At 41.1% G+C, this 226231-nt stretch overlaps 2 protein-coding genes across 4 annotated transcripts; both read left to right on the plus strand.

Annotated features, from left to right (window-relative positions):
- Positions 1-13760: 13760 nt before the first annotated feature.
- On the plus strand, positions 13761-32535 carry RCL1 (RNA terminal phosphate cyclase like 1). 2 transcript variants are annotated; one of them, XM_072151898.1, is made up of 9 exons: positions 13761-13907; positions 16788-16859; positions 20980-21155; positions 21244-21318; positions 22478-22602; positions 22901-23026; positions 23157-23313; positions 29753-29856; positions 32130-32535. In XM_072151898.1, the coding sequence occupies exons 2-9, from the start codon at positions 16814-16816 to the stop codon at positions 32275-32277; spliced, it is 957 nt and encodes a 318-aa protein (XP_072007999.1). In that variant the 5' UTR covers positions 13761-13907; positions 16788-16813; the 3' UTR covers positions 32278-32535. The 2 variants fall into 2 exon arrangements, with proteins under 2 accessions (XP_072007999.1, XP_072007992.1); XM_072151891.1 differs by lacking the exon at positions 13761-13907 and adding an exon at positions 15148-15407.
- Positions 32536-83971: 51436 nt separating this feature from the next.
- On the plus strand, positions 83972-218284 carry JAK2 (Janus kinase 2). 2 transcript variants are annotated; one of them, XM_072151912.1, is made up of 24 exons: positions 83972-84194; positions 117520-117755; positions 136708-136831; positions 148470-148587; positions 161174-161319; positions 162563-162884; positions 163185-163304; positions 168256-168413; positions 173768-173879; positions 177311-177497; positions 186253-186380; positions 190546-190680; positions 191682-191769; positions 193979-194106; positions 196304-196442; positions 200950-201101; positions 205138-205288; positions 205381-205517; positions 208556-208745; positions 209642-209766; positions 210224-210396; positions 210626-210743; positions 211337-211450; positions 213707-218284. In XM_072151912.1, the coding sequence occupies exons 2-24, from the start codon at positions 117542-117544 to the stop codon at positions 213812-213814; spliced, it is 3387 nt and encodes a 1128-aa protein (XP_072008013.1). In that variant the 5' UTR covers positions 83972-84194; positions 117520-117541; the 3' UTR covers positions 213815-218284. The 2 variants fall into 2 exon arrangements, with proteins under 2 accessions (XP_072008013.1, XP_072008021.1); XM_072151920.1 differs by lacking the exon at positions 83972-84194 and adding an exon at positions 94638-94715.
- Positions 218285-226231: the final 7947 nt, after the last annotated feature.

A 226231-nucleotide genomic window follows, 5' to 3' on the forward strand; every position in this document is an offset into this window, starting at 1 on the left:
CAGATAGTTTGGACATTTTGATTTATTGCCATTTTTTACCCCCAACGTCCTCCAAACTTTTCAAATCACCATACCTTCCTTTTATTTCATCAACATATTGGAAACCTGCTTTTTTCATATACTTACTTTATTTTTGCTTGCTATATTAATAATAAATCTTTAATGTTCTCACTGTATTTAATGTGCTGTCTATTTTTTGGTTTTCATCACTGATTACATTTCCACAAATGAAGAAAAACATACACATGGTAATTGTGCATTTCAATGCATCTTTGGAATCTTTTGTTTTTTAACATTCTTTATTGTGGCAAAAGACTTGTTTACAAATGGGGACTTATTTACTAAGGGTCCGCGACGGCACTTTAGTCAGATTTTCAGACATTTTGGGGGATTGCATGGCTGTGACAGGTATTGTTTCGGGGGGGGGGGAGGGGGTTTGTGCTTCCAACTCTTGACGAATGGAAGGAGCGAGGTGGACACATTGTCAAGTAAAATACTATACACCAGTGATGGCAAACCTTTAAGAGACCGAGTGCCCAAGCTACAACTAAAATCCACTTATTTACCGTGAAGTGCCAACATGGAATTTTAAGCAGTAACTCATTGCAGCCTGTTCTTCCACATATTTTAATCAAATCAGCCCGTAAGGCCAACAATACAGTTGAAAGAAAGAGGGAAAATTCAGACTATCATTGTAGCTTCTCTCTAGGGCAGTGATGGCAAACCTTTTAGAGGCCGAGTGCCCAAACTACAACAAAGACCCGCTTATTTATCGCAAAGTGCCAACACAGAAATTTAATTTGTGATTTATACTCTCTTCTCTGTCACACTTTTCATTGATACCAGCCCCTGAGGACACCAATGCAGCAGAAAATAGTCCCAGGTAGAGCTGTCACTTTAAAATAGCTTTGTGCACAGCAAGTCCTGGGCTGTCTGGGACTGCAGGAAGAGACCTGGAGTCATCTCTGGTGATGGCCTGAGTGCCCACATAAAGGGCTCTGAGTGCCACCTCTGGCACCAGTGCCATAGGTTGGCCATCACTGCTCTAGGGGAAGAAGGAAGGGTCCAGCAGGATGACCTCCAAAGATAATGCAGCCCCTTCCATACCTTCTTACTTTTCCCGCAGTTCCAAACAGCCAATGGAGTGTTGCTTTAAAATAAGAGAGCAGCATCTCTTAAGTTTCCTGGGACTACAAGAAGATTTGTTGGATTTATTCCTGTCTGGTGAACTCTGTCCTGGGGTGAGAAACTCAGTGCCCACAGAAATGGCTCTGAGTGCCACCTCTGGCACCCGTGCCATAGGTTCGCCACCACTGCTATACACATTAGAAAGATTCCTAGAGGTAGGTGCGAAGGAGATGCATAAATTCTCAAAGGGAGTTCCTTACAGTTGTTGGACTGTTGCATTACCAAATCAATTTGAGGGTTTGTGGATAGTCAGAGATCAGAGTTTTTACAGGTTGGAGGGTAGTCAGATTTGTATCATTAAAGGTTAATGGAGGATCCTCTTACTGCCTGCCCAAGAAGGAGGAAAAGACTTGGGGGTGAATAGTACCAGTGGTACCAATTCCTTATGGTCCATCACATGGACCATGGACAGATTTCTGTGCACAGGAAGTAAACACAAAAGCTTTCCATAGAATGAGAGCAAACTGAGTACAGAGAACCATAATTGATACAGAAAGTATATTGGAAAATTGTATAACTTGTCCTTACACAATCCATATCAATTATTTGTTAAAATTGAACAACCCGTTCAATTCAAGTGATCAGTGCTAGGCATCTCCTGGTAAAACAAATAAAATTATGTATGAAGACAAGCATAGATTCTCATGATAAGGACATAGTTTTGCCATTATACAAATCCCTGGTCAGACCACACATGGAATATTGTGTACAGTTTTGGACACCAGTGAATAAAAAGGACATAGCAGAACTGGAACGGGTGCAGAGGAGAGCAACCAAGATTATTACGGCAAAGGGGGGACTAGAATACAACAATAGATTAAAATACTTTGGGTTATTCAGCTAAAGGGGGACCTTATTACTGGGATGAATGGGCTATACAGACATCTCTCCAATTTTTATAACTAGGTCCACCCCCATAGAAAGGGATTCTTTACTATGAGAGCAATGAGACTATGGAACTGTCTTCCACAAGATCTTGTAATGGCTGATAATTACAATAAGAGGGAAAAGCAGTATGGCAGCATATGATTATTTTACACAGCATCAATTACAATGCAGTGAAATGTGCAAATCGCACATTGTAATAAATGGGTTAAAATCAGACAACCTTGGTTCTTTATATGATTGAGGCTATCATAGTGACCTCACAGGGGGCGGTGGTCGAATAAATATGGATTCAAACACTGATGTGTTTCAGCACAGACCGCTGGTGCAATATACAGCAAACACCCACCTTGTATGGAGAGGGCTCCAAATGTCAGGTGCCGACGTGTGACCTACTATCACGTCACACCTCGGTTAGGGGTTAATGCGGCAAATTGTCCAACAACAGCTTTTGGCCACTTTGTTATATTTAGGTCTTTTAATGTAAGGGGATACTCACTTTTTTGAGATGGTTTACAAACCTTAATAATATATATAGCTGTCACAGTCTATGGGAATAGTCCTTTGGGACTAAAGTCTGTGGACTCCCTGGACCACCACGGGAGATAACGATGCCAGCCGCAACCCGGGAGCGGAGTCTAAGTGGACTCCTGGTCTTCGCCAGAGTCCGCCGCAAAGCGGGATGGTCTTGCTGCGGTGGGGAGCCACCAGGTCGCTCCACGGGTGCGACTAGGCCTGGCTGACAGGACCACGGATGGACGGCTGGCAGAACCTCGGATGACCACTAGGATACCAGACCACCACAGGATAACCGGACCGCCACAAGATAACCGGACCGCCACAGGATAATTGGACCACCACAGGAATACAGGACCGCTACAGGAATACATGACCGCCACAGGATTACAGGACCACCACAGGATTACAGAACCGCCACAGGATTGGAACACGGGAACACACCACGGGAACACACCACAGGAACACGGGAACACCACAGGAACACCACAGGAATACCACAGGAACACCACAGGAACACGGGGGCATCTGGAAACGCTCAGGAATCACAGAGGCGTCTGGAAACGCTCAGGGAGGCTTTCTCTTCAGTAGAATGACCTGAAGATCCAGCAGGGGATGCTGGGAGTCGCCAGGCTATATAGCAGAGCCGGGATGCCAGCGCCAATAAGAGAGTCTGGCGCGCGCCCTAGTGAGCGGGGATGCATGCAAGCTCGTCCAACAGCAGGAGCGCTGCCAGAAGAGCCAGAGCTAGGAGCCAGGGACCGGAGCCAGGAACCAGGAGATGTAAGTATAGACTTGGGGGAGTGGGGAGAGCAGCAGCAGGCAGTGTAGCACGGGTGCACCCGCGATCCACAACATGAATTGCGGAGGCACCCGCACCACAAGTCTGGGGCCGGGCAGCGCACGGGTGCACCCGTGATCCGAGATAATAGCTATGGGAGAACACTATAATCAATTTGTTTTTTACAGTACCCTGTAATGCAGTGGAATTATTCAGATGCACCACAAAGGCATTTTTGAAATCAACATACCAGAAGCTATTGGAACCTGTCATCTTGTAAAATGACATTCCTGTTGACAGTTTCCCTTTAAACAAACACTACTACTTACCTTGCTGCTTCATCAGTTCACCTACTATGTTTACTGACTGCTAGTATATAACTGTTGCAGCCAATCTGATTACCGTAATTGCGTCTCAGCAGTCAGTAAAAAGAGACTGTCGGGACTGGCAATGCTGGATTATCAGGAAAGAAAAGAGCCAAATAATGCTTTTTGTCTTATAGCATAATATTTGGGAAATGTTTCAATGATATTTTTAAAACATGTAAAACATGGTGCATTTACTAGCCAAATGCTCAATAAAATACAATACTATGTTATCTAAAATACAGAGAGTGGATAAAAATAATGAACGATGCTAACGCCATCCCGCCATCTACAGCCCAATAGTTAGAAAAGGTAGACCAGATTTAAAGGGTGGAAGAGATAGCAAGTTGGGCCAAAAGGAGAACGAGCTGTTTAACAAAACATGGAAGTGCTTGGTGCAGTTTAAGAAAAAGAGAAGGAATTAAAATCCTCAAGGGACCTCTTTACCAAGTTTTATGTAGCTGTAGCTTATTATTTCAGTATATTAGTATGCACACAAGACCTATATAGGACTATAAGGGATATTTCAGGGGAAACATAGTTTAGTTTAGTTATGTTGCTTGTTATTGCTAGACTCATGGAGGCCATACCTGTCTAGAGTATCCAAGAAGCCTTGTATACACTTAGTACGCTTTATGGCATACATTCTTTTACATTCCTATATATTTACCTACACCCCCACCCGATTCCCCCTACACATCCCATACAACATAATCTCTCACCCCCCCCCCCCCCACACTACCCATATCTCTCCTACATATCGCTTATGGGAGACACCCCAGCTTAACCTGTTTTGGTTCTGCAAGTTGCTGACAAACAATATTAATGAAGCTTTATATTACAATCATTTTTTTTTTTTTTAACAAAATAAATAAATAATAAATGAGAAACCAGTATCCTTTACACAAGATTCCGTAATTAATTTATTGTATGTTTTCCATTACTGTATGCGGCAATGCATAGCCCGAAGCAAAACTGCGGAAATTGTCATTTGCTGTCACATGTGGTAATATTGTTATACTAAAGTACCAGCAGAGAACTTAATTTAGACTCTCTAAAGGTCACTGGAAAATATAGCACTTGTCTCTGCTTATCTATTAGTAAGCTGCTGTTTAAAAATGAATCTCAACCTTGAATGACAGGCATAATAGGGTTTATTTACAAAGGGTCACAGATCGCAATTTCGTTGGACTGTGCATTGTTTTCGGGATTTAACAGGTGTCTGCGCTGGGATTGTGTCGCACGCGATCGGTTTTTGGCACCACTGCGCTGGCTTTCATGCGAAAGAAATCGGGGCTTGCCGTTGGAAGATCTGACTGATTCGGGATTTAAGTTTCAAATTGTGTTGCAAAACAATGCACTTACATACACCAGGAAGAAGAAGGTGAACTCCGGCGGACCTGAGCGTGGAAGTGACACATGCAGGATATCGGGCGCACAATCTTAGTGAATCACAACACAGTGTATTATCGTCGGTCAATCCACTTTCCGTGAACTCCAGGGGCCAGGTAAGTAAATGTGCCCCTGTAAGTTTTTCACAATTTACATTGCATTGACGGGCAGATGAGGTGATTTCTCAAAAAATTTTATTAAACTGATACACCAAAAATTTCCAAAAGCTTGAATATGAAATAAATGTATTCGTAACACTAGGTGTAGCCTATAGCCCCTGTGGGAAAATTATACTGAAAGGGGTATTCCGGGAATATGAACGTCTGATAGAAAAAGCCACAATGCTATAAATAAATGAATGTAACAAAACTTAATGTCATTAGTCACAAAATGGAGCTTAAATAGCTTGATTTTATGATTCCCGAAATTTTATGGCCTCTCCAAAGTTATCACCAAGATGGCTGCCACTGGAAACTACAAGTCCCATGATCCTTTAGTTCTCAGAAACTCCTCCTCCCTCTTATGCTCTGCTTCCAGTGATGATCTAACAGGTTTTCTTGCTCTGTTAACATAGTAATGATGTGTAACTGCCATCACCAAAACACCGTCCATACTGGATGCACTGCAACCAACCGACTACAGCCAAACATAGTGATGATCACATGACCTGCCCAGGCAGGTGCAGGACATGTGATGTGGACATGTGACCAGCAGCCATCTTCTGTCCTGTGTAGGCTCTGCAACGGACCGCGCGGAGGAAATTAACGGACTGATTAAAGGGCCAGTAGCATTTTGATTCTTCATTACAGTCTACAGTCTAACGGAGGCAAAATTTTAAATAACAACTAATTACATATTAGCTTATATTTTTAAGGACCCATTTGTATATGAATTATGCTGATTCCTGGAATACCCCTTGAACCAAATGTATAGTGGTGTGTCGTGTACCGCACCTCTATTGGGAAAAAATGGATACCAATTGGCGCTGGCACATTCTTTTCCTTCAAAGTAGGGTCTGTTTATTTCCATAAGACAAGTAAAAACAAAACAGCACATTTCGCACCTTCTTTAGGTGCTTCCTCAGGCCTAAAAATATATAAAATAATAAAATATATCGGAGGATATCATGAAAACAAGGAGGTTCCCTGTGCATGGGGGTAGTAGATAAGTTAGTCCATGGACTATGGGAATAATCCTAGATTGTGGCTATTACATGTCTGGTTATTCCAGTTTACATCTACACAGATCATAAGAACCTCCTCTATCTCCAGACTGCACAGCGACTCAATCCACATCAAGCCCGGTGGTCACTTTTCTTTTCCTGTTTTAATTTCCTTATAAATTTCCGTCCGGCTGAGAAGAACATGAAGGCTGAAGTCCTCTCTCGTGCCTCGTATATCATTGGGGAAGAACCAGTTCCTCGGGATGTCATCCCTCCTGAACAAGTGGTACTGGCTGTACCTCCTGGCAAGACCTACATACGACCTGCTCTCCGGAGGAGAATTCTGACTTGGGGACATTGCTCACATGTGGGCACCCTGGGGTGCAGTGCTCTGTAGTCCTCAGCGCTCTGCCATTGCTGATACACAGCTGCCCATGGTCTATGGACTTCATCACGGACCTGCCGCCTTCATCAAGCAATACCATAATCTGGGTGGTAACTTACCGTTTTTCAAAAATGTCTTATTTTGTTCCTCTGCCAAGTCAACCATCTTCTCCACGTCTTGCCAGCAAGTTCTTTTGTCACATCTTCCAAGTCCATGGACTTCCCCAGCACATCGCCTCTGACCGAGGGGTTCAGTTAGTCTCTAAATTCTGGCGTTCCCTCTGCAATCAACTTCAAATTGGACTTTTCTTCCGTCTATCATCCCCAGTCTAATGGGCAGGTGGAAAGAGTTAATCAGACTCTGGGCTGCTATCTACGCTATTTTGTTTCTGCCCGTCAGGATGATTGGTCCACTTTGTTGCCATGGCAAGTTTTCTTACAACTCCTTGGACTCTGCATCCGCAGGCTCCGCTCCATTTTTTTATCAATTATGGATTGCATCCACGTCCTCCTCTTCCTCTGCCTGTGTCATAGGATGTTCCCGCTGTTTAAGAATTGTTACGGGACCTGAAGACCATCTGGGAGCAGACTCGCCTTTACTTATTACAGGCTTCTGCCCGAACCAAGCTCCAGGCCGATAAAAAACGCAGGCCTCCTCCTGTCTTCACTCCTGGTGACAAAGTCTGGTTGTCCTCCAGGTATGTCCGGCTAAAGATGGCTACAAGCTTGGTCCTCGTTTCCCGGGTCCCTTCGAGGTGCTGAGTCGCATCAATCCAGTGTCCTACAAGCTGCGCCTTCCTCCCACCATGCGCTCCCCAAACTCCTTCCATGTCTCCTTGCTCAAGCTTGTCATCCTGAACCACTTCTCCTGGCAAGTACCTCCTGCTGCTCCTGGGGCCGACTCCTCTGACATATATGAGGTAAAGGAGATCCTTGATATGAAGACGGTGAGGGGTAAGCGGTTCATCTTGGTTAACTGGAAGGGGTTTGGGCCGGAGGAGAGATCTTCGGAGCCCGAGGACAATATCCTGGACCATGATCTCCTGCAGAGATTCCTCCAGCCCAAGAAGAGGGGGAGGCCTAAGGGGGTGGGGGGTTACAGTCACGGGCTGTCCCACAACCCATATCACGGGTCGCTGGCTCACCCATGCCCTTCAGCCCACGCTAGTGAGTCGCCTGCGAGCTTTACCCATCCCAGCTCCTGCATTTTCTTCCTCCGACATGTGCAGGCGTTCCCGACTCCTAGGGCGTGCGCACGCCGGCTTCTCTAGATTTAACGTGCCGTTAATTGGCGCTGCCCATTTTCTGGAAATGCATATAAGCCACGAGACTGTCACCTGCAAAGGTACCTCGACCTTGACTGCCAACGCGTGCTAGTCGCACCTGTGGAACGACCTAGTGGTACCCCACCGCAGCAAGACCATCCTGCTTTGCGGCGGGCTCTAGTGAAGACCAGGTGCCACTAAGATTCCAGTCACAGGTATCGGCTAGTAAAACCTCCTGCGGTGGTCCAGAGGATCCACAGATTCCGAACCCTGACATTATAGCTAATTTATGAAGTTTTCCTGGTGCCATTATAAGAACCTTGACAGGTATATCCAACTACACTTTTTAACACATAATATACATAAGTAGGGCGATTTATAAAATATGATTATCTCAAAAAAGGAACATTATAATAAATATAATAAATTTACACACATTTACATATATGAATTTCATTGAAAGCCAGCATTATATTTCCTTATATAAAATGTATATGGAGAAATGGTAAAAACATATATAGATATATATGCATACAGACATATGTTACAAAGTGAGCATATACATAAGACCTTTTGCCCTAGGGCAGCGGTGGCGAACCTATGGCACGCGTGCCAAAGAGGGCACGCAGAGCCCTCGCTGCTGGTACGCGCCCCATCCTCCCAACCACTGCCAAGTGCTGACAACCACTGTCCACACCTGGTTGTCATGGCTGTTAGCAGTATCGGAGCTGACACTGCCTGCTCTGTCACACTGATCACTGCAGCGCACAGGACGGTAAGCTTCCTGGGCTGGCAGCATAATGATGTCATTACGCTGCCAGCGCTGGGCACCTTACTCCGTGTGTGCTGCAGTGATCAGCCGGAGGAACGCAAAGTCTGAGGTGAGTTTTTTTTTTTTTTATTCAGCGCATCCACGGGGGGGAAATTGATCAGCAGGAAGGCTGATTTCCTGCCCGCTCCCGCCCCTTCCCTAAGCAACCGGCCCTAAACTCACTGTGCCGCTACCACAAGCCCCCCTGCGCCCGCACCCCAGCCCGCTGTCGCACCCCTACCCCCCCCGCCGAAACTCCGCCCACACTCCGCCCACTAATGCAATTTGCCCGACCGAACTCCGGCCGCTCTCACTACCCCCCCCCCCTCAACTCCGGTCACTGCCCCCCATCACCCCCTCCCCTGGAACTTATGCCTCATAACCCCACTGCCCCGAACTCCAGATGTTGCATTACCCCCCCCCCGGCCCTAACTCTGGCCGCCCACCCTCTGCCCATCTACCCTACTGACCGCCTCTCCCCCGGAACAACAGACACCTGAACTTCTGCCCACCAGCATGGACAACCAAAGAGTAAGTAACATATGTATTTTTCTTTATGTATTTATGTATATGCATATTATATTATATATTTATATGTGCATTTATATATTTATACCTGTGTGAGGGCTTATTTTTTGCGTAACATATTTTACTTCTCATTTATTATTCCATTTCGTGTATTGGGAGGCTGGATTTTAATACTTTCGCTGTGCGCTCCAAATCATTTGTGTCCTTTATTCTTTGGTTCGGTAAAATCACAGTGATACCAGATTTGTAGGTTTTATTGTGTTTTAATACTTTTTCAATAATTAAAACAATTAAAAAGAAAATAGTTTCGCCATCTTGTGATGCTAATAACTTTAATGTACGGAGCTGGGGAGGTATGATTTTTTTCTTAATGAGCTGTTGTTTTCATTGCTACCATTTTGAGGACTGCGTGACCTTTTGATAACTTTTTATTACTCTTTTATGTGATGTAAAATGGTGTAAAAGTGGTGTTTCAGTGTGTATAGGACTGCTGTAATCTGAGCTCTGACAGTCCTGTGTAAATTGATTCTAAACTAAACCGTCAGTTTTCTGGTTAAATTGCAGTACTGGCACTTTGCGATAAGTAATTAGGTTTTGGGTTGCAGTTTGGGCACTCGGTCTCTAAAAGGTTCGCCATCACTGCCCTAGGGTTTTCAGTAATGTAGAAACTGATATATAGATAATGAATTTATATAGTAAAATTGATTAATGAATCAATGAAAAAGTAAATCCTTGGTCTATTAATGATAAATAACAAACAATAGGTAGATATACAGGCAGTCCCCGGGTTACATACAAGATAGGGTCTGTAGGTTTGTTCTTAAGTTGAATTTGTATGTAAGTCGGAACTGTATATTTTATCATTGTAATCCCAGGCAGAACATTTTTGGTCTCTATGACAATTGGATTTAAAAAATGTTGGGTTGTCATAAGAATAAGTATTAACACTAAAGCTTCATTACAGACACATTTGATAACTGTTACAGCTGATCATTATAGCCTAGTTCTAAAGCACAATAAATTATCAATATCCAGAGGTCCTTTTGTAACTAGGGGTCGTATGTAAGTCGAGTGTTCTTAAGTAGGGGACCGCCTGTATATTGCTGTATTGGCTAGAGATTGAACAAATGAGTCATTGGTATTTACCTGTATCTGATGATGTAGGGTGTCTGATTTTTTGGTGTCTGATAAAGAAATGTTTTGATAGACCCCTCACATGGTCTATCAAAACATTTCTTTATCAGACACCAAAAAAATTAAAAACTATTCAAGATTACGCCCATCGACCATATCCCTGAGAACACACACAATAGATATGAAACATTAAGCAAGCGGGAGGTCTACTGGATTATCAGATTAAATACATTGAAACCATATGGTATTTAGGCACCAAAACTTTAGATAAAAAATGCAGCAACTGACAGAAGGCTTCCCAATACCAGCCACCCTACATCATCAGATACAGGTAAATACCAATGACTCATTTGTTCAATCTCTAGCCAATGCAGCGATGTCAATTTAAATTTACTTATATATATACCTGTTGTTTGTTATTTGTTTATGACTACTATGAATTTTACTATATAAATTCATTATCTATATATCTACATTACTACATTACTACAATTTCTACATTACTGAAAACCCTAGGGCAAAAGGTCTTATGTATATGGTCACTTTGTAACATATGTCTGTATGTATATTTATATATACACTCACCGGCCACGTTATTAGGTACAGCATGCTAGTAACGGGTTGGACCCCCTTTTGCCTTCAGAACTGCCTCAATTCTTTGTGGCATAGATTCAACAAGGTGCTGGAAGCATTCCTCAGAGATTTTGGTCCATATTGACATGATGGCATCACACAGTTGCCGCAGATTTGTCGGCTGCACATCCATGATGCGAATCTCTCGTTCCACTACATCCCAAAGATGCTCTATTGCAGGGGTCTCAAACTCAATTTACCTGGGGGCCGCTTGAGGTAGATTCTGGGTAAGGCTGGGCCGCATCAAGTTTTCCACACAAAATGCACTTACAAAATAGCATTATTCAGAATCAAATGTCATGGCGTCTCCCAGCGCAAGGAAAGCCCCGAGCTGGGAGACATGTTTTTTCTCTATGAACGCGTCCTGTGCACCGAGGGGTCCCAAGCTCCTACCGCACTGAGCCCAGTCAGGGACACTCCATCGCCCCCCCTCCCCCCCGGTACTTGCCTCCCCGTGTCCCTCCCATCGAAGAAGATGAAGTCGCCGCTCTGACCTGCACCAAGGGCTTTCAGAGCGGCGACTTCATCTTCTTCAAGTACCGGAGGGAAGGGGATTAACCGGTTACGGGCCCTTTCCTGTTTTTTCATGTCCATTTTTCACTCCCCACCTTCAAAAATCTATAACTTTTTTATTTTTACACGTAAAGAGCTGTGTGACGGCTTGTTTTCTGTGTAACAAATTGCACTTCACAGTGATGGTATTTAATATTCCATGCCATGTACTTGGAAGCGGGAAAAAAATTCCAAATGCAATGAAAATGGTGAAAAAACGCATTTGCGCCATTTTCTTGTGGGCTTGGATATTACGTCTTTCACCAAGCGCCCCAAATGACATGTCTACTTTATTCTTTGGGTCGGTGCGATTAAGGGGATACCAAATTTGTATAGGTTTTATAATGTTTTTTACAAAAATTAAACCCTCCTGTACAAAACTTATTTTTTTGATTTTGCCAAATTCTGGCGCTAATAATTTTTTCATACTTTAGTGTACGGAGCTGTGGGTGGTGTATTTTTTTGCGAAATTTGATAATATTTTCAATGATATCATTTTTAGGACTGTACGACCTTTTGTACTGATCACTTTTTATAGATTTTTTATATTTTTCAAAATGGCGCTATTTTCCGTTACGGGGTTAAAAGCAGTGAAAAACCGTTATCATATTTTGATCGGGCATTTTCGGACGCGTCGATACCTAATGTGTTTATGATTTTTACTGTTTATTTATATTTATGTCAGTTCTAGGGAATGGGAGGTGATTTGAAATTTTAGGTTTTTTTATTATAATTTTTTTTTTTTAAACTTTTTTGTATTTTTATTTATACTATTTTTCAGACTCCCTAGGGTACTTTAATCCTAGGTTGTCTGATCGATCCTATCATATACTGCCATACTGCAGTATGGCAGTATATGGGGATTTTCCTCCTCATTCATTACAATGTGCTATCAGTCTTCCATTCTCCTCTGATCACCGAAAGTGCATTGTTCGTCATTCCAATGCACTGTGCTGCGATTCACTTAGATCGTGCACCCAATATCCTGCATTTGTCCCTTCCCCACTCAGGTCTGACAGAGTTCACTATCTTTTTATTGGTGCATGTAAGTGCTTGGGCTTGTGACACTATTTGAAAGTTAAATACCGCGCTCAGTCCGAATCAGTGGGACCATCCAGGGGCATGGCACCTAAGTTGAGTCACATGGAAGCCAGCGCAGCTGCTCCAAAAAATGATCACATGCGCCAAAATCCCAGTGCAGACACCTGTTAAATACCTACCCAAGCTGTGCAAACCCCGAAAAAGCTGCAAAGTCTGACGAAAGTGCAGCGCACGACCCCTAGTAAATGAGCCCCATTATGATTCCTATATGCTGTGAGATGCTGAGTGCTGACAATGTGGTTAGATTCTCAGGGTACAAGGTTTATATACACTTTCACATAGAAATTACAAATAGAAAGAGAGATGGGACAGATTAGAGATGATGAGATCCATGAGATGCATATGACTTGCTCAGCTCTGCTACATCTCTATTCTGCCACACACACTACCAGATCTGTTATGTCTGCCTGTTTCTTTGTGCCTGGTTTGTACTACTCATTGGGGCAAATTTAAAGGGGTATTCCAGGAATCAGCATAATTCATATACAAATGGGTCCTTAAAAATATAAGCTAATATGTAATTAGTTGTTATTTAAAATTTTGCCTCCGTTAGCAGAAAAATGCTGATGACATACACTGTAATGAAGAATCAAAATGCTACTGGCCCTTTAATCAGTCCGTTAATTTCCTCCGCGCGGTCCGTTGCAGAGCATACACAGGACAGAAGATGGCCGCTGGTCACATGTCCACATCACATATCCTGCACCTGCCTGGGCAGGTCAAGTGATCATCACTATGTTTGGCTGTAGTCGGTTGGTTGCAGTGCATCCAGTATGGCCGGTGTTTTGGTGATGGCAGTTACACATCATTACTATGGTAACAGAGCAAGAAAACCTGTTACATCCTCACTGGAAGCAGAGCATAAGAGGGAGGAGGAGTTTCTGAGAACTAAAGGATCTTGGGACTTGTAGTTTCCAGTGGCAGCCATCTTTGAGAGGCCATAAAATTTTGGGAATCATAAAAACAAGCTATTTAAGCTCCATTTTGTGACTAATGACATTATGTTTTGTTACATTCATTTATTTATAGCATTGTGGCTTTTTCTATCAGACGTTCATATTCCCGGTATACCCCTTTAATTACTCGGACCTGTTGCGATCCCCGATCCGGGCGGCCCGACGAAGATGAAGTCCGGCACGATTCACGTAGCTTGTGCGCCCGATTTCCTGCATCTGTCACACTGGAGTTCACCTTCTTCTTCCCGGTGCTTGTAAGTGCGTGTCTTGCGACACAATTTGAATTTTAAATCCCATGCATAGTCAGAATCCATCGGTTTGTCCAACGACCAGGCTCCCGATTTGCGCCCCATGAAAGTCGGCGAGATTGAGCCAAAATCCCATCATGTGTGCCAAAAACCCTGTTAAATGCGGCACACAGGGCCGGCGCTATGGGTAGGCAAAGTGGGCAATTGCCCCCCTGAAAGTGGAGAATCTCTTCTTTCAAATGAATTTTGAATTTTGTTTCTGGGTGCCAGGGATCCAGAGATATTCAGGTTTAAAGTGAGAATATCAGGTGCCATTTTTATATATAACAATCACTCCCAACGGCAGATTAACAGTTAATATCTCTGTTTTCCTTACACTTAGAAACACAAATTTGGATTCATATAAAACAGGAGAGTCTCTTCTTTCATAGGAAAAAAGAAGTGATGTTCTGTGTCACAAAGCCAAAGATACAGCCCTCTGAAGTCCCCTCCCCCCCTCCAGATTCTTAGCCATCAGGCTGCAGGGAGAATTTGCTGCACACAGGAGCTGCTGCTCCTCACAGATAATGGAATTTCTAGTTGAAAAGCAGATATCTAGTTATTACAGTTTTGGTGATATTGTGAACTCTAATACATTTACGAGATGTGAAGGTAAATATTTTCTGTTTGGAGAACATTTTTCTGCCATCAAAGTCAAATTTTAACTATTTTGTTTTTATAAAATGTTTGAGTTTGAATCAAAATTGCATGAAGGTGCCTATGTCTATAAACTTTTTAATGCAATTTTGAAAATGGGGCAAGTGTCTGCCCTCAGAAAATATGTGGTTTGTTGGGTTACTTTAATTCTTTTTGCTGTTATTTCGATTTTAATTTTAAACGCCAAAATTGTAAAAATTGCTCTGGTCAATAACGCGACAAAATATCCAGAAATACCTGACTGTTGAATTCCCTGGCGGCGCAAATCGTTGGGAGACCTGACAACAATGTGGTCTGATTTTCTTTGTACTCTACATACAGGAGCTATGTACACCACAATTTCCTCAGGGATAAATAAAGCGTTATTGTATTGTTTCATTACAAGTAACATTTTAATTCTGCAGGATACAGCTGTACTAGAGGCTGCTCTGCCCCTACACCTGGTTGCTATGTACATGAATAAAATGCTTGCTGCGTCTCATGTATGAAAGTAGTTTTGTTAATAAAGTTTTTTTGGGGGGAGAAAAAAAAGCCTCTTGTTTGTGTAGGGTTTTCACTCCACCCTTTCCACGTGACCCCTCACCTCACAGGCTCAGCGTGTCATCCGACTTCCCGTTCCAAACCACGTGTGCTGTGTGCTTGTCGTCCAGCAGGCGGAGGGTGCAGCGGGCAGTATGGCGAGTCAGGGGCACTGCCTTCGCTACGAGGGATGCAATTTCTTCAGGCAGCGCCTTGTACTGGCTACACTAAGCGGGAGGCCGGTGAAAATCCTGAAAATCCGGGTGAAGGATGAGAGCCCCGGAATCAGGGGTAAGATGCGTAGCAGTGGCGCAGACTGCTTACTACATCAGTCCAGCATGGTCTGTTTGGCTGACTCTCATGTCTTCCCTGTCCTCAGCCATTGGAGGTTGAGGCCGACTAGTGTTCTCTGGTGTCAGTTATTAGAGCCTGGGAAGTTTAGAGAAATGTCTTCCCTCATCATCTCGTGCATCCTCAGTCATGAGAATCCCCTGTGTGCTGTAGGTCATGAGTTTGTTTAGCTTTTCTCCAGATAACGTGTATATAGAATTCTTCTGATTCTTGGCACAGCCATAGGTCCTATACAGAAGTGATGGCGAACCTATGGTGTACATGGACCCCTGTCTGCTAGGCTCGCTCTGTGCAATGTGACCAGATCATGGTTGTAAAGATATGGTCCAGGTTAAGACAGTGTAATCAACGTATAAGATGTTTAGTAATTCTGTGGACATAGCATTTATTACAAAAACACTTTAGCAGACACAATAATGATTGTGATATCTGGTGGATGCTTTTGATGTTTACTTTGTTATGGATCAGACCTTGTGTTGTGGTTTTTGTTACACCTGCAAACCATAATGTGGCTGACGGTGTCAAACAGCCCCTCCACGGTTTCAACTGGGTCCTCTGTAATCTTTAAATCCATTATGCTTTGAGACTAAGCTGAAAACGGGCCTTGGGGGAAATGTACTCTCAGTGGGAGCACTGCAATCTCATCTGATATCCACCACCTTTTGTAAGGAAGGTGACTTCAATTCCCTCATATCTTATGCTTAAGGGAAAGAAAACTTATCCAAATGTCGTATAGCCCCCCAAAATGGTAGCAATGATGACCTAATCCCTTCCTGCCAGAAATTACACTTTGCACAGTTCCATTCACCGAACTGTGAAAATGTTACTGACTTCACAATATGGAAACATTTAAGATGGACATATGTTTATTTTTTTTTGTAAAAAAGATTTTAAAGCGAACCTGTCACCAGGAATGTAATCTTTAGCCATTGACAGCTTGCAATAGCCTATGCTGTGCTGAATCAGCATTCTGATTCATTTCAGTACTTTATAAAACGTTAATCTTACGTTACCTGGATCCTTGCCAGTAGTGTTCAGTGAGTTCTGGAGGGGGAGATGGGCAGATGCAGCCTGTGCCAGTCTCCTCTCCTCTACACTCTTGCAGCCCCCTTACCTTTTCCCACTTCGTGTCATATACACGTGCTGGCAGGGGAGTGGAGGGAATGGTGTGGAGCAGCACCATAACTAGCTGCACACAGCTTCCCCTGGTCTTTTAGGGGCTAAATTTGGGACAACCACTTGCCTGTATTTATTTCTTGTTCTTATATGTAAAAATATAAATTTATACTGTTTGTTCAACTACTTTTTTCTTCAATACAGACTTTGAAGCAAGTTTCATCAGGCTGATGGATAAAATAACCAACGGGAGCAGAATAGAGATCAATGAAACTGGTGAGTGTTTATGGGTACCAAGTCTACCTAAAGCTACTGTGTGAAGCATAAGTATAATGCAGTTTATGTTGTAGGTCTCTATGATACTGCTGTTTGTGTGAAAGTCTGGTTTTGGCAAGGTCTCTCAATATGTTTTGCCATCTGTCTCCACCCCAATATGTCCTTCCAAATGGATTATGCTGGAACTGGTAACCACACCCAGAATTCCTCTGACTCTTAGCTTGCTATGGAGCCAATGGGAAGACCTTTTGTTCTCAGAGTTTGAATTGATGAAAGTGTTTCCTTTTAGCTTTGCGTGAATGTTTCATTGATGGAACTAGGAACAGTACATGCGGTTATAAAGATTAGATATTCTGTGTATGGTTCTTTGGGAGTCCCAATTTATCACACAGATGGCATTTCATTGAACTGTACCTGTGGAGTTCACTAGCTTGAAATGGTTTCCCCCCACCTTAGTAGGTTATGGCATATTGCCACAATATGTAATAACTTGACCAGTACATATCTAGCTGCTTGATATTTTTATACTCTTGCTTCCCCTGACCAGGAGCTTCACATTAGATTAGTTTATGGGCTTTTGTGATCACCAAACAGGACATAATAAATAAAGAAATAAAGCCAGACACTGGGGAAAGACTAGCTGAGTAGGGAGGTTCTGTCTATTTGTTTGGGAAGTTGATCGTTAAACTGATATTGATGACCTATCCTGGGAATAGTAAACCCTACTTAGGCCTTGGACTCATGATCTGCATTTTCTGCTGAATTTCTGCTCCCAGTTTCTTATGCAATCATGCCGTGGATTGCTGCATGTTAGCAGCAGAAGATTGGGCAGCATTTTTCCTTTTGGATACATATATCGTTGATTAACTGTTATTAACTTTTTATTTGAGGTAATAGGGAAAAGAAACTCTACCATTGTCTTTTTATACTATAAGTATTACATTCATTGTGTGGCCTGAATTTGATAAATATATTTCCACCTTTTCCCTCTTGACCACTGTGGGGATAGGGAGGAGAGGGATTAAGAGGTCCCTCTTTACATCTACCCACCAGTGTTCTTCTCTGTGACTCATCCTCTACCTAAATGGGGGTGTATGCAGCTTAGCTGGGTCCGCGGTCTCCTGGAAGCCAAGTTCCATCTGAGAGTGATCCTCAGTCGGCACCCCACCACCTTGGGTCTCCAGCACTCAGTGGTGGCTCCTCCTGTAGTCCTGTGCGTGTCCAAAGGGGAACTGCAGCACACTCAGCAGCCACTTAACCATCTGGGTGCAGGAAATCCTATGATGACTTCTGGACATGACCGCAGGACGGGGCTGGGCACGGATGCTGTCCTGTAGTAGTATTCAGATTCTGTTGTGTCATTCATGAATGCTCCCTATTTATATAATGCATTAAATTGAAGTTATTTGATGGGAATCTGCAGTGCTGTAATCCATTACTGACTCTGCGGGGCAAGTGACTGCTGGTGAAGCTGCCAGAGATTCACCCAGAAGACATATATTAAAAATTGTATAATGCAAAACCTGTAAAATGGTGGAATTGGTCAAATAACATGGTAATTTATTATTGTAACTTTTGTTACACTCTGGAGGCAGTGGCATCATACAAAGTACAAGCCAAGATCTAACTTGTAAACAAAAACATACAAAACAAACAGATTTTAGGGTACACTTGCCATAAAACATCCATATAAATGTCAGGATCATTGTCTAGAGAATAAAACTTAATTCAAGTACTTGCCTTCGTACTCTTCTAACCATCCATAGGATTGACTTCAATGACATCTAGCACCAGGATCAAGGATTGTAAACCAAGCTCACTGACATTGATATGTACCCGCTCTAGCAGAATCTGCTATTCTTCTTTTTTGCTAATGGAGTCTGGAGCCCTTTAGAATCATTTGCATAATTTTTAAAGCCTTTTTTTCTTAAAATCCATAGTATAGGGAGCTTAAATAAGAATGGATCCTGCCAGAAGGGGCACACACCAGTATGTCAGTGTGCTTGGTTTGCAGTGGTTTCCTTTAAATAAAGGTAATATTATTCATCTTTGACCCTGCTGGTAGATATCATTTAAAGGAAATCTACCACCATGATGAAGAATTGTAAACTTAGGACACCGACATACTGGTGTGTGCCCCCTCTGGCGGAATCTGCTCTTGTTTTAGCTTCTTATTCCCTGATTTTTACAAAAAAAAGCTTTTACAATTATGCAAATTAAAGGGAACCTGTCCATGTTTGAGGGAAAAAAAAAAAAAGGGCAACCTTCCTTCACCTAATAATATCTCTGCTCAGAAAAATTTTCTACCTGGTATCCAGGCAGAGAATCTAGCGAGTTGAGGTGGGCATATACATATGTGCGAGTCTGGCGGCTTGCTCACACCTCCTTTTCCTATGCCATCCGACTGTAGGCTGTATTATCACACATATGCCTTGACTGCTATGCGCAGAAGCAAAGCTAAGCAGTAAAAGCCACGCATGCGCCATAAGCATTTGTGTTATAGTTCTGCTAACAGCCAGATGGCGTAGAGAAAGGAGGTGTGAGTAAGCCGCAAGACTCACACATATGTATATGCCCACCTTGACTCGCTAGATTCTCTGCCTGGATACCAGGAAGAGAATTAATGTTTTCCTTTTTTTAGCAGAGATTTTATTGGGTGAAGAAAGGTTGCCCTTATGCTTTAAGGGCACTGTGGGAACCTGCCTGCAACTTAATTTTTTCAAACAGCGGTGACAGGTTTACTTTAACCTAAAGGGATTCAGGCTCCATAGATGGTATTGGAGCCTGGAGCCCCTCAGGCTCAGTTGCACAATTTGTAAAGCCTTTTTTTGTCAAAACCAAGGCATAGGAAGTTTAAAGAAGATCAGATCCTGCCAGCGGGGACACACACCAATACGTCTGTATGCTTGGTTTACAATCCTTCATCCTGGTGGTTGAGTTCTTTAAGAAAACCTAATAGTAAGTACAATTGTGCATTATAAGTATATATCCTGCTATGCCACCCTCACTAGATATCACCAAAAATTGGAATGTGACCTTATCTAATACTGTTTACTGCTGTCTATTGTAATTTATAATGTTAATGATAAATGTTTCTGCATGCTTGTACAATACTACCTTCAGTGTTGTTTGGCAGGTTTTCTAACATGGGTTATGTTGTGTAATATTGTGCAATCTTGTTCCACGTTTGTATTGTGGTTGCTCCTTTGTACACAAGTATTTGGCGTGTGCTTGCTTGTGCATTACGATATTCATAACTGCTAGTTATTTTACCAGCACTTTCCATGATGTTCCCCATGACAGCCCCAACTAGAGGACAGGAAGAGAGGTTAAATGTCCCTCCCCTACATCCCTCTTCACTGTTCTTCCTGTCCCCTCATAAGTCAGGAGAGAGTCTCTCTTCTCTCCTGGGATGGGGGGACGCCATGGAGGTGCCAAGTCCTCACCTCTATGGCCTCGATTGGGTTCCTATTTCCTGTCTTCTCCTGAAGAGTTTTATCAGGGTCTGCCCATGATGACTACTTCTGGTTTTCGCAGCACACCGGAAGTGATGTAATTCTCCTACTCCTAATGAGGATAGATAGGAGACTAGTGGGACTACTAGTGCTGCGGGGGGGGGGATAACTTTTATAACTCTGTATTTCCATGATCGCAGCATATAGAGTTATAATAAAAGAAGTCCTGAGGAACGATGCTCCTCTGTGTCCTCAAAAAAATGTCTCAAAAATAGCACGCAAAAAAAGTTGTGGCCCTTAAACCGCCATGTACGAAAATTCGCTAAAAGTGTCCTGGTCATTATAGCCTTTTCAGGCCGCGTCACTAAGGGGTCACTCTCAAATCCGGCAACGTTTCCACATATACACCCATTAGTTTGTATTTAGATATGATCTTTTCAACTCAAGTAATGATGGCAATGTCTGTCACTACATGAATTGGTGTTTTATGTAGCTGTGTATTGTAGGATAGTTCCCGAATAAATCAGATTGAATGTACAATTGTGAAAGTAAATGGGCATACAAGAATTCTTGTCAGTACTGAACATCAGCATTAATTTAATGGGTACTAATGAACTTTTTAATAGATTTTTGCATAGCTCACACTTTATTCTTGGCTCTCCTAGGTACATCCTTGTATTATCAGCCAGGCCTTCTATTTGGTGGTACACTAGATCATGATTGTAGTGTACAGCGCTCTATTGGCTACTATTTAGAAAGTTTGATTTGCCTGGCTCCATTTATGAAACATCCTTTAAGAATTACCCTTCGTGGTGTCACCAATGATCAAATTGACCCCTCAGTAAGTTACTATTTTATATGTCAGATTTGTAGTAGCATACCTATCTCAAGCAAATCATGTTCATGACTTTTTGTCCTCTTTTTACTAGGTGGACACTCTTAAGGCCACAGCTATTCCATTACTAAAAAAATTTGGTATAGATGGTGAATATTTTGAGCTAAAGGTAAGAAAAGAAAATAGGAACTTTATTAAATGATTATATTAGTAGATGTTGGCTTGCATGGACTTGTGTTCATTTGCATTATAAGATAAGACCCACTTTATATCTCCGTTAGGTCTTCATTCATTGTAAGCCAAAACCAGAAAAGACAAACATGCAGAATAGGTACAAGTCTTTTCATTATACCTTACCTCTGTGTTGCTGGAAATACTTGTTCTGTGTGTTCTGCCTCATTTGGTTTTGGTTCAGGGTCCTAAATTGACCTTTGGTGATGTCATTACAGACGGTCCCCTATTTAATGACACATTATTTGCAGGCGACCTCTATGCCCACTGTGACGCTTTGGTGAAGCTCTCTGGCTCCTTTACGGTAGTTCCATGCTGCCATGATCAGCTATAAAGTGTCTGTAATGAAGTTTCATCGATAATGCTTTTTCCCATTAAACCAACAATTTTTAAAATCCAATTGTTAATGGGACAAAAGAGAAAGTCTGGAGCTACAATTATAAAATATACCTGTTCAACTTAAGAACAAACCTAAAGAACTGATTTTGTACGTATCCTGGGGACTCGCATCAGGCGATCCCGCATTAGGGACAGTATCCCGGCTCCACTGCGCATTTGCATGACCTGTAATACTCTGGCTCCACTTGCCAGAACGCGCAGGAGCCGAGGGAAGGATGAAGGAGCTGCATATATATAACCTGTGGGTGGTTTCGCTTCCCAAATTGCCCTGACAGGTTCCCTTTTAGGTTATATAATCACATTTTAAATGAGATCACTTTTTAATAATACAAAGCTTCATTACTCAAATAATAAACTGCAAATTGTGAGCTTAGCCATGAAACCTTATGCTCAACCTTAAGTATTAAAATTATATATCACCTGAGCCGTTAGACTGGGTAACCCAATCCCTCCTATAAAGCATGCGACGGAAGTGGGTGGGGTGTTGGGACTCATGACCAATCATTTTTTCACAGGTTGGAGATGGACACAGAGTGCAAGTACAGTTCCCTTATACCATGGACTCCCATTGTGTTTAATGGGCACAGGAGCTTACGTTCTCTTGTTCCATTATAACCAACATTTGTAATTTTTTTTTAACCTTGTTTTGTTTATGCAGCCCCATTTTTAAAAAATTTGTTTTAATTTACACCTTCTAGATTGTGAAGAGGGGGATGCCACCTGGAGGAGGTGGAGAAATATTCTTCTCCTGTCCGGTTAGAAAGGTCCTCAGACCTGTTCAAATGACAGATCCTGGCAAAATAAAGCGCATCCGAGGTGTGGCGTATCCTTTTATCAAGCACATGTTGTCACTGTGCTGTGTCATGGAGAATGGCATATAGGTGGAGATGATCACAATATCTGGTGGTTTGTTCCCAAGTGCGATTATTTCAGGGCTTCTGGATAATGCACACACAGTAATGGATTTTATTCATCATCCTGGGTTGACATAAAATCTTGGTTATTATCCAAAAAGCATAATCTAGGTGTGTCATACTCCTCTACAGTTGTTAGCATTCTGGAATTGACCCTCAATGTTCTTTTATTGCAATGTGAGGCTTTCTTTAACCCTTGGTTAACAGATATTCTGTCAGAGTATCTCCACAAATTGGCAATAGAATTGTAGAATCTGCACGAAGCATTTTGAATAATTTTCTTCCAGATATTTATATCTACACGGACCACCTTAAAGGAGCAAATTCTGGAAAGTAAGTTTTTAAAAAAAATGTTTTGTTTAGTGCATTTCAGCTTTAAAAAGTTGAGTATTTTCAATGTTATAGGCTTGAATAGCACATTTTAATCTATAAATGATAACTTTGATTATTGCTTTATTCATAGGTCTCCTGGCTTTGGACTGTCTCTAGTGGCTGAAACAACTGAAGGTTATGTAATAAGTGCAGAGCTTGCATCAAATCCGCAGGGGCAGGGAGCAGCCATACTTCCAGAAGATCTGGGCAAGAACTGTGCTAAGCTGCTTTTGGAAGAAATCTATAGAGTAAGTGCACTTAACTGGAACCTGTCATCAGACATTGGCCTATTGAATACCGGATTGTTGTTACCTTCCAGCTCATGTTTCTTTCATGGCCCATTGTGGTGGCATCATCCAGAAAATTATTGTTGAAGAAAGATGTAAATTGGTTGAATAAAGTCATGGAGGGCGGAGGCTTTAGCACTGAAGGCAACCTCTCCACCTCAGAAAACCTCCTACGCTGTGATGAATATTATGCAAACAACTTCAGGAGATCTGGTTAGGGATTTCGCTGAATGCAGGACCATTAATTACAGTGAAGGAGTTGTGGTGAGGTAGGGGGAGCTTGACTTCACTGTAAAACTCTCTTTATCTTTTTACAACCATTTTACATTTCACTTTGTAGTGGATTTTCTGTATGATACCACAATGCTGGGTCTTGAAAGAAACATGATCTTAAAGGTGTTCAGCTGCTTAACAACAAACTCATAGTGGTACATTAGGTCAATATCTGCTGACAAGTTCCCTTGAAGGATAGTGCCCTGTTTGTTGTTTTTATGTCTTGTTAAAACCCTTACATTTTTCTTTATTTAGCTAGTCTTTTCTAGCCCCTGTCACATGACAGAGTTGCCAGCTCACTTTGCCTGTTGTGTAAATAAGAAGCCGGTTTCCACAACCTCTTAAAACCTACTTTTCGTGTCTCAATGGAGAGCTGTATATGTATAACAAACTAGTGCAATTAGTTTCTCCATTGCACCAATACTATGCTTAATAGAAGGCCTTGTGCACACTGCCTGTGGTGTCAGCAGCTATCAGGCATCCCCATTTTTTTTTTCTATGGATCGTGCCCAAGGCTGTCGTTTCTACATATATGAATCTCTGGTCTGCCCCGTTAAGGTTTATGATAATTTATTACTATATGCTCAATGAATTATCTGGAAATGTAAACCACTTTAAGATGATTATTGGAATAACAGTTGGCTCCCTATGTTTTTTATATATGATGAGATTTCATGATTCAAAGATTTTTCTTGCACACCTTGGATACAAACACATGATGTGGATTATAGCCCTATTTCACCTGGATTTTTAAGGTCAGTTCATGGCCAATTTTATCTAACACTGCTAAAGAGATCATATGCCATATATAATCGAGTACAAGCAGAGTTTTTCTGCAGATAAAATGTGCTGGAAAAAAACAAACTTGGCTTATACTTGGCTATAAAAATTAACTCAATAATCTCCTTTCCTAACCACCCCGCAGGTCCTCTTCTTGCTTCTAGTGGCAGGTACGGTGTCGGTTAGGTGTATATTAATTTGCATTGTCTTATACTTTGTGTGTGTGTGTGTATACCTTATTATAAGGTTCTGACCTTCGCTATAGACTTTTTAACCCTCACTGTTGTACAAAAGTTAAAATTAAGATTGGTGGTATAGTTGCATAATGTGTATTTGAAAAAAACAAGATACCTTTTATCTCCAGGCAGAACTGGGATGCATTCCCATGTTGCTTAAAAATGACACAGAATTTGTTATCGGGAACACTCCCTTAGGTCTTGTTTACATTTAGCCTTCCACGTTGTGGGTCTCCCTTACCTTAATATGCAGGTCACTATAAGTTGATTTCTACATTTTAACCAAGACAATTATAACTGAAGGGGAAAATGGCTATTCTAAGTATCAGGTTTTTCATAGCGTTCTGCGAGTCAGTAATGTTTATCAGGCATACATAGGACAACAGCTCTTCAAACTAAATCTGTACTGACTAGTTTTGGACGGTACTAAAGGGAACACTTCCAAGTATCTGCGTCTGCTTGGCTTGTTTTACAAGCGTTGATGGAAATGCTTTGTTTTTCTGGCTGTAGGCCTACAGAATTCTTTTGTGCCACTGTTGTGTAGACTTTCCTTTGTGATGAAGTGGTTACTAGAACATTTTATTACATGACTGAAGATAAGTTATGATTAATTTAGAAAAAAATTAACCACTATAAAATAATTGTTTAATTTAGTAATTTTTTTTTTTTTTTTTAAGCTTTTAACCCCCTAAAAATCATGTTCACCTCTGAATTTTCTGATACATATTAGACAAATATCTGTTCGCAGGGATGTCCTGACCTTACTGTGTCAATACCACACCTAGACGTAACTATGTCATGGTGATCACCTAGAAAATAAACTTCTAATAAGCAGCATGGGGACAAGATGTCCTGCGCTCTGGGCTGCTAATTATGCATGGCCTTGCCACCTCCCTCTCCTTGGTGCTTGGAGATGAGGTGACATCAATGCGTTTCCCTTTGAATCCCTTTAACATTTTGTACTAGTACATCATGCTCCGTTTAGGGAGTATGGAGAGGGCTCATAGGCTAAGCCCTCTCCATGCAAGCTCGGTGTTTGCTGCATAATGCAGCAAACACCCACTGGTAATTCTGTGATGGGTAGCACCGATCATGAGTGTTAACCCTTTGACTGCCGTCTCCATGTTGGCTTTCATCATCGCTCCTGTGACCCCATTGCAGAGCGATGATCAGTTGGCATGACAGCCTGGAGTCTTTATAAGACAGTGTACAAGCGACACACTTTTACAAATCTGTAGCAAATTCTCCATATATTGCAGTGCAGCTCTGTACATTGAAATATGAAAGTTCTTTGTGTCGATGATGGTGAAATGAATAATTTTGTTTTGCAGAAATTTACATTTTTATAAAGTGTATCAAGACACAATAAAACCTGTATAAATTTGTTATACCCATGATTGTTCTTGCCTAAAGAATACAGTTGAGGTGTCATTTGGAGCAGCTAGTAAATTATGTAAAAAGTGATCCACAAGAACATAGTACAAATGCGTTAGATTTTACCTTTGCACATATTTGCTGTACAGTGAGGAAAGGCTGTGCTTGTATTACTGGTATTGCATCTGGCTCAGTTGTCTGACATCTATTTATTGGTGATAATGTCACACTGGAATGAGGCATTACTGTGCCAGGAGATGCCAACAGTATTCATTTTCCCAGGTTTGTGCCCCTTCTCTAAGCATGTGCAGAATAAAATATTCTGTGTGTGAAGTGTTTCATAAGATGTTGTGCAAAGTGCTAGTTAACATTTTGTTGTTGGGGAAGGCAGCCTCCGTTGTATTTGGTTTCAGTTAATAAATACCAGTAGGGCTGCTTGCCCAGAAAGCATAAACTTGTGTGGGGATGACACGGTGGACATTAAAGTATAGCACGAGGCTGAGGAGACATTGGTGTCAGACAAGGGAGGCAGGCAGCTTATTTATGTGCAGGTAAGATTTCATCTCTGCTTGTCTGTAAATATTTGTATACTTTTACATACATGTTGTATAGTCTTAGATTCCCCCTTCAAACACTCCAAGTATCTTTCCACTTATCCAGAGTCAGTACTCGAATGTGTTTCTAATCTGCATTTTCATGCTTGAGGCTGAAGTGAAAACGGACATGTACATCCTAACCTATAGAATATGGTGTTAATTGCTATTTCAATGTTTTATGCAGTGCCCACATGAGGGTAACATTACAAAATATACACCTATACAGCACCCCTAATGTTTTTCCTGCTGCGTTTATAGATGCCTTCATACTGCTTTGCCATAAAACATTGTTTACTGGAATGGACTAGAAATGGACGCCATGTGTTTTGACAGTTGGTAAACCTTGACTTGGTCGTCTTCTTATTATTGTTTGCTTTCTTGCTACATTATCTGTTGTATTATTCACCAATGGAAGTGGCACCTACCACTGCTTGGTATATTGCACATTTAGGGTAAATATGCTTGTATACATCAGATAATTTTCTCAGGTATTTTCCCCACATGGGTGAGAATTTATCAAGAACTGTTGAATTTTACTGTTATGAAGCTGGTCTTGTGCAGCCATATTAATTCTACACCGCTCCTTGTCTGTGGTAAAATAGTGCTATAACCTGTGTCAGGAACTGGTGCCGGCTATAGACCATGTATCTGGCCCACTTCATTTTTTTCTTATGGGAATTGGTTACTTGAAACAAAATGTTTATACTGTCTTTATTATCTTATCAAAGTATATATAGTTCACCTTCCAAGCGGACCCTAGTTTTCTAGTAAGATCAGCAAGATCAAAGTATAACTTTTGACTCCCTTTCCATGAGGTTTTTTATAAAAAAAAAAAAAAAAAAAATAGGGGTGGGGCTTTGTAAATCATTACATACATTGTAAATAAAGGGCCAGGTTTATATTTTATTCATTTAAAAAAACAATTGAGTAAAATGTTTCAACTTTTAGATAAGATGCATAACTTTACATGCATTTTGTTACGACCTAAAGTCAACGTTGGGCTTAATAAATTGGTCTATAACATCATCCGCTTAAGGGTACATTCACACATCGGTATGCCCGCCATGTGCTGGAGAGGAGGAGGAGGAGGTGACCCCTCCATAGAGAATAGCGGCGCACGGCCGCACACACGCCGAAAGATAGGGCATGCTCTATCTTTTGCGGTGTGGGCACTGTATCTGCGCCACGCCGCTATTGCCGTCTATGTGGACGTACTTGCGACCGCATGTACGTCCCCGCAGACGGCCATGTGAATGTGCCCTTAGGAGGCAGTATGGTCGCAAAAACATTTTTCCAAAAGGGTAATAATACTCCTCTTACTATTTTTGGAGGAGTATGGAATTTTCAGTAATACAAATATATAACTACTAGGTGTCTATAATGTTATTAGACACTATTTATATAGGAAAATAATCCGTCAGCATCTTCTGTGCTGAAATAGAAAATTGTGTCAGCAAAAGTAATATTACATCCTGCTTTAAACAAGGGGTACACAACCTTTTTCTTCACCTTTTCAGAAAGTTCAAAGTCCACCCCCCCCCCCCCTCCTCCCCCCATGTGGCTGTTGCCACCAAACACTCCAGGCCAGACACTGGATGGCAATGCCAACCAGCAACCCTGGTTGCCCCAGCCCCCCCCCCCCCCCTCCCACACGCATGCACGCTCACCAGAAAGCCCCCTCCTTAGACCAGACTTCAGCTGATACCAAAGGCGCATGGTAATTACTTTGGGGGAGGGGGGGTAATGGTGCATGATCATGCGTCTGACGGATGGTGAGGATTTAATGGGACCTCTGTGTACACCATTAAATATGAGCCACAGTCTGTTTGTACACACATATGCAGTAGGAGAGCTGAAAGGGATGATGACCAGAACTGCTTCCTTATATACCTCTGGATAATCATAGCAAGTTCAGTAGTCTTGGAGTAATATGAACTCATCAGAATGTGGTCTGGAGCCTGTGCTGAGTAGGCAGACAGTATGCCAGTATATTTAGAGGGCACCGTGTCCTGAGTATGTGATTCTGCCTGACAATGCGCCCTCCAGAAATGTGCGGTTACATCAAAATAAATACCAAACATTATTTCTTGACCCTTTTTATATTACATCTTTAGGTCTTTGTTCGTCACTGAATGACTTTTACTATGCTGTTTTTGAGTCCATCCATGACTAAATGTGAATGGAGTTTTATATATTATATTTTTCTCCCTGCAACTTTAGGTCCCTATAGTGATGAGTACGTTTTGTATCTCTTAGGGTGGATTCATTTTGTTCCATATCCATTGCGTTTTGTTTCCATTTTTATTTTTTGTCTTGGCGTACGCCCCCCCCCCCCCCCAAAAAAAAAATGTTTTTTTACTATTGGTTAGAAAATATAACATCTGGTTCCCCAGCCTAATCATTTAATAAAAAAAAAAAGGACCGGTCATCGGTTGTTTTTTGCGGACCCATAAAAATGACAAACTGATATTTTTCCACTTATGACTTATCCTTTGTTTTCACATTGGGTTTTTTTCCCCACTCATTGAAAACAATGGCTTGGTAAGGCATCTATAAAAGTCACTGAACCGCGGATGTGAAAAACAACGCCGGTGTGAAATAGCCCTTAGCTGAAGGACTGTGGACTGTGCACATCTTTGGTACAAAATTAGTTTGCGAACCAGGGCTCAAGTTATATATGTGAAAACAAATGGATAAGTGTGTGTATTATGATAGATCTGGCAACCCTAACAGATAAGATGAATCCATGTAAGCTCAGTTTTTCATCCCCCAGTTTGCCCCTTTTTCTGTGTTTTTGATTTTTTTTTTTTCTCTCCCTTTGACATTTCTGCTGGCGAAAAAATTTTGTAATGTTCTGGCATCTCCACTAAGGGGCAGTGTAAGCTATAAAGTTGGATTTGGTTGGATCTAGTAAGAAACCAAGTAACATTACTAGTGATTTGTCATTTGGCATTAGTGTCTTGATTTCCAGTGTACACATGATAGATTTGCTCAGTTAATAGTTTATTTTTGTGCTTTGTCATTGAACATTGTGCTTTCATTCAATGTTCACACCACTTGTTTGCTGCTGTTATTCTATTGTCCTACACTTTGACCTGTTTTTGCCTAATCCTACAATTTAAGACCTGTTTATGTTTGCAGGGTGGATGTGTGGATTCCATAAATCAGAGTTTGACTCTTCTACTTATGACCCTAGGACAGCAGGATGTTTCTAAAGTATTACTTGGACCCTTGTCTCCTTACACGTAAGTGTTTTTTTTTTTGGGTGGGGGGCAGTTGTTAACAATCTGTAGTATGTTACTACTCTCATCATATTACATATGATAAATTAGCTTGAGGCCCTATAATAATTTGTGGTTGTAATAAATTCTAGGTTTCCCTGAGGAAATTGCCTTAGCCTTATAAGATAACGTAATAAACGCCTATATGCACCTTCTTTCTCCGATTTTCCTTTACCACAATAGAAAATGGTAATTGAGATAGACTTTATAGCTCCAAGTCCCTTATGTTTTGCCATGTGTCTTAAAACCTTGTTGTAAATCGAAATATTTCAATTTCTGGTTAACAAATCTGTAATCGGCAGCCTCTGATTTGCCTCGAGCACCAAGGTTTTTGGGGTTAAGGAGCCAAGAAAATAACTATTAGACCATAGGGCCAACATTTCATAATGGTGTTTGATATTGTTGATTCATGCTGGAAAATGTAGTAGGCAGATCTTCTTAGGAGACCCATGGAAGAAGATATGAAACAATTAGTAAATATGTCCCCAACTTTCCACCTTGATTAAGGTGTAGCCACGCCCCTCTCACATGACAGAGTGGGTGGATTAGGTGGTTATTCAAAAACATGCCAGCATTCAATCAATGTCGGTTCAGGAGATGCAATTAGGATTTGTAGTGCTGTCTAGGGTTTTTAATCGGTTTCTCTATGCCAATGCAATTTGTAAGACGTCTGTTTTTTCTTTATTTATCCCTTTTTATTTTACAGTTTGCTTTTATGTATGTCTTTATCATCATTTTTGTTACCTTTAAGCTTTTTGCCTTTTTTGCATACTAAATTGTCAGTTAATACATTTTTTTTTTCCTTGTGCCTTATACGTTCCTCTGGAAAGGTGAATTACCGCTTAGGTGTGTTAGTTTGCAAGTGTGCACAAGCAGTGGCTATAGATGGTGTGGGGCATGTATAGAATAGAATAGTGTGTATCTGGGTGCATGTATGCGGTGCAGGCATGGGCGTCTCGTAAGCTGGAAGTGGTGGCAGCTGTGATGAGAATGAGCTTGTGACTGTATCTGGGTGCAGAGTGGCTTGTGCAGTAACGTTCCATAGGCACATAAGTGGTAGGGGGCTACATGGTGTGGTTTTGCACCTACTAGGCTGTGCGTGGTGTGTAGGGTCATGGATTCTGGTATGTTTGTTTCCCCAGACTAAAGTGTGTGGCATAAGAATCTGACTGTATAGGGGGGGGGGAGAGTGGCTCTGTGCAGTAGCGTTCCATAGGCACGTAAGTGGGAAGTAGGTACATAGTATGGTTGTGCGCCCCCTTGGGCTGTGGTGTGTAGTGTCTGGGATTCGGATGCGTTTGGATTCCCTGACAAGAATTGGGTTGACTGGGTGTGCTGTTAGCAGGGGAGTAGAAATTGGTGTAAGGACGCCATTTTGTGCAAGGGGGCAGAATTTAAGGCCTAATTAGTGGTGTTTCATGACAAAGGTCATCAGTATGCATTGTTAGGAACTATTCTATAGAGCGGATCATCAAGGCCTGATGCATAGTTGAAGAATGTGAACTGTCCTTTTTCGGTTATCATGGTACCGGTGCTGTTTATGTATAAGGTACAGTACTGTGATAACTGAAGAATGGTGGTGCCATCAAGAAACCAACTGCGCTTGCTCTCGTGTTACAGAACATGGATCTCGTCAATGGATGCTAATGAGATATTGTTTGATTTGTTTTCCAATTCAGAATATTTTACGTAAACATTCTTTAATATTGAAAATCTACCAGTTCTTAAACTAAATGGTATATAAATCTGAGTTTTCTAAGCTTAAATATGCATTTTAAATATAACTAACAAGGCATATTTAGTGATATATTTACCATATCATATTATCAGGCGTATTTAGCAGCATAGGCATATTAGGGGATGGGGGAATAGAGTATTGCACATTGTAACTTTCTTTTCTTTTTCTTTTTAAACTGGATGCCTTGCTACGAAATGACAGTCTGTCGTTCCCTACTGCAAAAAGAATAAGGCCTGAAGGCCTGTTTTATATATTTAGATGTATTGGTGCTGAACTGTGTTTTGAATTTTATTTTCTTTCCCTTTTTATACTTTTATAGCTGGAAAAAATAAAATAAAAAAGTCACCGTTAGGTTCTCAATTTACAAGGAGAGGCCGAATAGACCTGTTTGTTGCATACGCTGTGAAGACGTTTGATGCATAAGTCAAACAGGTCACCAAAACAATTCTGATGTTGTATGTGTATTTGAACATGTCTCTGTTCTATGTGTAATTGGCAGGATAGAATTTTTGCGACATCTGAGGAGCTTTTTCCAGATAATGTTCAAAATTGAAAGCAAGACGTTTGAAGAGCGTAAAGGAGCGGATAAAGTGTTGATGACATGTGTCGGCGTTGGATTTTCGAATCTCAGCAAGACAATAAAATGACACTGGCAAGTTTTTGCTGGGATCATACTGACCAAAGTACTGTGCCTTTTTAGAGTCTGAACTTTGGATTTTGTGATATCTCTCCTGGAAACTGTGAAGCTGCAAACAAGTATTTGATTTCCAAATTATTATGACTTGGACCAGTGGGACCTCACCAATAGCAGTGACCTCCACCCACGCTCAGCATATTTGCCACATCATGATCACATAGTTATCTGAACTGCAGGAGAATTTTTTAAATAAATTTTATTTATATTCCTTGTTGCCTTTTGATTGGAAAACACCCGTGGATATATAAAAAGTTTCATAAAAGACTTTTTTGCATTTATAACATTTTTATTATGTTCATGGTTTACAGATAGGAGAATTGACTTTTTAAATTGCTAGTGTAGAAGCAATGCAAATGTTATCTGCAATACACTAATAAAGTGGTAGAAGATGGATTTACCCCAGATAAAATGTTTGTTTTTGGAATAAAATGGATGTCGACTCATTGATGTAACAGATAGAAGATTATGTCAGATATTGCTTGATGTAGCAGTAATAAATATAGTGCTTCTCCATATATTGAAAACTGGTGGTTATAGGGGGCAAAAATAATTTTTCTGAAGCAGATTCCAGCTGTTTAAAGGGCATCTACCACCAGGATGGAAGACTGTATGCAAATGAGCCTACAGTCCTTCATCCTGATGGTAGATATCCTTCAAGTTATTCACAAATAGACAGTCTCCTAGGTTTCAGGATCTGTTAGGGATGCCACTACCATATCACATTTTTCCTGTGTGGATCCACATATTATACTTGTCACCATGTGTGTTCCATCAATTTCTGGAAAACGATTGAATTTATAACAATGCTTGCTACATCAATACCTTGAGGGTTGTAGTTTTCCAAAATGTAATAAAATTATAATCTTTATATAGCGCCGTCATATATCGTAGCGTTTTACTAATCATAGGGTACATGTACAAATGAAATAATATATTACAGAGTGCAAACAGCCATAATGAAACAATAGGAGTGAGGATAACAGTCCAGCCATTCTTTATAAGGGAACAGAATACAATCATTTAAAAAAAAACAATGAAACAATCTGATATAATGAGCATAAATAAACAGGTAAATATACAAGAATACATATATAACTACGTTAGTAAAGATATGGCAAACCGGTTTTATGGTTCAAACTGTGAAAAAGTAGTTTGTAAGGTCATTGTCCAAAAGTTTTCTCGGGATAAGAAGTTTTCTCCAATCTCCACCTCTAGATGGACAGTTAACTCTATGCCCTGTATGGACATGGAGTGAAAGGAGGCAGAATGAACGTCCCTAAAATGTTTTGACACGCTAGATATCCTATTTTTCGATAAAGAATTTGGATCTTTACTGGCACCATTAATGTGCAAGTGATAAGATAAACTATGCGAGAAGTATTTCATTTGAAATACCTTCTAATGGGATACTCAGATTGATGAGATTGAGAACAAAAAGATGTGCCTGAACATACATATTTGCAGGTAAAGCACCTATTGCTGCTGCATGGTAAATTGTCTTTATGTTGTAACTAAGTGTGAACAGGGGCATTTTGGGTGGAAAAAACATTGGGTTACAAACTGTTACCCAAGGTGGTGCGTTTTGCCACAAATTTACAGTTATTTAAAATTTGGGCTGTAACTGCATCTTGCTTAAGGATGGGCAAACAGTCCTGTATAACGGACACTATTTTGTTAAAATCTAGCTGGTGCTGAATACCAGTGGTGAGACAAAGAAATGTCGGAGATGTTATTGGTAGATGTGCCAGAATCTGGGTATTGTTAAGCAAATAATCCGTGTGTGATTTACACGAAACAATGGATTTAGTCCTATGTAGTGTGGACTTTTGATACCCTCTGGCTTGCAACCTCTTGTCAATGCGATGGACTTCTATATTGTATAAACGTGGACACACACTCATACTCATTCTTCGATATGGGAATAAACGAAGACCATCGAGCAGTGGTGGCGAACCTATGGCACTAGTGCCAGAGGCGGCACTCTGAGCCCTTTCTGTGGGCACCCAGACCATCCCCCCAGAATGAAGTTCACCAGACAGAACTCAAAGAATCTGCCTGCAGAATCTTCCTACAATATTAGATGAATTTGCCCTCCTCCTTTCAACTGGGTTGGTGTCCTTAGGAGGCTGAACGATTGAAAATTGTCAAAGAAAAAGGAGAAATAAATTACTGCTTAAATTGCTGTGCTGGCACTTTGCAATAAATAAGTGGCTTTTAGTTGAAGTTTGGGCACTCCAGCTCTAAAAGGTTCGCCATCACTGCCATAGAGAATTTACACACCACCTGGACCAGATACGCTCAAATTTCTGGGGGAACTTTCTGTTGACATGGAGCGGTTGTAGGGAAATAACACTGTTAATAAGCAATATCAACCGTTTTAGTGTGAGGTTGGGGGGGGAATCCTGGTCCTTCTATGACATCACCACTTTCCGGGCATTATATAAGGCAAATCTATAGAAGATTTTTATCATAGTGGCATTTGATAACCTCCTTCATAATGCCAATGAGACATTCAGAGGGGGACATTAGGCGTTGATTGTGTATTAAGGAATTCCAGGACTTCAGACCAGAAAACATGAATCTTAGGGCAGGTCCAGACACAGTGCAGGAAGGAACCAGCCTCAGCCTGACAGCGGAAACATAAATCATTGGGCATTACTCCTATGCGGAATAATTTTGCAAGGGTGAAATACACTCAGTGGAGAAATTTAGCCTGGATCTGGAAGTCCCTCGCACTCACCACAGAAGTGAAGTAGGATAGCTCAACCTCCCTCCAGTCGTCATCCGACAGGTCAGTGATATCACCTCTCCATCATTCAAGGGCTTTATCAAATGGTCTGGTCTTTTGTTCTTGTAGCAGGGCAAAGACCTGGGTGAGTGGTCTAGGGTGCTCATCAGTTCTGCATCCGCAGATAGGAGCTGACCAATGAATTTCACACCTGCTGCCCCCCACACTGTTCAACCTGGGAGAGGAAGTGAGAGAGCCAAGGATTGAGCCATTATGGAGTCCTAGGCAAGAGGGGGGAGGGACTGTTCTCTCCTACCAGGATTTGTGCCCTGCGCCAGCACACCACCAATGTGCGCAGAGGGACTGGAGAGTCAGATGGGGATTTATATCTGTAGAGCAGATTCGTAAGGGCTTCATAAGAACCTACTAAGGCCACAGCCAGTGCAGTAGCGGCGTTGCCCCTATCTATATCTATCCACCATTGGGCATATACCATCTGGGCAGCCAAGTTATGTAAGTATAAATCAGGAGCTGCTAACCCACCTCGAGACTTGGGAGCCTGGAGCAGAGCTAAACTAAAGCGCGGGGCACCTCCCTGCCAGTAAAAAAGATCAGAGAATACCACCTATGAACAAGCATGGAATAAATATAAAAATTTTGGAAGAAATATGTTTATACAACCGTATAAGGATAGGGTGGAGAGTAGATCAGGCTTTCAGGCGAGAACCAGTAGCAGTTATTAGGGGATCAATATTTAACTCTGTGTAAGCCTGGATCCTGCGTGATACCTGGACCCCTAAGTACTTAAAGTTGGACACCACCTGAAGTGGGACTGTAAGGGGAAGGGTGCTTACACTTTTGTCTGAGAGAGGAAAAAGGGCCGATTTGTCCCAATTAACTCGGAGACCCGAAAAACTCCCGTAGCAGTCAATCAAGGATTAAAGGGATACCAGAGAGGAGCCCACATCCCCAAGGTACACAAGTGTGTCATCAGCTTACATAAATACGTTTCCGATGATAGTACCTCTAGTAATGCCTTTAATATCATCAGTGTGACAAATTGCCACAGCGAGGGGTTCTATGCCAAGTGCGAATAGGTGAGGGGATAGGGAGCACCCCTGTCTAGTGCCCCTACCCATAGGAAAAGGGGTGGAGATGTTGAGGTAGGTGCTCACCCTAGCTTTAGGTTCAATGTATAGTAATTTGACTAATGCTGTAAAGCGGGGGCCGATAACCCAATCCGCAAACACACCCCCCCCCCTACCATTTCCTAACTGGTTTTGCTGTCATGTCAGATTGCATTGCCTGAAATACTTTCATGAAGGACTTTTAGGGAACGGCATGCAGATGACATGTTGCAGTTCCTCAAATTTTCAATGCAATAGATATGTTCATTAACACGCATCAGTTCTGATTCTGTATCTTGAAGAGTACAGGATTTACATGCATGGAGAGGGCTCACGGGCTGATCCCTCTTCATAGCCGATAAGTCTTTGCTGCATATTATTAGAGCGATCGCTGCCGGCCGCCTCAAAAAGATGATCTTGCCTAGGATCGTCGCTTCCCGTGACGTCATCGGGGAGAGGCGATCCGTCTCCATGATAGCCTCGGTTCTTCCGATGCTATTTCGTTTTAACCCCTTCATTACAATGTGCTGACAGCACATTGTAATGAATGAGGAGGAAAATCCCCATATACTGCCATACTGCAGTATGGCAGTATATGATAGGATCGATCAGACAATTTGAATTTTTAGGTTTTTTTAATTATAATTTTTTTTTTGCAACTTTTTTTTATTTTTACTATTTTTCAGACTCCCTAGGGTAATTTAGTACCCTAGGGAGTCTGAAAAATAGTAAAAAGAAAAATAAAAAAAGTTAAAAAAAAAATTATAAATAAAAAAAACAAAAAATTCAAATCACCCCCCTTTTCCTAGAACTGACATAAATATAAATAAACAATAAAAATCATAAACACATTAGGTATTGTCGCGTCTGAAAATGCCCGATCTATCAAAATATATTAACGGTTTTTCAATGTGTTTAACCCCGTAACGGAAAATAACGCCCAAAGTCGAAAATGGCACTTTTTTGCCATTTTGAAAAATACAAAAAAAATCTATAAAAAGTGATCAGAAGGTTGTACAGTCCTAAAAATGATATCATTGAAAATATTATCAAATGTTGCAAAAAATGACACCACCCACAGCTTCGTACAACAAAGTATAAAAAATTTATTAGCGCCAGAAAATGGCAAACTCAAAAAAAAATTTGTACAGGAGGTTTTAATTTTTGTAAATGTATGAAAACATTATAAAACCTATACAAATTTGGTATCCCCGTAATCGTACCAACCCAAAGAATAAAGTAGACATGTCATTTGGGGCGCTCAGTGCATTTGGAATTTTTTCCCGCTTCCCAGTACATGGCATGGAATATTCATTACCATCACTATGAAGTGCAATTTGTTACGCAGAAAACAAGCCGTCACACAGCTCTTTACGTGTAAAAATAAAAAAGTTATAGATTTTTTGAAGGTGGGGAGTGAAAAATGGAAATGAAAAAACAGGAAAGGGCCTGGTCCTTAACTGGTTAACCCCTTCCCGACATTTGACGTAATAGTACTGCATCGCGGGAGGTGCGTTCCCGCAAAATGCAGTACTATTACGTCATGCTTCTGGCACCGGCTCCTGAACGGAGCTGGCGCCAGAAGCTGCAGGTGTCAGCTATATATTATAGCCGACACCCACCTCTAACACCCGCGATCGGAGATTTCTCCGATCGCGAGTGTTAACCCCTGACACGCCACGGTCGCACTGACCGCGGCGTGCAAGGGGCATTTGAGGAGAATCAAAGAAGAATCGGTGCCCGGGGCTGCGCTATCCTCCTCCGGCTGCCGGGTCCTGCCTTCTGACAGGACCCGGCTGTAACACACTGTACACGGCTGTACATCTGTATTACACTGTGTAATTTGAAGAAGAGCTTGAACAAGTGATCAGTGGATCACTTGTTCAAGCTAACCTGTAAAAGTTAATAAAAAATGTTAAACACATTACATAAAATAATTTTTTTATATAAATAATTAATTAAATAAAGTTAAAGTCCCCTAAACACAAATATTCCCTATACACATGCAATAAAGTGAAAAAAACACAAAATCGCCAAAAAACCCCACATATTTGGTATCGCCGCGTCCGTAACAATCCGTACAATAACTCAGAAACATTATTGGACCCGCTTGGTGAACACCGTAAAAACCCGAAAAACACGCCAAAAATGTACATTTTTCATAAAATCTCTAAACAAAAATGTTCTAAAAAGTGATCAAAAAAAGTTATGTGCACAAAAATGGTAGCACTGAAAAGAACAAATCAACACGTAAAAAATAAGTCCTAAACTAGCTCTGTCAACCAAAAAATATTAAAGTTACGTCTCCGAAAAGATGGCAATGCAAAAACAAATGAGGTTTCCTCTATATTAGTTTTTATCCAGTAAAATTGTAAAAATAAATGAAAAACTATATAAATGAGGTATCACCGTAATCGTAGTGACCTATAGAATGAAGATAATATAATATTTTTAGTATACGGTGTACGACCCCAAAAAATACGAAAAGAAAGTAAACCAAAATTGACAATTTTCTTTTCACCCATACATTCAAGAGTTAATAAAATCTCATCAATAAGCTAATGACCCACTAAAATGAAGTATTTGTAAAGGGCATCTCATGTCGCAAAAAATAAGCCCTTATATGTCCAAATTGCCAAAAAATAAAGATTGTATAGCCAATAAAAAGTGACAATGCATAATCTGCTCTGAATGGCGCAGCTTCCCTTCGATGCCCTGGCGTCTGCCCATACAGCAGGTTACCACCACATATGGGGTATTATTATACACAGAAATCATTGGGTATCAAATTTTGTGGAGCGTTTTGGTATTTTATCCACTGAGAATTTGTACATTTTTTGAAAAACACATTAATTTAGCCAAAAAAAGTTACTTTCAAAATTGCATCCGATTTTGTTTTAACCCCTGTAAAACAATTAAACGGTTAACAAACTTCATAAAAGTTGTTTTACGTACGTTGAGGGGTGTAGTTTCTATAATGGGGTAATTTATGGGGTTTTCTTTTATTTAGGCCTCTCAAAGTGATTTGAAGCCTGAGCAGATCCCTCAATAGCAGGATTTTGCGTTTTTTATGAAAATGTGAAAAATCGCACCTAACGTTCAAAGCCCCATAACATCCTACAAAAATAACAGATTGCATAAAAAACCATGTCCACATAAAGTAGAGATTTAGTGAATGTTAGTTATTACGTTTTTTTGCGGTTATGACTATGTATGGAAAAAGTAGAACATTTTGAAGTTCGAAAATCAAGAATTTTTCCAAATTTTCACCAAATATCTGATTTTCTCATAAATAAATGCAAAACATACCACCAAAATTTTTCAACTAACCTGAAGTACAATGTGTCACGAGAAAACAATTTTAAAATCACTTGGATATTTTAAAGGGAACCTACCACCACGAATATACCTATAAAGGTAGATCGGGTGGTAGGTGGATGTAAGGGACGTGAGGAGAGCTCTTTTTAGAGCTAATCCTCACGTCCCCGCTAACTTTTGGGAAACTTTATTAACCTAATATGTAAATTTAGTTATGCGGCTACTGGGGCGTGGAGTAGCCGGCACGAGGCTACACAGCGCGGCTACTCCACGCCCCGGTAGCCACATTACTCCTCCTACCCTGTTGTGTGCGGCGCGCAGCTCCTCGTAGCTGCGCGCCCTCGTCTGACAAGCCGGCTACTGCGCATGCGCAGTAGCTCCGGCCTCGGTGCTGGGACTGCTCAGCCGGCGTTCTGCGCATGCGCAGAACGCCATCATATCGGACGAGGGCGCGCAGCTACAAGGAGCTGCGCGCCGGACACAACAGGGTAGGAGGAGTAATGTGGCCACTGGGGCGTGGAGTAGCCGCGCTGTGTAGCCTCGTGCCGGCTACTCCACGCCCCAGTAGCCGCATAACTAAATTTACGTATTAGGTTAATAAAGTTTCCCAAAAGTTAGCGGGGACGTGAGGATTAGCTCTAAAAAGAGCTCTCCTCACGTCCCTTACATCCACCTACCACCCGATCTACCTTTATAGGTAGATTCGTGGTGGTAGGTTCTCTTTAAAGCGTTCCGAAGTTATAACCACTTGTAGTGACACAGGGCAGATTTGAAAAAATGGGCCGTGTCAGGAAGGTGAAAATTGGCTTCAGTGTTAAGGGGTTAAATAACATATTGCATATTGATGTAAGTGTTATGGTCATGTTGAATATGTAGATGTGATCCTGTCATATGTGTTCATGTGTAGTGCTTAGTCATTACACTAAATACATTACCAATAGTTTGTTACATAACATGGCCAAAACTCTCATCAACTAAATTCAGTGACTTATGTAGTAGGAGGTGGTTTATGGTTTGACATGGTTCCCACTGTTTGCTTTCTTTAGAATAGATCATGCCTACTGCAGCCTATTGCACTTCCTGAAAATAATCCGTGTACAGTCCTTTTAAAATAACCCAGAACAGGAACTCCACTCATTAGAAGATTTTGGGAGACATATTTTAGGTAAGAAATTGTCAGCATGTCATATACACTCACCGGCCACTTTATTAGGTACACCTGTCCAACTGCTCGTTAACACTTAATTTCTAATCAGCCAATCACATGGCGGCAACTCAGTGCATTTAGGCATGTAGACATGGTCAAGACAATATCCTGCAGTTCAAACCGAGCATCAGTATGGGGAAGAAAGGTGATTTGAGTGCCTTTGAACGTGGCATGGTTGTTGGTGCCAGAAGGGCTGGTCTGAGTATTTCAGAAACTGCTGATCTACTGGGATTTTCACGCACAACCATCTCTAGGATTTACAGAGAATGGTCCGAAAAAGAAAAAACATCCAGTGAGCGGCAGTTCTGTGGGCGGAAATGCCTTGTTGATGCCAGAGGTCAGAGGAGAATGGGCAGACTGGTTCGATCTGATAGAAAGGCAACAGTGACTCAAATCGCCACCCGTTACAACCAAGGTAGGCAGAAGAGCATTTCTGAACGCACAGTACTTTGAACTTTGAGGCAGATGGGCTACAGCAGCAGAAGACCACACCGGGTGCCACTCCTTTCAGCTAAGAACAGGAAACTGAGGCTACAATTTGCACAAGCTCATCGAAATTGGACAGTAGAAGATTGGAAAAACGTTGCCTGGTCTGATGAGTCTCGATTTCTGCTGCGACATTTGGATGGTAGGGTCAGAATTTGGCGTCAACAACATGAAAGCATGGATCCATCCTGCCTTGTATCAACGGTTCAGGCTGGTGGTGGTGTTGTTATGGTGTGGGGAATATTTTCTTGGCACTCTTTGGGCCCCTTGGTACCAATTGAGCATCGTTGCAACGCCACAGCCTACCTGAGTATTGTTGCTGACCATGTCCATCCCTTTATGACCACAATGTACCCAACATCTGATGGCTACTTTCAGCAGGATAATGCGCCATGTCATAAAGCTGGAATCATCTCAGACTGGTTTCTTGAACATGACAATGAGTTCACTGTACTCAAATGGCCTCCACAGTCACCAGATCTCAATCCAATAGAGCATCTCTGGGATGTGGTGGAACGGGAGATTCGCATCATGGATGTGCAGCCGACAAATCTGCGGCAACTGTGTGATGCCATCATGTCAATATGGACCAAAATCTCTGAGGAATGCTTCCAGCACCTTGTTGAATCTATGCCACGAAGAATTGAGGCAGTTCTGAAGGCAAAAGGGGGTCCAACCCGTTACTAGCATGGTGTACCTAATAAAGTGGCCGGTGAGTGTAGACTTCCCAGAAATATACAACAAAAGGCTGAAATTTATGGCATATATGGGGTTAAAAAAGTTGTATTCACGAAGGATGCCCCACTTTTCTGTAGGTATGATCAGAAGATTTTTGAGTATTGAGAGCGGTTTCTAATTGTGGATTTCATTTCTGTTGTTTTTTAACTAGATGTTATGTTAGAAAATGTTGTTGCACGTTGAGGCCCAGTGTATCTAAGCAGCCTGTGAATCCCTTTTATTTCATCATATTTTTCTGTAGTCTGTAACTACTTGTTCTTGAGTGTAAGGACAAATAGTTTCTTTTAAAATTTGCTAAGTGCATTTTTATTTTGTTTCTATGCGCTGGAATGAAGCAAGGCAATTTGTAAGACCAAAATAGAACCATGTTCTCTACTTCACCAGTGAAAGGTGACGTTCCTGGCTAACAAAATAACAATTGTAACATGACACAAAATGAGCTTTACATCTATGCTGTGCAGTTCCCATTCTTGTTGCTTATGATTTTTTCCTTACAAAAGCCACTTGGATTTCTTTATCGGTGCAATAAACAAATGAAAATGGAATATATAATGAGAACCTGTCACCTACCTTCTCTTTCTTAATAAGACTTACATTACACTATTTATCCCTTTCACATTCTTGGCGCTTTTTCAAATATGCAATTCATACTATTTTGGGATAAAACGAATAAATCCTCTGAGGTCTGTTTAAAGCAAACTTGGCAATGTGCAAATGCAGTCATATATGTAGGTGGCATGTCATAGGAACAGTCACACAGGTTGATATACACTTGGGAATGCATATAGAGAAGCTTATGGGCCGCATTCATACGATGCATTGCATCACGTTTTTTTATGCATTTTTGACACATTTCAAAGGCTTCAGCCAGGATCACATGCTGAGGTAATATTGAGTTTCTATTGCATCTGCGAAAACGCAATGTTACTTAAGTATGTGTTCAAGGCTGAAGCCTCTGGGATGCATGAAAAACGCAACACATCGCGTGAACGTGCCCGCAAGGGAAGGCATTTATTAAAGCCTTTTTGGCGTCTTTCTGTTCCATTTCGCAAATTGTTTTGTAGTTTTGTGCAAAAGGAGTCTGTTCTCCCTTACACTTTTTTAATGGGATCCTGATGAAGGGAGGCAAAGGTAAAACCATATCCTGATCTTACTAAATTTGGCATGACGGTCTTGATGAATACCGGCCAATTGCTTAAAGGAAATCTACCCACAAAATCAAGGATACTAAACCAGGGACAGTTACAGATCAAGGCACTTTGACCATGTAATCTCCTGTAATTTTGTAATTTTTTATCCATGACCTCCTTCCAAAATATTTTAAATTATGCTCAGAAGGGCTATGGACGTGGTTTTGCTGGTAGATTTCCTTTAATTGAGAATGGTATTTAATATGCAAGGTCTTCATGTGGCAGATGTTACAACCATTGTAGCTTGTTTTTGGCAGATAGAATCAGGAGTGGTATTATAATAAAATTTCACATGAGTCTTGGCATAAGCAGAAAATATCTAAAGGTGACATGTACCTAATAATACAGCATAAACATGCAATACACATTGTTAAATTTAGAGCAAAGTGTTTTTACCTACTGAAATAACACCCATATGATCAGGCAATGCCGATCACATATCAGGGGAGATTTCCATACTCCCCTTTCAGAAGAAAAAGGAAAATGTATAGCTTTTTTTTCCCAAGAATGAGTTGTATTTTTCAACAGTGTTTTTTTAGGGTCATTATTTTTTTTACATAACAAACACTTATTAACTCTTTACTGGACAGAGAATAAAACAAAAAGGCAGAGATTTTTTTTTGCAAATCATTGCGTTCTATTTTTTAGTTTTATTACATTTTGGAATTGGGTTGTACAAAAGTCACATATTTCCTAAAGGATAGATTTAAGGAATAAACCTTGGGTACTTATTAGTACTTGGGACATTACTATATATGAATATGATATTGTTGTTTTAACTTCTACATACTACAATGATAATAAAAGGCCACAGTCCCTTTAATTCAGGGCACAAAAAAGCAAATCCATTCCAGTCCCTCTCTAGCATAGTTCCTGCAACTGTTGATATTTTTTTTTTTAAGTCAATAATCGCAGAGGAGAAGAACACTGCTGACAGATTTTTTAATTATTAAAAATCTCTGACAACTGTTTATAATATGTCAGATGGAGTCTGCTTCATGAAAAAAAGTCCCCCGCAGACTGTATACATGAGGGCACATATTCCATTCATTGACTACATGGAATGAGGCGTGCACATTGACCATATACATTCACCGGCCACTTTATTAGGTACACCATGCTAGTAACGGGTTGGACCCCCTTTTGCCTTCAGAACTGCCTCAATTCTTCGTGGCATAGATTCAACATGCGTTGCAACGATGCTCAATTGGTACCAAGGGGCCCAAAGAGTGCCAAGAAAATATTCCCTACACCATGACACCACCAGCCTGAACCGTTGATACAAGGCAGGATGGATCCATGCTTTCATGTTGTTGACGCCAAATTCTGACCCTACCATCCGAATGTCGCAGCAGAAATCGAGACTCATCAGACCAGGCAACGTTTTTCCAATCTTCTACTGTCCAATTTCGATGAGCTTGTGCAAATTGTAGCCTCAGTTTCCTGTTCTTAGCTGAAGGAGTGGCACCCGGTGTGGTCTTCTGCTGCTGTAGCCCATCTGCCTCAAAGTTCAAAGTACTGTGCGTTCAGAGATGCTCTTCTGCCTACCTTGGTTGTAACGGGTGGCGATTTGAGTCACTGTTGCCTTTCTATCAGCTCGAACCAGTCTACCCATTCTCCTCTGACCTCTGGCATCAACAAGGCATTTCCGCCCACAGAACTGCCGCTCACTGGATGTTTTTTCTTTTTCGGACCATTCTCTGTAAACCCTAGAGATGGTTGTGCTTGAAAATCCCAGTAGATCAGCAGTTTCTGAAATACTTAGACCAGCCCTTCTGGCACCAACAACCATGCCACGTTCAAAGGCACTCAAATCACCTTTCTTCCCCATACTGATGCTCGGTTTGAACTGCAGGAGATTGTCTTGACCATGTCTACATGCCTAAATGCACTGTGTTGCCGCCATGTGATTGGCTGATTACAAATTAAGTGTTAACGAGCAGTTGGACAGGTGTACCTAATTAAAGTGGCCGGTGAGTGTACATGGGACTACTCATACACATTTATCACATACATGGTGCATTCATACACACATCAACCATAACAGAGCCAGTCACAGGCTCTGAGACCCCACCAGTGTATGAGATTTATTTGGTGATAGCATCCAGCAACTTAGCAACTTTGTTTGGGCTGAAGCATCATAGAACTGAGCAATTTGGCATGGCCAGTGTTGTGGGATACCATCTTAGGTAGTCTGATGCAATGTGCATGATGGCAGTGACATACAGTAGTATGTGGAGTAAAAAAATCTACTTTAATAAGTTCCATTACAGTGGTAACAGAGCAGTCTACTTCACACATCCACCTACTTTGTAAAAATATGTAAGCTCCATTTTGTGGTAAATGACATATTGTACTGTTTATTTATGTCAGGTTTATTTTCCCAGTATACCCATTTAGGCTCAGAAAGCAGAGGTAGCCGAATATTAACATTATACATGTATATAAGTAATATTTATTTGTATAACATATTCGGCCAAAACTATTTCTCTAAACGTTTAGAGGACTTGTTTTACTTTTCTGCAAAAAAATATCTAGTGCAACCTCTGGTGACAAAGGTCATTAGGGGCATCCAGGGAAAAATCAACCCCTGCCGGCCATGAGATCATTTTTGGAAATCAAATACTTGGCAATATAGCACACCCCTGGAAACAATGCCTCATTTGTCTGTACCCTGTTTTGATAAGAGACATCCTGTAATAACTGTACTAAGTAACTCTTCCTGATAGTCTACGTTATTATATGCCATGTCGTCAAGTTTTGATTAAGGATGGCATGGCTGCGATCCTCCTTATAATTGTCAAAATGTACACATGAAAAAAGACAAACAACTGTGTATTAAATACTTTAAATATTTTATTGGAGCAATAAGCAACAAAATTGTTAATAAAATTATCACCTGTTGTAGTACCTTTGGATCTCTTTCATCATACTATATACTGTATATATACTGTGTATCAGCTCCTATCATATACTACATATTAGCACATGAATGTCCAATGTATGCACTTTACTCCTATCAGATTCCCTACTAGCAGCCTTTGTTCTTTTCTTTTTCCCTTTTAGCTCAGTTCAGTTTATTGTGTTACATCCTTTTGGAAATATTGTGCACATTTATTGCTTCTGCTATACTCATTAGTTTATTCAAATGGTCTTTATACTTGTATTCATTTATGTTTTTGAACATTTTGCACAGTGTATAAAGAATTGTCATATTTTGTGTGGATTACTGTGTTTCAGTATACAATAGAAGAACCCAAATTGCATTTTATTTGAATAAATTTCTGTGTATTATTATGGATTGGCATAATGCGTAATCAGAGATGCACTGAGCCTTTTTGCTGCATAAAGTCAAATAGTGTCATCCTCCCACCGCTCCGGACCTAAAAATAACCTAGCTTCCAAAATCAAAATTATACAAAGCTTCTCCTTCTCAACATTCCTCTATGCAGTCAATTTAAAATATGTCATTGGCTTAGGAGTTGAACCCTATCCATAGGCATTTTACAAGTTAGGCCCAAAAGTATGAATTTAGTCTTAGCAAGAGGAAGGAGGCCTTTTCTGATCACATGTGGCAGGCTTTATTGGGAAGACATTTGGACTGATGTCTCTTTTTGTACTTTATATACATTACTTTACATGCAACCAATATAGTGGGGCACATTTACTTACCCGGTCCAGTCATGATCCCGGTTCCCCGGCGCGCTGTCTGACGCTGATTTGGGTCTGCCGGGATTCACTCAAGTCTGTGCGCCCAATATCCAGCAGGTGTCGCTGCTGCGCTGAGGTCCGCCGGAGTTCACCTTCTTCGTCCCGGTGCATGTAACTGCTAATCTTGCGATACAAATTCTTTTTTAAATTCTGTGTTTTTTCCGAAACCGCCGGGTTGTCAGACGGACACGCCCCCCGATTCCTGTCGCATGAAAGCCTGCGCCGATGTGCCAAAATCCTATCGTGTGCGCCAAAATCCCAGGGCAATTCAGGGCAAATTGGAAATCGTCGGGAAACCAGTCAAAAGTGCGCGATTTGGACCCTTAGTAAATAAGTCCCAGTGTGCTTGATCTGTCAGATGATTCCTTTTACACTATTTTGTACTTTTATGATGTGTTTTATGATATTGAGGAGAACTCAGAACCCTGCACTGCCAAATTCCTCCCTCCGCAACTGCTCAGTTGTGCTGCCTGAGACTTCAAGCTGCGTGAAGAAACTTTTCCTGAAACCCTTTTACTACACTTCTGCAAGACAGCTAAGAGTATAACAGCTGACACTCAATCTCAATTTTTGTTATTTTCAGACTAAAGAACCACAACAAATCATCAACTCTCTCTGTTTCATCTTCTGGCACTAGTTTTGTTGGCCATAAAAAGAAAAAAATGGGGACATGACACCAAGCTGGATGGCCATCCAATTCGAAAGACAAAATTGTTTCCTTTCATTACTTGTAATCAACTTGTGAAACATATTTGGGAGTATAAACCTGCTTTCCCTAAATATGTGCTAAGCAAAACCTGTAATAATAAACCAGCTGTGCCTGTTCCTAATCATTTGTAGCTACACATAGCAACGGTCTATGTAACCGACCTGCCTTTGTCTGGCAGCTGTGCAACCATCTGGGTGGCCATGGCTTTTTTTTTCTAAGATGGTATTATCTGGACTCCCTTCTGATTCTTGTCTTGTAAGGGCTTTTATCCAGCAAATCTTTAGTTTGCTTCACTTACCCCTCCTATTATCTGTAACCTACCCCGCATGGGGGAATTTAATATCATGTGACTATTTTAAAGAAAACTGTAGAAAATATGTTCAAAATGTATTAAAGGGTATTAAATTCTCAAATTTAAATCCCCTAGTGATGTTAACACAATAAAGATAATTACTTTACAGTTTGACTCCCTTTTATTGCTGTTTTAGCGCTTATCACTCCCTAGGTTGATCAGTGCAAAATCCCAGGGTGTGGGCAGGGTTTCTCTAAGCAGACACATTATGATCCCTCTAGTTGTGTGAGCTGACAATGCGGTTAGATTATCAGGGTGCAAAATTTATCTACACTTTCATTTATCTTCTGAACATTCTACTAGTATCTGACACATAGAAAGAGAGATGAAATAGATCAGAGATGATGAGTTACATGAGATGCCTAATACACACAATGACAAAGTCGTCTCCCTCCCCCTCCCTGGATAAAGAACTTATCTGTGTGTAGCTTGTAGGTCTCCTATCGCTGCTGCTGCTGATGTTTGCTGGCAGGAAGTAAATGTCTGTGTATCAGTGTGAGCTCCTACCTGGAATGTAAGGGTGGGGGGCAGGGAGCAGCTAATCTCTGCAGTGTCAGACAGAAAACCAACCCTAAATTAGAAGATACAGGGTCGGTAACCAGTTGCAACTGAAATTGTGTACTTCAGGACTGATATAGACATGTTGGAATTATAACTGTGAAATTCTGTATTTTTGTTAATAACAGTGAATTGGAGAATGTGATATCTTGTTATCCTGAGTACATTTAAGAAACTTGTCTTCAAGGGAATACCCCTTTAACTACTTGATAAATTTGGTGCAGCTGTAAGTCTGTCCTGAGATGTCATTCCAGAGTCTAAGCACGTCCTTCAATGCAGTAGGAGTGAGCCAATTTTGAGTTTTTAAAATGTCTCATTAATGTTCATTAATTTGGTTGGTTGACCACAATTTCTTTACCACCAACTTTTTAAAACTGAAATGAGTGATGTAAGGATGAAAAAGGCTGCAAAGTTGTGGCAGAAATTCCCTATTTTTTATTTACCAAGATAACTGACCTATTTCCATAGACTGAATTCTCTTATAATAGCCGTGTCAGAGCATTAACTGATTCCACTTCTTCCTGTATTGTATACACTTCCAATACTTGTATCCTCTGAAGTACCAGCAGCCAACGCTTTCTTTAGGAACTTCCTTTAGATTTGGTATTGTGGGGGCTACTACATAAATTTAAAGATATTAAATTTTATGTTTACACTAAAGCAAGGTTTGGATTTCCCTACATGTTTTCTCCCCATTTTCTATTTAAGTACTAGTCTGAATTTTAAGTGTGACATCCTAGACTGTGAAAGAGTTGGGAGAAGTGTTTGTATTGCTTACTGCCTTGATCCATCTAATGGCTTACTCTCTTATTATGTTACTGGATCCTGCCTATGACCTGTTACTTTCCTGTTCAACCCTGGCTAATCGGAAACAAAAAAACCCACAGCTTTATTTTATCAGCCCCTAGCAGGTACAGGTCTCATTCACTTGAGAGCTGCACTTATAGTGCCAAGGGTGGCTTATAAAATAAGAAAGGAGCTGTGTTGTTATGGCTCCAAGAATAGTGTATAACAGTTTATTGGTGATTATAGGCCATTCAAAGTTTTAAGATGGAAAATACATTTATTCTGTCCATCCCAACCTGACTGTGGCTTGTATCAGACCTTTGCCTCAGCTCTGACCTCACCTTGCTTCTGACTATTCTATGCTGTACCCCTGATGCTTCTCCCCAGCATCTCTTGGATGAACTGTAACCTACCAACTTTGAGACATAGTGACCTAGAGAACCTGTGTCAGTGAAGTCCAGATGCCGGTACATGGAAAGAATGTTAAATATTCTGGTATCATCGACTCAGTCACCAATAAAGTGTAATTTAATAGTCAAAGTTTACAAAACTCACATGGCTCGATCTCAGGCAGAGACTCCTACTCTTTCAGACGTCCCCCGAAAGTGCTGTAAGCACCATTCTGTGACGTTTTGGGGGTCACGTCCCCTTCATCAGACATGCTCAGTATACCTCTACGCAAGCCAGTTATACTCTTAATACCGGAAGTCTCCCATATGCATAGAGTGGTAAGTATATATAAAAGTCAGTATCGCAAAACGCTCAGGAAACTCGGAGGTGTCTGGAAACGCTCAGGGAGGCTTTCTCTTCAGTAGACTGACCTGAAGATCCGGCAGGGGATGCTGGGAGTCGCCAGGCTATATAGCAGAGCTGGGATGCCAGCGCCAAGAAGGAGGACGCTGGTCGGGGCGCGCGCCCTAGCAGCGGGAGCGCGCGGCCTGGAAGGAAGGAGACGCGCGGACCGACCGCCGGGACCCTGGAGAGGTGAGTACAGGCAAGGGGAGCAGGGCAGCACAGCGGAGCACGGGGACCACCCGTGAGAGGACCGGACCAGGGGCCACACAGCACAGCGGGACACAGGTGCCCGTGACATTATGTTGGGCTTTCAAAAACTGTTGTTTGTCTGATCCAGTTTTATTTTTACTCATATCTGCCCTGACAAGGCGGTTGGCTTCCTTGTATACAAATTTTGGTTTGTCCCTAAATAGGGACCCATACTGTGTATTATATTTCAACAGATTCCAATGTTTCAAAATAGTGTTTTTTATGAATGTGGAATTACAATCAAATGTAGAAATAAATAGATGACCTGGAGTTGAGTTAGTGCTAAAAGCTAAGAGGTGGGTGGGGAAACAGGAGTGTTACTAGGGATGTTAAAATCTCCCATGATTATGGTTGGAATGTCACAGGATATAAAGTGAGGGAGCCAAGAGGCAAAGTGGTCAAGGAACTGACAGGGTGAGCCGGGAGGATGGTATACTACAGCCACTCGAAGACAGAGTGGGTGGAAAATTCTGAGGGTGTGAACCTCAAAAGATGGGAAAGTAAGAGAAGGTACAGGAGGAGTGACCTGGAATGTGCCGCTTGGAAGAAAGTAATATGCCTATTCCTCCTCCCTGCCTATTCTCAGGTCTGGAGCAGTGAGAAAAGTGTAAGTCGCCATAAGACAATGCCACAACCGAGGCAGAGTCATTTTGCTGGATCCATGTTTCCGTGATGGACACTAGGTCAAAGGACTTAGAATCATTAACTGATTCTAGTTTCTTACACACAGAGCGGGCATTCCATAGGGCACTTTTAAAAGGGGTAATGGGTGGAGGAGGAGAAGAGGGGATACAGTGAATCTTTATAAAGTTAGCAGGGTTACTGTGTGAAGTTTTTAAATAAGCAGAACGTAGGCCTGGGTTAGGAGAGATGTCCCCAGCAGCAAACAGGAGGAGAAAGAGGAGAGACAAGAGACGCTTAAAAGATTTATAAGAAGTTATTTCTTGCTTCACAGCAGAACACTGTGATAGGTTAATATGGTTACATAAAGTATAGAGTGTGTGAGTGGTGTACAAAGGTGAGTGAAGAAGTGAGGTATTGATGTGGACCGTTGGTACAGGAGGAATAGAAGGACGGTAGGCAAGTAAAACAACCATAGCAAACAGAGAGAAAATGGAAAACATTTTTAGACAAACACAATTGTTCATTTTTCGCTGCCATCTTACCTGTCTCCTGCACAACTGCAATGTAAAACTGTAGTAGCATACTTGTCCTAATATTATACTTAGCAGAATATTATGCTTAGCAAACAATCAAAGAATGCAAGCATCCTATACTAACAACTAAATTTATGCACGGAGAAGACAAGAGACTAGGCCCTCATTTAGCTCATAAAACAATTAATCTAGGAGACTTAACATTTGTGTATCAAGTTCTAAACAGAGAAAAACAAACTCAATGAGGGACATAAAGTTTAAGTGTTAGAGAAAGAAACAGACACATGCAATACAAAGGTAATTAACAGATATATACCATCGCGTAAGGTGAGACTGGATTAAAAGACACAGTAGATGGGTGAAAGATGTATTCAGCAGTCAGAGATATATACTTGTAGACAGGGTCGGACTGGGGTAGCTGGGCCCACCAGTGAAATTGATTTTGGGGGCCCAACTACTACTACATAAAACTATTCTGGGATAGCACAGTGAAACGGCTCTTGGTGTGTGTACAGGGGCTGCCGTGGTGACGTTATCTCAGGGCATTGATGTTAGGAATGTTATAAGAGTTACCTCTTGGCTAGGCTGTGGCTAGGGATGAAAGTGTTCACTCTCCACACCAACCTTCCAGTAAAGAAATGAAAATCCTTACAAGAACTGATGACAATAACCCTACAATCCTCTTACCACATACACAAGACACACTTGGCTCTCTGACCCTATAAATATAACAGTAGAAGGCTAGTCTGTGGAAGAAGTAGGGTCTAGTACCTCACAGGTGACATGTCTTCTCCTTCAGGTCCAGAATCGTTGTAAAATCTGGTTGCAGAATTTTCTGGCAGATGTGTTCAGCTCCGGGCTGCACACCCCTCTCACTGAGCCTCTAAAAATACCACAGTTACTTAGAGTATAATGTCACCTGGATAACACAATGTCCCACACTGGGCTGCTAAAGAATCTACATAACAAAACCACTCTTTGCCTCCAGCATAAATCAAAAATTACAATGTTTCAATTACAATTTCAGTACTGGACCCCCTCATGAATTTTATACACTGGGCCCCCTCATTTATTATACACATTGCCTTCCCCCAAATTTTACATCATGGGGCCCCCTCATTATACACTCCCCATTCATTTTAAACACTCTCCCCCCTAATTTTTTTTCATACTCGGCCTCCGCATTATATACACTGCCCCCCATGAATTTTACACAGGGCCACCTCATCATACTCACTTCCCCCCATGAATTTTACATAGGACTACCTCATCACACACTCTGCACCCCCCCCCCCATGAGTTTTACATAGAGCCCTCTCATCATAAACTGAGCCCCCCCCCTGAGTTCGACATGGGCCCCCTCATTATACGCACTGGTCCCCCCAATGACATTTTACTTAACCCCTCTCATCATACACTGAGGCCTCCCCCCTATGCATTTTACATTGGCCCCCCCCAATGATTTTTCATTGGGCTTTCTCATACACACTGCGCCCCTCATTACACTACACCCCAAAGAATTTAACATTGGGCCCCCTCATACACACTGCCTCCCTCCAGATTTTAAATAGGCCCCCTCATGCACACTGCCACCCTCCAGATTTGAAATAGGCCCCCTCTTACACACTGCCCCTCTTACACATTTTAAATAGGCCCCTTCATGCACACAGCCCCCCCTCCAGACTTTAATTAGGCCCCCTCATACATACTGCCCCCCCTGAAGACATTAAACAAGCACCCTTATACGCATTTTCCCCCTCCATTTACACTGCCCTCCTTCAGACTTTAAATAGGCCCCCTCATATATACTGCCCCTGCCCCCCTCCAAACTTTAAATAATGGTAGGACCCCTTCCAGATTTTAAACAGCCCCCCTCATACACACTGCCACCCCCTCTTTTGCCAATAGCTAAAAAAAAACTAATTTACTCACCTTCTGCATCCTCTCACTGCAGACACCACTGCTTTGGCACGGGGCGCAGGCGCGCAATGATATCGTATTACGGCCTCGCCATCTAGGGTCAGCGTGCGACGTGTGCCAGAAAGCACCTGGCCGCGTCACACTCACTGGGCAGAGTTCTTGTTTCCCTGATATGCAGCAGAGCCGACGCTGCACTGTCGTAGCACGCTTATGATCCAAGATACTTAATGTGGGCTATATATTTAGGCTATACATTACTGGTAAACTGATAAAATTCCCTTTAATGATATTGAATAAATTGTCTAGGAGTAGAAAAACATGTCTGCTTTTTAACACCCATAATTGCTCTAATTGCTTATGATTACCTTATGATTAATATTAATTTTGGTATCACCATTTTGGCAGTGATCACCACCACCCTTCCCTGGGGCATCAGTGATTGCTTTGCTGTAGCATATATAAGTTCAGGTGGGTTGTTAAAATAACTCTACCAATATAGATAAGCCCAAATAGACTAAAAATAATAATCTGCACTCCTCTTCATCGTGATCCCAGTGGTGTTCTTTGGTAAGCTTGACACGCTGGGATCGCCTAGAAAAGAAACTTATAATTAGCAGCACAGAGCACAGGGACAAGATGTCCAGCACTCCGGGCTGTTTATTATGCACGCCCTCACGTCCTCCCCCTCCCATGCTGGGAGCATGGGACAGGGAGGTACTAATTATATGTTTCTTTTCTAGGTGATCCCGGCATATCAAGCTTATCGAAGACCACCACTGGGATCAACATGAAGAGAAGTGTAAGTAAGTATTTTCAGTCTATTTGGGGGTATGCATAATTATCAGATGATAATTATCAACTCTTCCCTGCATTCCGGGCTTCTAAGTATTTTCAGTCTATTTGGGCTTATCTATAATGGTAGATAAGAAGAATAAAGCTGTACTTACCTCCACTGGCGCTTCCGGTGTCCTTGACCCCCATCCCTTGGTAATATGTTTGTTTACGATGTATCACGCACTGGGATGTGGTCACGTTAGGTGGTCGGAAGCAATCACAGGGTGTGCCAGTGGAGGTATGTACAGCTTCATTTTTTTAACAACCCCCGAGCCCACCTATAGACAGGTCCTTTCAAAAAACATTTAAAAAAGATATAAACATGCATCGTGTGTGGTCATAAACAATGTATGGAGAGAGATCACCTTTTTAACCTTTTTTTTTTTGTAACATTTTGGTTGGCTGGTTGGATGCAGTCTGGTATAATAAGCTCATAACCCAGATTCAGGCTGGAGAAGGTAGAAGCCGCTTGTGCAGCAAGGCTAGGGCAGGCTCTGTAAGGTAGAGTCCTGCAGGCCTGAAGTAGGGAGATTTTCCTCAGGTAGGAGACAGCAGCAGCAGGCTTATGTCTGCAGGCCTTGTGTACTCTCACATGAATCTCATACTTCCAGCCAGAGGGAGTATAAGTTAACGTGATAACACAACTTATCATAGGTTAACAATTAAAACCTATCCTTCCCAGGCAGTTAATATTCGGTTGCATTACTAGTTACAGGCAGTAGATGGTGGCAAATATATCAGGGATTTTATCTGATAGTACCTATCTTTTTACAATGGAATTTTAACAGGTTTCATGTATTGACCAGGGAAAGTTGATAATGATGCACAGAGTGGGTCATTACATTAGCTCAGTGACACCAGAGCAGCTCAGTAGAGAGAAGTTGTGCAAAAAGTAATGAAGCAATGCACTGTCAGACATGTGCATTCACATTGAGGCCACATTTAGGTTTGAGTTCATTTGGGTTCATCCTGAACTATCACTCACAAGCCAAATATTCTTATTGTTAGTACCATATACTACCATTTGAGGACTCCTTTTGTGCCAGCTGTGAGAATACACAGCACATGGCGCCGTATTCAGTAGGAAGATAGGACACGTCCTATCTTTGTACGGGCTACGGTACGGCGCCGCAAGGCCATTGAAGTGTATGGGAGACAGGGGCGGACTGGCGGAAAATTCCCGGTGGGCCGGTCGGTCCTGGACCGGTCTGGGGCCGGTCCGGAGCTGGTCCGGGGCCGGCCCGCACTCCCTCCCTACAAATTTTCATTTACTGTATAGTACCTGCATCGTACGATCGTACAATGCAGGTACTAGTAATGTGCACACAGACGCAGCGCAGCACCGCTGCTTCTGCGTCTGTGTGTTCACGCAGCTGCACAGGTCGCGCAAATGACATCATTGCGCGACCTGTGTAGCGTGTAGGAGGAGGCTGACACTTACCAGACGTCAGCTGTCGCCTGCCAACATGTAGTTCCGCGGCTTGGTGTAAGAGGCGCGGAGCAGTGACGTCACTATCCCGCGCCTCTACACCAAGCCGCCGAAGACCGAGGGAAGACGGGAAGAAACCTGCTCCAAAGAGGTGAGTATGATGTTTTGTTTTTTTTTAAGTTATAGAATGGGGACATTAATTATATGTCTGGGGCAGTGGAGAGGGGACATTACTGTATATCAAGGGCTGGCGGGGGGGGGGCATTATTGTATATCTAGGGCTGGCAGGGGGGGGACATTATTGTATATCAAGGGCTGGCAGGAGGGGAAATTATTGTATATCAAGGGCTGGCGGTGGGGGGGGCATTATTGTATATCAAGGGCTGGCAGGGAGGAAAATTATTGTATATCAAGGGCTGGCGGGGGGGGGGTTGTATATCTAGGGCTGGCAGGGGGGGACATTATTGTATATCTAGGGCTGGCAGGGGGGGCATTATTGTATATCTAGGGCTGGCAGGGGGGGACATTATTGTATATCAAGGGCTGGCGGGGGGGGGGGGCATTATTGTATATCAAGGGCTGGCAGGGGGAGGACATTATTGTATATCAAGGGCTGGCAGGGGGGGGACATTATTGTATATCTAGGGCTGGCAGGGGGGGACATTATTGTATATCTAGGGCTGGCAGGGGGGGGGGACATTATTGTATATCTAGGGCTGGCAGGGGGGGACATTATTGTATATCAAGGGCTGGCGGGGGGGCATTATTGTATATCAAGGGCTGGCAGGGGGAGGACATTATTGTATATCAAGGGCTGGCAGGGGGGGACATTATTGTATATCAAGGGCTGGCGGGGGGGGACATTATTGTATATCTAGGGCTGGCAGGGGGGGGACATTATTGTATATCAAGGGCTGGCGGGGGGGGCATTATTGTATATCAAGGGCTGGCAGGGGGGGTCATTATTGTATATCAAGGGCTGGCAGGGGGGGGGGACATTATTGTATATCAAGGGCTGGCAGGGGGGACATTATTGTATATCAAGGGCTGGCAGGGGGGGGACATTATTGTATATCAAGGGCTGGCAGGGGGGGGCATTATTTCATATCTAGGGCTGGCAGGGGGGGGACATTATTGTATATCTAGGGCTGGCAGGGGGCATTAATTATATGTCTGGGGCGGGGGGGCGTTATTCCATATCTGGGGCTGGCAGGGGGGATCAACTATATGTCTGGGGCAGGGGGGGCATTATTGTATATCTAGGGCAGGCATTATTCTATACCTGGGGTGGGCAGGGGGAATTAATTATATGTCTGAGGCGGCGGTCATTATTCTATATCTGGGGTGGGCAGGGGGAATTAATTATATGTCTGGGGCAGGGGGGGATATTCTATATCCGGGGCTGGCAGGGGCATTAATTCTATGTCTGGGGCAGGGGGCATTAATTCTATGTCTAGGGCAGGGGGCATTATTCTATGTCTGGGGCGGGGGGCCATTGTTCTATGTATGGGGCAGGCAGAGGGCATTAATTATATGTCTGGGCTGGGGGGGCATTAATTATATGTCTGGGGCGGGCAGGGGGCATTAATTATATGTCTGGGTGTAGAACATAAGACGTCTGTGTGGTAAACTCTGCAAGAAAGCTGTGTACCTGGAGGAAGAGACAAGGTGATGGTGCAACTAAAGGAGAAGATGAGGAACGATTCCAATCCGAGGAAACGTCACCTGATGTCACTGGATGCAAAAGGTGAGGATCTCATGTGTTTTTTTTGTAGCTGTATATGGTAAATACTGATTTTTTTCATGTTCGCTTCTGTGTATATATGTAGTATTATAGTGGTTATATTCCTGTACACAGGGGGCAGTATTATAGTAGTTATATCCTAGTACATAGGGGGCAGTATTATAGTAGTTATATTCTTGTACTAGGGGGCAGTATTATAGTAGTTATATTCTTGTACATAGGGGGCAGTATTATAGTAGTTATATTCCTGTACACAGGGGGCAGTATTATAGTAGTTATATTCTTGTACATAGGGGGCAGTATTATAGTAGTTATATTCCTGTACACAGGGGGCAGTATTATAGTAGTTATATTCTTGTAAATAGGGGGCAGTATTATAGTAGTTATATTCCTGTACATAGGAGGCAGTATTATAGTAGTTATATTCTTGTACATAGGGGGCAGTATTATAGTAGTTATATGCTTGTACATAGGGGGCAGTATTATAGTAGTTATATTCTTGTACATAGGGGGCAGTATTATAGTAGTTATATTCTTGTACATATGGGGCAGTATTATAGTAGTTATATTCTTGTACATAGGGGGCAGTATTATAGTAGTTATATTCTTGTACATAGGGGCAGTATTATAGTGGTTATATTCTTGTACATAGGGGGCAGTGTTATAGTAGTTATATTCTTGTACATAGGGGCAGTATTATAGTAGTTATATTCTTGTACTTAGGGGGCAGTATTATAGTAGTTATATTCTTGTACATAGGGGCAGTATTATAGTAGTTATATTCTTGTACATAGGGGGCAGTATTATAGTAGTTATATTCTTGTACATAGGGGGCAGTATTATAGTAGTTATATTCCTGTACATAGAGGGCAGTATTATAGTAGTTATATTCTTGTACATAGGGGGCAGTATTATAGTAGTTATATTCTTGTACATAGGGGGCAGTATTATAGTAGATATATTCTTGTACATAGGGGGCAGTATTATAGTAGTTATATTCTTGTACACAGCGGGCAGTATTATAGTAGTTATATTCTTGTATATAGGGGGAGTATTATAGTAGTTATATTCTTGTACACAGCGGGCAGTATCATAGTAGTTGGGTTGTATATGGGAGAAGGTATTGTAGTAGTTTTATTTTGAATGTGTTATTCTAAATGTGTTATTGTAGCATTATTCCTGTACATAGGAGGCAGCATATATTCTCTCTCTGAATTATACATGTATGGCACAGGGGAAAGGTTTTTAAGGCTTACCGGGTCGTGTGTTTGCAACATTCTTTGCACATTAGATTCACTTAATGCAAAACAAGAACATCTTTTGCTAGTAAGGCCATCTACCAACAATTTGTCTGTTATAACTCCACCCACATAATCTGACCACACCCACTGGTTTTTACTCCGCCCATAAAATGGGGCCACTTTTGTAGTTTTTCCAGGGCCATTTTAAATTCCCAGTCCGCCCCTGATGGGAGACGTATATACACCGTATATACATTGGCCATATATACGTCCCCTATACATTTGTGTGAATGTAGCCTTAGTGTAAATGATGCAATTTCCTCTGACAACCTTTAGATGACACTGTTGTCAATTGCATAGAGTTGTTTATGAATAAAACATAATGGCCCAGATTTATCATTAGTGAGCAGGGGCGTAACTTGAGGGGGTGCAGAGGGTGCGATCGCAACCGGGCCCAGGAGGCTTAGGGGTCCATAAGGTGTCACTTTCCCATATGAGAAGACTAGTACTATAAAACATACATTATAGTCAGGGGGCCTGGCACAGACTTTGCACTGGGGCGCTGCATGTTTAAGTTACGCCACTATTAGTGAGGCAAACTGCACTACATTTACCTCTACCGTCTTCAATACTCTGGCGCACCCTGCACGTGCCAATAGTGCTTAAACTGATTGCACCAGTTTTTTATGGTACACTCAGTTTGATGGGTGTGCGCCACAATTATGTCGGGACTTCCAACGTAAATGAGGCAGTGTATGCAAATCCGCAACAGAATGCCCCTTAAGGTGCGCAATTTTGTGTCTGCCACAACGCAAAACTGGCGCACATGCTACATAAATACCCCTGGCTATGTACAAGATAGGTTCCTTGGATTTATGCTTAAGTTGAATTTGTATGTAAGTCGGAACTGAATATTTTATAATTTTAGCTCCAGGCAAAATTTATTTTGACAACTGGTATTTCAATATTTTTTGTTATAATGGGACCCAGGATTATCAATAACCTTCATTACAGACACCTTACAGCTGATCGTTGCAGTCTGGGAGTAAAGTAAAGTTTGCAAAGACAGTGGCGTAACTAGCGTTCTCTGGGCCTGGGGACAAAATTCCAAAGGGGCCCCCTCTCGCTATACCTTAATAACATTAGCCATTAGTAATTATTCTCCCCCCCCCCCCCGCCACCAGTAGCCATTAGTAGTATTCCCCACACACACACACACACCAGAAGCCATTAATAATAATCCCCCCTACACCAGTAGCCGCTAGTGATATTCTTTCCCACACCAGTAGTTATTAGTAATATTCCCCCCACCCACACCAGTAGCCATTAGTAATATTCTCCCCACCCACACCCGTAGCCATTAGTAATATTCCAACACAAACACCCACCCACCCACACCAGTAGCCATTGGTAATATTCCCCCCCACCCCAGTAGCCATTAGTAATACCCCCCACACCAGTAGCCATTAATAATATTCCCCCACCCCACATCATTTGTATTATTTCCCCACACACATACACTGGTAGCCATTAGTAATATCATCCCCCTTGCTATTTATTGTCCCACAGACTAGCACACTCCAATTGTAACAGGGCACTCATGTATTTTAAAAAATATACTTACCTTATTCCCCTCCTCTTCATGCTCTATCTTCTCTGGTGATCGAGTACAGGCAACGTCTGATGACGCGTCTGCTGGGTCAGGTGGATGTGTCATAGACAGGCCCAGAGCAGACGGATGTGTCTTTACATGCGCCTGTGTCGGCCTGCATGGTGAAGACAGGTGGGTTCTGACCGATCCCACCAATAATCTAATAGGGGATGAAGGGTGAGCCCGGCTAGTCAAGAGTTCTGCTTTTGAATAGTGACAGACGCCGGTCCACCTGTTCCAGAACATTCCATGCGATGGATCAGGGGGCCCGCAGCTGTCACAGTTCAAAATGTAAAACATCTGCCCCATGTGTTGCACCGAATTACCAGTGCAGCCCACGGGTCAGATGCGAGCCTCTGTCTGACAATGGGTCCGAATTGTTACACTCCTGTACAGAGAGCTTCACCAGAGGTCAAAGTGGGCAGAGGGGTCCGTCTGAGCTAGGTGTCGTCTGTAAGTTGGATGTCCTTAAGTAGGGGACCGCCTGTATATTTATATGCAAACTGTGCATATAAATTGGGGAAGTGAAACATTCGTGATTTCCAGGGCACGATCTTAGTGAATCAATGCACACAGCATTTTAGACGAACAATACACTTTTAGTGAACTTTGTGGGTTTGAAAGTAAATGCGCCCCAATTACTTTCAAACCCACAAAGTTCACTAAAAGTGTATTGTTCGTCTAAAATGCTGTGTGCGATGATTCACTACGATCGTGCCTCGGAAATCACGAATGTGTCACTTCCCCACACTGGTCCGACAGAGTTCACCATCTTTTTTGTGGTGCACCTTTAACATAGGGCTTGCCACACAATTTGCAAGTTAAATATGGCGTTCGGTCCGAATCAGTCGCACCGCTTGACGGCACGCCCCCTAGTTTGTGTCGCATGGGATCCAGCACAGCTGATCCACAAAAGGGACACAATCGCATTGCAGACACCTCTTAGATACCTGTGCAAGCCATTTTAGCCATGAAGAACGTACACGGTCCGACAAAGTGCAGCACGCGACGCTTAGTAAATGTGCCCCATTAACCCCTGCAAGACGTAGCCAGTTTGACTCGGCATGTCACGCTTTATATGGTTAAAACTTTTGAACACTTTAACTTACCAAAAAAGATTTTGAAATACTTTTTGCGTGACATATTGTGCTTCATGTTACATTTTGGTTGATATGTTTTGAGGAAAAAAAAATGAAATTTGCAAAATTTTTGGAGACAGATCATTTTACCAACCAAATTAATTACTTACTAACAATTCCCATTTCTCAACGTTATGTTTTCATACATTTTTAAAAGTCCTTTTATTTTTATATGACCTTAGACATCTTACAAATAGAACAGTACATCTTTTTTTCCACAAAATTTCTAAAATTTATGGAAAATGTTTTGTTTTAAAGAGTTTGTAATATAAATTATTAGAATCCCCCCATTTTCAAAAGTACACCCTTCAAACTATTAAAAACAGCTTTAACAACCTACCGACATGTGACGTAATACTACGTCACATGCGGGGTGCGGGTGCATGGAGGGGGCTCACGGGTTGAGCCCTCTCCATAGCCGGTAAGTCTTTGCTGCATATTGCAGCAAAGGTTTACCGGTAACACCCGCAATCTGTGCCAGCACTGATCGCTGGTGTTTTCCCGCTGATCGTCGCCGGCAGTGTCACGGGTGCTCCTGCGATCCCTGTTTCGGATCGTGGGCGCATCCGTGCTCCCCCGGCTGCAGCCCGGTTTCCTCACTCACCTCTCCCGGCTCCTGCTCTTCCCCGGACTGCCGTGCGCGCGTCCCCGCCTCCTAGGGTGCGCATGAGGTTCCTGCCAAAAATGTAAAGGGCTAGCGCACCGCTAATTGGTGCACTGGCTGAACACCTCACTTTTAAGAATCCTGCCTCTTCCTGTGTCCCCTGCCGCATCTTTGTGCCTCATAGCCTTAGAGAAAGCTTCCAAGCGAGTATTCCTGCGTTCCTGTGTATTCCTGTGTATTCCCGCGTTCCTGTGTGTTCCCGCTCCTGTGTCCTGTGTTGCCGTGTTACCCGAGTTCCTCCGTGTTGCTGTGTTCCGTGTGCCTGTGTTCCCATTCCCACCTGCCTGGACCTCCTGTTGCTGACCCCGGACTTGGACTTGAAGTTGCATCTCTGCCGACTGCCCTGACCCTGTGCCTGGATCTGACTACGACCTCGGCTGCCCTAAGGTACCTCGACCTCGGCTGCCACCGCAGGGTAAAAACACCTGGGAACGACCTAGTGGTATCCTGCCGCAGCAAGTCCAACCCGCTTTGTGGCGGGCTCTGGCGAATACTAGGTGCCACTAGGCTCCAGTCCTGGGTGTTGGCTAGTTCCATCTCCCGCGGTGGTCCAGAGGATCCACTGATCCTAACAGTAAGATCCGGCCATGGATCCCGCCGAGGTTCCGCTTCCCACTCGACCAAACTTTGCCGCCATAGTGGTCCAGCAATCCCAGGAGATTGCCGCTCAACGCGAACAGCTGGATCAAGTCACCACCATGCTGCAACAGCTGCTAGCCGCCCAGCAACAGCAACAGGTTCCCGTGTCTGCTCCCGTGGCTCCTGCAACCCCGGTGTGCCTTCCTGCTGCTGAACCACGACTACGTCTGTCTATGCCCAGCAAATTTGACGGAGACCCCAAACAGTGCAGGGGTTTTATTACTCAATGCTCTCTACAAATAGAACTTATGGCTTCGCAATTTGTCACGGAGCGTTCCAAGGTGGCATTCTTCGTCAGTCTTCTCTCTGGGAAAGTCCTGGCCTGGGCCACTCCTCTTTGGGACAGAGGCGACCCGGTCACGGCTACTCTCGCGGCTTTTCTGGCGGAGTTCCGGGCCGTTTTTGAGAAACCAGCACGGGCTTCTTCTGCCGAGACTGCGTTGTTGAACCTGTGCCAAGGCAACTCATCTGTGGGAGAGTATGCAGTTCAGTTCCGCACCCTGGCCTCTGAACTTGCCTGGAACGATGCAGCTCTCATTGCCACCTTTAAGAAAGGACTCTCGCCGCAGGTCAAAGATGCGCTGGCGGCTCGGGATCTACCGTCAACTCTGGGTGGTCTCATCACACTGGCCACTCGGATTGATGTCCGGTTCAAGGAACGTGCCAAGGAACTTCGCTCTGAGCATCCTCAAGCTCAGGTAAGACGTTTTCCTCGCCTAGCACCTGCCTTCCAAAGGCCGCTCCAGCCTCCGCCTGTATCGTCTGCTGAGGAACCCATGCAGGTGGACAGAATCCGTCTCTCTCTAGAAGAGCGTTCCAGAAGAAGACAGGAGAACATTTGTTTGTATTGTGCCAATCCAGGGCACTTCATTGGGACTTGTCCTGTTCGTCCCCAACGTCCGTGAAACGCCAGCACCTAGAGCTCATGGGAGAAGCGTCCCTAGGTGTGTGCCCAGCTTCTCCACGTCTGATTATTCCTGTGCTCCTCAGTGTAGACACCGGCACTCAGATCCAAGTTTCTGCTTTCCTGGATTCAGGCTCTACAGCGAACTTTATGGACGCAGCCCTGGTCTCCCGGCATCACTTCCCAGTGGTTCGTCTTGAGAAACCATTGTCCATTGCCTCAGTCAGTGGCCAGATTCTTTCCGTGCCCATCTGGTTTCGCACGGAACCCCTGCTTCTGCAAGTTGGAGCCTTACATAAAGAAAGACTTTGTTTTTTTGTACTACTCCAAAGCACTTCCACCCTCCTGTTGGGTCTCCCCAGGTTGCAGCAACATGCCCCTGTGTTGGACTGGTCCTCTGAAGAGATTCTCCGTTGGGGCCCGGCTTGTTCTTCTCATTGTATGGAGATCCCTCATCCGCTCCCTGTCTGGACTTCCACCTTGTCTCCCAAGCCCCTGGAGGGGCTCCCCGCTCCATACTTGGATTTCGCAGATGTGTTCTCCAAAAAACAGGCTGAGACTCTTCCTCCACATCAACCCTACGATTGCCCCATTGACTTGCTGCCCGGCTCTTCTCCTCCACAGGGTCGGGTGTACCCGCTCTCGGTACCCGAAACAGACGCCATGTCTGAATATATTAAGGAAAATCTGCAAAGAGGTTTCATACATAAATCCTCCTCTCCAGCTGGCGCAGGTTTCTTTTTTGTCACCAAGAAAGATGGCTCTCTTCGCCCCTGTACAGACTATCGCGGTCTTAATAAAGTCACCGTTAAGAATCGCTACCCCTTGTCGCTGATCATGGAGTTGTTTGATCGTCTACGGGACGCAAGAGTCTTTACTAAGTTGGATCTTCGTGGTGCCTACAATCTTATTCGCATCAGGAAGGGTGACGAGTGGAAGACCGCCTTTAACACCCGTGATGGGCATTTTGAATATTTAGTTATGCCCTTTGGACTTTGTAATGCGCCTGCCGTTTTCCAGGAATTTGTTAATGATATCTTCAGGGACTTATTGTACAGCTGTGTTGTGGTTTACCTGGATGACATCCTCGTGTTTTCTGGTGATCTTGAGTCCCATCAGTCCCACGTACGGCAAGTGCTCAGTCGCCTCAGGACTAACCATCTCTATGCCAAACTGGAAAAATGCCACTTTCATCAAAGGAGCCTTCCATTCCTTGGCTACATTATTTCCGACAGAGGCCTGCTAACAAAGAAAGGTGTCAATTATCGTCTCTGGCCTCCAGAGGCTGAGGAGGCCTTCACGAGATTAAAGACTGCTTTTTCCTCTGCATCTGTTCTTACCAGACCTGATACCGAAAAGCCATTCTTTCTGGAAGTCGATGCCTCTTCCGTAGGAGCTGGAGCGGTTCTTACCCAGAAAGGGCCTAGGGGCCGAACTCTCTCCTGCGGCTTCTTTTCCAAAACTTTTTCCTCCGCAGAAAGGAATTATTCTATTGGGGATCATGAGCTTCTGGCTATCAAGCTTGCCTTGGAGGAATGGCATCATCTGCTGGAGGGAGCTCGATTTCCAGTCAGTATATTTACGGACCACAAGAACCTCCAGTACCTACAGACAGCTCAACGGTTGAACCCACGTCAAGCCCGGTGGTCCCTCTTCTTTTCCCGTTTTGACTTCCAGATCCATTTTCGCCCAGCCGAGAAAAACATCAAGGCTGACGCCCTGTCACGTGCTTCCGATGTTATGGGGGAGGACTATGCTCCGAGACACATCATTCTTCCAGAGAGGCTTGTGCTGGCAGCGCCGGTGGACCTTTGGCAATTACCTCCTGGCAAGACTTATGTACGACCTGGACTTCGAAAGAGGATCCTGACCTGGGGACATTCTTCGGAACGCTTTAACATATCCAGGTGATTTTGAGAATGTTTTCTCGTGACGCATTGTACTTCATGTTAGTTGTAAAATTTAAGCGATAAGTTTTCTGTTTCGTTCTAAAAAAAGTGAAAATTTGGCAAAAATTTTTAAAAATTCTTCATTATCCAAGTTTGAAATGTTCTGCTTTCCAGGCAGGAAGTAAAACTACCCAAAAAGCTGGATAACTAACATTTATGGAATGTTTTCTTTATGTTGGGATGATATTTTATGCATCCTGTCATTTTTCTAGGATGTTATGAGGTGCAGAACTTTAGGGGCGATTTTTCAAATTTTAATGAAAATTGCCAAAACCCACATTTTTGAGGGACAGCTCAGCTTTCAATTGACTTAAAAAGGCCAAAATAATAGTAAAACCCCATAAATTACCCCACTTATCTTTGCTCAATTTTACTGAGCAAAACCAATATTGGAGAAAATCATTTTAGTTTTTCCGTTAGTGGGGCCATGTGGGCCATTTTTTTGCGGGATGAGATTTTCCAGTGATACTATTGGGGTTGGTATGCCCTATTGTTTAAAACATATTGTGGGAGATTTATCAAACTGTCTATGACAGAATTCTGTCATAGTTTGCACTAAAAAACATCTACACCACATTTATTTAGTTAGACAGTTTTCTGGCTCTCCACGACTAGCTCAACAAAAGGCACGTGAAAAGTGGCACGCCAAAAGGTCCATGCTTCAAAAATCAACAGAATTGTGTCCTTATTTGCAGCCACACATGCCAATGAGTTTGGATTGTTAAACAAAATGTGTCCTTTACAAAAGTATATAGCTCATCTCTTTGTCTTGTCACTCACCCTAGTAAAACTGATACGTTTCCCTGATCTATTAGTTCATCCGGGAGTTATATTGACACACCGACACAGTGAGGGGACATCTGATATGTGACAGTGGCTGAAGAGTGCTAGCTAATTACTATCTGATGGTTATAGCCAGGTGTTGACGCAGGTGATTTGGGGGAAGCTTCCTTTAAGTATAAGAACCAACTTGATGGTGCAGGGTTTAGGGCAGTGATGGCGAACCTTTTAGAGACCGAGTGCCTAAACTGCAACCCAAAACCTTATTACTTATCGCAAAGTGCCAGTACGGCTATTTAACCAGAAAACTGACGGTTTAGTTTAGAATCAATTTACACAGGTTACAGCAGTCCTATACACACTGAAACGCCACTTTTACACCATTTTACATCACATAAAAGAGTAATAAAAAGTTATCAAAAGGTCACGCAGTCCTCAAAATGGTAGCAATGAAAACAACGGCTCATTAAGCAAAAAAACCCAAATCTCCCCAGCTCCGTGCACTAAAGTTATTAGCGTCACAAGATGGCGAAACTATTTTCTTTTTCGTACACTGTTTTGATGATAGAAAAAGCATTAAAACACAATAAAACCTACAAATCTGGTATCACTGCGATAGGACCGAACCAAAGAATAAAGGACACAAATGATTTGGAGCGCACAGCGAAAGTATTAAAATCCAGCTTCCCAGTACACGACATGGAATAATAAATGAGAAGTAAAATATGTTACGCAAAAAATAAGCCCTCACACAGGTATAAATATATAAATGCGCATATAAATTTATAATATAATATGCATATACATAAATACATAAATAAAAATACATATGCTACTTACTCTTGCTCAGGTGTCTGTTGTTCCAGGGGGGGGGGGGGTCGGGGTGCAGCATCTGGAGTTCGTTTCAGTGTGGTTATGAGGCATGAGTTTCAGGGGAGGGGGTGATGGGGGGCAGTGACCGGAGTTGAGCGGGGGGAAGGGGGGGGGAGTGAGAGCGGCCGGAGTCCTTGCGGGGGGGGGGGGGGCGGCGGGTTGCGGTAGCGGGCATAACAGGCTGGGGTTCGGGCGCGCCGGGGGGGGCTTGTTGTAGCGGGCGCAGTTTGGGCCGTGAGTTTCGGCCCGGTTGCGGGCGGAGTTTTATGGGAGGTGCGGGAGCGGGCAGGATGGATGCGCCGAATTAAAAAAATAAATACACTCACCTCAGACTCGTTCCTCCGGCTGATCACTGCAGCGCACACGGAGTAAGGTGCCCAGCGCTGGCAGCGTAATGACATCATTTCGCTGCCAGCGCGGGGATGCTTACCGTCCTGTGCGCTGCAGTGATCAGAGTGACAGCAGGCAGTGTCAGCGCCCTGCTCTGTCATGGCTGTTAGCATTATCGGAGCGCAGCTCCGATACTGCTAACAGCCATGACAACCAGGTGTGGACAGTGGTTGTCCGCACCTGGCAGTGGTTGGGAGGATGGGGCGCGTGCCAGCAGTGAGGGCTCTGCGTGCCCTCTCTGGCACGCGTGCCATAGGTTCGCCATCGCTGGTTTAGGGTTTCTATTATAATTAAAGTGGATCTGTAAGTTTAATCAGTAGTAATTTAATACACACTGGAAAACCTTTGTAAAGGAAACCTCTTAGATATACAATTCTTGGAATAAAGTATCTATCTGACATTATACAAGATTTACCAAAATCTTAGTATTAGGTCTTGTTCATACAATAGTTTTTCTTATGTTATGTTCAGAACTATGCTTAATTCATTTTATTAAAAAGAGGGGAGATTTATCAGTGTCTGAGGTAAAACTGTTCTAGTTGCCCATGGAAACCAATCGGAGCTCAGCTTTTATTTTATAAACAGCTTTTATTTTATAAACAGCACGACCGCTGAGCATCCGACCACAATCGCGCACCCACTCCCCTCCCCCGCACCTAAGGTAGCCCTGAGACCCCAGGACTGTCCGCAGTCAGTGCCTGTAAGATCCCTTATGTGCATAGGCCGACTGAGCTAATATCCTACAATACATCAGTATTGCAGGGTATTATCATTAACAAGTTATCAGATGATTGATTGTTCATGTCCCATGGAAGTAATGTCCCAATTAATAAAAAATTAAAAAAAGGTTTTTCAATGAGATACATTAATAAATTGTCGTATATACTCTAGTAAAAACCGAGTAAAAAGCCTCTTCATCAGGGGAATCGAGAGTAGACATATGTCTCCCATCTTGTTTGTCTTTTACAGCAAAATTACGCTTAATTGTTCATTTCCTAATAAATGCATTAAAGGGGTTGTCCGAGAGTAATGAAAATAAACTAAAGGTGGCCGGAGAGGGCTGCTTAAAAAAATAAAGATCTACTTACCTTCCGGTGCCCTGCGGCCACGCCTACCTGTCCCTGTTCACAGCATTGTGAATGCGGGCCGGAAGGTTGTTGGGTACGCCAAATACTAGAATTATGAAGAAATATAACACCTATATGAATGTCTATTAACATAATTACTAATATACTATACACTAATATATTACTGATATGTGATAATTATTAGTTCTGGAGTCAGATCTAACACTTCCGTGCATTGTATTTAAATGGAGGAAGGTAGCATTTTTATTGGCCTGACAAAGCGCCCTGGTTTTTTATATGACCCATTTTATATATGGTATCTGTTTTTAGTTATCTATTTTATAACCAGTTTTTAATAAATTAAATGTCAGTAATTAATTTGGATTTGCGCCTTATGGCAAACGTCCCCTTTTAATTTCCTATACTGTACCCATTCAAATGGGATTTTATCATTTTTTTTTTAGATTTCCTTCTGATTTCCTCCTCCCTCTCTTTTTTGATTACTACATATTTACAATATACTTTGATTTACACTATGAACACACATTACACTGTGAAACCACAATGCCTGGTGTCTCCATCAGTTTTCTATCATCTAGCATTAGCAGGGTTTGGGATTTGTAGCAGGGGAAAGGTGAGGATTCTCTGAGGGTCATGCTCTCTTTGGAGACACGACCCCTGTACATATAATTTACATGTCATCAGCGGCTGAAACAGTGATGGAGTAGAGAAACACTGTAGCAGGATCCTGAGATATTTAGGGAACCAAAAGCATGTCACAAGCAAATATAATTTAAAGGGCTAGGCAAAAACCTCACATACTCATGAGCAAGAACTGCAACTGAAAGGCATCTTGGGGTGTTTGTTATCCCCTAGATCAAACAATAATAATAATATTTATTTATATAGCGCCATCAAATTCTGCACTTTACAAATTGTAGGGGACATAAACAAAAATAATAATAGTACACTACAGAGCACAAACAGTCATATGAAACAATAGGAGTGAGGGCCCTGCTCGCAAGAGCTTATAGACATGGGTAGGCACATGTCAACTAATGTAAATATGTTGAAGTGGTTTTGGAGCTTGCTGAAATTTGCTGACTGTATGAAGAATTTGCACTTCATGTATTGTATCTTAGCCACGTTGCCTTTTATGAAATAATAATAATTTATAATGCGCACACAGATTACACAGCACTGCACAGAGCTTGCAAAATCGGTCTCTGTAACCATTGGGGCTCACAATCAACCTACCAGAATGTTTTGGCGTGTGGGAGGAAACCCACTCAAACACGGAGAGAACAGAGGATAGAACCCTGCTCATCTAAAAAGGTGCCAAACATTACGTTATTAATTATACATTACATTCAGTAGAATTAGCCAGATTGAGCATCAATTCTTTGAAATTTTTTTCTATATGGTTTGTAAATTGTATGACGTATACAGGTTGATGTGTTATATTACATAGAGAAATACATATTTAAAATATATATTACAAGAAAGTCCTATCAGTTGTATCTGTGTCTTAAGATGAAGATGCAATGTATTATATTATTGGCAGTATGTAGCTTTTTATGATATTGAGTAGTTTGGGTGGCAAAGGGTCCCTAGATCTCACGCAAACAGTTCACATTGTGATCTACTTCTGCCCTGAGTTAATAGGACCAGCCCATTTTGGACCTGTATGTGCATACACCTTGCACTGACTTCTTTACACATTTTGGGTTCAGTCTTTCCACAGTTTGTCGACAAACATAGGGGCACATTTACTTACCCATCCGGAGGAGTTCACAGAAAGTGCACTCTGCCACGATTAACTAAGATCCGCCAAAGTTCACCTTCTCCTTCCTGGTGCATGTAAGTGCTTGATTTTGCGACATAATTTAAAAGTAAAATCCTGCGCTCAATACGATTCAGTCGGATCATCCGACGGCCCGTCCCCCCATTTCTGTCACATGAAACCCAGTGCAGCTGCCCCAAAATACATTCGCATGCAACATAATCCCCTGGTAAATACCTGTCACAGCCGCGCAAACCACAGAAACGTCGGAAAGTCCATTGAAAATGCCTGGTGGGGCTGAGAGCTGAGCAGTCTGCAGTACAGACAAGTCACGTGTTGTTTTTTGAAATGTATACAAACCAAAGCCCAACCCCTAGGACTACACAGAGGATTAAGTCAGGGTGGAAGGTAAGTTATAACACACAATGATATTGTAATGCAAATGCTTAGAGAAAGCAGGTGTGCAATGCAGGTGTGACGGGCTTCTACAATCTGTCTTTAGTGAAAATGAGGTCCCTGGTGACAGGTTCCCTTTTCATGATTTTCTTGTTTTCTATAAGTACAGGTGTCGTGTACTTTATGTTATATTTTGGTCCCGCCAGACCCTTTATGTTTGAGCCCTATACTTTCATTCTCCAGTTCGATATTTTTGGTTTCTTGTGTATACAATCTATTTTTCTTAATAAACTACATTGAATGTAAATAAATGACACAATAAATAAATCACAGTTAGGCTACATTTACACTGCTATTTCCCGCCGTACCTTAGAACATGGCAGTGCCGGGGAGAGGAAGAGGGGGAGAGCGCGGCTCACCCCCACCCCCTCTCCACAGGAATAATACGTCCCCCATACGTTCGTGTGAATGTAGCCTTAACCTGTATAAAGTTATGAAGGTGTAGACCTCAGAACAAGTCAAAGTGTTTGTTTAAAAACAAGTATTGCACTTTACCCTGAGGAATAACAGAGGACAGGGTACACATATAAAATTGATATACAAGCATATACCGATCAGAAACCACTCAACGCGTGTTTTTCCATGCGTCGTCTGGGAGCAAAGCCTTCAACACAATGGGGCAAATTTATCAAGTGTCTGAAAGTCAGAATATTTCCAGTTGCCCACGGCAACCAATCACAGCTCAGGTTTAATTTTGCCAGTGCTCATGAATATTTTAAAGGGGAGCTGTGATTGGTTGCCATGGGCAACTGGAAATATTCTGAATTTCAGACACTTGATAAATCTGCCACAATATGTTTATTTTTATTTTCAGGTTTTTTTTAATTCTTTGCTTTAATTTTAACCTTTTATAAAAAATATGTATTTAGCTTTCCTTTTTTATATTGCTTTAATCAATCCCACAGGGGAAATGCAATAATGTAGTAGTCCTGACATGTAGCCTCTTGTAGGGTTTAATAGGCATAGACATGGAGAGCCTTGGAGGGCTTTGTCAGGCCACCAGCTGTTTTTCTAAAAGGAAGGTCGAGGTAAAACGACTGTGGCATCTAAGGAGTTAAGTGTTGGCTCAGATCAGCTTTCTGATTCCCTGCATCCTGCTATAGTTAGGTAAGAGGCCAGAAAACTGAAAGGTTTAGTGAAAGTAGAATTAGACTTTATTTCTTTTTTTACCCTCAATAATAATTCAAAGTATAGCAATATTTCAAGCATCTTGTCTCATGCAATATTTTAGCATATTCTATTTAATCTTACATAAACCAGATATATGTTATTTGTCCCTACGAGGTTAAAGGTAAAAAGTTAAAAGTTTACAGCAACAGTAAATAGCGTAAAATGTTTCAAAAAAACTCATGGGGATTATTTCTGGTGACCTGTTCTATCTCTGCACACACACTTAACCCTGAGTGTGACAGATAACATTCTAGCTATGACAGCTAATAGCACGTAAACAGACTGTATATAAAAACACAGAATATAAGGATGTATGTTGCAAACTGAAGGAGTGAGACTAGACTTTTAAAAATGTTTAAGATATTTAGTATACTTTCTCTTAAATAGAAATACACATGAAATAAATTCACTTTTCAGCTTAAGGAACATTTTTTTGCCACATAGCCACAAATTTGTGACAGGACTGAAACTTAAACACTGTTTATATTTGAGAGCATGAAACATTTTCATCCTTCCTCTGTGTGCTGTACAACAATGATATAGACCATTAGACTGGATTCACACAAAATTATTTACTGAGCTGAAGTCAGAAGTTATTTGACAGAAAGCAAAAGTATAAAAGAACAATACTGTTTACTTTACCAGTTTCTTTGTTTAGATAACAAAAAACTGCACTAAAAACAAAATATGTTAACAATGGAGGATGAATAATTTCTTGGGGTACACGCAAAGTCATATCTGGGGTCCCCTCACCTGAGGGGAACAAAAGTCCTAGTATTCCGATTTGATGAAACCACTGTTCATATACATTCATTCATTCTTTCTTTCTTTCTCAATGCAAATGCTGCAGATTGTGTCCTTTATTGCTTATTCACACTCAGAAATACCCACTTGTAGATTTATTTTACAAATCCTGCACCCTTTGTACGTGGCCATAACCACTTGCTGCTCATATCCTGGGCCAGTTACTAACTATGCAGAAGTGAGATAACTTAGATCAGGAACTGTTTACTGCTTGTACAGTTTAATAGCCGTTTGACACTCCTGGTGGTAATGTGTGTGTAAAACACATGTCTTGTATATTGATATATAGGTATATTGATCTTTAGCTATATGTCCTGCTACAGGTCTTAAGCTGCTTTTACTCAAGTGAAATACTGTTGGTTTTCCATTATATTTCAATCACTATATGTTGCTTAGTTTTTTTCATGTGAGATTTTGATCAGTTGAATGTGTCAGAGTGTTATAAATTTGTGATGCAACTCAATGGACTTAGAGAATCTGTCAGGCAAATTAACCCCAAAACAAAATATATTTTCAGAAACTTCCATTAGAAAGCATTGCCCCTACCCCTTCATTGTAAATGTAAACAATGAGAAGTGCTGGGGACCTGGGTTCAAGTGCCAGGGTCAACATCTGCAAAGAGTTGATTAGATTGTGAGCCCCATTGGGGACAGGGACTGATTTGGCTAGCTCTGTATAAGGGTTGCCTAATATGTGTGTAATATATAAATGAAGGAATCATCATTATCCTAAAGCTGTCTGCATATGTCATGAGTTGGGTTCAGTGAGTCATTATCTTTAGCAATCCAGTTTATTCATGAGTGGGAGGCACTGCCACACCCCTCAGTGCTTGACTGACAGGCTGTATAATGATGTGACACTCCTGGTGCTAGCTCCTCTCTGTGCTCTGGTTCTGCAGGCCACTCACCCTGCAGAATGTGTGTGTATGATAAATTCCTATACACATGACTGACAACCTGTATAATGCTGTGACACTCCTGGTGCTGGGTCCTCTAGGTCAGTGATTTTCAACCTTTTTTGAGCCGCGGCACACTTTTTATACTTAGAAAATCCTGGGGCACACCACCAACCAAAATAGCACAAAATGACACTAAAACAGTCATATTATACATATAGTTAATAATATAGATTCTAAATGTATTTTACTAACTCAGTGTGAAACCTGGGCCTGTTTCGATAAACACAAAAGGGATATCCTGGCAGGAATGGTGGAAAGACGCACACGAAGCTCTTCCTCAACAGTTCTCAGTTTCTCCCTGTTTTTAGTATATGGGGATGATTATTATGTGGCTCATATACTGCAAAATAAAGGGGTACTATGACCATGAGGCCAGAGTACAAGTGCCAGCTCATATACTCAGCATATGAGCTGGTACTTGTAGTACTCCAGCCTCATGACTATAGTATTTCTCATTTTACATTTCTCATTGTTATATGCAGTATACTGCTGGAGTACTAAAAGTACCAGCTCATATGCTGAGTATTCTGCCAACAGTTCATATACTCAGGCAAAAGCTCATATAGTCAGCATTATTGGTGGGCATTACCTTGGCGGTGGGCAAATGCGAGCGTCTCTCCACTCTCAGAATGATGCGCCGGCCTCGGTGACATCATTTTGTTGCGCAAGGTTCAAAGCTTGTACATGTGTTATTGTACACGTCTCCTACATTGTAAGAAGCCGTGGCTGCGCATTGCTGGGAAACAAAACACAGGGGGCACCATAGTTTGGGGAACTTTCCCCGCGGCACACCCAACCATGTGTCGTGGCACACTAGTGCCACGGCACACTGGTTGAAAATCACTGCTCTAGGTGATTCTAGGTGCTGCCGCCCCCTGCAGCCTGTGTGTGTATGAGATACTCCTATACACATTACTGACAGCCTGTATAATGATGTGACACTCCTAGTGCTGACTCTGCTCTATACTTCCTGGTTCTGCAGGCCACTCACCCTGCAGAATGTGTGTGTATGAGATACTCCTATACACATGTATACTGATGTGACACTACTGGTGCTGTCTACCTCTATGTGCTTCCTGGTGCTGGCACCCCTTGCAGCCTATGTATGCGATACTCCTATACACATGACTGAAAGCCCGTATAATGATGTGACACTCCTTGTGCTGGCTCCTCTATGTGCTTCCTGCTGCTGGTGGCCACACCCTCTGCAGCCTGCATGTGTAAGAGATACTCCGTTACACATGACTGACAGCCTGTATAATGATTTGACACTCCTGGTGCTGGCTCCTCTGTGGTTCCTGGAGCTGGTGGACACGCCCTGAGCATCCTGTATGTGACGGAGATACATATGGCTTCATCCTGGAGCAGTTGTATGGGAGAAGAGTGGTACTTGTGTAGCTGATGTCTGTGTCTCTCATATGTGTATAAGAGAACACAGCATGTCAGGTACTTGTGTAGCTGATGTCTGTGTCTAATACACACGTGTATTAGGAGGGAGAGCATGTCAGCAGATAAAGCACAGACACTAGCAATGCTTTACTATACATTACACACAGATATGAGCAGGGGGAGGGGAGGGGTAACAGGGGTGACATCACAGCCTCTGACCATATGACCAGCCACATTTACATAACAAAGAAAATATGATTTTAGAATGATTAATGTATGAATTCACTAGATAAAGGCTGGGACGGAATCCTTGTGAGCTGTTCCGACAGGTAGTAGTGACAGAATTAGTGACAGAGCCCTGATGACAGGTGTCTTTTAAATTATCCTCTTAAATCACATGATTTCAAGGAAAACATAAAACGGTAAAAGTGTGCTGTTTAGGACTTGTTTTCACTTTTCATTTCTACACAGAAAAGTATTTCAACATCATTCTGAGTTAAAGGAGCTAAATATTCTTACAAACCTCACCCAATATATTATCTTGGAGTGTTCCTGTCCCCACACCTGTGCACTCGCTGCAGCCGGCAAATTTTAATACATGAATCTTCACCGGCTGTGCAGGACTCCGCTGGATACATCAAGAGGCTGGAGCAGGAGCACCTGCGCACGATACATAACTCCAATAGAAGTCTTTCACGCTAGTTTCTTTTATGAGCAAATTCCGTGCACTTTTGTTACAGACAGGACTCACATTGGACACTGATTTATCATACACAATTAGTTTTTTTAAACATGCATTTATTTTAATGCACATTTTGGCAGAATTGCATGTGAAAACTGACACAATGAACAAAGCTAATATTAAAATTAAACTAATGATTGACCTGCTGTTTTATGCAACACTCATGTAAAAGCAGCCTGAAGCGAACTTATCAGTAGAAATGTGATTTTTAGCTATTGTCAGGTTTTAATAGCCTATGCTAATCTGAATTTAAAAATGCCATTGTCAGCATCCAGAATTATTTCAGTACATAAGTTTAATTCACATTACCTGGCAGCAGCATGTGGTGAGTCCTGGGGCAGGGAAAATGTGAATTAAACTTTTATAAACTACTGAAATGATTCAGAATGCTGACAAAGGCATTTTTAAAATCAGCATAGCAAATGCTATTGGAACCTGTCATCAGCTAAAAATTTAATAGGAAAGCTGCCTAAAGATAAAGATGGGGGATGAGAGACACAGAAGTAGGGTGCTTTATAAAATGCTTCTCCATGCCAACTCATTATGCAGAGGGGTGACTGGGAGGCCACATTCTAGCAATTAGTGTGGCTTCCAGCGGAAAGACCCCAGCAACTACCACCCACAGATCACAATATAACTAAATAATCATTTGTACAATTCCATTACTTGTTACAATGTTATTTTAAGCAAATTAAAAAATGTACTTTCAGAAGGTTTTGATTTAACCTCTTTATTGCAAAACACCCACACTTGTTGGAGAATGTACCTGCTAATTTGTTTTGCTGTTATAATGGATGAGTCACGGGTAAAGGAAGATTTGAAAAACAATGCTCTATATATTTTACAATCAGCGGTACATAATTGTCGGTACATACAAATTTTAGCTGTGCTAAATACTGATGAGAAAGAAGGACATTCATAGTGGCTGTGACTATAAGTAGAAACAATTTTAAATATATTTTGATTTGCTTTATTTTTTGGTACTTCAATCAGCTGCCAATGACCTTAATAATGATATATTCATCTTCAGGTATAATAAGGGTCAGTCTATGGTTTGATCAATAAAGACAGTTCATCTTTTTGTATTACGTTTCTCTGTAGTTACCAGCTGTAGGTGTCCTGTTGATCCTTTTTACTAAGCAACATATGCAGCTTTTGCCAGAGAAGCGTACCAACATTCATACCAGCAGTGAGCAAACACATAGCAGCACATTTACTTATAGGGTCACCAGAGTTCAATGAAAGTGCATTGTCCGTCTATAATGCTGTGTGCGGCGATTCACTAAGATTGTGTGTCTGAAATCATTGAGGTGTCGTTTCCCGGCTCAGGTCCAACAGAGTTCACCATCTTTTTTGTGGTGCATCTTTAACAAAGGGCATGCGACACAATTTCAAAGTTAAATACGGCGCTCAGTCCAAATCAGTCGGACCATCCGACAGAACGCCCCCTGATTTTTGTTGCATGGATGCCAGCGCAGCTGCACCACAAAAAGGTTGCGTGCGCCACACTTGCAGTGCACACACTTCTTAAATAACAGTCCGACTAAAGTGTGTTGCAAAGCTGTCCAAAGCCCTTAGTAAATGTGCCCCATAGTATATGATAATAATAATCTTTATTTATATAGCACCATCATATTCCATAGCAAAACAGCAATACCATGCACAGCAGACATCAGGCAGACATAGACATCACATAATGTTTATTAGCCTTTTATTTTGTGACTCCTAACAAGTGACAATTCTCCACCAGGTATAGGAAATCAAGACAACATCGCCAATATGCTATTATAATACAGTTCCTCTTCATAAATATATTTTATCTACTTAATTAAAAAGAATGCATACAGTAACCCCCTTATTTCATTATATACATAGTCCCCTCACTAAATTAATTATGCATACACATTATGGAACTATACTGTATCCAGCAACCTCTCACAATAATTATACATAGACTTATACAGTAGTCGCCTAAATAATGTTTATACAATCCTCCTAATAAATGTATTTTTTTTAGCACCCGGTAATTAATTTATATACTGCACCCACTAAAGGTGTTGTCCACTATAAGCACATTCCAGCAAATAATTCATATTGTTTGTGTAATGAAAATTTAAAAAAATTTACTTCCTGATAAACACTGGTCTGGTCATGAGCTCACAAAGTTGCAAAGCTTATTATAACACACATTGTTATCAAAACTGTGTGATGCTAACAAGCCATACACCTGTGTGACATCACATGACCATGGACCACTTATTATCTACAGTAAACATAGGAGCTTCCTTTAGAAGGCAGCAAGCAGAGATATTGATAGAGAATTGATACAGAAAGTATCTTACAAACTGTAACAACTTTTCATTACACAAGCAATATTAATTATTTGCTCTAATACGCGTAAGTGGACAACTGCGCTAAGCTTGATAGCAGGGAAGTCAGTTTCCAACTCTGACTCTAGTTTTTCACACTAGCAGGCCTAACATGAGAGCAGGCATTCCTTCCCAGTGCCTTTTTCCTCTAATATGTAGTGGAGGAGCTTCACTACTGAGCATGTACATAAAGTACAGCATACATTCATCTCAACTAAACGTTTGGAACAGAGGTGCACAACCTGACTTGTCAAGCCTCAAGTTACATCCCAAGCCCTGCTGACAGTCCAGTGAGTGCTTCTATAACTGATTGAAGTGTTCATTGGTGCAGGACGCCAGGTAGTGGTAACTGTAGCTGAGAACCAGCTACTAACGGGGGAAAAAGAGCTCAGAAAAAAAGCTTAAGTATGCCACAGGAAGGAAAAAGAGGTGCCAGGAAAGGCGAGTATTCATTTATTTGTCTCGGTATCCAGTATTATTATTGTCTACTCTGAGGTCTTCTATGAGGATCATTTTCTGCTCTTGGGTCTCCAGTATTGTTATTATTATCTGCTGTGGGGTCTGAAAAACCCTGAATCGGCTTATACTCAAGTTTATAAAAAATTAACACTGTGCTCACCTTTCCAAGAGCCCCTGTAGGTCTTCTTCTTGCTTCCAATGGTCCGGTGCCTCTTCTGGTCGTCTTAGGGTCCTTCGGCTCCTCTTTGGTCGTTCCGCTCCTCTTTGGGTCCACTTGCGATGTTGGCGACTCACTAACAATGATGTCAGCAAGCGGCTGACGTCATTGTGTGTGCTGGCTGAGCGTGAAGACCCGAAGAGAGACAAATGACCCATAGAGCAGCCGAAGAAGATGAAGGACCCGAAGAGGATCCGAAGCAAGAACAGGACCTATGGGGGGTGTAGGAAAGTTGAGTAGAGTGCTAATTTTATTTGTACTACAGCAGGGCAGGCTGGCCATATATTACAGGGGCTGGCAGGCTATATACTGCAGGGGCTGGCAGGCAATATACTACAGGGGCTGGCAGGAGGCTATATACTATGGGGCTGGCAGGCTACATATTAGAGGGGGCTGGTAGGCTATATATTAGGGGGCTGGCAGACTATATACTACAGGGGCTGGCAGGCTATATGGCAGGCTATATACTACAAGAGCTAGCAGACCCAACGAGGATCCGAAGCAAGAAGAGGACCTACGGTGGCCATCAGAAAGTTGAGTACAGTGTTAATTTTATTTTTACTACAGGGGGGCAGGGTGGCTATATACTACAGGGACTGCCAAGCTATATACTACAGGGGCTGGCAGGCTATATACTACAGGGGGCTGGCAGACTATATAATACAGGAGCTAACAGGCTATATACTACAGGGGATGGCAGGCTATATACTAGAGGGGCAAGTAGGCTATATAATACAGGGGCTGGCAGGCAATATACTACAGAGGGCTGGCAGGCAATATACTACAGAGGGCTGGCAGGCTATATACTACAGGGGCTGGCAGGCTATATACTGGGGGGCAGACAGGCTATATACTACAGGGGCTGCCAGCCTATATACTGGGGTGGCTTTGACCAGTGCATTTCCCACCCTCAGCTTATACTCGAGTCAAAAGGTTTTCCCGTTTTATTTTTTGTGTTAAAATTAGGTACTTCAGCTTACACTAAAGTATATACACTATGTATTTTTTGACTGACAAAATGGTCACCGACTTTGACTTCACAGCCCTTTTTGATGCTGCCCTGAAAACAACTAAGGCACTTTCCCTGCCTTAGAACTCTCGCTTCACTGTAATTAATGGTCCTGCATCCAGGGAAATCATTGATCTAATCTCCTGAAGTCCGATGCATGAGGAGGTGTCCAGAGGCATGGAGAGCTTGACTTCAATGTTAAATTCTCCACCTCCATGACTTTATATGTATACGTTTACATCTTACTTTAAAGTTGATTTTCTAGACGCCATTACACTGAGGCATGAGAGGAACATGATCTAGAAGCTGTTCAACTGCTTGACAATGTACTGGTAGTGGTTTATTAGGCCAATTCCTAAAATCAGGTTTCCTTTAAGTCCTTATTTGATATGTACACAATCTTTATAAACAGTTTATCAGTGCTGGTATTTTTCTTTATTGCACACAACATTTTATGTATTTATTTTATCTACTTTTAAAGGTGATCTATAATCACAGATTATTATTCATTCCTTATAGTATTGGTGCTATTATTATTATTGGGAACCCAAACTTTAACCCTCAAAAATGGCTGTAAAATAGAGGCAGCAAGGGCTAGAGGACTGTAAAATTATGGTAATAACAGGGCAAAAAATTGGCTAAGGGAAGTACTTAAATGGGTTTTCCCACAAAAGAAAATTCTCACATTTCTATCCCCTAGTTTTGTTAACACAATAAAGATCATTTTAACCCTTTATTTTACAATTTTACTCAGTTTTATTGCTGTTTTAGCTCCTATCTCTCCCTCCACTGCTCAATGCAAAATCCTAGGGTGTGGGCGGGGACTCTCTAAGACACATTATGATCCATCTAGTTTTGTGGGGTGACAATGTGGTTAGATTATCAGGGTACAGGTGTATATGCACTTTCATCTGGCTTCATGATGCATGATGCCTATTACATAGAGGCTGATAGACCATTACACTGTGAGCTCTGCTACATCTCACAGTTATGGGCCTGCCTCCCCCTTCCCCCGCATCACTTATGTCCTTGTACCTTGTAGTTTGCAGCCTCTCTCTCTGCTCACCATGAGTTGACAGGATGTGAATCAGCGAGTGTCTCTGAGCTCTGTGCAGGGGCGTGGTTACAGGCACACAGCAGACAGAGACAGCTTCACAATCTCATCCAAGACGGCGGCCACCCAACCCGATCTGCTCATCTCATATTCTTTACAGTCTTATGGGGGGCTGATATATCAATGTATTTGGAGGTACCTACTCAGTCTATTTAGATTTTATCTATGTTTTAAGAATCCAATTATCCTTTGGGCAGGTTCTATCAATATTGATAACTATATGGCAAACCGAAGGTTGATCTAGTTGTACATTTATGCATGGTTATTGTTCGCATGTGTGTCGACTTATGTGCCGCTGTTTCACTGGTGTGCTTATGGTGCACATCCTTGCCATTTTCTTGATGAAGTCCATGACTATTACAGCAGGTAGTAGTCCTTTCTGGCAAAACAGCCATTTTGTAGTTTAGTTTGTGCACTGTGAGGAGCTGCATTAGTATATGAACTGGCCAAATCAGCAAAGGATCAACCACACCTGGTAAACATTGCATAGCTGCAATTGAGCATTTATCCATATGTGCTGCTCCTGTATGCTCTGTACACATCACCCTGAGGAGGGATGCCATCTGAGTTTGACACCCATAGGTGCTGATAGCTCCCCCTCTCACCCGTGTCAGTCCACACTATAGTTATGGTATTCTATTCATGAATAACCAAGCTTTGAGTAAGCAGTCGTTGTCTTCTCATCCTGTACAGCGAGAGATTGTGGGGAAGAGTTCTAGAAGTACTTGTAGATATGAGATTGAAGCTCTAGATGTGACTGGAGTGTCAGAGATGATATAGATGCAGATTGCCACTCCAGTCATGTTCAGAGCTGTAGTCACCTGAGATGATATAACTGTAGATAGATTATTGCAGTTCTGTGTGTGATAATCAGAGATGATCTAATGCCTCTACAACATTGGGTAACTGTATGGCAAAGATAATACTGCAGCTCAGGATGTGAATGGAGTATCAGAGATGATCTATTGCCTCTACAACAAAGTTGGCTAAGCGTTGCAATCAATATAATATTAACTCAAACATAAGATGTCTTATATTGAGACTGTCCTTCATTGCCAATCAGAGCTCATATTAATGACCTGTAGAAAAACTGAAGCTCAGCTGTGATTGGTTACTATCCAGTCCATATTGAATTCCCCTCTTATTGTGCTCTCCCAGCAGCTCCCCCTCTTATTTTGCCCCTCAAGCAGCTCCCCATCTTATTGTTCCACTACAGTAAAATAATTAACAGATACTTACCTTTCCCTGTTCCCCTGCAGCAGTTCCTCTCTCCTCTCTTTTGCTGTATGTAGCAGTGAAGCCAACAGGCAGGGATGATTTCATCACATGATTGGCAAGTAGTCTATCGCCTTACAAGCTGACCACTAGTGTGTTATATATATTTTTTTGCTTTTTAATTGTGTGCTGTTTTTTGTGTTCGATAAAGAATATTTAGCATTTTCAATATGGCTTGTAACTTGGTTTGCATTTTTATGTTTATATACTTGTTTAATTCTACAATAGGAGTTCCTTCATATGCTCAACAACTATGGGTATGAAAATGTGGACGTAGCGAGGGAGATGTAACAATGTGGCACAGGCTCCTCAAGTGCAAAGACAAACAACACTAGTTTTTTTCTGCGCTACCTTTCCTACTTTGATGTTGACTTTAAGGGTGATGCCACACATGGCGTTTTAAGGCCGTTTTTAGTTAGTGCGTTTTCAGATTGTAAAAAACGAAAGCGTTAAAAAATGCATCTGTTTTTTAAAAATGCATCTGTTTTTGTCCATTTTTAATTGTGCAAATTCGGAAAACTGGACAAAAACGGATGCGTTTTATAAAGAATACGTTTTTTACAATCTGAAACCGCACTAACTAAAAACGCCATGTGTGACATAACCCTAAAACTGAAGTGTTCTACTTTACGCCTTTATAGAGCTGTTCCAAACTGAGTGCAAAAATGTCGCGTAAAGTCTAAAAATATTTGGCAAATGGGCTATTTTCCCCTTGACTATCCCCCGTTTCACAGACCCCCCCCCCCCTTTAGTTGGACAAGTCAGAAAAGGGTCTAAAAAACTTGATAAATGTGGCAAATTACACCAGAAGTCTGGAAAATTTGTCTTAATACTGTACAATCTTCCACATTGTTCCAGAAGGACGATGACAAAAAGCATATGTCAAGATTGGCAAAGAAATGGTTCTATGACACCAAATCCTGTAATGGGTCCAACAGTCACCAGACCTCAACCCAATTACACACTTTAGTATAGAGTCAGGGTAATGGCACAGTCAAAAAATCCATGCGTTTTTTGAAAAGGCACCCATTTTTGACAGGTTTGACCAATTATCTTAATTCAAACGCATGCGTTTTTTTGACGGACTGCTTAAAAACGGCCCAAAAATGCGTTCAAAACGCCACGTGTGCCATCACCCTGAAAGAAAAAACTTTATTTTAACAGATGTGAGTCTACCTATATGCACCAACAGTGAGCACAGAAAAAACCTGGGATCAGATTTTGGTCTAGAAATTCCGGAATGTGATTGCAAGTACAAATAAATTCCATACTCATTTACATGGAGAGCAGCAAACTAGTCACACGACATTAGCTATATAGCTGGACACCATATACATCCTAACAAATTCTGGAGCACATGTACAGGACAGGCTTTAGTAGTCCAGAAGGGTGGATTAGGCACAATAAATGTGGGCCTGGTAATGGAGGTGCCACCTCCCTGGCACGCTAGCGCCGCCCTATGGCACTTCTGCTTGTGGTGTCCTCGTTTCCATCCCAGTTGTGCTCTCTTCTCCTGTGGAACGCACAGCCTGCTGCCCGCCTAGCAGCCTCACCACGTGACCGCACAAGTCACATGGGTGTGTCACGTGGGGCGGCGACGTCAGAAGGTCCTCTCGGAGAAGGGGGAACTAGCCGCTACCCTGTCACCACAGAGGAAGAGCCAGGGCACAAATACCCCGTAGCTGGCAGGAGGGCACAGCGAGGCACAGGACGCTGCCTGTCAGGCTGGGACATGAAGGCGCTGGTAGCTTTGTGACTTACGGGGAAGTGCCTCGGATTTCCCTATGGTAAGTGATTAGCATGCATTTCCTATGCAAGTACTGAGGTACATGGGTGACTGGGAGCTTCCTCCGTGGGCATCTTCATGAGGCATGCGTTACTTGTCTGGCGGAGTTGCGTCAGTACTAGTGTTTACAAATAGTCATGGAGGTGCTGCCACAAGTCATTGATAGTGGAAGAGCAGGGGCACAGCTACATGTTATGGGAACCCGCAGACAACTTTGCTGTTTTTACTGTCATTAGCAGGGGGTGTGGCTTTTGCTGGATAATGTAGTACTAGAATGACTTGGTGTCACACAAGAGGAGGTCATTGTGTGCCCTAAATAATGGGAAGGCTGTGCCCTACACTTCAAATTGTTAGAACCGTCTGACAGAAGGACCCGTCTGTTATTACATAGAATTACTTAGTCAGCATTTGAAGGGTTACTTAAAAGTGCCATGTTATTGCTTATCAAAGTTTCATCATCTTGGAAAATCCCTTTACACTGGGGACACAAAAAGAGTTTTGGTGCTTTGTAATCTTTTTAAATTTTAGCAGCATTATTTTCTTAACCAAAAATAAAACAAGCTTTGCCAAGACAAAAAAATAGTCTGTCCGTATATATACCCCATTACTGCTAAATTTGCACTAAAACTGCATTTGTATCTACAGTCTAAGGTTTTCCTGAATATTTTTGTGGGTTTTTTTTTCGGCTTGCTAAAATTATGCGTGCATTTTTTTTCCAGTCATTTTTGTGTTAATGTTCTTTGCTTGCCATTATTTGGTTAATGGTAATTCCTTTACACATCACTTGTCTATAGGAAAATCCTTGAAAAAAAACTCTCAAGTTTTTCTGCTGTCTAAATTGTGCCAAAAAACCTATTTACATGTTGGAGTCAGATTATTGATTTGGACAAGGTGTCTACAACAATACTGCAATATGATTAATTTTACACAGTAAATTGCAAGTTGACAACTATGTGTTAAGTCATTTAAAGCATTTAAAGTTAACCAATCAAAAATAGTGGTACACACCCTGCAGAAAAGAAAAACACCCCCACAAAAACATAACCACTATGTATAATATAATATATTAGTAGTTCTGTTTTGGATAAGGGGCTGGTCTTTTGTATTGTCTTCCTCCAAACTCAAACTAAAATTACGGGTCCGCTCCTCTCTAGTACCCAGAGATGTGCTGATATCACAGTAGATCATGCTGACAGGGTTTCTTCTGTTAACGGGGTTCTGTGCAACTCTGCGCTTTTCTCAGATTTTAAAGGCCATCTACCACCTAGATGAAAGTGTATGCAAATGAGCCTTAGGGGCTTCAAGCTCCTTTAAGACCTATGGAGCCTGGAGCCCCACAGGCTTACTAAACACTCTAACACTCTGTATCCTAATCTACAGTTTATCTAACTAATACAGGCAGTCCCCGATCACGTACAAGATGGGGTCCGGAGGTTTGTTCTTAAGTAGAATTTGTATGTAAGTCGAAACTGTATATTTTATAATTGTAGATCCAGCCGAAAAAAAATTGGCCCAGTGACAATTGGAGTGAATTAGCCTCTCCAGGGAACGGGAGCATAACCTACTCCACATCCCATTAGCCTTTGGGATCACTACCTACATGCATGCGGCAAAGTAAAATCTGGCATGCCGCTGGCTCCAGGATCACTTCACATGTTCAGTAGCTCTGACTTCAGTGCACATCCGTGGATGGGTCTGGCACTGACACCGGAGATACTGCGTATGTGCAGTGTTCCGAAAGCCAGCGGCATGACAGATTTTACTTCTCCACACGCAGGTAGGGAGGGATTGTAGAGGCTACTGGTGTGGATTAATCTCCTTTTCCCCGGAATGGCTACTCCACAGCCCAGCTGGATCTTCAAAAGATTGGCACATTAGGTTAGAAAGTGTTATAGAATTAGGGAAGGATAGTTTAGGATATTACTGGCAACCTACAATCAGATCTACCTGATGGTATATTTCCTTTAAGAGTATCTTCTGCCCTAAAAATACACTCCCCCAAAGAGAAAAGGATTGCTGCATTTTCCCTATTGTATGTGTGTAATCTGTGTGCCAGTGGTCTTCCTCAGCTTTTAGCAACAGGCACATGGGGAAGCTTTTGTAGCAAATTCTGAGGCAAAAGGTTACATCCAAATCAGAGCCAAAAACGCCTAGTTCCACATTTATCAAAACTAACGCAGTCTGTAATATGTGCAGTTTGCCTGTGGAGTGTGCAGAGCGTGTCAGATTAATCAAAACTGGCGCACGGTATTCAATAATCTGGCGCCCTCTGCACCTGTCTGGTAGGGTGCACCATTTTTTTTTTGTTCATGGCGCAGGTCAGTAATAAATATGATGAAGATTATGACTATGCAGTAACACTCCCCTTTAGGGGCACATTTTTTCTGTCTTGTTGAACACAGTGCAACTGTAGTGTAAAATTGGGGCAGGCACTTTATAAATAGATGTGCAAGCAGTTTCTTTCTAGTGCAAAGTCAGACAAAAAACTGACGCAACACTTTAATAAATGTGGACGAGTGTGAATCCAGGCTTCGTGGCCTAAAAAAAGAGAAGTCCATTATTTAGGGTCTTATGACCCATGCCGGTTTTAGGGCATGGTTGTGAGCCGTAAAAAGTAAAATCTACCAAATATTTTGTTCCAGGAATATAAAATGCAGTTATGGCAGAAAATCTTGGTAAAATATTTTATTTGTAGGCTGCTGTTTGATTTTATAGATCACTGTGTCGCTATTCTTGCTATTTCCAATACAACCAGAATCGGAGGGAGCAAGGCCTGTGACCCTAGAATAGAGAGGTAGCGGTAGATGAAACCCTATTTAGTTGCATCAACTACAAGTGCAGTTCTGAGAAGTCCATTGCACAGGGCTATAGTTTGTTACATGCAGCCCACTTGTCATTGGCGTGTGAGATCCGCTATCAAAAACAAGACTCTTGTGCATGAGCTCTTGCAGCCAGTTCACATCACACTTGTTTCTGATTTTGCATTAGTTATTGTGAGTCTAAACCATAAGTGGAGACTACATTGTACATTGGAAAGATTTGCACCTGTTCTGTGTATTCAGTGACTCCTAGTTTTGGCTCTCAATAACATGTTTGTTTGGATTTTATAACCTTCCTCAGTTTTGTGTTTTTGTAATTTTATTGTAATTTTTGTGTGTGATGATAATCCATCACTTCTCTAATGAGTAGGTAATGTTATATCGCATGTAATATAAATGTCAATTGTTGAAGAAGTGCATTGTCTTATATGCAGTGAATTGTATTGTCCTATGTATACACCTAAAAGTCCTGCAATAACCAATAGGGGATTGCTGTAGGTTTCAGGGACAGAAGAGTGTTATGGTCACTAGGGGGCAGGATTGCATATGCCTGGGACTATTATGTAATGACTATAAAGCTGAATTTGCTAAAGGGAAACTATAAATACACCAAACTGCCCCCTTTTTTTTAACAGGACAAGTTTGGCAGCCTGGCTGTTTATACTGTGATCTGCTGAATAGATGTGTTTGTACTTAGTTTTATATAGACATTTGTCAGCGTTCTGTGCTGTTTTTGTATGTATTATGTCAATTATTGGTAAAACCTTTAAGTTAAACTGTAGTTATCATCTTTATTACTGCACCAGTTTTAGCAATATTACCGATCCGTACATCTAGTTCAAGAATTAATGGCAAGATTTTGTAAATCGTCATTTATTAGGCTCTGCTTCCTGTAGCATTACTTCTGAAAACGAGTCAACAAATATACCCTCCGTACAGAATGTAACTGTTACCTAGGACACACAAGTGAGTCATACCAGCTTTAGCTTCCTTGTTAAATGTCTGTGGCACAGAGCTGGCATAGCATTAAAGAAACACTACCAGAAAATGAATTATATTTTATTCCTTTTGTTATGGAAATCTGATAAATAGTGGTGCCAGTAATGCTCTAACCGAATGCTGAATTACTCATTTATCAGCCTCTGTTACTGCCTCCATGTACTTTGACTAACCAAATTAAAGGGTATTTCGTAGTCTGGACAGAGTTTGACATTCTGGGGCTACCAATGAGGTTTGGAATACTTGTAGAGACTGACTTTTGTGTGTGTGTATATATATATACATAGTTGGGGTGATGTAACCACAGTTTGTTCTGCATATGCAACACTGGGAAGGTGTTGATTGCATCAATTGTTGATTCGTTAATCTTACAGGTAAGAGAAACCTTTGGTGAGGGATTCCCTCGTAATGTGCTAGGAGTAAACCTCAATGAACATACATGGTTAATGATGTTGTAAGAAAAGGATTACATCAGAATCTGTCAATGATAAATAATTATTATAATTAATGGTGTTATTGACTATTAAATAAAAGACTGCTGAGCTCTGAATCACATTTATAACTGTATTTATAGCTATAATACCTGCTGGTCCAGCTGTAGTCTGTAATCTACATATGGAACAAGACAATAAAAATTAGTATCTTCCCTGGTAAGAAAATAGATCCAGGTTGCAAATATGTGCAATCAACTGTATCTTGGCAAATATAACTACTCTGACAGAAACTGAAGAGCACAGATCAAGTCATAGTCCAGTGCCAGGTATTAAAGGACGTCTACCACCAGGATGAAGGATTTTAAACCTAGCACACTGACATACTGGTGTGTGTCTGGCAGAAGCTGCTCTTTTTGTAGCTTCATATGCCTTTTGTTTTTAAAAAAAAAAAGGTTTTAAAAATTATACAGATGAGCCTTTGGGGCTCCAAGCTCCATTGACATTGAGTTTGATGCCCCTAAGACTCATTTGCATAATTTGTGAAACCTTTTTATTGTAAAAACAAGGTCCTAAGAAGCTAAAAGAGCAGAGCCAGAGGGGATCCACACTAGTATGTCAGTGTGCTTGGTTTACAGTCCTTCATCCTGGTAGTAGATTACCTCTTAAGGAATTCGACCATCAAAATCAAGCGTGAATAAACCAGGGACACGTATTCATAGGCCCAGACACCATGACTGTGGTTATCTTAAATTTGTTATCTGTCCTTCTAAAATCACATTTTATCATTATGCTAATGAGCTTGTGGTGCCGCTCTGTGATCTGGCTTTACAATTTGTTACACTGTCTCACCTTCTTCGTGCTTCCTGAGCACTTTCTGATGTATGTCAGATAATGTCAGATCACATAGGGGCTAGGGTAGCTTCCCAGGCTCATTAGCATCATTTTAAAAGTTGATTTTAGATGGAAGGAGACTAAGGATAGCAAATATCAGAAGATTACCACAGTCTTGTTTCAGTGAACCATGAGTAAGTGTACCTGGTTTATAATGCTCGATTATGATGGTAGATTTCCTTTAACCCTTACCGACATTTGACGTAATAGTACTGCATGACGGGAGGTGCGTTCCCGCATTTTGCAGTACTATTACGTCAAGCTTCTGGCACTGGCTCCTGAACGGAGCCGGCGCCAGACGCTTTGGGTGTCGGCTGTATATTATAGCCGACACCCACCTCTATCACCCACGATCGGAGTTTCCTCCGATTGCGGGTGTTAACCCCTTACACGGCGCGGTCACGATTGACCGTGGCATTTACGGGGTATTTCTTCTGAATTGGAACTCACCTGCGGTGCTTACCAGGGGGGTCTGCCAATGCCTCAGGGCTGCGCGATCCTCTTCCGGAGCCGTTTCCTGGCTCCTAGCAGAACACGGTGTAATACATCTGTATTACATTGTGTTAGGTGAAGAACAGCTTGCTATGCTGATTTAAAATGCCCTTGTCAGCATTCTGAATCATTACAGCAGTTTATGTAAGTTTAATTCCCATTACCTGGCTGCCTGCGAGCAGTGTGTGATGAGTCCTGGGGGAAGGGACAGGTGCAGCCTCTACTCCACTCTATCGACCTCCCTCCCCTGCCTGCTCAGATCACATGACAGGAAGTGGGGAGGGGAAAGGGAGGTGGATGAGTGTGGAAGATAGACCAACACAGGCACACATAAGCTGGAGCTGTCTCCTCCCTAGGGACTCATTGCATGCTTCTGGCATGGAGCCAGGTAATGAGAATTAAACTATAAATAAACGACTGAAATGATAAATCAGCATAGCATAGGCTATTGGAACCTTTCGACACCAAGTACAAGAAGATAATTGTACCGGACATGGTGATTTACATGTCTGTTAATTTTTGTTTTGTGTGTTCATCCACACTTGGTTTTGGCTTACAATAACTGAAAGTAGAAATAAGACCCTGCAAACCATTTAGCATTCTTAGAGATGAACCATTGTGACTGTTGAAAAGAATACGTCAAGCATTTTTTTTTTTTTTTTTTTTGCTTCAGCCATGTAGTGAATATGCTGCTTGGGCTATGAAGTTTTTAAAACTTATCTTGGTATCAGTGTTGTCTTCCTGCCAACAGTAGTAAGCAGTTTTTTCATCAGATTACAATTCTGACTGATGAGATGTCAGTTATGGGGGGAGGTGGACATTCAGCAGGAATTTCTTTTGCTAGTAGCTGTAGTATTACCTGGAGTGGACTCATCACGGACGGTTAAGCCATGTATGTAGAACAGCAGTCTTCTTTTGATGTCACACCATTTTACTGCAATTTATAAATGTTATCTAATCTGCAGTAACTGGATTTGGCCACTACATTTTCCATTTTGCTTCTTATTTTCAATTTAATCACCTACTGAGAACGTCTGATCTGTAAGGGTCGTGGGACCTCCACCAATCTGGTCTTGAGGACCTATTCTAAGAATAGGGCATTAATATTTTTAACCCAGGAAACCATTTTACTATTATAGAGGTGGGAAAAAGCTTCAACTCATCATGCAGTCTTCATGCTAAATCATACACTGTGACTGACATGTCCCTCACTGTCTGACATTGACCTGGTGGCCAAATCTTTTATATTTTAGCAGATTAACCAGATAGGGCTGCAATAGGTACCAAGAATAAAGGGTGGTCACTAAATTCACAATATTAGCAAATGTATCATTAACGGGATGAAAGTCATAAAAACCATATGATACAGTGAACACACTCATTTAACATGTCTTGTATGCCAGTTTTCTGGGGTAGAGGGCATTTAATAAATTATTTATTTATAAATTCCTCATGAACAGGAAATTGTGACTCTCCCCCCCCCCCTGCTACTTTTTATTTGGCTTTTAAAATTTTTCAATAACAACAAAAACACACATGACCCAACATCCCAACCCACTTTCCATTCCCTCCCCTCTCCAGATGAGCACCAATGTCCATATCTTAAGGCAGAAGAACGAAGAATAAAGATAAATAATACTCACAATGATGTACTATAACAAATTACAAAGCAATGTACTATTGAAGAGCCTTAGATTACAGCATCTCTCACCACTGTCCATGGAGCCCAACCTGGGTTGTCTAACCAGGGGCTCCAGATGGCCTCCAATTTCCAGGTAGCTTTTTGTAGAGATGGGTTAACTGTAGCCTTAAAAAGTAAGCGTCATTTCCGATGATTTTTGATATTGGGAGAAGGGGCGGGGGAGCTTTGTGAACATTTATCTAATTTACTTCATAAACTAAGGAGAATTTGTTAATGAAGTATGAGGCTGTAAAGTGCCTCCAAGTTATAATGTTACTTCTGCGTTGCAGGGGAAAATCTGTGTACAAGATTTGAAGACATATCTCTCTCTCTTCTCTCATGTTTTCTACACAGCTGTGAGTGTTAACCCTTTCTGCTCTCTCCCTCACTGCAGTATGCTTTTAGCATAATTTTCAAATTGAAAGTGAAGGGGTTAACCATACAGTAGTAGTATGGCAGTATATGGTAGGATCAATCGGGCAACCTAGGGTTAAAGTACCCTAGGGGGTCTGAAAAATAGTAAAAGTAAAAAAAAAAAAAAAAAAAAATTATAATTAAAAAACCTAAAATTTCAAATCACCCCATTTTCCTTAGAACTGATATAAATATAAATAAACCGTGAAAATCACAAACACATTAGGTATCGCCGCATCCAAAAATGCCTGATCCATCAAAATATAATAACGTTTTTTTCACTGCATTTAACCTTGTAATGGAAAATGGCGCCCAAAGTCGAAAATGGCAATAAACAAAAAACAATAAAAAGTGATCAAAAGGTTGTACAGTCCTAAAAATGGTAGCATTGAAAACTTCATCAGAAGTCACAAAAATTTACACCACCCACAGCTTTGTACACCAAAGTATGAAAAAAGTTATTAGCGCCAGAAGATGGCAAAATTTGGTATCCCCGTGATCACAGTGACCCAAAGAATAAAGTAGACATGTCATTTGTGGCGCACAATGAAACTCCAAGCCCACAAGAAAACGCTGCAAATTCATTTTTCCACCAATTTCACTGCATTTTGATTTTTTTTTTTTCCCCGCTTCCCAGTACACGGCATGAAATAATAAATACCATCACTATGAAGTGCAATTTGCTACACAGAAAACAATCCGTCACAGAGCTCTTTACGTGTAAAAAAAGAAAGTTGTAGATTTTTGATTGTGGGGAGTGAAAAATGGAAATGAAAAAAACAAAGGGTGAGATCCTTAAAGGGTTAAAGTGGTATGTGCTAAATAATTAGAATAACATTTCTTACCAATGGTTGATGCAATGCAGTTCACATTTTACAATCTCCCCTGACCATGGACCTTTGAATTACACAAATTGCTGGAAGAAATGTGGGGCAATAGAGACCTATTTCCACAGATGGTGGGCTTGTTGATCAGTGTACGACTCTTGGACCACTGTGTTTCAATTCTTGAATGGTGTTGCAAGCATCCTCATTGATCCAGTGTTGCGCTTCTGTGAAGTTTCTATAATACCTCCTGAAAATAGGGTAATATATTGTCTGGGAGTTCTTGTGGCTAGTAATATAATTGCAAGAAGCTGGAAAAGAAATATCCTGCTCTCCATCTCTGACCTATGAAATCACATCCAATTAACCCCTTCCTGCCGCAGCCCTTTTTCGTTTTTGTGTTTTCATTTTTCACTCCCCACATTCAAAAATCTGTAACTTTTTTTATTTTTCCATGTACAGAGCTGTGTGATGGCTTATTTTCTGCGTGACAAATTACACTTCAAAATGGTGGTATTTAATATTCCATGCCTTATACTGGGAAGCCGGAAAAAACTCCAAATGTAGTGAAATTGGTAAAAAAAAAACGCGCTTGTGCCGTATTCTTGTGGGCTTGGAATTTACAGATTTCACTGTGCGCCCCAAATGACATGTCTTCTTTATTATTTGGGTCGGTACGATTACGGGGATACCAGATTTGTATAGGTTTTATAATGTTTTCATACATTCCAAAAAAATTAAAACCTCCTGTACAAAATTTTTTGGGGGGATTTTGCCATCTTCTGGCGCTAATAACTTTTTCATACTTTGGTGTATGGAGCTGTGGGTGGTCCCGTTTTTTGTGGATTTTGATGACATTTACAATGATATCATTTTTAGGACTGTACGACCTTTTGATCACTTTTTATAGAATTTTTTATTTTTTTAAAATGGCAAAAAAGTGCCATTTTCGATTTTGGGCACAATTTTCCGTTAGGGGGTTAAACGCAGTGAAAAACCGTTATCATATTTTGATCGGGCATTTTCGGATGCGGCGATACCTAATGTGTTTATGATTTTTACTGTTTATTTATATTTATGTCAGTTCTAGGGAAAGGGGGGTGATTTGAATTTTTAGGTTTTTTATTTTAATTTTTTTTTTTACTTTCTTTTTTTTGTCTGTACGATCCTATCATATACTGCCATACTACAGTATGGCAGTATATGAGGATTTTACTACTCACACATTACAATGTGCTGATAGCACATTGTAATGAATGAGTTAACCCGAAAGTAGCTTCAGGTCTTCGTAAGACCCGAACCTACCATGGCGACGGATCGCCGCTCCCCGATGACGTCATGGGGAGCGACGATCCTCATAAAGATCCCAAACAGCCTGGACAAACTACATCTTGTTATACAGATCTGTCAAGTAGACAACTTTTCTCACAGCCGTTACTCTGGCATAAAGATTTAATGCCAGGGCCAGGGAGTATCGTCTCCACAATTTAACAATCATACATCTTGTGCGGCTTAATAATTAAAAACTGACATTAATGGCTCATTTGCGACAGTTATCAAAGCTATCTAAGCCAGTATACTAAATCTAAGCCTGAAAGATATCTATGACGCTCTAAAAATGAGTAATATTAAATCTACCCCAGAAACTTGGGTAATAGGTATAAACTATTTATAGATTGGGCTTTTCTATTTAGGTGATACAGCACATATAATGTTCCACCAGTTTTTTAATAATGAATTACTTTGTCAAAATGTTATTCAACTTAGATTCAATGTGGGAGATTTATCAGAAGTGTCTGAGGGAAAACTGTTCTAGGCGCCCATGGAAACCAATCGGAGATCAGCTGTAATTTTATAAACAGCTATGGGAAAATGAAAGCTGAGCTCTGATTGGTTGCCATGGGGAACTAGAACAGTTCTGCTCTCAGACACTTGTGATAAACCTCCCCCAATGTGTCGGATATCAATGTATGTATTATTAGTGTATAAGATGCATATTGCCGCTTACAGATGTCAGGCTTTTTCTTTGTTGTTGCTATTATTTGCCATGAAGTTCTCGCCATGTGCCTATATAATCACTAGTCTCACACAAGTGTTTGTAGCACATAACCCTGTGGATTACTGGCCTACTTGTTGAAAATGGTTGTGTTCTTGAGATTAAGTAACTGTTTATTTATAGCTTTTCTTTGTGGGTCTATTTATATCTTAAGCTCTGTGCTGTCCATTTTGGTTGTGTAACTTGTGCAACATTCTTTGTAAGGTTAAACATTTTGACAGATAGAGCTCTGTTTGTGTGGGAGATTGTATTAGTAGTTACTTTGTAGAATTAAAATATGTGAATGAGTTATCGCTATGGAGAGGGGTGGGGGTAAGCAGACATGTGCCGACGTGTGCCTGCCATACTACATGTGCTTGCCAGACTGCCGTTTTTAAGCAGTCCGTCAAAAATGCATGTGTTTTTTGAAAACTCATTCGTTTTTGACAGCTTTGACCAATTATCTTAATTCAAACTGGTCAAAAACGGACTGCTTAAAAACGGCCAAAAACGTGCTCAAAACGCCATGTGTGCCATTACCCTAAGGCTGGTGCCACATGTGGCACTTTGTCTGCGCATGCAAAAGCAGGCAAAGCCACACCCACCGGGGCGGGCCGTGGCCTGATCGCATTGCCGTTTCTATGGAAACGCCTGCGATCCTGTATTTTGCGTTAATGTAATGCAAAACACCGGCGGCTCGTTCCCGATTGCAGGCGTTTCCATAGAAATGCTGATGCGATCGGGCCGCGGCCCGCCCCGGTGGCTGTGGCTTGGTCTGCGTTTGCAAACGCAGCCAAGACTGCACGTCTGACATCACCCATAAAGACGTAATTTTATCAACTGCTAGTGATCTCATAGATCGTAAGCTTTTGTGAGCAGGCCCCTATTGTTTCATTTGACCATATTATTACCCTGTAATGTCTTATGGTGATGCCACACATAGCGTTTTGAAACCGTTTTTGGTTTTTGACAGGTTTTCCGAATTTGCGCAATATAAAAAAAACTGACAAAAACTGATGCGTTTTTAAACGCATGCGGTTTTTAACAGAGTGCTTAAAAACGGACCAAAAGCGGTTTCAAAACGCCATGTGTGACATCACCCTGAGGGTGCGGTCACACGTCGCGTTTACTGCATGCGTTTAAAAACGCATTGCTACAGCTGAAGGGGTATTTCCCTAATTAAACAGCTGTTAACGCTTGCGTTTACAAAACGCAAGCGTTAACGCATGCGTTGACATCGCGGTTAATGCATGCGGTTGTTAACACATTGTTAACGCCTGTGTTAACCGCGATGTTAACGCATGCGTTTTGTAAACGCAAGCGTTAACAGCTGTTTAATTAGGGAAATATCCCTTCAGCTGTAGCAATGCGTTTTTAAACGCATGCAGTAAACGCGACGTGTGACAGCACCCTAAGCAGTCCATTAAAAAAAACGATGGGTAAAAAAACGGGTTCAAAACGCCACGTGTGACCGCACCCTTATTTGTATTTGTGTACGTATCTGGAAAGCTCTATGGAATATGGATAAATAAATATTTATTATTTTATTGGAAGTACAGCTTCTGTGCCTTCACCAACACTGTGACATATCAGTCTACTAAACTAGAGGTATACTTTAGGTACACAACCCATTGCATGTGTCTCTACTGCTAGTGATATGTTACTAGGGAAGGAGCTGTAAACATTTCAAAACCCCAGACACTTGCGTAATAGAAAGGTAATCTGCAATGCTTTGTTTGTTATCGGGGGAGTAACTACGTTTTTCTGAGCCAGACTTGCTGTCAGATTTTTCAGAGTTCCTGAACATTACTGAAGGCTGTGTTCACACGTTGTGTTTTACTTGCATTTGACGCATGTGTTTTCAAACAGCTGAAGAGGAGATTTACCTAAATACATTGTTGTCAACATTGCGTTTACAAAACAAAAGCGTTAATGTAATGTTAACACAAATGTGATGTTGGCAAGCGCATGTGTTAACAAAACGTTAACACATATGTTAACATCAAATTAACGCATGTGTTTTGTAAATGCAATGTTGACAACACTGTAATTGGGCAAATCTCCTCTACAGCTGTTTGAAAGAGTATGTGTTAAACGCATATAAAACTAAATGTGTGAACGCAGCCAAAAGCATTTGATACAGTTCACTAGGGGAATTGCACATCCCCTTCTAAATTGTAGATGTCTGTGATGTCAGTATTGTATTCAGGTTTGAAGCAACTTCTTGCCTTCTGTTCTCTATCTCTGTCCTTTCCCTCCCTACTGTTCAGCAGCTTATTCAGCAAGTTGCATATCTTTTTTCATGTGGTATTGCTCATGTTGTAATTTATCATTTACTTTTTGTGTTTGTGTGAATAAGATAAAGGTCCATTGGATTAGGAAACTATTTTTTTTTTAATGTATTTACGGAAACATATTCAAGTTATAAATATATAATGGACATGAATATAAAATCCAGAATTTCAATTGTGGGTATCCACATTAAGATTTGATGAAGGGTTTAGGAGTTTCACCTTTTCAATGTTTGCTGCCCTGATTTTAAAGATACCAAAAGTAGTTGGGCAGTTGAGGGCGCGGTCACACGTCGCGTTTAACGCATGCGTTTAAAAAAGCATTGCAACAGCTGAAGAGATGATTTGCCTAATTAAACAGCTGTTAATGCAGGTGTTAACAAACACCTGCGTTAACTCATGCATTAACATTGCATTAACGGTCTCATTTGTAAACATAAGTGTTAATAGCTGTTTAACCCCTTATCACCGACACTAGTTTTCAGCTCAATGACCAGACTCGATTTTTCAAATCTGACATGTCTCACGATAATTGGTTATAACTTCGGAACGCTTTAACATATCCTGGTGATTTTGAGAATGTTTTCTCGTGACACATTGTACTTCATGTTAGTTATAAAATTTAAGTGATAAGTTTTGCATTTTGTTCTGAAAAAAAGTGAAAATTTGGCAAAAGTTTGTAAAAATTCTTCATTTTCCAAGTTTGAAATGTTCTGGTTTCCAGACAGGAAGTAAAACTACCCAAAAAGTTTGCTAATTAACATTTACAGAATATCTGCTTTATGTTGGGATGATATTTTATGCTTCCGGTCATTTTTCTAGGATGTTATGAGGCGCAGAACTTTAGGGGCGATTTTTCTTATTTTCATGAAAATTGCCATAACTCACATTTTGAGGGACAACTCGGCTTCCAAGTGACTTTGAGAGGCCTAAATAATAGTAAAACCTCATAAATTACCCCACTATAGAAACTTCACCCCTCAACATATGTAAAACAACTTCTATTAAGTTCATTAACCCTTTAAGTGTTTCACATGGGTTAAAAAATATGGACCTGCGATTTAGAAACTATGGAATTTTTTTGGAAATACATTCATTTAGGCCAAAACTGACATTTTCAGAATAAATTAAATGATGAAACGCACTGCAACGCTTGATGCCCAATTCCTCCCGAGTTTACTGATACCCCATATGTGGTGGTAAACTGCTGTACGGGCGCACGGCCGAGTATAGAATGAATGGAGGCGCCGTCCACAGCAGATTTGTATTGTCACATTGTACGACCTATAAATTTTTATTTTTTTTGGTAATGCGATCATATGAGGGCTTATTTTTATGGGATGAGATACAATGTATAAATAATTTATTTTGGGAGTCTAAAGCTTATTCATGAGATTTTATTAACTATTTCAAGGGGGACACAAACAAAATCATCAATTTTTATTTTGGATTGTGAGCATTCCCCCCCCCCCCCCCCCGCTCACCGTAACGTAAAAATAATATTTTATCTTTATTCTCTGGTTCACTACGATTGCGGTGATACCTCATTTATATAGTTTTTCTTATTTTGCTCAATTTTCCTGAGCAAAACCAATATTGGAGAAAATCGCATTGTTTTTACTATTGACAACTTTTCAGGGCCATAACTTCTGTATTTTTCTGTTGTCAGATCTGGTTGAGGGCTTATTTTTTGCGAAAACAGTTGTTCTTTTCAGTCGTATCATATTAGGTACCGTAACTTTTTTTGATCACTTTTTAGAACATTTTTTGTGATGGTGTTTGATGAAAAATTGTATATTATGGGAAGTTTTTCGAGTTTTTTTTTTACGTAGTTCACCGAGCGGGTTCAATATTGATTTAGATTTATTGTACAGATTAATACGGACGCGGTGATACCAAATATGTACGTGTTTTGTGTTTTATATACTTTATTTGCATTTTATGTGTTACTGGGGAGATTATGGGACTTTTATTTTATTTATTTATTTAATTATATTATAAAAAGATTTAATTTTTTTTTTTTTTTTACTTTTTTACATTTTCTACTTCTTGGCTTGAATAAGCGATCATCCGATCGCTTATTCAAGCCTTTACACTGCAATACACTTGTATTGCAGTGTATAGTGTAAGTAACTGAGCATGCCGCGCATGCTCAGTTACTTACAGCCGGGTCCTGCCAGGAAGGCAGGACCCGGTGAGAAGAGGAGCCGACAGCCCCGGGTCACTCGTCGGAACCCGGGGCAGCGGCAGGAGGGATCGGATCCCCCGGTAAGCACACCGGGGGGGGTCCGATCCACGGGGGACACACTTGCACGCCGCGGTCATGCTTGACCGCGGCATGCAAGGGGTTAAACACCCGGGATCGGAGTTTTTCCGATCCCGGGTGTTAGTGCCGGGTCTGGGCTGTAATATCACAGCCCGACACCGGCACTATAATAACCCGATGTCCCGAAATCTTCTTCTGATGCGCCGCCGTAGAAAGGCGTCGCATCAGAAGAAGTACCCTTAATGACCGCCGTAGAATCCCGATAGGGCGGTCATTAAGGGGTTAAATAGGCAAACCTATCTTCAGCTGTTGCAATTCATTTTTTTAAACGCAACGTGTGACCGCACCCTCACACAGAGGCCATTTCATGGTCAGGTGTGGGCAAGCGCTGCAGACAGACGGATCAGGAAGTGTCAGCTCTGCACCATGTGACTGCTCAGCTAGGCCATGCCTACACATTAAAATTTTACACTGAGCTAATGCAGGGACAGTGTTTTGGATGCGTTTAAAAACGTGCGAAAAACGCCACGTGAGAAGGTGCCCTTAGGAGTGGCAAAATCTACAGTTGGTGCATCCTGAGAAAGAAAGCACTGGAGAACTCATCAGTGCAAAAAGACCTGGATGCCCACAAAAGGCGTGCATGATCGCTGAATAATTTCCATCCTAGAGAGAGAAACAGCCAACCAAGTGAACAACACTCTCCAGGATGTATGTGTATCAATATGTAAATCTACCATACAGAGAAGACTGCATGAAAGTAAATACAGGGGATCACTGCAGGGTACCACCTACTCATAAGTATAAAAAGGCTGCATTGTACTTTGCTATCCAAGCCAGCACAGTTCTGGCAGAACATTCTTTGAACAGATAAAGCAACAATAAGGGTGATGCCACACATGGGGTTTTAGTCAGTTTTTCCCAAGTATCTTAATGGATAAACAGGTTGTAAGCAGCCAAACGTATAGTAAAGGGACTGAAAACGGATGTTTAAATACTGACCAAAAACGCCATGTGTGGCATCACCCTAAGTGGGGTGACTATTTGTATGTTAATAATCAAGCAAACATCCAAGATTAGATTATCAAAAATTAAAGAAAGCCGATGTGTATGGATAACAATTATAAACTTTATTGAGCGAATTTAGCAAATACTAAAAAAAATTAAAAACCCAAACTGGCTATGCACCAAAGGTCTCCCCAAACCCTGACCAATGAGTGGCAAGTAAATGCCAACAATAGTAAATGATGGACAATAATAAAGGTAATCACATGTATGAAAAGTGTAGATACTGGGAGAACCTGACATAGCAAAGTAATTCTAATATACTCACAATACAGGTGATATATGAAAAATAAAGCCCAGAACACGATACAATAACAAAGTATTACAATAACATTTCTGTAGATATGGTCACGGATTCGGGCGATAAGCGTGGGGCATTCCTCCTCCCCAATCTGAAGATTGCCAATGAACACCTGGATGATTCTATGAGTGATTGAGAGAAGCAGGTTCTGCCACCAAGGGTTTTGCCACTAAGTATTAACCCCTTAACGCTGAAGCCACTTTTCACCTTCCTGACACGGCCCATTTTTTCAAATCTGCCCTGTGTCACTATAAATGGTTATAACTTCGGAACGCTTTAACATATCCAAGTGATTTTAAAATTGTTTTCTCGTGACACATCGTACTTCAGGTTATTTGAAAAATTTTGGTGGTATGTTTTGCATTTATTTATGAGAAAATCAGATATTTGGTGAAAATTTGGAAAAATTTTAGATTTTTGAACTTCAAAATGTTCTACTTTTTCCATACATAGTCATAACCGCAAAAAAACGTAATAACTAACATTCACTAAATGTCTAATTTATGTGGACATGGTTTTTTATGCATACTCTTATTTTTGTAGGATGTTATGGGGCTTTGAACATTAGGTGCGATTTTTCATATTTTCATAAAAAACGCAAAATCCTGCTATTGAGGGACCTGCTCAGGTTTCAAATGACTTTGAGAGACCTAAATAAAAGTAAACCCCATAAATTACCCCATTATAGAAACTACGCCCCTCAACGTACGTGAAACAACTTTTATGAAGTTTGTTAACCCTTTAATTGTTTTACAGGGGTTAAAACAAAATCGGATGCAATTTTGAAAGTAAAATTTTTTTGGCTAAATTAATATGTTTTTCAAAAAATTTACAAATTCTCAGTGGATAAAATACCAAAACGCTCCACAAAATTTGATACCCAATCTCTTCCGTATATAATAATACCCCATATGTGGTGGTAACCTGCTGTATGGGCACACGCCAGGGCATCGAAGGGAGCTGCGCCATTCAGAGCAGATTATGCATTGTCAATTTTTATTGGCTATACAATCTTTATTTTTTTGGCAATTTGGACATATAAGGGCTTATTTTCTGCGACATGAGATGCACTTTACAAATACTTCATTTTAGTGGGTCATTAGCTTATTGATGAGATTTTATTAACTCTTGAATGTATGGGTGAAAAGAAAATTGTCAATTTTGGTTTACTTTCTTTTCATATTTTTTGGGGGTCGTACACCGTACACTAAAAATATTATATTATCTTCATTCTATAGGTCACTACGATTACGGTGATACCTCATTTATATAGTTTTTCATTTATTTTTACAATTTTACTGGATAAAAACTAATATAGAGGAAATCTCATTTGTTTTTGCATCGCCATCTTTTCGGAGACATAACTTTAATATTTTTTGGTTGACAGAGCTAGTTTAGGGCTTATTTTTTACGTGTTGAGTTGTTCTTTTCAGTGGTACCATTTTTGCGCACATAACTTTTTTTGATCACTTTTTAGAACATTTTTGTGTAGAGATTTTATGAAAAATGTACATTTTTGGCGTGTTTTTCGGGTTTTGTTTTTACGGCGTTCACCGAGCGGGTCCAATAATGTTTCTGAGTTATTGTACGGATTGTTACGGACGCGGCGATACCAAATATGTGGGGTTTTTTGGCGATTTTGTGTTTTTTTTCACTTTATTGCATGTGTATAGGGAATATTTGTGTTTAGGGGACTCTAACTTTATTTAATTAATTATTTTTATTATGTAGTGTTTTTATGTAGTGTTTTTAACATTTTTATTAACTTTTACAGGTTAGCTTGAACAAGTGATCCACTGATCACTTGTTCAAGCTATTCTTCACCTTACACAGTGTAATACAGATGTATTACACTGTGTAATGTAACACACTGAGCATGCTGCGCATGCTCAGTGTGTTACAGCCGGGTCCTGTCAGAAGGCAGGACCCGGCTCCCGGCAGGAGGATCGCGCAGCCCCGGGCACCGGCAGTCCCGGGGCTGCGATCGGAGCAGCGGACCCCCCCCGGTAAGCGCCGCGGGGGGGTCCGATTCTTCTGAAATGCCCCTTGCACGCCGCGGTCAGCGCGACCGCGGCGTGTCAGGGGTTAACACCCGCGATCGGAGAAATCTCCGATCGCGGGTGTTAGAGGCAGGTGTCGGCTATAATATATAGCTGACACCTGCAGCTTCTGGCGCCGGCTCCGTTCAGGAGCCGGTGCCAGAAGCATGACGTAATAGTACTGCATTTTGCGGGAACGCACCTCCCGCGATGCAGTACTATTACGTCAAATGTCGGGAAGGGGTTAAAGGACACCTGTCATCAGGTCTGTGTCACTAGTCCTGTCACCTCTACCTGTTGGAGCAGCTCACAAGGATTACATCACAGCCTTAATCTAGTCAATTCATACATTAATCATTGTAAAATCATATTTTCTTTATTATGTAAATGAGGCTGGTCACATGGTCAGAGGCAGTGATGTCACTCCTGTTCCCCCTCCCCTCTCCTCCCCCTGCCCATGTCTGTGTGTAATGTATAGTAAAGCATTGCTAGGGTCTGTGCTGCATCTGCTGACATCCTGCATCCTCCTAAAACACAGAGACAGACATCATCTACACAAGTACCTGACATGTTCTGCTATAACATGTGTGAGACACAGACATCAGCTACACAAGTACCTGTGTGCTACACAAGTACCTGCAGCCTGGAGCGATTGTATCTCTCTATACACACACAGGCTGTAGGGGGCGCCAGCACCCATCATTATACAGCCTCACATAATTATACAGGCTGTCAGTCATGCATTGGGGGTGTGGCTGTACCTCCCACTCATGAATAAGACCACTCATGACAGCTTGAAAATGATAATGACTCATTGGACATTTCACAGGTCATTTGCATACAGCTTTAGGACCTCATTGCTTGGGTTTACAGGCATGTAGAGGGACAATGAAGGGATAGAGGCAATGCTCTCTAATGGCAGTTTATGAAAATATATTTAGTTTATTTTGCATGATGGGTTCTCTTTAAGTCTTGTTTGCCAGAGGAATCAAATACTTATTTATATTTTATATATTAAAACCTCAAAACAAATCACCTGAATTTTTTTTTGTATGGCTTTGTAGATGTTTTAAGCATGCACTAACAAATAATTTAAGTTTTACCATCCTTAAAGGGGTTGTGCCACGTTCAATTGTTATCCCCTGTTGAAGGGTTTACTATTTACCTGGCTTGTATGGTGGCAGTATTTTTTTTCATTTTTCTTGTGATTACTTCTTTACTTTAACCAATGTTATTTGGTCCCTGAATGAAGCTGATTAAATATGTATTTTCTGAAGTTTTAACCCTTCTTTGTGACCATGGTACTCAACAATCTTCACAATGTTTATCCTGGGAATAACAAAGGGTTTTTATGTTAAAATTGATACCATAAAACTGTTTATCCATTAGATTTAATGTGAATAAATTTAGAATGCCAGACACACCACGTCATTGTTTCTATGCAACATATCATCTATTGCTTCATTGTGTCCCAAGACTTTGACCCACAAACATAATTTAACTGTGGTTTTGTAAGATGGACATGGAGCTGACCTTTGTAATAGTCTTGCCATGTGGACCAGCAGATGCTGCTTCATTACGCTTCCTGGGTCACTCTGCCCTGCTTTCCTTATGGTTCTTGTTTCATTTGAGTAATGTTTAGTTTATGGAGTAAATGCTCACGGAATAGTTTAACTCCTCTAGTCTTTTAGTTTTTAGTTTGGTTGAACAATTCTGGAGCCTAGAACTCTGCATAACCATTCCTTTTGTCACTTGGGCACACCAGACAGTCAGTATTTATTTTACTTGTAGCATGTTGTGGAGCTCTACAATATGTTTCTACATTTCCAAAGTTGTTTTATAAAGTTTCATGTTATTTTAAGGGATTGTCCATCAGGCATATTTTAAAATGAGTCTGTAAAAAGCAATAATAAATCTTCAATTAACACCAACATATTTCACAGCTCCTGTGCTTAAACAGACAAAATTTGACATTATACAGTAATAACATGGTCAGATAAAACAATTGGAAGAAGGGCTTTTCTCGCAAGAGCTTACAATCGCACATCATGCCTACTGGGTAACCAGTGGATTAATTGCTATAGAGGAAGTGGTGACCCATCTCAGTGGAGATGACCCATCCCAGTCGTTGATTGAGTGGGCATTTGCTATTTTTCAAGGATCCTGGAAGAAGAGACTAGCAGGAAACTATTCTGAAGTTATTTGGAAGGGACACGGCAAATCGAGAAAAACCGTGAACCAATCCCTTTTGCTGTCATACATAATGCCAATTGCGTAAATCTATTGGATTTTTAGTTCTGTGCACGAGTACTTAGCGAAAGTTCTAAATTGTTAGGTCACGGAATGTATTTTCTCATCTTTTATCATTAACATAAGTAATATATTTTATTTTTATTTTATTGCTTATTTTTTGTTTTTAGAAAAAAAAGCTTGGTTCACTGCCCCTACTTATGACAAGTTCAGCTATGTAATTGTCTACTTTGTTGTTTACCTTTGTCTGCGTTGCCTGCCAAGTGTGCCCTAGGTTGAGATAAAGTTATCAGGTGGTATTTATTGTGGCTTCCTTGCACGTTAGATACATGATAGACTAATAGGGTATTTTATTGACCAATTTCTGTGAGAGATTTGGTGCCATTGAACTTATCACACAACTGAGGGATCCATTCTCTGAAGAAATTTTTTTTTAAAGTGCTTCTGTCAGATTGTTGCCCTACAGTCTGGTTCCTCCTCCTTGAAAGCAGGAGGAGGAACAGTGATCATGGTGTTTTCCATAACTTCATACACTAATTGGACATTTAATAAGCTGTGGCTTGGTTAATTTTTTTTTTTTTTTACTGCATCCCTATGGCAGCCCCAGGTTCTGGATGTGGAGCCCAGAGCTGCCTGCAGAAGCACAATTACAGATCCTGTTGGAGAACGGATCTGTCAACGTGCGTGTCAGCCTGTGCATCTGAATAGGCTGACTCTGTAAAACACTGCCACACATCAGTATGAATAGACCTATAAAATAATTGAATCTTACATTCAACATAAAAAAATATTACATCAACATAAAGACGAAATGGTTTATTTTTGTTTAGCAACCAATTTGGGAGGTTGAACTAACTGCATGATGAGCATAACATTAAGAAATCAGAAAATCAAAACTTTTTCAAAATTTTCACTAAATTTTTAATTTTTTTTCATAAATAACTGCAAAACATTTCAACCAAAATATTCATATGGTGAAGAACAACATGTCATGAACAAAACAATCTGAAAATTACCTTGGTAAGTTAACCCCTTATCACCGACACTAGTTTTCAGCTCAATGACCAGACTCGATTTTTCAAATCTGACAAGTCTCACGATAATTGGTTATAACTTCGGAACGCTTTAACATATCCTGGTGATTTTGAGAATGTTTTCTCGTGACACATTGTACTTCATGTTAGTTATAAAATTTAAGTGATAAGTTTTGCATTTTGTTCTGAAAAAAAGTGAAAATTTGGCAAAAGTTTGTAAAAATTCTTCATTTTCCAAGTTTGAAATGTTCTGGTTTCCAGACAAGATGTAAAACTACCCAAAAAGTTTGATAATTACAATTTACAGAATATCTGCTTTATGTTGGGATGATAATTTATGCTTCCGGTCATTTTTCTAGGATGTTATGAGGTGCAGAACTTTAGGTGCGATTTTTCTTATTTTCATGAAAATTGCCAAAACTCACATTTTGAGGGACAACTCAGCTTTCAAGTGACTTTGAGAGGCCTAAATAATAGTAAAACCCCATAAATTACCTCACTATAGAAACTTCACCCCCGTATGTAAAACAACTTCTATTAAGTCCATTAACCCTTTAAGTGTTTCACATGGGTTAAAAAATATGGACCTGCGATTTAGAAACTATTGCATTTTTTTGGAAAATACATTCATTTAGGCCCAAACTGAAATTTTCAGAATAAATTAAATGATGAAACGCACTGCAACGCTTGATGCCCAATTCCTCCCGAGTGTACTGATACCCCATATGTGGTGGTAAACTGCTGTACGGGCGCACGGCCAAGTATAGAATGAATGGAGGCGCCATTCACAGCAGATTTGTATTGTCACATTGTACAACTTATACATTTTTATTTTTTTTGGTAATACAAACATATGAGGGCTTATTTTTTATGGGATGAGATACAATGTATAGATAATTTATTTTGGGAGTCTAAAGCTTATTCTTGAGATTTTATTAACTATTTCAAGGGGGACACAAACAAAATCATCAATTTTTATTTTGGATTGTTAGCATTTTTTTTTTCCCCCGCTCACCGTAATGTAAAAATAATATTTTATGTTTATTCTCTAATTCACTACGATTGCGGTGATACCTCATTTATATAGTTTTTCTTATTTTTGCTTAATTTTCCTGAGCAAAACCAATATTGGAGAAAATCGCATTGTTTTTACTATTGACAACTTTTCAGGGCCATAACTTCTGTATTTTTCTGTTGTCAGATCTGGTTGAGGGCTTATTTTTTGCGAAAACAGTTGTTCTTTTCAGTCGTAACATATTAGGGAATGTAACTTTTTTTGATCACTTTTTAGAACATTTTTTGTGATGGCGTTTGATGAAAAATTGTATATTATGGGAAGTTTTCCAAGTTTTTTTTTTACGTAGTTCACCGAGCGGGTTCAATATTGATTTAGATTTATTGTACAGATTAATACGGACGCGGTGATACCAAATATGTATGTTTTTGTGTTTTATTTACTGTATATGCATTTTATGTGTTACTGGGGAGATTATGGGACTTTTATTTTATTTATTTAATTATATTATAAAAAGTTTTAATTTTTTTTTATTTAACTTTTTTACATTTTCCACTTCTTGGCTTGAATAAGCGATCATCTGATCGCTTATTCAAGCCTTTACACTGCAATACACTTGTATTGCAGTGTATAGTGTAAGTAACTGAGCATGCTGCGCATGCTCATCTGATCGCTTATTCAAGCCTTTACACTGCAATACACTTGTATTGCAGTGTATAGTGTAAGTAACTGAGCATGCTGCGCATGCTCAGTTACTTACAGCCGGGTCCTGCCAGGAAGGCAGGACCCGGCGAGAAGAGGAGCCGACAGCCTCGGGTCACTCGTCGGGACCCGGGGCAGCGGCAGGAGGGATCGGATCCCCCGGTAAGCACACCGGGGGGGTCCGATCCACGGGGGACACACTTGCACGCCGCGATCATGCTTGACCGCGGCGTGTAAGGGGTTAAACACCCGGGATCGGAGTTTTTCCGATCCCGGGTGTTAGTGCCGGGTCTGGGCTGTGATATCACAGCCCGACACCGGCACTAAACTGACCCGATGTCCCGAAATCTTCTTCTGACGCGGCGCCGTAGAAAGGCGTCGCGTCAGAAGAAGTACCCTTAATGACCGCCGTAGAATCCCGATAGGGCGGTCATTAAGGGGTTAAAGTGTTCTAAAGTTAGTCGCATATAGGGACACACGGGTCAGGTTTAAAAAAATTTCTTCGGAGAGTGGGCTGGGTTATTAGTGTTCGTGAGGAGGGGTATACAGACTGCATGCTACAGCTCCCTGGCTAGAGGCATGGATAGAGGCATCAGTGGAACACGTAGACAGACAACTAACAGTTAGGCTACATGCACACTGACGTGTACCCGCTCGGTGACCCCTCCCCTCTCCATAGTGATCCATTGCACACGGCCTGTAACACAAGGAAAGATAGGACAGGACATGTCCTATCATTTCACGTGTACGGAGCGGGCAGCCGTACATACGTTCCTCATATGGTCGTGTGAATGCGGCATTACTGTGTGTGATTTGTGGTGGGGGTCCGCCCTCCTGCCTCATACTCCCCCGCTCATCGGCCTCAACTTCCCCCCCCCCCCCATCCCGCCCTAATCTGTCAAATTGGGTAGATCTCTCTTGTTTATGTAGCCATACACTTGTGATTTCTTTCCTCTTGGGTACAGTGTATTTATTGATGAGTCCAGAACTGATGGATAACAATATAGGTTCCCTTAATCTATTTTTTTTCCTTCTTATCCTAAGAGTTCTGTTCCATAAAGGTAATCTTTTTAGGTGTACTTTGGTCAGCTAATTTGCAGAGGAAATAAATATTGCATGCATGTGTTTATTGCTGTAGTTTTCCATGCGCAAATCCAAGTATTTTTCCATGTGTAAGAAATTCTCTCTGTGCAAGATGCAGGCCAAGCTGTGAATGTGGTTTTGCCTCATAGTAGCTCATGATGGAGTTTGGCAGTAATACCTGTGCACTGCTTGCTCTAGCCTCTTCATTTAGCTTTCTCTTGACATTATTATAATCAATAGGCATTGCTAATTCTAAAATAGGACATTTTTGATGGGCTTTGTGCAGTTCAAGATTCAGAATGTTTAGGTGCAAAATAATAAAAGCAGCCGTTGCTACAGTTTTGGCTAGAGTAACTGGATGACTTGACTGCAGCCAATTTTATGGCAGAACAAACAACGAAGGGCGTAGCCACGAGAAAAGCTGTAATAAAAGCCTTGGCAATCAAAGTAAGCAAAGCCAAGTATGTGCAGTTACACAGTGGTTTTAAAGGGCATGTTAACAAGCTACTACAGGTCTGCAATCACAGATTGACCACGGACGTGTATATATATTATTTATTTTTTTCTAGAAGGAAAGATTTGAATTTTTTTTTAAATGTTTTATTCTTGGGCAGCCACTAGCAGGGTGTAAGAGGAAATCTTCTGACAGACTAAGGTAGAGGGCCTATGGACAAGGCACAGCACTTATTTGGTTCACAATGTATTTTATTAATTTTTTCCATGAAATTTTGGGGAGGGTTACAGAAACGAAAAAGGGGGAGTGGGGGGTATCATATGCAAGCATCGCACATTTCAATAGTCAAACCACGGCTAGTCTGGCAAAGCTATCGTGTGGAAACACAAAAGAGACCTGCGAATGCATTGTAGTTCTATATTAACAGCTATCATCTTTTTAAGACAGAAGGGAAAGGGAAAAAACATCAAGGAGAGAAGGGAAATAGGAAGACCAGCAGGGGGTGGGGGTGGGGGATCCTATCGAGTGCATTGTATCATCATTGAGGTTAAACTCTTGATTGGTATGTTATCCACATCTGCCATGTTTCATTGAATAATGTAATTTTCACAGCAGTTATTTGGGAAGGATTTTATAAGCCTTGTCAACCAGCTTTTAAAGTTGTTTGTTTTTAAACTAGCTGAATTTATGCTGTTAGTGCCCTGCATGCCTCTATGGGGATAGCATGAAGGAGCATGGCGGGCTGCCCTTTTACTAAGAGACTGGCAGGGGGGACAATGAAGGCTGCTCTTTTAGTAATCCGCCCCCATTTCGGAGAAAATAACGAAAGCATAATTCAACCAGACATGCCTAAAAGCGGATTCTCATCTTGGCGTTCACATTTTATTTAACTAATTTGTTATGCATACATTTTTTTCAATTAGATGTTATTAAAAAAATGTACCTGTGTGAAGATAATTTTTTCACAAAAGTAGTCCTGTGGTCCTTTAAAAATAAGACTGTGTCCTTGGATACGACCTCCTCTGCTGGAGAGATTGCACAAAGAAACAAAACTTTTTTATGTAAGAAAAGTCTGGAAATTACTGCATGTCCTACAGCAATCCTGTGGTAATGAAGGAGGAATCCAGGAGGTCAGGCAAACCTCAATAGCGCATGTCTGGTCACCGCTGCCAAAAAGTGAGGTGGTCGTATCGGAGGAAGCTATCTCATTTCTAAACGACAACATGGCTACATTTATGAGAAATCATCTTCACACAGGAACTTTTATTTTAATAACATCCAATTGAATGTTACAATGTTACATATGGCAAATTAATTAAATTAAATGTTAATGCCCAGATGGGAATACCCCTTTAAAGGGAACCTGTCACCAGGAGACCCATTTTTAGCACGCCCCCAGTCCCCACAGAGCATAGTACATACACTGACAAAGTGTTTTTGTATTAAAAATTGGTTTTACAGAAAAAAACATGTGTTATATTGTACCTTTCATTAGCATCTGCTGTGTGACTAGGCAGTTGCCTTTTGGGAGGGTCTGGAAAGGAGCCGTTCCCCCCCCACCTTTGGGAAATTGCTTCTCCATGTGACCTTTTCAAATATATGAAAACACCCATCACTGGGCTTAGCGACACCCCCTGCTCCTCTACAGCCAATCCTGAGTGTTGGCAGTTATTCATATATTTTGAAAAGAACACATGTTTCCCAAGGGGGGGGGAGAGACTGCTCCTTTCCAGCCCCTCCCTTTGGGCAACTGCCTAGTCACACAGCAGATCCTAATGAAAGGTACAATATAACATGTCTTTTTTTCTGTAAAACCAATTTTTAATACAAACACTTTGGCAGCGTATGTACTATGCTCTGTGGGGACTGGGGTAATGCTAAAAATGGGTCTCCTGGTGACAGGTTCCCTTTAATGTTTCTAAAGATAAATGTTACTTTTAATGGGTGCCTTTGAAGTTTTACATCAAAGCATGTTTTGTAAAAAAGAAAAAAATTCTGATCCAAGAAGGGCCTGAGGCACTCAACACCTCATAAAAAAAATAAAAAGGGTCAGGATCTGCAGAATTCATGCATATCTACTGTGGGTATAGAAAGTATTCAGACCCCTTTAAAGAGAACCCGTCATGCAAAATAACCTCCTAAACTAAATATATTTTCATAAACTGCCATTAGAGAGCATTGCCTCTATCCCTTCATTGTCCCTCTACATGGCTGTAAACCTAAGCAATGAGGTCCTAAAGCTGTATGCAAATGACCTGTGAAATGTCCAATGAAGCATTAGCATATTCAAGCTGTCCACTCTATTCATGAGTGGGAGGCACAGCCACACACCCAGTGCATGACTGACAGCCTGTATAATGATGTGAGGCTGTATAATGATGTGCTTCCTGGTGCTGGTGGCCACGCCCCCTGCAGCCTGTGTGTGCATGTGTGTGTGTTTAGGAGAGATACAGCAGCTCCAGGATGCAGCCATGTTACAGCAGAACATGTCAGATTCATGTGTAGCTGATGTCTGTGTCTCTCACCTGTATATTAGGAGGATGCAGCATGTCAGCAATGCTTTACTATACATTACACACAGACATGAGCAAGGGGAGGAGAGGGGAGGGGGAACAGGGGTGACATCACTGCCTCTGACCATGTGACAGCCTCATTTACATGATAAAAAATAGATGATTTTACAATGAATAATGTATGAAATAACTAGATAAAGGCTGGGATGGGATCCTTGTGAGCTGCTCCAACAGATAGAGGTGACAGGACTAGTGACACAGACCTGATGACCGGTGTCCTTTAAGTACTTCACTCTTTGTTTCCTTGCAGCCAATTGGTAAGAGCAAAGAAATTAATTTTTTTTGCTCATTAATGTATACTCTGTGCCCCATATTGACAGAAAAAAACCTGAAATGTACATATTTTTGCTAATTTTATTAACCCCTTCACGACTGCCAAAATGGCTATATACGTTTTATTTGCACATGTCCTCTTTCAGAAAGGACGTTTATGAACGTCCTAAGGCTACATTCACACTGCCGTTGCCCGCCCGTACCGGGCAACGGCAGTGCACGGGGAGAGGAGGAGCGCAGCTCACCCCCGCCCCTCTCCATAGAGATACATGGCGCACGGCACCGTATTACGGGAAAAGATAGGACAGGTCCTATCTTTTTCCCGGGTACGGAGCGATACTGTGCCGCACGTGTGCTGCACCGTACCGCTCCCGTAGGGCGCCGTGCGCACATTGCCATTTATGGAGGACGTATATCGGCCGTATATACGTCGGCCTTATATACGTCCTCCATACGGTAGTGTGAATGCAGTGACCAACTTCAAACGGCTATATCTTCTGAACCCCGGCATTTAGAAACTCAATTTTGTGGCATTTTAAACAGAAGAATCTCCCCGTTAATATGAGGTATGTATATGTAGATTGTGTATGGATGCCTAACAGAACCAGAGATCTCCACCCTTAACTTTGTACTGAAAAAAAAAAGATTTTATATACAGCTTTCTATTCCTGATTGTAACTTTAAGAGCGGATATCTCTGATTCTCTTAAGCATCCATACACAACTCATATATCATATTACCCCTTCATGCTCTGTCACGGATATATGTGCCGGAGAGCTATGAAGGGTGTATGAAGAGGGCTCACGGGCTGAGCCCTCTTCGTACAGAAATGGGCTTTGCTGCATATTGCAGCAAAGACCCATCACTAACGTCCCCTTGTTAGCCTCTTGTTTGTCGCCGGAAAGATGCCGGTGGCATTTAAAACACGGCGGCGCTGCCAACCTTATTGAGATCGCCGCTCCCCTGAATGTCTGAAGATTCATTACAACGAGCCAGTGGCTCATTGCAATAAATCCTGTGTTAAAACGCCTTATACTGCAATACAGAAGTATTGCAGTATATGGTGGGAACGATCAGACCATATAGGTTTAAATTGACCTAGAGGGTCTAAGAAATAGTTAAAATAAAAAAAAAATGGATAAAATATTAATTCAAATCACCCCCCTTTCTCTAAAAGTAAAAAAAATCACAGACACATTAGCTATCACTGCATCCCAAAATGCCCAATCTATCAAAATATAAAAACGGTTATTCCTGGAAAATAGCGCCTCAATGTCCAAAATGCAACTTTTACATCTTTTTACATCACATAAAAAATGTAATAAAAAGTGATCAAAATGTTGCACAGTCCTCAAAATAGTAGCAATGCTCATTTCATACAGAAAAGTATGAAAATGTTATTAGCGTCAGAATTTGGCAAAAAATGTTTTTCTTTTTTTTTACCCATTCATTTTAATTTTTTAAAATGTATTAAAACACAATAAAACTTGTATATATTTGTTATCACCGTGATCGTACCGAACCAAAGAATAAAGCATATGTGTTATTTGGAGTGCACAGTGAAAGTCATAAAAACTGAGCCTTTTATGCAAAAGCGTGTTTTTTTTTTTTCCACTTTCCAATTTTTCGAATTTTGTTCCCGGGACACGGCATGGAATAATAGATAACATTACTGAGAAGTAAAATTTGTTATGCACAAAATAAGCCCACTGTAAGCTCTGTAAAAAAAAAGTTTTATGGATTTTTGAAGGTAGAAAACAAGAAAAAAGGCTGTGTCATTAAGGGGTTAAAGAAGACTCTCCTGTTTAATATGCCAAAATAATTGTGTTTCTATGTGCAAGGGTTCAGAAGACACAGGCGTTTGAAGCCGCTTAGTAGATGACAATGCAAATCAAGGGATTTTTCTCTCCATAGAGACATAAAAAGCTATATAAATAGGATATCACTGTAACTGTACTGACCCATATAACATACGTTACATGTTCTGTATGCTATTTGGTTTACAAAACACCCAAAAAATCCTATAATTTAATTACTGAAAAGATATTCAGTTTGCTACCCAAAAAAAGGTAGTAAAGATTAAACAATGGGGTAAAAACAGCTTGAACGCTGTGTAATAAAGCGCTTGTTACTTTTTTTATTTGTTAATTTATTATGTCAGCATAAAGCAGACATATGGCTAATGTTAGTTAGCACTAATTTGATGAAAATTTGTAAAAATTATTTTTGATTTCTTAATGTTATACTCATCAGCCCAAATTAGTTGCTATGAATTTAAACTACAATATAGCATTTTTGTGAAGTACAGCTTGTCATGGAAAAAGAGTTTGGAAAACTTTGTCTTACAGAGTTTATTTTCAAAGTTATAACTGCATATTGTGATACAAGCAGAATTGAAAAAAGGGTGTAAATGAGCTTAGTTCTTAAGGGGTTAAGGGTCCACCTTATGTGTTTTGGCACATTTTTCTCTCATTATAAGGCTACGTTCACACAACCATTGGGGGGGCGTATATACAGCTGCAAGCTTGTGGACGTATAAACGTGCCTCCATTGGCCGGCAATGGGCACACGGAGTGGTATTGTGTTGCACACGTGTTGCACCATACCGCTCCGTACCCGGGGAAAAGATAGGACATGTCCTATCTCTTCCCCGTATTATGGCACCGTGCGGGATATATCTTTATGGTTAGGGGCGGGTCCGAGCATCGCTCACCCCCTCCTCCTGTCCCGTCGGCACACGTAAGTGTGAATGTAGCCCAAGAACAGTTTGTATAATAACTCAGAACCACAAACCAAATATTCCTACAAGTAAAGTGTGATTGAAGATATTTACTTTCCATAGGGAGAGATGTATGAGTATTGTAAACAATTCATTAACATAAAACGTTTGAAACTGTAGGAGTCCAGAGCGCAGTCCTTCTCACTGATTGCTTGTACATCCAGAACTGTATAACACTAAGCTGCAGTGCCCCATGGAGAACCCGAAAAAGCAGAAATGTGAATTAATAAATGACAAGTTATGCTGAAAAATCCCCTTTCAACAAATTAGTAGTCCAGTTTGCGTATATGTGGAGACTCTGAGCATTATGTTACTTGTAATCTTCCCTCTCTGCAGTCTATTTTTGTGAGTTTGCACTCAAAGGTGCTGGGAGTAGACTTTGCTCCTGAGACTAATTGCACAGAGCATATATTTACCAACACCCCAGTGAGTGTCTGCTTATTCTGTTAACCCCTACGGGACTCAGCCTCTTTGGCCTAAAGGACGCGACCCCATTTTTCAAATCTGGCCTGTGTCACTATAAGTGGTTATAGCTTTGGAACGCTATGAGATATCCAGGGGATTTTGAGATTGTACTTCAAATTAGTTTAAAAATTTGGATGAAATCTTTTGCGTTTAGTTATGAAAAAAAACATTTGGAAAAATTCTTTATTTTCAACGTTATAAATTCTCTACTTTTGATGCAGATAGTCATAGCACCCAAATAAATTCATAACTTACATTTCCCAAATGTCTGCTTTATGTTGGATGTTTTTTTTAAGATTCCACATTTTACTAGAATGTTATGAGACTCAGAATTTAGGTAACATTTTTCACATTTTTTGTAAAATCACCAGAACCCGTATTTAGAGGGACCTGCTCAACTTCTAATTGACACTGAGAGGCCTAAATAATAGCTAGACTCGTAAATTACCCCATTGTGGAAACTACACCTCAATGTATGAAAAACCACTTTTAAGAAGTTTGTCAACCCTTTAGGTGTTTTATAGGGGTTAAAACAAAATGGAGATGCGGTCTACAAAGTGTAATATTTTTTCACAATACACTCATTTTGGGTGGAAAATTAAACAAATTAAACATTTACAATGGATTAAATGAAAAAAGGCTCCACAAAGTTTGATACCCAATTTCTCCCGAGTACACCGATACCCCATGTGTGGGTGTGACTACTGTATGGGCACACGGACGGGCATAGAAGGGAAGGAGGCGCCATCCAGATCAGATTTGCTATGTCACATTGTACAGGCTATAATTTTTTTTTAGTTTTTTTTAATGTGGACCTATAGTGGCTTATTTCTTTTGCCACATGAGATGCACTTTTCTGGTATGTAATTTTGGGGCATCTATAGCTAATTGGTGAGATTTAATTAACTCTTTGTTGGTGGAGGAAATAAAAAATCATCAATTTTTAGGAAAAATTGTGTTTTTTTTTTTTTTTTTTGGCCGTTAACCATACCATAAAAATAGTATATTATTTTTATTCTATGGGTTGCCACGATTACGAAAATACTTCATTTATATATATTTTTAATTTTTTTTTCCATTTTTACTGAATAAAAAGTAATTTGGCAAAATTGTTGTCAATTTTAGCATCACAGTCTTTCATATGCATAACTTTTTTATTTTTGGCTAAACCAGATCTGGTTAGGGGCTTATTTTTTGTGAGAACAGTTGTTCTTTTTAGTGGGCTTATTTTAGAGTGCATGACATTTTTTAAATCGCTTTTTAGAGCTTTTTTTTAATAGGGCATTAGTTAAAAATTATCTTTTTTTTTTTTTAATGTTTTTTTCCTCCAGCGTTTATCGTGAGGGTCCAGTAACGATTCTGTTTTATTATGCAGATTGTTACGGACACGGCAATACCAAATATGCAGGGTTTTTTTGTGTTTTTATGTTTTTTTTAATACTTAAGTGTTTTTATGGGAAAGTGACATTTTAGGGGCTTATATATTTATGTATTTATTTTTTTATTATAATGTGTAGTGTTAAGTGTTTTTACTTATACATACTTGAACTTGAACCAGCAATGCTCTGATCGCTGGTTCAAGTTCAATACACTGCTCTACAATACTATTTTATTGTAGAGCAGTGTAATCTGTCTGGCATGCTTGCGCATGCTCAGACAGTTTACAGTCAGACCCGGAAGGGGTCTGACTGGCAGGGAGACTGGGCAGCTCTGGGGCACATGCCAGTCCTCGGAGCTGCCCAGAAGAGAATCAGATCCCCCGGTAAGCGGAACGGGGGATCCGATCCATAGGGGGAAGACCCTTACATGCCACGGTCATGCTTGACTCTGCTCATGCTTGATCGTGGGTGTTACAGCGCGGTGTCAGCTGTGATAGACCGCTGACAGCCGCTGCTTCTGGTACCGGCTCCGTTCGTGAGTCGGTGCCAGAAGCAGGACGTTATAGTGCGTCCTGGTGCGCTAAGTATCTAGCGACCGGGACGTACTATAACGTCCTGGTGCGCCTTGGGGTTAAGATATATTTGAAACCGTCTAATGTGCACTCATATTACTCACGTCTTCAAAGCTTTTTGAAGAATTTTGTGAAAATGCTTGCCTTATATGACTCCAAAATGAATTTATTCTCGTTTTTGTTGCTGTTTTGCTTCTAGGTAAAACGTGTGGTGTGAGGTAATGGCTTGCCTTACAATGACTGAAATAGGCATAACCACAGTTCCTACTGCTGACCCAAGTGGTGATACCCAGATAAATGCCCCAAAACCCAGTGAGCCAGGATTTCACATCTTTCTGTACCATGCATTGGCCACTGGTGATAAGGATTACCTTGCTTTACCTCCAGGAGAGTATATTGCGGAAGAGATTAGCATCACTGCTGCAAAAGCTTGTGGTAAGTGTCATTCTATCATATTTTACATTGCTGCGGAGAGATTGGAGGAGAGTTATGGTGATCCCCAAGATGTGCTTTATGTTCTATTTGAGTGACATTGCCTTTGAAGACTTACAAATAAAAACCATCATGCTGCAGCTGGTCAATGTAGTCCCTCATGTATTCCGGCACTGTAGGTAGTTGCTGGAGTTGTTATTCTATAGAATTCTTGCTGCTGCCATTTAGCTCTTGTACTTCCTTTTTTGCTCCTTCTTACGGGTTCTGTACTCTGTTTCTTTTTTATTTTATCTGTCTTTGTTTCTGTCATGCTCTTTACTGTTGATCAGCAAGAGTTCCTGGCACAGTAGTGTTGTTTACTCCATCGTGTTTATAGATTTCTTCTATCTGTGGTTGATGAAAAACCTGTAAAACTAAAGGAATAAAAAAAAGAAGGATATCTCTATGTTCCAGAACACTATATGTTTTTGGGTTTCCTTCACATTAGTTATTAGGCAAGTGGAAAGAATATTTGGGACTGAATGAAATGGAAAATAGATGTGACGGGTGTGCATCCTTAACAATGTTTTTTTTTTCATGAAAATTTCTGTTTTAAATGTTTAATGTTAAAAATATAAAACACATATTCATCTAAAGTGAAACCTCTCCAAAAGACAACCTGTTTTAGAAGACCTCTTACAATGAGCAAAGCAGGTCTCCCTGGGGAGGGAGCAGGGGGAGGAGGAGACGTGTTCTTCTCATTGTAACAGCCTGTAAAGGTACAGCAATGAGGGGCCCTGGTAATGCCTCCAGGAGTCCTTCAGGCTCATAAGCATAATTTTAAAAGTTGATTATAGAAGGAAGGAGAACATGGATAACAAATATAAGAAAATTACTACTTTTCACAGTGCCTAGATCTATGAGTAAGTGTCAAGGTTTATGCTTGATTTTGATGCTAGATTTTCTTTAAGGTATGCATAAAGGGTTATTCCCATTTCAGCAAATAAATGTTACTGTTTGAATGCCACTTGGATGTTAACCGTGCAATCGCCACTGGCATCAAAAAGTCGGTGGAGCATGGGCACCACCATGTTGGCTCTAATCGTTGCTCCCCGTGATGTCATCGGGGAGCCGCGATATGTTACTATGACAGCCTCGGGTCACACAAAGACCCGAGGCTGTCTCTATTGCACATTGCATGATGATGTGGAAAATACCAATATACTGCCATACATTAGAATGATGCTACCATATGCTACCATATGCTACCATATCAGACAACCTAGGGTTAAATTACCCTAGGGGAACCAAATAATAGTAAAAAATAAATGAATAAAAAAAGGTAAAAAAATTTATTAAAAAACCACAAAAATTCTGATCACCCCTCTTTCCCTACAACTGATTTAAGTAAACAGTAAAAATCATTAATACGTTGTGTATCCCCTCATCTCAAAATGTCCATAAATTAATAACAGTTATTCCTGGCATTTAACCCCGTTACTGAAAACCGCTCTCAAAGTCGAAAATGCCACTTTTTGCCATTTTGCTAAACATAAAAAATTCTATAAAAAGTGATCACAAGGCAGTACAGTCCTCAAAATGGTAGCATTTAAACTTCATCAAAACTCACAAAAATGTGTATGAAAAAGTTATTAGCGCCAGAAGATGGCAAAATGAAGATTTTTTTTTTTTATATATACAGGCAGTCCCCGGATTACATACAAGATAGGGTCTGTAGGTTTGTTCTTAAGTTGAATTTATATGTAAGTTGGAACTGTATATTTTATCATTGTAATCCCAGCCAGAACTTTTTTGGTCTCTGTGACAATTGGATTTTAAAAATGTTGGGTTGTCATAAGAATCAGGATTAACACTAAAGCTTCATTACAGACACCTGTGATAACTGTTACAGCTGATTATTGTAGCCTAGGACTAAAGTACAATAAATTACCAATATTCAGAGGTCCGTTTGTAACTAGGGGTCGTATGTAAGTCGAGTGTTCTTAAGTAGGGGACCGCCTGTATACAGAGGGTTTTAATTTTTGTAAATGTATGAAAACATTATAAAACCTATATACATTTGATAACCGTCCTAAGAATAAAGGAGACATTTCATTTGGGGCGCTCGTTCACGTTCATTTTTTTTTCCACCAATTTCACTCCATTTGGAGGTTTTTTCCCACTTCCCAGTACAAGGCATGGAATATTAAATACTGTCACTATGAAGTGGAATTTGTTACTCAGAAAACAAGCCGTCACATAGCTCTTTACATGGAAATCTAAGAAAGTTTTTTTTATTGAAGGTGGGGAGTCAAAAATGAAAACGCAAAAACAAAAAAAGGCCTCAGCGTTAAGAGGTTAAAGGGGTTTTCCCACGAAGGCAAGTTAGGTCCTATCCTGTGGATAGGGCCTAACTTGCCTTCGTGGGAAAACCCTTTTAAGCATTCACTTGGTCAGTAATATTAGGGCAGTGCAGTATATCTTATTGGTATGTAACAAATAGATTTCTAAGGGGAAAATGAAACTACTTACTGTTTTCTTAGGTTTGTAAAGGTTGCTGAACAGTGTGGCTCTGACTCGGAGTTAGTAATCTTGGTTAATTTGGCAGGAATAATTTAGAATCATTTAGAATAACTTAAATTAGATTTCATCTTCAAATTATAAGTTGAAATCAACATACCGAATATACTAGAGTGTAAGCTGAGGCATCAATTTTAACACAAAAAACTGGGAAAATCTACTGACTCAAGTATAAACCGAGGGTGGGAAATGCATTGGTCACATGCCTAGGCTATAGCCAGCGTCTGCCTTCCAGTATATAGCCAGTTATTCCCCCCCCCCCACCACCCGTATATAGCCAGCAGCCCACTGCCCTGCTTTAAAAAAAGCAAAAAAAAAAAACAGGTCCTTTTGTAACCTTACAGCGGGACAGCTTAAATTAACTGTAGTATCTGAGGTGGGAATACCCCTTTAAATTAACTTGCTTCTGAGCAGCAGAGATCAAGGCAAAGATCATCTGGCACTGTTACATACTACATGATCCAGAGTACACTGACAATGGCTCTGGGCTTGGTATGCAGCCTTGAAAACACAGCGTGTAGAAGCCAAATTCTTGTTTAATCTAATTTGAAATACCTAAACTACTCATTTTCTTTCCCTATATTACTGTGAAATGGAAGAAACCAAATGTACGGGTTCACAATCCGGTGCACGCTTTGGCTTATGCACCAGAAAAATTTTTGTTATTTCAAGTTTATCCATAGGACCCATTTACACCACAGAAGTCTTCTAGAATCCATAGGGAGAGTTTACATGGATACACATTCTTATGTTTGTTGTACATAGAATAGTGTTATTGATTTTGCTGTTTTATCCAAAACACATTCTTATGAGAGACGTATATCTCCATTTGTTTGTACAATGATACCCGCTGGATAGAAAACCCTCCTGTGTATGCTGCTAACATGGTGCTCTGGGCAGGTCATGTACTGCTTGTTCCATATGCAGATTTGTGTCCAGAGTGAGAGGAAAGTGGAATGGGCTGTGACTTTATCATTTTAAAATGCATCAGGAAATATTTCACAACTGTGGCTACTTTAATTGAGACCATTGTATCTCTCGCATAAATATGGTAAGAATCAATAGCCTTGCCTCTTTTACTATTACTTTATTAAAAAGTAATAAGAGGGTGTTCACATATATCTGTTGTGAAACTTATGATGCTTTAGTTCACTTTGCGGTTCACTGACAGGCACAGTCACATAAGAAATGCAGCTTATGCCCTCTGGCTTAAAGTGGTTTGCCAGATTCTGACAATCCGATTAGTTAACTGCACCCACCTAACCAAAAGGAGTAAGACTACCAATACACAATCTATACAGGATGGAAGGATCTGGGGCTTAGTCTAGCCCCCTGTATTTGGGTTGCCACTATATAATCATGTTGTGTATTGGTATTCTTACTGCTGTTGGTTAGGTTGTAACAATCATCTATCTGATTGATAGTATTATCTTTGTATCTGTTTGCATATTTAATATTCCGTTTTTAAATCTGTGGATTTAGAAGCATGTATTTGGGACAAAGACTCTGGCATAGCTTACGTGGTTCCATCACGATTGGAAGTCATGACGATATTGTGTCTTGTAGATAAATGAATCTTTTCTTTTTGTATTCATTCACATTTCTATCCTTGGAAATTTTGTAGGCGGTTTGAAAAGGCTAATCTACATTTTGATCTCTTTTGGGATAATTGAATTCTGTCCCTTTTTAGCAAAAAAATATGTTGTACCTTTGTTTCACTTTCACATTACTTTAATTTCAGTTTTCATAATTGTGTGTTTGTGTTATTGGTTTTAACGTAAATGTACTTCCTAGAGAAGAGGCAGTAATGATGGAATTGGTCCATGTTCATGTCCGGATTTCATTCAAGATTCGTTGCGAATATAAATCCTGAAAAAGCAGCTTTGTACAGAGAACTTGTACTAAATGTACTTTCAAAGACCATTCATACTAAAAATATTTGTGACAAGGCAACAAATGAATGCTACATGTGTACTCAACATTTAGATTTTTGCCGTCACTTGTTATTTTAATACCCTGTATTTTTTTTTTTCTAGATCTTTTAGTTTCTTATTAGCAAAACTATATAACTAGCCAATAAAAACCCTTGGCTGTTTTTTCTTTTTCAGAACAGGGAAATGGTGGTGGTGTGACACACCCTATATTAACAGTTTAGTTAATATTGTATAAATATATGATTTGTGAAAAAATTATGAATGTTGACAAAAATGGAGGACAGCTAACGGATCAAAAAGTCACTGCCTAAAATACACTCACCGGCCAGTTTATTAGGTACACCTGTCCAACTGCTTGTTAACACTTAATTTCTAATCAGCCAATCACATGGTGGCAACTCAGTGCATTTAGGCATGTAGACATGGTCAAGACAATCTCCTGCAGTTCAGACCGAGCATCAGCATGGGGAAGAAAGGTGATTTGAGTGCCTTTGAACGTGGCATGGTTGCTGGTGCCAGAAGGGCTGGTCTCAGTATTTCAGAAACTGCTGATCTACTGGGATTTTCACGCACAACCATCTCTAGGGTTTACAGAGAATGGTCCGAAAAAGAAAAACATCCAGTGAGCGGCAGTTCTGTGGGCGGAAATGCCTTGTTGATGCCAGAGGTCAGAGGAGAATGGGCAGACTGGTTCGAGCTGATAGAAAGGCAACAGTGACTCAAATCGCCACCCGTTACAACCAAGGTAGGCAGAAGAGCATCTCTGAACGCACAGTGCGTCGAACTTTGAGGCAGATGGGCTACAGCAGCAGAAGACCACACCGGGTGCCACTCCTTTCAGCTAGGAACAGGAAACTGAGGCTACAATTTGCACAAGCTCATCGAAATTGGACAATAGAAGATTGGAAAAACGTTGCCTGGTCTGATGAGTCTCGATTTCTGCTGCGACATTCGGATGGTAGGATCAGAATTTGGCGTCAACAACATGAAAGCATGGATCCTTCCTGCCTTGTATCAACGGTTCAGGCTGGTGGTGGTGGTGTCATGGTGTGGGGAATATTTTCTTGGCACTCTTTGGGCCCCTTGGTACCAATTGAGCATCGTTGCAACGCCACAGCCTACCTGAGTATTGTTGCTGACCATGTCCATCCCTTTATGACCACAATGTACCCAACATCTGATGGCTACTTTCAGCAGGATAATCCAATAGAGCATCTTTGGGATGTGGTGGAACGGGTGATTCGCATCATGGATGTGCAGCCGACAAATCTGCGGCAACTGTGTGATGCCATCATGTCAATATGGACCAAAATCTCTGAGGAATGCTTCCAGCACCTTGTTGAATCCTTTCGGACCATTCTCTTTAAACCCTAGAGATGGTTGTGCGTGAAAATCCCAGTAGATCAGCAGTTTCTGAAATACTCAGACCAGCCCTTCTGGCACCAACAACCATGCCACGTTCAAAGGCACTCAAATCACCTTTCTTCCCCATACTGATGCTCGGTTTGAACTGCAGGAGATTGTCTTGACCATGTCTACATGCCTAAATGCACTGAGTTGCCGCCATGTGATTGGCTGATTAGAAATTAAGTGTTAACGAGCAGTTGGACAGGTGTACCTAATAAAGTGGCCGGTGAGTGTATGTTGCTAGGTCAAACTGCATGTTATGTATGTAATACTTGGTTTGTTATGTTTTGTTTCTTTCTTTGTGGATATATTTGTATTTGAAAAGGATAAATAAAGGGGGGGAAAAAAACGGAATGAGTCAAAAACGCATCAAAAAATGTGACACAGCGCATTGTGTGAATGTGCTTTCAAATAGCAAGTTAGGAATTATAGTAACATTACAGCATGTATTAAACAAGTAGTGCACAAGCTTTTTATGGTGTGTTCACACATGGTGTTTTCAAACGCATCAGAACGGCTGAGAAGAGGAGATTTGCCTAATTACATTACTGTCAACCTTGTGTTACCAAAACACATGCGTCAACGCAATTTTATTGCATGCATTTTGTAAACGAAATGTTGACAGCAATGTAATTAGGCAGATCTCCTTTTCTCAGCTGTTGTGATGCGTTTGAAAATGCATGTAATAACGCCACATGTGACCTCACCCTTAGGCTGCATTCTCACTACCATATGGGGGACATATATACGCCCACAAGCTTGCGGCCGTACATACGTCAAGAATAGATAGCAATGACCGCACAAAGCGATACCCCTCCGTACACGGGAAAAAGACACGTCCGATCATTCCCGGACGAAATACATTTCAAAGGAGGGGGGTGGGGTCATCCCCTTCTCCTCTCCATTGCGCCTAACACATGCCTGCCCATCTATGGCCTGGCGGGCATACGTTTGTGTGAATGCAGCCTTATTGTCGCATCAGAAATTTCAATCTATAGAGCGGACTATGGCTGACGCCAGACCAACCTGGGGCTTTATTTAATTTATTTTCTGGGCTTTGGGAACATAACTCTTTTTTTTTTTTTAATTTACAATTGTTTTTTACAGGGGCACATTTAGGAAGGAACAAATAATATGTGTTCCTTGCTTTACTCAAATATAGATCACAGATAACAGTGATCTAATGGTAAGAGCCCATCGGATCACTGTCATCAGTGATCTGTATGCAGAGAGAATGCAAATAGCACCCTCCCAGCATGCCTCTCACTGTATACAGGGGCTGCTGTGACAGGGGACTGATAATAATCGCCCCCTATCACAGTACACGATTGGGCTGTCACATAGACAGTACACAGATCGCACACTGATTGGAAGGGACAGATCAGGAGCACAGCCCTGGCAACAAATATCGCGTCCTACCAATCGCTCGGCCCCACCCCCTCACTCGGCTCCTCCATCCCTCACCTGTCTTTTGGCCCCACCTGGGAGAGACTCGGACGGTGAGCAGGAAGTCCCTCCCTATCCTGTCTCCAGCCACTCAGCAATACGATCAGTATATTTTCCTCTTTTGCAGGATCGCAGCCGGCGCTGTCACCGGCGTAAATCAGCCTCTACATGCATCATAGACGCGCGTAGAGGCGTTATCGCAACCTCTGGATAGAAGGAACAAAAATGAACCCCTCTTTCCACACTTCATTGTGTTAAGGCAGTGGTTCTCAACGTTTCTACTGCTGTGACCCTGCAGTACAGTTCCTAATGTTGCAGTGACCCCAAACCATGTTCAAGAATATAACTATTATAATACTGCCCCGATGTACAAGAATATAACTATAATAACTATAGTACTGCCCCTTATGTAAAACAATATAATTACTATAACACTGCAAACATGTCACATATCAATGTATTTCAGGCCCAGGTGACTCTGTATAAACTTGTCCCTGAGATTCTGTCCTCAACAAAAGGTCCAAGAATAGAGCTTGGATTACAGAGACTGACTCTGTGGCGACTGTGCACAATTTCTCAAAGGGGGTGACCTAACGGTGGAGATGTAAGCATGTTTTATAGGAGGTATAAAATGGGGCTTTTCAATGTATTCATACCAGGTTCGATCTGAGATTGGCGCACAGTTCATAACTTTGTAGTATACTGTAAAAGAGGATACAAGCAGGAACAAACTGAAAGTAAGAGGGCAAGAAATTCTGACAAATTACCTGGGGGAAAATTGGGGTTATCTGTCAGAACTATTGCATTCAACTAGTCGCATGGCTCCTATAGAACTTCTATTTTTCTACTAACGACTAGTAAGTGGATGTCAATTCTAGTAAGGTGATGTTAATGGGGAATGTTTAGACAAAGAGAGAAATCGGTGGGCCAGGAGACAAAACTCCTTGGAGCTGAACCCAGAGCTTGTTGCTACGGATCTTTTGACTGGTGCCCCGGATCTCCCTGGGTCAGCAGGAAATTTGTCCCGCTGCCCAGGCATCCTTCCCTCTCTTATCACAATCCGTGTCCTCTGGACATAGATCGTGATGAGAAGCTGCACAGTGCACAGTGTACACTGCTTCCTTTGCACGACCTGTGATGTCACGATCACATGATCTGCAGGGGGAAGCAGTGCACAGAGCTGCACAAGTGAGGTGAGAGGGAGAACATAGGGGGCACACAACAGGGGGGAATCTGTGTGTGGGGCACACAACAGGGGGGAATCGTTTCTTGGGGTGTGTTCACACATGGCAATAGGTTTGCTCACAAATCAGTTTCCAGTGATCGTTATGTTATGAATAACGAGTGCCTGGTGTCTTGTATTTTGTTTAGATGCAAACGTGTGAGCGCAGCCTTAGGGTGAAGACACACATGGCGTTTTTGGGCCGTTTTTGGGCCGTTTTTACTAAGTGCGTTTTCAGATCGTTAAAAACGCATGCGTTAAAAAACGCATCCGTTTTTAAAAACCGCGTGCGTTTTTGTCCGTTTTTCATTGCGCAATTTCGGAAAAACGGATGCGTTTTCAAAAAACGCATGCGTTTTTTAAAAACGTATGCGTTTTTTAACGCATGCGTTTTTAACGATCTGAAAACGCACTTAGTAAAAACGGCCCAAAAACGCCATGTGTGTCTTCACCCTTAGGGTGATGCCACACATGGCGTTTTGAACCCGTTTTTGGTCCGTTTTTAAGCAGTGCGTTAAAAACCGCATCCGTTTTTGACCGGTTTTAATTAACATAATTTGTAAAACCTGTCAAAAACAGATGCGTTTTCAAAAAACGCATGCATTTTTTAACGGACTGCTCAAAAACGGACCAAAACCAGGTTCAAAACGCCATGTGTGGCATCACCCTTACAATATTTTGGGAGAGTGTTAGGGCAGCAGCAAGATAACACTGTCAGGGTGTGTTCACACGTTGCAGTTACAATCAGCTTCAAGGTGGTTTTACCTTCAGTTTTGTTTATTTAACAGGTGAAAGACCTGATTGAATGGGTGAATTTGAGTTTGAAGGGAAACCTGCCTTCAGGCTACATTCACACTACCATATGGAGGACGTATATACGGCCGACGTATATATACGGCCGATATACGTCCTCCATAGACGGCAATGGGCACACGGCACCCTACTGGAGCGGTACGGTGCAGCACACGTGCGGCACCGTACCGCTCCGTACCTGGGAAAAAGATAGGACCTGTCCTATCTTTTCCCGTAATACGGCGCCGTGCGCCATGTATCTCTATGGAGAGGGGCGGGGGTGAGCTGCGCTCACCTCCTCCTCCTCCTCTCCCCGTGCACTGCCGTTGCCCGCTACAGTACGGTACGGACGGGCAACGGCAGTGTGAATATAGCCTTAGGGTGATGCCACAAGTGACGTTTTTTGAACCTGGTTTTGGTACGTTTTTAAGTACTCTGTTAAAAAACCGCATGCGTTTTTGAAAAAGGCATAAAGTTTTTGAAAACACCTCTGCTTTTGACAGGTTTGACTAGTTTTTAACGCATGCAGTTTTTGAAGAACTGCTTAAAAACTGGCCAAAAACGCATTCAAAACTCCACGTGTGCCATCACCCATACAAAACTGCACCTAAAACCACCTCAAAACTGATTGTGATGCATTTTTAACTGCAACATGTGAACGCGCCTTGAGAGAACCAAGATATTGGGACAATGAAGAACATAAGATGTCTGTGTGGTGAACTCCACAGGAAGGAGACCTGGTGATGTCTAATAGTGAAGTGGACATGTCACCAGCAGTCACTGTATGTTACAAGTAGGGATTTCTCCTGTGTTTCTGTAGCTGTATATACCCTCAGTAAGATTGTTATTGGCAAATGTGAGAGGGTTATGTACAGGAGTGGGCATTACTGAAAGTGGGATACACATGCATTGTGGCCCGTGCCCCAGATCTTTTACCACCCTAGCAACGCCCCTGGTAACACCTTTATCAAGGGTATTGGACTGTTTTAAGACATTTGTATATGCGTCACAAATATGTATGTGTACTAGTGTCACAAAGGCATGGTCATCTAGAAGTATGACTAGACAGGCTTAAAGGGAACCTGTCACCAGGAGACCCACGTTTAGCACTCCCCCAGTCCTCACAGAGCATAGTACATACACTGCCAAAGTGTTTTTGTATAAAAAAAATTGGTTTTACAGAAAAAAAGATATGTTATATTGTACCTTTCATTAGCATCTGCTGTGTGACTAGGCAGTAGCCCAATGGGAGGGGCTGGAAAGGAGCAGTTCCCCCCCACCTTTGGGAAACATGTGTCCTTTTCAAATATATGAATAACTCCCCACACTCGGGATTGGCTGTCGAGGAGCAGGGGGCGTTGCTAAGCCCAGTGATGGGTATTTTCATATATTTGAAAAGGTCACATGGAGAAGCTGTTCCCAAAGGGTGGGGGGGGGGGACTACTCCTTTCCAGACCCTCCCATTTGGCAACTGCCTAGTCACACAGCAGATGCTAATCAAAGGTACAATATAACATATCTTTTTTACTGTAAAACCAATTTTTAATACAAAAACACTTTGGTAGCATATGTACTATGCTCTGTGGGGAGTGGGGGAGTGCTAAAAATGGATCTCCTGGTGACAGGTTCCCTTTAAACCATGCCAGATTTGTAAACCATCATTGGGCACTTTGATAAATCTGGTGTAGTATGAGACTTGTCTAGTCTGACTTTACCTTTTGACATTTTTGATAAATCTTCCCTAAAGTATATTAGTCGGGTTCGTGTTACCAAAAGTCCCTTTTAGGCTCGTTTCACATCACATTTTCCACCCTCCGTGGTAAGGATACCTCGGGACCCTTTGCAAATATGGGGGAATACGGCACCCTGTTCCTCCCCTCCCAGCTAAAAGTAATGATGTTTTGGTGTCGCTGTTCCTCTTTGCACTGGCAATTGAGCCTCTGGCCTTCCTTATGAGGGCATTAGATTCCATTGTGGGATTCAAGTACAGCTGTCTGGAGGAGTGTGTGGCCTTATACACCGTTGACATCCTTTATTGAGGGATAACCCTAGCTCTATGCCTCAGGATGCCTTATGGATCATCTTATACAGTTTGGCCTTTATTCAGGGCTCTCCATTAATTGTAACTCATCTGTCCTCATGCCCTTGACTCGCTTCCTGATGCAGCTACTGCTGCTATAGTCGGCTACCTTTAAATAATGCACTGGAGTCTGTGCAGGCCACGGACTACATATCCTTACATTTGGCTTAAAGTGGAAGCATGGTGCAAACTCCCCTTGGCAGTTATCATTCATGCTGCTGCCCCAGTTTTTATACATTTTACAGAACTCTCCAATTTGGGTACCAGTAACTGTATTTAAACACATACAATGGCTATTCTGCTCCCTGCAATGGCAGGAAAAAAAAGCACTAGAATTCAGCTCGAAACTTTACAGTAGGATAAGGATCGAAGAGGATTGGTGTTACCTAACCCATGGCTATACTTTTTGGCGAGTCAACAAAATAAATTAAGTCTACAGATGTAAAAGTAGACAGATGTAAAAGATTTGCACCATTTTGGTGTAATCTTAACCTGGCAGAATTCCAGGGCTTGACAGATTGTGACAGATGGGAGTCAGCTGGTATTCATACTATGGCACAACTATATCAGGATAATACGGTAAAATTGTTTGAGAGACTACAAACTGAGTTTGCACTCCAGCATCATCTATCAATATTTATGTGATTCTACAGAACTTTCTCTGCCTCTCTCCTCTCCATATGCTGCTCCCTTTCTCCACTTTTTTATCGTCAGTATCAGCTCTGTGTAGTTAAGCCATTAACCCTTAGTGCTCACACAGCACAGGCTATAGACTTCACATACTTATGATTTCTTCTACTTGTTCCATGTTCCCTGCTCCTCCATGTGCTGGAAGCTTCCAGGGGAGTCACCATGTATATCCTGTATGTGCCCTGTGCAGTGTTCAGTGGATTTACTTGTGGGAAACTAAATTGATTTAATGCTAAATTACTGTAAGAGAGAACACAAGGCATCATGGGATCTTTGGGCAAGCTAACTAGCCTCAGCCTGAGGGCATAGACGGGCAGATATTAGTCTCTGCCCACTTCCCCTCTCTTAAGAAAGAATAGTAGTAGAACTCCCAGCTGGCTCCACAAAGTCAAGTGATAATTTTATATGCTTTAAGTGTGGGATTGACAAGGCTTATTTAAAGGAAACCTAATATCAGTGATCTACCTAATAAGGTAGATCCTATTGTAGGTTGTTGCTATAAGTAAGCGCTATTATACTGTATATTTTTAAAAATAATCATTAAATTCAGCAGCTACTGAAAGGAGCGCGATGAACACGCATTGGTATGTCTGATCGATACAGGCTACTGGGGCGAGGAGTAGTCTTTGCTCCGCTTCACAGAGAGGCCACTCCACGGCCCAGTGAGCTCTGCCGCTAATTTTCAATAATAAAAGATCGAGAATTATGGGTGCTTCTACTGAATTTAATGATTATTAAAAAAATACTATGGGACTAATGGTTATAGCAGCAACCTACCAAACAACCTAATAAGGTAGATCCGTGATGGTAGGTTTCCTTTAATGCATATGGTGTGGTTTGTATTGGAAGGAAGTTTTGGCACCGATGCTCAAGATACATGATATTAACCTAGCAGCTTCTCCTAAACTATGCATATTGGAGCTTCTTGGAGAAGTGGACAAATAACAAACGCCAAGTATTGAAGAATTTATTTCAAGAATGAACTCAATTATTAGACTTGAGAAAGTTTACTAAAAAAATTAGAAAAAGTGTGGGTTCCGTGGATGGATGATGACACCCTTCTGTGTTACTGAGTTGTAGCCTCTCCGTAATATGGTGCTGTTCATCATATATTGCAGTCTGATGTTCCCCCTGATGACCTGATGTAATTAACTTTGCATATAATCTATGGTATCTTATTGTGTGGTGCAGTAGCCTTGGGTAAGTTCCCTTTTATCTGTTGGATATGTGGATGGATACAATACTTGTGTGCTGTCACCTCTCTCTATTCCATGATGTCCTTTTCTAATACATGCAGTGAGATGCTTTTGTTATTGGCTGGATATAAATGATTGTTTATGCAATTTAATGCACATTTCTAGTATATCTGTTCCATCCATATATACATATATGTTTACATTCAGTAAATCATGGGTTTTCCTCGCGTATATCTACGCATATGAAATAACAGGCCAAATGCATGTAGCCAAATAATTATTCATGCTGTACTATATAACCAATAAATTCAGCTGGAGAGCTTAGGTTGTGCAGCTGTGCACATGCGCTCTGCCTAGACTGTGTATGCAGAACGCATATACACATAGCGTCGCGGCATAGACTGTCTTAGCAGATCACATGTGAAGATGCCTGTCTTAACAGACGAGGGCACACAGCTACTGGATGGAGAACACTGTAGACTCTCTGCTAGGCGGGGGATTGACACAGCCTACGGGGGCATGGATTAGCCTTGGCTCCCACTCCACACCCCAGTAGCCTCTGCTGATAATTTTCATAAATAAAAGAAAAGGATTTTATGTGCTTCTTCTGAATATAATGATAATACAAATAAAACTATTGGGCTTAGGGTTGTATCAGCAATGGTGATGTGTGTGCATGCATATGTGCATATGTTTCCTTATGCAAATAATCTCATCCCTTACACAGAGAGACGAATTGACCCACAAAAATAGACCCATGTTTCCTGAAAAATAAACCCAATCGTTAAAAGCGTAGTTCAAGCTCTGGTCACCTTTTTTTATGGGTGATGTTTTGGGAGCCAATTGCCTGAATTATTCTAGCGAAGTGGAGGGAAGGATGCAGTCACACGTTGCAGTTAAAACTCAATCGCCATCAGCTTTGAGGTGGTTTAGGTGCAGTTTTGTCAATTTAACAGGTGAAAGACATGTACTGAACGAGTGAATGACATTTGTGGAGTAGGTTTCCCCTTCAAAATCAAATTCACTTGTTCAGTTAATGTCTTATACATGTTAAATTGACAAAACTGCACCTAAACCACCTCAAAGCTGATGGCGATCGAGTTTTAACTGCAACGTGTGACCGCACCCTAAGCTGAAGGAGCACATGCTTAGTGGTTTCTGACATTTGTCCTAATTTGCCCTGTATTTTACTGAAGTGTTGAGCTTTCTCCTAGGATTGTCCATTTCCTTTTAGTCCTGGATGGTTTACTGTACAGCACTTCTCATTTCTAGTTACCTGGGCAGGGCATTGGAATCCATGTAACCACCTGGGCTCTATTACCATACACTTGCGGGAGACATATGACCCAGGTCACCTGGTCTTTCAGTAATAAACAGTCAGAGGTCTAAAGTTGCTATAGTGGTGGGGATGGTGTAATGTTATCCAGATGTCTTTCCTTTTTTTATTCTTCAGAGGGGGTCTGTGGTGAGAAACAATAAGGTTCTAGTATTTGTGATAAACTATTTGGTTTCCATGATGTTGTTGATGCTAGAAGCTTCGGTATATGTTATATTGCTGGTCTGGCTTGATGCCACGGTCCTTGCTGTCTACGCTGTGTTTCTATGGAAACTGTTATGCATTGTACTCTGTGTATTCAGTTATTGAATTGTTAGGAACTTTCATACAATTCTAAGGCATATCACTAAAATAAGGAATATTACGGAAATATCACTAAAATTGAAGCAAAGGAAATCCTACGATTGTCTAGTATACTTGTGTTACAAATATCAGTGTTGTAGCTTGTCATTAGATAGCAAAATGGTATGGTACATTTATAGTCCATTGGAGAACTGGAAAGGATGAAACCTGACATGTGACTCCTGGCTCAGGGGTGACCAGCAGTTGATTGTGGAGTATGAAATTGCCACAAAAGAATGTGTATCTGCAATTTGTAGAGAGACAAAGCCACTCTGGCATTGGGCGGCCAGGCATATTGGTGTCTCCAATATATTATGTATGGGGAGCATTTTTGATATTATGAGCTGATTTACAATGCCATAAACAAATAAAACAATGAAAAGATTACCCCTATACAGGGCATTAAAAGAAAGCAAAGAGAAAAAAAATAATATAGGGCGTATAGGGAGCACAGTAGGGAGTGGGGGGCATCAGAGAGAAATAAGGGTAGATGGGGGCATAAATAGATAAAAAGATGCAGTGAAGGGAAAAAGTAGGCTGCCCTCCAAACTGTAAAAGGTGCACAATCCTATAAGTAGTAGTAAAACCCGCAGGACAACAAAGGATAAAGTGAAAATCCATGGAGTGTCTTTATTCACCAAACTGCAACGATTGGACTGCCATGCAGATTTTGTCAGGCATCTTGTGGTTGCAGTGTGGTGAATAACAGCCCTCTGTAGATTTTCTCTTTAACCTGTGTTGTGGTGTTACTCAGCTTTTCAACTATCAATGAGATCAAAAGACCTAGGGAAATTATGGTCTAGATCAGTGATGGCTAACCTATGGCACTGGTGCCAGAGGTGGCACTCAGAGCCCTTTCTGTGGGCACTCAGGCCATCACCAGAGATGACTCCAGGTATCTTCCTGCAGTCCCAGACAGCCCAGGACTTGCTGTGCAGAGGTATTTTAAAGTGACAACTCTACCTGGGGCTATTTTCTGCTTTATTGGTGTCATCAGGGTGCTGATATGAATGAAAGCTGAGACAGAGAAGGGAGTTTGGCACTTTGCGATAAATAAGCGGGTCTTTGTTGTAGTTTGGGCACTCAGCCTCTAAAAGGTTTGAATCACTGGTCTAGATGAAAACCTAGAGAAAATTTACATTGCAAACTCCCCTTTTGTGCAGCCATAGGTTGCTCTGGGCAAGAAAGACACGTTTGGCTTACCTTTAAGGGGGTGGATCATGTCTTTGTTGCATGTCTCTATGATGATGTTCACACCTATATGGGTGGTACGCACACGCAGTCTATTCCTTGAGAAAGCGACACCTGGCATGAAACGTCCCATGGGTATCATGGTTATGAACCCCACCCCCCTTCATCCCCTATGTCAGTGATGGCAAACCTTTTAGAGACTGAGTGCCCAAACTACAACAAAGACCCGCTTATTTATCGCAAAGTGCCAACACAGAAATTTAATTTGTGATTTATACTCCCTTCTCTGTCACAGTTTTCATTGATACCAGCACCCTGAGGACACAAATAAAGCAGAAAATAGTCCCAGGTACAGCTGTCACTTTAAAATTGCTCTGTGCACAGCAAGTCCTGGGCTGTCTGGGACTGCAGGAAGATACCTAGAGTCCTCTCTGGTGATGGCCTGAGTGCCCATAGAAAGGACTCTGAGTGCCACCTCTGGCACCAGTGCCATAGGTTAGCCATCACTGCCCTATGTCATTTATTCGAATAAACACTTCCATGGCGAGTGCCGCAGCTCTCTTTTATTTATTGTGCTCATGTCAGACTGGTGAACTGAGCACCACCTAAATGTATGTTGGCAGCTTCTGACCCATCCAGATTGATAGAAGTGCCCCGTGCATTTTCTATTTGTGGATCACATGTTTCATAACTGTCTTCATGAAACAACATTCCTAATTTGCATTGTACTTTATGAAGCACTATACCCTTTTCCATCATCTTTCAGCGCTGAGCTATTATTTAGATGTCTGGACTCTTCTGCCTAATCTACAAGCAATTTGTTCTCATTATTAGTCCTCCTCCTATCATCTTTTTCACTACAAGGAAGTATGTGTAAAGCAAATGGCTATTAAACAATGGCCTTGTTTTTATTTACCTATTTTTGTAAAGAGAAAATAAGAGCGCGTCAAGACAGGAATTGTGCAACAGTCTTCTTGATAATAAATAACCCTGTAACCCTGTGTTGGTTTCAACACAGAACCGGTTTGCTTTGATGCTTCTGCCTAACAAGAATGAGTTGATTGAATCAGATTGTAGTGGCAAATTCTCTTCCCAGTCATTTCCACCCTTATGAAAATGAGTAAATTGTTGATGTAATCAAAAAGATCACCACCCTGCTTAGTATGCGGCCTTCATTTCCATCTATTGCATTGCTGAATATTTTTGGATGCATACTAAGAAAATAAGAGGCATTCTTTAACAATCTTTAAAGAGAACCTACCACCACGATTCTACCTATAAAGGTAGAATGGGTGGTAGGTGGATGTATGGGACGTGAGGTTGGCCCTTTTTAGAGCTAATCCTTACGCCCCTGCTATCTTTTTAAAACTTTAATACCTTAATATGTAAATGTTCTAAAGTGGCTATTTGGATGTGGAGTAGCCGGACATGAAGCTACACGTCGCGGCTACTCCACGCCCCAGTAGCCTCTTTTCTCCTCCTACCCTGACATCTTCGGCGCTGCAAGCGGCACGCTCAGAACTCGCTACGAGGAGCTGCACGCTGAAGATGTCCGGGTAGGAGGAGAAAAGAGGCTCCTGGGACATGGAGAAGCCGCAACATGTAGCCTAGTGTCCAGCTACACCACACCCCAGTAGCCACTTAAGAACATTTACATATTAGGGTATTAAAGTTTTAAAAAGATAGCGGGGACGTGAGGATTAGCTCTAAAAAGGGCTATCCTCACGTCCAATACATCCACCTACCACCCATTCTACCTTTATAGGTAGAATTGTGGTGGTAGGTTCCCGTTAATGCCAACACTTAAAGGACATCTACTACGAGGATGATGGATTGTAAACCAAGCACACTGCTCCCTCTGGCAGGATCTGCTCTTCATATAGGACCTTGTTTTACGAAAAAAAAAAAAAAAAGTTTTTTAAAAATTATGCAAATAAACCTGAGGGACTAAGGCTCCATAGATGTCAATGGAGCCAGGAGCCCCTCCGGCCCATTGGCATAATTTTTTAAATAAATTTTAAACCTTTATTTCTTAAAAACAAGGGCATAAGAAGCTTAAAGAAGAGCAGATGCTGACAGAGGATGCGCACACCAGTATGCCAGTGTGCTTGTTTTACAATCCTTCATCCTGGTGGTAGATGTCCATTAATTTGTTAATTTCTTTTTATAGTAATTTTTTAGGTTACTTTGTAATGTACTTGTATATGTTTACTATTGTAGAGATTTAAATCAAAAAAGCCAAATTCTCACATCTGTCAAAATGTACCAAAAAACTGGCATGCATGTCTAATAACCCATATTTATTAAAGGGGTTGGCCTAATAATAGTGTATTGTTAGGGGAGGACACCCGGTGCCCGCAGAGATTTGTAGTAAAAATTAGACGCAGGCTGGAAGCAGCTGGCTCATTAGCTGGTGGCATCTGGCACCCGTCACTGAAGCTGCTGGTTTGTTTGTGTCCAATGTTAAAATCGGTCAAGGCATCTAATCGTGTTTTCAGATATTGATGCCATTCCCTACCGATAGGTAGTTTTTAGTGATTGACCTTCCATGTGAAAAATCTATAATCTCTCCATTGTGAGGTTAAGACAGTTGTTTCTGTCTTAAGGATCTCATACACTTTAGGTGTTCAGTCAACTAATGTGTATGATAACTATACTGACATATAATATTAAACATGGTAAAAAGTAATTTATCATCCTAATGTTGTAAATACTGTGTAAATGTATACTGTAAGTGCCTGTTTCTTTTTTTCTTCCCAGGGGTAACTCCTGTATATTATACCCTGTTTTCTTTGATGAATGAAGCTGACAGAATATGGTATCCACCCAATCATACCTTTATTGTGGATGAGGCTAGCAGGCAAACAGTGAAATTCAGACTGAGGTGAGTCCCCCCCCCCCCCCTCCCCTTCTTTTGTCCTTTGTCCTTGGTAGACATGTTTGGCCCACACCGGGGATATGTGGGAAAATCGAAAAACAATCTTTATTTTATGAAATCTATGAAGCTGCTGCCCCTTCTCCAACGTTTCAGAACAGAGCCATTAGTATAGCAAGAGAACAGGGAGAGTTTTATGGCAAACTATCCCTCCTTTCTCCATCTTGTAACAACCAGTAGGTTAACAGTAGATACAAAAGTTACAATTTTTCATCTCGTGTACTTTACATTGGCCTGTGTAAAACTTATATGCAAATAAGTGCTGACAGATGTATGTCTGACTGGCACTCAAGTGTAGAAGGATGGAGAGGTCTTCTCAAGTAGATGGAGATGACTTATCTGACTTCACTACTGCTCTAAAAAATAGTGTTGGTCATAGGTTAAAGGGGTATTCCCATTTCAGCAAGTTATTGTCATTGTTTTTATGATAAAAATGTATACAATTTTCCAATATACTTTCTGTACAATTCCTCACAGATTTCTAGATCTCTGCTTGTTGTACTTCTACGGAAAGCTCCTATGGTTACTACTAGTCGATAGACCATGGTCACACAGGTGCACGGCTCATTAGTATCACCGAGAGTAATCAGAGGCGAGTGATATAATGAGCGTGTGTGACCATGGCCAGATTTCTTGCAACTAGAAGTTAACATCCATAGAATGACAGCAAGCAGAGATCTGAAAAACTGTAAGGATTTGATACAGAAAGTATATTTGACAATTTTATAACTTTTTATCATAAAAGAATTACATTAATTTTCTGTAATGGGAATACCCCTTTAATTCTATATACGGTAAGCATTTTCTTCATATGTGGCTGGCTTTCAAAATAAATGAAAACAAAATGTATCTGTTATATTATTGGTCTGTCTTTCTGCCATATATTGTGTGTATTTTTTGTGGTTTTGAAATTCTGTTTAAAGGGGAAATTAAACCCTGCAGTTACCTTCCTTTTAAAAATTCATGTTTTTTTTAGCTTTAGAATTACTCCACCCAGAAATTAGTGTGTAAACAGGACCGCTGGTTAGGGACAGATGTTTTAACCAAAAAAAACCCAAAAAACCATAGAAAGCTAAACTCCGTGGAGAACACAGTGCAGGTATCTCTTTACATCAGTTTACTGGTGTCCAAATATGAAAAAGTGGCTCTAATGTGTAAGTTATAGCTGAAATGTTGATATATTCCATGATGCATTGTGTTCTCTCAAAGTAGTTTAGCATTAAATCCATTTAGTTACCCACAAGTAAATCCAATGAACACCGCATAGTGCAAACACAGGATGTATAATGGTGACAGCCTGGCAGCTTCTATCAAATGGAGGAGCAGGGAACTTGTAATAAGTGGTAGAAATCATTAGTACATGCAGTATATTCATGTGCTGTGTGAATGAACACTAAGGGTTAATAGTTTATATACACAGAGCTGTTACAGCAGATGACAAGGTCGGGGAGGGGAGCTGCATTAAGAGGAGAGACGGAGAAAGTTCTGTAGATTCACAGACTGGGATGGAGGGACTGATAGGGAACAGGCAGGGCCGATTCAAGACAAAGTGGGGCCCTGGGCGAAACTAAAGGTGGGGCCCCAAAATAAAACTATTTTATGACCATTCACAGCCAGTAAGAGGGTCCCTTTAGTATGGTAAAAAAAACCCTGTAATATGGGCGAATTTTATAGGAGATAGATGATGGGGAGATGATGGGCAGCACCATGGCTCAGTGGTTAGCACTACCGCCTTGCAGCGCTGGTCAACATCTTTTATTATAGGTGCGAGGTACAGGGAAGCAGCGGGGCCTGGCGACGGGCCATTTCGCGCTTACTAGCGCTTTCTCAAACCGGTTTGAGAAAGCGCTAGAAAGCGCGAAACGGCCCGTCGCCAGGCCCCGCTGCTTCCCTGTACCTCGCACCTATAATAAAGGACTTTTTTTTTGCACATTACGGTGAGTGCCGCTTTTTCCTCCTCCACTTAGCTTCTATGGACTGTTTTGCCTATAGCTGAGCACCACCGTTTAGTCCGTTTCTGGGACTCCCCACACTAGGACGTACCATTGGAAGGCAGTCTACTACCGGGATTCTGTTAGAAGTGGATAGTGCCCAGCAACCTCCTCAATTGTATATATTTCGCTGGTCAACATCTGCATAGAGTTTATATGTTCTCTCTGTATTTGCGTGGGTTTCCTCCGGGTCCTTTGGTTTCCTCCCACACTTCAAAAAATGACTGGTAGATTAACCCCTTAAGGACGCAGGGTTTTTCCGCTCATTTCTCGCTCTCCAACTTCAAAAATCCATAACTTTTTCATTTTTACTTGTACAGACCTGTGTGAGGGCTTATTTTGTGCGTAACAAATTTTACTTTCCCGTAATGTTATTTATTTTAACATGCCGTGTACTGTGAAGCTGAAAAAAAATTCCAAATGTGGAAAAATTAAAAAAAAAACGCACGTGCGTCACGTTCTTGTGGGCTCAGTTTTTACGACTTTCACTCTTCGCTCCAAATAACACACCTACTTTATTCTGTGGTTCGGTGCGATCGCGGTGATACCAAATTTATATAGGTTTTATTGTGTTTTAATACATTTTCAAAAATTAAACAAATGTGTACAAAAAAGAAAAAACATTTTTTGACATTTTCTGACGCTAATAACTTTTTCATACTTTGGCGCATGGAGCTGTGTGAGGTGTCATTTTTTGCGAAATGAGGCGACGTTTTCATTGCTACCATTTTGAGGTCTGTGCGACATTTTGATTATTTTTTTATTTCATTTTTTATGTTATGTAAAAAGGTGTAAAAGTCGCATTTCGGACATTTGGGCGCCATTTCCCGCCTCGGAGGTCACCGCCGCCCGTAACCGTTTTTATATTTTGATAGATCTGGCATTTTGGGATGCGGCGATACCTAATATGTTTGTGATTTTTACTGTTTATTATGTTTTATATCCATTCTAGGTAAAGGGGGGTGATTTGAACTTTTAATATTTTATTAATTTTTTTTAATTTTTTAAACTTTTTTTTTAATTTTTTTTTTCACTATTTCTTAGACCATCTAGGGTACATTAACCCTAGATAGTCAGATCGCTCCTACCATATACTGCAATACTTCTGTATTGCAATATATTGCATTTTTGCAGCACATTTATTACAATGAGCCACTGGCTCATTGTAACGAATCTGCAGATGCCAGATAGTCTCGGGTCAAAAGAAAACCCAAGGCTACCATGGCAACCGATCGCCGCCCCCCGATGACGTTCGGGGGCGCGGGGATCGTAAAAAATATGGCGGCGCCCGTGCGCCGCCGTCTTTTAAACACCGCCGCCGGCGTTGAAAGGGTAATAGCCGCAATCGGTGCTAGCCCGTGAGCCCTCCTCATACATCCCTTATACCTCTGCGCCGTAGAGCTACGGCGCAGAGCGTTAAGGGGTTAAATAGATTGTGAGCCCCATTGGGGACAGGGACTGATCTGGCAAGCACAGTGCGTAATCTGTGTGCGCTTTATAAATAAAGAATTATTCATTATGATTATTATGATAGAAGATAAATATGAAAGATGATAGAGATTTATAGATGCAGAATTATTAAGTAGATGATATATACAGTAAATAGATATGAGAGATAAATACAGTAGAAGAGAAATAGAAGATTTATTGAAAAATAGATAGAGAAAAAGCAAGATATATAAATGGTCAGATTATATATTCGATAGATAACTAGACACATAGATATATAGACAGGAGATAGATGATAAGCATCTTCACCCAGGAATTCAACCAAGGGGTATTAACCCTTTCACCGCCTGGCATTTCTGGATATTTTATCGCGTTCTTGACCAAAGCTATTTTTACAATTTTGAGGTTTAAAAATAAAATTGAAATTACAGCAAAAAGAATTAAAGTAAACCCAACAAACCTGTATATTTTCTGAAAGCAGACACTTGCCCCATTTTCAAAATTGCATTAAAGAGTTTATAGACATGGGCGCCTTCATGCAATTTTGATTCAAACTGAAACATTTTATAAAAAATACTTAAAATTTGACTTTGATGGCAAAAAATGTGCTCCAAACAGAAAATATTTACCTTCACATCTCCTAAATGTAGTAGATGGACATGTGTACAGTTCACAAATGCCTCATATTTATATGTTCCCATGAATAAATCATCATAATATCACCAAAACTGAAATAACTAAATATCTGCTTTTCAGCTGGAAATTTTAAGACTGTCAAGACCTGAAAAATATATCAAAAAAACAGAATAAAAAGTAAAGACTCCATAAAACTTATATAATTTTGAATGCAGACAACCAGGCGATGCATTTGGCAATTAACATTCAAAATTTTCTCTAAAATATGTACAAATCCAGAATTCTTATATAAAGAAAACATACTTTCCTGAAACCGTAAGATGTGAGGAGATCATACAGACCCCACATGTGTATATTCACCAAAATATGCAGCAAAGAGAACACTAAATCCACAGGGGACACCAAACAATTTTTGCAAAAAATTGCACTGAGCTTCACACCGATCTATCATTGTGTGCTCCCTTACACAATTTTAGCCCAATTAAATAACTATGCATCCATAAACCCCTCTAATGAGATAACGAAAGTCCCGTTTAGACGTGCGCCAATGTATTAGCTGAACAATAACGGAACCCTCCACTAATAAGAATTTGTGTGAGAACCTCATAACATAGGTGTAAATAATGGAGGATGGTGTGAAATAAAAACTTTATTCCAGTACATGTGGGTGTTTTTGGTGTTACACATGGACATGTTCTGGGTCGCGGTGTTATTGTGTCAGCACATTAGGTGAAGAGGATCGAATGATCGTCGTATCAGTCAATTTTCGCAAAAAAAAAACTATTACGAACAAAAAGGCAATAAGAGAGAAAGTGTGTTCTTAGATAGTTCTGGATAGGAGAGGGTTAAAAACATAAACATTAGTTGATTTTATTCCTTATCAGAATGTAGTAACATGTAAAGTGAATATTTCCATTATCTGTGAGGTGCAGCAGCTCCTGTGTGCAGCAAATTCTCCCTGTACTGTAGACTGATGGCTAAAAATCTGGAGTGGGGGCACATTACAGGGGGCTGTATCTTTGGCTCTGTGACACATAGAACCTCACTTCTTTTTTCCTATGAAAGAAAAGAGTCTTCTCTTTTATATGTATCTAAATGTGTGTTTCTAAGTGTCAGGAAAACGGAGCTATTAACTGTTAAACTGCTGTCGGGAGTAATTTTTCCATATAAAAATGGCACCTGATATTCTCACTTTAAACCTGAATATCTCTGGATCCCTCTGGATTCTCCTCTTTCAGGGGGCCCTGGGCAATTGCCCACTTTGCCTACCCATAGCGCCGGCCCTGAGAACAGGAGACATCTGAATTCACGATCTGGGACACATCCATCTCTGCTACATTCACTGGCACATGACCTCCTCCCCTATGACCAGGGAGCAGCAGCTCCTCCCCTCCCATGAAACCGACCAAGAAACAAAGTGTAAATGAATAGAATAAGTGTACTGAATAGAGGTAACAAAGATAATGTCAAAGTTGTTTTATATCCCAAGAGCTATTGATTTGTGGGAAAAAAAAACCTTTACAGTTATTCTTTTAGATTGTCAACTGCGGTCCCATGAAAGGACTTTAGTGTTGTGCCTGACTATTGATACCACAGTTGTCGTGTGTGACCTCTGTTAGTGCAGGATGCATCAAGCGGTTGCCAGGATAATATAGTGATGGAAGATCCGGTTATAGATCAGATTGGGCTCATTAAGGTGAGTGAGGTGGAAAAAGAACATAAAAAAAACTATCTAGGAAAGGCAAAAGGAGCCCGTTATGAAATGAAATTAGAATATTTTTTTGTTCTTCCCACTGGCTTCTAGTGTTGTGCAACCTGGGTTTATACAAAAAAGTACCTTAAAGGGAATCTGTCAGAATTTTTCCGCCAGAAACCAATAATAAATGTAATAAATGTCTTCTGATGCACTAAGCAGCTGTTAGATTTGTAAATCATAAAATGAGTACTGAGGGCAGCAGCAGCTAGTCATGCTGCCATTGCTCTTGTTGAGGTTTGATTGACATGGTTAATACCCTCCCAAACTTCCAGGCAGATCTGACTGCAGGACTAAATCAAGCTGTTCTTCGCCCTCTTAACTAGTAAGAGTAAATTTGCATATGCTGCTCTAAGGTTAAAAAAAAACATTCACTACTTGATGCCAAACATGGTGGGAAAGCAAGAGAAGAAAAGCAAGTTCCTTGCAATACCAATAACATTGTGAGTACATGGAAGAATTTTGTATACAGGCAGTCCCCGGGTTACATGCAAGATAGGTTCTGTAGGCTTGTTCTTAAGTTGAATTTGTATGCAAGTCAGAACGGTATATTTTATAATTGTAACTCCAATTTTTTTTATTTGATTCTTTGACAATTTGATTTTGAAAATGTTGTGTTGTCGTAAGAAGCAGGATTAACAATGAGGCTTAATTGCAGACACCTTTTAAGGTTTAAGGCTAGAGTACAGTAAATTACCAGCATCCAGAGGTCCATTTGTAACTAGGGGTTGTCTTAAGTAGGAGACTGTCTGAATGTCAAATCCTGTATGTAGATTTTAAATACAGTGGGGGGGGGGAAAAGTGGTGACCCACATTAGCCAGGAACTCCTTTCCTAACACGGGCCAGATGCACCCCATTATAGTCAATATAAATGCTTGGTTTCGGTTGGCATCTTCTTTTACTGATAATAAATACAAGTGTGAACATGTCTTACCGGGTGTAAGTGAGAAACAGAAGAGTGTGACCTATTTTATTTATTTTATGATCATTCCCCCATACAACAATACACTTGTCCATATCTACTTGGGACATGCTGCTACAGAAGTGGCACTGCATTAGTTTGTTTAGTGTGACCCTGAAGTGTGGCTTGACAACCCCTTTATAATTGATTCCCTGTACATATACTTTCATGTATTTATAATTGTACAGAAAATGTATTGGCAGCAAACCAGAAACATGATTAGAAATGTAGTGTGCTATAGTTTGTGGGACTCAAAGGGAATAAAGACATTTTTGGTAGAAAACAACCCCTTGAAATCCCATCATGTTCCCTGTTTTAGGGCTGTTTGTAACCTTTTTTTGTGAAGAAGCACTTGGTGCCAGTCAAGTAAAACTGTTTACATGCAGGGAGGGGATGAATACATAAGCTCTTGGCGCTCTGCAGATACACATTCTCGGTGGCCATTTTTACAAGCTGAGCATTGAGGATGTATTCATAACTGGATATCATATTTTGTATATGAATGTAAGGGAGCTCTGTTAAAATGAATAAAGGAACCTTGTTCAGGCTTGTTAGTAAAGAGGTCAGCTGGATCTTGTGAATGGCACAGAACAGCAAGCGCTTTTCTACCAACTCTCCTGTGCAAATGTGTACAAATGCAAAGTAAGGAATGCTGGCCTCTCTTCACGGCCGTGTAGCCTTCTCTAGCTTTCTTTCATCAAACATTCGATAAGGATCTCGGCTTGTCACAGGTTTACATTACTTTAGCTAACCTGTAAATCTATCATCTGTTTTCCTGCATTTGGTAGAAAAATTAATTGCTTATTGCCATATACAAATCCATCATTTCACACATTTTGTTGCCTTGTTTCCACAGTGGTATTTTGGGTAACTTTCTGTAGTGTGCCAAAACAGTTTAGAATATTACTTTTGTACTGCATTGCCAAAAAAATAAAAAATCTAGGTTTGAAACTTCATAAATACAACTTACCATATTTACCATACAATGTTGCTGTACAATTCCAACTTCTGTTTTCTATCCATAGTCAGTCTCTTTCCCACAGATGTACCAGAAATTTCTTTATCACTATCAAATGTCGGTCTTATGGTTTGTCTGACTCAATTACACAATTCATCAGTAACTGTTTGCAAGCAAATTCTATCTGTAATTGCTCTGCTACACAGTAAATGGAATCCATAACGAGAGTCTAACAATAAAACGACTGCACTCTAGAAGGTTAAAGGTACAATGCAAGTGTTTTTCAGAGACGTGATTACAACTTTTAGATTAATTCCTTATGATCTCGTATAGCTAAATATGATTATTTTCCACCCAAAGATTAGATTGAGTGGTTGTGTAACTTATAAATCAAGGAAATTTGTCCAATTGGGACACATAAACCCATTGGTCACTAAAAAATAACTTTTATTGATATTTGTTAAAAGATGGAACTAACTTGATCCAATAATGTGTGTTAAAATTTAGCAGAGTGCAAGGGGCGGCAGGTCCCACCATAACAGGGTGGTATAAATTATGAAGTCAGACACCTCAATCTTATGATTAGATATCGGAGACTGGTAGTGCGTGCTTATATTTTATATTGTGGAGGGACCCATATTAGTTTATTGGGTTCAGTTCGCAGCCACCTCGGCGTAGTGTTAACCCTAGAGTCACAGGTCTAACTCCCCACTGCAATCCTACAGTACTATGTACTCCTTTCCAGTCATCCACTAGCCATAAATAAAGATTGTGAATACTGCCGCTAGCTAGCTATATTCATATTGCACCCTAGGTAGCCTGTCTGTCCACTGCCTCTGGATTAAAACCTAACAAACTAGCCCTCCCGACATGTTTCGCCACATGCCGTTGTGTAACTTAACCCCTTATCACCGACACTAGTTTTCAGCTCAATGACCAGACTCGATTTTTCAAATCTGACATGTCTCGCGATAATTGGTTATAACTTCGGAACGCTTTAACATATCCGGGTGATTTTGAGAATGTTTTCTCGTGACACATTGTACTTCATGTTAGTTATAAAATTTAAGTGATAAGTTTTGCGTTTCGTTCTGAAAAAAAGTGAAAATTTGGCAAAAGTTTGTAAAAATTCTTCATTTTCCAAGTTTGAAATGTTCTGGTTTCCAGACAGGAAGTAAAACTACCCAAAAAGTTTGATAATTAACATTTACAGAATATCTGCTTTATGTTGGGATGATATTTTATGCTTCCGGTCATTTTTCTAGGATGTTATGAGGTGCAGAACTTTAGGTGCGATTTTTCTTATTTTCATGAAAATTGCCAAAACTCACATTTTGAGGGACAACTCAGCTTTCAAGTGACTTTGAGAGGCCTAAATAATAGTAAAATCCCATAAATTACCCCACTATAGAAAGTTCACCCCTCAACATATGTAAAACAACTTCTATTAAGTCCATTAACCCTTTAAGTGTTTCACATGGGTTAAAAAATATGGACCTGCGATTTAGAAACTAGAATTTTTTTGGAAATACATTCATTTAGGCCAAAACTGACATTTTCAGAATAAATTAAATGATGAAACGCACTGCAACGCTTGATGCCCAATTCCTCCCGAGTGTACTGATACCCCATATGTGGTGGTAAACTTCTGTACGGGCGCACGGCCGAGTATAGAATGAACGGAGGCGCCATTCACAGCAGATTTGTATTTTCACATTGTACGACCTATAAATTTTTATTTTTTTTGGTAATGCGAACATATGAGGGCTTATTATGTACGGGATGAGATACAATGTATAAATAATTTATTTTGGGAGTCTAAAGCTTATTCATGAGATTTTATTAACTATTTCAAGGGGGACACAAACAAAATCATCAATTTTTATTTTGGATTGTTAGCATTTTTTTTCCCCCGCTCACCGTAATGTAAAAATAATATTTTATCTTTATTCTCTGGTTCACTACGATTGCGGTGATACCTCATTTATATAGTTTTTCTTATTTTTGCTCAATTTTCCTGAGCAAAACCAATATTGGAGAAAATCGCATTGTTTTTACTATTGACAACTTTTCATGGCCATAACTTCTGTATTTTTCTGTTGTCAGATCTGGTTGAGGGCTAATTTTTTGCGAAAACAGTTGTTCTTTTCAGTCGTATCATATTAGGTACCGTAACTTTTTTTGATCACTTTTTAGAACATTTTTTGTGATGGTGGTTGAAAAATTGTATATTATGGGAAGTTTTTCGAGTTTTTTTTTTACGTAGTTCACCAAGCGGGTTCAATATTGATTTAGATTTATTGTACAGATTAATACAGACGCGGTGATACCAAATATGTACGTGTTTTTGTGTTTTATTTACTTTATTTGCATTTTATGTGATACTGGGGAGATTATGGGACTTTTATTTTATTTATTTATTTAATTATATTATAAAAAGATTTAATTTTTTTTTTTTACTTTTTTACATTTTCTACTTCTTGGCTTGAATAAGCGATCATCCGATCGCTTATTCAAGCCTTTACACTGCAATACACTTGTATTGCAGTGTATAGTGAAAGTAACTGAGCATGCTGCACATGCTCAGTTACTTACAGCCAGGTCCTGCCAGGAAGGCAGGACCCGGTGAGAAGAGGAGCCGACAGCCCCGGGTCACTCGTCGGAACCGGGGCAGCAGCAGGAGGGATCGGATCCCCCGGTAAGCACACCGGGGGGGGTCCGATCCACGGGGGACACACTTGCACGCCGCGGCCATGCTTGACCGCGGCGTGCAAGGGGTTAAACACCCGGGATCGGAGTTTTTCCGATCCCGGGTGTTAGTGCCGGGTCTGGGTTGTGATATCACAGCCCGACACCGGCACCAGCGAGACCCGGTGTCCCGAAAACTTCTTCTGATGCGCCGCCGTAGAAAGGCGTCGCATCAGAAGAAGTACCCTTAATGACCGCCGTAAAAACCCGATAGGGCGGTCATTAAGGGGTTAAACTGAAAGCAGCCCACATATTAACAGTGTGCATGACGCTTTAGACTTCTTTCACACATGGCGTTTACATTGGTTTTTGAAACACAATACAACAGCTGAGAAGATGTGTCTAATTACATTGCAGTTAACTGCACCAAACACAACGGGGCAGATTTACTTACCCGGTCCATTCGCGATCCAGCGGCGCGTTCTCTGCGGTGGATTCGGGTCTGGACGGGATTCACTAAGGTAGTTCCTCCGACGTCCACCAGGTGGTGCTGCTGCACTGAAGTTCCCCGAGGCCTGCCGAAATGCACTCAAGTTCACCGGCCTATTCCTAGTGAAGGTAAGTGCAAGTCTTGCAACACTTTTTTTAAAAAAAATGCGGCGGTTTTTCCGATGCGCCACAATCCGATCGCGTGCGCCAAAATTCCGGGGCAATTCAGGGGAATTCGGCACAAATCGGAAATATTCGGGTAACACATCGAGAAAACGTGAATCGGGCCCTTAGTAAATGACCCCCAACGTGTTGCAAAGTGATGCAATGTTATTACATGTATTAACACTGCATTAACACATTATGTTAATCTGACATTAAGACATGCGCAAAAATGGTCGTGTTTCTGACATGCAAATGTTTACAGCCATGTAATTAGGCACTTTCCTCTCCTAAGCTGTTGTATCGCATTTCAAAATGGGTAAACGAACATTTATTTTACATGTAACTGCCACAGCCACATTGTAGACAATGGCAGAAATGCATGCATTTTCTGAATGTTTGTTTTTACTGCACCCTTACATTGTAAAAGCCCCCAAGGTTGAAAATTAAAGGATTCGTGAGGCATAGACTCTGACTGCTTTGACCTGTTTTCTTTTAGGTTTTACTTCCCGCACTGGTACAGCAATGGGAGCAGCAGAGCGTTTCGTTATGGAATTGCAAGAGGCTCAGAAAGTCCAATTCTTGATGATTTTGTCATGTCTTATTTGTTTGCTCAGGTAAGACACTAAGATTCTTACAGCATGTGAATGAGTATACTCCTCTTTTTCATGTCTCACATTTCACCTCCTGGTCTTTATTGCAGCTGAAGCAATCTTGTTATCAGTTTCAAGCAAGCATCCTCCTTAATAAGCTCTGCCAAACTAGTCTCATGGACTGGAAGGATCATTGGCTAATTTTAGTTCTTAAAAAGGGTTGGCAGATGGTGTTTTTTGCTTTTAAGTATCATTGTTATCACCTGCTCTTGTTACTTGCTTGTGAAGGATGATGAAACTAATCTTGCATCATAGGACATTGTTTTTGAGCTAATGCTTCCTCTGATGTATTATACTCAGATGTACCAAGGACACCTTTTATATTTCACAATGTTTTTTATTAGGGCTAGATTGACTTAAATACTGCTTTAAAGTTCAAGCCACGTTACCACGAAAAAGGTTCACATCACGTAATACTGCAATATTGGATAGCAAAAAAGAAAAAGATGACTGTTATCTTAAAGTGCAACTGTAATATATAAAAACGTTTGTCTAGCTCTACACCAAGCTAAAATAAGCTATTCTTTTACACTCATTAAACTCATCTGCAGCCGTTTGTCAGCTAGCAGGCAATCAGCTTACAGTTACCTTATCCCTCTGGCAGTCTTTGATTGTTTGGTTGCCATGGGAATCCGTAGCTAGCGAGGTCAGAGGAGAATGGGCAGACTGGTTCGAGCTGATAGAAAGGCAACAGTGACTCAAATCGCCACCCGTTACAACCAAGGTAGGCAGAAGAGCATCTCTTAACGCACAGTACGTCGAACATTGAGGCAGATGGGCTACAGCAGCAGAAGACCACACCGGGTGCCACTCCTTTCAGCTAAGAACAGGAAACTGAGGCTACAATTTGCACAAGCTCATCGAAATTGGACAGTAGAGGATTGGAAAAACGTTGTCTGGTCTGATGAGTCTCGATTTCTGCTGCGACATTCAGATGGTAGGCTCAGAATTTGGCGTTAACAACATGAAAGCATGGATCCATCCTGCCTTGTATCAACGGTTCAGGCTGGTGGTGGTGGTGTCATGGTGTGGGGGATATTTTCTTGGCACTCTTTGGGCCCCTTGGTACCAATTGAGCATCGTTGCAACGCCACAGCCTACCTGAGTATTGTTGCTGACCATGTCCATCCCTTTATGACCACAATGTACCCAACATCTGATGGCTACTTTCAGCAGGATAATGCGCCATGTCATAAAGCTGAAATCATCTCAGACTGGTTTCTTGAACATGACAATGAGTTCACTGTACTCAAATGGCCTCCACAGTCACCAGATCTCAATCCAATAGAGCATCGTTGGGATGTGGTGGAACGGGAGATTCGCATCATGGATGTGCAGCCGACAAATCTGCGGCAACTGTGTGATGCCATCATGTCAATATGGACCAAAATCTCTGAGGAATGCTTCCAGCACCTTGTTGAATCTATGCCACGAAGAATTGAGGCAGTTCTGAAGGCAAAAGGGGGTCCAACCCGTTACTAGCATGGTGTACCTAATAAAGTGTGTATATTCATTGTATATTCAGTGCAACATCTTTGAGCAGAACTCTTTGTGCAGGAAAGGGTGGTCTACAAATAGTGGCAGCTTCCATAGAGTGAAATGGCAAAAAAAAATTAAAAGTGATTGAATTAAAAAAACAGTCTTTTAGGGAGGTGGTTCTCTTACAGAGGGGGTCTCCACTGTGCGTGTATGTGTATTTATCTATGTATGTATATTTGCACATACTGAGATGCTGCCATATGTTTAAACTTTTATTCCTAAAGTAGGTGTTTTATGGTGTAGTTGGACATGTTTTAATATATCTTTTTCTTTGTGATGTAGTACTGTATGATGCAAAGCACCAGTGCTCGTTCTTCCGTGCCTTGTCCTGTACAATCATTAACACTGATTCTGTGTCCTGATTGGCTTTGAGTGGTTTGTGCACGTTCTTGTGTATGCCATCACTGCTTTGGCATCACTGCTCATAGCTGATGTTACAACCAGGAAGTCCCCCCCCCCCCCACAACAGGAAAAGCTGAGAGGGTTTTACAGATGGCCTCATATATCTATTAGACCTATATCTCAAGATAGGAAGAAGCTTGAAGAATGATACAGGTATCGTTGGAATTGTTATCAAAGGCTCTCTCCAGCTGTGATAACTCTATTTTTTGTCAAGTAACTTTACAGTTATGCTTTAAGTTACCTCTAGAGGAAATTAGAACAGGGGTGGGCAATTCATTTTCTCATTTGGCCAACAAAGAAATTGGAATGGTATTAGAGGGCTAGACTAATATACTTACGGTAACTCAGTTCTACTCGATATCTATATCTATCTACGCGCGTCGGGGTTGCTGCTATCTCGGGCAACGATCACACTAACATGGGTAAGCCTTACATATGATTCTTTGTGTACTCTTGTTAGGTAATACAACTGGATATTCCTTATGCTTCCCAACAGCACTATTTTACATTTGTATATGGCCACTGATGCATATATCTGTTTACATTCATTATTAAATGTCCTGATCTGTTGCCTGAGATGCAACTCTTGCTTGTCTCCCCTTTGGAGTGGGATCATTTTTAACCAGTGTGTTATTTTTTGACTTAATAAAATTAGCATTTTTTACTATTCATTATGTTTCTTTGTAACTTTTGTTTGTTTTTCATCCCTCTTTATTGAGGGTTGAACAATAGGTTTTATTTATGTTTTCCAACAAACCTCATGGTATAAAACTATCATAGGGAAGCGATACCATTATACTGTGATAAATGATACATGACTATTACAACATTGTTGCTTTTCCCTAATTGTGCGTGTTCAATTTTGGTACGCTCCATGGTGGCTGGCTGGCCGGCTGTACGCTCCACGGGGCTGGCCGGCCGTGCGCTCCACGGTGGCTGGCCGGCCGTGCGCTCCACGGTGGCTGGCTGGCCGGCCGTGCGCTCCACGGTGGCTGGCTGGCCGGCCGTGCGCTCCACGGTGGCTGGCTGGCCGGCCGTGCGCTCCACGGTGGCTGGCTGGCCGGCCGTGCGCTCCACGGTGGCTGTGACCAATGCATTTCCCACCCACGGCTTATATTCGAGGTTTTCCCAGTTTTTGATGGTAAAATTAGGGGCCGCGGCTTATACTGGGTTTGGCTTATACTCGAGTATACACAGTAATAAATTTCCACCATGTGCTTGTGATCTAGTTCTTTATCACAAACTATCCATGAATAAGCAGGATTATCTCTCTCTTTTTGGACCTTACAAAATGTGATAACTACCACCACCACAAACCGCTTTATAGTTAAAACCGAATTGATTATTTTCAAAAGGAGTATATTCTGTTTTCAACATGAAGTATTTTTTGCCTCGCTTCTGGGATGTTTGCCCATTGGTATTGGCAAAGTCACCTTGGAAACATTTGTGTATCATCTTAATGTTGTGATCTAAAACAGTAAATATGTGACTTGGATACAATTTCAAACCTTTCAGGTTTTATGTTTGCAGTAATTTTAACTAAATAAATAACTATATTGTTTGAAAGGTTTGTTTTTTTTATTGAATTTTTTTTGTAAAGCCAATTTATGTAAAAAAATGTTGATGGAAGAAAGCAAGGTCCAGCTACATCTTCTGCCTCCAGTGTCTCTCTAGAGCCCATGATGGATTTTTGGTAGTAACTTTGCACTTTTACTGAATCTGCCCTCCCAGTCCTGGAATTTCTAGAAATATTGCGACAGCTACGAGAGCGAGTCTTGGTTAACCTTTTTGTGACCGTGGGTCATTGGTGTTCAGGTAAATTTTTGCAGTTTTGTTCTCCTCTTCTTTAAATGACAATAGCTTTGGGAACATATCATATAATATATAAAGCTGTATGTGTGTGTGTGTATTTCCGCTAAACGAATCTGCAGTCAAATTTTGTACAGCCACTCCCTGTGGCTCAGGAAATGTCAAAGACTAGGTTTTGAGTCAAAATTTTCACCCCGTACTTTCCAAAATACACTTAAAATTGTACTAAAATTTAATTTTTTTTTGTGAAGAATCAAGAACAAGTGAGACGCAATTGTGATGTGCAACGAAATTTATTAGATAATTTAAACTTTTGTAAAAAATAATTAACGGAAAAGTGGGGCAAGCAATATTAATCAACCCTCTTAAGTTAATACTTTGTAGCGCCACCTTTTGCTGCTATTACAGCTACAAGTCACTTTGGGTATGTCTCGATCAGTTTTGCACATCAAGAGACTGAAATTCTTGCCCATTCTTCCTTGGAAAGCAGCTTGAGCTCAGTGAGGTTGAATGGAGAGCGTTTGTGAACGGCGCAGAGGTATAAGGAGTGTATGAAGAGGGCTCACGGGCTGAGTCCTCTTCATACAGAGGTGGGGGTTTTTGCATTTTGCAGAAAACCCCCACCGCTAATAACCGCGGTCGGTGCTTGCACCGACCGTGGCTATTAACCCTGTCATTGGCGCTGGCAAAGTCGCCGGCGGTGTTTAACCCCTTAACGCTGAAGCCACTTTTCACCTTCCTGACACAGCCCATTTTTTAAAATCTGACATGTGTCTATTTAAGTGGTTATAACGTTTTAACATATCCAGTTGATTTTGAGATTGTTTTTTCGTGACACATTGTACTTCCTGTTGGTTGAGAAGTTGAATCAATATATTTAATATTTATTTATGAAATAAATGGAAATTTGGCAAATTTTTTAAAAAAAACAATGCTTTCCAAATTCTAAATTTTCTACTTTTTGGAAAGTTGGTCATATCACTAAAATAACTTGATAACTAACATTTTCCATATGTCTGCTTTAACTTGGCATCATTTTTCAAACATCTTTTCCTTTTTTTTTTAGGATGTTAGGAGGCTTATAACTTTAGGTGCAATTTTTCAGATTTTCACGAAAATCATCAAAACCTACTTTTGGAGGGTCAATTTAGTTAGAAGTGACTTTATAAGGCCTACATGACAGAAAACCCCCACAAATGACACCATTTCAGAAACTACACCCCTCAAAATATTGAAAACAACCTTTGGGAATTTTGTTAACCCTATGAGCGTTTCATGAGGGTGAAAGATAAATGACAGTGAAATTACAGAAATGTAATTTTATCTTACTATAGATTCATTGAACACTAAAATTTGCACCTTCAAAATGGGTTAAAAAGGAAAATGCATTTTACAATGTTGAGGGCAATTCCTCCTGAGTATGCTAATACCCATTTTGTCACTGTACCCTTCTGTACAGACACAGGGGGGCACTTGTAATGGAAAGAGCGTTGTTTCGTCTTTGCAGGGCAAATATGGCTGAAAAAGTTTTCATGTGTCAGGATGCATTTGGAAAGCCATAATGGTACCAAAACAGAGGAAGGCCCCAACAAGAGACACCATTTTGGAAATCTTGGAAAGTTTAGCAAGGTGTAATTTGTGTAGTTGCCCCAACAGGTGTTTGATTCAATTGGGCCCCAAAAGGGAAAAAAGGTGAAAATTTTCTCAAAAAAGTCACTTTTACCCCAAATTTTTGTAAGCCACAAGGGATAAAAGATGAAACAACCCCCATAAATGTGTAAAACTATTTCTCCTAAGCACAGAACTGCACCACTTTTTCATATAAAGTGTTGTATGGGTACACAGTAGGGCTCAGAAGGGAAAAAAGGGGCGTTGGCCTTTTAGAAGGCAGATTTGACAATCATCCTTTACATGTGTCAGGATGCATTTGGAGAGCCCTAGTGGTACCAAAACAGAGGGGAACCCCAACAAGAGTCACCATTTTGGAAAGTGCACCCTTTGGAGAATTTAGCAAGGTGTAATATATGTATTTTCCCCTACAGGTGTTTGCTTAAATTAGGTCCCTAAAAGGAAAAATATGAACATTTTCCCAAAAAAGTCACTTTTACGGCTATTTTTTGTATCCCATAAGGCATTAAAGATAAAACAACCCCAAAAAAATGTGTACTAGCATTTTTCCCGAGTATAAAATTGCCCCACACATGCAAATAAAATGTTGTATGGGTACGCAGTGAAGCTCAGAAGGGAAAGAGGGGCGTTTGCCTTTTAGAAGCCAAATTTGACAGACATCCTTTACATGTGTCAGGATGCATTTAGAGAGCCGTAGTGGTACCAAAACAAAGCGGAACCCCAACAAGTATCACCATTTTGGAAAGCACACCCCTTAGAGAATTTAGCAAGGTGTAATATGTGTATTTGTCCGTAAAGTTGTTTGATTGCATTAGGACTTAAATAGGAAAAAGGTGAAAATTTTCTTATAAAGGTCATTGTACCCCTAATTTTTTTATAGCCACAAGGGATAAAAATATGTAATAACCCCTCAAAATGTGTAAACCTATTTCTCTCGAGTGTAGAAGTACCCCACATGTGTATATAAAATGTTGTATGGGCGCACAGTAAAAGGGAAGGGAGATGTTTGCCTTTTACAAGCCAAATTTGACAGAAATGTTTGACATGCATTTGGAGAACCCTAGTGGTATAAAACAGATAAGAATCCGAAAAGTGACCCTAATTTTTGAACGCACAACGCACAATGTGTAATATATGTATTTGCCCCTACAGGTGAATGATCCAATTAGGCACTAAACATTAAAAAGGTGAACAAGTGATCTTCTGATCACTTGTTCAAGCTCTTTTACAGGTTACACAGTGCAATACATGCCCAGTGTCTTACAGCCGGGTCCTGCCAGGAGGCACAGACCCGGCACCAGGAGGAAGATCGCGCAGCCCCGGGCACCGGCAGTCCCGGGGCTGCGATCGGAGCTGCGGACCCCCCCGGTAAGCGCCGCGGGGGGGGGGGGGGGGGCTGGGGGTCCGATTCACTTGCAATGCTTTTTAAATGCCTCTAACACGCCGCGGTCAGAAATCTCCGATCGCGGGTGTTAGAGGCGGGTGCCGGCTATAATATATAGCCGACACCCGCAGCTTCTGGCGCCGGCTCCGTTAAGGAGCCGGCGCCAGAAGCTTGATGTAATAGTACTGCATTTTGCGGGAACGCACCTCCCCCCATGCAGTACTATTACGTCGAATGTCGGGAAGGGGTTAAAAGGCGGCGGTGCATGTGCGCCGCCAATCTTTTTTACGATCGCCGCGCCCCCGAACGTCATCGGGGGGGCGGCGATCGGTTGCCATGGTAGCCTCGGGTCTTCTTTTGACACGAGGCTACATGGCTTCTGGAGATTCGATACAATGAGCCAGTGGCTCATTGTAATGAATGACCTGCAAAAATGCCATATATTGCAATACAGAAGTATTGCAGTATATGGTAGGAGCGATCTGACCATCAAGGGTTAATGTACCCTAGATGGTCTAAGAAATAGTGGAAAAAAAATAAAAAGAATTTATAAAATATTAAAAATTCAAATCACCCCCCTTTTCCTAGAACTGATATAAAACATAATAAACAGTAAAAATCACAAACATCGCACCGAACCAAAGAATAAAGCTGAGGTGTTATTTTGAGTGCACGGTCAAAGTCGAAAAAACTGAGCCCACAATTTTTCCACATTTGGAATTTTTTTTCAGCTTCGCAGTACACGGCATGTTAAAATAAATAACATTACGGGAAAGTAAAATTTGTTACGCACAAAATAAGCCCTCACACAGGTCTGTACACAAAAAATGAAAAAGTTATGGATTTTTGAAGTTGGAGAGCGAGAAATGAGCTGAAAAGCCCTGCATCCTTAAGGGGTTAAAGGTAACCTCTCACCAGGAACCGATCCTCCATGTGTCGTTTTTAAATTTATAAAACCGCCTCTTGCCCGGCATAGTGACGCCCCCTGCCTTGTCCCCCCTGCAGATGTCATCAATCGATGTATCGCCCTCTGTCATCACCTCTCACTGACAATGTCAGGCATTCTCACGCCTGCGCTGTCAGCATCCTGCAGAACGCTTGCTAGGCATAAAGTAGCGCATGCACAGACGAATGCAGAGAATGTGCGGCCAGCTCCGCTTCATTTGTGTATGTCCGGCGCACTTTCTCCACATTAGTCTGCGCATGCATTACTTTATGCCTTGCAAGCAGTGCGAGAATGCCTGACACGGTCAGCGAGAGGTGAGGACAGCGGGCGGCAAAGAGTATAGCATGCATAGCTGAATGCAGAGACCGTGCCCACACATGAGATTATGGGTCTCCCTGGGTTAGTAGAGTTGTGAATTTTAGGTCATGTAGAATGTCCCCAGCCTTGAATTTCCAGGTATCAATTGAAGTGATTTACTATGTTGATCAGACAGATTGGCTATTATCTGATATTATATTCCTTTGTAGGACCAACCCATCATGTGTTAGTAGTGAGTTGTGTGTTTGCTTCTTTTGTGTAGTCAGATGTGTCCAACAAGACTATTCAAGTTATTTTCTATGTAATTTAATGTGTTGCTATAAGTGATAGTTGTATATATCAGTGTTTCAGGAAAATTTCACAATAATTTTACAGGGCTTTTTAAGATGAGTAAATTAATTTGAAAACAAACTACAATTTCTTACATGAAGAATGTGTTCCTGTCACCTTTGTGCTTATTAAGCTGCAATTTCTTCCCCTGTGCAAATTTGGTGTCTACTGAAAGAACAGCGTGTTCCCAATTACGCTCTTCTGTCTTTTGTGCAGAGTTGGAGTCTGTGATGGGACTGACAGTGTACTCAAGTGTATCACATGCAACTAATGTGATTTGCTTGTTCTTCTAGCAGTAGTAAAGAAGATTTATCATGTCTCTACTCTGTATAAGAGAGCGATTACACTAGACTAGAAGGGGACTGAGAGTTCTGAGCAGTGAGTTATGCTAGCAGCCTTGCTTCCTGCACCAAGACACTGCTAGATTCTAGAGCAGTGATGGCCAACCTTTGAGAGACTGAGTGCCCAAACTGCAAACCAAAGCCAACGTTTCTATCGCGAGATGCCAACACAGAAATTTAGCCCAATGGTGCCACAATACCAGCTAACAATAAGACAAATAATGCTGCCATTTGATGATGCCACATTTACAACCACATAAATAGCATCATTCTGGTAATAAAGACTATAGAAAGGCCAATGTTACCAATAGTATTGCTATACTATGCTATACAAATATAGTTATGTATATCATATTACTGCCATTCAGTGAGGTATATTACCGCCATATACTGATTATCATTACCCCCATGCAGGGACTAGGGGACTGTGATAAGTTAGCTTGCTCATGGACCAAATATTGCCATCTTTATCCCCTTTTTGTTTTTGCGTTTCCATTTTTTACTTCCCACCGTGAAAGAGCCCTGCGTAAAAAAAAATTGCACTTCATAGAGATAGTATTTACTGTATATACTCGTGTATAAGACGAGTTTTTTAGCACAAAAAATGTGCTGAAAAATGTCCCCTCGGCTTATACATGAGTCAAGCATGTAAAAAAATAATTAAAAATGGACTAAAAAAAAAAAAACTATTTACTCACCCTCCGGTGGCCCCGATGCGCAGCGCTGCTCCCCCGATGTCATCGCGGCTCCTCTTCTGGTTTCCGTGCCGTCTTCTGTCTTCTTTAACATCGCGTGGGGCGCCGCCATTGTTCTTCTCCCGTGCGGCGCCTAGTATGACGTCAGCAGCGTCGCGTCATACTAGGCGCCGCACAGGAGAGAACAGTTGCGGCGCCCAACGCGATGTTAAAGAAGACAGTAGACGGCGCGGAAGCAAGAAGAGGAGCCAGGAAGCCAGAAGAGGAGCCACAATGACATCGGGGGAGCAGCACTGCGCATCGGGACCACCGGAGGGTGAGTAAATAGTTTTTTCTTTTTTTTTCTAATTCTCGGCTGACTGTATACTACTGGGGGCATGCTGTATATTACTGGGGGGCAGGCTGTGGTGGCTGTATACTACTGGGGGCAGGCTGGGGTGGCTGTATACTACTGGGGGCAGGCTGGGGTGGCTGTATGCAACTGGGGGCAGGCTGGGGTGGCTGTATGCAACTGGGGGCAGGCTGGGGTGGCTGTATACAACTGGGGGCAGGCTGGGGGTGGCTGTATACAACTGGGGGCAGGCTGGGGGTGGCTGTATACAACTGGGGGCAGGCTGGGGGTGGCTGTATACAACTGGGGGCAGGCTGGGGTGGCTGTATACAACTGGGGGCAGGCTGGGGTGGCTGTATACAACTGGGGGCTGGCTGGGGTGGCTGTATTCTACTTTGGGCAGGCTGTATACTACTGGGGGCAGGCTGGATATTATAGGGGGCTGGCTGGCTATATACTTGGCTGGGTCTGTGACCAATGCATTTCCCATCCTCGGCTTATACTTGAGTCAATAGGTTTTCCCAGTTTTTGGTGGTAAAATTAGGGGCCTCGGCTTATACTCAGGTCGGCTTATACTTGAGTATATACGGTAATATCCAATTCCCTGTACTGGGAAGTGGTAAAACATTCCAAATGCAGTAAAATTGGTAAAAAAAAAATGCCTTTACGACATATTCTTGTGGGCTTGGATTTTACAGTTTCCACTGTGAACCCCAAATGACAAGTCTACTTTTTTCTGTGGGTCAGTACGATCACAGGGATAATATATTTACATAGGTTTAATAATGTTTGTATACATTTACAAAAATTAAAACCTCCTGTACTAAAAAATTCTTTGGGCGCTTTTTCATACTTTGGAGCTGTTTGTGGTGTAATTCTTTGTGATATGAGATGACACTTTCAGTGCTACCACTGTACACCCATTTGACCACTTTTCATAACACTTTATTACATGTTGCAAAGTGGCATTTTCAACTTTAGATGCTATTTTCCATTACGGGGGTTTAACTCATATGTGGTAAATACAAAGAAGGTGCATGGTGAAGGATTGGGGAATCCAATTTGGGAGGTGGTTTGTAGTGCAAAGTAGTTGTTGTGGGGTGGAGGCACAGGTGGATTTGGGATCACCTATATGACATCTGTCCGCGGTCACATAAACACTTGCCTCTGTCCACAGCACTCATCACCTGCACCACACTGCCAGAATTACACCTATGAACACAAAGACCAGATTTCAATGACTGAATATTAAAATTCATGATTTTTATTGAAATTACACAATATTACAAGGACATTTTTTTTTTAATTGTTGGAAGGGGGGGGGGGGGGGTTTACATGTGTGAACAGGGTCGAACAGTCTGTGCTGGAGAGGCAGTGTATAACAAATGTCCAGTACACGTGAACCGGTAAGTATAATGGGTTACAATATTCAAGTGTAGTTCCAGTTTATTGGTAAACAATGCAGATTGACATATTAACAAAAAAGGAGACACACCTGGGTGTTTAATGTTTTGCATAACCCGGTGTCTGTATTTATTGTATTGTACTTGCCCTTGGTTTAGTTAAAGTGCTTTTAGATGTGCATCAAGTCCCTATAAGGCCAGTATATCTATGCAACATATGAATGGAATCTCTACATTATTACCTGCTGGTGGTGGTACACGTGGATCTGGATGGCTGACACCCCGACGCGCGTTTCGGCACGCTGCCTTTGCTGCCAGTGTTGCAGCATAGCAGCAGTTAAATTGTGCATAAGGTGCTTACTGTGGGGTTGTCCTGGCTTCACTGGACACCTTGTGCAGGTGATGAGCACTTCAGATACAGGCAATGTGGCCCCAGACAGCTGTCATACAGGGGGATTTGGTACACTAAACCACAAGTATGTATAGTTGGTTTGGTGTCACCTGCACATCTCTGTGTGTGAGCAGCCCCAGCAGCTCCTGACCTTGTATCTCTGCTCTGCTGCTGTCGGCTCCGTTCTGTGAGCTGCCTCACTCCGTTCTCTTCCCACTGTTTCCCGGGCTGAAGAGGAAGAGGGGCAGGCACTGATTGGCTACTACTGTCTCACTAAGGCATCACTAGTGAGAGCAGAGCTGATCAGCTTCAGGCTGTAATGGACAGAGCCGGAGCTCCGACTTTGATGTGACTGGGGAGATGGTACGCGTGCCTGCAGAGAGGGCTCTGCGTGCCCTCTCTGGCACGCGTGGCATAGGTTTGCCACCACTGCTCTAGAGCGTTTGCTTTCTTGCTGATGGTTGATATAGCACTACCAGTCTGCGGGAGGAAGGCCAGTGCCCCCCACTTTTTGCTAGTAGTTCTGCAAGGAACTTGCCTGCCCTCATCTCAATCCTGGCACCAGTGTAGTAGAGATGGACCTGTGTCCCACTCTAAGTTCAAACCTTGTTTTATGAAGAATAAAAATATAACATTTTATTCATCTAAGTATTAATAAAACATTTTTATAGTATATGATGAGTGATATTACATTGTATAAAAAATATAAGGATCATAGGGAATAGATTTCTGATTGGTAGGGGAATGACTGCTGTGTGGTCCTGTTTCCTCCAAGTGATACCTAAACAGGCGAGTCTGCAGGTTTCTCCGCTATTCAAAATAGCGGGGCTATGTACGCATCAATTTCCTGCATCCGGGTCAGGTTACACATTCATCCTGCCACTCCATGCAAAGTCCATTAAAGAGAATCCTGTTCTGATTATCTCTACTTTGATTTTTTTGCAAATACTCAAGGATTACAGTCTTGTGTTGCTAACAGGTTAGATCCCACAGGTAAAATAATTCTGCTAAACTTTTTTTCTTCTTCTCCAGTGGCGAGATGATTTCTTAAATGGCTGGATCACAGTTCCCATAACACATGAAACTCAAGAGGAGTGCCTTGGTATGGCTGTCCTTGATATGATGCGTATGGCCAGTGAAAGAGATGAAAGCCCCATTGCAATATACAATGCTTACAGGTATTAACCCATGAACATAATATTTGTAAGGCCTTTTTTTAATTCATGGAAACCAATATAATAAATTGTTTAATTTTTACTTGTCTCTTGTACAATAAGTGTATTTAGAAAAAAAATGGTGTTCCTCTAACCAGCATCTGTTGAACTGTTTTGCTCAGGGATCCCATTCTTCATCTAAATTAACATTTGTGTATTTGCGATACGATAAAACTTTATTTATCCTTGATGGGAAATTACAATGCTGCAACAGCTCCAACAATTATAAATAAATGCACATTACAACACTTTACATATAGCAAGAAAACATTCAGGACAAGCCTTTCTTCCTCAATATTACATTTCTAGTTACTATTCTGATAATTAATACACCAAATATTTGTAGGTGTTAACAATCTCCATATCCTTAGCATGAATCTGGAACCTCAGGCAATGACACTGTCCAGATTTAACAATAATTTCCTTATGCTTTTCAAAATGCTTAAAGGTAACCTATTCTTCTCACTTCGCTTGACAAATGATGTAATTGCTGCCTACTCTTCATCAACTCTTCCAATCACAACTGTGTCATCTGAAAATTTCTGAAGATGACAAGATTGAGGGTAGTATTTAAAGTGCGGTGTATGCAATGAAAGTAAAAGTGCAGTGGCCCCACATTACTAACAGCAACATCCGATGTACAAAACTCTAGCTTGGCTCCTTATGGCCTAATCCAAGTAATTAGTCATGCCTCAACCTCTATCCTTGCCACACATTAGCTCTCCTCTTGTTTTAAAGGTGTTTGAAAAGTCAAAAAATGCCTCTAAACTTGTTCATAGTCCATAGTTCATAAAAGGTACAATACACTGCAATATTTTCTCTGGCCTCCGCTAATCTTAAGGGATTTTATATGTAGATGTCACTTCATTTACATCACAGACAGGATTAGGCTGCAAAAAAAAAAAATCTACAGTCAGAAAATGAAACCAGAAAAAAGATGGTTTGTTATCTGGTTTTGATAAGCTCATAAGAAAATTGATGCTACATTTCCAATGTGTTATAAATCTGTGAAAGCCCCAGCCTTCATGAGATCCTTTTGTGCAAGTGAAAAATTTGCAGTATTTAAATCTGATGGGTGTACACACTAAGAGGGATATCACATTTGTAAATGTTTTCAAATTACCACTTGCTCAAACTTTATATCATGTAAAATGGGCATTGGTGTACGCACATGTTATCTCTGATTCTTGTTGTTCTTTTTCTGCAGCTATAAAACCTTTTTACCGAAGTGCATTCGTGCTAAAATCCAAGACTATCATATTCTGACTCGCAAGAGAATACGATACAGATTCCGGAGTTTCATTCAACAGTTTAGCCAATGTAAAGCTACTGCCAGGGACTTAAAACTGAAATATCTTATAAACTTGGAAAACTTGCAGCCAACATTTTACTCTGAACAATTTGAAGTAAAAGAAGCTTGTCGGGATCCTTCAGGAGGAGAGATTTTTGCAACTATTGTGGTCACTGCAAATGAAGGGATTCGCTTTTCAAGAGGGAGATCAAAAGATAAAGATGTATTTGATGAGCAGGTAAAGACTATTCCTATTGGCTTCAGGAGCAAATGAAGGTTAATATTTTCAAAAATGTTATTGTGATCAACAGGAATGTCATTTTAGCTGGTGACAGGTTCCAATAGTCTGTGCTATGCTGATTTTAGAAATGTATAGCATAAGCTATTGGAATCTAACACCTATTGCCATTTTAGTAACCATATTATTTCCAGGAATAGGCAAAACGTTTGTGCTATGCCACAGGCATGTTTTTTAAATGTTTCTTAGTCCCCTTTCAATTACTTTTCTTTTTACGATGTCTACTTCTTTTTATGACAGGATCTGCAGACTTACTGTGATTTTCCAGACATCATTGATGTGAGCATTAAACAAGCCAGCAAGGATGATTCCAGCGAAAGTCGAATCGTGACTATCCACAAACAGGACAACAAATCTCTGGTAAATTGTTAATCCTTTAGATTAGTAGTCTTGTAATAGAACATGGTTTGTATTTATGCTGACAGCCAGCTTTCAGTGAAATACACTACCCCATGCCGCTGTGTGCCATTGGAATGATGTGAACAATTGCTGTGCTTTTTGAAAACTCTGTACAGACTTACAAACTGAAATTTGTATCCTCTTTAGAATGGAATATACAGGGGGTCCCTTCAACATGTTTTCATTTTTGAATTCTGCAGCCAAAACTGTATTTTCTCTGGTCGGGGCTTTGACTTGGCCTTTTTAGCAAATGAAAAGGCTATCATTTAACCCAGTCCCATTGTAGCTTTGAGTGTATGTTTGGGGTTTTTGTCCCACTTGAAGGTGAACCTACTCCCCAGTTTCATGTATTTTGCACCCTATAACAGGTTTTCCTCCAGGATTGTCCTGTATTAAGCTCCATTTATCTTCTTATAAACTCTGACCAGATTCCCACTCTGCTGAAGCAAAGCATCCCCACAGTTTGGTGCTGCCAAAACCATGCTTTGTGTTATGGAGTTTTCAGGATGATGTGTATTATTGGCTTTCCACATAGCGCTCGGTATTTAGGCCTAAAAGTTACATTTTGGTCTCTGTCTCTTTTTTGATTTCTGTCTCTTACTTAGCTAGTTGCAAACTTTAACCAGTACTCTATAGAGTCCACAAATAGCTTCTACCCCAATAAGAAAAGTAAGCTTTGCACCGCTTCGGTAGTAAATTACAGCAGTGACTTAAGTGATGTTTCGGCCCAAGGCCTTTTTCAAACACTGTAAATCGAACATATATACATTATTAATATTGTGACAGATTATGTTTAGTGGATATAATATACATATTACATATATACATCTAAACATAACAAATCCAAGGCATATCGACAATATCCATATGAGACCAGTAGAGGCGGATTATATCGTAGGGTCCCTAGCGTGAAATCCATCAGTGAGTTTCAACTCTATAGACAGGGGTACTTCAAAGGAGCCCGGATAGGCTAAGTAGTATAAGGACAGACCAATCATAGACATCTAGGATCAAAGTATATGGCTTAATGCTTACCAAGGTTGTTTGTATCTGGATAATGGCGTTAGGAATCATGCTTGCTGCACACAGGAAGATACACTAGTGAGCCTGGGCTTGCTCCGGCTATTTAAACCAGAGGTACCGCCCACTAGGGCGTGGTCAGGTGACGCATGGAATGTGTCACATGGGTTCAGAGGCGCGTGCGTGGATTTGTTCTGTATATTATATCCACTAAACATAATCTGTCACGATATTAATAATGTACATATGTTTGATTTACTGTGTTTGAAAAAGGCCTTGGGCCAAACGTCACATAAGTTACTGCTGTAATTTACTACCTTTAAGATATAGATTTGTAAAAAAAAAAAAAAAAGAGGACATTTTACTACTTCTATCAACATCTCCTCTTCAATTATTCCTGACCAGATGTCATTTTTTCTTCTTTTCCCTAGCAATTACTGTTTTTACTTCAGCATCCAGTATGGTGGCGCACAAAGCTGAGCACCACCACCTGTATAGACAGTCGTTACAGTATACAATAACATAAATGATCAGGAATGGTGAGGCAACACCATTCATCACCTTCACAAAGAATTTGGGTTAAGGGAGGTGAGGAAATGTCCTCTTAAATATTTTTCATGTGAGTTTAAAAAAAAAAGAAGATATTGTGCAACTGCAGTTCACAGCTGAAAAGTCTTGTGGTCTGTCAGTTCTGCACACTATTTATCCCTAGGTTTATAATCGATACACATAGCATACAATTACTGGCCATATTATACCTAAACATTTATATTTTTGCAGTGAATAAACATTTTAAAAATGTAAACAATACTTGTAGTTGATACATTAGAGAAGTGCACTTGTGGGAAAATACACATTGGTTATGTGGTGGTGTTACTTAAAGTGTGTGTTTTGCAACTGATTACCATGTGGTGTACTGAGTTGCAGAACTTTTCACAAATCTTACTGCTGTCAGGTTTCCTGTGTCACTCACTGTTCTGGAGTGATCAGCAAGCTATCTTGGATTGTGACACGCACACAAAGCTTTTCCTTCCTGAAATGGGTTTTGTTTTTGACACTTTTTTTTTTCTTTTTCATGAAATTTATACGTTTTTAAAGTTTTGAACAATTTGAAAGCAAGTGAAGAGGGAGTGGTTTACAGCCGTATAGCATGGTTGATACAGTTTATTTTGGAATGGGCAAACACTGCATAATGTGCTAAAATTCTGTCTGCTTGTGTAAAAAAAAAAACTGGTGTCAATTTTCTTGCGCCAAATTAATTATATATTTTAAAAAAGAAAAGTTTTTAATGTCCTGTAAATTGGCAACTGTGCATGCACCATCTGTATAAGACTACATTCACACGATGTATGCCTGCCGTACCGCTGCAGGTGTGCTGCACTGTACCGCTCCCATACGGCAACCAGCGGCCATTGGTGTTTATGGGGGATGGTTTTACGGCATATATATATCGTCTGTATATACGTCCCCCATATGGTGTTGTGAATGTAGTCTAAATTTTATGCTATTTTGCCTGTGTGTTATAGTAACATTCATTGAAAAATGACACATGTCCATTTACTTTAGTGTCTGTTTATTCCCCTGAATAATTTATTTTTAGGATTTTGAAGCTTAGATTTTTTCATCCCGTATCCTAAAATTTTCACATTTACCATAAGGCTTAGTAAAAGACTTACATCTGTAGGGATTTTCTACGCAGTAGTTGATCGAGCAGGTAATATCTCTGCAGCCATTTAAATGCTGGAGTCGCATTGACTGCAGCATTTATGCTGCAGTGCTGTGCTGAATCAACATTGGCTTTGTGCCATACTAGTATGGAGCTGAACGCTAAGGGGTTAATGAAGTGTATAGCAGAACCTCAAAAATTGATGCCGGTTCAATAACGGGTAATTTGACCATTCTAAATGTCACCTCCATTTTGATGTCATTTCTATGAAGATCTCAAGGGGTTAACAATCTTCCTAAAAGCGGTTTCTGATAGTTTGAGGTGTGCAGATTTGAAAATGTGTTGATACATAGGGGTTTTTTAAATGTTAAATAGGTAACATTTCATTTAAAACAATATTTCTCCCCGAAATAGTCAATTCTGAAAATACAGAAAATCGATATTCGATTTGTAAGCCGCGCATCATAAAAATAAATTATCCAAACATTTCAACTATGAAAATGTAAAGTAGACATATGGGAAATGTTATTCAGCAACTTATTTAGGTGGTAAATCTATCTGCATGAAAACGATGATTTCGAATTTTTAAATTGGCAAATTTTTCAAAAAGTTTATCATTTTTTCTGTTTTTTTTTTTTTTTTTGTAAATAAGCGCAAAATTTATCAGCCAAAATTTACCACTAAAATGAAGTACAACATCTGGGGAAAAAAACAATCTCAGAATCGTTTAGATAAGTAACAGTGTTCAAAAGTTATAACCATATAAAGCGACGCATGTTGGCTCCTAGCGCCACCCCATTTTTAGCAGTGTTAAACTGCTAGCTTTAAAGGAACCCTCCGATAAAGCTAGCCAACACTGAAGCGTCTTGGCTTCAGAACGGCGGACCAAGCTGACCATGGTCTGGCGCATTCATGAGGAGGCTGTGACTGCTGCATGAAGTCCGGCAGTCACCGCAGGCCTATGGCGTGGGTGGGGCGGTCCGGGGAAGAAGTAGCGCCTCGGATCACTTCTCATGAATACGCCGGGTCGCTGTGACCTCGGTCTGGCATTCCGAGGCTATGCCGCTGCAGTGTCTGATAGCAGAGAGTTCCTATAAAGTTACCAGTTTAACACTGCTAAAAATGGGATAGTAAGCAGCTCCTAGTGTGTTTTTTAAGGGTGACAGGTCGTCTTTAGCTTTTAAACACTATGACAGCAGCAAATCTGCTTCTTCTGCGTTCTACAGAGATCTTTTTTTTTTTCCTTTGCAATCGGGGTCCAAGTCACAATTTGCCTTGGTACTCTGGTGTTTTGATTTATTAGTTTTGGAATTCTTTTTTTTGTTTTGTTTTTTTTTGTTCTGCTGAAGTCTGTTTTATCTGACAGTTTATCCACATGGACAAGATCATTTGTCTGTACACACATTTAAAACAATGGTCTACGTTTATCATTGTCAATGCTATTTAATTTTGGCAAACTTTTGCATAGGTCTTTTTTCAACCATATAAACTATGTCAATGATAAAAAAACAAATCACCCGATCACCCGTATCATAGCCTCCTCCAATCAGTCCTTGTGGTGGTGCAAGCTGCCAAATCCTTGACTCCAGATTTAAAGATATAAGAAAAAAATGTAGAAGGTAGCGGCACTCTGAAATCCACACTGCTACCTATTACGGTGCAAAAAATCCTTTATTCACCATAACAGGTGCATATACATGGACAACATACAAGCCCCTGAGACACGTTTCGGCGCCATCGCGTTTTAGTCATGATATCCACAAACTACAATATACATACATATGTTTTGTATATAGCATTTATATATGGTACCTGTATGAATTTATGTCCCATCTTGGTCGTCTCTTTTCCAGACTAAATAAATCTTGTTGTTTTACTATTTCCTCATATATACCCTCCATAGCCCTTGTAATTTTTCCTTTGCAATACATAGAAAAATATAAAAAGTTGATATCCAAGAACGAAGCAGTTTGAGGAGACTCTTCCTATCCAGCTACAATCCTGGAATATGTATGCATACATACATACATACATACATACATACATACATATTCCAGGATTGTAGCTGGATAGGAAGTGTCTCCTCAAACTGCTTCATTCTTAGATCTTAACTTCTCATATTTTTCTATGTATTGCACATGTCTATTGTAAAATATGTATATATATTCTTCCAGTTTAATATATATGATGTATTGATATAAGTTTATTATATACATTTTTTTGTAGGAGGTGGAATTTACATCCCTGAAGGAAGCTCTATCCTTTATATCACTAATTGATGGGTATTACAGATTAACAGCAGATGCACACCATTACCTTTGCAAAGAAGTAGTGCCTCCTCGAGTACTGGAAAACATTCACAGTTATTGCCATGGACCTGTTTCGTAAGTACAGTGTTGGAGAAGAGGCTGTTTTATGCTGGCAGTGTCAGCTCTTTTTTATTTTTTATTACTACAGTGAAATTTATCAGCAGTTTTGATCAACAGTGTTTGGTAGAGTCCTGGAGAGCTGAGTAGTCATGTATTTTCAAACCCTGTAAATTTATCTGAATATATACCCATAATTCCAGTGTGTGACTGTGATCTGGAAAGACAGCTAGTCTCTGTAAACAAACCTACAGAGACAGAGTTGGAGCTTCAGAAGACAGAATAGAACCCTTTTTTTTTTTTTTTTTTTTTTTTTTTTTTTTTTTATAGCCTGGGCATACTGGGGGCAGGGGACATGTAGTGGGTATTAACACGGGGGCAGGCACTGGTTATATACTAGGTGGCATGGACCACTGGCTATATACCAGAGGGCATGGGCTGCTGGCTATTAACTAGGGGGCAGGTGCTGTCTATATACTAGGGGGCTGCTGGCTATATACTGGGGACATGTACTGGCTACTGGGTGTAGGCTGTGACAAATGCATTTTCCACCCTAGGCTCATACGAGTCCATAGGTTTTCAACGTTTTTTGTGGTAAAATTAGGTGACTCGGCTTATACTTTGGTCCACTTATACTCTAGTATATGTATGGTACATAATTTTATACATTTGTGCAACCCTTTTAATCCAATGGTATATAGAAATGTTCTCCTAAGATATCTGTCACATGACTGACAATAGGGTTTTGTAGTTCTTGCCACATCACATGCTGTGTCCCATTTCATTCCAACAAGACTTACTGTATTTTTCGTACTATAAGGCGCACAAAATATCCTTTGATTTTCTCAGAAAATCTAGCCTAGGGCACCTAGTGCACCTTATATATGAGCCGTATTTACAGACAACAGCTGCCTTGAACTGTGCACAGGTCTGCCACCTAACATGTTAATGACTTTATTTTTAGACCCCACATTGTACTTTAACCGTAGGGAGTCTGATTTCTCCTATTATATACTGAAATACTGTATTTCAGGAAATATGGAGAATTTGTTATAGACCCGAAAAATGACATCAAGGACAAGGGATCAAAGCCAATATGGCGGCGCACACGTGTTACAGGCTTCTGACACCCGCGATTGGAGACCGCACCAATGGCGGCTGTTACAGGAGGGAGAGTGGGGATTTGGGGATTTTATATGGAGAGGGCTCAGCCTGTGAACCCTTTCCATTAAAGAGGGCCTTTCACCACCTCACACATGTAGAGATCATCATACAATCCTGTAGGGGCTACACAGATTCTACACAGATTCAGGGACACTTGGAATTTTCCTTCTAGCCCCCACAGTTGCGGAGATAACATTCCTAGTGTTTTGACCATTGTGATCAGTGTTTGGTCAGAGAGGAGGACCTGGGGCTGGAGGCGTGTGTTATTCTAATCTTCTTCTCTCATACTGTCCAATCAGTGGCAGGCAAAGTCAGAGAAATGATTATGAATATTGAGCTGTGAGTTTTTTCTATGTTCATCTAATGGTTGTGTTCACACACATTCCCCTAATATACTGTTGACATTATGTTTACGATATTTCGGCAGTTTTGCTTGTGGTTGCATTTACGCGGCGTTTACTCCAGTTACGATTATGCAGCGTTTGCGCCAGTTACGATTATGCAGCGTTTGCGCCAGTTACCATTATGCAGCGTTTGCGCCAGTTACGATTATGCAGCGTTTGCGCCAGTTACGATTATGCAGCGTTTGCGCCAGTTACGATTATGCGGCGTTTGCACCAGTTACGATTATGCGGCGTTTGCACCAGTTACGATAAGGCGTTTGCGCCAGTTAAGATAAGGCGTTTGCGCCAGTTAAGATAAGGCGTTTGCGCCAGTTAAGATAAGGCCTTTGCACCAGTTAAGATAAGGCGTTTGCGCCAGTTAAGATAAGGCGTTTGCGCCAGTTAAGATAAGGCGTTTGCGCCAGTTAAGATAAGGCGTTTGCGCCAGTTAAGATAAGGCGTTTGCGCCAGATAAGATAAGGCGTTTGCGCCAGTTACGATTATGCGGCGTTTGCGCCAGTTATGATTACGCGGCGTTTGCGCCAGTTATGATTACGCGGCGTTTGCACCAGTTACGATTACGCGGCGTTTGCGCCAGTTACGATTACGCGGCGTTTGCGCCAGTTACGATTACGCAGCGTTTTCGCCAGTTACGATTATGCAGCGTTTGCGCCAGTTACGATTATGCGGCGTTTGCGCCAGTTACGATTATGCGGCGTTTGCGCCAGTTACGATTACGCGGCGTTTGCGCCAGTTACGATTACGCAGCGTTTGCGCCAGTTACCATTATGCAGCGTTTGCGCCAGTTACCATTATGCAGCGTTTGCGCCAGTTACGATTATGCAGCGTTTGCACCAGTTACGATTATGCGGCGTTTGCACCAGTTACGATTATGCGGCGTTTGCGCCAGTTAAGATAAGGCGTTTGCGCCAGTTAAGATAAGGCGTTTGCGCCAGTTAAGATAAGGCGTTTGCGCCAGTTAAGATAAGGCGTTTGCGCCAGTTACGATTATGCGGCGTTTGCGCCAGTTATGATTACGCGGCGTTTGCGCCAGTTATGATTACGCGGCGTTTGCGCCAGTTATGATTACGCGGCGTTTGCACCAGTTACGATTATGCAGCGTTTGCGCCAGTTACTATTATGCGGCGTTTGCGCCAGTTACGATTATGCGGCGTTTGCACCAGTTACGATAAGGCGTTTGCGCCAGTTACGATAAGGCGTTTGCGCCAGTTACGATAAGGCGTTTGCGCCAGTTAAGATAAGGCGTTTGCGCCAGTTAAGATAAGGCGTTTGCGCCAGTTACGATTATGCAGCGTTTGCGCCAGTTACGATTACGCGGCGTTTGCGCCAGTTACGATTATGCAGCGTTTGCACCAGTTACCATTATGCAGCGTTTGCGCCAGTTACCATTATGCAGCGTTTGCGCCAGTTACCATTATGCAGCGTTTGCGCCAGTTACGATTATGCAGCGTTTGCGCCAGTTACGATTATGCGGCGTTTGCACCAGTTACGATTATGCGGCGTTTGCACCAGTTACGATTATGCGGCGTTTGCGCCAGTTAAGATAAGGCGTTTGCGCCAGTTAAGATAAGGCGTTTGCGCCAGTTAAGATAAGGCCTTTGCGCCAGTTAAGATAAGGCGTTTGCGCCAGTTAAGATAAGGCGTTTGCGCCAGATAAGATAAGGCGTTTGCGCCAGTTACGATTATGCGGCGTTTGCGCCAGTTATGATTATGCGGCGTTTGCGCCAGTTATGATTACGCGGCGTTTGCGCCAGTTACGATTACGCGGCGTTTGCGCCAGTTACGATTACGCGGCGTTTGCGCCAGTTACGATTATGCAGCGTTTGCGCCAGTTACGATTATGCAGCGTTTGCGCCAGTTATGATTATGCAGCGTTTGCGCCAGTTACGATTATGCGGCGTTTGCACCAGTTACGATTATGCGGCGTTTGCACCAGTTACGATTATGCGGCGTTTGCGCCAGTTAAGATAAGGCGTTTGCGCCAGTTAAGATAAGGCGTTTGCGCCAGTTAAGATAAGGCGTTTGCGCCAGTTAAGATAAGGCGTTTGCGCCAGTTAAGATAAGGCGTTTGCGCCAGTTAAGATAAGGCGTTTGCGCCAGTTACGATTATGCGGCGTTTGCGCCAGTTACGATTACGCGGCGTTTGCGCCAGTTACGATTACGCGGCGTTTGCGCCAGTTATGATTACGCGGCGTTTGCGCCAGTTATGATTACGCGGCGTTTGCGCCAGTTACGATTACGCGGCGTTTGCGCCAGTTACGATTACGCGGCGTTTGCGCCAGTTACGATTACGCGGCGTTTGCGCCAGTTACGATTACGCGGCGTTTGCGCCAGTTACGATTACGCGGCGTTTGCGCCAGTTACGATTACGCGGCGTTTGCGCCAGTTACGGTTACGCGGCGTTTGCGCCAGTTACGGTTACGCGGCGTTTGCGCCAGTTACGGTTACGCGGCGTTTGCGCCAGTTACGGTTACGCGGCGTTTGCGCCAGTTACGGTTACGCGGCGTTTGCGCCAGTTACGGTTACGCGGCGTTTGCGCCAGTTAAGATTACGCAGCGTTTGGGACAGTTACGACTACGCTGCATTTGCGCCACAGTTACACAACTCTTGTGTCACAGTTAGGCTTACACGGCATTTGAGTCACGGTTATGCAGCGTGTGCATCACGGTTACGCTTACACGGTGTTTGCGGCACGTCTACTTTTATTCCACATTTGTGACAGGGTTACGCTTACGCGGTATTTGCATCCCATTTACGCTTACTCTGAGTCACGTTTACGCTTACGCTGCAATTACGTTTACGCAACAATTATGTCACGTTTACGCTTATGCTGCATTTACGTTACGCTTACACTACACGTGTTTGCATTATGGTTATTCTTACGCGCCGTTTGCATCAGGGTTGCGATTCCCTTCATTTGCAGCACACTTTTGCCTACGGGCTGCTTGTCTCACATTTATGTTTGTGTTTGTGCGTACGCACCATTTGTGGTGCGTTTTTACATGCATACAGTGTTTGAGGTGCGTTTACAGATTTTCTGTTACTTAGCATTCGCCTTTTATGTCGTGTGTGACTTGTGTTTTTGCTTGCGTTTACAGCACATTTACACTTACATTTACATGCCATTTGCATTTATGTCTGGTTAGCATCATGTTTACGCTTATGTGGTATATGAGTTGATGTCTCGTTTGCACTTACGTTTACAAAGCGTTTCCATTTACATTGCATGCCTGTTAACCAATGCATGTAACATTGCATTTTTGTAAACATTGTGTAAATGCAATGTCAACAGAATATTAGAATGTGTGTGAACATAGCCTTTAGAGAAGATTAGCATAACATACGCCCCCAGCTCCTGCCCCAGCTCCTCCTCTCTGACTAAACACAGATCTCGTGACTAATAACTCCGCAACCGCGAGGGCTAGAAAGAAAATTCAAAGTGTCCGTGAATCTATGTAGCAGCCCCTACAGAATGGTATCATAATCTCCATATAAGTGAAGTAGTGAAAGGTCCTCTTTAATGGACTAGTGTCATACTATTATGTCATAAGTATTAATTAAAAAAAGAACATTTAACCCTTTATTTCAGAAATCAATAAAACAGTTGACAATTATCAACTTTGTAATATACTTCATTAAGGGAAGAAGCATTTTTTGTGTCTTCTCTTCTGCTCTTCGGAAACATAATTCTTTAATACAGTATATTACACAGTTCCTTATTATCATCTGCACTATACCTTTGTTTATGTATTTAGTGATAGCAAGATTGAATTAATCTTGTTTTTTTTTTCCTCCAATACATAGGATGGAATTTGCCATTGATAAATTGAAGAGAACAGGAAGCCAAAAAGGAGCTTTTATTCTTCGATGCAGTCCTAAGGAATTTAACAAGTACTTCCTTACATTTGCTGTTGAGGTAATAAGATCTCACTGATGTCTTACATGAGGATACTCTTAAAGGAAATCTACCATTTCTTTTTATGCATTGTGAACCAAACATACCTTGAGAATGATGTAGCTGATGCAGAAATACCGTATATACTCATGTATAAGCCGAGTTTTTCAGCACAAAAAAATGTGCTGAAAAACGTCCCATCAGCTTATACACGAGTCACAACGAGTTAAAAAATACTTAAAAAATAATAAACTTATATACTCACCCTCTGGTGGCCCCGATCTGCAGCGCTGCTCCCCCCATGTCCTTTTCTGGCTCCCCCCATGTCCTTTTCTGGCTCCCCCGATGTCCTTTTCTGGCTCCCCCGATGTCCTTTTCTGGCTCCCCCGCGCATCTTCTACCTTCTGTACATCGCGCTGATGACGTCATACTAGGCGCCGCCCGGGAGACAGCAATGGCGGCGCCCATCGCGATGTACAGAACATGGGCGCCGAAGCCAGAAGAGGACCCGCACGGACATGGGGGAGCAGCTCTGCAGATCGGGGCCAACGGAGGGTGAGTATATAAGTTTTTTTTTTTTTTTTTTTTTTTTAATGCTGGGCTGGGCTGTATACAACTGGGGGCAAGCTGGGCAGTGCTGTATACAACTGGGGGCAAGCTGGGCAGTGCTGTATACAACTGGAGGCAAGCTGGGCAGTGCTGTATACAACTGGAGGCAAGCTGGGCAGTGCTGTATACAACTGGGGGCAAGCTGGGCAGTGCTGTATACTACTGGGGGCAAGCTGGGCAGTGCTGTATACTACTGGGGGCAAGCTGGGCAGTGCTGTATACTACTGGGGGCAAGCTGGGCAGTGCTGTATACAACTGGGGGCAAGCTGGGCAGTGCTGTATACAACTGGGGGCAAGCTGGGCAGTGCTGTATACAACTGGGGGCAAGCTGGGCAGTGCTGTATACAACTGGGGGCAAGCTGGGCAGTGCTGTATACAACTGGGGGCAAGCTGGGCAGTGCTGTATACAACTGGGGGCAAGCTGGGCAGTGCTGTATACAACTGGGGGCAAGCTGGGCAGTGCTGTATACAACTGGGGGCAAGCTGGGCAGTGCTGTATACAACTGGGGGCAAGGTGGGCAGTGCTGTATACAACTGGAGGCAAGCTGGGCAGTGCTGTATACAACTGGGGGCAAGCTGGGCTGTGCTGTATACTACTGGGGGCAAGCTGGGCTGTGCTGTATACTACTGGGGCCAAGCTGGGCTGTGCTGTATACTACTGGGGCCAAGCTGGGCTGTGCTGTATACTACTGGGGCCAAGCTGGGCTGTGCTGTATACTACTGGGGCCAAGCTGGGCTGTGCTGTATACTACTGGGGCCAAGCTGGGCTGTGCTGTATACTACTGGGGCCAAGCTGGGCTGTGCTGTATACTACTGGGGCCAAGCTGGGCAGTGCTGTATACTACTGGGGGCAAGCTGGGCAGTGCTGTATACTACTGGGGGAAAGCTGGGCAGTGCTGTATACTACTGGGGGAAAGCTGGGCAGTGCTGTATACTACTGGGGGCAAGCTCGGCAGTGCTGTATACTACTGGGGGCAAGCTGGGCAGTGCTGTATACTACTGAGGGCAAGCTGTATACTATAGGGGGCTGGCTATATACGGGGGGGGGGGGGTCTGTGACCAATCCATTTCCCACCCTCGGCTTATACTCGAGTCAATAGGTTTTCCCAGTTTTGGTGGTAAAATTAGGGGTCTCTGCTTATACTCGGGTCGGCTTATACTCGAGTATATATATGGTTTTGCTCAAAAAACTATTATAAAATTCAGGACCTTGGAAAAGCTGAGTGCAGACTGGCTGCCGTATACAAACACATTACTTCCACATACACAGGAGTTGCCCGAACTGTCCAGACAGAACTAATCCACCTCAGCTGAATGGCTCCTACACAGTAGCTGGGGGGATGGTGCAGCGACTGATTTCTTTTGCCTGTCAGAGACAACACAGTGATTATTATTCTTGGCTTATGCTGGGCATGACGAGGCTGGAGCAGTGCATAATAAGGGTGAGGAGAGTGCTGGGGCAGCCACAGGAGTGATAAAACCTCATTATCATTAGACAAGATATGCAACAATGCAATGATGCATCAGTGTAGCTACAGCATTCTTATTCTTATTTCTGTCGCTCCTGTGTCTGCCCCAAATAATGAACCTAATTATTCAGGGATTAAACAAGATATGTTTCTGCATCAGTGTAGCTACAGCATTCTTAAGGTATGTTTGGTTCATAATGCATAAAAGCAAATGGTATATTTCTTTCAACATCACTTATAGGTGTCTTGCATGAATTTGGAAAACACCAGGAGGGTCATGACAGGTTGGGGGGGGGGGGGGCTAAAAAGGCTTCCAAGGTCCAAGAAGCCACTCATTGTTTAAAGGGAGTCTTGTGAGCCCCATGGAAGTTTCTGCCTGGTGCAGAGCCCAAAAGCAGAACTACCGCGGCATCTGGGAGCTAAAATAGGGTAAGTATGCTTTCTTGTTTTTTCTACAACCCAGACTTGGCCTTCTAGGGGTTTCCAGAATCACAATTTGTTAACCAAGTGATTTCCTGCAATCTGCAGTAATATTACATCCAGACTCAAAACCTGTGTATATTCCAGCTGGCGCCCTCCTGTAACACCCACAACAGCGGTTTAGTGCCCCGAAAAGCCCTCTATGAGGTTCCTATGTGGGTGCCTTCCTGAGCTTGATGCGTTGGCGGCGCTCTGCTGCGTGTGAAGCCAGAGTTGCACACCCAGACTTCACTGCGCAAGCTCCATACTAATCCCAGCTTCACAGAGCATCCCAAGAAGAGGCACCCGCCAGATACAGCTGAAAATGCGAGTGCAATATGCCTCATCAGCCTCACATCTAGTTGTGTATAAATGTGCTGGGTTTTTTTTGTTTTTTTTACATTGGGGCTACATAGAGACCTGATATAGGCTGAGTTGGGTCCCTAAACCACAGGCCGTTGGTTTCGGGTTCCAAATAGACATGATAGGTCCTCTTTAAAGACTTAACCAACAGATGAAGAAAGTTCAATTATGATGCGAGTCGTCACATGCTGTTTGTTTGAAGGTCACTGTTACGGCCAGTAACTTGCTCCAGTGGTGACCAGGCTACAAATGAAATCTCACTTTTTCTGGATCAGAAAGGTCTGAAACCAACAGGGATCGTTTGCTATCATATGCGTTCTTGTTTATTATATTTTTACCCATAAAAAGATTATACATGCTTAATGACTTAAAAGTGATGTTTCTTTGTATATTAATGGATCTAAAGTGTTTACTTGAATGCATAGTTGAAAATAAAAAAGTTTGGCAGTTTATATCTTAATAGTTTAGTCTAAATAGAAAATGTTCATCCATTATTACTCCCATTGCTGTAAATTCCTAATATGTACAAGTTTATGTCTTCCCTCCACATAGCGTGCTGGTGTGCCTGAGTATAAACACTGCTTGATAACAAAGACTGGGAACGGAGAATACAACCTCAGAGGAGCCAAGAAAAATTTTGGCACACTAAAAGATTTATTAAACTGCTATCAGAAAGAAACTGTTCGATCTGACGGCATCATTTTCCAGTTTACGCGATGTTGCCCCCCAAAAGCAAAAGGTCAGTAGGGGAGAGTTTTTTAATGTACTTTTATGGATAATATACCTGAATTGTAACTTTTGTAAAATGTATTAGAACATAGGTTCCCTTTAACTTATCAGCAGAAATTGACCTAATAAAATACTATCAGTATGTTGTCAAGCAGCCGAACAACTTCCAGGTCATGTTTCTTTCATGGCCCAGTGTGGTGGAATCATCGAGAAAATTTAATTTGAAGTGAGATGTAAAGTGATTGTGTAAAGTCAAAGAGGTGGAGTATTTAACACTGAAGTCAAGCTCTTTCTTCCTCAGAAAGTTCCCTTCACTGTAATTGTTGGTCGTGAATCAAGAGACATCACTAACCAGATGTCCTGAAGTCTGTATTCTAATCACAGAGGAGGAGGCATACAGACTCACCTTGACTTCAGTGTTAAAGGGGTATTCTCATCAGGGCATTTACATTTAATTAAATTAATTTGCCATATGTAAACATTTCTTCAATTGGATGTTATTAAAAAAATGTTCCTGTGTGAAGATAATTTCTCATAAATGTAGTTATTCTGTCCCTTAGAAACGAGATACTTTCCTCGGATACGACCACGTCATACTCTGGCAGCGGTGGCCAGACATGCAGTATTGAGTCCTGCCAAACCACCAGGATTCAGCGATCATTACCACAGGACGGCTGTGCGACATGTAGTAACTCCCGGACATTTTATATACAATAACCTTTTGTTTCTTTGTGCAATCCCTCCAGCAGACGTGGCCGTATCCGAGGAAGCCATCTCGTTTCTAAGGGACGACATGGTTACATTTATGAGAAATTATCTTCACACAGGAACATTTTTTTTAATAACATCCAATTGAAGAAATGTTTATATATGTCAGATTTATCAAACTGAATGTAAGTGCCCAGATGAGAATACCCCTTTAAACTCTCCTTCTCATTGACTTTACACAACCAAAATATACGGCTCCCTTCAAAGTTAATTTTATGGATCATGCCACCACACTCGGACATGAAAGAAACAATAACTAGACTGTATTACGCTGCTTAAAATATTCTGGTAGTGATTTATTAGGTCAATTGCTGATGACAGGTTCCCTTTAAAGTGGTGTTCTGGGTTCACAATTATCTTACCAAAGGATCAAATCTGCAAATCTTTCAAAACAAATGAAACAATACCTTTTTATTCTACTCACAGTTTCCCCCCCACAGTTATGGCATTTTGGTCTTCCTCAGCAGGGGAGAAATGGGTTGAGTCAAACCTCTTCCTGCCCTAGAAATGAGTCTGTTTCACACTGCCCATACTTGACGCATTGAGTTTAGCAGAATAGACAATAAGATTTCAACAAGTTAATCCATTGAGCTCCACATAGACTGTATATAGAGGATGTATATAGTAACTAGCCAGGCTGCTATCATTACATAGAGAATCATGAAGCATGGGATAAATATTATAATGCTGCAGGGAAATATCTACATTAAGTGTAGTCTGTGCTGCCTACACACCTAAAGGCTTAGATTTTCTGCTGTGACAAGTAGGGGCCAAGGCTGAGGAGGCAGAAGACAATATCAAGGAAACTGCTGGACATAAGTTATGAAGAAATAGGCAAAATTGTCTGACGTGCCAAGAACTCTTGACTTGAGTAAAGAGTCAAAAAAAAAAAAAATCAGTACACTTAAAGGGGTATTCCAGGAATAGGCATGATTCATATACAAATGGGTCCTTAAAATATAAGCTAATATGTAATTAGTTGTTATTTTAAACTTATCTCCCCTTAGCATAATGCTAAGGACATAGACTGTAATGGAGAATTAAAATGCTACTGTCTCTTTAATCAGTCCGTTGATTTCCTCTGCCTGGAGCAGACAGAGGACAGAAGATGGCTGCTGGTCACATGTCCACATCACATGTCCTGCACCTGCCTCTGCAGGTCATGTGATCATCACTACGTTTGGCTGTAGTTGGTTAGTTGCAGAACATCCAGCATGGCCAGTGTTGTGGTGAGACATCGTCTCAGTGAGGTGCAGTGATGGCAGTTACACATCATTACTTTGGTTAACAGAGCAGGACAGTCTGTTAAGTCATCACTGGGAGCAGAGCATAAGAGGCAGGAGGAGTTACTGAGAACTAAAGTATCATGGGACTTGTAGTTTCCAGTGGCGGCCATCTTGTTGATAACTCCGCATACTTTAGAGAGGCCATAAAATTTTGTGAATCATAACATTTCTCTAACGTTTAGATTATATGGTCATATCTCCTATTTAGGGACTATGAACATTTAATGTTTTTCTGTGGAATACAGCTACTATGTGCAATGATTATTAATGAATTTCCTGGGTAACACTATATGTATGCTTATGTTTCTATGGCACTATATGCACCTTAAAGTTTCACCCTTGGTCATTATCCCTGCATGGACTTTGAGTGGTGCTTACCTACTCTTGGCCATGTTCTCTATTTGCTCTTCTTTGGCGCAAGCACTTTATATTAAATGCACATTTTGATATTTACTAGTATATATAAAAAACTTTTTATCTTCACTTCATATTTTGTGGCGCACGCATATAAAATGAGTTGCAAGTCTTGAGCGAACTGCTTTTACTAGAGCGCATGCGCATAAATACCTTGTGTCACACAAGCTGTTTGTAGTGTAACGCATGCACATAACTGTTTATCTGATAGCAAAATGATTTTGTGTTCAACTTGCCTAGGGGTGCGGTAGCGGGTTTGGCTGGCATCGTGGCCGTGGCCCTGGTGCGCAGGGGTCGTTTGCGTGTGTGTTTCCCGGGAGACGCATGCGATCAATAACCCAGTCGCATGTGTTTCTCTGGGGACGCGTGTGCGTTCAGGCCATGGCCCGCCCCCTGTGCATTGCATGTGACCGCGGCCTAATAATGCACGTGCGCATAGTTTCACTTTACCTTGCGAGACCCAGGAGACACTTGGCCTTTCCAGGTAATGATAATGTGCACTTGCTTGTCAAGCCTCTACTCAGTTCAGGTTTGTGGGCTCGCTCCGTGTGCAGTGATTGGAGGTGGGTGTTCACTCTGGGATTTTAAAAGTTTGCTCCACAGGTTCTTAGGCACTTACCCTTGAGCAGGTTGCATGGCTGCGATGTAAGGCATGGGATGCCTCCAGCCACAAGCCTGAGACCGTACTTGTCTCCTGTCCCATCCCTTGATTCTGGTATTTTGTATCTGGTGTCTGTGATCCTGGTTTTGACATTAGGGAGCCTCATTCTCTATTTATTACTTATATTGCATTTGACTTTATATTGATAGGGGTTCCCCATGTTATGACTGTGTGTTTACCCTTGTTTTGCATTTAGCACTTTGTATAATTTTCCAGGGTCGGAGAATTGTATTACATACAGCACTTTGTAACTTAGTTGGGACAGTCTTTTAACGTTGCTTGTGGTTGTACGTGGACCTTAGCTATTAGGCCGGCGCCACACGTGGCGCTTTTGTCTGCGCTTGCAAACGCAGACAAAGTCGCGCCCACCGGGGCGGGCCTCGGCCCGATCGCATCGGCGTTTCTATGGAAACGCCAGCGATCGGGAACGAGCCGCCGGTGTTTTGCGTTAATTTAATTTAACCCGAAACACCGGCGGCTCGTTCCCGATCGCAGGCGTTTCCATAGAAACGCCGATGCGATCGGGCCGAGGCCCGCCCCAGTGGGCGCGACTTTGTCTGCGTTTGCAAGCGCAGACAAAAGCGCCACGTGTGGCGCCGGCCTTAGGTGGGGTCCATGTGTGTATTTTTGATGTGTCTTTTGTACACTTTTAATTGGTTTTACTCCATCTGATGCTTGTCATCTATGTGTATTTATTGTGCTCAATAAACTTGTTTAACCCCTTAACGACTTGGCCTTTTTTTAGTTTTTTCACTTCCATTTTTCACTCCCCACCTTCAAAAATCTATAACTTTTTTATTTTTCCACATAAAGAGCTCTGTTATTACTTATTTTCTGGGTAACAAATTGCACTTTGTAGTGACGGTATTCAATATTCCATGGCGCGTACTGGGAAGCGGGGAAAAAAAATTCCAAATGCAGTGAAAATGGTGAAAAACCACATTTGCGACGTTTTCTTGTGGGCTTGGATTTTACAGCTTTCACTGTGTGCCACAAATGACATGTCTACTTTATTCTTTGGGTCGGTACGATTACGGGGATACCAAATTTGTATAGGTTTTATAATGTTTTCATACATTTAAAAAAATTAAAACCTCCTGTACAAATTTTTTTTTTTTTTATTTTGCCATCTTCTGACGGCAATAACTTTTTCATACTTTGGTGGATGGAGCTGTGGGTGGTGTCATTTTTTGCGACTTTTGATGGTGTTTTCATTGCTATCATTTTTAGGACTGTGCGACCTTTTGATCACTTTTTAATGATTTTTTTTATATTTTCCAAAATGGCAAAAAATTGTCATTTTTGACTTTGGACGCGATTTTCCGTTACGGCAGGGGTCAGGAACCTTTTTGACTGAGAGAGCCATGAACACTACATATTTTAAAATGTTATTCCGTAAGAGCCGTATCATATGCACATTCCCCCCTAGTAGATAGGTAGTCCCAGTGTCACGGGTGTCCCTGCGATCTAGGTCTCGGGCCGCAGGCACACCCGTGCTCCTCTCCATGGCGGCGCCCCTTACGAGCTCACTCAACTCACCACTTTCCAGCTCCCATCCCTGCCCACTTCCCGGGTTCCTATAAAGACCGGCGGCTCCCAGCATTCCCCGTCAGATCTTTGTGCTTCATGCCTATGAGGAATCTTTCCACAGTGTTTCTTTCCTAAGTGTTGACCTCCCATTGTGACCCCGGACCTGTTCCTGATTCTGCTCCTTCGCTGCCAGCCCTGATCTTTTGCTCCGTCCCAGACTACGCATCATTGCTGCCTGCCTTGACCGATTTCCTGTTCCTGACCACGAGACTGCCTAGTGATCCTGCACCTCAACCGTGGAAGCACCGTGGACAAGTCGCACCTGTGGAATAACCTGGTTGTACCACGCTGTAGACTGGCAGGCTCTGGTGGAGACTGGGTGCCACTTAGATTCCGGTCCCAGGTGTCTGTTTACATCAATGTCCGCAGAGGTCCAGGGGGTTCCCTACTCCAAATCCTGATACTCACCCAAATTCCTCTCAGTACATAGGTAGTCCCAGCACATACCCCCAGTAGATAGGTAGCTACAGCACATACTCCCAGTAGATAGGTAGCCACATCACATACTCCCAGTACATAGGTAGCCACAACACATACTCCCAGTATATAGGCAGCCACAGCACATGCTTCCCAGGAGATAGGTAGTCGCAGCACATGCCTCTCAGTATATAAGTAGCCCCAGCACATACCCCCAGTAGATGGGTAGCCCCAGCACATACTCCTATTAGATAGGTAGCCTCAGCACATACTCCCAGTAGATAGGTATCCACATCACATACTCCCAGCAGTAGATAGGTAGCCACAGCACATACTCCCAGTAGATAGGTAGCCACAGCATATGCCCCCAAGTAGATCAGTAGCCACAGTGATTGCCCCCCGGTAGATAGGTAGTCACAGCAAAAAAAAAAAAGAATATTCACTTACCAGCGCTCTCTGCTGCCGGCTCCTCATTGCTCCCAGGCTCTTCTCTTTGACCCTGGCTTAAATGATGGCAGCGATGGGGCCTGGGTCATACAAAGGACGTAGGCAGCGATAACATACACACAGCAGCCATGACTATTTATTAAAGATCTGTCTGAGAGCCAGATGCAGCCAACAAAAGAGCCATATCTGGCTCCCGAGCCATAGGTTCCCTACCCCTGCGTTACGGGGTTAAACGCAGTGAAAAACCGTTATTATATTTTGATCGGACATTTTCGGATGCGGCGATACCTAATGTGTTTAGGATTTTTACTGTTTATTAATATCAGTTCTAGGGAAAGGGGGGTGATTTGAATTTTTAGGTTTTTTTATTGTAATTTTTTTTAAACTTTTTTTTTTACTTTTTCTTTTACTATTTTTCAGACTCCCTTGGGTACTTTAACCCTAGGTTGTCTGATCGATCCTACCATATACTGCCATACTGCAATATGGCAGTATATGGGGATTTTACTCCTCATTCATTACAATGTGCTGATAGCACATTGTAATGAATGGGTTAAAACGAGACAGCTTCGGGCCTTCGTGAGACCCGAAGCTGTCATGGCAACGGATCACCGCTCCCCGTGACGTCATCGGGGAGCGGCGATCCGCGGCAAGATGGCGGAGCATTGCAGCATTGCCGGCGGCAATCGCGGTGAAAGCACCCGTGATCGGCGCTAGCACCGATCGCGGGTGTTACTGGTAAGCCTTTGCTGCAATATGCAGCAAAGACTTACCGGCTATGGACCGGGACCCGGCGCATCGGGAAGGGGTTAAAAAAAAATTCTGAACCTATACACACGGGCTTTTGCTCGCTTTCTCTGTCATACTTTAGAGACCATAAAATTTTGTGAATCATAAAAGCAAACTATTTAAATGGGTATTCCCATTTCAGCAAATAAATGTTATTTTTTTGTATAATAAAATACAATTTTTCAATATACTTTCTGTATCAGTGCTTTGCCATTTTCTAGATCTCTGCTTGCTGTCTATCTATAGGAAGCTTCATTGTTTACTTCCAGTGAACAGAAATCTGAGAATGGTCACACAGGAGTGCGGCTCATTAGTGTCACAGAGAGTAATCAGATGTGATATAACAAGCAGTGTACCTGTGTGACCATCCTCAGATTTCTGTTCACTGGAAGTAAACAACAAAGCTTTTTATAGAAAAAAAAGCAAACAAATATCTAGAAAAATGTGAGAAATTGACACAGAAAGTATACTGGAAAATTGTGTAACTTTTCATGATACAACCAATAACAGTTATTTGCTAAAATGGGAATACCCATTTAAGCTCCATGACTAATGACATTTGAGTTTTGTTACAAAAACCCTTAATGCTATAAATAAATGAATGTATCAGACATTCATATTCCCAGAATACCCCTCTAAAGGGAACATGCTATTTTTATCAGAGAACAGGTTTGCTATAAACAAAGCACTATATATGCCAAATATGTTTTTAAAAATTTCTATATTATGTTATATGGTGTTTGACATAAAGTATGTGAGTCCCAGAGAGGAAAATTTCAAATTACAACTTCCATCTCCTGTATAATATATTCACTGCTCTGCTCATCACTGCTGATGACATTTCCATTCACTGAAGAAAATTGGGCAGATTTACTTACCCGGTCCATTCGCCGGGATTCACTAAGGTAGTTCCTCCGACGTCCACCAGGTGGCGCTGCTGCGCTGAAGTTCCACGAGGCCCGCTGGAATGCCCTGAAGTTCACTGGCCTATACCTGGCGCGAGTCCCGCGACCCTTTTTTTTTTTTTTTTTTTATGCAGCGGTTTTTCCAAATCCGTCGGGTTTTCGTTCGGCCACGCCCCTCGATATCCGTCGCGTGCATGCCAGCGCCGATGCGCCACAATCCGATCGCGTGCGCCAAAATCTCGTGGCAATGCAGGGAAAAATGGGCGCAAATCGGAAATATCCGGGTAACACGTCGGGAAAACGCAAATTGGGCTCTTAGTAAATGACCCCCAATCTCTCCCTCCTGCATCTTACTGGAAGTAGAGGATCTGGGGGTGGGGGCAGGCAGGAGAGCAGTGAATATATTACAGAGCAGACAGAAGTTGTCACTTGAAATTTTTTTATTTTTCATTATTTTGGATTCAAACTGAGGCATTTGGTAGGGAGCCAGGTAAAGTTTCACATACTTTATTTCAAACCCCATATGACACAGACAGTTGGGTTTTTTTTTGTTCGGGGAACGTCCCCTCTCCCAATATGTAAGATTACAGCAGGGAGAGGGGGAAGTTCTGAGGTAGCAGGGGGCGCATCAAATTTTTCGGAACATACTACAGGGGTTTTTTCTTGAAAGAAAGTTCAAATTTGAATACCCTAGTGATGTTTACACAATAATCATTTTTAACCCCCTTACTTTACAATGGCTGCTTTAGCTCCTTTGGTCAGTGTAAAATTTCAGAGTGTGGGCTGGGACTCTTGATCCCTCTATGCTATTAGATGCTGTGTGCTGACAATGTGCTTAGATTATCAGGGTACGGTTTACCAACACTTTTATTTAGCTTCTGAACAACTAGTATTTGACACCTGGAAAAAGAGAGAGAATAAGACACAGCTCTGCTATATCTGAGTTATAACACACATAGAGTGCCTACCCTCCCCCCTGGATAAAGACCTCTTCTTGTCTGTAGCTTGTAGAGTAAGTCTGTGCAGGTTGCTTGTCAGCAGGAAGTGCCTGTGTGTGTGTTTGTCTTGTGATGGAGGGGGGAGGGAGCAGAGATCACACTGCATCGTGCAGAGAGTAGAAGCTATTCAAGAGAAGAATCTGCCCTGCTCAACCAAAATTGCAAACACCAGGCCTGATAGAGACAGGTTGGAATTATATCTGTGAAATGCTGGGTTTTTGTTAATAACAGTAAGCTAGAGAATGTGTTATTTTGTTATCCTGAGTATATTTAAGGATCTTGTCTTCATGGGAATACCCCTTTAAGTAGTGCAGTTTTTACTGACAGATCTACAGTTTGTAGTCCAAGAAACACGACCATTTTAAACATTGTGTAGAAATTTATAGGGGACAATATGTTTTTCAAAGGTATATTGTTGTACAGCATATTTGCTTTTTACAATTCTTATTTCTATAAAAAAAAATGTTTAATTTTTTTTGTTCTTTTATAGAAAAATCAAACTTGATTATCTTCAGGAGCAACAAGGTTTCAGACGTCACCTCGTCACCTTCATTACATCGACACAATAATGTCAATCAGATGGTCTTTCACAAGATTAAGAGCGAAGACTTGACTTATGTACGTTATTTTATTGACAAACTGTTTATTTAAAACAGGGGTCTCAAACTCAATTTACCTGGGGGCCGCTGGAGGTAGATTCTGGGTAAGGCTGGGCCGCATCAAGTTTTCCACACAAAATGCACTTACAAAATAGCATTATTCAGATTCAAATGTCATGGCGTCTCCCAGCGCAAGGAAAGCCCCGAGCTGGGAGACATGTTTTTTCTCTATGAACGCGTCCTGTGCACCGAGGGGTCCCAAGCTCCTACCGCACTGAGCCCAGTCAGGGACACTCCATCGCCCCCCCTCCCCCCCGGTACTTGCCTCCCCGTGTCCCTCCCATCGAAGAAGATGAAGTCGCCGCTCTGACCTGTACCAAGGGCGTTCAGAGCGGCGACTTCATCTTCTTCAAGTACCGGAGGGAAGGGGATTAACCGGTTACGGGCCCTTTACTGTTTTTTCATGTCCATTTTTCACTCCCCACCTTCAAAAATCTATAACTTTTTTATTTTTACACGTAAAGAGCTGTGTGACGGCTTGTTTTCTGCGTAACAAATTGCACTTCACATTGATGGTATTTAATATTCCATGCCATGTACTCGGAAGCGGGAAAAAAATTCCAAATGCAATGAAAATGATGAAAAAAACGCATTTGCGCCATTTTCTTGTGGGCTTGGATATTACGTCTTTCACCAAGCGCCCCAAATGACATGTCTACTTTATTCTTTGGGTCGGTGCGATTAAGGGGATACCAAATTTGTATAGGTTTTATAATGTTTTTTACAAAAATTAAACCCTCCTGTACAAAACTTATTTTTTTGATTTTGCCAAATTCTGGCGCTAATAATTTTTTCATACTTTAGTGTACGGAGCTGTGGGTGGTGTATTTTTTTGCGAAATTTGATAATATTTTCAATGATATCATTTTTAGGACTGTACGACCTTTTGTACTGATCACTTTTTATAGATTTTTTATATTTTTCAAAATGGCGCTATTTTCCGTTACGGGGTTAAAAGCAGTGAAAAACCGTTATCATATTTTGATCGGGCATTTTCGGACGCGTCGATACCTAATGTGTTTATGATTTTTACTGTTTATTTATATTAACTTTTTTGTATTTTTATTTATACTATTTTTCAGACTCCCTAGGGTACTTTAACCCTAGGTTGTCTGATCGATCCTATCATATACTGCCATACTGCAGTATGGCAGTATATGGGGATTTTCCTCCTCATTCATTACAATGTGCTATCAGCACATTGTAATGAAGGGGTTAAAACGAAATCTTCCGAAGACCCGAGGCTATGGAGACGGATCGCCGCCCCCCGATGATGTCACGGGGAGCGGCGATCCCAGGTAAGATGCAATATGCAGCAAAGACTTACCGGCTATGGAGAGGGCTCAGCCCGTGAGCCCTCTCCATGCAGCGTGACTCCGTGCAGCGTTCCAGGTGGGGGCCGCAAAATATTGTCCCGCGGGCCACAGTTGGCCCGCGGGCCGCGAGTTTGAGACCCCTGATTTAAAACAAGAGCACATTGCTTTACTGTTTTAAAGAGAAACTGCCAGGTTGATTTGGGACCCTAAACCAACTACAGGTCGTTGAATTTTTGGTTTTGGGTCCCAACAGCTGTACATGGAGAATAATTAATAAAAACATCCTCGAACTTGCATCTGAAGATCCTGCAGTGGCACCTCCTCTTTTGATGTGACAAGTGAAGCTGGGACAATGCCACAGCTTCACTGCCCATGGCACATGCATAGTTAATCCAAGATGTACTCCACCAGCTTTACTTGCCGCAATGCACAGGGAACATGGAAGGAGGTGCTTAAAAATAATCATACATGCTGATTTGGGACACTAAACCACCAGTCCATATTATTCCATTTAAATGGCTTTTTTTATACAAAAACAGCTTACAATTTTATTTTTATTTGAAATAAAGGCAGTACCATATCTGATTTGGAAATGCAACTCGGTTACATTCATTTCCAAGGTTATGGACTGCACTGCAAGACACCTTGAGGGGCAAGTGTAGCATCACAAAGCAGCCTTGTTTTTATAATCCTCGATGGCCACTGAAAGCTCTTTATCTGAATGAGTTTTTTCAGCTCTTGTCACTATTAAGAAATCAACAGAGACCGAATGATAAACCTAAAATCAAATTTCGTGCCAATATTAACCTCTTGTGGAATACCCATAATATATATGTTGTCCTGAAGATATTAAGGCTGTGTGGAGAAGGCTCACGGTTCTTAAAATGGTATTAATGAAAATGTCATCTTGTGTGTCTCGGGTGTTTTTAGATTTTTTGGGGTAGTATTTTCAGACACAACAAAACTACATAAATGTTGGGTCATACTGACCTATAGAATAACTAATATAAAATGATGCCACTAGGAAGTACAATTTGTTCCACAGATCCCACATTACATCTCTTTAAATGGAAAAATAAAAAGTTATGACTTTTGCAATGCGCAAAGTGAAAAATTTTAAACCACTAAATGGATAAACTGTAGACAAAATTTAGACACATCTGATAACTTTTCTCTTTTTAATTTTTCACTCCCCACTTTCAAATATCTAAACTTTTTTATTTTTCCATATAAAGAGCTGCATAACAAATTGCACTTCATAGTGACGGTATTTAATATTCCATGCTGTGTACTAGGAAGCAGGAAAAAAAAATCCAAATGCAGTGAAATTGGTGAGAAAATGTATTTGCACCATTCTCTTGTGAGCTTGTATACTACTGCTTTCACTGTGTGCTCCAAATGACATTTGTTCTTTGGGTCAGTACGATCACAGGGATACCAAATTTATATAGGTTTTATAATGTTTTCATAAGTTTACAAAAATTAAAACCTCCTGTACAAATTTTTTTTATTTTGACATCTTCTGGCGCTAATAACTTTTCAAACTTCAGTGTACTTGCGAGTTGTTTGTGGTGTCATTTATTTCGCAAGATGAGATGACGTTTTCAATGCTACCATTTTGAGGACTGTACGACCTTTTGATCACTTTTTATAAATGTTTTTATGTGTTAAAAAATGACGAAGAATTGACATTTTCGACTTTCGGCACTATTTTCTGTTACGGGGTTGAATGCAGGGAATAACCGTTATCATTGTTTGACATGGTTCAGTAGCTGACACAATCATGGGGAAGACTACTGGCTCGATAGATGTCTAGAACGCAGTCATTGACACACTCAACAAGATGCATAGGCCACAAAAGGTCATTGCCAAAGAAGCCGTCTGATTAGTGCTGTATCAAAGCATGTTAATGGAGATAAAAAAGATTAATGGAGATGGTGTGCAATCAAAAGGTGCACAAGCAACCGGGATCTCAAGCTATATACTGGGGGGCAGGTGCTGGCTATAGACTATGGGGCAGGGTCCGTCAGGCTATATAATGGGGAGGCTGTGACCAATGCATTGTCCCCCCTGGCTTATATTCAAGTCAATAGGTTTTCCCATGTTTTTGTGGCAAAATTAGGGGCCTCGGCTTATACTCGAGTATATACGATAATCTAACTTTCTACAATTATAAGATAATGACTTGTGGGTTTTCCTTGGCAGTACACCATAATCATGAACATTGACATTGTTAAATACTTGAAAAAGTTCACTTTGTTTGTAAGACTGTTTCACCATTTGAATTGAATTACTGGAAGAAAATAAGTTTTTACTGAAATTTTAATTTACTGGGAAACACTTGTATATGAATAAGGTAATACAATGACACTAAGCTAAGAGATTAGGGGACATCACACTGGAGAACTAATAAAGAATTTAATCACTTTGTTATTTTAACTCTTTCCTAGAAATGGTAATGTTATTTGATAACTCGTAGAACATTTAACACACAAAAGATGTGATACTTATTGTCAGTAATCTGCATAATATTATTAGTACACATTTGCTTGCAGTAGTATTTGGAAATTTTACAAATGTGCATAAAATGCGTATGTGAGGAGAGACAAATTTAGTTTCCTTTGAGAATAACGTCAATATAGTGAGAATTTTTAGTGTGTCCCTCAAATACTCCTTCACAAGGACAAATTTATTTTGAGTGGTTGGTTTACCTTTTTGGGGCTGCACACATTTTGAGACGTTGTCTTAGTGTGTAGAAATATTTGGTTTGCTTATAATGTTTTTTCTTTTCTTTTTTTCTCCCCATAGATTGAGAATCTTGGGCAGGGAACGTTTACGAAAATCTTTCGAGGAAAACGAGAGGAAATAGGAGATTACAATCAGATCCATGAAACAGAAGTTCTTCTGAAAGTGTTGGATAAATCACATCGGAACTATTCTGAGGTTTGTTTTAGACCTTTAGAAGACCTTAAAGGAAATCTACCCTCAGTATCAAGCAAGGATAAACCACTTACTCATAGATCCAGTCACAGTGATTGTGGTAATCTTATATTGGTAACCATGGCCTCATTCCTTTAAAAAATAAAAAAAGTTAAGTTATGTTAATGAGCCTGCAGGACTACTCTAGCCGCTCTATGATCTGGCTTTACAGACTAATTATCCATGGAAGCAGAACTCCAATGACGTATGTATGGTCTATTTGCAAACCGTGAGAAATTTACTATGCTTCAGCTCCTCCGTGTAGCCATTTTCAAGCATCCTACCTCGCTTGCCTGCTTTTCTTTCCCAACTATTGCTGATTGACTTTACAGACTGTTACATTGTCTCACTGGTGATGCTGTGTAATAGTATGCTAATGAGCCTGAGAGCAGCACCTTGGGCTCCTTAGCATAATTTTAAAAGTTTATTTTAGAACGGAGATGGCCATGTATTTACAAATATAAGAAGATTATTATAGTCTTGGTACCTGGATCTATCAAAAAGGGGTTCTGGTTTATCATACTTAATTCTGATGGTAGATTATCTTTAAAATAATATAAAATATAGTTGATATTCTTAGTGGTTGTGTGTACTCATTCCCCAATGTTACTTATAATTTAACTGTCTGAAGCAGGGGCATAGCTATAAAGGTGGCAGCCATAGCAGCTGCTATGGGGCCCCCGCTGTCTGGGGGCCCTGGCAGCCAACCTGACACACTAAAGAATGTATGAAGCCTGCTATGGGCTCCTGCCTCTCTTAGTTAGGCCCCTGGTTTGAAGGTAATTTCCTCTCATCTGTTAAACCATTTTGTTCTTTTAACAGCAGTTGTATAACATACTCTAAAGTTATTTCTTGTAAACATTTATTTCAGAGGTCTAAACTTGTCCTGTTTTCCTGACGATATAATGTTGTGTGTTTGACATTTTATGTTTTCTCTTCTTTTCTTTCTTCTATATGGCTTTCAGTCTTTCTTTGAAGCAGCAAGTATGATGAGCCAGTTGTCCTATCGGCATTTGATCTTGAATTATGGCGTCTGTGTTTGTGGAGATGAGAGTAAGTCAAATTTATGTTGAAGTTTGTTATTTTGGTTTACCTTTTTTAGTGTAGCTAGTCTAGATGTGTTTCACTTGTTAAAGTACCATATATACTCGTGCATAAGCCAAGTTTTTCAGCAGAAAAAATGTGCTGAAAACGTCCCCTCTGCTTATACACGAGTCTATTTAAAAAAAAAAAAATTACCCACTTAAAAAAAACAAAAACTTATATACTCACCCGCCGATGTCAGCGCGGGTCCCCGATGTCAGCGCGGCTTACCGTTGTCCCCAATGTCCGCGTGTTCCGTCTTCTTTCTTCTCCGCGGCTCCTCTTCTTTCTTCTTGCTTCTTTCATGGACGCGGCCATGTTTTCTTCTAGCAGGCACATACTTTGACACGGCCGCTGCTGACGTCATAGCATGCGCGGCCACGAAGAAAACATGGCCACGTCCATGACAGAAGCAAGAAGGAAGAAAGAAGAGGAGCCGCGGAGAAGAAAGAAGACTGAACACGCTGACATCGGGGACATCGGTAAGCCGTGCTGACATCGAGGGTGAGTATATAAGTTTATTTTTTTAAGGGCTGTGGGGGCTGGCAGGCTGTATACTACCTGGGGGCTGGCAGGCTGTATACTACCTGGGGGCTGGCAGGCTGTATACTACCTGGGGGCTGGCAGGCTGTATACTACCTGGGGGCTGGCAGGCTGTATACTACCTGGGGGCGGTTTTGACCGATTCTTTTCCCACCCTCGGCTTATACTCGAGTCAGTAGTTTTTCCCAGTTTTTGGTGGTAAAATTAGGGGTCTCGGCTTATACTCGGGTCGGCTTATACTCGAGTGTATTTGGTATAACTCTGATGATTTTTACCACATTGTCATATGTCATTCCCTTTTCTTTCCAGAGTTATGGCATTTTCTATTCTGCAGCTGCTTGTCAAAAATCAATAAATTAATCTCGCCAGTAAGATAGTGGGCCGAGACTAACCTCTTTCCTGAAGCGGAGTAAAATTGAGGTTGCCCTCACTTCCCATGATACCTTATGTTCTTTCATTCAGTAATTTGGCAGCATATCCAGTTAGATCCCTAAAGTAAATTGTACATACAGGATTTATATGGTGACCAGCTTGGTGGCTTTCATCAGATGGAGGAGCATGTAACCAGCAGTAAAACCGTTACTTGAAGTGTTTAGTCTGTGCTGTGTGAGCACCAATGATAAGTAGCTTCTCTGCATTGTGCATAAAGTACAGAGTAGATGGTTGGGGTGCAGCATGGGGTGAAAATAGAGAAAGTTCTGTAGAATCAGAGACTGGGATAGAGGGACGGGGGAGATTTTGTACTTCACTATTCTATGCAGGAAATTTCTGCATCCACATAATTGAACGCACTCAACTCTGCTACACGCAGAGAGCACCTTAATTGGGTAATTTATTTACTTTATTCAATTGATTATTGTATTGTCTTTATGGATGAGCCAATAACCCTCCCATGTTAGAATCCCTTATTGGAAATGGATAATGCATTGCCTATTGGCTTCAGTAGGATTTGTTATGTTATGGGTTCTGTGTGGATTCCTGTGTTTGATTGCAAATATAGAACTGCAAACTGCACATTTTTGTTACCAACAAAAATTCAAGAGAAGCCCTGAACAGGGATGTGAACATTTTTATTTTGTACAGCAAACTGAAACTATCTGTAATTTATAATAGATTGTTACTATGATTGATCTATAGTGTTACACTGATGTAAATACTACACTGCTAGGAAATTTCCTTGTAGCTCAAATCTTGTCATTCATTCTTGGCATCAAAATTTTCTGTGTTTGTTAAAGGGCTTGTCCACGTTCAGCAAATAATTGATATGGTTTGTGAAAGAAAGTGTTATACAATTTTCCAATATACTTTCTGCATCAATTTCTGACCATTTTCTAGATCTCTGCTTGCTGTCATGCTGTAGAAAGGCTTTTTTTGTTTACTTCCATTTACTTCCATTGGATAGAAAGCTTCTGCACCTTCCACTGGAAGTAAATAAAAAAACCTTTCTACAGCAGAACAGCAAGCAGAGATCTAGAAAACTGTGTGGAAATGATACAGAAACTACATTGGAAAATTGCATAATGTTTCTTTGCTGAAAGTGGACAACCCTTTTAATGATTTACCTATCCTAGGATCAAACTATGGAAAAATGATGTGTTAGAATTTAATTTATTCACCTTTAACACTTTTCCTTTAGGCATTCTGGTCCAGGAATATGCCAAATTTGGCTCATTGGACATATATTTAAAGAAAAACAGAAACGCGGTTAATATTATGTGGAAATTAGAAGTTTCAAAACAGCTGGCATGGGCCATGCATTTTCTCGTGAGTATAATATGAAAGCATGCATTGGTTAGCAATGGATTAATTTGTAATACATGTGCTAAACCAGTGAAACCAACTGGAATCATTGTATCAGGAAATAGCATTTTACAAGCGGTCCTCTACTTAAGAGGACCCTCTAGTTTTAGACAGACCTTTCTGCTCACTGTGACCTCTGGTGAAGCTCTCTGGATGCTTTACTATAGTCCCAGGCTGCATTGATCAGCAGTTATCTGTAATTACGTTTTATTGATAATTTTGTTCCCCATTACAGCAAAATATTTTGGAAATCCAATTGTCACTGGGGCAAAAAAAAAAAAAAATTGGTCTGTAGTTAACAATTATAAAATAGCCAAAGAGAACGGGACTAGCACCACTCAGTTAAATGTGGTAAAAGGTTGAAGCCATACAAAACCAACCAAAAAGACATATGCTATGTGACCATAAAAAATATAAAATTTTATTTGTACCATAGAACACCACAACACGAACAGATATATAAAAACATTTAAAAGTGTGACAAAACACACAAATACAACCATACAGGAAGACCTTGCATATAGTGCTGGTCAACCTTTCATGCACCAGAGGGGTAGTTCACAGCAGGGGGAGCTGGTGCATGAAAGGTTGACCAGCACTATATGCAAGGTCTTCCTGTATGGTTGTATTTGTGTGTGTTTGTCACACTTTTAAATGTTTTTATATATCTGTTTGTGTTGTGGTGTTCTATGGTACAAATTGTATATTTTTTTTGGTCACATAGCATGCATATTCTTCTTGTGATTATATAATCAATTATAAAATATACAGTTCCGATTTACATGCAAATTCTACTCAAGAACAAACCTAAGAACCTATCTTGTACGTAACCCGGGCACTGCCCGTATAAGGGAGAAACAAACCAAAGAAGCATGTATGTAAAGAGTTATTCTAAAGTAACATATGTACCATGCTCTCCTTTAGGATTCTTTCACCAATACAGATTATATACAGTTGACATGTACTTGGAGGGGCTGAGGTCTGAGGTGATGCCACCTCTGATTGTTAAACCCCCGTTGTAGTATCCAATGGTTAGATTGAGGGTTGTAGCCATATCGAGGCGCGCCATAAAATACAGAAATTTTAAAAAAAGTTTTCTGTTGCAGTTTTTTTTATGATGGACTGCCTTAACCTGGTCTGAAAGGGCTCTTGTACAAATCCAGCTACTAGTCATGAGTAGTATGATTTTACCAGGGTGAATATATGGCCACTGTGCTTAAATGTAATAAATAAGAAATAATAGTTTTTAAATCTCCACACAAGAAATAAATCTGTTTTTAGTGGATTAAGAAACTAAATTCTCCATATTTACTTTCCTTTATGTAAACGGCTGAGGAATACTTTCTTTATCAGTAGACGTGCAGATGTTCTTAAAACCAGGCTGAAAATCCTATCAGGTGTTCGTTTTTAGAATGGAAGCCCTACCCTGTTCATGTGGTTTTACAAGTAGATTGGTGCCCTTACTTGACCTGGAAAAACGACAGGACCAGCGTTGTGAGTTTGTCCTCATATAACCTCATGATGATCTTCCAGATTTCCTTTCTGGAACATAGGCTACACATTTCTTATAACAGTGGATAACTTGTATTTTTGGGATGCGTAAGAAAATGCTTTATATATTTTTATAAACCGTAACGAACCTTTCTATTGAACCTGACTACTACAAGTGGATTGAAATAGCATGGTATACCATCTTCTGAGCAGCTGTGTATTGTATTTGTTATATCCTGAGCAGTCCTGCCATTGTGTCCATTGTACGCTGTACCACATACCGCATTGTTTTCTAGTTGTGTCAGGAATTTATAAACTAAAGCAAAAGATTAAAGTGGATGCAACAATGTACAGCTTTATGATGTTTTAGCCTTAAGTGGACAAAAAATATATGAGCCTACAGCCTCTCTATGAACCCCTGTCACTTATTCACCTCTTACTTTGTGACTTTCTGCTGTCTGACTCCAGAAAATGCTCTGCAATGACTGGACGTCTCTTGACTTCAGCAAGCAAAAAAAGCAGGAATGACCTGGAACGCATCTGATCCAGAACAATCCTGCATTGCACAGAAGGATTTTTTCATTTGTGTTTTGTATATTATGTGTTTTACATTAATTCATATATTTTATTTTGTATAAGCTTATTCTCTTGTTTTCTTTTCATACTCCAGGAAGATCGAAATCTAGTACATGGTAATGTGTGTCTGAAGAACATTCTGCTGATCAGAGAAGAAGACCGGAAAACAGGAAATCCTGCTTTCATTAAGCTCAGTGACCCAGGAATCAGCATTGCTGTTCTGCCAAGGGAAAGTAAGTGTAGCTAAGAATACGTTATGTATTTCTTAACCCTTTAAGGACACTGCACCTTTTTGTTTCTGCTGCTCCATATTTCGCTCCCCACTTTAAAAAATCCATAACTTTTTATATTTTCAGTGTACAGAGCCATACAAAATGTATTTCCTAGTCATAGTATTAAATATTCCATGCCATGTACTGAGAAGCTGGAATAATTCCAAATGTGCTGAGATGTGCAAATGTGTTTTTTGGCATATTTTCTTTTGGTCCCAGGCTCCAAAGCTTTCACTGTGTGCTCCAAATTACACATCTACTTTATTACTTTGGTCAGTAAGATCACAGAGATACCCAATGTTTACAGGTTTTGGTATGTTATTATGTTTTAGTAGATTTAAAAAATTAAAATCTTTTGTACAAAAAAAATTCTTCATTTAGACATATTCTGAACTAAATATTTTTTTTCAGACTTCAGCACATGATCGGGGAGCGGCGATCCGTCGCCATGGTAGGCCCGAGGCTACTCCGGATTAACTTATTCATTACAATGTGATGTCAGCACATTGTAATGAATGAGGAAGAAAATCCCTATGTACTGCCATACTGTAGTATGGCAGTATATGATAGGATAGATCAGACAACCTAGGGTTAAAGTACCCTAGGGAGTCTGAAAAATAGTAAAAGTAAAAAAAAGTTTTAAAAAAAATTATAATAAAAAACCCTAAAAATTATATTCACCCCCCTTTCCCTAGAACTGATATAAATATTAATAAACAGTACAAATCATAAACACATTAGCTATCGCCGTATCCGAAAATGCCAGATCTATCAAAATATAATTACGTTTTTTCACTGTGTTTTACCCCGTAGCGGAAAATAGCGCCCAAAGTCGAAAATGGCACTTTTTTGCCATTTTGAAAAATATAAAAAACATGATCAATAGATCGCACAGTCCTAAAAAATTATAGCAATGAAAATGCCATCAAAAGTTGCAAAAAATGACACCAGCATGGAATATTAAATACCGCTGCTTTGAAGTGCAATTTGTTACGCAAAAAATTAGCCATAACACAGCTCTTTATGTGGAAAAATAAAAAAAAGTTATAGCTTTTTGAAGGTGGGGAGTGAAAAATGGAAGTGAAAAAACTAAAAAGGGCCAGGTCGTTAAGGGGTTAAGAGAAACATATTGTACATAAGGATGAGAATGTCACTGTACACAGGCAATGAACACAGGCAATGTCTCCAACATGACTTTCTCTACATGGTGGCATTAAGTCTCTGTGTAGTGGGAAGCCCAGCTTTAAACTGAAATGCCATTGTAGAATGTTGTGTCCTGTTCTATCCTTCCATCCACCTGTCCCTAATCCAGTCCTATACCCACAAACTGACCTCTTTTAGGGGTAAGACTAGAATAATTACATGATTTTATGAAACTGCAATATTGATTTATGCAAAGTTCTGTGAAAGGTTAGCAATTCTTTAATTTCATACTTCATGAAAATTATTGAAAATAATTTAACCCCTTCCCGACATTTGACGTAATAGTACTGCATCGCAGGAGGTGCGTTCCCGCAAAATGCAGTACTATTACGTCATGCTTCTGGCACCGGCTCCTGAACGAAGCCGGCGCCAGAAGCTGCAGGTGTCGGCTATATATTATAGCCTACACCCGCCTCCAACACCCGCGATCGGAGATTTCTCCGATCGCGGGTGTTAACCCCTGACACGCTGCGGTCGCGCTGACTGCGGCATTCAAGGGGCATTCGAGAAGAATCGGACCCCCCGCGGCGCTTACCGGGGGGGTGCGCTGCTCCGATCGCAGCCCCGGGACTGCCGGTGCCCGGGGCTGCGCGATCCTCCTCTATGTGCTGGTTCCTGCCTTCTAGCAGGACCCGGCTGTAACACACTGAGCATGCACAGCATCTGTATTACACTATGTAATGTGAAGAAGAGCTTGAACAAGTGATCAGTGGATCATTTGTTCAAGCTAACCTGTAAAAGTTAATAAAAAAAATGTTAAAAACATTACATAAAATAATTTTTTAATAAAAGAATTAATTAAATAAAGTTAAAGTCCCCTAAACACAAATATTCCCTATACACATGCAATAAAGTGAAAAAAACACAAAATCGCCAAAAAACCCCACATATTTGGTATCGCCGCATCCGTACAATAACTCAGAAACATTATTGGACCCGCTCGGTGAACGCCGTAAAAACAAAACCCGAAAAACACGCCAAAAATGTACATTTTTCATAAAATCTCTACACAAAAATGTTCTAAAAAGTGATCAAAAAAAGTTATGTGCGGAGAAATAGTACCACTGAAAAGAACAACTCAACACGTAAAAAATAAGCCCTAAACTAGCTCTGTCAATCAAAAAATATTAAAGTTACGTCTCCGAAAAGATGGCAATGCAAAAACAAATGAGATTTCCTCTATATTAGTTTTTATCCAGTAAAATTGTAAAAATAAATGAAAAACTATATAAATGAGGTATCACCGTAATCGTAGAGACCTATAGAATAAAGATAATAAGGTATTTTTAGTGAACGATGTACGACCCCCAAAAAATACGAAAAAGAAAGTAAACCGAAATTGACAATTTTCTTTTCACCCATACATTCAAGAGTTAATAAAATCTCATCAATAAGCTAGTGACCCACTAAAATGAAGTATTTGTAAAGTGCATCTCATGTCGCAGAAAATAAGCCCTTATATGTCCAAATTGCCAAATACATAAAGATTGTATAGCCAATAAAAAGTGACAATACATAATCTGCTCTGAATGGCGCAGCTTCCCTTCGATGCCCTGGCGTGTGCCCATACAGCAGGTTACCACCACATATGGGGTATTTTTATACACGGGAGGGATTGGGTATCAAATTTTGTGGAGCGTTTTGGTATTTTATCCACTGAGAATTTGTACATTTTTTGAAAAACACATTAATTTAGCCAAAAAAAATTTACTTTCAAAATTGCATCCGATTTTGTTTTAACCCCTGTAAAACAATTAAAGGGTTAACAAACTTCATAAAAGTTGTTTTACGTACATTGAGGGGTGTAGTTTCTATAATGGGGTAATTTATGGGGTTTTACTTTTATTTATGCCTCTCAAAGTGATTTCAAACCTGAGAGGGTCCCTCAATAGCAGGATTTTGTGTTTTTTATGAAAATGTGAAAAATCGCACCTAACGTTCAAAGGCTCATAACATCTTACAAAAATAAGAGTATGCATAAAAACCATGTCCACATAAATAAGACATTTCGTGAATGTTAGTTATTAAGTTTTTTTTCGATTATGACTATGTATGGAAAAAGTAGAACATTTTGAAGTTTGAAAATCAAGAATTTTTCCAAATTTTCACCAAATATCTGATTTTCTCATAAATAAATGCAAAACATACCACCAAAATTTTTCAACTAACATGAAGTATAAAGTGTCACAAGAAAACAATTTCAAAATCACTTGGATATGTTAAAGCGTTCCGAAGTTATAACCACTTATACAGGGCAGATTTGAAAAAATGGGCCGTGTCAGGAAGGTGAAAAGTGGCTTCAGCATTAAGAGGTTAAAATACATTTATTTGTAAAAGTTCACAATTTTCTATAAAAACATTTACTGTATATATTTATATTTTCTGCATTTATATTTAGATACTGTTCAGGCAGTCGTTGACTTATGAACATCAAACATACAAACAAAAACTGTGGGTCCTATGGACCCTGCCTACAGATTGTTGCAGCTTTGGGCTAAAGTGAATAAAGTAGCTGAGCCCAGAGAGCTTCAGTGTAGAGCAGAGAAAGTGAATGTGAAATATATAAACATCAATATCAATTGTCCACACTTGCCTATGCTATCAAAAACAAAAAAAAATGTCAGGAGTTGCAATCACAAAATATACCTTCTTTCCGACTTGCATACATATTCAACTTAAAGGGCATCTACCATCAGATTTATTGCTGGTAGACTGCCCAAACTTACTTGGTTGTTCTTTTATCTAGGGGTTGGCAACATTTTCTTATGTCCAGGAAAGTCCGGATTCTTCTAAAAAAAAAAAAAAAAAAAAAGAATATGCACGCCCCCACCCATTTCATTTTAGTCTGGTCCGACCCGCCAATCAGCAGACAGCTGGCGATGTCATGAATATATTATCAGACGATGGAGCCAAGAGGTGACTGAGACCCAGACATAAGAAAAGCATTGCCACTCCCTAGATACAAGAACAAACAAGTAATTTTTGAGTATCAATATCTATCTGTAGTAATATCCATATATGTAATGATGAAAGTGTCCATTAAGAACAAAACAAACCTACAGAACCTATTTCATAATTCGGGGACTGTCTGTATAGATAATTTGCCTCATTTTGCCTTTCTTACAGTTGTTTACTTAAAGTTTTCACAAAACTTTGCCGTTCTAATTTAGTGAATTGTGTTCGAAGAATAGAAAATTATATGTTGAAGTCGGTACTCTGTATGAAACTATTAATCTCACTGTTTATAATATCTTTTCCCTTTAAGTTCTTTTGGAAAGAATTCCATGGGTTGCTCCTGAGTGCATCGACAATCCAAAAAATCTCAGCCCGATGGTAGACAAGTGGAGTTTTGGCACCACCTTATGGGAAATATGTAGTGGTGGGGATAAACCCCTCAGTGCACTGGATGCACAAAGAGTAAGTCAGAGCTTGGATTGTAGCTTCTTGTGTCTGAAGGAAGTAGTTGATTGATGAAAACAAAATGTAATATTTAAAGAAAACACCTGTACAGCAGCACATAGAACCGATGCCTTTACAATGGGGAAGAAAGTATTTAGTCAGCCACCAGTTGTGCAAGTTCTCACACTTTTAAAAAGATGAGAGGCCTGTAATTGACATCATAGGTAGAACTCAATTGTAAGAGACCAAATGTGAAAACAAATCTAGAAAATCACATTGTCTGATTTTTAAAAAATTTATTTGCAAATTATGGTGGAAAATAAGTATTTGGTCACCTACAAGCAAGCAAGATTTCTGGCTCTCACGGACCTGTAACTTCTTCTATAAGAGGCTCCTCTGTCCTCTACTCATTTCCTGTAGTAATGGCTTCTGTTTGAGCCACTATGGTAATGACTAAAGAGCTGTCGAAGGACACCAGAAACAAAATTGTAGACCTGCACCAGGATGGGAAGACTGAATAGGCAATAGGCAAATATGCAAAGTTTTCCAGGATGGGATGAGGAAAACCACGCCTCTTTTAGCTACCTTGTAAGGCAGCTCCATTGACATCAAGCATGACCTACAAGAGGCATTATGACATGATGCAGGATTAAAACCAAACCAGTATATTCCAGAAGGAACAGATGCCCAACTGTAGACAGCACTGTTTTAACCTGATTGGGTTTCCTCAGTACAGCGTAGGGAACTGGTTTGGCTGGGCTGTAATAGGCAAGCAGCTTGGTGTGACAAAATCAACTGTGGGAGCAATGATTACATAATGGAAGACATACAAGACCACTGTTAATCTCCTTCGAACAGGAGCATCATGCAAAATCTCACCCCGTGGGGTGAATGACCTGCAGAAAGCTGGGATCAACTTAACAACGGCTGAGTATGGTGCGAGTGACTCTGATCCTGTAGTGCCAAATGTTTTCCCATGCTTAAGCCCTTACATATCCAGGCCCATCTGAAGTTTGCTAAAGAGCATTTGGATGTTCCAGAAGAGTATACAGAGAATTTAATATGGTCAGGTGAAACCAAAGTAGAAGTAGTAAAACACAACTTGTCGTATAACAAGGAGAATGAAACCTGAGGTGCATACAAAGAACACCATTCCTACTGTGAAGCATGGGTAAGGCAACATCATGCGTTGGGGCTTTTTCTTTGCAAGGGGTCCAGGAGACTGATCTGTGTACATGATAGTATGAATGTGGCCATGTATCATGATATTTTTAGCACATACCGCCTTCCATCATCAGGAGCATTGAAGATGAAATGTGGCTGGGTCTTTCAGCATGACAATGATCTCAAGCACACTGCCCAGCGACAGCCCCAAAATGTCACTCCTCTAGAGGTGGTCTTCATGGAGGAATGAGCCAACATACCAGGAACAGTGTGTGCCAACCTTGTGAGGACTTACTGAAAACTTTTGACCTTTCTATTGAGATGAAATTTTGTTATTGACCGAATACTTATTTTCCACCATAATTTGCGTATAAATTCTTTAAAAATCTGATTGTCTTGAGTTACTTTCTCATTTTGTCCCTCAAATAATAGATCTTTCTATGATGTCAATTACAAGCCTTTTTTTAGTGGGGGAACTTGTACAGTTGGTGGATGACTAAATACCCCCCCCCCATTTATACTGTACATACTTGAGTATAATGTGACCCAAGTGTAAATTCGAGGCACCTAATTTTTACCACCAAAAGCTGTGAAAACCTATTGACTCGAGTATAAGCGAGAGGTGGGAAATGCATTGGTCACAGACTCTCCAGTATATAGCCGGGCCAGCCCCCAGGGGTATATAGCCCGGTCAGCCCCCAGGGGTATATAGCCGGGCCAGCCCCCAGGGGTATATAGCCGGGCCAGCCCCCAGGGGTATATAGCCGGGCCGGCCCCCAGGGGTATATAGCCGGGCCAGCCCCCAGGGGTATATAGCCGGGCCAGCCCCCAGGGGTATATAGCCGGGCCAGCCCCCAGGGGTATATAGCCGGGCCAGCCCCCAGGGGTATATAGCAGGGCCAGCCCCCAGGGGTATATAGCCGGGCCAGCCCCCAGGGGTATATAGCCGGGCCAGCCCCCAGGGGTATATAGCCGGGCCAGCCCCCAGGGGTATATAGCCGGGCCAGCCCCCAGGGGTATATAGCCGGGCCAGCCCCCAGGGGTATATAGCCGGGCCAGCCCCCAGTATGGCCAAAACATAAAAAAAATAAACTCTCACCAAAAAAAAAAGAAAAAAAGTACTCACCATTCTGACGTCCCGGGTAGCTCCTCTTCTTTCTTCACGTGCGCTGCCTCCAGGTCAGTGACAGGTACATTGGCACGGCTCTGCTGGCGCACAAACTAAGATGTCAGCAGCGACTGACATCATAGCATGTGCGCTGACCGGGTTGTGTGCACGTACGTGTTGCTGAGCTGGAGCCAGTGCATTTGAAGAAAGACGAGCTGCCTGGGGCGTTAGAATGGTGAGTACTCTGTTTATTATTTTTTTTAAATACCAGCATACAAGCTGATGACAAAAATTGTGCTGAAAAACTCTGCTTATACTCGAGTATATACGGTAAGTATTAGGTTCATAAACTAAAAAAAATGACCATGGCAAAACCAGATACAAAAAAAAGAAAAAGTTTACTTACAGTTCACTTGCATGTGCATGTTAATAACTTGACTAAATAAGCACAACTGAAGACAAAAAGCTGGAATAGTTTTGAAAAATAAAATATGTACACTACACACCTTAGAAAGTAATTGTACCATAAACTATCCGTATTTCCTAATAGCAGACTACTCAAATTAATTATCTCACGTAATAGTTTACAGTTGTTGCCCTATTCTTGCGATCATGCAATGAATGCTGTTTGGAAAAAAAACTGAATGATTTCCATATATTTAAACTTGAACTTTTAGGATAGTTGCATATTTGCAGAGTTTACCAATGTGTACCCAGAACAACTGAACTGAACTCAGAAGATCTTTTTCATCCCCTTAAATCTAATGATTCCATCGAAGACTTGCATACAACAGAAAACTGTGCAAGTCTAGGTTCACATCACATCATAGCCATCCATTGTAGGCATATGTTAAGCGGATTGCTGACAAACACAAGGCACATACAGTGGGATATGTGCTCTTTTTCCTCTCCAATCCTCCTGAAAGTGGGAGGAGTGAGCATCAGCAGCCAACGATTGGTTGCTGATGATGTTCAGGGTGTTTTTCTCGTGTTTCCCTTTTATGGACAGGGACATCACTGGGGACCTCCCTGTGTGTACGCTAACTGGAGGCCAGGGGGTGGATGCAATGTGTTACATTCATCCCCCATAAGAACCAATGGAATGACGCACAGAAAATTCTGGATTGTAAATGTATATAATGTTCATCTCTCAGCTCTGTATGACTAAATCTCTAAATCCAATCTTGTATAATAATTCCAGCTGACAATAGAATAATGCTTCCTTTTAACACGATAGTGCTCTGCGCCATACTAAAAAAGTGAATTTAAAAAGTTTTAAATAAAAATAAGTTAATGAAAAACCCCATTATACATTACGCTTACATATACAGGCAGTCCCCGGGTTATGTACAAGATAGGTTTTGTAGGTTTGTTCTTAAGTTGAACAACCTGGAACTTGTTTGTCAAGTCGGAACTGTATATTTTATAATTCTAGCTACAGACACATTTTTATATATAGTGCATAGCCACCCCAAAATAGTATAGCTGAAAAATGCATTTCCTCTCTTGCATGACAACATTAATGGAAAAACAAATATTTTATAAAAATTTCTACATAGCATTCCACCATGCTTAAGTTGACAGAGCATTTGTTGGTGTTAAAGTTTAGTAATGTTAAGGGTTACCCAAGAAAACTAAGGGACCATGTGAGGCAAGCTATTATTCACCACTAGAAATTCATATTGTCATTTCATTCCCCTTTAATTGAGATTTGAAATACAGTTTGGGTTATATGCGTCTTCTATTATCTATTATTATCCATTATCTATTATTGTATTATAGAAATTGCAATTTTATGAAGATCGACATCAACTCCCCACACCAAAATGGATTGAGCTTGCAAATCTGATTAACAGTTGCATGGACTACGAGCCAGATTTCCGGCCCTCATTTCGAGCAGTCATTCGAGAACTGAACAGTTTGTTCACTCCAGGTAGGAATCCTCTTACATATAGTGATTTATTTGTTATGTTTTGGGGAAAATACAGGAAATACAACTTATTGCAACTGTGTTATTTTTCTTAGACTATGAATTATTGGCAGAAAGTGATTTACTTCCTAGTATAAGAGTTGGAGTATTTGGCTTTTCTGGGGGCTTTGAAGACCGTGATCCAACCCATTTTGAGGAAAGACATCTTAAATTCCTGCAGCAACTTGGCAAGGTATTAAAAAAAACAATTGTTCTTTCTTTGTTCTGGTGCTTGGTTCCAGTAATCCCTGGTTCTCCTTAAGCCCTCCTGTGAAAACCTAATTTAAGACAGGCACCAGATGCGCCAGCGTGAGATGCCCCAGCATTGTAGTTAAGTTATGGCTCACAGAAAGAAGTCCCATGTGGCAGTTATTATAAATCTACTGCAATACAGTTAAGCAGTTTTTGCACATAATACTAATCTTCACTTACTCAAAATGCATCTAAAGGTAAAATCTGGTATCAGCAGATGGAGAGAGAAACATGCATGTCAGAAAGCCACAGACTTTTCATAGGACCAGAAGAAGGGCATCCGTAGAACAAACCATCTGTTGTCTTATATCATCCATGCTCCTCTCTCCTTTTTTTCACTCATTTATGAGAATTACAGTTTACAATCACAAATACAATTATAGCACATGCATAATTTTGGCATAAGTTAGGTAAACCAGGAAGGAGAGACAGGAAATTCCGACTCCCCGTTTCTCTCCTCCAGGGCCGTCTCCAGGTTTCAGTGGGCCCCTGGGCAACAGAGCCTCATTGGGCCCTTTTGCAGTGAGCTCATTTAGGGTGAAGATACACGGTGCGTTTCGGTTGCATTCACACTGCATTTTGTAAATATTAATAGTAATGTAATCAGGCAAATCACCTCATCTCAGCTGTTGTAATGCGTTTCAAAATGCAATGAAAACGCAACCCAAATGAACCGTGTGACCGCACCCTAAAAACACATAAACTACAGCCCCTATGGAATAATTATATACAGTCCCCATGGCTGAACACTGAGAACTTACATCAAGAAGAACTAGTGTTAGTATATACAGTTCTCCCGCCAGCACCCGGCATACTTGAACAAGTTAGGACCCCAGTATGCTCTGAAGGAGAGGGGAGAGCAGGGGAGCCTTGCAGGACTACAAGTGCCAGCCTAGAGGAGAGGAGGTTTGAAGAGGAGATCTGGAGGCCTAGTTCATTCAGGACTACAACTTACAGCATGTCCAGGATGAGAGTGGGAGGCCCTGTTGATGCAGGACTACAACTCTCAGCATGCCCTGGAGGAGGGTGGGGCTGGTTCATGCAGGACTACAACTCCCAGCATATCCTGGAGGATGGGAACTGGTTCATGCAGGACTACAACTTCCAGCATGTCAAAGATGAGGGTGGGAGGCCTGGTTCATACAGGACTACAACTCCCAGTATGTACTGGAGGAGAGGGAAGTCTGGCTCATGCTGGATTACAACTACCAGCATGCCCTGGAGGATATGGGGGGGCTGGTTCCTACAGGACTACAACTCTCAGCATGTCCTACAAAACAAGGGGAGGCCTGACTCCTGAAGAACTCCTTTCAGGTTCTGCAAAAGAGGGGCAGAGCATGGGAAAAACTACCCCACTATGCTGCAGGAGCTCTAGTTGGAGCTGAAGTTATGCTGCAAGGCTCTTACCATCACCTCCTAGTATGTGGGCAAGTTGCAGAGCAGGTCTGTGTGCAGCACTTCCTCACTGACATCCTCCTCCACACATCGTTCTAATCCCAGTGCAGGCTGCAGCTCCGGAGCTTCAGCACATGGTTCCCTGATCTCCTGGAGGCTGTGGCTGGAGGCTGTGGAGGATGCAAAGCGGGCGCCATGGAGGCTTTCTAGTTCTGGGGGATTCAAACCCCTTTACAGCACCACAACCTGCAGGAAATCACTTTACTAAACTGCTCCTCTCCCAGGCTGTAGTCTGCCTGCTGTGTTGCTCCCATCCCTGAGAGCCGGCGCCAGCACCTGTCCTGCTGCAGCGCACATGAGAAGTGAGAAGTATGAGTGCGGTGGGCCCCCGTGACATTGCAGGGCCCCGGCACTTGCCCAGGTATGCCGGGTGCTGGCGCCGGCCATGCTCTCCTCATTCCTTAAATCCTCTATATTTAAATCTATAATTATCTAGCATGAATATTTCATATACAAAATTCCAATTCCATCTTGATTCTTTTCTTTGGATTTATTACACCTCCTTCAAACAATTCTCTGTCCCTGCTCATACCTATTTTTATTTTTTGTGCCACATGCTTTGTCCTTCTATTAAACTGTATAATAAATCTGTTCAGCACTTTAACCCCTTAATGCCAAAGCCACTTTTCACCTTCCTGACAGGGCCCATGGGAGGGATCTGATTTCACGTACGGGACCCTTGCACGCCGCGGTCATGCATGGCCACAGCGTGTAAGGAGTTAATGCCCACGATCAGAGTTAAGGGATGCTAGAGACGGGTGCCAGCTGTAATATACAGCTGGCACCCGATGCTTCTGCTACCGGCTCCGTTTTTATTACTGCAAAATGCGGGAACGCACCGCCTGCCATGCAGTACTATTGTCAAATATCGGGAAGGAGTTAAAAAAGTAACAAGTGGTTAAATTATTTGCTCCAACATGGGATGTACTGCTTTAGAAGGCTCTAACTCCACCATAAATGTCCAACATTTAGAAATAACAGATTTACTGTGTAACTGCAGGTTTTTTTTTTTTTTTTTTGTTATCATATGAAGTATTTAGTCTAGTCCGAACTAGACAACATTTGTAGGTAAATTGAGACACACTAAAAAACTTTGTAATGCACGTTCATAATAAGAAACCTATGAATTTGTCCTTACGTACTTCTTCAATCATATCCTCCTAAGTGGATGCTGTCGAATCTGATCTCGTTATTTTGAGAGCAACAAATTCTGTACACTAAATAGTGGTTGTGGCACAACAGCAACCCTGGATGAACCTTCAGGATAGCCCTAAAAGTAGACAGAAATAACATGTCATAGTTTTGACAAGTGAAAGATTGTCCTAAAATGTCCTCATTGGTCATAGATGAATCTTTTGCAGGGTTTACTGAGAATCTTGGTAAACCGTTTGGTGCAAGGGCAGAGGTAACAAAAACAAAAAATGAAGCTTACTCACCTGTGTGACGCTAAGAACCACTTTGTTCCACAATTTTTTATGTATGCATAATAAGGCATAAGATTAATATCTGCTGCGTCTTTTTAAGGGCAACTTTGGAAGTGTTGAACTATGCAGATATGACCCATTACAAGACAACACTGGTGAAGTTGTAGCGGTTAAGAAGCTCCAGCACAGCACTGAAGAATACCTTAGGGATTTTGAAAGGGAGATTGAAATTCTGAAATCCCTGCAGCATGAAAATATTGTAAAATATAAAGGAGTTTGTTACAGTGCAGGTAAGTCCATAATTTTGAGTGTGTCAGTAATTCGTGCTAGTTCGCATATAATATTTACGTAACATTAGAGGAAAATTTAAAAAAATAAAAAAACATTGTTTTTGCCTGTTCAGGGGACTCTTACATGGAGAACCTGACTTTTTGATGGCTTTTTTAAAACAGATTAGTGAAAATTAGCCCCACAAAAATGAAGGGTACACTAAAATAAGACTTGACTACCCTCTGAACCCACTTAGTAGTATCGGAAGAGCCTTGCATGGCAGCTTACATCAAGTGCATGCCATCAGGGTTGTCATGAGATGGTTGTCCTACCATTTCTTACTTCTTTCTGCAAAAGTATGGATCTGATAACATTTCCAACAAAGTTCAGGATTTGACTGAAATGCAACATTTGATGTAACCATATTGTTATGTTATTTGTTGAAAAAAAATAAATAAGTAAGGTACAGGCAGTCCCCGGGTTACATACAAGATAGGGTCCGGAGGTTTGTTCTTAAGTTGAATTTGTATGTAAGTCGAAACTGTATATTTTACAATTGTAGATCCAGACAAAAAAATTTTTTGGCCCCAGTGACAATTGGAGTATAAACATTTTTTGCTGTAATGGGACCAAGGGTTATCAATAAAGCTTCATTACAGACACCTTACAGCTGATTATTACAATCTGGGACTATAGTAAAGCATTCAGAAAGCTTTACCAGAGGTCAGAGGGGTCTGTCTGTAACTATGGGTTGTCTGTAAGTCGGGTGTCCTTAAGTAGGGGACCGCCTGTATTGCCATAAACTGTGGCTTTTTTTTGCTGGCAAAGCATAAAGTAAAATGTACTGACAGTATGCAAGGCGGTATAGGTTATAAATCACATTTCACCCTGTTAACACAGAATTATTCATTTTCAGGCCGGCGAAATCTGAGGTTAGTAATGGAATATCTACCATATGGAAGTCTCCGAGACTATCTGCAAAAAAACAAAGAAAGGATAGATTTCAAAAAACTTCTACAGTACTCCACCCAGATATGCAAGGTAATCCTTATAAAACTGAATAAAGATGTTGTCTTCATGACCCATGTTGCTTATCAAATATATTCAAATTAGGATAACTACTTGGGTCAACTTGGGCATTTCTGTAGAATTTGTTGCATTATTGGCCAGAGCAATTATTAGCATTTTGACATGTACAAATAAAGCAGAAATTACAGCATAAAAAATTGTATTTGACCTAATAAAACTATATATTTTCTGAAAGCAGACACTTGTGCTATTTTCAAAATTTCATTAAGCAGTTTATAAACATAGGCCACTTTGAAAAATCCAACTTTGTCTACAAAAATAAATCCTTTTTAGAGTGAGGGTGAAAAAAATAGAAACCATGCTTGAACATGTAGGTCTAAAGTAGACTGGAACTTGTTAACCTTCATAAATACCTATTGAGTTTTCTTTAAGATATGGTTATATAAAACATATTTTTACTTTCTTACAGGGCATGGAATATTTAACAGTCAAGAGATATATTCATAGAGATTTGGCGACAAGAAATATTTTAGTTGAGAATGAAAATCGAGTGAAAATTGGGGATTTTGGATTAACAAAAGTGCTACCCCAAGACAAAGAGTATTACAAGGTTAAGGAGCCTGGTGAAAGTCCTATCTTCTGGTAAGTGTTAAGAGAGGTTTTGTTCTGGTAATGAAGAAAATATAATTGTGGATACAGCATAACGATTCTGTACATTTTAGTTCTTACCGTATATACCCCAGTATAAGCCGACCCAAGCTTCTAGACGCCAAGTTAAAGGTTTTCAGCACATTCGGCTCATACTCGAGTATATACAGTAATTTTTTTTGGTTACCCATGTTTTATATGGTATTTTTTTTATATTATACAGGTATGCACCAGAAAGTTTGACTGAGAGCAAGTTCTCTGTGGCCTCAGATGTCTGGAGTTTTGGAGTCGTTCTGTATGAGCTGTTTACATATAGTGAAAAAAATAGAAGCCCTCCATCAGTAAGAATCCTAAAAACTTTTATCTCATCTTTTTCTGTGAATAGAATGTAGTTATAGTGAAACAGCTGAAATATACCATGAATATAGTATTCATCAAGTGTTACCGCATAAATGGAAACCTGTTTTGGATGCACCTCTTGCTCAAGTTTTTAGCCACAAACAAGATTTTTTTTTTTACAACATACTGCATTTTGATGCAAAATTTGAAAAAAGGTACTGGTGGTGTTTTCTTTTTTGTAAAACTTGACATCCACTGAACTCACTGGCAGCCACATGACTTAGAAGCATCCTTATATGCAACTCTGTGCCATCAATGTGGCAAAATTTGTAATTGGAGAACACGTTTTGGGGCTGAGGGTCCTTATAAAGCACCAAATATATGTACTGATCACTGAAGCCATCAAGCAGAAGCTGTTCAAATTGTCACAAGTTATTCGTGATTTATACATGTAATTATTAAATGTAAACATTTTGCATGGAGTCACAAAATTGAATATCAAACCAATAGGGAATTAGGATGTTCTGTATAGTAACTTTCTTATAACTTAGCCTTTGACAATTGCACAACATTATTTTTCCTTTGTCATTGACAGGAATTCATGAGGTTGATTGGAAATGATAAACAGGGGCAAATGATTGTATTCCACCTAATAGAGCTGCTGAAGAATGGTGGAAGACTGCCGCAACCAGATGGGTGTCCTAGTGAGGTACTAAACTTATACTCCCTAGTCAGTGCTACACTAGTTTGTATCTAAAGTAGCAATTAGGCATCACTTACCAGGTATAAAATGCCAGCAGTCTTGTTGCTCAGTTTAATCCCAGCTCAGTTATGTTTCATATGATCATTTAATCTACATTATACAGATTTTACCCTTCAGGGTGGGGAAGCACTTAGTCTTCCCTGTGTTTAGGGCTTATTGAAAGAAACAAGATGTAATAATTGTCCGTAAAATCCACCTGGGTAGCCTTCCACAACACCTTCCTAAAACTCATGCAGAGAAAGATGCTGAAGAGAGCATTTCTTCCCTATGTATAGAATGAGGAGAGCAGCGATTTACTTTAGAAGGCGAGTCCCTTTGATGATAAAATACTATAAATCTGCCCTGATTCACATAAATTGTCCCTGCAGTTTTTGAGTGTCCAGAGAACTCATTTTGTTCTGTTAGATATAGTTTCATACTATTTTCCTCAGCCTCCTGACTCTAGCTTCTTTCTGTCAGCTCTTGCAAGCAGTAGGCAGAGTGAGAGTTGAGTGAATAAAAGCACATTTGGTGTAATACACTGGAGATTGTACATTGAGGGAATTTTATTATACTTGAAGGGAACATACTGGAGAGCTAAAACTTTTAATCAGCTTCGATAAAATAGTGTTAACCACATTGTGTGAAGATTAAAATCTTTAAATTAATCAACTAGGTTGTGGTGCCTCCTGCATGATATGAACACACCTGATAGAGGATTTTAGAGGACACAGGCTACACAAATCAACTAAACCAACAGCCAAGACACTCTTTAGCCCCATGCACATGGGTGAGTGCTGCTCGCCCCCTCTCCTCCCCATAGAACCTACTAGCTGCACAGCCGTAGGTATGACCAAAGATTGTGCATGCTCTATCTCAGGGGTCAGGAACCTTTTTGGCTGAGAGAGCCATGAACGCCACATATTTTAAAATGTTATTCCGTAAGAGCCGTACCATATGAACATGCACCCCAGTAGAGAGGTAGTCCCAGTGTCATGGGTGCCCCTGCGATCTACGTCTCGCACCCCTTTCCGAGCTCACTCAACTCGACACTTTCCGGCTCCCGTCCCGGCTGGCAGCGCTTACGCACCGCCACTTGCAAATTTTAAAGGCCAGTGCACTGCTGATTGCCGCAGCCCACTTCCCGGGTTGCTATAAAGAACGGCGGCTCCCAGCATTGCCCATCGGATCTTAGTGCTTCATACCTATGAGGAAGCTTTCCACAGTGTTGACCTCCCATTGTGACCCCGGACCAGTAGATGGGTAACCACAGCATATACTCCCAGTAGATAGGTAGCCACAGCACATACTCCCAGTAGATATGCAGCCACAGCACATGCCCCCAAGTTGGTAGGTAGCCATAGCACATGCCCCTCAGTATATAGGTAGCCACAGCACATGCCCCAAGTATATAAGTAGCCACAACACACGCCCCCAGTATATAGGTAGCCCCAGCACACACTCCCAGTATATAGGTAGCCGCAGCACATGCCTCCCAGTAGATAGGTAGTCACAGCAAAAAAAAAATGAATATTCACTTAACAGTGCTCCCTGCAGCCAGCTCCTCATCGGTCCCACGCTCTTCTCTTTGACCCAGGCTCAGACGATGGCGCCTGGGTCGTTCAAAGGACGTGGGCAGCGGTAACATACTGCGTCCAGTGATCAGTCTAAGAGACACACAGCAGCCATCACTATTTATTAAAGTTCTGTCTAAGAGCCAGATGCAGCCAACAAAAGAGCCATATCTGGCTCCCGAGCCGTACGTTCCCTACCCCTGCTCTATCTGTTTGAGGCTATGGTTCGGAACGGTGAGTGCTTGTTGCACTCACCATACCGAGCCCGTGCGCCATAGCTGTCTATGGAGGACGTATGTACGGCTGCAAGATTGCGGCCGTACATACGTTGTTGTGTGCATACGTCGTCGGTTGTGTGCATGGGGCCTTACTCTTTTCTCGTTCAGTTGACCTACAGAACTTGTGTGACAGATCTGTCCTATCCTCATATCACATGGCTACATTTCTGGGAAATGATCTTCACAATTTTTTTTTAATAGCATACAATTAAAGAAATGTTTATATGTGGCAGATGAACTAAATTAAAAGTCAATGCCCAGACGAGAATAACACTTTAACCTCTGGCACTAGGTTCAGTTACTCCTATGGTCATAGAAGTGGTCATGGGGATATTTTATCTGAAACTGAAGTATTATTTATTATTTTCCAGATTTATGCCATCATGAATGAGTGCTGGAATAACAGCATCAGTCAACGTCCTTCCTTCAAGGATTTGACTGTAAAAGTTGAACGAACAAGGGATTTTATGGGACCATGAAAGCTGCATGATTTACTTGTGGACAGAGCCTGTATTATACCAAACAGAATGTAATGCATCATTGCAAATCACTTCTGGTATGAGCAAGTCTTGCTTGTTTTGGAATGAAAACCTCATTGACATGTACAGTTTTTGTGCAAACAGCAAACAAATGCACTTAGCTGAGGTGTCGTGTTTAGTTCTTCAAGCAGAACAGCCAGTGAAGATGTGGAAGATCATTGTGAATGGACAGCGCTGCATTCACAGTACACAGAGATGAATGCATCTTCTTCATCTGCAAGATGCACAGAATGCACAGAATATTTGTACAGTTAGTTACAGACTCTACCTTTTTCAAGGGCTTTTATTGAATCTAGCACACATTGAACATTTGAATATGTATATTAGTCATTTTCTGTAAATTTGCTAAATAACCTATTTAATACATTTTAAACAGATGTTGGTATGTATCTATCATACCTGTTTTCTAGCAATATGAAGCCTAATACAACAAGGATCAGCTTCTATGGGTAAAGTTAAAGGGATCAAGCATTGCCATTTCCCACTTCCGTAAGTGCTTTTAAAGACACAGAGCAAACAAAGAGCCAGAAAATACATGTGCATGTCAGTCTGTGTATGAACACATACATGTATATGAACACTCAAGATTGCGTTGAAGTTGTTTTCATAGTTTTCTTGTTAGCGCTTCACCTCACATAAGAGTTGCATGTACATCTTCAGGAAAAAAAAAACCTAAAAGGGAACCCATGATGTGAACATTGCGGTCCACTCTGCAGACATCATATTTTACCACAAAATGAGCTATAATCAGGAGAAAAAGAAAATGCCCCATTTCTATTTAAAGGTTTTACACAACTGCATATAACAAAGATATCTGTTTTTTTTAAATTGGATAAAAATACATCCTCTTATGAATAACAACATACAACAGATTTCTCGGTATAGTCAAAATGTAAAAGCTTTATGGGAGAAACGTAGTACGCACCTCAAATCAATAGCTTGTGGATCCACCTTTAACAGTAATAACACGAAGTAATAGTTTTATGAAGTACTTTATCAGTTTCTCTCATCAATCCTCTAGAATGTGTGCCCGTTTTTCTTTAAATAATAGCTTTAAGTTATAGAAGTTTGTGGGCGTTTGTCTATGCACAGCTCCTTTTAAGGTGCTAACGTAGGATTATAATTGAGTTGGAGTAGTTTTTTCTGCTGTTCTTGGGATCACTGTCCTATTTCATGACCCAGTTTCAGCCAAACTTTAGCTGTTGGATAAATAGCTTCACATACTCTAGAATACTCTGTGGTATAGAGAACAGTTCATGGGTGACTCAATGTTTGCAAGGTAAACAGCTCCTGAGGCTACAAACGGGCCCAAAACCCTACAATCCTATGCTTCATAGTAAGTTCTACTTTTTCCACACAAGGCCTTTGCATTTTGCACTATTTTTTGTTAAATTATGACATTGTAGAATTTGTTCAGTGTCATTATTTATCTGACATTGTATTAATGAATACAACCTTATTTTAAGATCTTCTAGAGCAGTGGTGGCGAACCTATGGCACGGGTACCTGCACCATCACCCTACTGCAGAGTTCGCCAGACAGGACTCCAGGCCTCTTGCAGTCCCAGGAAGCTACAATGATAAACAAAACTTCTTCTCCTTCCTTCTACTGTATTGGTGTCATCAGGTGCTTATACAATTTAAACCTGTGACAGAGCAATGAGTAATAAGTTTCTGCTTAAATTGTGGCATCGGCACTTTGCAAAAAATATGTGGGTTTTGGATGTAGTTTAGGCACTCGGCATCTAAAAGGTTTGCCATCACTGTCCTAGAGTCTGGAGAAGTTTAAAACTATGAACTGATTCGTAAAGCCATAATATTAAAAGAGGACTACATTATTTATATATATACATTATACATATACAGTCATATCATGTTCCCTTTAAGTCATATTTAACCTGTAAGTGGATAATTTGTAACTTTGTAATATTCATTCATTGAGGAAAGCTGTTTCGCTGTGACTTTTTCTTCTCTTTGTCTGGTAGTGAGCAGTGTATCTGAAAGCTTTCTGAATTTCACTTCTGACAGGTAAGGATGGTAATGAATAACTCTTTCCATACCTAGATAGTATTTCCCTTGATGATTCAGTTTCTCTGAGCAGATCCGACGCTTTTCTGTAAAGAGTCATGATAAACATTATCATGGTCTTATATGATCAGCTGTTAGTGGAGGAAGGACAAGAAAGCTAAATAAGGAAGAAAAGCAGAGGAGAAAGAAGGTCACAGGAACATATTTCTTTAATGAAGTATATTTCAAAGTTTACATGGTGTGTTTTTGCATGTTTACCATGTGTTTGGCTGGTTTGAATCCATTTTCTTCATTTCAAAATGAAAAAAGCTTTTAAAAACGCACCAGAAACGCACTGTGTGACCACATCCTGAAACAACTTGCTAGAGCTAAATTTTTTTTATATAGCCTTATCTCCAAAACAACAAAAATATTGTTACTCTACTCCCTGTTAGATAGACTAAAGCCAAAAAATAGGCAGATCAGCAGTAATTTGGCTATTTTTAGCAAACCTGCATGTTCCAACATTATGCAGAAAATTGATTGTTGCATTGTTGAGAAGAACATTAGGCATTCATTTTAGGTATTTACAATTTATTTTTAAATTTTCCTTTCCTGAAAGCTTTTTCTATGATTAAGAAGCATCCTCTCCCCCATTCCCCACAGCACAACAAAAATTACCACACTTGTCACTAAAATGGAGCCTGGTATATGAAAGAGATTTTTGAGAAACAGCAGGACAGAGGGCTTATTTGATTTGCATGCAACTCCTTAAAAGATATGTTGCTATTTACCATTGTGCCTTTTGTAGATGTTATTTTATACATAAATGTTACTCGGCTATAATCGGAAAGCGAGCATTGAAACATCAATGAGGTGAACTCACATAAAAATTTTGCGTGTGAAAGGCTTATTACTAGAGCTTATTGTAAACCTTAAGGCCACACAATAAAGGTTTGGTCAAAAATCTGAAAACAATGTTTTGAAAATGTAGAAGACCGTTTTGTGTCCAGTAGACCATTTGGAGACCTGTTTAAGTTCAAATTCCTGCAAAATATAAAGAAATAGGTTTATTTATTATTTCTCTAAAATACCTATTACAAGCTACGTAATTAAGGGGTTGTGAATAGAAGCAGACATGCTGATCATTGCAGGATCCAAATGTATCACACACTGGATACCTATTATAAAAATAGATCATTGATTTCAAAAATACATATAGGGCCAGTCCACCCCTTTCAATTAAAATCCCTTAGTGCACAATGACAAATTTAGCTTTTGGTTTTTCTTTATTGCCTATACATAATGGTGATTATCGGCTAGTTCTGTTCTCATGCATAATACTTATTATTAATTCATACTAAATGAGATATGGGAATAGTCATTTTCTAAATTTTATATAGATTTTGCCAGTTCTTCACAGCAGTGCTTCTGCCCCGCTCCTTCCCCCTCCCCACTGAGCAGTGGAAAGTGGCATGGCTCTGTGTATTTGAATGGAGCTTTGGCTTTATCCTGTGGTGTAGAAGACCTGGAGCATGGTTGTGCAGGAGCTTCCTGAAGGGCATACAGTACTGCAGCTGCACCATAGGTCAAACCAATACTGATGTATTTCATAAAGGAGCCATATCAAGTAAACACTATTTCACCTCATTAATGCTGGGTACTGGGCAAGTAAGGCATATTGTTTAGGAGAATCACCCAAACAATATTTCTGCAGAAGTTGAACTTGTTTTAGAAAATAGAGAATGTACAATAATTAGTGATCTTAGTGATGTAAAGAAAGATGGTGTGTAAATGTAGCCTTTTTCTCAAAATAGAAAAAAATAATATCCATTATTAACATCTGCAGTGAAATAACTAGAATAAATTTATATTTCAAAGTGACTTTATTTTATATTAAAAACATTTTAAAGAAAACATCTACCATCATTTTGACTGATGATAGACTCCTATTACTTGCTTATGTATTCTTTGAGCAGCGATGCGTAATCTGTGTGCGCTATGTAAATTATAATGATTATTATTATTATGCTGGGGAGCAGAACTGTTTTTATCCTGGAACGGTGAGATGCTGAAGAAATCAAATTTTTGAAAATATGCAAATTATGGCTTACTGCGCCTCTTGGCTCCATCAGATTTTAATTTATTCATGCCCCACACATACCAGCCTAGTCCTGCCCTAAGAGCTTGCAGAAAGCCGTGTGAGGTCACCGTCTCTCTGCAAACTATACAGATGGGACCCAGTTTCTTCACAATCTAGCCATTCCAGTATATAATAAATGCAGTTCCGACCTTTAGAAGACAATAATGAGCATGTGAGTAATAGTCTATAATCAGTCAGTCTGATGGTAGATGTGCGTTAAAGGAAACCTACCACTTGAAGTGGCAGGTCTCCGATGGCAATTCCGGGCACCAGCTCAGGGTGAGCTGGTGCCGGAGCTTATTTTAGTTAGTGTTTTAAACCGCGGTATCGCGGTTTAAAACACTTCTTAAACGTTATAGCCGACACATGGAGGTACGCGCTCGGCGCTTACCGTGCGCGCGGCTACATAGGAAGTGAAGGAGAGCCGCGCGCATGGTAAGCGCCGAGCGCGTACCTCCCTGCGCCGGCTATAAAGTTTAAGAAGTGTTTTAAACCGCGATACCGCGGTTTAAAACACTAACTAAAATAAGCTCCGGCACCAGCTCACCCAGAGCTGGTGCTCGGTATTGCCATCGGAAACCTGCCACTACAAGTGGTAGGTTTCCTTTAAGGAAAAAAGATTCATACTGATCATACTGATCCTGACATAAAACACATTCAGATTCTAAGAATATAGTTTTTAGCGTAGTTCGCCATTTTAAACATACTTCAATCTTCAATTCTACATAAATTGAGCTGATTTACATATGATTTGCTTCTTTACCTTTCATCTTTTATCACACCTTTTCAGATGGATGTATACATTTTTTCCACAGTTGACTTTCAGCATTTTTGTAACTAGCAGACCATGCCGGGCAGTTCCAGGGGCAGGTCAAAGAGCAATTCTAAAGCAGGCAGGACCTGGCCTATAATTAACCTTGTGCACCAGTGCCTCTTAGGATATCTGGTGTACCTATGGGGCAGCGTAAACATCAACGAGCATTTTCTAATACAAAAAGTCATCTAAAACTCAATTTTTTTAAATTATATATTGAAGAAGATTGTCAATGATATCTTTGTACTAAGAAAGTCTTCATTTGCATAATCTCATTGATTTAAAAATCTTGTGGCTCATCACACCTTGTTGTTGTTTCTGATACCAAGGGTCGTGAGTTCAAAGTCCAACTGAGAAGCATTATAAAAATTGCCATATTCTAACCATCTTGGTAGCAGCACTAACAATGACAGGAGCCAATCCCTGGTGTCAGATGGGAGGTGGAGTATTTCTTGTGTACAGAGATAAACTTCCTGTACACAAGACAAGGTTGAGTGTTTGTTCAGAAATATGTTAACATTTGAAAGCTTTTTTTCTCCCCCAGAACAACCACTTGCTAAATGATGTGCAGTTTATTTTTATTTTTTTACAAAGTTTTGCCATACACTTTTTTTGATCCATAAATTAAAGGCTATGCTTTTCTATGGCTTCTCTAGATATCCTCCATATCATGTTGGATTATCACATTGCCTCTTATTTATCCTACAACCAAGGCCCCAAGTTGTGACAGGAATAGTTCTATTGGTGGTGAAAACATGTAATATACACCGCACACTTTCTCTTATGAAGGGCATTTACTTTGCAGTAGTTGTCTGTAAATGACAGAATGATTCAGTACATGTACTGATGTCATCAATTACCTCAGAATATTGTTAATGTTATATTTAAGTTGTTAGAGGTGCCAGTATCAGAGCAGGTTTTACAATGTATGTTTTAGAATGTCTCATGTCTTAGTTTAGAGTGATCCCACAATAGGATCTCCATACTTGTCCTGAATGTACAAGTGCTTACGAAGAGGTGGCTGGAAAAATGTTGCCACCACACTATTAAAATCGTTGAGATTAATGGAAACCTACAAATGGGATTGCTCCTTTAAATCTTCTGTTGTGCAGTGTTCTTACTGCTGTTGCCTCTATTGTACATAGCTTGGCCTTTTTTTTTTTTACATTTGTTTCCATGCCTAATCGCACCTGCTTCTGTTTGTATTTTAAGGTGAAAAAGCAATTTGTATGTCAAACCGTGTAAAGAATGGATTTGTAAAACATATTTTATGTCTGTATAATATTTCTCAGGGATATGTAAATACTTCTGTATGTCATTTGAGATCTTCCAAAAGTAAAGAAGAAAATTAAGTGGCTTGTTCTGTTCATGAACATAACTTTTAGCGAAAGGCAATGAATTTTCTTTACTCTCTTATTTAGAAGTGCTTTTTACGTAGTTCTTTTTATTTCTGGAAGAAGGGGTCACTATTGGATGGGGCTGTGTTTTGTGATTTTATGCCACAGCTATTGATTACTTTATTTGGGACTGTATAAGCAAAAGAGCTTTAGCCTTTAATAAAAAAAGAAAAAAAAAATTTTTTTTTTTTTAAATAACTTGTCTGCATTTTTATTCACCTCTGGTGAGACTCCACTTGTGGAGCTACAAAAATTTTACTGCTTTCCTTGGTAATCTGCAACCACAAATTGCATATTGCTAGCCTGAATTCTTGAATGGAACCTGTTATTTACATTTCTGTTTTAATAAATGCCGTATTTACAATGTTCTTGTCAATTTAACTTTGTGCTGTTTCCCTATTATTAATCCTGGAAATGTATAAATGAATGGTCTGCAACAGCTTAAAAATTATTAGAAATAAAGGAGAGCCACAATAAGTATAAACGCCATTTCTAAATTATGGGGAAAGATTTATTTCAGTTAAGAGGAACAAGTTCAATTTATTTTGTCTTGAGAAGAGACAAATAAAAGGTGAAAACGAGAAAAAAAAAGTTTAAAGGCAACAAGGCTCATTTACAAAGAGCTGTAAATCTCATCATAGCACCAACTTTGAAAGCTTCAAATGGGACCTAGATGCCTTTGTAGACAAAAACAACACTTTTGTGTTTTCATTTTTCACTCCCCACCTTCAAAGATCTATAGCTTTTTTATTTTTCCATGTACAGAGCTGTGTTGGCTTATTTTCTGTATAACAAATTACACTTTATAATGGTGGTATTTAATATTCCATGCCGTGTACTGGGAAGTGGGGAAAAAAAATTCAAATGCAGTGAAATTGGTAAAAAAAAAGCATTTGTGCCATATTCTTGTGGGCTTGGATTTTACGGATTTCACTTTATGCCCCAAATGACATGTCTACTGTATTCTTTGTGTCAGTACGTTTACGGGGATACCAAATTTGTATAAGTTTTGTAATGTTTTCATACATTTACAAAAATTATAACCTCCTGTACAAAAAAATGTTTTTGGATTTTGCCATCTTCTGGCACTAGTAACTCTTTCATACTTTGTTGTACGGAGTTTTGGGAGGCTTCGTTTTTTGTGGCTTTTGATGACGTTTACAATGTTATCTTTTTTAGGACTGTAAGACCTTTTGATCACTTTTTATAGAATTTTTTTATGGCAAAAAAGTGCCAGTTTTGACTTTGGGCGCGATTTTCCGTTATGGGGTTAAACGCAGTGAAAAAACGTTATTATATTTTGATATATCGGGCATTTTTGGACACGTCGATACCTAATGTGTTTATGATTTTTACTGTTTATTTATATTAGTTCTAGGGAAAGGGCGGTGATTTGAGTTTTTAGGTTTTTTATTATAATTTTTTTTTTTTTAACTTTTTGCTTATTTTTACTATTTTTCAGACTCCCTAGGATACTTTAACCCTAGGTTGTCTGTACGATCCTATCATATACTGCCATACTACAGTATGTTTTTTTTCTGGATTTGCGCCGCTGAGACAGGTATTTAACAGGGGATTGTGACGCACACGATCGGATGGTGGCGCAGCTGCGCTGACTTTCATGGGATAGAAATCGGGGGGCATGCCGTCGGACAAGCCGACTGAGGAAGGGAATTTAACACTCAAATATTGTCACAAGATCAAGCACTTACATACACCAAGAAAAAGGTGAACTTCAGCAGACCTGAGCGGGGAAGCAACACATGCAGGATATCAGGCGCACGATCTTAGTGAATCGAGGAAGAGTGCATTCTGGTCGGACGATGCACTTTGGGTGAACTCCTCCTGACGGGTAAGTAATTGTGCCCCAATGTCATTAGTCACAACAGACTTTCTTACTCTGTTACCAAAGTAACATAGTTACTGTTATGTGTAACTGCCATCACTGTACATTACCTCACTGAGATGTTTTGCCGCAACACTGGCTGATGCACTGCAACCAACTGACTACAGCCAAAGTAAGTGATCATCACATCACCTGCCCAGGCAGGTGCAGGACATGTGATGTGGACATGTGACTAGCGACCATCTTCTGTCCTGTGTCTGCTCCAGGGGGAGGAAATCAATGGACTGATGAAAGGGCCAGTAGCATTTTAATTCTTTTTTACAATTTATGTGTATTTCCGCTAAGGGGTGCAAAATTTTAAATAACTATTTACATATTAGCTTATGTTTTCAGGGCCATTTTGTATATGAATTATGCTTATTCCTGGAATACCCCTTTTAAACATTTGTGTTCCTTTCATGTCATGAAAGACTAAGTTTTTAAAGGAAATCTACCACCTGGATGAAGAATTGTAAACCAAGCACACCATTATGGTGTGGCCCCCTGTGGCAGTATCTGCTCTTCTTTAAGCTTTTTATGTCCTTGTTTTTAAGAAAAAAAAAAGGTTTTAAAAATAATGCAATTGAGCCCGTGGGACTCCAGGCCCTCTTATAAAACCGAAGCCCCTCAGGCTCATTTCCATAATTTTATATTGAATCCGTTTATTAACACAACAATACATATGTGAAAAGAAACATAACAGTAAACGATACATCCATATAACAATGGAGGTAACATCGTTACAGAGGCAAATATAAAGAAGTTAATGTGGCAGTGTGCACAGGAGCGCTACTAGGGAAGAGGGGAGATGGTCCGTCATTTACAGGTATGCTTTGATGATAAGCTTTTGCGGGCTTGCAGGTATGTAGGAAGAAGAACATAACCTAGCATGAAATGAGACATACATCATCAGAACATAAATCGTATAGAAGGTTATGAGGTTATGGTATGACACAGCAGAGGGATCCCTTACTACCTGGCTGTTTCAAAATATTGAGCTATGTGATTCACAAAAGGACTGTTCCTGGAGACAAGCCCCGGTCTGTGGCCGTCTAACCCTGCTAAGCTAGAATATGTCTAATAGTAATTGTGTGACAAGACTTGGGACCTGAAGCAAATATCTACCCCTGTAGCTGTGAACCTGGTACCTCCTGCCCATAAGGTATCAAAACAGAAATCAACAAAGTGGCAAAGATAGAGGGTACACACACATTAGGAAAAGGACACAAGGGGGGACATCTAATAAAAAAGACAGGCACATAAAAGACATGAATGCAAGAGCTTCTAGGAGTATCTGGCCGCCTACTCTCCAAAAAGGTCCCTGAAACCCTGAGATTCCTTATATGTCAACCATGGGCCCTAGACTCGCAAGTATCTTTTGTGGGCATCCGGTGCCATAGCTGGCAGTTCCTCCATATGGGATAGGACCAGCATCTCCTGAATCCACTCTGAGATGGTAGGACAGACAGCTGAACGCCAGTGTCAGGGGATTACCGCTCTGGCTGTGATTAAACAAAATCTTAGTAGATCTTGGGTCCCGGAAGGATCGATAGTAAAGCCATCTCAGGAGAAGCGGTCACTTTCTTACATGTGATCTGCTTGTATGTTAAAAATACTTTGTCCCGGAATTGCTGGAGCACAGGACAGGTCCACAAACTATACAGCATATCTCCCCTTTCTGTGCCATTTCACCAGCAGGAGTCCAAGACAGAAGGAAAGGCTAGATGCAGCACCGCCGGCACCCTGTACCACTTAGACACAATCTTGTAACCTTTCTCTTGGGCAGCACTGGCAGAAGACAATTTATGAGTGAAGAGAAAAGATGTACTGTATGGATGTACTTATCTCTTGCTCCCAGCCTTTTACAAATGGGATCTCCGCTTTTTCTGTGCACCTCGACGGGAGCAGAACTGAGCGGGACATCGCCCTCAAATGCAGTGAGAGAATCAGCAAGTGCTAGTTATGAAGGATCAAAATTGTGAATGCTCGAAATATGACAGCCATTAAATATGTTGCCTGGGCAACGAGGCATGAGGCCTTGTGATACATCTTGAGGTCTAAAAGGCCCACACCTCCTCTGGACTTAAGGCGGGACGGAACTTTCCATGCTATCCTGGGATGATTGGTGCCCCAAATGAATTTTAGGAATGCAGATCTCAGGGTGCAGAAGAACCGTGCTAGAGGGACAATGGGTACACCCTGAAAGACGTATAGAAACCGAGGAAGAACATCCATTTTATGATCATTGATTCTGCCGAACCAAGCTTTCGGTTATATTGCAATAGGTCCTTCAAGGTGCGCTCTCAGAGGGGTGTGTAGTTAAGGGCATATAGCCTAGATAGAACAGTTGGGGACCAATATGCCCAGATATCATATTGAGGTTTGCTGCCACTGGAACGGAAACTGTCCCTCACATGTTGTACCAACAATGGGAGTAAAGAGATATTTAAGGCCACCGATTTAGAATAGTTGATTTTGAAGTTACTAAGCTTGCTTTTATCTCTTGAATTTCTGAATGAGGGAAGGGAAAGAGGTCCTAGGCTCTGACTAGGATTTTTGGTGAGATTTCAGATTTTGTATATGGGCCGCGAGGGTCTGCATCCGGGCAGAATTTTCCCTCAAGGCGGGCGCCATGCCGTATGAAGATACCTCTTATTGTACATCTAAGGTCCTCCCACTTTTGCGGTAACATCAGCAGGCACGTGGGCTAAGAGGCGTGCTCAGGTGAAAAGTACAAGTAGTCCCGGTCATGAGGATGTAAGATTTGCCAGATGTCTGTCCGCTGGAGAGCCTGTAAGTACCGTTTAATAGATTGGAATCAGCATTGCATTATATAGCTCAGACCCCCGAGGTTTCAATGGAAGGGTCTAAAGAGAAATTAAAGTCTCCCCCCACCACCATGTAACCCTCTACAAAAACCGAAAGTGCTGCCAAGAAGTTTTTGCAAGTGTGGATTGGAGTCGGGTTAGGTAAGTACCAGGTAGCGAGGGTTAGCGTCTGACCCATAATTTTTATCTTCAAGAGACATATCGACCTGCATTGTCTACCTCTGTTGGGATAACTTCCTGAAGGAGGGATTTGTGCTGAGCAATCGAGTCTACCTTGGATTTGCCCACCGGGTTGGTGCTATGGAACCATTGCAGGTAATTCCTATGTTGAATATTCTGTACTCCGGTGAACCTGAAGGGGAACTCCTGTAAGCAAAGGATGTCAAATCATTGCTTATGCATATCATACAGAATTTGCAAGCGCTTTTGAGGGACATTCAAGCCCCTAACTTTGAGGGAACAGAATTTAAAGGCCTGGGGGACAAGTTAGAAAATGCAAAATAGAGGACTACCCCCAGTGGGTAGTGGGCTAACCAGAGATGACTCGTCCTATGGTTACTGTGCATGACAACTTGAGACTGTGTTACTCTGAGCTAATGCATCTTTTAAGACGAAAAGGATGGGGGACAAGGGGAGGGGATGGGCGGAGAACCAGGAGAGGAGCAGAGGACGAGGCAAGAGAAGGAGAGCTGGGCGCATTGGCGAGAAGGAAGGGAGACTGGGGCCTGATAAATACTATCGACATAGTTGCGTGTGAGAAATACAAAGAGTCACCATACTTCCAGTTATTATATGTGGTCATATGCAATGTAGCGCAATACAGTTTTGGCAGCAGGAACACTTATTCAGCCCTGTGGCTCCAGTCTACGATTGAAAGTCCAATCAGCAATCACTACGGGGGATCTTCCATTTCTCGGCCAGTTCTTCTACCCCTCCTTCCCTTCCCATGCCTCGGTGGGCACGACATTGGGGTGGTCTCTCAGGTAACGCCGGGGCGGCCAATTGTGGTGGGATAGGAAGACTGGACCATTCTGATCTGGGATGCCCATTTCAGCTACTAAGGTGTGGATATTGTCAGGGTGGCGTACAACATATCTTCGGCCTGCGTGGTGTATTTGTAGTCAGAATGGAAATCCCCATGAGTATGACATATCTCGTTGTCTCAGCTCCACTAGGAAGGTTTTCAGAGCTCTGTGCTTCAACAGGGTCAAACGTGACAGGTCTGGCAGGAGTTTCGGGGGAGCACCCTAGTAGGTGATGTTAATCACTTGCCGTAAGGTATCG

The sequence above is a fragment of the Engystomops pustulosus genome, chromosome 1 (assembly GCF_040894005.1).
Source record: "Engystomops pustulosus chromosome 1, aEngPut4.maternal, whole genome shotgun sequence".
In the NCBI taxonomy this organism is placed as follows: Eukaryota; Metazoa; Chordata; class Amphibia; order Anura; family Leptodactylidae; genus Engystomops; species Engystomops pustulosus.

Coding starts and splice junctions, on each gene's coding strand:
- RCL1 (XM_072151891.1), top strand. CDS start 15,272: ATGGCGAGTCAGGGGCACTGCCTTCGCTACGAGGGATGCAATTTCTTC. Junction 23,027..23,156: donor AAAGGAGCAAATTCTGGAAA/GTAAGTTTTTAA, acceptor CTTTATTCATAG/GTCTCCTGGCTTTGGACTGT. Junction 23,314..29,752: donor TTTTGGAAGAAATCTATAGA/GTAAGTGCACTT, acceptor TTATGTTTGCAG/GGTGGATGTGTGGATTCCAT.
- JAK2 (XM_072151912.1), top strand. CDS start 117,542: ATGGCTTGCCTTACAATGACTGAAATAGGCATAACCACAGTTCCTACT. Junction 163,305..168,255: donor AACAGGACAACAAATCTCTG/GTAAATTGTTAA, acceptor ATTTTTTTGTAG/GAGGTGGAATTTACATCCCT. Junction 209,767..210,223: donor ACTCCACCCAGATATGCAAG/GTAATCCTTATA, acceptor ACTTTCTTACAG/GGCATGGAATATTTAACAGT.